This window comes from Pempheris klunzingeri, chromosome 6 (assembly GCF_042242105.1).
Source record: "Pempheris klunzingeri isolate RE-2024b chromosome 6, fPemKlu1.hap1, whole genome shotgun sequence".
Classification (NCBI taxonomy): Eukaryota; Metazoa; Chordata; class Actinopteri; order Acropomatiformes; family Pempheridae; genus Pempheris; species Pempheris klunzingeri.
The window spans coordinates 5,687,337-5,921,997 of NC_092017.1; the positions used below are offsets into that span (position 1 = coordinate 5,687,337).

At 42.5% G+C, this 234,661-nt stretch overlaps 14 protein-coding genes across 22 annotated transcripts; 10 read left to right on the forward strand and 4 right to left on the reverse strand.

Moving 5' to 3' along the window:
• Positions 1 to 16,477: 16,477 nt before the first annotated feature.
• On the reverse strand, positions 16,478 to 32,455 carry hdlbpa (high density lipoprotein binding protein a). 3 transcript variants are annotated; one of them, XM_070831577.1, is made up of 28 exons: positions 32,387 to 32,455; positions 30,022 to 30,093; positions 26,695 to 26,809; positions 26,428 to 26,594; positions 24,956 to 25,171; positions 24,660 to 24,866; positions 24,337 to 24,552; positions 24,005 to 24,211; positions 23,784 to 23,891; positions 23,589 to 23,693; positions 23,282 to 23,360; positions 23,048 to 23,187; positions 22,862 to 22,966; positions 22,649 to 22,762; positions 22,448 to 22,534; positions 22,229 to 22,360; positions 21,927 to 22,145; positions 21,253 to 21,474; positions 20,951 to 21,169; positions 20,717 to 20,855; positions 20,451 to 20,614; positions 20,270 to 20,374; positions 20,039 to 20,173; positions 19,630 to 19,773; positions 19,192 to 19,371; positions 18,266 to 18,382; positions 18,008 to 18,148; positions 16,478 to 17,894 (listed from the first exon to the last, which is right to left on the reverse strand). In XM_070831577.1, exons 3-28 carry the CDS (start codon positions 26,768 to 26,770, stop codon positions 17,805 to 17,807), a joined length of 3,834 nt encoding a protein of 1,277 aa, XP_070687678.1. In that variant the 5' UTR covers positions 26,771 to 26,809; positions 30,022 to 30,093; positions 32,387 to 32,455; the 3' UTR covers positions 16,478 to 17,804. The 3 variants fall into 3 exon arrangements, with proteins under 3 accessions (XP_070687678.1, XP_070687677.1, XP_070687676.1); XM_070831576.1 differs by having other exon boundaries at positions 20,451 to 20,617; XM_070831575.1 differs by having other exon boundaries at positions 20,451 to 20,629.
• A 6,093-nt stretch (positions 32,456 to 38,548) lies between these two features.
• On the forward strand, positions 38,549 to 66,001 carry farp2 (FERM, RhoGEF and pleckstrin domain protein 2). Of its 2 annotated transcripts, none has more exons than XM_070831606.1 (27): positions 38,549 to 38,625; positions 39,295 to 39,526; positions 45,898 to 46,002; positions 47,225 to 47,267; positions 47,354 to 47,432; positions 47,811 to 47,908; positions 48,505 to 48,619; positions 51,600 to 51,747; positions 51,855 to 51,950; positions 52,082 to 52,245; positions 52,391 to 52,459; positions 52,600 to 52,657; positions 52,808 to 53,072; positions 58,281 to 58,465; positions 58,694 to 58,783; positions 59,196 to 59,329; positions 59,429 to 59,510; positions 59,616 to 59,853; positions 60,030 to 60,160; positions 60,248 to 60,316; positions 60,417 to 60,506; positions 61,593 to 61,675; positions 61,874 to 61,992; positions 62,183 to 62,346; positions 64,134 to 64,241; positions 64,352 to 64,503; positions 64,591 to 66,001. In XM_070831606.1, exons 2-27 carry the CDS (start codon positions 39,326 to 39,328, stop codon positions 64,682 to 64,684), a joined length of 3,180 nt encoding a protein of 1,059 aa, XP_070687707.1. In that variant the 5' UTR covers positions 38,549 to 38,625; positions 39,295 to 39,325; the 3' UTR covers positions 64,685 to 66,001. The 2 variants fall into 2 exon arrangements, with proteins under 2 accessions (XP_070687707.1, XP_070687708.1); XM_070831607.1 differs by having other exon boundaries at positions 58,281 to 58,417.
• Positions 66,002 to 69,152: 3,151 nt separating this feature from the next.
• boka (BCL2 family apoptosis regulator BOK a) lies at positions 69,153 to 76,085 on the forward strand. The gene is made up of 4 exons (XM_070832431.1): positions 69,153 to 69,433; positions 70,872 to 71,000; positions 73,226 to 73,389; positions 74,827 to 76,085. Exons 1-4 carry the CDS (start codon positions 69,220 to 69,222, stop codon positions 74,950 to 74,952), a joined length of 633 nt encoding a protein of 210 aa, XP_070688532.1. The 5' UTR covers positions 69,153 to 69,219; the 3' UTR covers positions 74,953 to 76,085.
• A 1,955-nt stretch (positions 76,086 to 78,040) lies between these two features.
• atg4b (autophagy related 4B, cysteine peptidase) lies at positions 78,041 to 84,297 on the forward strand. Of its 2 annotated transcripts, none has more exons than XR_011584363.1 (13): positions 78,041 to 78,117; positions 79,776 to 79,877; positions 79,995 to 80,066; positions 80,169 to 80,267; positions 80,441 to 80,542; positions 80,646 to 80,718; positions 81,225 to 81,304; positions 81,769 to 81,965; positions 82,717 to 82,795; positions 82,916 to 83,061; positions 83,218 to 83,260; positions 83,386 to 83,479; positions 83,589 to 83,626. XR_011584363.1 is itself a non-coding variant. In XM_070832406.1 (13 exons), exons 1-13 carry the CDS (start codon positions 78,108 to 78,110, stop codon positions 83,660 to 83,662), a joined length of 1,185 nt encoding a protein of 394 aa, XP_070688507.1. In that variant the 5' UTR covers positions 78,041 to 78,107; the 3' UTR covers positions 83,663 to 84,297. The 2 variants fall into 2 exon arrangements, 1 of the variants encoding a protein (XP_070688507.1); XM_070832406.1 differs by having other exon boundaries at positions 83,204 to 83,260; positions 83,589 to 84,297.
• Positions 84,193 to 86,802, reverse strand: dtymk (deoxythymidylate kinase (thymidylate kinase)). Its single transcript, XM_070832407.1, has 5 exons — positions 86,557 to 86,802; positions 86,324 to 86,432; positions 84,858 to 84,948; positions 84,581 to 84,778; positions 84,193 to 84,492 (listed from the first exon to the last, which is right to left on the reverse strand). Exons 1-5 carry the CDS (start codon positions 86,684 to 86,686, stop codon positions 84,382 to 84,384), a joined length of 639 nt encoding a protein of 212 aa, XP_070688508.1. The 5' UTR covers positions 86,687 to 86,802; the 3' UTR covers positions 84,193 to 84,381.
• A 374-nt stretch (positions 86,803 to 87,176) lies between these two features.
• agxta (alanine--glyoxylate and serine--pyruvate aminotransferase a) lies at positions 87,177 to 91,626 on the reverse strand. The gene is made up of 11 exons (XM_070831934.1): positions 91,362 to 91,626; positions 90,206 to 90,398; positions 89,610 to 89,674; positions 89,427 to 89,527; positions 89,267 to 89,337; positions 89,057 to 89,141; positions 88,887 to 88,985; positions 88,697 to 88,766; positions 88,096 to 88,191; positions 87,866 to 87,994; positions 87,177 to 87,773 (listed from the first exon to the last, which is right to left on the reverse strand). Exons 1-11 carry the CDS (start codon positions 91,518 to 91,520, stop codon positions 87,666 to 87,668), a joined length of 1,176 nt encoding a protein of 391 aa, XP_070688035.1. The 5' UTR covers positions 91,521 to 91,626; the 3' UTR covers positions 87,177 to 87,665.
• A 2,759-nt stretch (positions 91,627 to 94,385) lies between these two features.
• On the reverse strand, positions 94,386 to 99,204 carry LOC139202448 (allantoinase, mitochondrial). The gene is made up of 11 exons (XM_070831933.1): positions 99,055 to 99,204; positions 98,773 to 98,924; positions 98,046 to 98,160; positions 97,802 to 97,948; positions 97,652 to 97,697; positions 96,896 to 96,989; positions 96,583 to 96,769; positions 96,334 to 96,472; positions 94,843 to 95,015; positions 94,685 to 94,717; positions 94,386 to 94,577 (listed from the first exon to the last, which is right to left on the reverse strand). Exons 1-11 carry the CDS (start codon positions 99,199 to 99,201, stop codon positions 94,428 to 94,430), a joined length of 1,383 nt encoding a protein of 460 aa, XP_070688034.1. The 5' UTR covers positions 99,202 to 99,204; the 3' UTR covers positions 94,386 to 94,427.
• Positions 99,205 to 101,045: 1,841 nt separating this feature from the next.
• On the forward strand, positions 101,046 to 107,292 carry LOC139203016 (tetratricopeptide repeat protein 39C-like). Its single transcript, XM_070832646.1, has 14 exons — positions 101,046 to 101,197; positions 101,873 to 101,921; positions 102,902 to 103,030; positions 103,480 to 103,594; positions 104,479 to 104,839; positions 105,228 to 105,396; positions 105,708 to 105,801; positions 105,900 to 106,007; positions 106,095 to 106,204; positions 106,304 to 106,427; positions 106,540 to 106,637; positions 106,734 to 106,838; positions 106,947 to 106,985; positions 107,096 to 107,292. The coding sequence occupies exons 1-14, from the start codon at positions 101,046 to 101,048 to the stop codon at positions 107,183 to 107,185; spliced, it is 1,743 nt and encodes a 580-aa protein (XP_070688747.1). The 3' UTR covers positions 107,186 to 107,292.
• Positions 107,293 to 113,360: 6,068 nt separating this feature from the next.
• kif1aa (kinesin family member 1Aa) lies at positions 113,361 to 148,557 on the forward strand. Its single transcript, XM_070831619.1, has 47 exons — positions 113,361 to 113,420; positions 115,266 to 115,425; positions 121,804 to 121,877; positions 122,031 to 122,213; positions 122,337 to 122,402; positions 122,694 to 122,872; positions 123,081 to 123,192; positions 123,447 to 123,524; positions 123,680 to 123,745; positions 123,997 to 124,075; positions 124,165 to 124,243; positions 124,527 to 124,688; positions 127,023 to 127,131; positions 128,033 to 128,112; positions 128,463 to 128,538; positions 129,177 to 129,256; positions 129,365 to 129,471; positions 129,578 to 129,658; positions 129,782 to 129,962; positions 130,260 to 130,332; positions 130,675 to 130,765; positions 130,855 to 131,003; positions 131,102 to 131,280; positions 131,533 to 131,670; positions 133,302 to 133,622; positions 135,810 to 135,928; positions 136,030 to 136,115; positions 136,213 to 136,342; positions 136,628 to 136,781; positions 136,898 to 136,988; positions 137,077 to 137,195; positions 137,286 to 137,341; positions 138,874 to 138,982; positions 139,181 to 139,247; positions 139,358 to 139,442; positions 139,553 to 139,658; positions 144,098 to 144,212; positions 144,332 to 144,465; positions 144,576 to 144,637; positions 144,717 to 144,862; positions 145,070 to 145,258; positions 145,776 to 145,847; positions 145,951 to 146,072; positions 146,216 to 146,359; positions 146,462 to 146,654; positions 146,744 to 146,862; positions 146,955 to 148,557. The coding sequence occupies exons 2-47, from the start codon at positions 115,320 to 115,322 to the stop codon at positions 146,995 to 146,997; spliced, it is 5,310 nt and encodes a 1,769-aa protein (XP_070687720.1). The 5' UTR covers positions 113,361 to 113,420; positions 115,266 to 115,319; the 3' UTR covers positions 146,998 to 148,557.
• A 3,063-nt stretch (positions 148,558 to 151,620) lies between these two features.
• scly (selenocysteine lyase) lies at positions 151,621 to 155,656 on the forward strand. Its single transcript, XM_070832476.1, has 12 exons — positions 151,621 to 151,720; positions 151,841 to 151,950; positions 152,160 to 152,260; positions 152,373 to 152,550; positions 152,673 to 152,800; positions 153,039 to 153,194; positions 153,279 to 153,385; positions 153,513 to 153,549; positions 154,509 to 154,592; positions 154,799 to 154,898; positions 155,059 to 155,134; positions 155,211 to 155,656. The coding sequence occupies exons 1-12, from the start codon at positions 151,629 to 151,631 to the stop codon at positions 155,362 to 155,364; spliced, it is 1,323 nt and encodes a 440-aa protein (XP_070688577.1). The 5' UTR covers positions 151,621 to 151,628; the 3' UTR covers positions 155,365 to 155,656.
• A 495-nt stretch (positions 155,657 to 156,151) lies between these two features.
• Positions 156,152 to 171,382, forward strand: espnla (espin like a). Its single transcript, XM_070832680.1, has 11 exons — positions 156,152 to 156,445; positions 157,097 to 157,287; positions 160,625 to 160,811; positions 160,916 to 161,098; positions 161,248 to 161,379; positions 167,426 to 167,590; positions 167,697 to 167,838; positions 167,998 to 168,170; positions 168,255 to 168,419; positions 169,160 to 170,109; positions 170,851 to 171,382. Exons 1-11 carry the CDS (start codon positions 156,152 to 156,154, stop codon positions 171,380 to 171,382), a joined length of 3,114 nt encoding a protein of 1,037 aa, XP_070688781.1.
• An 885-nt stretch (positions 171,383 to 172,267) lies between these two features.
• On the forward strand, positions 172,268 to 176,795 carry klhl30 (kelch-like family member 30). The gene is made up of 8 exons (XM_070832142.1): positions 172,268 to 172,374; positions 172,927 to 173,762; positions 173,852 to 174,047; positions 174,564 to 174,650; positions 174,798 to 174,953; positions 175,215 to 175,403; positions 175,966 to 176,111; positions 176,253 to 176,795. Exons 2-8 carry the CDS (start codon positions 172,989 to 172,991, stop codon positions 176,499 to 176,501), a joined length of 1,797 nt encoding a protein of 598 aa, XP_070688243.1. The 5' UTR covers positions 172,268 to 172,374; positions 172,927 to 172,988; the 3' UTR covers positions 176,502 to 176,795.
• Positions 176,796 to 177,317: 522 nt separating this feature from the next.
• crocc2 (ciliary rootlet coiled-coil, rootletin family member 2) lies at positions 177,318 to 209,592 on the forward strand. The gene is made up of 36 exons (XM_070832802.1): positions 177,318 to 177,374; positions 178,545 to 178,698; positions 178,814 to 178,935; positions 187,335 to 187,502; positions 187,594 to 187,677; positions 188,456 to 188,559; positions 189,543 to 189,687; positions 190,143 to 190,249; positions 190,817 to 191,023; positions 191,935 to 192,031; positions 192,220 to 192,309; positions 192,414 to 192,548; positions 193,008 to 193,207; positions 193,670 to 193,852; positions 194,280 to 194,424; positions 194,506 to 194,652; positions 194,729 to 194,959; positions 197,850 to 198,043; positions 198,576 to 198,703; positions 199,035 to 199,204; positions 199,324 to 199,503; positions 199,778 to 199,912; positions 200,001 to 200,144; positions 202,353 to 202,591; positions 202,708 to 202,867; positions 202,959 to 203,126; positions 204,249 to 204,633; positions 204,770 to 204,840; positions 205,013 to 205,133; positions 205,220 to 205,383; positions 205,480 to 205,920; positions 206,591 to 206,740; positions 206,826 to 207,026; positions 208,028 to 208,159; positions 208,860 to 209,039; positions 209,148 to 209,592. Exons 1-36 carry the CDS (start codon positions 177,318 to 177,320, stop codon positions 209,229 to 209,231), a joined length of 5,823 nt encoding a protein of 1,940 aa, XP_070688903.1. The 3' UTR covers positions 209,232 to 209,592.
• Positions 209,593 to 210,760: 1,168 nt separating this feature from the next.
• Positions 210,761 to 233,479, forward strand: sned1 (sushi, nidogen and EGF-like domains 1). Of its 5 annotated transcripts, none has more exons than XM_070832031.1 (32): positions 210,761 to 211,280; positions 217,599 to 217,886; positions 218,336 to 218,476; positions 218,634 to 218,796; positions 218,893 to 219,018; positions 219,293 to 219,406; positions 219,889 to 220,002; positions 220,532 to 220,645; positions 221,591 to 221,638; positions 221,735 to 221,845; positions 223,273 to 223,365; positions 223,510 to 223,644; positions 223,998 to 224,117; positions 224,435 to 224,551; positions 224,660 to 224,803; positions 225,200 to 225,373; positions 225,499 to 225,612; positions 225,713 to 225,826; positions 225,932 to 226,045; positions 226,147 to 226,263; positions 226,396 to 226,683; positions 226,824 to 227,007; positions 227,276 to 227,388; positions 228,116 to 228,394; positions 228,550 to 228,691; positions 228,787 to 228,869; positions 229,665 to 229,763; positions 230,021 to 230,137; positions 232,261 to 232,348; positions 232,481 to 232,560; positions 232,638 to 232,665; positions 232,822 to 233,479. In XM_070832031.1, the coding sequence occupies exons 1-31, from the start codon at positions 211,062 to 211,064 to the stop codon at positions 232,661 to 232,663; spliced, it is 4,179 nt and encodes a 1,392-aa protein (XP_070688132.1). In that variant the 5' UTR covers positions 210,761 to 211,061; the 3' UTR covers positions 232,664 to 232,665; positions 232,822 to 233,479. The 5 variants fall into 5 exon arrangements, with proteins under 5 accessions (XP_070688132.1, XP_070688133.1, XP_070688129.1 ...); XM_070832032.1 differs by having other exon boundaries at positions 232,481 to 232,554; XM_070832028.1 differs by lacking the exons at positions 232,638 to 232,665; positions 232,822 to 233,479 and having other exon boundaries at positions 232,481 to 232,624.
• The last annotated feature ends 1,182 nt before the right edge of the window (positions 233,480 to 234,661 follow it).

Genomic DNA, 234,661 nt, shown 5'->3' on the forward strand with positions numbered 1-234,661 from the left:
AGTGCCTTCAAGTTATTAGCACCTTCTTATACAAAGTATAACAGCAAACCCAAAGACATTGATTGCAGGGAACAGTTCAAATATGATTTCCTTATAGCTATTAATATGTATGCCTTAAATAGAAGCACACCGCTAAGCAGCTTATGATATTATGAAAAGAATGTTCCCTCAGGGGCATAATATGCCAGCAGTGACAGTAAGGAGAGATTCGTATTTACCCAGATTGGCTGTACTTACGTCAAGCATTCTCAGAGCTTGTGGGAGGGAAGATGGGGCAGTGGCAACAGCTCGGTTTCGATAAGCACTTACCGTGAATAAAAGACAAGCATGAAAGTGAGGTTTAGCCTCTTTAAAGATTCCCGACCAAATGTAGAGGCAGATAGGGCAGGTGCCTTTGGTTCCGGACGTGATTAGCCGTCTGTGCAGCACTGTTCCCACAGAAATGAGACATAGCAGAGACATTGTCCAAGCTTGTCCAGGTGGGGGACCTGTCATCCCAAACCAGAGCTTAGCAGTGCAGTGCTTGGAGCGAAAGATTAGGACCCAGGAATTCAGATTTTCCTTTTTTTCTCTCTCTCCCTCTTTCAATGAATGCTTAATTCAAAACTGTTTTTCCCCCCCCTGTTCCTTCTGCTTCCCTCACATCAGCTTTCATTCTATTTTATTCATCCTCACCTTCATAGTGTATTGATCATTGCTACCTTGTCTCTCATGCTTCATGATGGCTTTATACGCCTCTGTGTCATGCGGACATTTTTAGGTACAAATGTTCTTGACAGACGCCACCATGTGTGCTGGTGAAAATCTGACTCTGTGCTCTCTTTCCGTCGCTTTGTTAAGAGACGCAACGTATCACAAATTAACACTGATCTGTATAACTGTATTAATTCTTTCTCATGACCCAAGCTTAGATCATCTACAGAAGAAAATGATCCTTTGAGGTACATCAAGCACAGACCCTATGAACACTGACACATCTAATTAGGGCCAGCGGGGTTTTACTCTGTGTATTTCATTGTGGTGTTTGATTCGCTTTGGGTTTGTGATCGCAGGACTCGTCAGCACAAATCCGATGAACGGGAAAATGGGGAGAATTAGGGCAGGGAAGTGTGATACATAACAGTTTTTCTCTCTTCAGTTAAGGTGGTCTTCAACAGGGATCCGATCTGCTCCATGTAGCCAGGGGGGGGTAGTCAAGCATGACAGGCAGGGGGTGGGTCAAAGGGGTCAGTGGTTGAATGCATGAATATGAACCAGGCCGCTGCTGATAAATCCCAAACTAAAATCAATCATTATTTTACCGCAGTGGTTAGACTATAACTCTCATGCTATGAAGTTCAAAAATACACTATCAACATGATTTTAAGAATCAAAGGGAAATTATTTATGTGAAAAATGTATTCCTCCACCACAGTCCCTGTGAGGGGCTTTAAGGGGCAATGAGTCAGATTTACTGCCCCAGAGCTCAGAATATATCCGTGATGGACTGGTGGGATTATTGATCGATACCAATGATTTGATGACTGCTTTGCAAAAAGCAAGAGATTTGTGGTTTTCCAAATTCACTTTCCAGCTTATACAGCAGCGATAAAAACACTTCCTGTCTCTCCACCAGCCTATTCTGTTTGCATTTCCAGCTGCTTATTGATACAAATATTACATTATATATACAGTGGGATATATTTATTACCACTACACTTGATGTTTCTGATAGCTGTGCTTGGTGAGCTCATTCATCCCTACTGCGAAAACATGACTTCATAAGGATCAGAATGAATGACAAATACGGAGACTGTGCCACAGATCTCCATAGGCGGAGATGATCGGTGCTGCTGGAACACTTACAGGTCACCGCTGGATGAAGGTCGTGGACGACATTCTGCCTTTTTAAAGTCGCGTCAGACCAATTTGTACATCGGCGAGTGGTAGCGAGGGGTATCCAGAATAACATGCACACAAGGTGTAGAAGTCTGGATCCAAAACATGCTAAAAAATAAATGTCAGCACTGTCAGTCCAACTAATGGGATTTATTTAGTGGTGGAAGAAAAATTCAGAACCTTCACTGGTGTAAAAGTATCAATACCACAGTATAAAAATACTCCACATCAAGTGAAAATCCTGCATTCAAAATTTGACTTAAGCAAATGTGAAATTGTATTACCAACAAAATGTATTGCAAATATCCAGAGTTATGCATATAATGTCGCATATAGGGAGATTATTATTATCAATGCATTCATGTGTGAGGCCCACGTCAACCTGCTACTGGTGTAGAGCCAATTTTAACCACTTTATATACTGCTGGATGGGTTAATTTACTAATCCCCCAGTCACATACATACTTTTCTGTCTATGATTGAGTCTTTAAAATCTAATTTTCTTGAACAAATAATGAAAAAAAAAAAATCTGTCAGTGCAGTAATAGCAGTACAACTTGTATTTCAAATGTTAATTATGAAACTAGGCATATTTAAGCAATAGAATAATGAGAAATAGACCTCGTAAAAACAGTTAAATAGATTTAGATAGAGTTAAGTCTCAAATGTAATACAATCCCAAAGATTCTAAGGTATATAATGACTGCATAATGATTTATTTATCATCAGATGAGTTAACTCATCGGTGACTGAGCCTCTGGGCCATGGATGAAAGCCCTTGCATTTGTAGTATTCATTAGTATTACAAACTGGATGTGGAGTCGACAGTGCCTGGCAGTGGTCGGTCCACCGGAGAGGGCAGAAGGAAGCGGTGTGCCGTTTTCTCTGCTAGCATTGCCCTTAAACGGTTACTGTGGCCGGACAAAAAGATGGTGACTACAGATCATAAAAACTCACAAGCAGGTGCAAATCCATAGAAAAAAATAAAATAAAATTGACATTAAGATGAGGACAAACAGTCAAAACAAAAGCTGTTGTAGTGAGGTCCAAAAACACTCCTGCAATCACACTTATCAACTGAGATCTTTGAGATTGTAACTTTGAGGACTCAACTGCAGACTAAAATGACAGCATAAGGAGATTTAGTGCACTGAACATGGCATCATATTTTCGAAAAAAGCATGTTTTTTGTAAAAATCTGCAGAGTAACTAGTTACTATAGTGGCCAAATAAATCAAATTGTTTCTGAAATGCACTGAATTATAGGTATTAGGTAGCCTAAGATAGAAATACTAAAAGTATAGTACTACCACCTTAAACCCTGTATGTCACCTGACCTGATTTAAGCACAGTGTGTGAGTGTAACAGTCGGCATACACAGAATCCGGCTCTCCACCACTGGCAAACTTTTAAACACCCTTGCAGAGACGTGTATCTTCCACTAGGTCAAATCTTTCATTAAAGTGAGTGAGCATGCTCAGAAAGAGTATGTTTTAAATGACAAATCTGAATCCACTGTAATGATTAAAAATGCTTTAGACTAAATTTCCTTTTTTTTTTGTTGCATTATTCAGATGCTTAAAAATTATCCAAGATGGTTTCATTAATCCAATATTAGTTAGTTCTGGTCATTAGTTTAAAAGGCTAAATGCACAGCCACTGTTATTCACTGTTAAAAACATGTTATTAGATTCAGTTGTAAACCTCCTAGTTGCTCCAAATAACGATACAGTCCAGCTGTGATGTGGTAACCTCTAGATATCACTTTGTGGGCAGAAGTTCCAGAAATGCTGGTTATGAAACTATGATTTTTCATAGAGAGTGTAGCATTACATACTGTGTATAGCCCTTAGCTTCCAGGTAGAATTTCATACTTCAATGAGCAGCACAATGTTTGATGTTTCACTGAAACCAAAGCAGGTGAGGGCTAAAGTGAAGGAGGAGTTGAAAATGGGAGCAAGCGTAAAATCAAACAGCAGCAGCAGCAGCAGTCGGTGTTGAATGGTGTATAAGCACCAGACAGTATTGTGTGATCTCAATGAAGCAAGTCAACAAACAGCTATCAACTCAGTTATGGCTGCGATACAAAACGGAAAGACAGACGAGTCCCTGGAACAAATAGAGACATTCAAGAGGTAAGGAATTACACAGCCTCTTCTCTCTTCACTTCTCATCTGTGTGACAGACAATCAGGCAGCTGATGACTTTACACTGTAGTATCATGTGATGCTGACCTACGTGGCACCCATAGAAAATCCTAACATAATCAGCTCTGGGAAAACTTATGTTGAGCAAAATTGTGACATAATGATTAAAGGTAAAAGTCAGCAAACTGACTCATTAATATGATAAAAGCAATATCTAACTGAAGTTTGCTAACACACACCGCTGGTCATATCAGACCAAGTAAGGCCGGAGCAGCAGCACCTTTGAGTCTGCTGAACGAAGCCGGGTTCATTTTACTGCCAATGAAATCAACCTCTTGTTTGTAAGAGGAAGAAAATAGCGTTACTTGCTATTTTAAAAGTTACATAGTCTCACTTTAAAACCCTCCACCAGTGAGAGTTTATAGTTTTCAGTTCAACTTTCTCATTTTAAAAAGCAGTTCCAGTTGTCTGATAGATATTTTGAGTGAAAGTACGTCTGGTGATGTTGCTTTCATTATATATAGAAATGATTCAATGATATGACATGTGCATGCCACAGTGATAACCACTTCAGCACACTGCTATTTCATCAACGTGGCTGACATGGCCATCGAATGGGTGTGTGTTGCTTCTATTTCCTAAATCGTACTTCCAGGAAGTGGAACAGCATTAGCTTGTAGCTGTTTTATTTTATTTTTTTTTTCCCCCATTTGGATCGAAATAACTCATCACTGCAACAATCTGTTGAAGCACTCTTATGCTGAGGCGTATAGAAATACATACCTCAGGGGTTCCGTCAATGTAATAATGTGCTTGTCCGCTGATAAATCCTGACCTATGACTTAGTGAAACCAAGGTACAATGGCTGTGTGAGCAGTGTCACAGCTCACAGCTTCGTATCTTTGCTGTTCTAGCCAGCTGCTAAGTGCTGGTGACCAGCAGCAATGAGCTCCAACCAGTCAGGCTGATGTGCATATTCGTAACCAATCACATCTGTCACAGTCACAACATTCTCCGGGGGTCAGATCAAGGCACATTGATATTTCATGTGGCCTATTTCTACCGAGCATGTCACAAATTATACAAATTTTCACATCATAAATGTAGTCTGGTGCAGAATTAGAGTGGTCCTACTTCTTAAATTTTTCATCTCAGATATCAAAATAAATTGCACAGTGGTTGCAAGTTGCATTATAAGATGCCGCTCTGTACAGAAAATGCTATAGCAGACAGGCAGTCGCAGTGTGACCCCAGATGTCCTCTTAACTATCCACACAATGACAGTTTTGTGAAGTAGCCCTTCCTGGGTCAAATCTCACTGTTATAGCAAATGACAAAAATATGGTAATATGCGTATTGAGATTAGACTAAGCGCCTCCTGAACAAGCCGGAACAATGATCTCACCCTGACCCTAATGTTTATCGACTCAATTATCCTTCTATCTCCACATTTGGAGCGTACACTTTGACTACTTATTTGTCCTGTGTAAAAGATGAAAGCGAGTGAAAAGTGTGGCGAGGGAAAAATGAGGGATGGGGAGAGAGTCAAAGAGTTTCATTTATAAGAGGAGGGAGGTATTATGAGCACATTTATCCCAAATTGGAAAATAATGAAGAAAGATTAAAGCCCTCCCAGTATTTTAGATGTTCCAAATGGACAACCAGTCCTGTAGTTGACAATGGACCACAGAGAGTTCCAGACACTATTATGTGCCACAAATGAGACAGTGACAATGTGAAAGCCTCTTTGCAAGATAGAGGGAAAGAAACTTGAATAAGGTCTACTTGTGCACATCCCCTTTTATGCATTTTGTTCAGTGGTGACAAGACAAGAGATAAGCGCTCACTGTCTTAAATGAAGTAAAAAAGCGTAAGGAGGCTTTTACATCACCCATTTTTGCTGTGATTACACTCCACCTTTGCAAGTGCGGCGGCTCCATCCAGGCTAGTCATGCTGACCCCTTATTCCTATTCCTCAGCAATATGAGGAGCCGGCACAAACATGCATGTGGCCTGCTCATTCAGTCGTGTTGCTGCCCCTGATTTACCTCCAAAATCTGAAAAATATCCTTTATTAATTCTGTTTTTCATTGCACCTTCTGGAATGAATGGGCTCCTGTGAACTATGTGTGCAGTTTCGGCTACACATGGCAGGTTGAGCATTTTGTACGGCAAAGCTAGATGAGAAGCACAGCCCCAATCACCTCGACCTAAGCTGAGAAAATACAGACAAGCAGGTCACGGAAATTCTGTCACAAGTTATTGGGCACCTAAGAGTGTGGGAAATCCTATGGTGCAATATTATTCTCTGTAAATCTCAAACTGTGAATAACACAAGCCAAGCAATTTAAGCAGGAAGGTCATAGCAAAGTAAAGCAGGAAAATTGCCAGGGAGAAGAAAAAAAAAACGGCTTTCTGAGAGAGTGAAATAGATGAGAGATGAAGGGAGATGAAAAGTTGACGGGCTACCCAGGCAGGTCTACAAAAAGTAATGAATATCCCTTGGTGTGGAGCGATTTTGAGGAACTGTCATTCTGAATGAAGTGAGATAAAAATTATATTTCGCCCAGATAAAAAAACCAACCAATACAAAAGCAGAAAGGACATATGTCTGCCTGATGCTGCCCTTAATCCAAGACAAGGCCTGACAGCCTGCACCATCAAATGTCAGAGCGACTGAAGCATCAAAACAGTATGATTATACAACACATATGGCCAAGACGAAAACATTCACAGGAAATAAACAGAAAAACTGAATTCGTGGGTACAATGTGGAATTGCGTTCTTAATTAACTCTCATCTCCAGCAACTTTTTATTATAAACTCGACACGACCTTGTAAAGTAGAGGAATTAACTGTGAGAAATGGAGATGAATGCGCACCAGTAGTCCAGCATGCAATTTATTTTCGTTCTGTGAATTTAGAGGGAAACAAATGTTGAAAGAAAACATCCACTGTCATATAAAATCATAAAAAAGCAAGTCCGGGTCCAAATTGTCACGCAGGGTTACGTCCAAACTGGACCGCATGGCTGTGAGGTTTAAATTTTAATGCATTGCCGCGGAAACCCGTCAAACACGGGGCTCGTCTATGAATTCTGACAAACTTTTTCTCCCTCCCCTGCCTCCCTTTTATCAATTCAATTTCCTTTGTGGCCGCAGAATGAATTGAGCAGCCATAGATTCTGCCATGTGTTGTAGAAAATAACGTGTCCTTCGCAAAAGAATACAGTCATGCTTCTCATTCCAAAGTCCTAATGCTTTTTCCTTGAATAAATCATCCACATCTATTGACTCCTTTTCATTTCCCAACACAGGCCCACCATTCAACGAGAAAAGAAAAGAGTCTGAATTACTTCAAGCTGGAGAGTTACCTTGCAAAGAGCGGAATTAAGGACCATTTGCCAATATTGTGGATCAACTATGCTGAGAATAAAAGCAGCATTCTTGTGTTACCTGGCTGGGGAATATAGCCACAATGGACTTCAAACAAGGACCAGCGCACAATCCACGGATTGATTTTTACTTGAGGGACCTTGGACTTTTCACAACAAACATTTTCCAGCAAAGACAGGCATAAAGGGAAGTGTCTGAATAGTCGTTGTATTACCCTCTTGCCCTTTGTCAGGAAGAATGTACTGTGGGCTGTTCATTGTACGTCAATGGATGACCTCAATCTCATAATTCATCATTGTGGTGCGGGGAAGTAAAAAGGTCCCTTTGGTAACGGTTGTTTTGCGTTGTTCACAAGCTATTTGGAGTGGTTTCTAGCTCGAGAACTTTTCTCAAATTTTTGTACACTCTGCACCTTTGCATGCCCTTGTCTGTCGCACAATGGTTTACAAACACAGAATAGCTTAAAGCAACTATGAGCAAGGAATAAATAATACCCACACTCTCTGTAGAGCCGGGAGAAAATGAAACGCAGTGTTTTTCCATCTTTTTTCGACTGCGCTGGAGAGGTTGTAAAAGTTTCAGCTTCTGTTTTCAAACACATCTCGAAAGAATGAGTCAAAGCGAATATGAGGGTCTGATGTTTGTGCGTTTCATTGTCAGTACTGTAAGCCGGCTGACTATCCCTGCTGCTCTTAAAGGTGCCCACACTCCCACCTGAGTGACACTCACTTGAGCTCTGCTCCAGTCTCTAGCCCCTCTAACAGCAAGATAAGACTCTTATCACCTCCAAGAGTGAAGATTTGGCCTCAATCCAAGGGAACCAACGGAGCAGGAAAACCACTGTCTAGACACTTAAGGTGAACTAAAAGCAACAATGCTCTGTTTGACAGGAAATACTAAAGGGCTGTCGCTGAGGCACGGCACGCCGAGGAGGCTGTAGTTCAGACAATGTCATTGTGCGAAAGCGCCTCACCAAATCCTCTTTCCTGCAGTCATTTTTCATCACCGTCTACCATGAACCTTCTGCAGGACGGAAGGACGGGGAGGTGGGAGCACACGTTATCCCAGAATGCCTTGAGATGCAATGGTGTTAATTGCTGTGACACACATCGGCGTGCTGAGATGATCTGACTCAGTATTATATCCCGGTAGATTAAAGGTGTTCTGTCAAGTTTCACCGTAGTCAAAGTTAGCTCGCCAAAAGAAAAGCTGCGTGTATCAAGGAGGCCGGGCGAGCGAGGCGAATGCATTGGACAAACAATATTAAATAAATCGTTTACATCGATGTCTGCTGGTTTGCAGTCTTCTTCTGTGGTGCGTTTTGTTTGCCTGTAACCTCCACCAACTGTCCATCAGTGGAAAAGCCTAAAGCCGACAGCAGGAATGGGCATTATGTCATGATCATCTTTCTACTAGTGCAATGCTTATACGTTTTCTGGGTTTTTCAGTCCTCTATGACAGTAAACTGAATAACTTTGGTATATGAGGACGTGATCTTGGGCTTTGGGAAACATTTTTCACCATTTTACATTTTATATACCAAACAATTGATCTAATAATGGAGAAAATAATCAACAGTTTGATGGACATTTTTATGTACTTTGAGTACATAAAATGTACATGACAGCCAATCTAATCTAATCTAATCTTATCTTTTGCATTCTGGCAATCCACCAATCCACCAATCCATTCATTTCCGTACAATATGAAACAAATTAGACACTCATGACACTTTTTTTTTGAGTTCATGTCCTCAAAGTCAGTGTGCATTAAGTTACACAGTTGTTGTGCAGCACAGCAGTGCAGCTAAACTGTAATCCTACACAATAATCCAGTAACACTGACATAAAACAAAGCTGACTTGGTATGCACTGTGGCGAATTACACTTATACTTATATATTATCATCATTTCCACACACTACAGAAATAAATGGAATAAAAAAAATTGGTTAATATGGGAAAACTGTCTAATGCAACATAGATGATGGTGATGCACAGCTGAATCCACAGAACTGAAATGGAAATAAAAACTAAAATGAGAAAGTAAAATACAGTTAATCATATCAGTAATTACACTTTGTTTAATGTTAGGGGGGGAAATAGAACTTATTATGAGCTAGAGGTTGAACAACAAACAGCAGTGCTGTGCCATCTCGTCTGTGCATCAGTTTGTTGTGGTAAGGTTGGTCTTAAAAACAAGGCTGAGCAGTGAGAGATAGCAGCAGCTGTGGGCTGGAGCGTGCAGGGACACGAGCCTATTTGTGCTATCTAACACCTCGGCAGGTAGGAACTCACCTGAAGACCTGAGGGGGTTTTTTCTTTTTCTTTATTGTCTCTCCACGCTTTGTTTTAGTCGTAAATACAACACAACTTGAAAGCAGGCAGGTGATCAGCACGTGTTTGGGTACAGAACATATCATCTGATTTGGAGTTTCTTTTATGAAATGTCTGCTTTATTTGGAGCTCTTCAGATATTCCGTACGGTAAACAATGACAGAGAGAATGAAAGATGCAAAGATAAGATGGGCATTAACAAACTCACATACTTACACAGTGGTATCACTAAATTACTACAATGCATTCAGCGTAATAATAAATAATCATATAATAAATCATAATCCTTTAATCCTAAAACACCTTCTGTGCTCTTAAATTTTCTGTTGATGTTTATCTGTACGTATCTGTCAACCTATAGTGGCCTGTGTTGCACCGGCCCACCAACAGCATCCTGTGCTGCTCATTTCAAACAAGCAGCTGTAAAACGCTTCAGTTCCTGTGAGGTTGGATGACACTTGTTTCTATGAAAACGCTACAAATTGCATTTTGCACTGATTGGAGCAAAAGTAATTTCAGTAATTTCACTCACTTGAAAATATTAAAGCCCCCCTCTACTCAAATAAAGGGTTTCGCATATTGTTGCTTCACTTGATGTAAGTGCAGAGGTGGACGCTAGAAGGCCGTTTTCAAATGTATCGGCTGAAGTGGGAGACTTTATTTGGCACTTACAGTACCTTACGTCATAGTTTAAGACATGTGCTTATCAGCCTGATTTTGTGACATCACAAATAGTTTGGCAGACAATGGTGGTCCAGTATGAAACTTTTACGAGAGCGATATGGAAACCTGAAACCTGAAACCTTATGGATCTGGATTTTTTTGGGCTAAGTAGAAGTAGTGACTACGCTTTTAAGGATATATACGTAGTTTTTTATGGGAAAAAACAGTCTTTTTATGTGTCTTAAAATGTATGTCGAGGAACTTTGAGATGATAGATTGCTGTGAGGTGTTAGTCCGTATATCAGTAGACCTACCTGTCATTTTATATACATGCAACAGATATCTTGTGTGGAGAGTAGTCAGAAATAAAAACAGTTACAACATGGAGAAACAGAATGAGGTAGATAAATTGCAAACATCTATTGGAGAGGCATAGCTGGTTTTGAATTTTGGTGGTGGGCGTTTTTGTTTTGTTTACATCTGAATGGCAGATAATGTCTTTTAAGTGAGCAGAGAATTCCCTGGCCACATGTGACCCCTACTGGTCACTAGAACATTAAAAGCTCTTTGTTTCTCTCCTTTAGCTCTCCATCTCCTCTTTTTAACTGCAGAAGCGCAGACACAGTCAAATAAATACTTGAGGAGTGTGGACTACCCATTCTCTCATTAGCGTCTTAAAATATGGTGCTCATGTCCTGTCAACGCATCCAAGAATGCACTGAAATGTGGTTGCTGATTTTCAACGCGGCCGAGCCGAACCCAATGCAGGACAAATCAGAAGGCAAATTGGATGTTTTTCTTTTTTTTTTTTATAGAAGTCTTTAAGTTCAGCAACATTTCACATAGCCAAGTGTGTCAGGGAGCATCGCATTCACTTGCATGTGAATGTGTTGCGTCTCATCATTTGATTGAGCCCTGCCAGTCTCGATCGTAGGGGATTCCACAGTCTGCCTGTGCCATTTACTGCCATGGCCCTAAAATCCAAATTGACCTAGACAGACACACAGATGAGGTCTTTTTTTAAGCAAATAAAATATGAAAATTTTAGATTCAAGCCAGAGGACACTTATGCAGTTTCTTTTTTTTCTGCATCAAAACTGCAGAAAAGTTTAAGATGAATGCCACAGCCATAATATGGAACATTAGGTGAATTTGAACACACGGGATAGAAGCCATCACCCTCATTACGACTGCATGACGCTATTATACAGCTAATTCGTTTGATGAATCTATAGAAATAAGAAAAGTAAAACACATCGCCTCAGCAGAAACTGCTGTAGATCCATCTATGTATCACAATTGGATAGTCTCTGTTTGGTGATAAATGGGCTTTTAAGATTAAAAGATGCACATATAAAACATTTCCAAACTGAGGTACCTCTGGGGCTGAAAATATATTCATGTATGTATCGTTAAAGCTACAGGGAAAGCAATCATTCACATTCAACGAAGATTTACCAAGAGACAATCAGTCAGAGGAGGAAAGGAAACTAGAGTTGAAATATCTGCACAAAATAATCATCATCATGTTACTCAGCTGTTTTAAAAAGGTGGGGTTCAAAGAAAACATCAAATAACCCAGCTTTTCCTTTCAGCATTTAACAACTGGCCATATTATGGTAAAGGATGAGGGATTTATCTACTTCTGGGCCAGTTTCATTTAATACTTTAATGTGTACAAGATGTATGAGGAGATTTGTACAGTGAGCAAGCTGATGCTGAGCGTGAAGGCAGGTCCGGGCTGAGAGGATATCAACTTCAGGTCTATCAATGCCATCTAGTGGAGGGAGGAATATCTAACTGGCTCGCTCTGCCCTTCTGCTCTCTGTTGATGCTATACAACATACACTGTAATAATAATGATGACAGTGAGTCTCACTGCTATAAATTGCAGGAGACTTAGAGAAATGGGTGGATGCAGTGGCTCTGGAAAGTGTTCAGACCCCTTCTCTTTGGGCACACCAGGGTGTCTTAAAGATTCAAGTCAAAATGCAATGAAATCCAACACACAATAGCCCATAATGGCAAATGTCAAAAAAAATAATATCTATAAGTATTGGCAGAGTGGCTCATGGGTTTTTGGTCCGATCCTAGACCTGGACCCAGAGGTGGGCCACAGCAGCAGCTGTTCATATATTCAAATGTAACCTCATTAAAATGTTAGTAAGTGTTCATTAAAGGGAGTTTTCTGCATTATTAAATTAGATGAGGTTGCACCATACAGACTAGTTCTTACAGAGATTAACTGTTAACTACGTACTTACACCCACTACCTGCTGGCTGTGATATAACACACAGTTATAAATGAACCAGCCAGACTTTCCAATGTCCCATCTGTTGAATTTTGCCATCTGTGGAAGTGAAAACAAACAGAACGCATCTGAGCTTAATTCAGTCCCTTGGTAATAAAAAAGGGCCTGAATACTTTTTATTTGTAACAAATTTGCAAAAATTGTAAAAAAAATCATCTATTTTGATTAAGTTTATATCACAATAAAGTGTGCAGAAGGTGAAGATGTTTTTTTTAATGTTTCATTCAAAACTATTGATTGTAAATAAGAACTAAGGAAATTAAACTCATGGGCAAAAATGGGCATTTTTTTCTTTCATCAATAATGAGTGATTATTAGATAATGCAAGCCTGAAGCAGCAGCAAAAACGTTCACAAGCACAAGAAATAAAAGTAAAAATATCAGCACATTTATAGAGATGTGACAAAGACTCTCAGTTCTTTTATATGAAGGCTTCTAATGCTGCCACTGCCTGTTCACATCTCCCACAGTACTGTACCTGCCATCCCGTCCTAATCCAATCCTATTTACACGTCTTCTGTAAGCCAAGCATGTTCAAGGAGAGACAAGTTTGTTCATTTGAGGCAAAGCCTTGCTGTTGGAAGGTGCTGTACAAATAAACTTGTCTTGTCTTGCCTTGAACCGACACTGAGTATTTCATTCAGGTGAGTATTCTTTTTAATTAAGGAAACCTATGTACATTTACAGATTTTCACCCCCACACATGGTAATCTCACACGGTATGTGTTGAATTTTGAGTTTGTCATTGGGTGGCAAGTGAAAGACAGAAAGGGGAGACGGAGAAAGAAAGTGAGAAACAGATAACGGGCCACTTGGCTCTTTTAAGTCACAAGATGCAGAAGAAGATGGCAGCAGAGGCAGGTAATAAGACGACGAATGCCCAGAGACACAAATCCACCACTCAAATGTTTCTTTCATTTTCAAAATCAAAACTGCATTACCTCACGGGCAACCTCAATGGGTGAAGAGATACCTGAGGCCACCTGGATCCCACACCAAAGAGTTAGCCAAGACAATTTCCCTCAAATCACCTGCTATCTTAATCTGACAGCCAGACTCGATTACAAGGCGTAAAAATTGCTTTTCTCGCCACCAGCAGTCGTTGGGAAATTATCTTAATTGTGTCATGATTATGCCTCGGAGCTGTGGTGAGAGCTTTACATTGCTCCTTTTCAAACACACGGGAGCGATTCATGAGTGTTGAGAGCGCACCTCTGCCGGCATTCAAGAGGAAGAGAGGGGGATAAATTCATCTCCACTCGTCTGTCTGTTCGAGTATCTCACAAACGCGCGCAGACATTCCTAAAATTCCTGATGCTGAAGGAGCCAACCGAGAGAGGAGTTATTTGACACAACACAGGCTGCCTTTCACGGGGTACGAAAGGTGGTCAAATGTTTGGAGGAGCAGTCGCAAAAATGTGCGGCTTCATCTGAGAATGGGTAAATAACGCTTTATTCTTGGTTGGACGCAACATGGACGTTGACGGTGGTCCAGTTGAAGCACAGGGGGCTGGTTCCCTGGCTGGATGTTCTCTGATGTGAGGAATCACATCGCTGTAAATTGAATAAGTCTGGGTTTTGAACTGTGGGTCAGACGTAATGATGTGATGCCATGGTGCCATCTTGATCACTGCTTTCTGATGTTTTATACACCAAGCCATATTGTTCATGTTCACACTAAAAAAGAAACCCTGTAGTGACTCACACACTTTCTTGCATGTTTTCTTAACCTACAAAAAGAAGTACAAAGCTTGTACTCTGATACAGATCAAGACCAGACATTTAAAAGATTTAACACTCACAATACATGACGTCAGATCTATTGTACATGTATTGTGCAGGCTTAGCCTACGAGGCCTGCAGTATTCTAGTTACTTACTAAAGCTCCAAAGAGACCAAACAAGCAGCCAGCAGACCACAGGCCACATACAATAGGTACAGACGGTCAACATATGGCTGACCAGGAACACTGGAGACAACCCTTAGCATCTACAGGCTGCAGCAGTAATGACACAGCAAAGCTCCGGACACATTATGACCCCCAGAGCAACATCAACTACAACACAGCAGCTACCGAAACACACACAGTGGTGGGACAGCAGCATCAGGAAAGAAGCCAGCGACAGACAGACAGACAGACAGGGGGTGTATCTGACTCACTTTATTTGATGTTGATGCCTGCTGTCCCTCCTGTCGTGACGATGATGTTTCCCTGTCACGTCCTGTAGCTGGAGTCGGTCCTGTGGTTGGAGAGGACTCACGTCTTCACTGCACGGCTGCTTCCTAACTGTATCTAGTCTTACAAAGCAAAACAAAAGTAACATTAGCCAGCGTTAACTATTTATTCTATTTGAAGTCTATTTGAAGCATGCTAACCAGGCCTCTGTAGACTTTGGTGAGGGTGCTTCACCCTGTGTGACCAGACTGGCTGACTTTTCACTTTTTCCTTCTGTCGAGTTTGATTATTGTGATGTGTTGTAGATTAAAGTTAAGCTGATGTTAGTCTGCTCACACAGACACAGAGTCCTGCATGCAACTAACCATCCTCTCCTTACCTGCACCTTCATCCTACACACTCACACATACAGTTTTACAAAAGGCCTCGACTTAGAGACAAAGCTAAGCTAACAGCTTTCCTTTGTCTGCTCCTGACCCACACACCGGGGGGTCTGGTGGCCATTTTGTAGGGAGTCACCATGTGGTTCAGCCACCATTTTTTCTCCACCTACATCCTCTCACTCACACACACACACACACACACACACACACACACACACTCTCTCTCTCTCTCCCTATTGTTTGTTAGCTAATCACAGTTAGTTTGTTTATATTATTTAATTATTAATCATAATACCAAATTGATAGTTATGTTATTTTATGAGACTGAATCAATTAAACTGTCCGTCTTTTCCTCGTTTATCGAGGTGGTGCCCCAATCGAGGTGGACTTTACACAAAGTACCATTCATTTAAATGATTATGAATTATCTTTGATAGTTATTAATTATTTCTCATAGCCAAATTGCCCCATACGAGGTACCAAACCCCAACATTTTGGTGCCGCCGTATGAGGCAGAGTATTAATTGTCCACGCGTAATTGGAACCCCTACATTCATTGGTGCCCTCGTACCACTGAGCACAACATTTTTTAAAGTTACATATGACGATACTTCCTCTTATGGTATATTATCAATACAGGAGTGCCAATACCCTGATATTTGATTGATAGAATTTAATTTAAGGGTGTAACCTCCCATAGATGCTGTCTGTCAGTGCAGGCCTCTGCCTTCTGTCGTTTTAAAGTTGAATGACAGCACATTTAGCCAACAGGTTGTGTGTGTGTTAAAAAGGCAGAGATTTAATGTAATTTATCTCTTTTTTTCCCCACTTGTCTCTATCCAAATTACAAGCCGCATGTGACTTAAGAAACTAAATACATTACAATTTCAAGTTGATATTAGGGTTATTTCTATATGTTTAAAGTTGCCCACAGCTCCAGACACCTAGAGATGAAAACCCCAGATTTCACGAGTTGATTATCATAACGACCTCTCCTCTAGCACCACCCTCAGGCCAAAGAGTGACCAAGAGCAATTCAGATCCACTGCTCCCATCAGAACAGTTATCGTGACACAGCAGCATCAGCTTTGTCGTGCTGCCACATTCACCACTTCTGTTCATTTCAGTTGCTGTCAGACCCAAAGAGTAAATGAGTCCTTTTCCTCCTTACAAAAGATGCAGGATGCGCAGAGATTTTCAGTTTTTATTGACTTTTTGGACAATTTCTTTTCCAGTGTCATCCATAACCGTTCACTTCAATGGTATTTGCATAATCTTTCATTCAATGCTAGGAGGATATAAACCAAGGTAGGCTGATGCTAGATGTTGAATTAGCAGCTAGCAAGCTAAATCTGCACTCCTCGGGCAAACTTAAACTAATTACAATGACTGGGGGGGAAATGTTCCAAGAGCTTTCAAAGGAACAATAAACATACCTTCCAGCTGTCCATTAAAAATGCACCTAGACATCATCTCTACCTGGTTTGTATCTTTCTAGTTGTAAGGCTGATAAAAAAGGGCCATTGCTATTAAACAGAACAATCTGCATAGCAACTGGAAGACAAAGGGACTGGACACTGACCCATTACAGAGGATGATTAACACAGGACATCACTAGACAGATAGTTGGCACAAGATGGTCTGCTGTTTTGCTCACAAACAGTCATGTTTTGTAGAGTGATTAACATTTGAATGTCAAGAGTTCATTCAACAGTTAGTGTGAGGTTTGATACGAGCTTCAGGCCTAGTGTTTTAAGAAGTTTAGTTCTGGCGTGATCTCAAAGCATCTGGCAGTTTGAACAGGTGCCATTATGCAGTGGCTGAAACCACCCCCCCCCTTTGTAAAGTATACCAATTCATAAGGCTACAAGGTACGTGCCACTACTTGACCATATTCACAGAAGCACAGCTAAGCAAATGAAAAGATGTGACAGACAACCACTACAGTGTGCTTGAGGGCTAACAACTGACAATTTTCACTCAGCTACATGAGTAAAGCAGGAGGGTGGTGGGTTACAGAAACAGCTGGCCCCTTGTTGGTCAGGCAGCATGTCTGAACATGTCGCCAGCAGTAATTCGATCCCTTTACCCCACCCTGCAAAGGCAACTAAGATTAGGGCAGCTCAAAAAAAACTGATGTCTGGCCACCACTGAATTTGGTATAACAGTTCAAACCACAATGAAATGTCAGATCTAATCAACACTTAAAATGTCAGACTTGTACAGACTGGAGATCGCAACATAACTGCAACATCTGTCACTTTTTTTTTTTCTCAGCGTAAGACAGTATCATTTAATGCAGATACAAAGCTCACAAGTCAATTACAGTATCTGAAAGCACTTTGACAGATGAATCTGCAAGGGCAGACAAGGATAAGTAGACAGAGAAGGATGACAATCTCAGAACTGAAGGACTTGTAGGGTCAGCGATCAGTCCAGGTCAAGGGGGGGGAGGGGGGTGATGAAGGGGAAGATTGTGTTCGGTCAAGTTCAGGCCCATCGGTAGCAGCACAGCTTAGAAGCGCTTGGGTCCCCAGGGAGAGGCCTTGGTTGCCACTGGGGCTCCAAAGCTTGGGAAGTCTTCAGAGCTGCTCATATCAGGGGCCTAAAAAGCGGAGACAAAAAAAAAAAACAACCAAAAAAAACACAGGGATTAGGAAAGGAAGGTGTGACCAATTCTAATTTCAAAGAGTGCCAGGCTAGTGAGAAAACACTCACCTTCTCATTGCCAGTGGTCCAGGGAGCCTCCCTCACCACAAAGCCTTTGGATGTGCAACGCTGTTCATCCATGGCAGCAGCGCTGCCCCCAGGAGGCCTCATGTAAGCCATCTTTGCCTCATTCTCCACAACATCCGCCATCTGACAAGAGTGGCACAACAAAATGTATCAGTGCTGATGAGTAAAATAAATAACACATTACAGGAATCTCTACATAGCATACTGAAAAAGCAGTTGTCATGCATGGAAAAAGCTTACATATTCCTCTTCAAGGTTAAGGAGGTGGTCGATGGCTTCATCCACAAGCTCAGGGCGACCTGTGACTGTTACAAGGTTTGGGTCTGCAGCCCCACTCTGGGGAAACCTGAGATCAACCTAAAAGAAATAGATAAAGTGATCAAACAGAGACCCAGCATGAGAAGAAATCAAAACAAAGATGGCAACTCAAACTTTAGACCAAGTGGAGCTCCAAGGGGCGGCCCAACACAACGTCTAGATCGCCGTTGCTCTTGGGTGTCTCCACCTAGAGCACCATCTGCACCAATCATGCAGAGCAGGGTCATCATGGCCGCAACCCCGCGGTCCACCCTGGACATCTCCAGACATGTAGGACAAAGCCCATTGCTAAGCTTGTCCACGTTCAGCAGTTAAGAGTAAAGATCTGATGGTTTTACTAAAGTCCCAATCGACCTCCTCCAAACCAGCGGGAACAAACACTACTAAGAGCCATTACGCCGTCAGTGTTGAGCATTAACGTGATTAGATAAAATGATCATTTTTGCTTTGATGGGTTACTGCAGAAAAAGGGTTGCTCACAGTAGCAAAGGTGATCTTGTCTCCAGGCAGGCTAGGTGACGGACATGATGGGAATTGTGTCCAACTCTGTCTGGTTGGTCATTTCATAATTTGCAGGTCTATTTGTGAACATGAGTTATTGGTACTGAAAAGTAGCTGTAACATACGATGAACCCATCAGGAATGGAGTTGGGACAAAATAAAGATGAAATGGAAAAGGGATGTTATGAAACTCCAAGTCAGGATTTTGCCAGATAAGAACGTCCTTTCAAGCTATGTGAGGGGTGACAGTGAAACCTTGAAAAAGAAAACAGCACAAGTACAGTGCTATCAATGTCATATTGTTTTATTCCACTGATAAAAACTCCCCGTCCTCTCAGTAGCCTCACCTTAAACTCATCCATGATCTTGCGGATGCCCTTGCCGCGGGCTCCAATGATGCGGGCATGGACCCTGCTGTCCAGGGTGATGTCCTCGGAGATCATCTCTTCAAGCTCATCCACGATAGCCTGGATGGCGTCTCGTGCTGCTATGGCTTTGTGCTCATACCCTGTAATAGTTATCTGATCCTGTGGAGAGACGGCAGCAAACCAAACATGAAAGATGGACACAAGGAAATATTTTTCCATTACAATAACGCCCATGATGATAATTACCAATAACTATAATAGTTAGTATAATTCTCCGTGTTCTCCAGTAATAACATCATGCATGAGCAGGTAATTTAGCCCCACCTGCTGTGGTGAGGGAGTACATAGTGTTCACTTTTTCCCCCCGTCTGTCTATTTTTGTAATTAGGGGACAAAAGTTCTGCAGAAACACTGTACCTGGTTTTCATCATTCTTCTCTGGGAATTGGATGTTCACATCGTGCTCGGTGCGGATGTTTGTTATAATGGCACCCTTGCGGCCGATGATTTTGGGGTGATACTTGGGGTCCACAGTGATGGTCAGTTTGAAGCTCCTGAGTGCCTGTAGAGGGGTTAATGTAAGTGATACTCTGGGTTAGAAGTTTGACACCTGACCCATTTCTACTTCAGCTGGTCCCCAAACAGAGGAAAAGTTAATCATCAAGCTCATTCAGTGTCATCATGACTTTTAATGTCTAATCTAGAAGATAACTTGACTGCTATGAGTGTACGTGAATCAACACAGCAGAGATGCTTTGGAATACCACCAGAGAGCGCTCAGCATTAGTCCCTGTATGATATGCATGTACTGTATATACGATACTAACCCGATCCTCCTGCTCGGCCTGCAGCTCTTTGACGCGTTCCAAGAGTCCCTCTTTGGCGCGGTCAAGGTGATTGGCCAAGCCAGTGATGGCTATTTTATCGGACTGCTGGTCAGGAGCAGGCACTTGAATATTAACCTGGGGGAAGACAGTGAGGTCAATTTGAATAAGCAGCAAAATAAAAAAAAAATCTTGTGCATCCCTGTGCCATCACAAGATATTCAATAAACGCACCTCAAATTCATCCATCATCCTGCGAATTCCGCTTCCTTTCTGTCCAATGATGTATCGATGAAGCTCAAAAGGCACTTCCACCTCAATAGTGACAGGAACCAAGGCCTAAGGAGAAGAAACAGTTAGTGCTCAATTTTCATTTCTCAACATTGTTGCCTTGTTCCCTGTAACGAATACCAACCTTCAGTGCTTCCACGGCAGACTCGCAGCGCTCTTTACGACCAGAGATCACAATGACATCACACTTTTTGGGTGCGTTGGGATCGACAGGCTCCTTTACTTCTCCGTTGGCCTCTCCATTCTCCTGGACAGGCGTCTCTGCAGGAGGAGCTGCTGCTGCTGCTGCTGCTGCTGCTGCTGCTGCCGGGTGAATCAGAAAAGGTTTGATGAGAAAAGCTTTAAGTTCCAGGCTCCTCTGCCAAGTTTTCACACCGATCGTGCGGTTACCTTGTGGGTCCTCGCGCTCTGGGAACTTAATTTGAACATTGTGATCTCTGGTGATCTGCTGGATCCGTGAGCCCTTGGGACCCATGATAGAGCGGTGGAATTTCTGAGGAATCACACACTCAATGGTCACCTGAGCATCCTGGAAAAGAAAACGGCAAACGGTTATATTTCATACAGAATGGGGGACACAAACACACCCTAAAAGACCATCTGAAGAAAACTGTATCTACTAACCAAGTCCTCAACAATCTCCTGCATTCGCTTTTTGGCTGCTTCCACACATTCTTTGGCTCCTTTGAGGGTGACTTTTTCACTCTGAGAACCTGTGCGAGGGAAGCTCACCATGACACCACCGTACTCATCAGCAAGGTCCCTAAGAACTTGGCCACGGCGAGCCACAAAGTAGCGATGGTGCTTTGGATCAACGCTCATATTATCCTCAACAACGTTGTCCTGTAAGCAAAGAGTAAATATATTTAATGTCAGGAATTATCCCCCCTCGTCTTGGTATGTGCATAACAGATTTGGAGCCTTACCAAGCTCTTGATGAGTTCCTCCAGCTCTTTCTGGGCCTCTCGCACTGCTTCTTCAGTGCCAATCACAGTGATGAGCTCCTGGTCTTTGTCCTCTGCGGTGGGGAAGATGATCCTGGCCCCCGTGCTGTCACGAACCTTGCGGATGTTTCCACCACCTTTCCCAATGAGGAACTTGTGATATTCTGGCTTCGCACGCAGCTCTGCGGTGTGGCTCTTCGTTTGCTGAAGAACACATTTACAAAATGATTTCTACAACAAGAAGTTTACCACCACAAGTTGACCTAAACTGTAACGATCAGCACAAAACATGCCATCATCAGCTTCAAAATTGTAACAGATGGGAAATTCCTTCATGCTCAACAAACAACCAAAACCTCAGATTTGATGTTTTAATGGGCTAAATGCGATTTAATCTTGAGTGAGAAGACTGCAGCAGGCAAAAAAACATTTCAGCCTCAATTTCTGACACTAGCTGTGCACAAGCTTGCTGTTTTTAAGTCTGACAGCTGAAAGGACACTGAAAGAAGCTCTCAGCACGTGGTAATGTATCATCACTGGGGCACAGAAGCAGCTCTTTGCCTTTTTAGCCCTCCCTCTATGCCCCCGTCTAATGGCTGCCAGTTAAGCAAGGTCAACACAAGTTCAGCTTTTTATCATTAGACAGTTAAACAAACCTTCTCCTCTGCCAAGGCAAGCAGTTGCTGCTTGGCTTTCTCCACCTCCTCTTGAGGGCCTCGGATGGTGACCTTATCAATCCCTGAGCCCTCGGTGGGGAAGTGGATGTGCACGCCGCCACACTCCTCCATGATTGAGCGCACAAAACGACCCTTTGACCCAATCAAGGAGTTGTGCAGCTTGGAGGGAATGGACACCTCTATCTCTGAGATGTTTGCCTGAACAGTGAGACATTAATTAGTATTATGTACTAGGGTTAGACCCATCTTTCAAAGCTTTGGAGATGGCAATAACCGCTTACCAGCTCCTTCTGAATGGCCAAAATGCGATTTCGTGCAACCTCACAGTTTGCCTTCTTTCCAGTGATGACAATCATCTCAGAGTTGCTGTTTTCAGCCGGCAGGTCAATTTTAGTGTTGGTTTCTTCTCGAATCTATATAAAAAATAAAATAAAAGTCAAAACTTGGACAGCCTGAATACCTCATTTAGCTACAGGCGTTCCATTTTAAATACACAGTACCTTCTTGATGTTCGATCCTCCTTTTCCAATTATGTTTCTGTGGAACTGCTTGAAGATGGGGACTGAGACAGAAAAGCTGTTCTCCACCTGAGAAAGGGAATTAATGAAAGTTAACTACACTAAAGTAGTGACAGATGACAAATTAGACAGTCTCTTAAATTGCCATCTGAAAAGCATAAATGACAGCACATGAGTATTTACCATTTCAGCCACTATCTTCTGCATGAACTTTGCGCATTTTTCCACCTCAGTTCGTGGGCCCCTAAGTTGAACGATGTCACTTTTCTGCGCTGGGTCGGGGAAATTGATGATGACCTGGAACAAATATTATAGAATTATTGAAGTTCATGTAATAGTTTCAGTACAGACAAGCCACTACTATATAGCAGCTCACACCAAAAGTTCCAAACTCACCTCAGGGAATTTGTCGCGCACTTCCTTTATCTTCTCCCCTTTTTGGCCAATGATGGCTCTGTGAAAACGCTGTTCGATGATCAAGTCCTTTGTACGCTCGTTCTCCTGCAAGAGGCGGTACATTTAGCAAACACACATCAGGATCTGATTTGCAGCATCCATCTGTGAACTCGAGTTTGTGCTCACCATGCGTGACGCAAGCTCAAGCAGCTCCTTCTTGGCCTCCTGCACACCCTGGGGATCCCCCTCAATACGGATCAGGTTGCTCTTCTCGTTGTCAGGGGGGATGCGGACAGTCACCTTGTGCAGCTCTTTGATGCGATTGACTATGAATTAAATAAATACATATGGTTTGAAATGGATGCTGAGCCCATTTTTGTTACACTTTTAATTCATTACACCAGCCTTTTCTGTACTTACTGTTAACGCCTCCTTTTCCAATCAGGTGTCTGTGGAATTTGGGATCCACAATGATTTCTGTGTAGTCCATACGGCTTACCTTTTAGGCGACAGACAGAAACTTTAATATCACCGGAGCAACAGTAGCTTTTGAGTGTTGCTAAAGGTTATTTACTCTGCATTTAATGTTGAGTCCATAAAATACCACTTCAGTCTTTTACACATTCTACTTTCCAAGCACACAACCTTGACATTAGGGGAACCCTTGTAAATGGCAACTGGGCTTTGGGTCCTCATCCAAGATATAATTTGGTAACTCAATACTCACCAAATCTGTAACAATGGCTTCAATCTGGCTCTGCACCATCTGCACATCTTTGGTGGGACCCTCCAGGGTGATCTTATCCTCTCCCTCGGTGAACTCAATGTGCACCTATATGCAAAATACATGAGAAGTTACAAAATTACATTTAAAAAGGAGTATTTAGTAGTATTTTGGTTCTGAATCTGTCAGTCAACTGACCTTAGGCATTTGTTGAGTAATCTTGGCCAAGTTCTGCCCCTTCTTGCCAATGATGAAACGATGAAGCCAAGAGGGAGCTGTGACCGAGGAAACAATGTAGCTGTTTGCCTGAGAAAAGAAACGTGGTCTTTGTTACTTCTCACCACTGTTTGTTTTTGTTTTTTTTAAACAAATACCAATGTCAAAAGGCCATTGCTAGTTACTTTTCAAACGTTCCACACCTTGGCATAAACTTCAGTGAGGGCCTGACCCAGACGGTCCGGCTCCCCACGAAGGATGACAGTTTCTGAGCTGCTGTCAGAAGGTGGGATCTCAACTGACACGCCAGTTTTATCCAGAATCTCCTGCAGGGTGTTTCCCTTGGGGCCGATCACATACTTGTGCTGAGACTTCTTAACCTCCACTGCTATGGTGGTGGCATTCTTCTTCTGCAATACAAATGGGGAGTTGATCAGTAACATTTTACTGTGAACAATCTGTTGATACAGATTATACTCGTATGAGGAAGCTTCCAACACCAGCTTTCCTTGTGACCATTTTGGTTTTAGCATACCTTGTCTTCTGAAACCTTCTTGATCATAGCCACAGCAAGGGCCACCTGCTCCTTCTCCCCAGTGATGACAATTTCAGTCTTGTTGACACTTGGAGGGGGGACATTAATGCGAGCACCTGTCTCCTGCATCATCTCTCCTACCAGCTTGTTGTAGGCGCCAGTGATGAAAGGGTGGTACACCTTGTCAATGTTCACCCTCTCTACAGCACGCTTGTCCTAAAACAGCAGGGGATAGAGGAAGGTGTTGAAAAACGTATCCTAAAACTATGACATCTGGGCTGTATTGCAACAAACCGAGTTGGTTGTGTGAATAGCCATGTTACCTGCTCAGCAGAGATCAACAGGATCTCGTGCTTTGCCTTCTCCAGGCCCTCTTTGGTACCAGAGATCTTGATCTGGTTGCTGGGGTCGTCAGGTCGTGGGATCTGGATTTTGGTGGCAGTCTTGAGCTCTAGCTCCTGAAGCTTCTCCCCATTTTTGCCGATGACAAAACGATGGTGCTCCTTGGGGATGGCGACAGTAGCTGAAGCCTGTTTGGGTTAAAATGTACAGTTGGCACCATTGTCTTCAACTTTTAACAGCTCATACAGTCATCATCAACAAAGACGGATCTCTTGACCTGAGTCTGCAGTCGGGACACAATCTCCTTGCGGGCCTTCATCACAGCATCCAGCTTTCCAGAAACCATGATGGAGAGGCCCTGATCTTTTGCCAATGAGAGTTCCAGGTGGGCTCCGGTCTTGTGCATGATGTCCACACAGACCTTCGCTTGGTCTCCTTCCCCAAACTGGTTGATGTCCTTGAACTTGCGCTCCTCGAGAGGCACATGGAAAACCTAGTTCATGTGAAAACACAAAAAGTCAATTGTTCTGTCAGGACTGATTTGATAGAGCTTTCAAATTAAATCACACCAATTGGCACAGCAAGAACGTGTTTTCAAACTGTGGACCACCCCTGAACTAATGAATCATTTTGCACATGCATATAACAGGGACACACTGTTGGGTAAAAGAACATGAGTGAATGGGTTCTAAACTGCACCACAGAAGTGAACTGCATTTCTAGCACACAATAAGACAGTGGTTATCAACTTTTCTATTTTAGTCTGTGCTCCCTCAAAATGAAGCAAAGTCTACTTGTGGCATGTAATCACAAATTATGGCCTTGGTATAAACATTACTTTAAAAAGTTCAAACATGATATTTCAGCATCTTTCGTTTGTTTTTTTCTCTTTTTAATTCTTGTTAAATCTAGCATAATTTTACTTTTTAAAAATGCCTTCAAATAAAATGTTTACATAGAACGTAGTTTGACAGAAATATCTTTTTCATACACCTTGAATCATCTCTGTGGGCTGCTGTCCCTTGGGACCTGTTAGGCCTCCAGATTGGATACCACTAGAGTGTGCTATAGGGACTGTAGCATGGTATTGTACCATTTACTACACATTCCTTTACCCTGATGTTTACTTAAGGGGCATTTTTAAAGCAGCTATTTTGACATGTCATTGTAAAAAGAGGCACAGCTGTGAATAAGACTAATGAATACTGCATTGCCTTTCGGTGCATCTGTTCCAGGGGCCCTGGGGTTGTGCTGACTGGCTCATGGCAGACTGGGTCATTTTACTGTTCCATCATTAATGTTATCAATTGCACCTGTGCTTTTTCCTTTCCCGTTAAGTCAAAAAGTCTCCCTTTTCGAGCTTTTGGCAACTACATTTAGCAATTAAGTCGAACGTAATCACTGACCAAAAGACAACTGATGTTCTCCATTAAGAATTTGAAACGTATTTGATATAAACACCTTGAATTTGGGTTGAACTGAGCTTTAACAGTTAATAGTCATTAAAAATGGATTGTACAAGTTGCCTTCACTGAAAACAGCCATTTCACGTGCTATCAAAGCACTAGTGGTACAACATGGGTGGTTTTAATTATTTATTTTTTGAGGAAGTACAGTCCACCTTCCACCAATTGCAATGAAACAAATTTAAGGAAAAACCCACAAAACTCAATCAAAATACTTTTAAAATTTACATAATAACTAGAAAATGTGTTAGTTCATATGTGTTAGTAACCTTGAAAATGTTACCTGGGTGATAATAGAAGACTTGAGAGGACGGATCTTAGATGTCCAGGCGTTGGCAGTTTCCTGGGTCCCCTCAGGGGAGGCCGCCTTCTCTGGCAGAGGTGGGAAGGCGTCCTTGTAGGTAGGAAGGGCATCCTCCTCCTCCCCAGCACTGGTCCCTGCCACAGCAGCTGAACACAGAGGAGGGGAAAAAAACACAAACAGATGAGCTCACTTATGGCTCTGACCATTTTACAGCTCAAGCACAGCCTTACAAATCCAAATACTCACCACCACTCTGCTCTGGCAAGAGCCCACTGCGGTGCTCATTGAAGCTTTCCTGCGTAAGTACAGCGACTGAGCTCATGGTCAAAATCCCACGTTAACACAGAGTCCGAGTGTGCCACTGAAAGGAAAGTTCATCATTTTTAAATGTTCAGAAACAGAAAGACAAGAGGAGCAGTTTACATTATCAGAGGCTTGGCAGCAGAAAAGGAATAATTAAAAAACCCTCAATACTACTTTCCCAGTCAGCTTCTTATGACTGAAGGTGTACTATATGAATAGGACATTGTCTGGAGCGGTTTTGGTTATTTGGGATATTTCTGTGTTTGTCACACCAGCACCATCAGTCAAATGTGATCGAACTATACCCACACAGTCCTGGCAAAGCAGATTAACAGAGGTTTGGAGAGTTCAGTTCTTGTTAAATACCTATTGCCAAAGTACAGTCATGACCCCCCCCCACACACACACACACACTCTTACCACAGGCATGCTGCATTAATAAACACATTGTACAGGATTATCTCTTACAATTATCACTTATTTTCATTGTGTTAACGCAAATCTAGGCCACAGCAACACCAATATGTTGTAATGGTTGTTTTAGACCATTTATGTGCAAAACACACAGGTTGAACAATGAGCACTGCCAGTGACATTGGGATAACGGAGGGTTCCTTTTTTTAAATAAGAAATTGAGTTTTGCATACACTCGTTTTTCCATGATAGCCAAAACTAGATAACCAAGGCACTTGTTTGAATGGTAGAAAAAAAAAAAAAAAAAGGAATCCTCTTCTGAAGTGTCACATGCACAGGTTTAGAATGGTATACAGGCTTATCATAGGTGGACTTTGGGATTTTTACCATTATCTAATCTACCTTTATCAAAACGTTGCCCCTCTCCTTCTCAAGTATAATCTCACTTAGTCTCGCATAGAATGCATTTACAGTGTTGACAAGGTAATGTGACAGAGTGGCTAGTCAAGAGATTACCCTAAGCACCACAAAGAAAAACACTGGTGTGGACAGGGCTACAGCTACAGCATATTCTGTCTTTCTAGAAGGATCCTGTTTGTCTTTTGTTTGACGATCTTTTATATATCTTTATTTAATCCATTTTAATTCAGGCACTCATTGAGATGTTTTGCATGAGAGACTTAAGAACATGAAACATTCACAAGACCACAATCAGCAAAACAGAACCAAACACAACAAGGAATCCTTGTGTTTAAAAAAAAAAAAAAGAAAAAAGTGACTCAAAAACTTGAGTTAATGCTTTAAAATCTCCATGGGGAATGAAAAGGACTCCCGTTTGCAGTTCATCCCATTTAAAAATGGTGAAACCTGTAACCTTCTGCTACATTAGCATATCAGAGGTATGTTTAAGGTTAAGTAGTTACTGGATCATGTATTGTGCATGAGTAAGTGAACAACATGAGATGGCCATTTCTTCTGGACTGTAATGAAGTCCATCCTGCCGTCGGATACAGAGCACAATGTTGAGAGGGGAATTTTAAAATTAGTTTTACAGAACAGCACTTTGTCCAGTACTGTTCTACGAAGTGTAGCTAAGTGAGACTGCTGAGGTTAAGAGGATTTCCCTCACTGACCCCTCTGTATGTCCATGTTGGATGGGATTAAAGAAAAAACCCACCAACAGAAAACTGGGTTATTAACATTCAGAGATCTAGACAGGGCATCTCTTTCCAAGAAGGACTGGCCCTGTAGTTTCTACAAAGCCAATCCTCATCTGTGACATTCATAGAAAGACCCTACAGCTATTTTGATTTCTGAGATACATAAAACTCAAAGTGTTTGAGTTTCATCAACAATAATTACTATTGCTCTGCAAATAAGGGAATAACCAAATGAGCGCTCTGACCAAAGCTTGATTCCACTTCACAATCAATGATGAAATCCAATATACTATTAGGAGTCACTGCTCTGTTTTCTGGCTGGCAGAGAAACTTACAAGAAAAACAAGAGCAAAGGAATGCGAATTGTTTTAGGGTGGATTTTGCCCCCAAGCCTGCCTGAAATTCATCTGAAAGCATGGAGTCGTGACTCCCAGATGTCACAGAGAGCTTGTTGATGTGAGGGGTTTTTCCATAGACCAGGCGACTGAAGGAAATTCACTTCAAGCTTCAACGTGGTGGTAGTCAGTTCAGCGGGCTAAATCCCCCCCTACACATTTTAGAGCACCCTTTCAGAGGCCTCTTCCTTGTCAGGCTTCATAAACCTAAGGCAGCTCTGCCCAGCACTCATTACTGTTTGCAGACCCTGTTGCCAATAAGTCTGCACACATTCTTCATTTAAAAACTGTATGAACAAGAATCTTTACAAGAGAGGACAACAGATGTATCCAGTTGTGAGAAATGTGTGTTTGTCAGTCACTAGAGTACGTTTTTGTCTAGACTGTTTTAAGTATGGATTTCATTATTGTGACATTGGTGGACAGCTTTGGATCAACACTAATTTCATTTTGGTGGTAGCCGTCCCTGCTTTGTTGACATTTGTCTGGCAAGAGAAGGCATAAAACACATCATAGTCACCCACAAACGGGGAAAGTACAGCCACAAAACTAAACAGACTAGGCTACTTGTTAGCGTTATTTAAATTGCTTAACAGTGTTCATTTAAATTGAGTGACTTCGTTTCAGCTAAAATAAACCGTGAATGGTTTTTTGGGTTTTTTTACCCTTAGTGTGATGACTAACAGTAATTTTTTCCTCCAGAATAGACCAGGTGTATTTAGAGACAGAATTAAAACAATGCGTTTTTTTCTGCCTGCTTTAATTTGATTGAAGGCCTTCACAAAATGGGTGAGAGTTCAAGTACTGAACTACAAGTAGTTCAAGCAACGTTTCAACACGTCTCTGAAACATCTAGCCTACTTTTAGGAAACCATTAACTTAAAAATGTGTCTATATGTAAATGGTTATTTCAATAAATTACAATGTTTGATAGATAGAAAAGACTGTGGGACAAAATAAATTTTTTTCCACAACATGCCCAGGTTTCTCAGCTAGCTGTGGAGATCTGCCACTCCCTAATCAAATTAAACACCAACAAGAGAGGCACAAGGCAAAACAGACTATAAATTTCCATCATTATTGATTTGTTGTTTGGTTTCTAGCGGAAATAAATAATCGAGCATCTCTACAGACTTGTTTAGCTTAACTGCAGAAGAATTGTACTCCATGATCCTAATTACACGCCATTAATATGAGGCAGATTTTCAAGCTGTGGGCGAGGTGGGTAAAACCACATTTGGGGAAAACAAAACAGTATGCTGCCAGTTGTGCTTACAATGCAAATAGCTGTAAGAACTTACCAGCTAAATGGTCAGTTACCAGATAATCCGTCCTGTAAAGATGCAAGTTCCCGTCAGCCTGCCAGCTTTTGCCTACAGACCAAAGAAAATGGAACCATTGTATGAAAATAATGGCATTTTAGTTTCAAAGAAAGATCAAACTGAATTTTCAGGAGCCTCACTTCAAAAACCTTGAACAGATTGAGTACCACAGGGGTATGTGTGCACAAAGAAAAGTGTATTCTCAAACATCTGTAAGATCAATTTGAAATATTGCTATAGTGGATGAACCTTGTATCAAACCTAAAAGAAAAAAGATAAATGGTTAAGAGGGTTCTTAACTGGAAAATGGAGACAGAGAGCATCAAACTTCACCATGAGTGTTTAACAGAATCAGCTGTATGAGAGAATTGACTTTTTTCTAGTTCAGTCAGATCTACAAGCTTATGTTTTACTTGCATTTGCAAATTGGTCCAACAACTTTAGGCTAGATACTAGTGAGCTCTGCCATATTGCCACCTCGGACAATTGAAACCACCCACAAACAAAGAGGTACTCAGATACAGCTGATGCCAAGAAGTGCATTACTGAACCCCTGTAAAGTATAGGGGCCACTGGAGCCCACTCTCCCCGACAAGCATCTGGCTTCTATAATTGGACGCTGCCGTGTCACACAGAAGGACAGACCTGGCAAGTGATGAAGCTGCTGTCAGTGAACCAGGTGAAGAGGCCATTACTCTCTTAAGAGTCAGCAAAGTTGCACAGGGAATTTTTAATTACTGGCTGTATGATTTGACATGGCATAAAATGTTGTTTCACCATTTGAGTTTATTTTACTTGTTTGCCACTGGTGTCACCCATTTCTTCTCACACGATCATTGGCGCGGGTCTACGTTTCCACAACAAAACAAAAAAATATATATAGATGTGTACAAGCTCCATAAAGCTTGTTAGAAATCCATAACTTGTGTCTGGAAGGGGGCCTGTAATCAGTTAGGGCCCATTTTTGTGCATACTTTATGCATTAGGCTTCAAATAAAAAGGCAGCTAACTAGCTCCTTCTTTAATCTTTATTTAATCAGGCAGTCTCATTGAGATTAAGAGCTCCTTTTCAAGAGAGACCTGAGAAATAATACATAGTATAGCAGTGTCAGGACAGAAAGCAAGATATGGCCAGTTGCCTTCAACATCACTAAAGACACTGATGACACTTTCTGCACACAGTCAGTAAACAGAGGGGGTAAAGCCATGGCTTAAAATAAAAACATGGGAATAAATGCAGTGATGCCAAGTTGTTTAGCTTAAAACAACAAGTCATTGGTGCAGTTGTGCGTTTAAACTGGTGACTAACAACAACATTAGTCACGAGCTCCAAAGTCAGAAAAGCCCAACCACACAAATCAGCCGACCGACGTAATTTAATAAAAAATGTACAGTCATGTTATCCAGCCTACGAGACCATTTATGTTAATGAGCTGCTATCAAGTTAACGCAGACGGGCAGGTCTTGCTAGTTGAATTTGCATTAACGCTAGCTGCAGCGTGCCATGCTTGAAGCCAATGTAACATTAAACCCAAATCCCAGATTAAGGGTTTAAGTAGCTGGTTAGTGTGAGTGTTAGCTAACACGATATCAAGTTAACTAGCTGTCAGTTGCCAACGACACATTACAGTTCTTTGCTAGCTGCCGCTATGGTGGCTAACGCTGATCAACCATGAAAATGTACTGACATCGAGGCAAACTATCACTATCCTCACTGTCGAGGGCACGAAGATAATGTCAGATGTTTAACAAATGTATGTGCCTCTAAGCAGAAGTGGGGTCTTCAGTGGCGAAATGAATGTAGCATGTATCACTGAGGCTAGCTACGAACCCGTAGCTAGTTAGCAAACTTGCTAAAAACTTTGCCCTGTGGTGTGTGCGACTGTGACACGTAGCTCCTCGGCTAATGTGTAGCTTGGCTCACTTGAACAGCCTTACACAGAACTTCAGGCTGCACCGTACCCAGCTAATGGCATCAAGCTAAGAGTGGGCTGAAAATTAAAACCGTAAACCAAGTCTGCCATAGACTGGCGTCGTGTCATTTTTATATAAATGAACGCTAGCTACCGCTGACACGCTGGTAAAAAGTACAAGTTGAGCTGTAGCCTTAGCTAGCGAGCTCATGTTAGCTTCCAGTTAGTTCTACTAGCTCGCTAAGTCCACGTAGGCATACAGCTGAGCAGGGGAGAAATGACACGGAGTCAGGCCAGAACATACTGTATCGTCCAGGGTTCACCCACGAACTGTCTTCCCAACAAGTACCGCTCCGCCATGTACATGACAGGCAGGGATCATATGTAATGGCAGCGCGGTCCTATTCTGTAAAAAACTGTGGAATACTTACTTATTTTATGTACTCGTCTGCCCTGAAGGTGCAGAAGCTGAGATGAAATTCCACTGGCGAGAAGGTGGGATTGAAGCCTGACGGATATATACCAGTGCCGCCCACCAATCACATCCTCCAACGTCACGTCAAAGAGTCCGGTTACAAATTACTTATTTTCATTTTTAAGAGTGACGGACTCTTGTGTAACTTCTGAACTCTTATTTCATTGCGTACGTAAAGCAGGAAAGATTAAATGCGATCATTCCCCTTGTAACCGTGGCCCGTAGTACGGTTGTGTTAAAGTCACCCATGGAGGACAGGATTCATACACAAAACAGACCAGTTGAGGAGGCAGACATCTGTTTTGACTCATTATTATTAATCACACAATTCGGTGTGGGTTAGTTTCTTAGAGTTGCTTCAGACTTAAGTGAGATCAAATAAGTCCCCCTCCTCTGCAGTCCATTTTAAGGGTATGGTTAAAGTCCAGGCACACACTGTTCTGATGTGAATGTGAGAGAGCAGCGTGAGCATGCCTGACAGTCCTCCACTTTTCTTTGGAGGACAACACAGGCGTATGTAGAAATGCTTTCTCGAGAACAGGTTCAGAGAGGCTGCATTCACAGGTCTTAGTCATTCCTCAGCTAGTTGTTAATGGACACAATGCACAAGGTCAGAGTCTGCTGTTTACTGAGTGGACTGCTGAATACACGGCAGGCCAAGCACGGTAGGAAATAAAAAGTGCGCCTTGTAAGGGTCAAAGTCAGCTCATCCTGATCAGAAGCTCTCCAGGAAATCTCTGTGTTCGGACAGAGCACTGTTGCAATGGAAACATTCCTTGATGTAAATCCTTGATCGGGATGCAAATGTAAGGTCCCTGATTATCAAAGAAAAATAAGAATAGAGCAGATTACAAATCAGCTTTTTCCTAATATAAAACCTGTAAACCTCACTGCATGGAGCCGATTGTTGCAGAGTGATATATGCAGAAAGCTGAAGCTACACATCACTCCTTGATTCTAAGTTGAGCCGTTTGTATGTCAACATTCTGTTGGCACTTATTATCAAACATTACTAATTCAATGAAGTAGAAATTAAATTCATATCATGAAATGTCTTTTCGTGATGCAAATTTGCACTTGGTAGATTTCATCCAGAACTTTCAGATACGGCCTTCATTAGCGGATGGAGTTTGTTCAGTTTTAAAGCTGATGATGGCCATGGGATGAGGCTGAAAGCTCCAGAGGGACAGGATTTTTTTAAATTGAAGAATCAATTTTAAAGCTCAAATTTCAGTATTTTGCTTTACAGGCTTTATGAGTGTATCACAGGCAGAACCATGGCAGCACGCTGCTCAGCACTGTTGCCTCACAGCAAGAAGGTTCCAGGTTTGAGTCTGCAGGCCGGCAGAAATGCAGTTTGTGGTTTGAACCTTGAATTTAATTTCTGTGTGCAGTTTGCATGTTCTCCCCGTGCTTGCGTGGGTTCTCTCTGGGTACTCCGGCTTCCTCCCACACTTCAGAGACATGCAGGTTAGGTTAACTGGTGACTCTAAATTGCATGTGAATGGTCTCTATGTGTTGGCCATGTGATTGACTGGTGACCAGTCCAGGGTGGCCCTCGCCTCTCCCCCAGTGTCAGCTGGGATTGCCCCCCCCCCCCCCCCGCAACCCTTGAAGATAAGCGGTATAGACGATGGATGGACGATTGTGCTGCACAGTGACTAAGAAACTGTATTTGATGTGCATCAATCACTGATCTGCTTGATAAGTTCACTACCCAATGTTTGTACTTCTGCAGAAATAAATATGTTGACATTCCTTATACAGAAAAGACTATTTAGTTTGGGGTTATGTGTGGTGTGTTGTCACTTTTGGTTATCATTCATTGTGGTGGAGAAGAAGATCATCATCATGTGCTAATGTGTGCTTTGCATCTTCGTGCTCAACTCTGAAGGGTTTCTGTGAGCCCACCACTTCTGTGAAGCTGCCTGTTAAAATGGTGGAAAGTACCTCTGACATTTGAAGCTGCTTCTCGTGTCACCCTCCCTGCTGAGACGGAAGATGTCCAGTCTGACTCATGGAGGACAGCAGGAGATAGCTCAGGGACTGTATGATCTTTAAAAATGTTTTTTCTATATTGACCGAAGGTTACAGGGGGCAGTGCAGTGAAACTGGAGCAACAGCCTAAAAAATACTTGTGGTCACTCTTTGGGGAAACTGTTTTTAAAGTATCAAATAATGCAAACAATATCACCACAGTCTGCAGCCTCAAAACATACCATAGTAACCCTCTGTGGCATAGTTTCAGCAGTCTCCTACAAAAAGTGTTTACTACAACACTCCTGTACTGACATTGTATACATGTTGCTGTTATTGTGTCCACCCTTCCATCCGTCCTCGTGTCCAACAAACATTGACATTATAAGTTAAACACACGTCTACCAGACTAAATTTAATCACAAGTGGGCACCGTGAGGATGTCCAGGGCCCATTTAAAAACAACGTGCACAGATCAAAAGACAGCACTGAACCATAGAATCCAGACTCCATGCTACCTCTCTCCATTTAGGGACCGTCTCTATCTTTCTCCTGCTGCTTTACATCAACAGCAGATTAAAGAGGGAAACATAATCAGCAAAATTAAAGCAGAAAATGGGCAGATAAGCAGCCCAGTGTTGGGCTGACGACCTGGGTCAGCCCACTGCATGCTGGGATAGGCTTCAGTAGTTGGTTGTGAAAATTCAACAGCAGGTAAAGACAATGAATGAGTATACAAGAAGGAGAATCTACAGCATGGATTCATAGTCAATTACAAACCCTTTCTGCAGATTACACTACATATCTTTTAACATGGTTGCACTGTCATGTCATATTTTCAGACTGTTTTTTTTAGTACAGGCCAAACAACCGTTTATTACAAAAAAAAATCCTTTGTCTTCCTATTCAAACCAAATTTAAAACTTTCAGATGCTTTGTGCAACTTTAAAGTTAAGATTTCTTCATCCATCCCTACAATGACCTGACGTATATGCCCATATGTCTTTCACCAGTACCCAAAATATAAACATAAAGAACGGATACATGTAAACGTAGAGACAAAACAGAGACAAATGTACAACTTTACTTCACAGTACATTCACACCACACATATAGACACAGTGCTTTAGGCAGATGTGAAAACATGCTGTAAAGTAAGAATGTTTTCAAAAATATTTGACATTTTTGTATGTTTATCAATTTACCAAATGCAAAGAGTGGTCAGTAGAAAAATCTAAATCAAAATCAATATTTGGTGTCACCACCCTTTGCCTTCAAAACACCATCAGTTCTTCCAGGTACACTTGCAATTTTTGAAGGAACTCTGCAGGAAGGTTGTTCCAAACATGTTGGAGAACTAAAGAGAGACAGATCCTTCTGTCTCCTCATGTGATCCCAGACAGACTGATGATGTTGAGATCAGGGCTCTGTGGGGGCCACACCATCACTTCCAGGACTCCTTGTTCCCCTTTACACTGAAGATAGTTCCTAATGACATTGGCTGTATGTTTGGGGTCGTTGTCAGAATCAGAATTACTTTAATAATCCCCAGGGGGAAATTGCTTTTTGTTACACGCAGCTCCAAAAGAATAAGAATAAACTTCAAACACGAAAGTAATAATAATGATAATAATAATAATAATAATAATAATAATAATAATACCACTATTACTAATAATAACATATAACAACATGTACACTCAGAGTGAGATGTATTATATAATACTAATAATACTACTACCACCAACAATAACATATAACAACATGTACACTCAGAGTGAGGAGCTGTATTATATAATAATAATAATACAAATAATACCACTACTACTAACAATAATATATAACAACATGTACACTCAGAGTGAGCTGTATTGCTGCAGAATACATTTGGGGCCAATCAGACGCCTCCCTGATGGTGTTGCATAAAAGATAAGTATCTGCCTGTGTTTCTCAGCATTGAGGACACCATTAACTCTGACCAAATCCCCAACTCCATTTGCAGAAATGCAGCCCCAAACTTGTAAGCAACCTCCACCAGCTTCACTGTTGCCTGCAGACACTCATTGTTCCGCTCTGCAGCCCTTCAGCGAACAAACGGCCTTCTGCTGCAGCCAAATATTTCAAATTTTGACTCATCAGTCCAGAGCACCTGCTGCCATTTCTCTGCTCCCCAGTTCCTGTGTTTTTGTGCATAGTTAAGTTGTTTGGCCATGTTTCCACACCGGAGGTTTGGCTTTTTGATATAATTCTTCCATGAAGACCACTTCTGGCCAGACTTCTCCGGACAGTAGATGGTGTACCAGAGGGAAACCAGGGAAACAAGCATAATGTGTCTTTCATCTGCTGCACTAAGTTTCCTTGGCCGACCACTGCGTCTACAGTCCTCAAGGTTGCCCCTTTCTTTGTGCTTCTTCAAATGAGCTTTACAGCATATCTTGAAACCTCAGTGTTGCTAATGCAGTATAACTACCTTGTGTCTTGTGGCTGTGCTCAGTCTGGTCATGGTGTATGACCTGTGACATGAAACCTCACCTTGGTAGCAGAGTTTGGCTGTTCTTCACCTAGTTTTAAGCTTCCTGCAGCTGTTTCTGTTTCAGTTAATGACTGTGTTTCAACCTACATATGAAACTGATGATCATTAGCATCTGTTTGGTATAACTGGTGAAGGATACACCTGCCTATGATCCTACAAAATCCCGGACTTTGTGCAAGTGTACCTGGAAGAATTGATGCTGTTTTAAAGGGTGATCACACCAAATATTGATTTGACTTAGATTTTTCTTCTGTTCGCCCACTTTGCATTTTGTAATTTCAGAATTATAAACAAACAATTTAATATTTTTGAAAGCATTCTTACTTGACAGCATTCCTTCACACATGCCTAAGACTTTTACACAGTTCTGTATCATGCCTATATAATCATCAACAGCTCTGCTTCATGTTGGCACATGATATGTTTTAGTAATCTACTGTATTGTATAAACCCATATCCTACCTACCTACCTTTTGTATATAATGGAACCTGTACATACTAATTCCATATCTATTCCAGCATCTTTGCACTCTGTATCATTGCGCTACTGTCTTCTCCATCACATCTATACTTATATGTGTGTGTGTGTGTGTGTGTGTGTGTGTGTGTATGTAAGATAAGATAAGATAAGATAAGGTGCACCTTTATTCATCTTCCAAAGGGGAAATTCACATATGCACAACAACTACATCAGAAATAAAAAATAACAGTTTTCAATTCCAGTGAAAAGAAAAATAAATAAATAAATAAAATAAAATACAAATGTACAAAATATAATGCAAACATACAAAATGTGCACAAAGTAAATAGCATAAATAGTGTAAAACATACATTTAACATATATAGTACATATATGTATGTACTATATATGTACACGTTCAAACGTATATAGTCCATTACTTAATATGTGAGTGCATGTTTTCATATGTGGGATCTAACTACATATTTCAAGTATTATGCAACTCTGTTCTTTATTTCAGAGAAAACAGCAGGGGGAGCTCCATTACTACGCCAGGAGGGACTTTTTCTCCTTTCCTCATCATATTAGTTCAGTCTGACTCCATTCTACCACTCATGTGTTGCTGCAAAACATCGGACCTGAGAGCAAAGTTTCCAGATTGATCAGGTCTGATCAAATCATGGACACGGATCAGTCTCGTGGCGCACACACACACATACACACTATCACGTCCTGTGGTCAAAGGAGCGCGTGAGTGACTGTGTGTTTACAGGAAAACCACATTCATCTATGTCATTTTATCTACGGATCAAACTGTAGCCCAAGCCTGAATATAGGTCATCACTATGTGAGTCAAAGCAGATAAAAACCAATCAGACAAACAGTGTATTTCCTATTGCCTATACATTAAACACACGTAGCCCGGAGACTTTTTAAAACTTTTCACGAGGCATTATTACAGATCCACAACGTTTATTTGTCGAGGCGGACAGGTTTATCGTCCATCCATCACATGAGGGCTATTTAAAGTAAAGGAAGGTAAATCTTCGCTCCTCAGCCTGCGAGTCTCAGCCACATTTGGACCAATGGCAGGACGAGCAGGACTCCTTCAGCCAATGACAGAGCAGAGTGAGTGCGCACTCCGTTGGACGACGACCATGGAGCGGAGTAGTGTCCTTTTCGGTGCAACAAACTTTTAGCGTGTAGTTTCGACACGGCCAGGACGGTAAGTTTGACGCCACTTTCTGGGCACATTAGCATGTTTAGATACTTTTGTATGACGACTTTTTCGGAGAGAAAACTCGGTTTAAGCGTATTAATTCTTCGTGTCGCTTCTCGTCGGTAAACTGGTGTCCATTGAGCCCCCTCTCACAAACAGAAAACAAACCTTTTTTTTTTTCAGTTTTGTGTAATTAGAGACTTTTGTTTCGCTTTAAATCTCTGTGGGAGTGCTGCATATAAGTCTCGTTGACCCACTTAGGCCCTCATGCACCGCACGCGCATACACATACACGCAGCGTCGGTACGCCGTCGTCTCTTTTCGTACTTGCTAGGTCTTCTTCTCCAGCCGGCTTCAGCCTTTGGTAGAAAGCCACAGAGATAGTTTGGGGGAATATTAGCTGCAGGTCTTTTTATTTGCGTCCCCTGTTTGAGTTACACGTTGTAATGAATGAGCCTCACATGTCCACCACCAGCTTCAGGCAGCCAGACTGCTTCTTCTTTTTTTTTTTTTGGAAGGAAACACGCAGAAACTATGTTAAACTGGTCAAAGGTTCCTGACAGGTTCAGCCACCCCAGAGAAAATGTTGTTTTAACCATTAATGTTCCATCCTGTTGTTGTACTTCTCCTCAGCTTTGATGATGATTCCAGTTGTCCTCCCTTGTGTTTTTGCAGGAGTGAGGTGGGGGAGCTGCTCTGAGCAGTCATGGGGGAGATTGAGGGTTCATATCGGGTCCTGCAGACCCCGGGCACAAGGCTGGGAGCCCAGTTCAATGCTGGTATCAGCACTTTGGAGCCGGGCCAGAGCCTCGGTGGCAACATGGTCAGCGGGAGCAAATGCCACGGGCGAGGACTACAGATCCGTGTGCAGGGGCTGGATGACTCGCAGGAATTCTTTGATATAGACGTAAGTTTCTCCTCAACTGTTGCACAGCTTCACTGTGTTGCTTACATCCTGTTTTATTTACCCCATGATAAACCTGCAGTTTGGCACACAGCAGGCGACATCTTAGCCTTATAGTCCTGAGTTTACCCTGGTTGCATGTGGCTCAGGTTTGTGACAGCTGCCACATGGCTTTGGTGCTGAAATCCCTTCCTCCTTAAGGCTTCTTATTTAGGCAATTCAGTGTAACTCACCGGGGCATTTTCTTAATGTCTTGGCTGTGATTTCTGCTCAAGGTCCAAGTAGTAGTAGATTGCTTTCCTGTTCTAAGCCTTGACAAACAAGGAGGTAGATGATATGACCATCCAGGACTCAAGCTTGAGCGTGGAAATGGGGTTATTTGCGGATGCTGGAAAATCACAGTTGGTCTAGACTTATTCTGATGGGTTTTGTTATGTGGTGATCAACAGCAGGATTTGCATTTCCTAGTCTGTTTTTACTCTGGCATTGTCTGACTTTCTCATTTAATTTAAGTTGTGATGAAAGGACAGAAAGGCAGACAGGATAGGGTTTCCAATATGTGTGTTTTATTGGTCTTACTCCCAATACTGAAGCATTTAGTGCCTGGCAAATTATGCTGAAATTTTGAAATCATGAGCTGCAATTTATTACAAGTGAATCTATATCCAGAAATTTTTTTCCTTTTCATTGTTGTTATTTTAAAGATAAGTTGATTCCTGTTAAAGATTGGCAGTTGGTTTGAATACACTTTTAGATCCACATGGTTACAGTGCTCTCCCGTGTTTACTCGCCAAGTTGCTGCTGGAGTCATTCAGAAGGCAAATAGGAAGCAATAAGGAAGCCACTATATCAGAGCAAGTTTCCTGTCTTTTCTGTGGGCGGAGAAATATCACAGTGATCAAAGTGGAGACTCCGCAATGAATAAACAGCCAAGTCAATGATAGATAGATGGAGGAGCTTTCATTTGCAGTGTAATGTAGCTGGGCCTATGGGCAACAGATACATGTAGAATATGTTGGTGTATTCAACTTGTGTAACTACACTGCCCTAAATCCTTGTGTAGCCACAACAATAGCAGTTCTGGCAGATGTAGCGCGGGGCCACTGCTGAGACAGACATTTCATAATCTTACGCACCATATGTTGTCTCACAGTCTTACGCTAATAGAATGTGACAGACACAAGTTTAATTTGGATGGAAGTGGGTCCTGGCGCTGCTCAGTTTGAAAGAAAAAATACACTCAAGAGTTCTTTTTATGGTCCGTTTTCAGAAGAAATTCAGCTGCAAGTATTGATAGACAACAGAGCTCGGCCCGAAGAGTTCAAAGTAAGCTCTGGACATGGTGTTGATAGGCGGTGGCAGACTGAAATACACGGATGCAAAAGGGGAATGACGGCAATCCTGTTGTCAAGCAGACTGCACTTTATGTGACAAGATGGCCTCTGAGAGCCTCTGTTGTTCCCCACTGCCCAACATTGCTTAATATTGCTGTTCATTCATACTGAGGAGTCGTGGGCTGGTGGGAGAATAGAACTTATGTCTGTGTGCCCAGTGACGGCAGAGCTATGCATCCGCTACATGACATGTCTCATTTTCACCTAACAAGAACTATTAATGCGCTATAATCATTATTAGTTTTATGTCTATGTGGCCACAGTTACTTTTAAGAAAACTGGATGAAGCAGCCTAACTTTTCCTACATTGTAATTGTAGTTTTTCCTCATGCTTACTTTATGCAAAAATAGACACAAAATTGCAGTGTTGAATGTTTGAAATGGTTGTGGCCTTCAAGCAACTGCCTCCCCTCACTGTGGTTGCTCAGCTGCTCAAATATCTTATACAATTGTGTACAGTCGTCATCATCTGCCATTACCTGCTACTCTCCCTATAGATTGAGTTATGATGCACTCCAGTTGAAAATGCACTGAAGTTTTGTTCTCTTATACCCAAGTAGGACACACTAACCTATAATGCACCTCAGATCTGACCATATGGTGTGACAGAGTACGTGTGTTTACGGCCATATGATGTCTTTAGTCTGGAGCTACAACAGACAGATCAGATCAGAGCGCGTGTGCTTTGATCTGTGGCCTTCATCTGCTGCAGGTACCCAGCATGGTCATCGTCAGCAGCAGTCATTTGCTTGCATGGCTCTTGTCCACAGGCCCCTCCCACAGCCAGCACAGGAGAAAGCTCAGCCTTGTGGTTTCTGGACAGGGAGGCAGGGCAGGGAAACACAGGCTCCTTTTATCCAGCACAGCCAGCCCATTTGCTGGCCTTAACTTCCAGCTTAAAACTTGCAAAAAGGCTGAGAGTGGGATGTGGAACCTAGCTGTGTGAAAATGCAGTACAGTCAGGGCATAGGTGGGAGGGAATCCGGGCAAGCTTTGCTTTAGTGTTAGCAAACAAGCACATAAATAGCCAGGTTGACAACCAAGTGGGTCGAGGTAGGGGGGAGACGGTGGGGCGGCTTCTGGTGTTAAAAGAGCAGTTCAGAGGGAGCAGTCATGGCCAGTACAAAGATTGAGCCGGCGTGGTGGGGGAGGGGACACACTGAGGAGTGAAGCCCTGCAGAAAGTTTGGAATTTCAACCACTGGCCTGTAGCAGAAATCACATTTTTATTTTTCCAGTTGTGAATGATTGAACTTGTGAATGTCAATGCTGATGTGTCAGTGCTGTTTTGGTCTTGTTAACTGTTTGCACATTGGTGAGGCGTGTGAAAAGAGATACTGGTGTGCCAATGTCGGTGTCTTCTTTGTAAATGTTGTCTGGAGTGTCCTGCAATATTTTGAGAGAAATGTAACAAATTATATCATATCTGCGTAGCTGGGGATAACACAAGATAATAGTTGTCTGTGTAGTGGAGCTGAATCAGGCTTGTGTTTTGTGTGCATGCTCTAAAAAGGAGTACTCTCACTCTTCATTACAACCACTACAGTTGAGCACTCGGCTCTCATCTCTACAAAGCATTCACGCTATCCCACTGTGTACTGAAGTAGCACCAGTCTAATGGCTGTGCCTAGAAGGACTTGTTTAACATCTGAATCGATCTCTTGATCTACACTTTACTGATCTCTCCAGTTGTTTCTATTCTGATATATTTTTTGCCACTGGCAGTAATTGGCTGCCACCTAGTTCAAGTTATTTTTCTTAATGTGTTTAGTAGGGCGGGTATCTGGGTTACACAGGTGACCTGAGCAGAAGGCACACTAAAACATCTGATCCTGATTACCACTGTGTTGTGTTCATCAGCCAACAAATGCTTTGGCCAACTGTTGACATGCGTGTCCTGAAGCCAGGTACTGAAAAGAAATCGCCACTAATTATTTCAAATGACAGTTGCTGTTAAGTGAAGAAAGGCATCAAAGAACCTGTTGATCTTTGAAATGTCTCCTCACAAACTTGAGAAAGTGGCCACTGGTGTGCGGAGCTTTAAAATGTATGTCAGCAGGAAATCTCCTGGTGGCAAGACCTTAACAATGTACATCCCGCTGTGCCTGATACAAGCCCCAACACACCCCTGCTGTCCGTAGGAGGTTCCACTAGAGCTCACTGCCATTCACTGGTTGGGGAGTATCAAGTGCTGTTTGGTGAACCATGCTTAACCTGTCATGCAGGGTACACCCAAGCCCTGTGTTTGAATTAAACTGGATGATATTTGGGTGTGTTGTTGAACGTTTGTTTCTTAATTCTCCGTGCATGAGATGGGCAGTCCTCCCTCGTAGCTGGCTGCTTTTCAAAACTTGCATTTGTATGTATGTATGCTCCCCTCCCTCCCTCCCTCCCTCCCTCCCTTCACATACACAGGAGAAGATTTGTCTCCCAGAGAAACATCTGTTTGTCATAATCCCTGCTGCTTTTCAGAGCTTGATTGGGTGACCCAGTGACCTGCCTTAATGCTAGAGCTCAGAGATGAGACTGTGGTCCACACCACAAGTTGGGTGTGAACAAAGTGCGTGTGATCTAACTGTCACGTCACATATGGGTTTGAACTGAAAATGCCAGCCAAGCTTTCAGGTAGCAGCCCACTGATTTGTGGCACAGTGGAATGGAGTTAGGTAAATGACGGTTGAAGGCAGGGCGTGGGAATGTTGACAAAATAATACCTGAATATTTTTTTAGATGACATCTTTTAGTAATTCCACGGTATTTTTTTGAGAAGACTACTTGTGCATCTGGAAAATATTTACACCCCCCAAAATTGAGAAATGATCATTAGTTAATCATTAATTGTGCTCCACGATGTTGATATTAAGTCTAACTATTATGTCTATCGTTCAATCCCTCTGGTTGAGCTGCCAGTTCACCAGCACAACAAATCATATATTTTAAGTGTATGTGATGTTTACATGTGCTCTGTCATTTTGTAGTTCTAAATTCAGGTTTGGCTCATTTCCTATGTCACATGACATTATATCTCCCCCCTATCCCTTTTTGTTACTGCCTCCAAGCATAGTTAGAGGGTGATATCCCTGCAGTGGTATAATAACTGTGCCCACATTGTAAACACAAACTGATTGCACACACAGATAGCCCAACTTGTTCAGCAGTAGGAGGAAGTTATTTGAAGGTAAATTCTCTGCACAGGTCTGCATTGTGATGAAATTCCACAGAAATGATTGGACATAGAATCGGGTAAATAATTGTCTGCAGCCACTACTGCATACTCTTTGTGTATTCATGCAGGAGGATGTGAGGGTGATTTAGAGTAGTGTACCTTGTCCTTATTGCTAGTTGTCTGGCAGCAATTAAATCTCTGTTAAAATGTCAGTCCTCCCTCTCAGATTGTGGAAGATAAAGCTGGATGTCCTGGAGGAGGGTTTTACTCTCCCTTGAGACTGGAGTGCTGTGAATGGAGTTTTACATTCCTGCACAGGGTTAATGAGTAACACAGAGGAGGGGCCTCTGAAAGCACTCCAGTCAGAGTAGATCACTCATGACTGCTACACTGAGGACAAAACTGTTAACTGATATGTTAATCGGCCATCAGTCTCTAGTTTTCTTGTGAAATTAGTCCCCTTGGTAATATTTTTTCACACCTTGGTAAAAAAAACCTATGAAATATCCACCTCTTCTTAAAATGTCACAGAAGTATTTAGGCTCTGTTCAACTATTTGCTGTTTATGCCGTTTAAACACAGGATAGCCTTCTGGCTTTATCTTAACTTGCAACTGAAAGAGTGACATGTTTTTAAACCTTAAAGAGAAGCTTGGGGGGGGGGGGTTATCCTATGGAAACATTGTCTTGATCCACTGGAAAGATTTGGTTTTTCTCTAATAACTTTGTTCACAAAGCACTTCAGACATTGGTCCTGCCTGCTAAAAGCCCAGTTTACGATTACATTGACTCTTTGTTGAATTGGCATTCACTGAACCCCACTGAACCAGTCAAACTGAGACAGAATACCTCAAAATGTTTCTTGCATTTGGCCGCTGACGCATTTCGAATACTTACCGATGCTGCCTTGACAGTATGTTTGGCCTGCACTCAAAGACAACCCCGGCAAAGTATTTTAACACACTAGTTTGTTCTCTCTGCTTGAGATCGGCCGTAAGCGGACACTGTAAATGCATGGAAAAAGGGCATTTTACAACAGATTCCTAAATTTATGGATGTTTTGTCAGTAGGTTTCACCTGCAATTTATAGATGCAGATGAATGCAGAACATATGATTGTGTCAAAGTAATGAAAAGACTATGGTAAATCTCCTGGTTGTAATGCTTTACTTAAGCCAATGCAAAGCAGTTCTTTTTATAAGGCTTTTAAAAATACTATATTACAACCAGATGTTTCAGGCTATAATTTTCTCAAAAAGTCACAGGCTGGGATTCCAAACCTCAAGTGCAGTGTGTTCTTAGTACGTAGTAATTAGTCCTTCGTTTAGTGAAAACAAACCCCAGAGCGCCGTGAAGGTAAAGTTCGGCCTATAGTTCCTGCCTGAGATTTTGCTGCACTCTGAGCCAGATAATGGTAAATGTACAGTAGAACACATTTTTGCAGTTTACATGCTCATCCAAATCAAGGAAAGTATTTGATTTGACAGATGGAACATACGCTGCCATAAAATGCACAACGAAGTGGATCATTTACAGATGCCAAATATTTTCTGCACCACGCAGACAGACAGCGTTTATCCTGTGCTCATTGTGAACACAAGCGTGGCCTTCCTGACCTCAGCCTGAGCAAAGGTCCCTTTTTGATTGTAATCTCTGTTGATCACCTATGTTGTTGATCAGCTATAGTGTTTTTCAGACACAACAGTGCAATTTGTCTGTCCAAAGAGATCACAAGATGTATCAAGAAGACTTTAAAGATCTTTGTGTTGACACGGTAATGAAAATAATGATTCCTTTTTCTTTGCTTTTTCTTTCAGCCAAAAGCTTTTGGACAGACCCTCCTCTCTGAGGTTTTCCTGAGAGGCAACCTCATAGAGAGTGATTACTTTGGCCTCGAGTTTCAGAACATGCAGATGAACTGGGTAGGTACACGATCAAATGTATCTTCAGTTTCCTGTTTGAAACAGACACATTGTATATCCAGTAACTGACACGCATATTGATAATGCGTGTTGGTCAAGGACTGACCAGCAAAGGCAGCCAGAGTTTCAAAAGTCAAAGGTCACAGCTTGATGACAACATGACGTAAACACTGATGTAGTATTGCTTTTACTGGACTTGAGCAGTATGTAATCTAGAGATATATTTAACTTGTCTGGCACAAGTGCCCATACGCAAATGTCAGAATTTCCAATGTTTTATTCTTTCAGAAACATAAGTGGAATTCCAGACCACCTACAAGTCCTTTTGTAAAGCAAACGAAAGAGAGAAACGAGCTACATATCTTCTTCAAAGAGAATGGAGCCGCTGTTGACTCATATGGGTTTTTAGCTCATATATTAACTCTAACACTAACTCTGCGCTGATACATTTTTAAATATTAGTGGCTCTCTTGGTTTATTCGCCACATGTTATTACCAACTTTTATCAGCTTACACAGTTTAAGTGACCTGGCAGGGTAAAAAAATACAGCATGTTTGGACCTGACGCTAATGTCAGTTTACAGAACGAAATGACACAGCAATGAACTATCCATTGTTCCGGCAGCCATAGCTTTAGAAGGAAAATGATGGTAAACAGCATTATGTTTTTATTTTACATTAATCAACTAATAATTATTGTTGGACTGCAAGTAGTCCTTATGTTCAGCATTCATTAATCTGCCAATTATTTTCTCAGTTAAATGATTAACGGTTTGACCAACAGTCTGAAACCCAAATATTGCATATTCAGCAAACTATCAAGTAAGGCCAGGAAAATCAGCAAATTCAAAGTGTTAACTAATCAGATGCATCAGTGTCTACACTTTTCCTGAATCTATTTGGGTGCCCTAACACATGCATGCGTGTCACTGCAAACTGAGCGAAGGATTCAAGCAAATATCAGCTGATAGCAATTTATCTCGAGCACATTCCTCCCTCAATCAGGCCCAGATGTAATAGAGCCAGCAGGCTCCTACAGTGAGGCAGTGAAGCCAGTTCTTGCCCACAACATTGGCACATCACTCTACTATCATCCATACGCTGACAAAACGTACAATTACTATGTAGTATGTAGTAAGGGAGTCATTTAAGGCAGGGCTGTCAAGTTTTGCACAACATTCTCATGATATTGTGAAGATGATACTATTTTATTTCTCTTCAGGTTTGGCTGGAACCCACAAAACCCATTATGAAACAAGTCAGAAGTAAGTTAGCTCAAATATTAGCTCAGTAATGAATTGGCACCTAATGAAAATGTGTTTGTGTGCTGATGTGTTTTCATGTTTTTCAGGACCAGCAAATACGCTATTTAGACTGTCAGTGAAATTCTTTCCTCCAGACCCCGGTCAGCTGCAGGAGGAGTACACGAGGTCAGTGGCTGTAATTTCCTACTGGATATTACTTTTCTCTCATGCCTGTGTGGAGGGCTTTAAAAACTGCAGAGGTTTTTTTTTCCTATTCAGAAGCTCAAGATTATGGTTTTTAGGGCATGATAGTTTTTGTCCTCCTAAAAAATGTTTTTTTTTTTTTTTGTCAACACATGTATTTAGTTTTGCTTTAACAAAAACTCAAAAACCTCCATTTTAAAACATTTTAAATGGAAGTTTTAATTAAAAAAATATAAGCTTGTGTATTTTCATATTGGGGGAATAATCACTTTGCGGTTGAAGTCATTTTATTATTTACTTATTATCATGAACAGATTGGCACTAAGCCTCTGTGCCTTTTGTGTTTTGTTTTTTTTATAGGTACTTATTTTCGCTGCAGATGAAAAGAGATCTGATGGAGGGCAGGTTGATCTGCACAGAAAATACTGGAGCCCTGCTGGCCTCTCACCTTGTCCAGTGTATGTTTAAGATGGCATTATTTCCATAATATTTGGCTGTCCAGTAATAAAAAATGTATTTATTTGTTTACCTTATAGCCACAGTGTTGTGTGAATATATTCTGCCAGATTACACCAATTCTCTCAATGACTGTAGTATTTACATCTGTTCAAAACACAAACAGGGACTCACATGCTAAAAATGCTGGAGTTATTTTTCTCTGTGTGCTGCTTTTGAATTATAGTGTTTCTACCATTTTATCCACCACATTTATATCATTGAGGATGGGCTGAGTAACAGAAACACCTCTCGGTATAATGCAACAGACTGCAGCCTCCCTGACACGTCTCTGAAACAGTTTCAACAACAATGGAACAAAATGACCTTAATGATGGTTGGATTTATTGCAGGCCTGTTGTATAAGAAAACATTAGTTAGGTGTACCTAACTAATGGCAGCCAAATGTGTACATAAAAACACAACAAAGGTGTTTTCTTGTTGTTTTTGAGAGTGAAGGATACATTAATATCTAGCAACAGGTATAATCAAAAGCAAAGAGTAATTCTCGTTGTCATAAAAGTTAGTAACTGATGTTTTGCTCTTCCTAAAACCCCAGCGGAGATTGGCGACTACGATGATGTAGCAGACCGGGACTTCCTGAGGATGAACAAGCTGTTGCCTTACCAAGAGAAGGTGCAAGAGAGGATCATGGAGATCCACCGCAGACACCTGTAAGTTACTCCCTCTGATCAGTCCCATGTTTTGTTTCATGTTCAATTAAAGCCGCGTGTGTTCTCTTTGTATTTTTGCATTGAATTGTGGCTAAATATTTGAATCAACTTGAACATTGTAAACAGTGTCAATTGGGATGTAAACCACTTTCAATTGAACCAGGAGTTGTCAGTCTTTGCCTAACCCCAGTAACCAAGCCAAAGTCAACACTTTCTCCAGCTGCTCCAAACAGTTATGTTACTAACATCAAGTACACTTTTATTGTTGCACACATTTATTGCTCATCCCTACCACAAAATAGACCAGCTGAGTGCCAGGCTGCCAGCGGACTCTTCTGTTACAGCGGCTGACTCAACTCGCCTGTGCACGGCTCCTATTTCATTCATGGTTTTCTCTATAAGAGATGGGACTTAAGATGTAGCAAAGTACCAAACTCGAAAAAAGAAGTACTGTACTATGTACTATAATTACATTTGGTTTAAGTACAGGTACACAAACAGCAACTTCTTTAAATTAACAGGAGTAAATGTGATTCATTACATCCTACTACTGACCACATGTTAAGCCAGTTTACTGTGACAAGGACAGGGACTTACGCTTTGACCTGTTTCCCTGGCAGGGCCTCAGTGTAGTGGCATAGTGTGATCATTCCTAGAAAAGTATCATTTTGTAACCAGAGTGCGAGCCCTTGTAAGAGGTGACAAATAATATGCAGGCGGACTTCCCTGGGAGGCCAAGTAATGCATATTATTATTATTATTATTATTATTATTGTAACGTACAGATTTCAAGTTGAAAGAGTGGCATTGATTTCTAGTGTGCTCCAAACTTTCATGAGCTAAATGCTGAACGAACCACAATGTGAGTCTTAACTACACATTTCTATTTCACAATTTTTGGAATTTGTAAACAGTGGCACGTTGTTTATGCTCCTTTTTATGTGGCTTGAAACACAAATGTTTGGTGTTAGCTTTGATGAGGTAGCTGAACTGAGACAACTGTGTGTTCTTTGCTAAATAACCATAATGAGAGGGTTAGCCCCATTTCAGAGACCAGAGTCTCACAAAACCACTCACTGCACTTTTCCCACCATCAGCCTCCTTGTTAGCACAGGGTGATCCTATGGCCAATAGTGGCTCTTTTCAACCCAGTGTATTAGGCGCCTCTAAAGACCTTTGCTAATCTCTTCCCTTGGTTGCCAGTGTGGAAGCACCCTGGCCTAATCCCCTGCTCTGGCCGGTCTATTAGCCATAAGGCCAGTGGGGCAGGGGAGGGCCCTAAGGAGATTTCACCGCTTAAAGGATGAACAAAATTAGAATGTGTTGATGATTGGACGGATATGTCTTCCTAACATGCTGTTTGGTTGTAATCACATGGTTTTAGATAATGCCTTTCAAATCCTCGAAGTTGTAAGGGATTTAAGGACACACTATTCTGCATAGGAGGCATGATGCAATCTATATTTAAATTTCTTGTGATAAATCCAGAAAAAGATCTTAGAATTGACATTTGGCTCCATTCATTAATTAATGCTCTAGAAGTCTGATTAAAGGCAGGGTCTGTAATACTGGAGAAACTAGCAAGAGTAGCTAGATTTGAAAGTATCCAACTGAAAATATCCTGCCCCCTCCCTCAAGGCTTTCCCCAAAAGCCCCTCCCCCAGAACTCGTGAACGCGCTGCCTGATCAACATTACTGTTGGAGGACGAGTCAACAACAGTAATGAGAAGACTGACCGTCGCTTACATGGCTCTGTGGTCAGGTCTTGAGCTCGGTCTGGACACAACTGCTGATTGACAGCCTCTCTTAGCTTTTCAGTCTATCAAATAAACAACTGTGTTAAATGTTTGATGTTGAAGAATATAGATGATAATAATAATAATAATCTAACAATCTTGTTACTATTCTATGAATATATAAATATCATAAACGCAAACAAAACATCCATCACAAATGTAATGTTACACTAAGCCCAGAGTTACTGGTCACTCAGCTTAGACTGTGCATTGTACTAACAGGTTAGCTCCATGGATGGTTGTTTGGTTCATTTGGCCCAAAGGAAATGACTGGAGGGGTTTGTGACAGGCCTTTGACAGCCACTGACACCTGATTTATTTTTTTTTTGTTTTTTCCTCAACAAATATACCATAATTGTAATTATTAGCCTTATTCATTTGATGAACACAATTCATTTACTGGTTCTCCCATATGTAAAATGCCAAAAGTTCTGAATTTACTACGATCTATTTATAGATTGTAAGGTGCATAATGGTGGGATTTCAGATGCAACAATATTTTAAACTCTTTTCTATGACACACGGGAAGTCCAGAGACCTAAGAATTGGTGTGATGTGTTCATTTTCTTTCTCCAGTCAGTTTATTTTGTTATTGATAGGATGTTGCAGTTATTCATTTTTTAGGTCAGGTTACATTACGAATTCCCACACATTCTCACAAAGGTTCTTCCTTTTATCTCAGTTTTGCCTATTTTTTTTAACTTAAGAACTTGGGGCCAACCATCAATTTGTTCTGTTCACTCACTGAGAGAGTAAATGAGAGTGAGGTTGTTTAGTTAAATGGGTGTTCTCTGCAAAATGATAATGGATAACTTTATTGTTTTGTATAATTTGGTCTAAAGGAACTATGTAAAGGTTACATGAAAGGGGCTCAAGAATTGAGCCTTGAGGAACACCACCATGTTGGACTATTTGCATACATAGTCAGAAAAAAAGAAAATTGTTTCTGTTTTGAACCAATGTAGGACGGTTTGTCTCAGCTCTCTAGTCTGTATAGAAATGTTATTTGGTCAGCCATGTCAACCAAAGCAATGGGATAGAATAGGACCATGGCAAAAATATCCATCAATCAGGAAATCAGCTCTTCAGTTTAGAGTCAGATTGTGAATGCTACTCATGTTCTTCAAGAAAAGCCTGAGGAGGACATGTTGACACCTACAAGTGCTGATTTGTTTCTGTTTCAGGGGGCAGACTCCAGCTGAATCAGATTTCCAAATCCTGGAGATTGCCCGTAAACTGGAGATGTATGGCGTTCGCTTTCATCCAGCAGCTGACCGGGAAGGCACCAAAATTAATCTAGCCGTTTCTCATATGGGCCTTCAGGTTTTTCAGGTAACTGGTGCTCTCATACCAGCTGTCTTTTGTGATATGATCCTCAGTCTCTAACAATGTTGCTAAAGGTTATTTCTTTCTTTTTAACATTCTTTTTTTTCTCCCAGGGCAACACAAAAATAAATACCTTCAATTGGTCCAAGATTCGCAAACTGAGCTTCAAGAGAAAGCGGTTCCTGATCAAGCTCCACCCCGAGGTTCATGTATGTAATAATGACCAGAGACAAAAACACAAAATGTTGGATGTCTGTAATATTATGTGTATATTCCCCATCTACTTACACAAGACTGGTTTACTGTGTGGATTCATGTCTTTTTCTTTATTTGTGTTCAGGGCCCCCACCAGGACACACTAGAGTTTTTGATGGCCAGTCGAGACCAATGTAAAATTTTTTGGAAGATCTGTGTGGAGTACCACTCATTTTTCCGTTTGTTTGACCAACCCCAACCCAAGTCCAAAGCTATCCTCTTCACTAGAGGCTCTTCCTTCAGATACAGGTATCAAATACGGGCCTACGCAAAACCATAAGTCATCTCTAATACTTGTTTATAGGAACCTTGGGGTTTCTTGGACAATGAAACAAAAACAAATGTCTCAGTTGTTTCATTATTCAGTGCTTTAAATCTAAACCCTTTCTGTCAGTGGGAGGACCCAGAAACAACTTGTGGAGTACGTCAGGGAAAATGGAGCAAAGAGAACGCCATACCAGAGGTGTGTGTTTCCATATATGGTGTATACACTGTTTATGAGAAAGACAAGTTACTTACTAATTCTTCCTAAGTATTAACTGAGAAATGTTTCCACGCTGCATTCATGATAGTAATTCTGCCCTTAAATTGTTTCTTGTTCAGGAGGAACAGTAAAATACGAATGTCTGCTCGCTCCCAAGCCACAGATGTGCCAAAACAGGTCAGTGGTGCTACAAGATGATGCACTTTGCAACAAATTAAACAAAAATTTTGTTCTATGATGGATAAACTAATAAAATTTTCCCATTTTCTCCACTTCCTTTTTGCTCCCTCACTTTCCTTTCCTTGTCTTGTCTTTGCATTCTTTCAGAGCTTGTCATTCAATGACAGTCTCAGGGCCTCAGGCTCCCCTTCCTCTGCTACTGTGTCCTTCCACCCTGCACACATCTCTAGCATTCTCCCGCGAACAGAGCTCCAGCCTCAGCCCCAGCCTTTGCCCACACTGAGCCAGTCTCCAGCGCCTCAGCAGCAGCAACAACAGCAGCTGTTTCAGTCCCCTCTACAAGCTATCAGACCCCCCAGCCCTCCGAAGGAAGAACCTGTCAAGGCTGCTTCCCCATCCCACTACGCTCAAGGTGCCACTAGCAATCAGGCAGCAGGACACTGCAGCCCCTTGTTTGTGTGTGTAGAGAGGGGCACTTCCCAATCACAGCCCTCCAAAAATGGCAATGAGGATAATGAGCATGGTGGGAGAAGGGGGACTGGGTGCTCGTTGGGAGGGGGTGGAGGGAAGAGGAAGGGGGTTTTTACACCTGAGGCTTTTGAGGCAGAGCTTTTGCGTACAAAACAGAATCCCATGTTCTCAATGTCCAACTCGCCACTGCATGTTACAGAGGAGTTCATAGATGATGATCCCACTGAAATTTCCTTTTATGGTGGGGGTGCAGAGGCCTTCTCCTTTGGGCTTGATGATAAAGTAGATCAGTTTGATTATGTCGAGGAAAATGACCTCAGCAAAAACAGGATCTTTAGTGTGGGCATTGAGGACTTGAATGGGAATACCAATGCCTTCCCTGATAGCATTGTCGGTAATTCTGAGACCAGCTCCTTGGTTAATAACCGCTCTGAGTGCAGCTCCCTGGACAACCTGGGGCTCAGCTCTGCAGGCGAGTCTATGTCAGTGGGTTATGGAGGCCCTGATTCCTCCTCGCTTCGCCTGCCAGGTTCTGACATCCAGTCAGAGGCCAGTTCAATGGTCAACTTCCCAGCGTACTCCGTACGATCTGAGAGCAGCTCTGCTGTGCAGTTCAGTGACCTGGTGGAGCAGCTTGAGCAGCTCAGCTATCCACCCACAGCCACTGAGGGCTCTGGGAATGGCAGCTCGGATTCAGACTCCGACTGGGGCTCTGACAGCGTCCTTCCTCCAGAGCAGAACCTGTTTTACAGTAATCCACTGACGGGGAGCAGTGGAATAGAGGGTTTCCTTCTTCAGTGCCATAACCTGCAGGCCCTGGCACTCGCAGACCCTTCTGGATCCCCTCATATTAAAATGTAAATCACATATGCTTATAGCACTTGAGGCCTCCGTCCAGGGCTGTCCAATTTACAGAAAGAAACACTTTTTGTAAATTGTCATTAATAATGAGAATAAGCAGGAACAGCATCGTTAACTCTTTGATAATACAAGTTAACATTGGTCTCAACAACACTTTTGACATTCATAAAGCTGATAGATTTATGCTGTCTTTACGGACGTACTTGGAGTTAATTCCCAGCAGCCTGCACTCCCCTTTGTGTTGATGCACATCTTTATAGTGTCCTTTTTTTAACTGTCACATGCTTTCACGTTGAGCTCTCTCTGCTGAGAAGTGGAGGAAAACATCCACTGTTCCATGCATTGAAATATTAGTGCTGCTGCAGACAAAAGCAGATTGTATCAGTGGTTTGAGCCGGTCAGGCTGTGGTGCTTTTGAAGTGTCTCCTGTCTTCTCGTGATACTTCGCTTATCAACTTTTGGCCTTTATTTTCGTGAGATGCTTGAATGACATAGTTTTGAATGACTTTGTGTTTTTCAGTTGTCTTATCTACAACATTCAGCCTATCCAGAGCAGCATTTTGGGTTAATCCCTCAAGCATTTCAGAAAATGCAAAACATTTTCCTTCTACTTTGGAACCTTAATATCTTTAGATACATGTTTCACTTCCAATAAAACACCAATGTACAGACTAACATAGGAATGTCTTGCCTGCCATTTGCTGAATACACAAAAATTTAACTCTTGTCAGAAAAATACTGCTCTGCATCCACCATCCACTTTGATCACCTGGCTCTAGTTTCAATTTAATGAAACAGATATAGCTAATTAAAAGAAGTTTGAAAGTTATTTTGATTTTTTTAAATGATTTTTCTACCCATATTTTAACTAGAACTTGACCAACAAGTAAACTTAAGTATTTAGGTACTAAGCTATCACATTTTTAACAACTATTATTACCACTAGTATTAATCATCACAATCTGGCTTTTAATTCTCAATTCCTACATGGTATTTCTTTCAGTGGTAATCAAAAATCATTATTCAATCTCCACTGTAATGTCTCCAATCTCAGGGTGAAAATAAATTAAAACAAAAGTTGTCCAGGTTGTGTGATCCTCACAGGCCTCCTGTATCTAAAATATAAGACATGCCATGGAGTTAATTTTCCATTCCCACTTCTGTGCCTCACTGACATCTGCTGGCTGAAGTAGTTGCCAGCACTCTGGACATCAGACTAGTCGCCAAAATGTAGTAGGTTCATGATGTCTGAAGGATAAAAATATATTTAGATGCCAAATAACATTTTTGCTTCATGTTGAGCTAAGTTGAAGAATGTAAGCAGTGTACCAATGAGCCATAAAGTACACTGTTAACACCACTCTTTCCAAAATGAATGTATCATCTTACATATTTGTAAGGCCTTGTGCTTCTGTAGCAAGCATGCATCAGTGAGAAAACCATGTATGATAGTGTAAAATACGTTCGTACTAACTCCTAATTATTAAAACCAAGAATGCAGAGCATCTAGAAGTAGTGCCTTTCAACTTTAGCAACCATAAATGTTTGCAACTTTCTGGATGTAGTAGGCAGTACTTTTATTGAACATCCTAAACCATTTGTGTTGCTTTTTCTGGCATGTGTCCTTAGCATGTTTTGGGGTTTTGGTATTCACTATCTCTAGGGTACCACTAATATGGTATTCTGTTTATTGGAAGGAGGCGGGGGTCTTTTGCACATTAGCTATCAATTTCTCTTTTTATATCAGCTGGATTTTTTATGTTTTTTTTAAGTATTGATATAGGAAAGACGGTTTACTGACATGTGGTCAGTTGCTAATACGTGCACAAAGCTTTTTTAAAATTATTTTTTTTAATCCAAACTGCAGGTGTCAGACTCATGTGTGCGGTGCCTGGTCTTATCAAGTCAGTCTTAATTTACTACAGCTGAGTTGATATCAAACTGATCAGTTGCACTTTATTTCACTACTGTCATTTACTTCTCAAAACAGACTTGATTTGCCGAATCAGACATTTTTAGTTTTGTTTTTTAACGTCCTTCCATTTTCTCTCTCATGAATCTGTCTGAAGGCAGACGTGACTTGGCTCTTGCTATGTTTCAGAGTCTTTTATTTTGCCTTGCACCGCAGTGCCTTAAAGCACTTACTTTCACTCTTTTCACTTGACATGCTTTCATGCGTAGGTGTACCCTCCTGTTTACTTTTCCGTAGCAGTGGGATGTTTCTGGTGAACATCCCCGTTGAAAAGGGGCTGTCTAAATATAGACAATTAGGATACATACAACTGTTGACTACTCCTATTCTCATTGTCATTTTCAAGGATGGAAAGCCATTTTTTATTTTTCCTTAAACCTTAAGTGTTTTTGCAACCTCTTTACAGTCGCAAGTGTGAACAGTTGTTTCTGTGTCACCTTGGAGAGTGCAGAACAGTAATTTGTTTCAGATGCCATCACCTGTCGTCACCTAGTAGGCCATGTAGAGTTGGTTGATCTCACCAAGGGTTTCACTTGTTTGGCTTTTTTTCTTATTTTTGCCTTGATTCTTTGTCTGCAATGTGATTCTTCCCACATCTCATCTAAAGATTAAATTAATGACAGGCTGACAATTATAACCAGCTAAGCTAACTGCACTTAGGCATCAAGTAATCGTCACTTAATCCTGAACATGTATATTGACTTATTATAAACAACCTGTACTTAATGTTTGTATGTTTTACTCAAGAATAAAGTAATCACTTTTGGGTACCATGAATGTCAGACTTAAAATTCTTTTAGAGATGCAGACTGAAATCAAAGACGCAATGGTGGTGCTCTTCTATCTACTGCTTAAACAGAAACCCAAGTGGTGCTAGGCACACTTTCAATGGCCAAAATGAAAGATGCGAACGGTCCAGATGAGTTACCTGGCCTCATCTTCAGATCAAAATCTTGTATCATCATTGCAGATATGTGAGAGAAGAAACAATCCAACAACAAATAGGTGTGCTGTTCGATCACCGTCGTTTTCTAAATTATCTGAAAACTAAATGAAAATCAACAGGACCAGCTTGTGAAAAATCTGGATCACATGCATGTCTCTGACTCCTAAGTACTCCTCACCTTAGCCAGTCCTTTTTATCCTCAGAACGACTGGATCTCATGTCCTTCTAGGGGACGTCATTATCCTATCAGTATGACATGCTCTTCAGTGTAACTTAAGACAACAGAAACTTATCAATGCGCTAGTCAATGCACAGCCGTTTTCCTTCTGTTTTTGAGGCAACAAAGTCGTATGCTGTTGGGGGTTGGGTCAGGCTCGTACACAAGATTCCTCAGCCTAATTCCAGCTGAATGTGTGCTCCCTGTTTGGACAGGCTTGGAGCCAAGTCATTCCACAGTAAAAACCCTCTCGTCCTGCTGTGGAGCCCGCCGTCCGCTCTCTTCCCCTGTCGTGTCATTCCCTGAGGGGCACTTCAGATACACTATAAACAACTATTTGCCCTCCAGACAGGCCACATTCCTGATAAGCCTTTGCGTGAGCAATTATTTCCGGGTCGAGTATTGACTTTTTTTTTTTTGTTTTTTTCCTCTCAGCCTTCCCCCACTCCCTTTTTTTTCTCTCTCTTTCTAATAGAAGTGGAAGAACAGCTGTGGTGACCTGTGACTCACTAAAGAGGATAGCCTAGCGTTTCATCTGCTTGTTTTGTCTCCTCATTTGTTGTGTAGCGAAGCTCAAAGGCAGAACAAAAGCAGAAGAGCCAGTTCTCTGAAATGGAACCGGGCTCGTATAAGTTGGCAATGAATCATTTGTCCTTCTCGTAGAGTGCTCTGAAAACAATGGCGGGGGAAAAATGTGGGAACCATTACTTGCCTGGGCCTACTCTGCCGTCTCCCCTTTCATTTGTGGCCAATGTGTGTGATGAACCATTTCACTTGTTTTTGTTAAAATGTGCAGCACTTGGGCTTTGTTTTTTTTATGAGAGGAAATAAGATAATTGTGGAAAAACAGGTTAGGTGAAGATGAAGCTTACTGTTATATATTTGACTGCATGCAACATGTAAAAATGTGCTTGTGTTAAGTTCCACTTATTGTAGAGAGCATGATTGTTGACTTAGACTCCACCCATTTCAACAGATCAGTTTGACCTGTTTGGCTAGAGTCCTTTAACCTTTGTGATTCTCTCATTGTTCACTTTCCCAAGCTCCTTACACTGAAATCAGATTTTTAGTATGTTGATCCTTTCACTTGAATGAAAGAAAATAAAATGCATATTTTCTACTATTTTTAATTTTCGTTTTCCCTCCTCCACAGACTCAGTCGTAGACAGCCCTCAGCTGTCGCCCTTCATCTCCAAAGGCCCCCTCTGCCTGTCGCCCTCCTTCCAGATGTCGACCCTCAGCTTGCCAGGCCAGGCCACGTCGCCCCTGCAAAGCCCCATCCTGAGCGAGGTGGGCAGCAATGCCAAGCTAGAGGAGGAGGAGGAGGGCAGGAGGAAGGTACACTGCTTACATGCCACCCTTCCACCCTCGCCTCACAACCCCTTTAAAGAGTAGAAATCACAGAACAGACTTCACCTTCCATGTAATTCTTAATGGGATGTGACTTTCAGTCTTTTGGTTGCTGTAATGGAGGGAAGGTTTCCCTTTTTAGAAAGATTAGATTCTCCTCACGGTGGGAATGTTGTCAGTCATGCAATTTTGAAACTTGTCCCTCTTCTCCCTCAGCGATATCCCACCGACAAGGCGTACTTCATTGCCAAAGAGATTCTGACCACAGAGCGGACGTACCTGAAAGACCTCGAGGTCATCACTGTGGTGAGTTTTATTTATCACTTACCAAGGCTATGCATAAATAATGTGTTCTTTGTTTAAAAGAATGAAAGACTGTATGTTTTATATATGTTTTTGTATGTGTATCAAAGGATAAAATGAAAAAAGTGAAAACAGAACCAAGTTACTGTAAAGTCCAGCACACCCACAGAACAGCTGCCCCACTCTAATCCCCTTTAACAGCCTACATGAGTCTCATGTTTTCCCTGTAGCACCAACGATTTAATGCCATTATTCATCTGGGATGTGACAATGTCCCTGTATTCCACAGCCAGAACGTATGAAAGGGCCCGTCTTGCTCGTAGTTAAGTTATAAAATCCTGATGAGCCACAGCTACAAATAGCACTGTTATTTGGGAGAATATATCAATAGCCTGTTGTCCCCCTCTGCTCCCAGTGGTTTCGCAGCGCTGTGATCAAAGAAAATGCCATGCCTGAAGGCCTGATGACCCTCCTCTTCTCCAACATCGACCCTATCTATGAGTTCCATCGGGGCTTCCTCAAGGAGTTAGACCAGAGGCTGGCTCTCTGGTAGGTCCTCCTTCAATGTTTCTGTGTGACAAGACGTGTGGAAGCCCCTGATGAGCTGGTAATAAAGACAAAGTCTGCAAATGTGTCTTGTTTCCTCAGGGAGGGACGCTCCAACGCTCATGTCAAAGGGGACTACCAAAGGATTGGTGACGTGATGCTGAGGAACATGTGTGCTCTTAAGGTGACGACGCTTCGCTGGCCCTCTGATTAACATCACTTCTCCTCTTACCTGGTTGACTGACGAGCAGAATCTCTTGTACTTCATGCTGTTTGTTGTTACCCTCAGGAATTCACCAGCTACCTACAGAAACACGACGAGGTGTTAACAGAGCTGGAGAAGGCCACCAAGAGGCTGAAGAAGCTGGAGACGGTCTACAAAGAGTTTGAACTACAGAAAGTCTGCTACTTGCCCCTGAACACATTCCTGCTCAAGCCCATCCAGCGCCTCATGCACTACAAACTGATCCTAGAGAGACTATGCAAGCATTACTCTCCCACCCACCGAGATCATGACGACTGCAAGGGTGAGTTTTCCATTGCTTATGTCCTCTCACCTTGTAACATTAATATTATGATACCATATTTCCTCAAAATGGGCAGAGTGAGTCTTAGAAGGCTCTTTTCTTGGCTCTGCTTAGATTGTTTTAATTCACCAATGGAAGTATTTTGGATTCACTAATTAATTTCTGTCTCCTCACAGAGGCTCTGAAGGAAGTGGCTGAGATAGCCACTCAGCTCCAGAGCAGTCTCATCCGGCTGGAGAACTTCCAGAAGCTGACAGAGCTGCAGAGAGACCTGATTGGTATAGAGAACCTAACGGCACCAGGCAGGGTGAGTGCGATGACACGGAGCAAAGGGTAGGGGGTGCTGGGAAACAGCCTAACGTAGAGTCACTGACAAGCTTCTTTGTGTGTTTAGGAGTTCATACGAGAGGGATGTCTGTACAAGCTTACCAAGAAAGGACTGCAGCAAAGAATGTTTTTCTTGGTTGGTACAAAACTACTATTATGCTAACTGGAATTTAAACACAAAACATCTGAACAAATCAATGTGCTTAAATCTAACTCTGTTTCTGTTGTGTCTCCAGTTCTCAGACATGCTGCTCTACACAAGCAAAGGTGTTACAGCGACCAATCAGTTCAAAGTGCATGGCCAGCTGCCCCTTCATGGCATGATTGTGAGTATATAGAAGCTCTGGTTCACTTTTGTCTCTCCTTAACCTTCTTCAGCCCCGTAAAGACCCCACAGCAGCTGAAGAAGAAGAAGAATAGTAGCTCCTGATAATTAGATGTGTAGGTTAGACTTTTCAGTGTGATCTGATCAGTGTGGCAGTGTGTCGAGAAGGGAGGGCCTGGGTCTCCTAACTTTACATGTCTCTGCTTTACTCCTGGCTGCAGCTCATAGTGCTGGATGCACCGGTAAGTCCTCTGAGCTCTGCCAGCTTGGATGCCCAAACCCTACCCTTCTTCTCCCATGCTTGTGTAGACAAATTGCCAAAAAAACACACGTAGCAGGTTGCTCAAGATGCAGACTCATGCCAGTCCTTGCAGCTACTTGTATCCTTTTTAGTGATGCAAAACTGGTGGGTGTGTTTTCCTCTCAAGAGCCCCTTTTCCACCAAAATTTCCAGGAACTATTATTATCAGGTGTTTATTTACCTGGGTAAAAGACTTCCTGGGAATCTGTGTGGTTTGCGTTTCCACCACACCTCAAAGTTCCGGAACATTTATTTAAATCAGGCTGATGACGTCTGGGGGACGTATAGTACGGCGGTCAGGCCCACTGTGACTGTTGTGGTCCTTCACCTTCTTACAATCTTGCAGAAGTTTACACAAATTTGTTTCGGTATGTGCCCTACATTTAGCTCTGCCAGCTTGTCGGCTATTCTTCCATACACTCAGTCGTCAATCAGCGTTCTTCAGCACAGCCCCGCCCCTCAAGAATTCCAGGTAATGTGAAAAGTTCCACCTCGCTACTAGGACCTTTTCAGGAGGAAGTTTTGGGTTGAGGGAACATTTTTTTTTTTTTTTCCCCCGGGTAATTTCAGTGGAAACGTGCCACGGTTTTTCAACATCACGGGTAAATGAGAGAAGTTCCTGCGGTGGAAAAGGGGCTAAAGTCGGCCGCTAATAGGAAGCTAAATAAAAATAAAGAATTCCTCGCGGTTTTCCTCCACACAGACACGTATAGTCGCTCCCATAGAGGCTCTTCGGCAGGCCTGTCTGTGACTTGGGACAGACTTTCTGTGTTTGTGTTGTTGTAGGTTGAGGAAAGTGAAAATGAGTGGTCGGTCCCCCACTGCTTCACCATCTACTCTGCTCAGAGGACCATCGTGGTGGCTGCCAGGTGAGAAGGGGAAAGAAATGTTTTTTATTGGACTACTTGTGAAACTGTTGTGCTCCTGGAGACAGAAAATCAGCTCTTATTTAAACTGTAAATGCCTATAGATCATTATTAATGTTCGTTGCTAATACCCAAGTAACTGAATGAAAACATACTGTAAATGCACACAGGTTTTCAGTATGTGTAATTCTGTGGTTTCAGCTCCAAAGTGGAGATGGGGAAGTGGATTGAGGATCTAAACCTGGCTATTGACATGTCAAAGAAATCGCAGGAGAAATCCAGCATCTTCCTTGACGCTGGACTCGGCGATCACTCCAACCGTAAGCTCCTCTGCTGACCTCAGTGTTATGTAAAGATGTACGGTAGCTACAGTGCTTGTACTTTCCTCAGCTGAATGGTTTTGAAAGAGCCTTTTCCTTGGGATACAGCACACATTCAGATGGACAGTTAATCCCTTTTCCTCCGAACAACTTCCTGTCCCTCCTCCCCCTCCTCCTCCTCCTCCCGCAGGATCGTCTGACGAGGTTTCTCTGGAGCAGGAGTCGGAGGACGATATGAACTCCTCCCGTACTTCACTGGACAAGCAGACACACCACCGTGCCAACACCACCATGCATGTGTGCTGGCACCGCAACACCAGCGTGTCTATGTCTGATCACAGCCTGGCTGTGGAGGTACTCCTCCTGTGCCCACGTTACGACACACATACACAGCCACACACACTCCGAACACGTAGGCTTTCTCACATGTACATGACATTCATCACCCGTGTGTCTGTGGATTTGAGGAAAAACGTCTGCCGTTCTTCTGGGGTCCATCTCACCTTCTCTTTCTAACCATTTCACTTTCCTCTAATGAAACTCTTTTCCTCTTTCTCTGGTGACTGTTAATGTGATGTGTTTTTACTGCCTCTACTGTTTGACTGGAGTGTGTTCAGGAGGGCCCTTTGTGCAGCTCATAGGTTATTAATAATGTGCATGCAAGAAAGGTTTTTTTTTTTTCTCTGACTAACATTCTTACTCTGCAGACCTGGAGGACTTCCTGACTGCTCCTTCTTCCCCTTGTCTTTCTCTCAAAGCTAACATGCTAACACTTTCTCTGCACCCTTCCTTCCTTATGTCTCTTCACCCTCTCAGTCTTCGGCTCTCCGGCTGTCTCACCAGAGCTCCCTCCTCGCTATCTCCTCGGTCAGGGCCAAAGACCAAACACCATCACACACGTTTGCTGGTACCGAAACCAGAACCTGTCTCTCACTGATTACCTGCGCATGAATCAGGTACTAGAGCCATGGGCACAGAGGAGGTCTCAGTAGAGACCTGTGTGTTCAATTATGTTAGAATTTAATATTAATCCAACATTATTTTATTGAGATATCCCCCTGGTTTATTCACTGATGTTGTATCTGAGGAGATACAGAATCTAAACAGCTCACAGGTTTTAGATAAAGGTAAATCTACTGTACTTACATCCACTAACGGCAACACTATGATCCATTCCAAACAAAGTCCTCTTAAAAAACAAAAAAAAAAAGAGAGAGACTAGTAGCAATGAGTAGGGAAAAAATGTAGAGTAGAGACAGTCAACTTGTCAAGCAGCATCCTCTCACAATGGGCCTTATTCACGGAAGATGTTTTGACTTGTAACAGGAGGAACTGCACAGGTGTAAACGATGAATCAAGGCTGAATTCCATTTAGCAGATATAGTTTCAGGCCTTCTGGGGCCGAGCCATCGCTAATGATGTTGGTAACATCGTCACTTTTCCCACTATCACAAGTCAAAATATCTGATGTTTAAAGGGCCTATCGGATAAGTCCTCACTGAAAATGTTCCAAATATTTCTACAAAAGTTTTACTATTTAATTGTCTTTCACGCCTACATTCAGCATATTTTGTTCACAAGTCATCACAACAGCAGTTTGAATCTTGGTTGTGATGCACTGCAGAGAAATTATTTGGAAGGAAAACCTGGATTTCACTTTTGCAGCATCGGCCATTGGTTCTGTCACTTATGATACCACTACACTCACCAAAGTAACACAACGGCTCGTGCCTAATGGACCTACTTTTAGTGATGTCTCAATGGGCAGAGCTGAAAAAATGTTGTAACAAGTTTTCCTTTAAATATATTCTCCATGTTCAGATACTTTTCCTCTGAAATGATCTCTCTGCGTCGTTACAGTTGCAACAAAGCTTCCACAGATGAGAAGTGTCCAGTGAGATGAACAGGAAGTCATGATTAATATGATTAGAATAAATGAATGGATTTCCATTTTGAAGTTAGAGCGCACATTACACTAACAGCCCTAATTAATAGACAAACATCTTCCATGTAGTCAGATCAATATGTCCCAGCCACCCGCTCACACCCCGCCACAGATCACTGACTGTTATGTAGAATTTGTGATTGTTTAATGATCACCGTCTGACCTTTTTATGTTCTGCTCTCTCCCCTGTGTGTAGAACCAGCTGTCTGGTTACCTCCTGAGGAAGTTCAAGAACAGTAATGGCTGGCAGAAGCTCTGGGTTGTTTTCACCAACTTCTGCTTGTTCTTCTACAAGACTCACCAGGTCAGCAGACACATCCTGAGATGTATTATTCCTGCAAGAGTCTCAACATTTAAACTGTATATTAGAAGGTGGTTGGACTGTATTCGCGACTTTGTGTTTCCGTGTTGTAGGATGACTTCCCGCTGGCTAGCCTCCCCCTACTCGGCTACACAGTCAGCACCCCCGAAGAGTCCGACAGCATCCACAAGGAGTACGTCTTCAAGCTGCAGTTTAAGTCCCATGTTTACTTTTTCCGGGCAGAAAGCGAGTACACGTTTGAAAGGTATGCTTACTGTCTCTAAATCCCAGAAAATTGTAGAATGTTTTGCAGCCATATACACTAAAACTGTCTGCTGACCTGTCTTCTCAGATGGATGGAGGTGATCAAGAGTGCAGCCAGCACTACGGGCCGGATGAGCCTGCTCATACCCAAAGGGGGTCCCATGGAGATAAACGGAAACTGAGTCAAACATCATGTATCTGGAGGCTGGGCCTCCAGGACATCAGGATCTCACTGTAACGTTCAAGTGAAGTGAACATTTGGACATTAACAACTGGAGACTGAAACATACTGCCAGTTTAAGTGTTTGTTTCTCAGTTTAAGGATTAAATTCTAATGATCTGTGCTTTTTTTCTTGATTAATGGTGTAAATGATAACATTTGTTCCTGTATGCAGGATATCATGAAAGGGAGACGTGTATATTTTGAGCAGTTTTTGCATGTGTAGCGCTCAGTTGGGCTCTTCACATAAAGTGATGGGAAATACTGTTATATGGGACCAACTGCAACACAAAGGGATTAAATTCAGGCTCTTTGAAGGACTTCTCTCTGTAGCACATGATGACTGAAGCTTTGCTGGGGACAGCGCTGCGCTGTGACGGGGACAAAGATGATCTACTGTATGTGGAAGATGAAGGTACAGGATAGTATGTTGAGTCAGAGATGTGAGTGAGGTGGAGGCGAGCAGAAGGTTCATGGGATGTTGTTTTTGAAATGCATGAGAGGTTTTGAGGAATTTACACTGCTGTTGAGACAGTGACGCGCAAGTGGTTTTGGTCACATTTCTGACATTATCAGAGGCTTTATTTGCCTGGTGACGGAAGGACGCAAAGGGTGTTTGAAATGTTCAAAAGGGAGCTGATCTGCTTAAATCTCCTCATTAGTTAGGCAGTGTTATGGCCAGTTTGGTGCTACATTTCTCTCTTAAATGTCAGATGTTATCACATGTATCCTGTTTTCATTTTTACTTAGGGATAACAACTGGAGGAAATACTGTGTAGTGTTAACGCTGTGTAAAAGTTGCAGATTTCCTTTACAAACCAACCGGAAGAACATATTTTGAAGTAATCGTACTTGGTGATGATATCTTGCTGTGTCGGACTGGGAGCTGACTTATAGGAGACACCAATGACACTTTTTGTCGGTTATTTAGTGCGACACATGCAACCATGGTATTATTTGGTGTATGTTTTTTGTATGAAGACTGGAATCTTTACCCTCTGTGTGTGTTTGTGTATGTGTGTGTGTGTGTGTGTGTGTGTGCGCGTGCGCGGAGAAGCCACTGGAGCTGTAATGTAAGGTGATGATGGAGGTCATCTCCAGACCATCTGACATTCTGTGTGTAAGAGACTGACTGTTGCACAGTTAACATACAGTATGTAACTCCTATTTATTGTTAAGCATGTCATCAGGGCCATGCTCCTGAGCGCCCTCATGTAGTCCTCATGTTACTCCTTGAAAACTTAACAAATAAAAACCATTGATCGTTTCAGTCCCACTTCCTTCGTGCAGGGTTATTCGTTGTTTTACAGACTGTGTGACAGATTTATTATAAAGAAAATCCTGCCTGCAGATTTCTACCAAATGTGGAGTTGTAGACTTTTACATTTTAGGCATTCCTTTCCTTTGCATTTCATCAGTATAAAAAGCTTCAGTTGTTAAATCATTATGGCTACATTAAAAGTAGCACTGACCTTTTTCCTTCAGATCCTATCATAATTTTCAGCTACTTGTTTGCATCATCTTTTAAAAGTGAGCTACAGATTTTGGTGACATACCCCATATGACCCTAAAGACAAAACCAAAGTTCCTTGCCTGCTACTTTGTGGCCAGTTTCGTTCTCTTGAGACTTTGATCCTGTGACTAAAATTTCAGTTTTGTCGTGGTTGAGCTGTAAAACGTTTTGACATCCCTATCTAAAACACATCTGCATGATGCTCTGCATCACTGGGAGACGCAGCCACATACAGCTGTGTCTCATTAGCATAGGTGTGGAAAGAGATGCTCTGTGTATGTGTCAATATATGGATTAAAAAGTATTGGCCCTAAAATCAATCCCTGGGGAACGCCGCAAGTTATTTTACTGTTTATTTATTTAAATACTATTTATTTTCCCACTACTGTACATGTTTTAAGTTTAACTACTTCAGATACTGTTGGTAGTTTAATCTACAACAATGCATCATGGTCTATAAGATCACAATATGTTGGAAGCATTAAAGTCAACTTTTCATGAGCCCATAAAAATAGCATGTTTTCAACTTTGTGGTGATACACCTATACAAGAGGGTTTTATATCGTATATTTTGCTTAAGAAGTAGGTAATTTTCTCGAGCCCATAAAGGAACATGCAATCCTTCAGTTTATCAGTAAAAAAATCTAATTCAAAATCTTTGGAGATGTTGTTACTGGAATTTTTTGAAAATATACTAGTAACTAAATTAACAGTTTTAGTTACTAGTATATAGTATACTAAAAGGTGCAATAATTGCCTCTGAAATGCAGTAAAGTTGCACTAAGTAAAGAAGTACAAGTACCATCAATCTGTACTTAAGTAGAGCACATAAGTAACACTTTGTGTTTTACGCTCGGGACTCTGCATTGAGAGTTGAGCAGTCATAAAGACAGCAGGGCATTCCTCGGGCATGTCCAAACAACATTCACAGTGGGTGGGGTGGCTTCCCCAGAGTGGCACTGTTGCTTCTCTGCCAAAGGAATCCATTCAAACAGTTGTCTGTTAGGGAGTGGAGAAGGTGTGTAGCTGCTCACTGTCTACTATCAGAGTCTTTTGCTCTCAAAATAACACGCGGTACCAGATAAATTTGGTCATCCTGGTTGTCAAATCTGCACACAATGTGTGCTTGTTTAACTACTCATGTCACTATGTGTGGATCAGAATAGTGGAATTGCAGGTTACTCACATAAAGCATGTTGCATTGAAATGAAAGAATGCAGTGTGCTGGTGTCATATCCTCATCCTGGCCAACTATTAGTAGTGAACACACAACTAACCTTCCTCACATGAAATACAATATAACGAGTGGGCACAGACCATGTGACTGTGTGCTTTCACCTCATTTCCTCCTGTTGCAAAGAACAAAAACCAGCAGGACTGTCTGGAGAACAGTCATGAGTCATCAAATATACCAGACACCAGAAGTTGAGTTGCAGTTCGTTTTGGCTCTGTTCAAAGGTGACAAATCCTCCAAATCCTCACTAACCTACATGTTATATCTCTCTAACGGACAGACTTAAGAGGGGTATGGATCCTCTCAATTAGTTCTCAGCAAAAACAAGACAAAATTTTGAATCATCCCTTTGATTATTTGTATTTTGTTTCCTAATATCTTAATACCCTTAATTTGTTTTTCTCAGTCAAGAAATGGTCTAATTTGCGTGCAGATTTGCAGAGTTTTGGTCAGTATATTTAGTCAGACCTGTTAAAAAGATAACAGATTGTTTAAAGATTGTGGAATCAGCACAAAAACTATCCAGTGTTTTTTTCTTTTAAGCATTTTTTGATGCAATCGAATGTAGCCCCCGCCCTCCCAGGACATGGCTAAGGGCAGGATAACTATGGCCCTGGATAGTAAATGAGAATATCGAGTCAATTTTATCAATGGAGGTCTTTACCTTTGCAAACTACTCAGCCTATGTGAGCAGTCGTAGTTACCTTTATCCTGGAGGCCAAACTTCATAACAGAAAACCTGCATTACAAACCGTAGGCATGGAGTTTAAAAGATGTAAAGATGGATACTTACCAGGCAGGGGGAGTCTAATGAAAATGTGCTACTGGTTGCATCATGGTAGGATATTGTATTTTGACATATAAGCTACAAGGTCACTTTTTCTTAATGTGTCTCTCACATAAAGGGAAATGCAACATTAGATTGTTAGAATAACCCTTTCAGGCTTCTTTAATGCTGCCGAAGGTAAGAATTGAGAAGATGATAGAATAGTTTGTGTTAAGATTTGGTGATTCTGTTTTGTAGGCACACGTTTAATAAATCCAGTTATGATTAACAGCTGATGTACTACTGAGTCATGTCCTGAGTGTGTGTGGGGGTGTGTGTGTGTGTGAGATGGGGCCGGGGGGGGCGGGGCTTGTGTTGGTCTGCTTATCTCCGCCTTTGGACGACACAATAAGTGCCCTTAGAAGGAAAGCCTGTCAGACTGTGAACTGCTGAGCATTTTTTTTTTGCGCTCTGAGTGGCAGCAGATCTTCAGATCATAAAAGTCAGTGATCAGAGCCACTGTCCTGCCCAGGAAAGGATGCAGGCCTGTCAGGAGAACTGCTCAGTGCTGTAACTCTCTGGTAAGTCTAACTGTCCTCACCTTCATCATGAGCGGCCATGGGAGCACTTACTGTGACTTTCGGGATTTAAACATAACTTCTCTGGTGCAGTGTCAGATCACCCCCCCACCCCCACCCCTCCCTCCCTCTCCAGCTCCGGTGTTATATAACCTGCAGCCTCGGTGGACTTTCAGTTCGTTTGCGTCGGACAGTTTTATCCAGGCTATCAAAAGATGTCCACAAACTAATCCGCGTGTTTGTTATGCAGGATAATCTCCAGAGGAGTCCCCATCTACTAGACAGGGAAACAGGGAGGGAGGGGGCGGGGGCGGGCGTGCGTGCGTGCGCCGGGGAGCAGCGGCCGCTGTGCGAGGCGGTGGAAGCGGGAAGGTGAGCAGCGCAGTCCGCGGCGGATGACCCGGGGATGGAGATGTTGCGCCGCTCCTCTGTGTTCGCGGCCGAAGTGTTTGACCGCTCGCCCACCGACAAGGAGCTGGTGTCCCAGGCCAAAGCCCTGTGCAGGGACTACATTCACTCCAGGCTGAACCGTGCCGGGATAGGCTGGTCCAAGCCTGAGCACGGACTGGCTGCATCAGGTGGGACGCTGGGGGAGGTTTCGTCGGTGCTGCTGTGGCTGGGTGAGTCCGGGGGGAGAGGGGGCAAACTTTGTGCTTCACGGTGACACTGACTTTATATTCTTTGAATACTCCAACATTCAGGGAGCTGGACACTTTAGATTTACTCATCTAAAGTGACACAAAGTGGGGTTTTGACACCAGCTGTGGTTCTATTTGACCACTTTTAGGCCAAGAACAATAGAAAAAGTAAGTATTCAGAAGAATGACAGAAATGTGTCCTTCCTTACATTTTCACCAGGTCCCTTCAGTGATGTCTCACAGCCTGGGTGTTTGCCCACACTGATAACTGATAGACCACAGATGGCTCCTTCACTTTATCTTTGTGGTCACACCTCCACCTCCAGTTCAGTTCTGTAATTCACTGGAAACTCAGATCCAACAAAGTTTCTAAAAATGTTTCTGCCTCCCAAATGTCTAAACAGAGTTGGCAGACCTCTGAGGCCAGAGTCTGACAGAGGGATTAGATCATTTGGATATGAAGTCAGTAACAACAACAAGCATGTGCAGCTCTTACTGTCAACATTAAGGTGGAATCAGATTGACATTTTTGAAGATACACTTATTAGCTGAGAGTTAGAGGAGGAGATGGAATATGATCTCTGGTCTGTACAGTAAATATGTAGCCAGAGCCAGCAGCAGGTTAGCTTAGCTTAGCTTAGCTTAACCTTAGCTTAGCACAAAGGCTGGAAACAGGGAGAAACAGCTAGCCTGGCTCTGTCCAAAGGTAACAAATGGCCCTACTAACACCTCTAAAGCTCACTCATTATTAATATGTTTATATCTTGTCTGTTTAATCACTGCAAAAACACTGTAGTATATTAAAAAGTTATGACTTTCAGGCTATTGCTACGTTTATGCTACGACCAGTTGCCAGGTACCTTTGCTAGCAGTTTCCAAGCTAAGCTAACTGGCTCCAGCCGAATATCAAACCAACACACAAGAGAGAGAGAGAGAGAGAGAGAGAGAGAGAGAGAGAGAGAGAGGTATCAGTGTACTTTGAAATTTAAAGTAAGACTGTAGCTTTTGCTAAACAGCAACCATTGCTGCTACAAATGACAATTGTGGGATTAAACCTCTGCTAAACTTGCTAAAAACTGTTTAACATTTAGGCAAAATGTTAATTGTTAGAGTAGCACAAGTGGAGAAGAGTGAAAAAATCAGCCAATTTTTTCTGTTAAAGAGCAACATTCACCTAATGTTTGCTACCATTAGCTACTCTTAGCTGCCACGAGCTGAGATCGTAGCAGTAAACTACGGTTTGTTTTATTGCTTATTAAATTATCTATTCAATTGTATGTGGAAGAGTGTGTTAGTGCTTCTTTTAGAAGTTACATAATGTCCCTTTAACTATGTTTAAAGTCTAAAAGCAAAGTCTGAGACACTGCAAACACTCGATAGAAACATTTTGATTTCATTTGGTCATTCATGTTTTGGACAGGCGATGAGCTGGAGTACCTTCGACCCAACGTTTACCGCAACGTGGCGCGTCAGCTCAACATCACAGTGGCGTCGGAGAGCGTCGTGTCTGACGCTTTCCTGGCTGTGGCTGCAGACATCTTCTCCACAGGTACGTCTAAAGGTCGTACAGCAGGCCCCACATCCAGGCCTGCACCGTAGGAACTAGTACTTTGTTATCAGGTTTATCACTGAACCGGAGCTTAAAACAAAGATGAGATTACTGAGTTTGTTCAAGTTCTTCAATTTATTGTCCATGGGAAGAGGAACTTCAGAGCTCGAGGCAAATACAATAAAGATACTGAAAGATTGGAGAACTTGTGCTGCTGCTTCTGTTGATGCTTTTTCATTGAATTACCGGAGCAATTGAGTTTTTCCCTTCCAAAAATAGATTCTGGCATAGTTTTTCATGTAAACACCTCTTACACAGGGTGACCACAGGATTGTGCTGCAAGTCAGAAATATTTTGATGCAGTCATTATCCCCTCACAGAAAGGAAGCATAGGGAAAACATTCAGTCCATATTAGGTTAACTTGTTCTTAGAGCGAGTGATTGTTACAGACAGTTTGAACCCCACCCGGGGAGTTCAGTCATAAACTGCAGCTGGCTTATTCCTCAGGGAATGTAATGAAGCAGACCTGCTGCAGAGGTGAATATGAGTCAGTCTGGTTAGTCTGGTTCTCTATACCTTAATACAAGCAAGCCCTTATGGTTATGATAATGAGTGTGTCATTTATTGAGGGACACATTTAGTAAAGCTGACTAGACATGTCACTGTGGGAAGAGGAAGTCATGGCCAGCAGCAGATAATGACCACGAACTTGACATATGTGCATGAGCTCGGTCACAAATGTCGTGCCGCCTTCCACAAGATGAACTACAGCTAAAGCATCTTCTCACGTCCTGCATGTTACATCATGCAGCAGCGTAGGATGTGGCGCTTTTTTTGAAGACTTTTTTTTTTTTGCAATGATGTCATCAGGGTTATTTCAGCTTGGGCTTGGGGACTTTAGTTATTTTAAGGGAAACATGAAGTTAAAACTGACGTTGTGGTGTCTGAAAGACTTGAGCATTTAATAGCAAGGAGAGTTATAACAAAGGACGCAGTCGAGTTGCATTATGGGAAATGTTATGTAGGCTGGATCCTACACAACATTTTTAGAGCTTGACCCAAACTGGGGTTTAAAGCCAAAATATCTCGTGCTCTGCTGTATTGATTTCATCTGTTCTTTTTGTAAGACGTCTTTCACAAAGGCTCCAAAATGATATTGATGTTCTTCAAACAGCCTTTTGGAGGTGAGGTTTACTTTAGTCAGCTTCCATATGGGATCTCCATTAAAGCAGAAACGCATGAGGAGAATCAGAGCCAAAGAAAGCAGTTCATGTTGATCAGATTTGTTTTATCTCTTGGATCTCCACACAGTGACGTTTGTGATGACTTCGAAACTCAATGATATGTCAGCAGTGGGAAAATAGATTTGGTTCAAACTGATTTGCACAATATAGACATTTCATATCTTGTGTGATGCAGCATGACTGAAGGTTTTATTTAACACCCATTATTTACATTTTATTACCTCATTCACGTTACTTAAAACTCCTCATAATGTCATAATTCTTAAACTGTTAAAGCTGTTTTTTCCCAACAGGGTCTTCTATAGTCTTTCTAAATACTTTAGTCTTCATGCTTTGTCTTCTCCCAATGTTTTGATTGCATTTAGGTGGTTCAGCGAGTAGAATTAGACAGGACGTAGCTGCCTCACTTCTCAGATCTTTCATTTCTATTACAAGTCTTTTCAGTTTCAGTTGCTCCTTGTTTTGGATCCTAGGGCTGAATGAGACAACAGTTTAAGAAGATGGATGGAGCTGAGGCACAGTTTTTATCTGTTGGACATGTAAACTGCTGAGATAGTCTGAGGCTTTGACTGTAAATGGTGTGGCGGCAGAAAGCTTTACTCAACATGCGAATTAAGTTGGAAAAATGATCTACTCACTAATCTAGCGAGGCGTACTGCCCGCCTGCCGCCCAGAGCCTTGTGTTTGGGTTTTCTTCCTCTGTGTGGGACAGACAGGTTTGGAGGCATAATGCCCAGCTGCTGCTGAGGTTTTCTAATTTGTTGATCCATCTTTGAAAAGAGCTGCTGACAGCTAGCAACAGCAATGAAAACTACTCCAACAGCAAACTCACTTCCCTTTGCTTAACCATTTTCCAACAACAGTCATATCATCAAGTGATTTTTTTTTTGGAAAACGTTTTTCATGTGCACAATTTGGCAATGTGTTTGTACATCAGTTAGTGGGCCATTCATGACCACAGCTTGTGTGTCTCCTGTCAGGTGTGACGTGGGGGAAGGTGGTTTCCTTGTACGCGGTGGCAGGAGCCTTGGCAGTGGACTGTGTTCGCCATGGTCATCCAGCTATGGTTCATACCATTGTCGACTGCATGGGGGAGTTTGTCCGCAAGAGCCTGATCTCCTGGTTAAAAAGGAGAGGGGGCTGGGTAAGGGAAACATTTTTTTTTCACTCGATCACTTGTTTGTGCGAGTGGTGCTGATGACATAACTCTAGCAGGCCTCTAGTTTCATGATGGTAAATGAAGGCGGCGTGCTTCCTCCTATTTGCACCATGCTGAGTGGGACAAAGTTTGTCCACCTCACTGTAAAACCTGCCACACACAGTACGTTTGTATCCACTCCCAGCATTGGTATTAGAGAGTTAGTATAGCAATATTATGTAGTTCCATACTGCATCATATTTTACTGGTGTAAGAGAAAAATATGAATCTGTTGCTGATTTATTACATCAGAAAATGTATCACCATATGATACCGGATACAATACTGATTAAAGATAGATATGTTGGGACTATTCTATGATAATATACCTATGTGAGAAATTACATAGTATAACTGAAGCTGTTAATACCAATGTGTACCCCATAGGATATTATTTATTTCTGTAATAAATAAATAGATTTATGATCAATAATACATTCAAATGTAGGCTTGTTTTTTATTTTTATTTCTAGTTCTTTTTTTGTTGCACATGGGTTTGGAATTCATGAAATAAGACACTAAGGCAGCACAGCAGATACGTTACCTGATTAGAAGGAAATGATGAAGTTTTTCTCCTCAGATTTCTGGGCTGATGGATCTCAAGGATGAGCTGAACTTTTACACATAAAACATTGTTAAACCTGACTCTATTAGAATGTAACCTGCAGTTTTTTGGTTAATGAAAACTAACAGCTAGACATGATCTGGAGACATTGCGTCAGACAGAACACTAGAACAGTGTCCGATAAAACCCTGCAGAAACAATAAAGTGAAACTTAGGCACAAGAAGGAACAAGGCCTGGCAATGTGCCTCTGTCTCTGTTCTGCTCTGCTGGAAAGAGCATAACAAGTGCACAAATGAACACCCATGTACTCAGAGACACGGCACAAGTGGAGTGTGACAAAATGAAGAGCAGTGCATTGTTGGACTGACCTCGTAAGCACAACTGAGTTGCAGGCTAAACTCAAACTGTCATATTTTTCCACTGGGAGATGATGTCCAAGTGTGGGAGACCTGAATAACATTTCGTGATATGAAGGTTCAGAAGGATCTGAAGAGGGGGATGTGTTTAGTGTCAGGACTGACACTTCACTGTGCTCTCTGTGAAATTCATTTCATTAGCCATGAAAGTTATATAACTCGATTTCTGAAATAAGCAGTTCTGAGATTACAGTGTGGGCTTTGGCTTTGAAATAACATAGTTGTGTGCAAGTTGTACATCTTGTGACTGCGGATTCTCAGAATATTGACAAATCAGGAACAGATGTGGGATTTATAAGGCCTTCTTTCTGTTGCACATTTGCTTCTAATGTGCCATTTATTTTGTTGAGTTCATTTGTTGAGCTCTTGCACTTGCATGACTTGTATGTGTCCTGTTGCAGGTGGATGTAACAAAGTGTGTGGTGAACACTGATCCCAGCTTCCGCTCCCACTGGCTGGTGTCTGCCGTCTGTGCCTTTGGACACTATCTGAAGGCCACCCTGTTATACCTCCTCCGGGAGAAGTGAAACAAAGACTTGGTAGCACACTGGATTTTAAGCGGACCGACTAGCACTGTGCACCACCACCACCACTCCACTAAAGCGCCCGCTGCTTTGGATTATGTTTACACTTATTTGCACTGAGCCTTCATCGATGAACACCAGTCCCTTCGCAGGAAATGGACTTTCCGTGCTTCTTCTGCTTCCTCTTCTAGATTGTCTATTTATTGCTATGGCACGCGTTTGACGTGAGTGTATAAAATCACCCGCTGTTGATGTTTTTAACGGCAGAAGTGCTCCTTTTGCTGTTTTTGCTGCCTGTTTGGCAGGCAGGCTTTGCTGCCCCTGGTGGTTAAAGATAGTAACTTCTGAATGTTGACACATGCAATGAGAATGTTCCTCCAGATCCTGAGTCCATTCAGGAGGACTTTATCTTATAAAAGTCTCCACTTCTAACCTGGGTGGCATACATGGCCCTACAGATTAGTGCACGCTATTATATATAGATATAGATATATGCTACATCCAACATATTTTCCGTCGATTCCAGGGATTGTATGAAAGTTAGTTGGGTGAGGGGATTCAGAAAAGAGTTTTTGCTGAAGGGACGGTCGTCTGAGTGAGAAGGGGAGGGTTTTTATTTCATTTTTTTCACTCCAGATTCATACTGTGAAATTGTGGTACATCAATTATTCATTTTAGAAAATATTTGTAATTTTCCCATTATTTTATATATAAATAGTACTCTAATATTCTGTTTAGATTTTGTAGGAAAAGTATTGCAGTTTGTTTCCTAGTTATAAGAAGAGAAAATTAAATATTAATACACCCAGAAGGATCTGTATTACTTTTCTTTTGTTTTTTTTCCCCTCCCCATCCCGATCATTTTCATACAGTCCCTAAGGAGCCTCATTGTTCACTGTGAGACAGTGTTTTATATGGCTGCATTGTAATTGCACCCATGCAAGTTACAGCAGGCCCATGTTTTCTCTGACTTAGAGCACTTTGATAACATTTCATTTTATGAGTAGAATTTATTCCATGAATAATTGCACTTGTGTGTGGCATGTAACACTAGGAGTCCCCGAACATAAATCCAGTTTGTTTGTGAGCCTTTTGCACCTGTAAATATGAACAATAATAAAGGGTTCTTACAAAAATCTGTCAAGTCTGCAGCTGTAAATAATGATGCATCGTTAATAAACTGATTTTGCTTTGCAGCTTTTTCCTGAAGGTAAGTGGTCAAACTGTCCATGGGAGCCACCTGTAGTCTGAAAAAAAGACTTTCTACAACATCCAGAACAGAAAATTAATAATCTGATTTACATTAATTCTCCATGTTTCCATGTCCAATGCATTTGTGGTCTGACTTGTGTTGTATGATTTGTGAACACCTCACACAGCTTGATTTGATAATTATTTTAAATGCAGACCTACTAATTTAATACCAGTATAAACCAGCTGCATGATTTATCTGGTTCTCAGCCCAAGCAATGCTTCTCATGGTTTATTACTGAAACTTGTAAAGTTGAGCACTAATACAACCGAGCTGTAAAACCCTTCAGCAGCAGCGTTGCTCGGTCAAACCCTCCAGTGACTGTTTGTCTCAGGCAAAGACTTCGCTCAGTCCAAGTCCAACACAGCAGCTGGTCAGTCAGCAGCGCCATGTTGACCCATGTGTGGAATGTGTCTGTTTGGGTTTGTGTTTACCTCTAAGGTCAGCGACATCTTGGTGAGAATGATTGTATCTAGGGACTGCTACAACAAGAGATGGCCGAAACACTGACGGCTGTTTGTTACCACCTAGTGGTTGAATCTGAATCACTGTACAGATTTAACCAGGAGAGCTGGAGATGATATGATGAAATGCCTTCTAAACATTTTTAGTGGATGAATTAAAGACATTAGAGTCACCACATGTAAGAAATTAAACATGTGGGCTCTAGTGTATATTTGTGAATCACTGACCTGACTGACTATTTAATACTTCATCTCAAACCACCCACTGATCTTTGTGTAGTTTAAGCCATTACTTTTTTCTGTTTTATTATCTATTACTATTTTTATTATCTATTACCTATTACTCTATAGCACTATATCCTATATATCCTATATCTTATCTTCCTTGAGATTTTTACATTTTCTCATATCATTGCCATATAATCTCACATATTTGCAAATATATCAAAATGTAGACGCACCCACCTCTTTTGTTTCTCATATAAAAGAGGAATTTTATTTATTTACTTCTGTGGACGGCCAACAATTGGTCCAGAACTCTTCTGCGAGGCTGCTAGCCAAGTCCAGCAGATCCCCTCACATCACACCCATCCTATTCTCTCTACACTGGCTTCCCATCAAGTTCAGGATTCATTTCAAGGTCCCTGTTTTTACATATGGAGCTCTGCATGGCACCAGCATACATCTCTGAGCTGCTTCATCACCAGCAGGTGTCTGAGGTCCTCTGACCAGGGTTTACCGTCAGCCCCTCACACTTGACTAAAAGGAAAGGAGGTTGTGCCTTTGAAGTGGCGGCTCTGACATTGTGGATCACTATATCTGCAGACATTCGATCTGCGGTCTTGGTTGATGCTTTTCAAAAGCAGCAGAAAACACATTTGTTCAAACTGGCCTTTTTCTCGCCTCGTGCTGTCTAGTGTTTCTGAGTTATGATTGGTGTGTTTTAGATCTGTTCCTTCTTAAGGCTGATTGTTGTTTCTTTTACTGTTTTTATAATCTTATTCATGATTTCATCATATATATATATTGTTTTTATATTTCTTTTACCCCTATGAAGCACTTTGTGACTTTGATCTGTAAAAAGAGCTATAAAGCTAGAGCTACTAAACTTTAATGAACTTAATTACCAACCAAAGGCTGTAGGAGGAAAATAATATTTATAGTGACTGCTTTATGGTCAGATAAGGGGGCAGCAGGGACATCAAGCTTGTTTTTATCTGTGCCGTCAACGCACCGTGAAGTGTTTTCAACGGGACGGATACGTCAGCTGTTACTAATTGGTTAGAGCTAAATAAGCCCCGCCCCTCCCTGTCCCAGGCCTTATTGGATGTTTTTAGAAACGTCCCGCCTCCCTGAGAAGTCCACAGCAGGACTCTTTTCCCATTGGTCCAGCGGGGCAGAGTGCAGAGAACAACAAACAAGATAGGGTGAAGACCGTCGGGATGGATGCAGGTAAGCGAGATTTTATGGTAAAATATCATGTTTTTGTCTCTGTTAGCAAGCTAGTCCTGCCACGAATCATTCACAACCCTCATGTTGTGGCTACAAATGTCCTGCTCTGTGATGACAGGACTGCCAGCTCCAGCTGCCAGCCCAACACGGACCCTTACTGCTTTGTAGCCTCGGTGACGTTAGCCTGCTAAAGTGATGACTAAAGCTAACAGCTAACTATCGTTAGCCTGCTGTTGTTGCTCACACACTCTTTCCCCTCGTTGACAGCTCGCTATACATCCGCATAACTTCCTGTACGGTGTCCAGATGTCTTGTGTGTTAATGGCATGTCTTTGGGATGTTTTTCACACCTATTAAATAGCCTTTTGTCCTTGGGTTAACTGAACGCTAACGTAATGTTACGCCCAAGATGAGCATCCCAGTCGATGCACTGTCACCATCACATCAGTTGTTATGCTACCGTTAGCACCGGGAAAGCTATTAGCTATGACTTTTATGGTAAGCAGCGAGACTATAACAGCACTCAGAGAAAGCAGGCGGACTTCTTATTGCTTTATCTTATACGTACATCCCCTCATTCTGTAGCTACGTGCCCTTAAATCACTGCTTTCTGTATCCAAGCTAACTAACTGTGAGCTAACTAGTCAACTTTTCCTGTCTGCTGTTAGTTACATAGTTAACGTTAGCGTGTCATGTGACCGTGTAAACCACCAGAAATCTTTTTTTTTTAAACTTTATATTAAAAGCGTAAATGCATTTTCAGTGATTAATAACAGGCACCAGTCAGCCATAACGCGATGTTTCTCTAGAGGAAGCGTGACGTTATCCTTAAATGGTGTGTATTACTGTGGTGTTCAGTTTTATAGTTGCGTGGCTTTGAGCCCAGTGTTTCTAACTGCAGTGTAAAGTCTGCAGATCCTCACTACAGGCAGCCAGACTAACAGATTTTTTTTATCAGATACTGATTTTGCCACTGCGTCTTTGTGTAGTCATGCATGTATCCTCCTGTTATTAAAGGAGCACGCCACTGATTTTACACTATCAGTTCGTGACAAGTGTTACTCAACCTGTGAAAAGGGATGCAAGATGTCATCTGTCGCTCTGGAGGAACTTTTTCTCAGAAAACTACTAGAGTGATGTCATAGTGATGATTGAGTACAACAAATAACTCTAGTTGCATCATGGGAAGTGTAGGATTCAGAGTTTATAGAGCGGTGTTCTTACTATAGACTAAAATGTCAGGATATCCTGGCCTCTGCTGCAAAAAAATTGACAACATTTTTTTTCCTATTTGTGTCAGGCTTGTTTAGTAAAGTGTGTTAATTTCACTACAAAAGGCATTTGGCTGAAACTTGCTGCTACTAGTTGTTAGTTGGATTATCCCACAGGGAGGTTCCTCCTTCACTTGCTCCGTTGCATATTAAGTGAGACTCAGCTTAAGCCACAGAAACTATATTTAAATTGCTTATACTTTTCAAAGATGCTTATATAGAGAGCATCCTTCTAGGAAGCGACTGGTATTCTTGTCAAGCAGCTAACTGATACTCCATCTTTACACGCTGACAGGTAGCCTCGCTTTTATTGGCTGCAACAGTGGTTAGCGGTCTCTCTCTATAATTTCCCACAGATTTACAGTTGACTCTGGTCCTCCTTTGCAGCTACCTTGACATACGACTCACTTCGCTTTGGAGAGTTTGAAGATTTTCCTGAGACCTCAGAGCCTGTGTGGATCTTAGGGAAAGAATACAATGCACTCACAGGTAGGACCGTAACACATGAAGTGTATGTAAGACAGAGAGAAATGAGTATCATATTGGCAAGCATACACTTTCTTCTGTGGATGTAATGTAATATGGTGATCTCTGGTCTCCATGTAGAGAAAGATGAGATTTTATCAGATGTCACATCACGACTGTGGTTCACATACAGAAAAAACTTTCCACCAATTGGTAAGTGAAGAGATGTGTGTTAGGAGAGTGGGGATTCCAGTAATCTGGGTTTTTACTTCTAATTACAAAAGATCTCATGCATGATTCTTGAATGTGTTACAGGTGGGACAGGACCGACATCAGATACAGGATGGGGATGTATGTTACGGTGCGGCCAGATGATCCTGGGCGAGGCCTTGGTGTATAGACATTTGGGCAGAGGTAAGATAACATCAAAAAATATCTCCCTTGATTGTAAATAGATTATACAGTATTTATCCTCAGATGAAACCAGAATTATCTCTGTGTGGCACTAACAGCTCTTATCCAGTGAGTAGACTATACCAAACAAAGCCTGTTTTAAACGGGCTCGATAACTGGCTTTTTGTTCTCAGACTGGAGATGGGCCAAAAGCCAGAAACAAAGAGAAGAGTACATCAGTATTCTCAATGCCTTCATTGACAAAAAAGACAGCTACTATTCCATCCATCAGATTGGTAAGTAGTGACTGTCGAACCTCTCTAATTATACCAAGAACTCAGTCAGGCTCCTGAAAGAGTTTGCATAAAACTGTTACCTTTTTGTTCGTGAATGCTGCAGCCCAAATGGGAGTTGGAGAGGGGAAGCCCATAGGCCAGTGGTATGGACCAAACACAGTTGCCCAGGTTCTAAAGTAAGTGCTGCAAAGAAGCCACAAGTTTCAGTTGTTTCCAGATTCAATAGTTTTGGGCTTCAACTAATGTAATTATTTTCTATTTTCAATATGTAGTATATCAATACATCAGAAATCCAAACCCCAAAAACTGCCAAATACTGTATACCAGAGGATTATTGGAATTTTTACTCAATAATCTAAAGATTAATGGTGTCCTGTAGTGTGTTCTTGTAAACAAAGTTAAGTAGAACGTACTTAACTTAGATTCAGTGATCCTCACCCAAACATGTTGTGTGTATCCTTGAGGTCTAAGAAATGTGTTGAATGCACCCCCTTTCTCTCAACCCTAAAGATTTTTTTGGGATATTTTCAAATGTGCAATATTCACACTGATGTTTACGAGCTTGCACTTTTCTTTTTTTCGCTGCCCTTTCAGGCACGTTGGTATGTTTCTTAGCGCATCTCGGCTACAAACAGTCAGTCAACACAATAGTGACTGTCTCTATGTGCTGTCTTGCTCTCAGGAAGCTTGCAGTGTTTGATACGTGGAGCAGATTAGTCGTACATGTGGCGATGGACAACACTGTGGTCATCGAGGAGATCAGTGAGTGCAGCTGTGTTGCAACTTTGTGTTTAGTTGTCGAACAGACTAGAGAGGCACCGTACAACTACAGTCCACTTACCAGTAACTTGTACTCCAAGTTAAACTACGTAGTAAGGGCTGTGCTGGGATTGTTTACAGAAGAAGCACTTCAGCTAAATCTTATTGTTATTACTCATATTAAGTTTCTGTCCGAAAACAAATACAAATGTTAGTTGGAGTGAAGAAAACAAGTTCATCTAACTGCAGTATTTTGGTAATTTTCCATGTGCAGATATACAAAGGAGAGATGAATGAGGTCTTAGTGGAGAGTGTCCAATAAATGGATTGCTGACAGAAAGTAGCTGTGTGGTCACTGTCAGCATTTCACTCCAGTCTCCATCTTTTTTCTGTTTTCTTCTTGCTGCACAGACAGGAGTAATTCTTTAAGATTTTGTGTTTTTTTATGTTCATTTCTGTCCCTGCAGAGCGGCTCTGTATGCCCTGGCTGGACATCGCTGGAGCGTACGGCGAACCGGAGGGAGTGGGGGAGCTCAATGGCTGCCTGGAGGGGGCCTGTGCCCTGGCTGAGGAGGAGACGGCTCTCTGGAAACCTCTGGTGCTGCTCATCCCCCTCAGACTGGGCCTGAGCGATATAAACGAGGCCTACATCGAAACCCTTAAGGTGAGGTACTTGTGCGTTTTTCTTCCCGTTGTGTACATCTCAGTCTTAGTTTTCTCAATCCCAGAGGTTCTCTATGAGAGATAATGCCCTTATGTCCTGAAATATGGGGGGTGTCACTGGAAAGTTGATTTACAAAATGAGAAACCTACAATTAATGTTTGATATTTTTATGAATCCACAAACATTCCCCTGTACTGACATGTAGGCCTTGTGTAAAACATGGCCTCCTGCTCCATCTCCTCTCTCCAGTCAGTCCTAATTGCATGAGGGACTAAAGAAACCGTAATTCTTAAGATTCACCTTTTTTTTTTCCCCCCATGAATTCCACTGTGTTATCATCATTTGTTGTCAAAGTTACATTACATCTAGCGTGGTGATGCACAGACTTCAGATTAGTCCATTCTGTCAACTGCATTGTCTCACAATAGTCAGGTTAGTGTAATAAAATAATATGGCATGAGGTTAAATGTGGATTCCCATTTTTAAGGAAGGTGCAAAGGTCCCTGCATGCTTTTTGCACCAGCCTGCGTGCTCTCACACACATAGCCACAAACCTCTGTAAGTACATGCAAGGTTACGTGTCGTACACGTCGACCTTGCAGGTGGTTTTCTAGTAAATGTCATCTATAGGTTGTTTGTAGGAAATTGGATAAATAATCAATAAGATTTCTGAAAACAGGTACGTGAATTACCAGAGAGGCAAAGTCGGCACCAGCTGGGGTGACATAAACCCTCTTGTCTCTTTTCACAGCAATGCTTCATGCTGCCTCAGTCCCTGGGAGTTATTGGGGGAAAACCCAACAGTGCCCATTACTTCATTGGTTATGTCGGTATGTGTGGTCTCTGTGTTTGTGGAATAACCTGTGCACTGCACACTCATGCTCACCAAATTAGTCCTACTTACACCGAGAGGACGGCCCACTTCTAAACGCGCTTGTCTATTTTTTCAGGAGAGGAACTCATCTATTTAGACCCACACACCACCCAGCCTGCTGTGGAGCCATGTGAAGATGGTCAGGTCCCCGATGAGTCGTACCATTGTCAGCACCCACCCTGTCGCATGCACATCTGTGAACTGGACCCATCCATCGCAGCGGTAGGAATGCTGGACAGTTTTACAGCACAGAGCTTTAGTATCTCAAACTAAAGCCCATTGTTAAACGTGCATGTGAGCAAGCTGAAAACTTTTGACAGGAACTCAGATGTTCCATCGCTTATTGTGTTCTGGTGTCTGCCAGGGTTTCTTCTGCAGAACAGAGGACGAGTTTGATGACTGGTGTATGCGCATAAGAAGGGTATGTTTCTGTGAACACTGCTCTTTTGTTGCACCCTCGACTCGTCTATCGCAGTTGAACACAGCAACATTTTCCTGTCAGAGGAATTTGTACATCATCGAATGCCCATGTCCCCCCTCTTCCAGCTGTCCTGCAACAGAGGGGGCCTGCCCATGTTTGAGCTCGTCGACAGTCAGCCCTCTCACCTAGTCAGCGTGGATGCCCTTAACCTTACTCCTGGTAAATTAACTGCATATTCATATTGTGCAAAATATACTCCAAAAATTCAGATTATGAAAATAAATTTAAGTTTTTTTTGTGTCTTTCCGTGTTGACGCTCACTTCACAGATTTCTCGGACTCGGACAGGTTGGAGCGGTTCTTTGACTCAGAGGATGAAGAGTTTGAGATCCTTTCCCTGTGAGGAACAACACACGGACAATGATTTACTGTTCTCGACAGCTGGCGAGAGATTCTGCCTCTTCTCTGTATCAGAAGGGAAGCCTGGTGGGATGAACATTAACTGGAGTCCTCTTGAGCCAGTCCAGCTCCAATGGTGTAGTCAGTGTGTGTCACACAGCGTTCCTCTCAACAGCCACTGAATGCTCTCTGTATCCACCATTGAGACTGCCTGGTGGAGGCCGTAGCAGGAGCTCAGGATAAATTCTGTATGCACATCTTCACATACATGTTTCCATTCGAGTCTTAACACTTTAAATGTTTATTCTGAAGTGATATGGTGCCTTTCCCTGACTCCATAAGTAAAATTGCCATAACAATTTTATGTTGTATAGAAACACGATGGTTCATGATGCCCATGGCTTACGCGGTTTATCACTAATAACTGAAGTCTGTAACAGCCTGTAATGAAACCAAATTAAGTCAAATCTGCAGACAAGTTGTATTAACTGTTCATGCAAAGTATCCTTGCCAAGTCTAAAACATAAACACCAGTTCATTTGAAGATTATTTATTTAATCAACACAGTATATAGACAGGTGAAACAATAGACATGTAAGAGGATAAAAAATAAAAATAAAATCAGCATCTGATATTTAACCATGGTTCTCCTCAATTTCAAGATGGCCTGAAGTTACATTTGAATCATAGCCGATCTAAAGCAGCAGTTTCACTGGTTCTGGTTCACTTCCATAGCTCTCCGAGTGGCAGGCTCTGGGCTGCGTTGACGGCATTAAGGCTGTGGGTGGTGATGTCCTCGTGCACATCCTCTACTTCCTGAGAAGCGTCAATTGTCTAGAACAGACAGTTTAGATGACAAGATGTTTAATAGTGATTTAAATGACATCTAAGACTCAATCTATAATCCAGACTCGCTTCATACCTGCCAATTGACTGAAGGATCCTTCATCAGCTGTTCAAATTTCTGTTGAACTGCTCTTTGGAAAACACTGGTCTCATATCTCTCCTCCCCAAACTGACCTCTGAGAGCAGCCTCGGCTGGACTGAGCTGCAGAAACATAACGAGGTCGGGCTTTGGCAGTCCCACGTCAGGTTTCATGCACCAGTCCAAACAGAAACCCTGAAAGAGGCGAACGTGTCAAACGCATAACAACACTGTCTGGTGCATGCAGAGTTTAAAGAGCTGTGAAGAGACTCACCTGCTTGGCGCTGGTGAAAGCAACTCCAGAGAAGGCGTAGCGGTCCACTACCAGAGTGGTGCCTTCCTCCAGCTTCTTCTTCATCAAAGGCCTGCGGTCAGAAGTATTTTGTTAGTTTATAAGAAAGTGCAGGTTACAATGTACACAGGCTTAATGACATCCTATTGCTAATAAAGGCAACTACAGAGAAGCACAATTACTCAAAGTTCTGTTCGTTTCTAAAGGATAAAGCTGGTAATCTGTATTTCTGTTATTGTCAACAGATCCCATGAAAAGACCCAAATCAACAATGTGTTAGCTGACCTACTCCCCCCCCATCAGCTTCTACTGAACCCTTAAACCTTTAAAAGATGTGTCACAAATATATAGTTTGTTTTTTTAATAGGCTGAATAATTTCCAGCTGGCCACTTTAGTGTTTAGATTGTGTTACTCAAACAAGAGTAAACTGAACATTTCTTTGGGACTTCAGTGAGTATTTAAGGCACCAGGTGGGTGTGTGAATGTCTGCCTCTAAACAAACTACAGTGTGTGTTCATGGTTGTGATGGAACAGGTCACACAGTGCAACAGTGTGACTCACTCGTGTTTTGAATAGTTTTAGGACACCAGTGGAACTATATGGGGCAGAAGAACAAGTTGCACCAGGCTTCAAAAACAGAATATTTCTAGGATCAATTGTTGTCAAGTTGGTTTTGGTCTTTTCATGAAATGTGTTGACAAGAAAAATATCAAATGTCACCTGACTTATCCTTTAGGAGACAATCACGTTTGATATTTACATTTTGAGAGACTTAGTATCTGGATATAAAACTCCAGAGAAAGTGCTCTTGGTCTGTGACAAAGTAAAGGGGGAGCATTGTCATTTTATACTTTTTTCAGTTTTGGGGCAAAAAGTGCAAAATCTGTCCAAAGTTCTAGATCAACTCTAATCTTATGTAGACTGGTTGACTGACAGGTTGTTTAAGCACACCTCACCCTAAATGTCCAGAAACAAATTTTCAGTAACTGACAATCTGACTTAAGTCATTTCTTCTGAGTGGTGCTGGTGAGGTCTGTAGGATATCCAGTCATTTGGGACATTGTTTCTGGATGGACATGTGGCTTGAAATGTACCATCTGAATGTTTTAAGCACCTTAAACAACAGTGTTAAGGTATTATATTAAAAAACCAAGGGAGCAAGTAGAAACTACGGTGAGTAATTAGTACAATAAGCACACTGTGACTGGTCAGTCTGACTGAAGACCTTTGCAGCCATCATTAGTGTTATTAAGACAGCCTGTGCTTTTCCTGCTATGACAGCTCAAAGTGTCTGCCATTAGAAAAAGTGTCAACTGTTGACTTCGACAATATGCTGCATTTAATGACTTTGGATAACCTCCCCTGCTTGTATTTTACAGTGAATTGTCAGCTCCCTCTGTGAAGTGATCCACTGGAGTATTTTTCCACGCTGAAGCAAAAGTCTTACACCAGTTCCCAGCGGTTTGCAGAGAACAGCAGGTGCACTGTGTGGTCCTCCAGGTCACTTTTCTTCTCCAGGTAGGCGCTTATCAGCTGTCCAATTGTAGTGGTCCTGTCTGCCCAGAGAAGCAGCAACACACAGACACAAAGCACCGTTAGGGAAAAGCCTGCTAACGCTACACACCTGTAGCCCAGCTAAGCTAGCTTAGCGGAAAAGTGACGGACATCAGCACCGCTCACCGGGGAACCTCATCATCTCTGCCGGGCGTCCGCTCAGCTGCAGCGCCTGGACCAGCTTCCTGCACTGGGTGGTTTTCCCGGCCTTGTCCACTCCCTCCAGCACAATGAGCGCCCCTCTTTTACACGCCATTACTGTTTGCTAGCGCTGTCCTGTGGCTGACAGTGAACCAAAGACGAGCTCCCTTCTCTGTGTAGCACAACCACAGCTTCAGGCTCCTTCTCACCACTTACCCGCCTTTTACTGAAGCAAATAGTCAACAAGGAAGTTTGATGACGCACTTCCTGTCTGGTTTGTTGTTTTTTGAACAACTTTATTGACATAAACGAAACTAGGATGACAAACACTGTTTTTGATATTATCCTGAAAAATAGAGTCAAATTAATTGTAGTAGATGTTTTTTACTTATTTATTTCCTATATATTGTCTCCTTTTATAAAATTTTATTACATATTTCATTTACTTTATTGCACATAATCCGCACAATGAATCGACAATGCGCTGAATATACAAAAAGCAGTTATTTTTTAATTCAGTTTCACCTTGTTGGCAACAAGTATTTGCGATAAAGTTGCAAACATATGTGAGACACACACAATTTACAGTTACAGCTTGTTATGTCTACGTGTGATTTACCTTTCTTGTTGTCCTGATAGCAGGATAAAACTCATATCATCAGTATCAGCAGTATACCAAATACTAGAACCTGTGGGGTGTGTTTATTCTCCTTAGTTAAATGATAAGGTGTTCAAATTGTATACAATAATCGGTAGTGTCAGAGACCCAGTTGGTTTTGGATATGGACAGAAAACAGAACCATGTTTGAGGTTTACATGTGATGATGAAAGAAGCCCACCATACAGGACTTTCTGTACATGTGGAATGTGTTTATATTAGACTGAAAATCAAATCTAACAAGTAGAGACTAAGATCACCCTCTTTTTGACCAAAGGTAGTTCAGCATTATGAAAACAAGTTCACTGTTCTTAATCAAAAAGCTATTGGACTGCACAGGATAACTACTGAGAATAGCTGTTTATTTATCACACTCAACCCCTTCCTTGTCACACTAGTGTTCAGGATTATCTTTACAGCATCCAAAAGCAGCATGTTAGACTTTGCTCTTATGGCAGTGTTTCAGAGCATCCTTCAGTGCTGCCAGCACCATGTCAACATTGGCCTTGCTGCTGTTACATCCCATCAGGCCCACGCGCAGAACCTGGAAAAGCCAAACACATCTGGAGTCAGCAACTTCTTCATGGGCATACATAAGAAGTAAAGAACTGAGTGTATAGGCAGATAATCACATACCAAACCAACCGATGGTCCAAGCCCTCCAGAAATCTCTAAATTATATGTTTTCATGATGTAGGTTGTGATCTCTTTCCAGTCATATCCATGAGGGGCAACAATAGTGGAAACTGTAGGGAGTCTTGCTTTCTGTAACAACCAGTTAAGTCAGGATCAGTGCATTTACCTAATTCATTAACTCATGTTTCCACATGTTATTATAAAAATCACATGATAATCGTAAAACTCACCTTCTCTTTGACAAAAAGTTTGAGCCCCATGCTCTCCAGGCCAGCGTGGAAATACTCCGCCACTTTTTGATGCCTTTCCCAGGAATTCTCCAGACCCTTAGATTAACAGGAAACATGGCATTAACATAGACAGCAAACACGATAGAACAGCTGACTGTTTACGCAATTATTAAATTCATTAATTTTGCAGCATTTGGCCATAAACCCAAGTATTCAACTTGAAATGTTGACCTAATGATGGCGCTACAGTAAAAGTCAGGAGGTCAAACTAAAGCTAGTAGGACACCTCCACTGGGGACCATGAATGTCTGTAAAAAATTCCAATGGTAATCCGTTTAGTAGATACTGAGATATTTCAGGTTGGATCAGAGCAGTGCACTGACCGACCAACAGACCAATCTTGCCATCCCCAGGGCCATCTGTTAGCATGGCTCAGAACAACATGTTGCCGCAGCAGGATTTAAGGCTTATCACACTGATATTGGTTGCATTCATGTTCCCACAGCAAAAGCTAGTTAATGGGTATTTTATGTTTGATGACTATCTGAACAGAACTGTTAAGGATTTAGAAAGGTGCAAAATCAAAATGTTTCATTCCCACCTCTTCAACAAGGACAGCCAGGCTCTCCCTCAGGGAGTAAAAGGCAGTGACTGGACCTGTGTGGTGATATCTGTAGAGAGGACATGGAGAAAACAGAGCAACGTTAAGAAACTGTGCAGGTACGGTCAAAAACGACACCACAGCTTGAAGTGTAATCAGTCCCTGTTTGCAGGAAAAGAACTTGTCTTACACCCTTGATGCCTTGCCGTCGCATCCCCAGTAGTTTGCCAGCCAATTCAAATCCAAGAAGAACGACACAGGCTTTGTCCTCCGGTTGAATATTTTCTGGCTGTGGACAGATTCAACCTTCAGTACATGCTACATGTATTCATAAGTATTACTGATATTTGCATCTCTCACCAGGCTCTTTCACTGAAGGAGATGGGTGCTGTACCCGGAGGAGCATTCAAAACCTTCTGGGAGCCCGTGTAAAGGATGTCTATCTCTGCAAATACAAACACCCACAAATAAGGTATTTGGTGTCATTAAAAGAGATACTACAGCACAATAAGTGGCTTCATCAGGTGTCCCAGAGAGGCCGGGAACATCCATCAGGTCTTAATACAAAACCTTGCTGGTCCATGTACAGAGGAGCCCCTCCCACTGACGCCACAGAGTCGATGAGGAACAAGCAGTTATACCTGGAGGCACATTTCAGAATAGCTGTCATCTATCCTGTATTTTTTGTTACAGATGTGACAACGACAGAGGAGTGAGCGCTGCAGCTTACTGATGGCAAAGCTGCCCGATGCCCTCTATAGGATGCAGGACCCCCGTAGAGGATTCTCCGTGTGCAAGGAAGAACACCACTGGCCTGTGTTTGGACAAGGCCTGCGACGGGATAACAGTGTGATCATACATGCTGTAGGTTTGACAGAATGTATTTCTGATAACTGTAGAGTCACAGTGATACCTGCTCAATTTCTGCATTAGTGAAGAAGCCACCAGGGGGCGCGACAATAGTATTTACTCTGGCACCTGTTTGATTGACACGTATGATACCTGAGGTTAAGTCACCTTAGAATCATTTTTATTCCATCAATTAATGCTGATTCCAAAGTATAAGAGAAACAGTGTTGTGTATTTTTATCACTGTCAACAAATGTCATGACAGGGTTGCACTGGGTGACATGTTCCCTCATCATGATGAACACTGCAGTGTATTGTGAGTCAGTCCCACACTCACAATGCTGCTGCTGTAAATACAAGCACACCAAATGTGTATCACTCCGCAGCTGACAATAGTCCCCAACAAATGCACTGTACACTTCTGTTTAGGTAACATCTGCTAAAAACTATAGTGCCCAGCTGTTTTAGAAGATTACTGGGCCCCTTTTCAAAAGAAGTTATATATCGTGATCTGCATCTTCAGTAGGAGCAGATGGGTTTTGGGTTGAAAGCCACAAACGAGCAAGTGAGAAAGTATTGAGAGCTGGACTGATACATTTTTGGTTTTAGTCTTTTAATAAGATTTGTTGACAGAAGAATATAGAATACCACCAGCCTTACCGATCCTCTCAGCCATTTCTGCTGCTCGCTCTCCCCATATGCCGTTGACTGCCATCAGTACGCCTTCCCCGGGCTCCACTGAGTTGAAGATGGCACACTCCATAGCAGTGTGACCAGTGCCGCTCACAGCTAACGTCATCTTGTTTTGAGTCTGGAACATGTACTGGATTCCACTTTTGATGTCACTCATTATCTGTAATGTAAAACCAGCAAATGTTGGTGAATAGAAATTTTCATTACAATCCTATTTGCCCCTGTTGCCCTCAGTGATTGGCAGACTGAAAGTGGTCCTAACACAGGTTAGCCCTCAAAGTCCGCCCAGTCATGAGCGAGCTAGAAATCAGATTTGTCGATCGACACCAAATGAATCTGCAACATTTCTGATATTTGAGTCATTTAAGTAATTTTTAAGAAACAATTGTTCCAACTTTCCAACCTGTCAAATGTGATTATTTGCTGGCGTGCACAATCATCAATGATATTAAAACCAATACTATCGGGTTTTGGATTGTTGCTCGGACAAAACAAGACATTTAAAGTGGTGCTCACAAAGATGGCAGTAGAAGTACACCGTTGCTTGTTGAAGAAAAACTTTCAATCAAAATAGCATGACTGCAGTTCAACATTTTCCACTGGTGGAAGATCCTTTACTTGAGCAAAGGTAGCAATACTGTTAAAAGTGCATGCAAATCTTACTTACATGTAAATAAAAGTACTGCCAGTAAAATACACAATGATATTCAGTATGTAGAATCGCCCCTTTCAGAGTGCTGAATTATTATATAATATTACTATCAACTATGCTATTAATGCATTAACATGTAAGCAGTGTTTTACTGTTGAAGCTGAGTGGAGCTAATTCTAACTACTAACTAGATTAAGTTGTGTCAATGAAAATGCATTACATTTTTTCGTTGGTCATGTTTGTATGTAAAATCAGCATGTAACCAGTGTCTAAAGCTGTCAAATAAATGGAGTTGAGTAAAAAGCACCATATTTGGTATACATTAGAAGTACAAAGTAGCATAAAATGGAAATGCTCAAGATTATTATGAGTTTTTGAAGTGTATATCTTACACAGTTGGGAGTATAGTCCGCTCATAAAAGTTAACTTCATGTTTTTTCTGTTATGCTTCTTTTCCTGAATGTGACTTACCTCAAATATCTCTGGATGCATGTGTCCAATGACAGGTTTGGCCCCGGCATCTGAGATTCGTGGAGGAACATTGGAGGGTCCTGGTCCGAACATGTGGCGGTGAGGTACCACCAGCGGTTTCTGCAGACATTTTGGTGGAGGTACAGAGACGGACGGCATGTTCCCAGCAGTGTTACAAACGCAGTGAAAGCATAAAACACGGTGGCAGCAGGTGAAGTGAAGCCTCGGCTAAGCACACCCCTCTGTCTGACCAGTGAGGTCCTCGGTGTCAGGAGTCTGTCACAACATTTTCTGCTTTTATCTCTATCTTCTTCTGTCAACATGCGCTGTTTTCTGTGCACAGTGAGCTCAGGAGCTTGATAGACTTTCTGATTTTTGAAGATAAGGAAGTCACCTAACATGTACTCAGATGTTAATCATTGACTGCAGACTCTCCAGACCATCAGGCTTAACTATTTAACTGCTGTGCTTTGGCCTAATAAACAGGATGACATATGTCGAATGTGTTTTCCACAACAATAAGCGTAAATGCTCTTGATTCAGAGCATATTATGGCAGGTAGGCACATCTATGCCGTGGATTGTTCACAGTGGGAAGAATCCAGAGCGAGGATAGTATGGAGATTAGTCAGAAGACGAGATCAAGAGAGAAAAGAGGGAATTCTTTTGTGGTAAAAGATGCTTGGAAACATCTTTGAGGGAGGAAATGGTGAGACGGGGCTCAAAGAAAATGAACTTAAGGTAACATTCAGATTTAACAAGGAGAATGGAGTTCACTCTCTGAGCCAAGTAAGGTTTACTATGGTATCAAAAAAGTTAAAGAGGTAAAAATGGCCAGTGTTTTGAGGGATGGGAAACTGTTGGTCATAATACTGGAGAGCAAAGAAAAAGGTTGGAGAGCATACAGTGATAAGTGAAAGCCACGTGGAGAAGGGAAGCAAGTGGAATAAGGGAGTGAAATGAAAGGGAGGGACAAAATCAGTTGAGGCCACCATGGATGAAGTAAAGGCAAATCTGAAAGGTGGGAGATTGAAGGATGCACTAACAGTACAGGTCTTCAGAGAATTGCTGAAAAAGACTGGAGGTATATTAATCTAAAGAAGAAATTCTCCCAAAGAAAGTGCGGAAGTATGATCACACTGCTCTGACATGTAAGGGAAGAAGAAGATGTGCTAGATGTGGGGAGTCTAAATGTTGTAATGGCAGAAGCAACCACAGTGTGGCATATGGAGGATGTCAGGTAATGAGAAGCAGGTAGAGATTCAGCAGGTTAGAGTACAAAACAAGACCATGTATGCAGAAGCTGCCAGGATGGTGAATCAGAGGAGAGGGGGAGGTAAAGGAAACATGACGAGCAGCAGGATCAGCTAAAAGAGAGTACAGTGTGGATTGTTTTAAAGAGATCTGTCCCTTTTATTGCAGGAGTCATGAAAACAGAAAGAATACAGATAATAGTAAAGGCAGCAACAAATTCCCTGAACATTAAAGAACCAACATGGGAGGGGGTGAGAAATGATCACAGGGCTCAGGCAATCCAAGAAGCAGCATGGGTTGGTTAGCAGTATTATGAATATTCTGTTTCAAGGCGTGAAGCTTAGTGACAAATGGACCAGAGCTTAAAAATGTACTGATTAACTGCTTAGTGTACCGCAGGTTGGATGTGTACAAAAAACCAAATCAGGGTTTTAACATTTCGAATCATACTGCTGTTAGGTGTGATGGGAGGAGGGGGCAGGGGGAGGGGGGTGCGCTACGTTTATAAAGGAGAATATGCCGTTCAGTTCCACAAGGCTCAGCGGTGTTCATACTTTCTATTAGTAATACCATCAGGACACAATCCAAAAATGTTCAGTGCTATGCAGATGATACCAAATCATTCTTATCACTGAAGCCAGATGAAACCATCAGTTAATTTCACTTCTAGCCTGATTTAACGACAATCCTGGATAAGCAGCAATTTTCTGCTGCTAAAGTCAGACAAAAGTCATTGTGCTTGGCCCAAAACATGTTATGGTTACTCTGCATTATTCTGGCTTCCAGCACCACTGTAAGGAATTTATAAAGGACATATTAACTCTGATATTTAAAAAAATGGACTGCCTTAGTCCACCAATGTAACATTGCAAAAATCAGGCACATCCTGAAAAGAAAAACTTGTCCTGGATATTGCAATTCCGTAGACTCTGCAGCAAGTCCAGGATGCTGTTCGGAGAAGAAATCGTATTTCTCCCATATTAGCTTCTCTTTGTTTTGGCTTCACATAAAATCCAGATTAGATTTCTACTTTCAATGCTTCCTGTGGATCATGGTGGAGATGCATCTGGCTGTGGTTCTCGGGCCTCCGTGGAGCGATGTTGTTAACCACCTGCCGCCATGGGCGTGTGCAGCTCCCACTGTCTATTACTGTTATTAATCATTAGCCATTATTTGCCATATTATTCATAATTAGTCATGTTCCTATCATCATTAATGTAGTTGCTATTGTTAGCTGCCCACCTCTGAGGCAGGTTCTGTCTGAGGTGTCTCCCTGTGAAAGGATAGTTTTTCCATTGCCATTGTCACCTATTACTTGTTCATGTGGGGATTCTTGAATCCTTAATTTTGAATTCTTGAATCGTTCGGTGTCTCTTAATTATAGAGAGGGATCTTGACCTGCTCTACAAGTCTTGAGATAACAAAATATGAATTTGTTTGTTCATTAAATTTGTTCTTTCAGTAGCTTTGTTCAACTGAAAACAGGCTCCTTCTCCAGCTTTCCATTTTAATATGTTGGTCTGTAATTAGAGCTTAAATGGAATTTTTGACAGGATTATACATTATTGTATACATTATTGGATATATTATTATTGTAAGGTTCTAAAAAGTGTCAACAATTGTTAAAACCAGGAGATTTTCACAGTTCTCTTATAAATGAAAATTGTGATGTAAAAATTATTAGAATAATTAGATAATAAAAATACATTGGAAAGCATTAGTGTGAGAGACATGAAGAAAACAACACGGTGCACTCACACAACACAGTAAGTCAGATTCATTGAGGTTTACTACAGCTTGTTGTTGTGATGCTTCACAGTTGGGCTTGATTTTTCCTCTGAGGGACGAGGAGATGCTTCCCCAGAGGCTCAGGGCAGAAGGATCCTTCTCTGTACACCAGCTGCCCCCTGACAATGGTGGCACACACCACTCCTTGTAGTGTGACTCCGAGGTAAGGGGTTAGCTGCACACACACACAAACACACACACACCCTCATCAGCTCAGGCATAAAGAAAAATGTTAAAAATATGCTCCTTGCATCATAGCAGTTTTGGTTCACCTTACTTTACCTTGTTTTTATGATGTACACTTTCTTCTTGTATCTGTGAGGCGTGACAGGAAACGACATTAATCTTAATACAATGCAAATACATAGCCTTTCCAAAAAAAAATCCTAAATATATAAACAGATTATTAATTATTAATGTTATGGATTCCTTATATTTACTTCAAATTCTCTCTCTGGGTCCCATATGACCAAGTCAGCATCGTAGCCAGGGGCAAGGCTGCCCTTGTGGCTGTCCAGACCACACAGCTGGGCTGTTTTCTGGCTTAGCAGTCTCACCACATCAGACAGCTGAAAGCCTCTCGTGCTGGCTGAACTCCAGAACAGAGGCAAACCTGCACATGGTTCAAATGGGTGGAGTGATTAACAGCCCTATAGAGGATTGAGTTGATGCCATCATATATTTATGGTATGTTTTTCATAGTTGGCACAGGAAGCTTCATACTCCTGTGAGCAGTATTTGACACTGTGGATCAGTGTCAGACAGAGTCTTCCTGGTGTCAGACTTTGACCTTCATGTTTCTCCTTCTCTCTCTGAGTCTGAACTGTAAATGATTGTTCTGTCCTCTAAACTGGCACTCGGCTCTTGTTTACCTCCCTGTGAACTTTGCCCACCGTGTCAAAAGGATTATGGGTGGGAGAAGAAGGAGGGAACAACTAATCCGACGTAAAAGAAAATTTGCATATAAATTCCCTGTGATATTGCACGGGACAGGTTTAAGTTGTGAATTTCACTTGCCGTTTGCTCCAGCGTAACAATAGAGAGGATTTGTCATGTAGAGACAAATCTGGGAGCTGCTCCATAGACAGTGAATAATGTGAGAACTACCACAACACTGTGACAGCAGCCATGGAAACCTTACCATGACGCTGGTGCATTTCCCAATTCACAGCTCAAAGCAGTTCACATCTTAAAACACTCATTAGTATGTAAATTCACAAAAATAAACCCTCTACAGAAAGCGCTATAGTATTCAAGTATCATATGACATCATCATTGCACTGATGCATTTCCAATCACAGTAAAATGAATCATCAGCGAATCAGGACTCTGATTATTGCTTGATTGCTTCAACATGGGACACTGATGAATCAATAACTTTGACACAATGTTCCATCCAGCAGGCATTAACTCACATTAATATTAGCTGAAAACAAACTATGGTTGATGAGAGCAGTTAGAGGGCTGTAAAAACAGAACAATGAGCTGAAAGGCGCTAAAACACTTCTGCAAAGTGAGAGATGTTGTACAGTAACCATCAGAAGTCTGCATATATCCCACTTATTGCTTCAGCTGCTCACTCTTGTGAATGTTTTTTACTATTTAGTTGCTTGTATTTACAGTGTCTATGATATAACACGAACGCAGCATCATGGTCACACTTCTAGTGCACTTTCACAGGAGCTGGTCGGCTAGTGCGCTGATAAATTTGGCAACTGGACATCCTGGAAAATGTCTGATTCACATTTTACTAAACATTAAACATTTCACTGAACTTAGGAACAAGTCAAGAAGCATCTATTTAGGGAGACAGTTGGGATATAAAACCCACAGTCCCATATCATTAGAATATAACAATGCACTGTTATGTTGCGGTGAGTTTTGCATCAGAACTCTGTAAGTCGGTATGTTTGTCACTACTCCATAATTACCAAATTGTAGGGAAGAAATTCCTCCCCATGCCTGAGTGAAGTCTCCACTATCCAGTTTCTTCAGATCAGGGGTGCAGGGGGAATGATCAGACACAACCATGTCAATGTGGCCAGCTTTCAGTGCAGACCATAACTGCTCCTGTGGGAGCAGAATCAATCACCTACTATTAATCAAAGAATAATAACTAAGGCACTGTTTTCCCAGTGAAAACCGAGAATAGATACATTTTCATCTACTACTCTGTTTACCCGGTTAACAGATCCTCTGATGGGGGGGCAGCACTTGAACTGTGTGGCCCCTGCAGGTATGCTCTCTGCACACAGGCTGAGGTAGTGGTGGGTAGTCTCCACTGTTAAGGGGGCTCCGGCCTGCCGAGCTTCCTGGATCAGTTTCAACGGCTTCGCAGAGGACAGGTGAACTATATGGCACCGCACCCTGGAGCGGAGAGAGTTAGCGGTCTGTGGATCAGTGCTGCACAGCACAACCAAATCCTTATAGCATTATACACTAGGATATTAGTATGTGTATGTGTATTATTTGTCACCATGCAGATGTTCTTACTGGTACTGGAGGCAGAGCTCTGTGACGGTGCGTATAGCCTCTATCTCCATGACATCTGGCCTGGACTGCAGAAAGGTGGAGTACTGACTGGGGTCTAACACAGGAAGAGGTGAAGAGGTGTAGGCAGGGGTATCGGACATGTCAGTGTTCGTTACTGGTAGCTGTTTCTTTTCAGACAATAATTTACTGCAGCCTCACGATTTCATGGAGATAATACAAAGCCAGAGCTTGGCAGAATATCAATATGATATCAATACTGTATCATAAGGAGCATTGATTTTTAGGCATCATATTAGAAAATATAGCTTAAATGTTGCTAATTGCTGGTCTTAAATGTTAAGTAACATTTTCACTTTTCTGAACTTCAGAGTATTCCAGCTGAATGCACTGAAAAAAATCCCAATGTTGACAACTGTAGTTGATTTCCTTAAAGGGTGAGTTCACCCCAAATCACACACACAAAAAAAACACATTTTCCACTCCCTATTTAGCACTGTGGTGTATTTTTATGCTCACCACCACTACTAACAGCTTATGTGGCATCTATTTTAATGGGACAGATACTGAGCTGAAAAGGAGTGGAAACTAGAACCGAAAAATATGACTTTGTGATTTGGGAGAGATGAAAACTTATGACAGATCAGAGGAAATCTGCCAGCATGGTTACATGATCTAAACCTTTTGACATACAAACCGTATTAAATCTCAGTAGTGAAAATATAATCACAATATTGGTAGCGAGGTAATGACTGTTACCTCCATCCTCCTCTGTTGCAGGCTGAACATCCCTCTCTGCATGAAACTGAAAGAGACAAAGCAGAAGGTGTTTCAGTTCCATCGCTGTGCTTGTATCTGTGGATCTAGTGATCACAGGCCTTATGGACGATGCTGCAGTCGGTGAGTTACCAGCAGGACACTCCCTGTGCCTTGCAGCTGCTTCATGGCTGTGTGGAGGTCCGAGTCAGTCACATGGGGGAACTCCTCCACACCGCTGTGGATGAGGAAACACTTGAAGCCGGCCACTCCAGCCTGGATCATGGGCCGAAGCTCTAGCTATGAGGAGACATCCTTTGTTTGCGTTTGCTTTGGTCATGATTCAGCAGAGTGTGGCTGACAATGTGTGCGTTTTATCCAAGTTGTTCCACAGTACCTGGTTGTCGGGAATCACACCTCCCCAGAAGGCTGTGTCCACAAAACACTTCCCCGTCGCCTCCGACAGCTTCTCACGAAAATTACCAAGTGTGGTAGTTGGAGGGATGCTATTTCTATTTTTTGAAAAAATATAAAAATCACTGATGATTACTTAAAATCCAACGTCTCTAAAATGTTATTTGACTTGGCCCCATTTGTAAAAAGTATCTTGAGGTTTAGATTTTTAGAAATAATTTGTTTATCTAATAATCTATTTCTAAGCACGGAATATTTTAAGAAATAAAACATTGTCGATTATAGTGAAAGTGCAGTTTTATGCGTTTTTGGTGCATTCAGGCTGCATATTATATTTATCTCAACTAGGGCAAATTCTAAAGTGATACTGCTCTTCCAACATAAGTCTGAAAACACATTGCATTTGAAATAGGTAATTGGTCACCAAAATATATCAATGAAAACTAGCCACTACCGTATATTGAAAGTGCAAACATAAAATCACCTAATATCATGATGTTCACCTCAGTCATAAATGTCACTCTCAGATCCACAGTGAGTGCTACTTTGTTAATAGTGCCTGGCCTAATAACTTGTCCTACTGCCCATTTAATCTGTACCTGAGGAGGTATTTTGCAATCTGTTTACTCTGCGACCTTTACCTTTATCACTAGTGACAGAGGGTATTGATTGATTTCAGGCTGGGGGGGAAGCAGCCCCCTCCAACTTACAGCGGCATGTCCACAATCGTTGTCACCCCTCCGGCTGCAGCAGCCCTGGTGGCGGTCCAGAAACCCTCCCAGGAGGTGCGTCCCGGTTCGTTCACATGAACATGGGAGTCTACAATGCCTGGCATCACCACACTGTCGCCCACATCCAGTACCTGCACCACAGTTGGTTATATGCAGCAAAAACACCTCTGTTGACGTGCAACTAGATGATTGGAGTGTTAAATCAATGCATTTGACACTCATTTGTTGTAGTGAAACTGAGACCAGTGAGAGTCAGCTTACCTCACAGGCAACATCCCCAGAAAAGTCCCTGTCTGGAAGTATTTGATGGATTTTCCCATCCTTTATGACGATGACAGCAGGATGGACTTCGTCACCAACAAGCACCCTCTTACTCCTCACAGCACTAACCGTTGATCCGAGCTCCATGTCTGTCTTTATAGAGAGTTAATAAGTACAGTAAACTCTGCTGCTGCACATCAGATACAACTGTGGCAGTTCAGTGGCCTCGTGCTGAGGCACCACCCCCTCCTGACTTGTTCAAAGGATATGTGGCATGTGTTGACTTATTGCCTGTTTGTGTGACATGCTGAATCTCAGATCCAACCATGCATAGCAGGTTCAGGTAATACTTCATATGTAAGGACTTAATAATAATGATAACACTTTTTATTATATTATTATTATTATTATAGGCGCCTTTCAAGGCACTCAAGGCTGCCTTACAGTAAAAGACTTGAACATTAATTAGATGCAGACTAGAATGAATTCACATATGAGCATGTATGCCCGCATCTTTGAGGGGACATTTTAACTTTGTCCAACTTTTTCATTTTTCCACTGTGTATCCACTACAAACTCTGTTTAAAAGGACTACCACACATGCTAAAAAATGTTGAAGAGTAGGCTCACATTTTTTCAAGTGTGTCTTAAAACAATACTTACCTATAACAGTACTAACGTGCAAAAGGAGGTGACTTCGAATCTAGAATCTAAAACATATTCTGGTTTGTTTAACACGTTTTTGATTTACTATGTAATTCCATATGTGTTCCTTCATAGTTTTGATGTCTTCAGTGTAGAAAGTATTAGAAACAAAGAGTAGTAGAGTCTACACTACTGACTGGTACTGTATATATAATACTATGGCACTCTATTAGCCTCTTATAATTACAATCCTGTCTATACTGACTGAAGAGATCCAGACTAAAGTCACAGGCCTCATTCAGGGCCAAAGAACATTCTACAGTTTATCTGAAGCTTCGGAAATATGAGGATTCAGTAGTTCGAGTGAATCAAATCAAGCTTGGTTTATAGGATTATTTCCACTTTGTGTTTCAGGGACAGTGTTTCTAAGCTGAGCCGAAGAGGAGGGACTGAAACATAAAAGGGGAAAATTTGTCCCAAAACTATCAGCATCATAAAATGGAGAAAGCACAAGGTACATTCATTTTTGCCCAACATTCTTGGCAAATACACAAACATCTCAAAAGTTACTGCAGAATGCTTTACTCTCTAGAGATCAGATCACACCACAGCTCTAACATACCAGCCCTCAGGCACAGGAGCAATGATAACCTATTTGAAAATGATCAAATCTGTGGCAGCAGCTCTGTCTGGACTCCCCTCACCTGTCTCAGATCGGTGCGGCTGCGGGCTGCTCGGCCTGCGCGTCCATTGGCTGGCTGTTGAGGAGGGAGGGCTGGGCGATGGGGGGGGAGCCTGTGGGTGCGGAGGGAGTCTGAGGGATGGGGGCTGACAGGATGCTGCCTCGCCTCAGCGGGCCCCGTCCCTCCATCCTCCCGGCGATGCGCTGTGCGTTATGACGCCAGGCCGTTTGACGAGCGCGTTACGTGGGACTGGAGCAGCACAGCAGCCTGGGTCCTGGTTATGTAATGCTGCTGCACGGCAGAGAGCAACAAGGGGGGGGGATGACTGACTGATGGCTGATTTAGTGGCAAATACCGGTGTGTTGGCTCGTCACTGAACCTCTGCTGTCTGCTAGAACTATGACAACTGGGAGTCGCCGGGGTGCGGTGTGATTGAGCCCGTCTGGGCATCAGTGGCCTATCCCTGAGCCTGCGGAGGCTGCACCGCTTTTTCTTTTCCCCTTCTATCCGACCAGAAGCGCATTTCTGTTTAAACTCGCCGCCCCCCCTCTACACCAGCGGAAATAAACCAATGCGGGGTTTGTTTCAGAGAATTATCAGCCTCACATTTTGTCCTCCATCGCACCGGCGTCATCCAGCAGCCGCGGAGCTGTGGCATAAACAATGGCGGGTCCCGAGCAGTCCCAGCAGCAGCAGCAGCAGCAGGTAGAGGAGAAGGCAGAGCACATAGATGATGCTGAGATGGCCCTGCAAGGCATCAACATGCTGCTCAACAACGGATTCAAAGAGAGCGACGAGCTTTTCAGGAGATACAGGTAAGGTCGGATGCTCGAGCAAATAAATAGCAGGAAGGATCATCTGTCACAGGTGAAAGTCAGAACAACATGTACTTTTACAATGCAAACAGCGACAGCGTAGCTCCACATATGTACTTTTGGCTGCATGTTAAAACCAGACTGTCAGTGACTGACTGCCCCCCCCATCTGATCTGTCTAACCACTGACAGAGAGATGACATTAACATGACAGAGACAAGCCAAAGCCTCGTTAACATCTCTGCACCCATGTTTGTGTATTATCTCAGCCTGTTTAGGCCTTTCAAGTAATGACCTCCCTGCAGACCAGACTGATAGATCTTGCCTTCTTCTGTGAATAGTATGAACACATCCTTCCACATCTAACAAACAGATAGTAGTTGGAGGCCTGGCGTCAGACATGACAGCAGAACCTGGGGACCGTGGCAGCACCTGCTCCTGAGCGTGCTCTGTTTGTGGCTGCTGGGGAAAGTTACCATCCGCGGCTCCTCTTAGTTATGCACATGATTCACTCTCCCTGGCTCTGTGGATGGTGAGACAGGAGTGTGCTACAGCTGTAAGAAGACAATAATTGAGGTTTTGTTGTAACTACAGCTCACAGGGAAATATTCAGCTCATGCAGTGCCTGTTTTGTGCCGTGGTCTCGACATCTTCCTCCCTCCTGTTCTCTCCGCAGGACCCAGAGCCCACTGATGAGCTTTGGGGCCAGTTTCGTCAGTTTCCTGGTGAGTTTCATCCCAGCGGGAGACACAATGATCAAATGAAATGCCAGAGGAAATACCAGCTAGTGCTAAGAAGTAGCAAAACGGTGGTTATTATACTCGCAGAGTTACATTCAAGCCCTTGCTGTCACAGTTCATGAGGAAAGCGCCCAACATCACGACCTGAAATAACCCAATCTGTCAAATTGGTTGCACCATTGTCACCACCTCTCGCTCTCTTTTCCGCCCATTAACATAATGGATGCATCCTCCTCTCAAGAGCACATTACTGTAACGCTGCGTCCATCACTGATGGGGGTGGGAGATTCTTCACAGTGTGGTGGTCACACACACACACACACACACACACACACACACTCACTGCCCCTCATGACAACACTCACACACATCATGAGGCCAGAGATGATGTCATTCTCTGCACCCAGATGCAAAATGGCCCAGAGGCCAGTGGGGGTGGTGACATCTGACCATCATGGTGGGCGTTCGTACATGCACACAGGGTTGGTTAATGCCAATGCAGAGTGAATGGAGAGAATCCCTCAGTTATACAAGAAAATATCAAAATGCGAACCGCATAAGTCATCTCTAAATGTCACTCAAATATCACCAAATGTTTCGTTTCATTACTCTACCTGATGTATGTGTGATTCTTTCCTCACCGTTTCAAGGTGATCTTCACCTTGGTGAAACCAATGGTTTTAGCATCATCGGGGCAAAGATTTTCCGATTGTGTTGATCTGTCGCATCTTTCACACCCCAAACTTGCTGAATTCCTCCATTCACTGTTACGCAGAAAGAGCCCTTTGTCCTTTTTAAGACTATTACATAACACACCTTCCCACTTATTACAAGATGTTTCTGTTTGTACGCCGGCTCAAGCGTTACGTCTGCTCTGTAAAACAAGACAATGTAATATAGGAATAATAATTGTAACACGTTGCTGCTTTTATAAGCTCTAACGGTTTTGCTGCGTTGCATTGCAGAACGCCATGATGACATTTGAGGAGGAGAAGATGCAGATGGCGTGTGACGACCTGAGGACCACTGAGAAACTGTGTGAGAGCGACAGCGCCGGAGTCATAGAGACAATCAGAAACAAGATTAAAAAAAGTGTGAGTACAAAACTAAGGACAATTAAAAAAATATATTGTATGGAAAAAAACGACACATATGAATATGCTGTTATTGCTACTGTCGAAATTGTGAACTGAAATAAAGTGATATTGATCACAGCTTTTCACATGTTTTTCTAATCCATTCTATCGTTGCTGATGCCTCCTAATATCACCGCCAGAGCAGGCTACTGTTGAGATAACTGTGTTTACACCCTCGGCATCAGGCCTAATGATGCAGGCAGCAGTGAGATCATGCCAAGCCCACTCACAGATTGGATTAGTACTTCTGTGAAATGTAATCAACAAAGTAAGCGAGGCTGCCTAGCACCTCCGGGTCATTGAGAAAACTTCTTGTGCCCTTGGCTGCCAGCCCCTTGGAGAAATGCAGGCTGTGTGAGCGCATACCGCAAACTGAATGTAAGTGTGTTGGCGCGTGGGTGTTACAGATGGACTCCCAGAGGTCAGGCGTCGTGGTCGTGGACCGCCTGCAGAGACAGATCATCATCGCTGACTGTCAGGTGTACCTGGCTGTGCTCTCCTTCGTCAAGCAGGAACTGTCAGGTAATCCAGCCAAAGAGTATGAAGTGTCTGTCTCTCACGGCAACCAGTATCCGGGACATTATGTCGTCATGGTGGTGTGTGATTGCATGTAACCACATTGTTGTGAATATTATAACTAAAGAAGAAGATGTGATAGAAATGCCATATTTAAGGATAAACAGAGTAAAGCAGATTATATGATTTTATGAAGGAGCACCTCTATAAATCTGAATGAAGATTAGCTGGATTCATATTATTGCACAAGTCATGTGAAGTCAGGTGTGTCAACATAGCAAACCATTAGTTGATCAGTCAAGTAATTCATACATTAGTCAGTCAAACTAATACAAGCTATTGATAATGGCTTATCTTATTTGTCTCTGTTTAATATCACTGTAAACTGAATATCTGCAGGTCTGGTGTGTTGGTTGTGTATAACTAGCAATTTGAAGGAAAAACGTTTTAAAACTCTCGGTTTAAGAACTAATCGATTATTATTAAAGACTAAGAATCTACAGCCATGCTAGCTTCGTTGTAGGTATTTGGACAAAAAATAAAATACTGGACAAAATCAGATTAGAGGTGATGAAAAGTTAAGGGATCGCCATAGTTGTAACAATTGATCCTGAGGGGAACATGAATATCAAACTTCATTGTTGAGATACTTCAGTCTGAGGTGGACAGACTGACAGACAGATGCACAATACCAATCCTTAGAGTTCCACTGCTAATGTGGCTAAAACATAACCAGAAGATTAACTGATAATGAATCTATTCATTTGTTGCAGTCCCACATCAATTAGAATAGTTATCTTATCAGAGAAAAAGTTGGTCTCACTCTTCCTCTTGAGCATCTCCTTCAAAAACCTCATTAAAAGTACATTGTTTCTTGTCTCCCCTAACAGCTTATATCAAAGGAGGCTGGATTCTCCGTAAGGCGTGGAAGATGTACAATAAGTGCCACAGCGACATCAGCCAGCTGCAGGAGACCTGTCAGCGGAGGTCTTCTGGCCACCAGGAGTCCCTCTCGACGGACAACGCCAACCACAACGCGCCGGTGGAGAACGCCGTGACGGCCGAGGCCCTGGACCGGCTCAAGGGCTCCGTCAGCTTCGGCTACGGCCTTTTCCACCTGTGCATCTCTATGGTGCCGCCACACCTGCTCAAGATTATCAACCTGCTGGGTTTCCCCGGTGACCGTCTCCAGGGTCTGTCCTCCCTCATGTATGCCAGTGAGAGCAAGGACATGAAGGCGCCACTAGCTACGTGAGTAGGATCAGGCTGCTTCGCTTTTAACAGAGAGACTGGTACCATTACTTGTATAAGCTGTTAGTAAGACGAAGAAGTTGCTGTAAGAAGTATTTTTTGTAGTGTGAAGGGCGTCACTGATCACCCAACTCTGCAGCCACAGCAGGCACCTGTTTCTAGTAAAAAAGCTCAGATAAACCCACTGTACACTTCTATCTAAGCCCTTACAATGCTCAGAAATGATGGAAATTTGAACATCTGACATAACCGTGACCCAATCTGTCACATTTGGAGCTGCATATCTACCTTTCATAAATATTTAATTTGATACAGATTCCAATAGAGCCTCAGATTCAGGACTTCACACCGTATCACACTGAGGTGTATCTCCTGTTGTGTCGCTCAGGTTGGCCCTCTTGTGGTACCACACAGTCGTGCTGCCTTTCTTTGCTCTGGATGGATCTGACACACACGAGGGGCTGCTGGAAGCCAAAGCTATTCTGCAGAGGAAGTCGGTGGTTTACCCCAACTCATCCCTCTTCATGTTCTTTAAAGGGCGGGTTCACAGGCTAGAGGTACGTACGGCAGGCTCAGGGCTGGTGATGATGCACAAGCTGGACTTTAACAAGTCTACTGGAAGTGGTTTATTTGTAATGCTGGATAAAGACATTGGATGGCACGTACAACAGGAGAATCGTCCATCGGCTGGTACAGCAGTGTCTGTTCAAGCACATGAAATGAATATGCATGTCAGATTGTTCATGAACTCACCAGCATCTGATCCACCATCTAGTTATTTAACTCTCCCATTCAGCACATGCATGTAGTGTACGTCTAACATGACTCTCGTTACCTGTCGGTGTGTGTGCTCTCTCTCTGTCCTCAGTGCCATATCAACAGTGCTTTGGCCTGTTTCCATGATGCATTAGAGCTTGCATCAGACCAAAGAGAGATCCAGCATGTGTGTCTCTATGAGATTGGTACGTGTTTTCTCATCAGGTTAGTCGTGACATACTGGCACTTGGCCCACAGCACAGGGAGGGACTCATTCCGCTCTGTCTGCTCGTCTTTCTATCAGGTTGGTGTAGCATGATAGAGATGAATTTCGAGGATGCATACAGGTCGTTTGAAAGACTGAAGAACGAGTCACGTTGGTCGCAGTGCTACTACGCCTACTTGACCGGAGGTAAGGCTGCCACGCTCTAACATATGCTTACACTGCCGGGATGTGTCCACTCTGTGTTGTGCAAAGTCTTTGTTTTTCTTTTCCCAGTGTGTCAGGGTGCTTCAGGTGACCTGGATGGAGCGAGCGGAGTTTTCAAAGATGTTCAGAAGCTGTTCAAGAGAAAAAACAACCAGATAGAGCAGTTTGCCGTCAAAAGGGTGCGTTTCGCTGCAGATGACGCCCTTTCTCTCTCTTTCGAAAGTCATCACAAGTGTGTCCCTAAATGTTTCCTTCTCTTGTCTGATTCCTGTCTGCAGGCTGAGCGACTGAGAAAGACCTCCCCCACCAGAGAGCTATGCATCCTCGGCGTAATTGAAGTGCTGTATCTGTGGAAAGCGCTTCAGAACTGCTCCTCGTCTAAACTGCAGATAATGAATCAGGGTGATTGTAACCTTCAAGATCCACAAGAATCACACAACCAAGTTAGCTCCACCCGGATTTTTAAGAATTCCACTTCACCCTGTGTGATTATTTCCTCTTTATGTGTGTTCAGTGTTACAGAGTTTAGATGAGGCTTCGTGCAGAGGCCTGAAACACCTCCTTCTTGGTGCCGTTCACAAATGTCATGGAAATATGAGAGATGCTATTCAGGTATCAGTCTGCCTTGAGTACTGAATGACTCTGCAGTTAATCTACACTTTTAATGTTGCTCAGCTCGCTCTCCTGTCCATTTTATCTGCGACCCAGGCGTTCCAGCTGGCTGCCAGAGATGAGTACGGACGACAGATCAACTCCTATGTTCAGCCCTATGCCGTCTATGAGCTGGGATGTATACTCCTTGCAAAACCAGAGGTCAGCCTACTGCACACGTTCAGCAATCTCTTTTTATTCATCTTATTCCAACTTTGTTTGGATTGTGGGCCACTGATGTGACCATTTTGTTTTATATTTCAATTCCAGACAGTGGGAAAGGGGAGATCACTACTACTTCAAGCCAAGGTAAAATATTTACCGAGCAAACAATTAGAATTATATTTAATGTCTCTGGTAATGTACAAAGTGTATTACAAGTTACAAGTAACTGATTATATTTTCTATCTAATGTTTAGGAGGATTTTACAGGCTACGACTTTGAGAACAGGCTTCATGTCCGCATCCATTCAGCCCTGGCTTCTTTGAAGGAAGTAGTGCCTCAGTGACTCCACGAATGGCTCAAGCTATGCTCATGGCTTTTTTACACCAAGATTCGAGCCATTCAAAATAACCGTACGACATCCCAGTGAACAGACTCCTGTGTTTTTCATTCTTCTTATCCAGTTACATTGATATGATGAGCCATTTCTGTGCATTTTGAGATAAACGTGGGCGCGGCTGCTTGTAAAACCACTAGATCTCAGATTGGCATCTCTAGTTTTATCTATTACAGAACGCCCGTATAAATAACATATCTTTAAGGGTCGTTGGAAGCTGTATTTTTTCAAATTGACAGAGCTCTGCTAACTGTTACCTATTGCTTCCTGTCCTAGCGCTCAGCTAGGCTAAACACACCCCTGGTCTATTTCTGAATAGGATGCACAGAGATGAAACTGATATCAATCTTTGACCCCGGGCAGAACAACAAACATTTTCCCAAATCTCTAACTGTTCCTTTAAGTGTTTTCCGCACCTAAATGTGTTAACTAGTACTAGTAACATTTTCCTCATTAACTTGTGTATTTGGAGGAATGCAGTGGTGCCTCCCCAACCCTTCAGTCAGCAATCCAGCACATAAAAATAACTTTGTACTGAGATCATATTTCCCTCTATAGGAACTTTACAGTGGCTAATATAAGATACAGGTAACAGTGTTTTTCACGTTCTTGAAATAAATGTGGATGACATTTGGCCATCTCACTCCAATAATAATATAGAATCACTAATGCCAATTCTTTGTCTTATCACACATCATGAAAAAGATGAGGGAAACATGTAATATTTGATTTTATATATTCCCATAAAGGACTCCATGGGTTGTTTATTCATAAGTAGTGCTTTTCCAAAGTAAACTTAAAATATCGGATTGCCAAATAGCAAGTGATTGTTGAGTCATATCACAAAAGGGACACTTGTTCTATTCACAATGGAAAATGAAATGACAAACCTATATTCTAATTAGTTACCAATAAATAACGCCAACGATTGTCACCGGTCACCTACAGTCACGAGTTAGTTATTCACATTGAAGTAGTTAGACATCATACATTTATAGTAATTGAGGAATCACCACACTTCACAGTGCCCTAATGATTTTTTTTTTTTTTTATGTGGAAACACTGGGCATTGATCCTGTGCACTATGCATGGTATGGCAGGGTAACCGTGGCTTTAAGACTGTATTGAAGTCAAGTGTACCTGTGTGTCCATCCCAGCAAATACATTAAAGTATTATAATGCATACAGTACATTTGGTACTGTAATTTAACCATTGAAAGGTGCTGCTAAATGTCAGCCTAATAAACATATATTACTAGTGACTTATTTTAATAGTGTTTTAGTGATACAAGCTTTTCAAATAGTCAATAATAGTGACAAGTTTATTTATTACACATCAAACGTTGTCATTCACAGTATGCTATTTTAGTTTGAATCTTGAACATACAAATCCTGTGATGACCAGGAAGATGGACTGTAGTGTTAGCGGATTCAAACATGAGATCTTGAATTGGAGAGAATAATATTTCTGTGGTGAGAGCGAGTTTAACAAGCTTTCTCAACACAGTACACATGAATTATTCTGTGCAGGGAATTGCCTTTTATTAGTTTTTGTCATGCGAGCAATATAAGAAAAAGGAAGGGCATCATACAGTCATTTGCAAAGGCTTTCGACAGTGACTATCTGTGTTTTTCATCCCATGTTCAAGGTTGTGGACATGTAGATTTGTTTTAAGCTGGTTAGACAAAGCCAGTCATCCCCTGTGGCTGTGGTGGATGTAAACTGTGGTAAATGTTGAGGTGACCACTGCGCAAGTGGTCAGTGCGGTGAAAGTAACGTAACGGTGAAATGTCAGTAAACTACCTGCTGTACCAAATACTTCTGTCACTGAAAGATTTTTTTTCCCTTCTGTTATGGGGTTTTTGTTGAAGTTGAGGTTACATGTCAGGGTGACGGTGTGCTAATGTGTCACTGAAGTCTACAATAAACTGTTCTCCATTAATCTACCCAAATGTGAGGTGTTTTTCTTCACTGGTGTGTTTTCTTTTGAAATTGCACAGTGGATTGAGCATTGAGCCTGCAGGCAGTCGAGATAGAGCTCTAATATAACTTTTTAATGAAAGTATGTGTGCAAATTGTGTGTTGTCAAATGTAACTCCAATAGAAATATGTTAACAAAAATGCATTATTATCTTATCTTAATTATGATGTGAGGTTGTTTTACCTTGTTTATCTGTCTGCATCCATATATTTCTATCCCAGCAGGGGGAGCTTATCTCACAGGATGTGTCCAGGATGTGATTGACTGTTTTTCCCCACACCTTGATTAACATGACAGCTGGACAGGCACCACAATAAATTATATGAGCTACAATGAGACGACCCACTCGTGGAAAGTAACTACAGGTAAGTACTTGAGTACAATTCTGATGTAGCTGTACTTTACTTTATATTTACATTTTCCCACTACATTTACAAGTGGTTGATATTGGTCATTTTACTCCACAGATTATCAATACAAATTATAGTCAATAAATAGTTAAGTATTGTGATATTGATTGTTATTGTTAAGATGTTTATAGATTGAGCTACTCAGTGTTATGTAAAACTAGCTCCACCTATACCAGCTGCAATGTTGATGTTTAATACATCAATAGTTACAATCTGATTTTATATACTATTTATTATTATTTTGAAATTAGCCCTTCTGCATAATGAGTATTTTTACTTTTGGTATTTACGGTACATTTTGATATTAATACCAATTCACTTTTACTTAAGTAAAAAGTTGAACGCAACTGTTGTACTTGTAAGAGAGTATTTCTGCAGGTATGAGTATTTCTGAGTATTTCTTCCACCACTGAGAATACTTATTAGTTTATATGCAAATGATCCACTGCAGGTCCAGAACTCAGGAAATCATAACGAGTCAAGTTTATGTGAGGAAACATGGTTAAGTTATGTCACTCTTTATTGACTGCACATTCAGATGTCTTATTTGTAATTCTTTAACGCAACGTGTGATCATATTCCAGTTTCATGAATTTTATTTTTCTAATCTTTTACTGGGAGGAGTAATAATGACCATTTAGTAGATAATCTGTATATTTAGCTTGGCAGTTCTAAATATAAAGAATTTCCTCCACAGTCTCTGACAGACACACACCAAGAGCACCTCTTTAAGAAAACATGTCTGTCACACTAGGCTCAAGGCAACAGCTCACTCAACCAATAAATAATTCAGGCTCCTGTGCCACTGAATTTAGACATGGCAGAACAGATCTGGAAGGCTGGGCAGAAACAATACCACGCCCCCCCCCCTCCCTGCATCTTCCTGTGGTGGACGCTGGCACTCCTATATGATCAAAACACATTTCCTGTTACGCTTACTTAGAAAACTGAGCCTTTAGCTTGGCCTACGCTTTAAAACGAGAAGAACGAGGGTATATTACGGGGTATCTCATCCAGTTTGTGGTGATTCATGCAAGTGACATCATCTGATTCACACTTACTTCTTATGTTTTCTGTGAGCTGTTGGCTGAGCACGGCTACGCTGCAAGGATTAGATCTTGAAATTTTAATCTTAATGCTGATGAATTAAATAACGCAATTGCATCAGATAGACGTGCAGGAGACAGAGGGGGCCCAAGAGAGACAATACAAATCAAGCAAATGTGAGCGAGAGAGAGAGAGAGAGAGGGAGGGAGAGAGGGAGAGGGAGAGGGAGGGAGAACAGTAGGAATGGTAGGACTGTGCAAAGAGCAAGGTCACAAAACACAATTGCATTGTGTTTCACTCAGGCTGAAACCTGAGCAGCCAAAGTGTCCTACCAGCAGATAGAGAGTTCCTGTCCACTACCCTTTATTGCTGCTGAGCCTCATGTACAACGGACCCTGTGGTTTATCTTCAACATGGCATAGCCTCTTGAGATTTGGAAGAAAAGAATTTAATAGAATAAGAAATTAATATTTCGATTTTTATCATTTAAGTAATTGGTGCGAAAAAACATATCAAAACGATTTTTTTCTAGAAATGTTAATAATTTGTTTTCCATAACATGTCTCTTTTCCCCAAAAGCTATATTATAAGGCACGATCTGTTGAGGACAAAACAATACATTTTCTTTTCAATCATTTCCATGTGCTGAATTCTGGAAACAAATATAAAACACGTTTTAAAATCTGCTCTATTGCCTGCCTCCTTTCATCGTACTCTACGTGTCTGACTCTCCCTCAGCAATGTTTTACTAAATCTTTTCTGCCTCCTCAAGTGATGGTTGAAAATGAGAAGAAGCAACCACACACGTGTCCCCCACAATGGACGTTAGAATGTTAAAATGTGTGTTTTGACTCTCCTAATTAAAAAACAGCACCCTCACAGAATAACACATTTGATCACTTAAATCACTTGCTGATTTTTTTAAATGCCCACCATTGTGAGATGTGCTTCACATCACTAGAGAGCCCAGAACGTGCTCGGACCTAAGAATGGTGGCATAAATGGTGCTTGACTGCAAAGTCTCAGATTCATGTTCCCCTCAGAGGACAAAGACGAATTGTCCATTCACGTTTTGGATGAGAATTTATTTCCACTAATTAGGAACTGAGTATACCGTAACATGCAGTGAAGGCACTTTGAATACATGCCAGAATCATTTCCAACCAAAAAGCTGGCATACAGAATCCAGACTGCATACGGTAAAATGCTTTACTGTGCAGAATTGTTTGTCTTCAGATGGATGACAGTGAAAAGAAAACATACTGATCTGATAGTAATAACCTTTATAGCCACCAAACCATTAGTGTCATGGAGTGTGCAGGTCAGATCCCTTGCACAAGGACACATTGACATTATGAAGCCTGGTGCTCTCATCACTCCAATCAGCTCAATGACCGTCAAAGAGCTTTGCTACCAGAACATCTCTGCATTTCATCTTGACCTGTTTACAGTCAGTTTTATTTTTAGGTCTACAAAAACACAGGCTGAACTGTTGCTGTTTTTCTCTGACTTGACAGGAGTCCCATGCTACAGGTGATAAAAAAAAAACAATCCCTTAGCTAATCTTCAACACGAGGGCCAGTTTAACCTGCATGTAACACAGCAGTTGGTTAACAGAAGACATTTTGGCACTTATTAGTAAGAAAAGCTCTGATGTGAGTAAATCAAAATCAAAGATGGCTGAATTGAATTTAGCTGCTTCAGCTTCAGGGTCCTGTGCATGCTGGGACACGTGAACACAACATATACCCCCTGTTGTGGACTTTTTCCGCCATGACAAGTCAAAATGTCCGCTGGAGGAAAAAGGAAGCCTGCGTGTATAGTATGATTTTCCATTTAACTTCTGCTGCAGTGGGCAGAAATTATCGGCACAAAGCTGAATATAAAACCTCCAAACTGCAATGCAGACCTCACTTCAGGGAGAGGCGTACAGGAACAGCACATTTGCAAAAGAAACATGATAATATTTCTGCAACTGCGTAATCCTGTTTCTGTGCTCCAGTCCAGATAATACAGTATATTGTGTGCTCCACTGAGCAGACAGTTCCCATGGTGCAGAGGCCTGCTTTGTGCCGGTTTGTCTCCTCTCAGCTTGATGCCCCTGGCTTGACCCACTAAACCCTTTTCACAACAAATGCGTTTTTATGCTTCTGTTGTCCGCTGCATTCAAAGCAGTCCTGTAAGTAAACTTAGCTGCTTCACATAACATACAGTCATAGTGCTGTCTGCTGTTTCTAACTTCAAATCAAAGTGGGAGCCATCAGCAGCTTGTATATAAGGTGTTAGGAGGGATACAGGTCTGGCTCCCTGTCTTTCTCCCTGCCTCCCGCTCCCTCCCCCCCTCTCTCCCTTCCCACTACTGCATTGATGCTGCTACCTCCCTCGGTGGTGATGTCACCGGCTCAGTGGAGCACGAGCATCCTTACCAAAGGCAGGGAGACAACAGAGCCATTTTGACCGCTTCGGAGCGCAAAGAACACCGGGCCACCTTCCTTCCTTCCTTCCTTCCCGGTTCCCCACTGGCAAGGCAGGGCAGGGCAGAGGGAGGGGGAGGGTCGGTAGGGTAGGGTAACCTCACTCAGCCCTTCCCGTTTTCATGGAGAGGAGAGGCTGCTAGCTGGGACGGTGCCGGACCTGGAGGAGAGCAGAGGAGGTGGAAGCGGCTTCGGAGCCGGATAGCAAAGCCAGACGAGCCCGACAAACGCGGTCTCTACACGGGGGCAAGACGGTAAAGACACCGCCGAGGTACGTTTGCCGTTTTTACCCCTCCATTGTCCCACCGGCCGTGCAGTTTTAATGAGACAGTCTTTATTTACTTAGTGTTGAACCTCCTGGGAAGAGATGGGGCACAGGGTGCGGCCATTGAACAGGCTGTCAATGTCGGAAAGATACTAAAGAGGCAGAAAGACATTAAAGCTGAAGCTCAGCATGGACACCAGAGGTACCAGAGGTGTCAGGGTGTCGTGCTGCTGCTACTCTGTGATGAAAATGTCTCTTCATTAAGGTTATGTGAGTAACCTTAGCGAAGCCCTGAACAAACGCCCTGTCATTGGGCGAGACGTCAACGACGTTTGGCCACAGCTGTTCATTGGAAAGACGTTTTTATCAGAAGCCGTAAAAATGACGCACCAAGTATATTTTCACAAAGTAATTACAGCCATGAATTGTCAATTTTAGCCTAACAAAATAAAGGCCCTCGGAGCCACTGTTGGCCCGTGGTTTGTGGCTGTCCTGCTAAAAAAAAAAAAAAAAAAAGCTACAAATTGAAATGATTTTTGTACGAGTGAAGAGGTGGATTGATTTGTATCAAACTGTCGCCATGCTCTGACACACACCAGCATGGTTTATTACATTAGCCTTTGTCACCGGGAAAATGGTGGCCGCCCAGCCGAGCTGCATCATCAGCTGATTGGTCTGAGCATCAGTGTGAGAAGATTATGGACATGGATGTTGATGGGGAAACAAGCAGATTTAATTTTTCAGAACTTAAAGTGTTCTAGTTTACACACTACATCCTGTGAACATAAGATATGCTCGTACGTGTGACTTTCATCCTCATCGATTTGTTTTAGTGATCAAAACAATGCTGATTTTGATGTTGAATCTCTTATATGATCCTGTCCTGCTTTAATTCATTTATCCTGATTCATCCTCACTTCACAGCGTGGCTGCACCATGAAAAAAAAAACCCCCAAAAAAACGAATTACTGTGCAACTCCCTTTGTAACAACATTTCTCGCATACATCTCAACAAATGAATCTGTTTAGGTGCCAGCTGTAGAGGATGTGCCAGGAAGCAGGGTGACACAGCAATTTTACAACCCTCAATTATGATGACAGACATCTGAGTCACAAACTATAGGGAAATACTCTGAATATTGATGTAAAAACCAACATGATTCCAAATATTGGGCATAGATTAAGTTAAAGGAATGACGTGATCAATCATGATATTTTCTAATATTTGCAGTTTGACCTGAGCTGTGCTGTGAAAGCTAATCATATCCTATTGCTCGCTGTTAAAGCTTATTGATAAAAACATAAAATTTGATCGTCACTGATGATGAGTCATGGTTGCTCTCGATACACCCGTGATGCCACCACATACTAAACTCACACAGCAATTTAATGCTTATGTTTAGTCTTTTAGGAGACAGTATGATGAGTTACGGGGTGTTCATGAAACCGAGCTGCTGAATGGAGCCAGACCCTGGATTTGTGGCTGGTTTCAGTGCCATTGTCATCCAGGGAAACAGCCTGACATTTAGCTGCTGCTGCACTTCTTTTGTTACTGCTAGCTTTATTATCCATCTCCCATGGCTGTAGCTGACCATGCATGGTCTTTTCATGTAACAGTCACACAGCCCTGCCCTCCTCTATTGTGCTGATCACGTCAACCCTAAGGTGTAATATTCATCCCCTTCCAGTTTTTAACACATGTGTAAAAATTATACCTCATAACACAACGTAACATAAGACATGCTCAAGAAACTGTGGCATGAATCATACCATGTCATACCATGAGCTGAGACGTTCTGATCAAACTGAGAATTCTATTCAATAGGATTTACTATCTACTCCCTTCTGCAGACCCCACACCCGGGCACTAAAGAAGGCACCCCAAGGTGCTAGGAAGACTGCACCATGGCAGGGGCCTCTGTGAAGGTGGCGGTGCGAGTCCGCCCCTTCAATTCAAGGGAAATTGGAAAAGAAAGCAAATGCATCATTCAGATGTCTGGAAACACCACCAGTAAGTACTCGTACAAGAGCTTAACGTTTACCTGCAGCATATGTGTTTATGGTTTCATCGCCTAATTGAGAATTAAATGTAGATTACAGAAGGAAAAAAAAACATGGATGGCAGAAGGAACCCAGCCAGATGTAATCTGATCCGGGAGATTCTTCTTCAACCAGAGGCCATGGTTTCAGGCTTTTCTGAACTATTGCTAGCCTTGACCTCTGAACCCCCCTCCCTACCACCACATGTGCGAAGAGGATTACTGAAAAGATAAATTCCTCCTGCATAGTGCCAGACTATCAGGGGTTACTGTACAAATCTGCTGTGAACAAGTGAGGCGTATTCCATGACATGTGATATGAGCCGGACATTTATTTAGAATCAGCTTTAATTTCATTGAGATACTGTAGGAAATGATTTTAGTCTGTCAACACAACATCATGCTGTGGGTGACATAATCTCCTGCATATATGACCTGGTATGTATTTAGGCCAAGGCCTGGTGTTTGTTAATGTGGCCAGATTAAGCCAGATTTTAAAATGGCGTCTTATTCAACATTTCATAATTGATCTTTCTCTTCAAATCTGCCACCAGTGCAAATACACAATAAGCACAACCACATTAGATATGATGGGAAGAACAGAATGATTCTGTCCATATAAACATTAGGAAGAGTCACTTGTTGTGTATTTGTGTCTCTAGACTCAAGTTTCCCAAACATATTGTGTTTGTGTTTGTGGCCATATGTTGTAAGTTTTCTTGGTGTGTAGTTCAGAGCATCCCACATTCCTCGGGTTGTACAGTGCACGCAGCGAGGACTGTGAAAGAGACTGGAAAGATACTCGATATGTAGTCTGCTTAGCAAGGTAAAGCCATTTGTCAATAATGAATGAGGCTTCCTGAAATATTTACCGTTTGGCCTAATTTAGCCATCTCCCTCCTCCTTCCTCATGTCATGGGTGACTAGACAACAAGCTGGGTGGCTTTTTTGGGCCCTCATATGTTTACCATGTGATTTGTTGCATTTACAATGTTAAAAGTATCCTTGGTATGAACCGTCCCTCCCGGATTTCACTGCATGATTGTTGACACCCACAGTAGCAGGGGTGTCATTGCCTTGGCACAGAGCTCCTTCCTATGTCTCTACAGCTGTGGACAATGAGTATTTGCTGTCAGCAGTGTCTCCTTTAGCAGTGTAAACCCAGATCACAGGCACTGTAGTCCACAGGCAACATATTTACAGTGAGGACACCACTGAAATGTCCTCGGTGAGATCCTGATTGATTTAATCTGTGAATTTGGTTTCTAGTCACGCAAAGCTTATTTGTTTTCAATTAAGGAAATTATCCAAGTACATGTGAGAACCCAACATAGTAGTTTTGCAGTACAAACTGTACTGTGCCTCATTCAACAGTATACATCATCAGTCAGGCTGTCAAAGCACAGTAGGCATTGAATGACCAGTACTATAGATTTCTCTTCCATAGAACGATGCAGAGGAAACATGAACTACAACAACAGTGGCTGCTACTTGGCTGCTTCTGGTGTTTGTTTTTCAGACATATATGTTTTCTGATTTATTTTTGACAGTCAAATCAGAAATAGTTATGACATCTAATACATGTCACAAACCACTGTGCAAAAGGTCTCACACCCAGTTAAATCTGTGAGTTTTTGGGCTTGATTCCCCACAGTATGAATCACAAGCTGATAAAGTGGTAGGTTTCAGGAAAACGTTAAGTAAAGTAAAGGATGGATATCACAGTGGACTAAAGGAAAACCTCTGCACTGATCACTTAACAGACAAAATTAGGTCTGTATGAACAGATTTTATTCATGGCTAAATCATGATTGAGTTTAATGAATCTTCCATAAAATCCAGAGATTTAATGAACGTTTACCATTACCTAGAACATGTCTTGTTGGTCGGACCCACATCGAGCACAAAGCTGCTTTCAGTGAGACTGCAGGTCTTTCAGCAGAGCAGATTGTTCTCTTCCAAACTGAGTCAATGGCTCTGGATGTGGACTGGAGGATGTGAGCAGACTGGCATGAAATAGCCCATTGGTTGCAGTGTCTAGAGGGGGTACAGAGGCAGGGTATAAATGCCCCCTTGTCCTTTTGTAGTCTGGGCTGAGGAAAAGAAGGAGAAGAAGGAGTTGTGGGGTTTTTTGTGTGTGTCTCACTCTGCTTTGTGCTCTCTGACACCCATGCGTGGGTCAATAGCCCAGTTCCCACAAAGCTGGAGAATGGCAGTAATCTTGTTGTTTAAGAGATCTTCCCTCCCACGCTGACCTTAATTAAGATGCAGGGGACAGACCTGAAGGAAAAATAGGCCTCTCTTTAGAAGGCTACCGGGAGCATATACTTGGTTGATAGACTTAAATTTATAATGCAGTAAAAGAAAAAACATTACACATTATAAATTTCACTGTTACTTAACCATCACAGCTAACATCTAAAATGGTGAAAAAGTTTATATTCCCACCACAATGGCAAATATAAGTTGCGCTATATTCTGCTTGTGTAAATGTAGACATAACCCTGTAAACAAATTCATATAAATGTTATTATTTTAGGGAAAATTTGTAGTTTTGAGTGAATTCACGCTGCAATCATTTTTAGCACAATTAAAGACCTCATTAGCGGAATGTTTACATCTCTGTAATCCTGATTTTGGCTCAACATAGACTACTAAAGTGCAAGTTTTGTGAGTGTCTTAAAGACTTTCTAGGCTTTATAACGTGGGATAGAAGCAGCAGACAACATACCACATACAGCCAGTGCTGCTGCTGAATATAGCATCCATGTGGCTCTCCTCCAGTCACTGTCAGAGGGTTCACATCCCCTCTGCCCAACCTGCTGACGCAGCCACATTTCCTCTTCTATTGACTGGGGCAGGTCACCCGTGACAGTCTGACCAGCATCACTCAGTCACAATTATGAAGGCCCAGCAGCTATGACAAAGACAAACATGGAATGTGCCGCGATAGGATGCTAATGTATGACAACTAAAATTAATCTAGAGCAGATAATCACCACCATAATTAAGATAAATGATGTGGCCATCACTGGCAGTGAGAGTGATGCGGAGAGGTATAGTTCTGTAAAAAGTGAGCACACTAAACATTACACCTGTGAAAAATGATATATACATCAAAATACGTTTATCTATTTTCAATTTTTGGGAATTAAAATCACTGATCACTGATACAATGTCTGATATATCAAATCAGACTGAATAAAGTTGGAACTATGCCTTTGTAATACATAGTTATTCTGAAGAGCTCATAATTAAAAAGCATTTCCGTCATAAATGGAGAGAACAGGTAGTAAAGGGGAGCACGATGACGGAGACGTGCTCTGTGCGCCTAAAATGCTGCTTTAACTGGCCTCAGGTGGAGTCTACTCTGACACACATGCTGTGTCCGCTGACAGCATCACCCAAGCTACTGAGTTCAGTTTAAAGAGGCAGCCCTGCCCCATGTCTCACTGTAACGCTCATGTATGCCGACAGTCAGTGCCACTCAAAAGTAATTACCTTATCTGAGAGCAAGACGCTTTACTTTCCGGTGCTGGAGTTTAGGAGGGGCTTGTATGAATCATATCACAATTAGAAATGAGTAAGCAATGAGAAGAAGTGGTGCTGCAGGTGATGTGCCTCTGGGTAATAGTCAGATCTTGATATATTTTTGTATTTTAGAGATTTGGTAAAGTAATCCTTTTAGATTTGGTTTATTTGATGGCTTTCTTCTGTTATAAAATCCAGATTTTATAGGTCAGCGTTATTCACCAGGAGAAACAACAACGTTTGTCTCCTGCTTTCATCACATGGCAGCTTGAGACCTTGTATGACCTTTATTCCTTGTCGGGCTGTATTACACATACAGTTAGTTTAGTGTTTGTGCACATATAGAGGCTTTTCACAGAGTGCTCTTAAATGCCCATTTTTCTTTAGCTGTGGAAGGGTTGTGTGTTGATACTGCATATCAGAAATGTAGTATAAAAACAAAAGTAATAGGTTGTTGCTCTCTAGAATATCTTGTAAACAAGGTACAGTGACAGTAACCAGTAACCAGTAACCCTAACCACTGATGCATTTTTTAGTGTTTCACCTGGATTACCACTTCCCAGAAATTTTATTTGGAAAGTTGTTAGTTTGGAAAGGTGCAAAGGGTGAACTCAACACCACGACTGTTATCCATAACAGTATATAATATCCATATAATATCCTTTGTAACCATAATGACCATTATAGTTGACCGCATAGCTGTCTGTCCAGTTCTACGTAGATATTTAGCTGTAACTGGCATGTCTGATGTCATGACACATTACTGTAGAGAACCACTTGTGGCAGGGGGCAGTGCACAGTAGAGGAAATGGTCCATATGGGAAACATTTGTAGACGAGTAATTGATTCTGCAGCTGTGGTTAGCAGCAGGTCTTGTGTATTTTATGACGATTAAAAGTGCAGAATACACTACTTAGATCAATATGAATAACATAAAGAGCACTGCTTGCACACAGCAGCTATGTCCACAAGTGGCCATCTTCCAGAGTACCCAGGAAATGACGCCTCATCTTTTTGTCATGGTGAGGGATGGGCCTGAAATTGGAGACCCAAGTCTGCCACAGTGGCCTATATTTCATTGCTGGAAACACAGTAGCAGTGTAGAGAGGAAATAACAGTGTGTACACTTACTTGAGAGTGTACTTAGCCCTGGGCCTTTTCCTCTGTTAATGACAGCATCTGCATTAGCAGGGAAAATGGTGTCTGGAGCTCTGGGAGTAAGAAAGAAGCATTTTCATAGTTGGCTTCAGCAAAACCACACCAGCTATGTTGTTTTTGGGTGGGCACGCTACCAGGTGCTGTAGTATTCACACATACACACACACAAAAACATTGATTCCAATACTGACAATGATAGAAAAAAATAATTTGATAGTCGTTTGACAGATGTTTTTCCTCCAACTACACAAAGCAAATTGTAAAATGTCTGAACAGACTTCCCAGGGGCTTTATTTGTCTCTTAAAGACAAATATTATTGAGAATATCATTCTTTGGAGTGGTTCAGTCATCTGCTCACATATACATTGAACGATGAATCATTACTATATCATGTCTTTTCTTCAAGGCATTGCTTTAAAAGGAGCAGTCATGATCCTGTGTTGAGAGAAGATGCATACAATATACTATACATATACAGCTTTATTAGCTGCAAACCAAAAAAAGATGTGTGTGTCACCATCATAAAGTAAATGAGTACCTCAGTTTAGTTCGTTAAGGGTCACTGAGCAGTTATAATATCAGGTTTGGCGAGATATCAGTAGGACATGATTTGATCAGGCAGACAAGATTTGCTTGAGTAATCAATGAACATCCAGGGGATTTAAATCTACCAGACCAGAGTATTATTGTTTAGACTGGGATTCTCTGTGATTTAAAAAAAAAAAAACCCTCTCACCATCAGAAATCAATAGAAGGCCACATTGTGTTGATCTGATTTTAATTTAAAGTCATTAATATGTAATGTGTAACAGGAAGTTGAGTAACAAAGGCTAACAAAGGACAACTGAGCCCGATGAAACGCAGCTCAGAGCTGAGGCCTGTTTCACTCTGAGACATTTGAAAGATGAGCTGAGCCTGACAAGCTGAGTCTGAGCTGCTCTAAAATGGCCACTGGTAGATAGAGAAACCTGGTAGGTACCAACGTGGCCTTTTAATCTGGCACCACCATCAGGCCAAACTTTGAAAGTAGGAAGTAAGAACTGCAAAATAGTTTGAATCAATCAATGTTTTGTTGGTGTATCATGAGTGCAGCCTCACAGAGCTACCAGCTGGGCTCTACTGCAGATTTTTAACCCTGTTTTTGATGTCCATGGTATTTCATGGTGTTTCTCAGATGCTCACATGCGCTCACAAGTTTGGATGTTTGGATGTCAAGTTTGATTCATAGAGTTTGAAACCAACCTGAGCTCTTCACTCACACAGATGGGTAGAACAAAAAGACAGTTCAGTGCCCAGTAGAGAGTCCCTCTGTTATTTTTCAGCAAACCTGCAAATTACACTTTTAAAACATTTAAAGGCAGTAACTGTTTTCCACTGTTTGTACTATGGTAGTTTGAAATTTTCACACAAGGATGAATAAGCAGCTGAGATAACATGATGCCACTTGGCTTCTTGTCTGAATACATCTGTAGTGTAATGTTTGGCTTTAACGTAGAGGTCCTAACATTAGAGATGACTATAAGTACAGAAAGAGGAGGCTAACATGAAGGCTGTCCCAGCTCTATTAGCAAAACAGGAGACCGGCACAGGACAGAGATACAGTTTCACACAGGTGGCTCTCACCCTCCCTCTGACCCTTGTTCCTTGTCCTGTCTTTCAGCCATCACCAACCCCAAGCAGACCAAAGACACCAAGAGCTTCAACTTTGATTACTCCTACTGGTCCCACACCTCGGTAACTCTTTCTACACCCCCACAGCGCAAGTTAGAGACACCCTAACCAAAAGATACACACATCGCCATTACTGTGGGACGCTTTATGTTGCACTTGTCATTTTCATGAGAAAGTTTTAGATTTAAGTGGCTGATTACAGATATCTGTCCACAGCCCGAGGACGTTAATTTTGCCTCTCAGATGCTGGTGTACAAAGACATCGGGGAGGAAATGTTGCTGCACGCATTCGAGGGCTACAACGTCTGCATCTTTGCCTATGGTCAGACAGGCGCTGGCAAGTCCTACACCATGATGGGGAAACAGGATGTCAAGGATCAACAAGGAATCATTCCCCTGGTACAGACTTATCATGATTACTTGACCAGTGCTGAAAATAACTCAAAGGAAAGATGATTTTCAATTTCTCAGATGTAACAATTCTGACAATAGTAAAACAATTTGTTATTTCTCTCCCTCCAGATGTGTGAAGATCTTTTTACAAAGATCAATGACAATACAGACAACAGCATGTCTTATTCTGTGGAGGTAAGCATTGCTGCCCTCTGTCCTCAGCTGCCCTGCTTATAGTTTTATTTAGTTCATCACATTTATTTATCAGGGCCCTTGTACAAAAAACATTAATCTCACACAAAGAAGAGAAGCGAATGTTTCCAGATTTAGCTACAAGCACATTTCCATCTGCAGTCCCTGGGCAGGTAGACATAAAAACAAATCCTACTAATGCAGTTGATACAAATACAGGTACTCTGTATGTGCAGCATAGCTGAGCCTCACACCTGTTTTGAATGTTCAAGCTCATATTATGAATCTGAACAGGTTAGCTACATGGAAATCTACTGTGAACGTGTGCGGGACTTACTGAACCCCAAAAACAAAGGGAACCTACGTGTTCGAGAACATCCTCTGATGGGACCTTATGTGGAGGACCTGTCTAAGCTGGCTGTCACCTCTTACAATGACATCCAGGACCTGATGGACTCTGGCAACAAGGCCAGGTGATGGAACTGTTTGTTTATTCAGGCACCCCACCTACTTTGAAATCTGTCTCTTCATATTGTTTGTCGGACCTACAGTAGAAATAGTAGTAAAGACCAGTAATTTGCTCCGTCATCGTAAGAAACACATCCTCCTTGTTGGACAAATGTTGAGCATGCTAACAGCCTGCTGCACAAACTGATACAAATGTGTTAACTGTCTCTACAGGACTGTGGCTGCTACCAACATGAATGAGACCAGCAGTCGCTCGCACGCTGTTTTTAACATTATATTCACTCAGAAACGGCATGATGCTGAGACTGATAACACCTCTGAGAAGGTAGCGTTTTATCACATCCTGAGTGAACTCCTTTAACATTGAGCTATTGCTTCTGCTTATCTATGCACTGATTGATGACAGTGATTTGAATCTACATTGTGTACCGGAAATCAATGATTGCTTGAAGGTCATACAGTAAAGATAAGGTAACATTGTCAAGATGTTTTTATTAACCAAACCTTTCCCTGGAATAAAGATTATTGGCTTTAGCTTTTTTATGTGTTGCAATTTATTTATTAGACGTTCTGTTGCAGGTCAGCAAAATAAGTTTGGTGGATTTGGCTGGCAGTGAGAGGGCGGATTCTACCGGAGCCAAAGGCACTAGGCTTAAGGTGAAATGCATTTTGGATATTCAGGCACAGATTTGAAAACACATTCCCTCACGTACATGGGAAACAATCACTGTGACTAAATCTATATTAAAGTAGTTAATCAGCAGACTTACTTGCAATGTAAATATCATTCTCCTTTTCTCACTCTTTTACAGGAAGGAGCAAATATCAACAAATCTCTAACTACACTGGGAAAAGTCATCTCTGCCCTGGCAGAAGTGGTATGTATTATATCTGCATATATTACACTGCACGATGAAGGAGATGTTATCTATCTATGTTAATTGTACTTCTACTACTTCTCTTCTATTTCTCTCGTCTGCTTCTTCTACTTCCTTTTAGGACTCTGGGTCGAATAAGGTAATTTATTCATATTACATATTTCTAAGTGTTGATTTATTTGTTGTTTGTCTTAACCTGAATGCCATTAAATGCAGTGATTTTAATTTTGTGTTTTGTGTGTGAAACTCAGAATAAAAAGAAGAAAAAAGTGGAAAGCTTCATCCCCTACAGAGATTCAGTTCTGACCTGGCTACTGAGAGAAAATTTGGGTAAGAACACAATATTTGTTTTATTATTTCTTACTGACCCATTAGTTCTGATCAAACTGAAGCCAAAGTGTTGTTCTTCATTGTGTCAGGGGGGAATTCTCGTACCGCAATGGTAGCTGCCCTGAGTCCAGCTGACATCAACTACGATGAGACCCTCAGCACACTCAGGTAGAGAGCGGGTAACACATCCACTGCTGCGTCTTTTCCTCCCACACAGCTGCTGAATGTGGCTTTGGAGGACACTGATGCCAATGGCACAGAGGTGTTGTGTAATATACATTTTCCTCAGTGGCTTGCATCAGTTCTTCCTACTTCATACACCCTTCATGAGTTGCTTCGTGTCTGTGTCTGTGTGTGTGTGTGTGTGTGTGTGTGTGTGTGTGCATGTGCCTCTTTGTCTCCTCCCTCACCTCTGTCAGCATGCCCATTGATCCTTGCCTTACACCCACAGGTACGCTGACCGCGCCAAACAGATTCGCTGTAACGCTGTGATCAACGAGGATCCCAACAACCGATTGGTGCGCGAGCTGAAGGAGGAGGTGTCTCGTCTGAAAGATCTCCTCTACGCCCAGGGCCTGGGTGACATCATTGAGAGTAAGGGATCATTTATTGGGTTTATGACCATTAGTGCTATCTCTAGATTTAATTTCAAATGTTTGTAATGGTTTCAGATCCTTCTGTTAGTGTGCACACTCTTCTTATTGTTACACTGTCAGTCTCACCTCACAAGCACTGCACTTTAATTCTCTCTGTGCTCACAAACATTGTGTGAGTTGATGTGTGTTTAGATAGGACACAAAGCAAATTAAGAACAAGCACTAAAAAACCAATGGGAGGATGTGAATGGAGATGAGCAGATACTGATTCTCTTGGGACTACAGTGGGGCCAGAATTGGCGAAGTACAGTTTATGCCCATGATGTGGGTTAGGGTTTCAAGCATCTAGAGCTAGCATGTCAAGCCAGTCACTGTAAGCACATAATAGGAAGTCTATTTACCAAGTGGACGTGTGGTGATAAAAATTGTGGGCATTCACCAGCAACAGAGGATCTAATGAAAAGACACTATTGACTTGCATCAGAGGAAATGTAGAATTTAGTGTCAACAGCAAGAAGCCACATTGATGTTAATTTATGTTGACTCAGGTGTTCAGGAAATAACCAGTGAATGTTAAAATCCATGGATATCTTTATCTAAAGGTGTTTCGCTGTTTCTCCTTTTCTCTTTCTCTCTTTTTCTCTCTCTTTATCTTCTCTTCTCCCAGCATATCGAGCGTCTGGTGCCGATATAGATGGTTTGAAATGTGTGTTTTCTGACTCTTGCTTTTGCTCTTGTGGCAGCTTAGCAATGCCGGTGCTTACTGTGACAGTAAATAGCGCCTTTTTTGTTCTCTGCAGCACCACAATGTCATAATGTTTTAGCCACGTTGCACTGAAAAACTAGTAGCCAATGTTAAAGCAGTATAAATAGCACGTAGTCCAGGTCTGAGGGTGATTTTCAAGCTTTGTCTTTTTCTACTATTTGTGCCATGTCATGGTGCTGAAGAAATCTCTGAATGGCTTTGTAGCTGTGGCATTAATGAGACAGAGGTTAAATATTCATAAAACAACTAAACAGTGCAATGCAACATGGAAGATTATGGGCTATAATAAAACATGTATTATGCCAATCTTTAATTTCCCTGATGTAGAAACTGTAGCTTCCCATTCCCCTGGCAGGGTCTGTCTGGCTCTATCGCCTCCTGTTGGCAGCCAGAACAGACAACATAAGATGATGATGCGGCCATCAGTTACAGAGAGTATGATCACTTCCATAATGTGGATCTCTGAGGTAGTCATCTCATTTCATGCCATAAATTTTTATTGTCTCTCTATAATACATGACTTCATAAACTGCCCCACGAAGGCAATATTATGTGATCCATCTTGGCAGGCAACAGCCTGTCCAGATGGATGGGTGTGATACACTTTCCTAATTTATTGCTCTGTGTTGCCATAGCAGCAGCTGCAAGGTTGATATTCTTTATTTTGTCGAATCTGTCGTAGGCTTTTTGAGATGCCACAACAAAGCAAAGATAAAACACTGAACAGAAAATAGAGAACATGCTGTAAAATCTGGTCCGTTGGTAGACTGTTTAGATAAATAGAAACTATACTCAATTTTCCCCAAAATATCCAATGAGGACTTTCAAGTCTGCCTAAACAAACAAACCTCTGTCTGATTCTCTGCCAGAGAAATGGATTTCTGCTCTCATTCATTTGTTTGACATTGCTAATTTTAGAGAAGCACTCTGAGCATTAAATGCATCTTGCTGTTTTTGGATAATAATCTTAATTGAGAGCTCTGGCTTCCCAATGTTCTCTGTAGGAAATATGACCCTATTACAAATGAGTCATTATGTCTCTGCACAAAGGGTGGCCTTATTTTCCATACATGATGACTCATTTTGTTTCTGCTGTTAAAGATGGGACGAGCAATAGAATATCCCCGTCTCAGACTAGGTTTTCAGTATATAGCAATTTTACATTTTCTTGTTTTTGAATATTCCTGCATTTTGACACTGTGCTTGAAGTTTTTGTACAATAGCTGCATTTTCTTTGGTCATGTTGCATCTTTAAGTTGGTCTTCTCTGCGCGTGGCTTTCTGCTGGTGCTGCCCTCGCTTGATTGCTAGAAGTTCAAATTTCTCTTTGCTAGTTTTTGTGCGTTGTCTCAGGCCACATATCTTCTCTCTTTTTCTTTTCTATTCTCCCTTCTCTTCTCTTCCTTATCTGTTTGCATTTCTTTGTTCCCTATTATCGATTCCTTCCTACCCCACTTCCTGTACACACCCTGTCCCCCTTCCACGCCGGCAGACCTATCCGATTACAAGAACAATAACAATAAAGGCCAAGCTGTGAATCAAAGGGATGATCTCTCCACAGTGACCAATGCCATGACGGGGATGAGTCCCTCTCCGTCTCTCTCAGCCTTGTCCAGCCGTGCCGGATCCATTGCCAGTCTACATGACCGCATCATGTTCAGCCCAGGCAGTGAAGAAGCCATCGAGAGGCTGAAGGTGAACGCTGCATAACACAGTGCAGTTCTTTAAACCCACACTCTGTATTGATACAGTGCAGCGTAATTGTACTGCATGCATATTGGCTATTCCCAATGCTCATCACCTGAAAATTGTGAAATCATATGCAGATAAATCTTCTGTTTCTTCATCAAGCATTTTTACTCATAACAAATGTCACGAGAAGAGCTAAAACAACAATGTATTAGTCTGTTTTTCAATACCATGTGACAGACCCAGACTGGTCCATTTGTTCCCACTGAAGTCATCAATCTCTCAGTATCTTTGGGGCATTTTGTGCGTGTGCTAGAGAATCAATAGTAGAAAGAGGGGAACTGAGGGGAGTGACAAGGAGAGTAATATGCAACAAAGACACACTCCGGGGGCGTCGTGGTTCATGATCATTGATTTAAACCCCCTATAGTTTTGTTTTTAAACAAGATTAGATAATTTTCTGGAACAGTGGATCAGTGCAGTTTTATCCAATTTTACTCAAACAGGAGTAAATTGTACAGTTGTGCATTTGACTATTTTCAGTCATGGATTTGGTGCTCTAGTGGTTATATATGACAGCAGGACCATGCACAGTGTGTGGGGTTGATCAAAATAAACTAACAGTGCCCACATTCATTGTAATTAAGGAGCATGTCGACCAGTGCAACAGTGTGGCTCGTTGACGTGTTTTTAACAGCTTCTGTGGAGACAACAGTGGAGCTATACGGGTCAGAGGAATAAGAAATAGGCAGTGGATGCAAAGACAAAAATTGTCAGTGGGATCAATTCATTGTTGCTTTTGGTCTTTTTAGGGGATTGGTCGACAAAAAGGAAAAAAATAGAACACCATCATCAGACATGTCCTAACAATGCCTGTTCACTTTAATTACCACTGTTTTTAAAATAGGAAACAGAGAAAATCATTGCTGAGCTCAATGAGACTTGGGAAGAAAAACTTCGCCGAACAGAAGCCATTAGAATGGAAAGGTGAGACATAAAAAAATCCCCTTTTCATTTTATTTTTCTTAAGTTTACTTATACCTACCTACTGATACTTATCCCCTTCGTATTTTTATTGTTTAAAAACAGACACATATAATTAATTAATTAATATACAAGAAAAATATATTTTATAGTATACTTAATAATCCTGTTTTTCTATACTATAAAATCTTTTAATTCAGTCCAAAAGCAATGAGGTTGTATGTGCAGTATGGAATACTTTACATTTGCGCAGTTAAAAAAAAGGAAAAGGAAAAGAACAATCTCATATAAACTATACTGATCTTGGCGAATACAAAATAATGAAGTTTAATGAGACTGATATCCATCCACAGAGAGGCCTTGCTTGCAGAAATGGGTGTAGCAATGCGGGAAGATGGTGGGACAGTTGGTGTGTTCTCTCCTAAGAAGGTAAGGAAGGAAATATGAAACATCTCCAAAAGTCCTCTGTGATCTTATTCTTACAATTTAAATTATTCACTACAATGCTTGTTTATTTACCCCAAAGCCTTCCGATAACCCTAGAAAGCCCCAGCCTGTGTTTATCGACACAGTCGGGTTGTTTTCCCCCAACGAGGTTTGTAGCTGTGAAGTGTTTAAAGCTCTCTTCTTCTCTGAGTGTCACTTCAACAGGAGCCTCGGCAAGGCAGAGCAGCCGAGGGTTTTTCTTTTTCATTAAGTGTTTTCTAAAATCTACTCCATTACTCACTTCAAACACTCCCCAAAGGCAGAAATTTGTGTAAACATGGAGGAAAATTTAATGGTAGCACCCCCATTTCAGTGATTTATGGCTGTTTGTAGCCCTATAGCATCTGACTGCACTACATTAAACACACATGCTGTGCAGCAATGGGGAGTGAATTTGACTGCATGGCTTTAGCTATTTGCAGATCATTTGATGTTTGTAACTGGGAGAGATTGCTTTTCAGCTCTCTGATGTGCAGTGTATCCATATGTTATCTTGTAAATAACATATGGATAATGAGTGATTTGTGTATATTACTCACCAAATCTCTACAGTCAGTAAATTGCTCCTTGCTTTGTGGCAGACACCCCATTTGGTGAACCTCAACGAGGATCCTCTGATGTCTGAGTGCCTGCTGTACTACATTAAAGACGGGATCACCAGGTTAGATAGATGGAGGGGTGGTCTTCCTTTCCTTGACATATGAAATCATATGCCTTATTTTTTCACTTGTTTGCTCTGACATCATATTGTCGTTTTCTTATTTTTTAGGGTAGGACGTGAGGACGCCAGCAGTCGTCAGGATATAGTCCTCAGCGGCCACTTCATCAAGGATGAGCACTGCACTTTTACCAGTTCTACTGGTCCACTGGGAGAAAGTGGGTGATCTATATTTGACTCCTCAGGCTTGTAGTTGTGTACACGAGAGTTTAATACTGTCAGACAGTAGTGAAGCTTCATATTTCCCTCTCTGTTCCTAAACAGCAGTTGTGCTAGAGCCCTGTGAAGGAGCTGAGACTTATGTCAATGGAAAGAGAGTGACAGAACCCACAGTCCTCAAATCAGGTCACTGAGACATTTTTTTTGTGAATTTCACCTTTCCTTATTCATAGTGCCTTGGGGCAGCATGGATGTGGTACAGTCTATATGCTTTGATTTACCTCAACATGTTTTTTTTTTCCTGTTTAGGAAATCGCATCATCCTGGGGAAGAGCCATGTGTTCAGGTTCAACCACCCTGTGCAGGCCAGGGCTGAGAGGGAGAAGACCCCCTGTGCCGAAACCCCTGCTGAGCCTGTGGACTGGGCCTTCGCCCAGAGGGAGCTGCTGGAGAAACAGGGCATCGACATGAAACAGGAAATGGAACAGAGGTACTTTGGGGAAATAATGAGCCATTCAACTTTTTCAAGAAAGGTTGCGTAGGTAGCAGATAGGGTCTCACTACAATATTTTAGACAGGAACAACAGATAAGGAGGTCAGGAGGGAAAGAAGTGCATTCCTACTAGTAATTGAACAGCTGCCACATTATATGAGCATGCAGCACTGCAAATGGTTTGCAGCTGCAGAAACTTGGCAATGCCAGTGCAAAAACCAAAGCAGTGTTTCCTTTGAGGTGATGCATCACCTGTCTCAGGCCTGATTTGTTTACTTGTGTTTATGTTTTCAGGCTGCAGGAGTTGGAGGATCAGTATCGCAAAGAAAGAGAAGAGGCCAACAACCTTCTGGAGCAGCAAAGATTGGTACTGCAATGAGCAGCTTTGTGTGATTCATTATGTTTATCATTAAAGCCACAGGAAGCTAGATCTAACTAAAATTATATTTAATTTGTATTCAATCTTTTTGCATGCTGATAGTTTACATGTTCTGTAATTGAAGTTACAAAAAATATCAAAATAGAAGAAGCAAAAAAAAAAGCATCTCTTCACCTCTCATACTGGACCTTCATCCTTTTGTAGCTTTCTATTTCAACAACTATTTTAATCGACCAGACAGTTTTCTCCCTGACATGTGTCCCTAAATGGTTTGTTAATGTGCTGAGACCAAATGTATTTGTCACTGGTATGCATTAATCAATTGTCCAGGATTATGAGAGCAAGCTGGAGGCTCTTCAGAAGCAAGTGGACCGTTACTACCCAGAGGCCCCTGAAGAAGAGGAAGAGCCAGAAGAGGAAGGTAGTAAATTAGTGGACACAGATATATATATCTATGTTGGTGGTAAGCAAATCCTCTCCAACTGATGTTTTAACTTTTGTTGCCCACAGTGCAATGGACAGAGAGGGAAAGAGAGCTGGCTGTGTGGAGCTTTCGTAAGTGGCGTTGCTACCAGTTCACCTCTCTCCGTGACCTGTTATGGGGAAATGCCATCTTCCTGAAGGAGGCCAATGCCATCAGTGTGGAACTCAAGAAGAAGGTCCAACATGTTGCTGTCATTTAACCTCCATTATATCCACAGATTGAAGTTATGTTATGGCTGTGTGACCACACCAATGTTTTTTTGTGCCCCTGTAGGTCCAGTTCCAGTTTGTGCTGCTCACAGACACTCTCTACTCCCCGCTGCCTCCTGACCTGTTGCCCCCAGAGGCAACCAAGGACAGAGAGATACGACATTTCCCACGCACCATTGTGGCCGTGGAGGTGCAGGATCAGAAAAATGGAGCCACCCACTACTGGACGTTAGAGAAATTAAGGTACATGAACACAACAATGTTTTTAAAACGTCTGAGGCCAATATATTGCTGATAAATGAATAATTACACCCACAAATAAAAATGTCCACAAGCCTTTGATAAACAGTAGAAACAAATGATGTTTATAGTGTCTTTGTGAGGGATACATTTGATACAATGGACAGTATTCACTGAAACAACACTTGTCATTAGCTCCATGCAGTGCTTGTTTTTGGCACAATTACTTCATGTCGCAATCGTTCCTGCTTGCAGGCAGAGACTCGATCTCATGAGGGAGATGTATGATCGTGCTGCTGATGTGCCCAATAACACCACTGAAGACAGTGAAAATGTGATGACCGGAGGGGACCCCTTTTATGACCGCTTCCCATGGTTCCGTCTGGTTGGCAGGTAAATGCTGAACACCATTGGCCCTGTACAGACTATGGACAGAACAGGAAGGCATTCACACTGAACTCATGCAAAGGTCCAGAGCAGAAACAAACAGAAGCCCTCTGTTACTCATACTCAGGATAATGGGAGGCTGTTGTCCACATATTAAGTGCCACATATTGTGCATCAGCATGAAGTAGTTTGCAGCCCACTTCATTATGTTCTCTCTGTCATTACATATTGAAGTCTGTTGTTCCCAGTCTATGTTCTGAGTGCACCACTATCATATTTATTCTCATTTGCACTAACAGCTTTTAAATATATTAATAAGGGCATATTCATGATTTTTAAATAAACCTGTGCTATATCTTCGCATACTAACCAAGTTTTAAGTCAGTGTCCTGCCAATTTTCAATGTTGAGTGAATGTGCTCTATTAATAAGTCAAGCCCTTTCTTTTTGTGGTAGCCATTGTGATTTATTTTTTCCCAGAGCATGGCTTGCGGCATTAACACAAAGGATGGATTGACAACCACTGGAAATGATCGATACATGCTTGTTGATTCCAGGCCCGTTTTTTTTTAATGGGAATAATCATCCACGGAACATTTGAGATCGACTTATTCAGTCCTCCTACTCAAAGCCTGCTGTTTCTTTCTCTCCCACTTTGGCACACAGCCTCCCAGTCTCTCCGCCAAGCTCTCTCTCTCCCTCTCTCTCTCCTTTTCTCTCTTGCAGATGGGTCCTACACACAGTCACATGGCCCTGTTACATAATATTTAGCATATCAAGCATTTAATGTCATTAAGCTCCTGCAAGACAAGCAAACCTGGTCAAGGAGTAATCTGAAAAATGTTCCCTCGAAATATGTTGTATGTCAGCTCATTTAGATTTTTTGAGTAATCCATGAAACCAAAAGCACCAGATCTAATGAAATGTAGTCCCCCGGACAAATTATGGATCAGCAATCAATTGGAGATTGATGTAGCCGGTTTATTTATATCAAGTGTGTATTTTCTTTACTTAGAACTAAAAAGACACCTTTTGTATTATGAACACTCTTTTAATATTTCCAGTAGTGACAAAATGTTATTATGTCATTAATCCGTTTTTAACTGTCTGGCAGCCTAGTTGGATGGTTCATAAGTAAATATTTATGATACTGAGAAGACAAATACAAGATTTAAAAAAAATGATAAAATAAAATCCCTAATAATGTTATAGAGATGACATACCTATACATGTTTTTATATATTTGTATTTGTCCAAAAGATTCTAGACATCCAATTGTCAAATGGCAAATCAAGTGACTGGCCTCTTTGGAAGCCAGCCTTTTTTCTACAGTGTCAATCATCATTCTCATGGTCTGGCCCACTGAAGTACTATACATGCACTCTTAGCAAAGGCGGTTAACTACGTCTAACAACCTTTGCAGCCTGTCTTGCACTCAGCCATCTGTCCTCTGTGACTCCACTGCACATGTATACTCTCCACTAATAGAGACAGCAAAAAGTGACTTTGGCTCTAAGGGAGGCAGGTATTCTCCTGTGGTCCAGACCATATGGTGCTCTACAGCCCCTCCTGTTTGAACAAGTGTGTGCTTTCTATCTAACTGTTCTAACCTAGTTCCCATGTCTCTGGCTGCACCAGAAACCCCATTTTCAAGACATGCATGAGCGAGCGCATGAGTGACCCTACCCCGTCCCCGACCCTCTCCAACTCTGAAATTACTGAGCTGGCTGACCCGCAGCGGGAGGGTCGAGGGGAGGAGGAGGAGTTTGAGGAGTTGGAGGACCTGGACGATGATATCTTTTTGGACGACCCGTGCTTGGAGCTTGGGGGAGAGGAGGAGGAGGATGATGATGATGATGATGATGATGATGATGATGATGAGGGAGAGCTCTGCCAAGGCTCCAGCGAAGGCCAGGATCCCTTTTACGACCGCTCACCATTATTCAGTGTAGTGGGAAGGTTGGTGAGGTTTCGGGAGCATGCTGGTGGAGGAAACTAGCTCTTTCACGCTGAGACGAAGGGTCTGTTCCCCTCGGTAGAAGTCAGCACGGATGAACTTGCATTTTTGAAAATGCAATACACAATACAGACACAGCACTAGAGTGTGTTCTCACAAAGTCATCACTCCGTTGTGGACTAGGTACATGAGATATGCTCATGAAATGGAAGGTTCTACAACATGTGAGTGTCTTTTGTTTTCTTATGTGGCAGCCACACATCTTCTGCCCAATTTAGCCTGCCTTTTGGTTTACAGACAGGCATTTTGCAATGAACCATCTAGTTGGGTCAAGTAAGTTATAGCTGTAATATCAACATGGAGTTGGATAGTCTCAGTGGGGATCTGAACACAAACTTGACCTATACTTTTTACCTTCCTTCCATTTTCTTAAACACTTCCTGCTTGTGTAGTACACCAAGTCAAACCGGCCACTTTAATTCTATTCCCCGTCTCAGTTGTCACTGTCACTGTGCCTCAAGTTTGAGACACAAATGTTCTCAAATGTCAAACCACTATACAGATTTGTTTCTTGAACATGATACTGGTGGACACCGGAGTAGACATTTCTGGGCGCCAAGGTTTATCTTTTGCTTTCTATCTTTAATCTCATCAAATCTGACTGTTGCTTGACTTTCTTTGTTGTTTTGCTGACTGTTTTTTCACACCAAGTTACACTAGATGCTTCTCCCGCATATTACAATCCTACTCATAAAACAAGTCCTTTCGTCAGCCCAGGGTGGGTCAGCTCATACCACTTGTTGTCATGGAAATCCAAGCAAAGTTGATGCTCAACGGCTGCTTGAGGTGTGTGTCTCACCGATGTGTGGCTAAACGAAAAACTAGCAGCTTTGAAAGAAGACCATTCACTAGTCAAAGCACTGACATGTCTCATGGAGCATATTCAGGTCTGATTTGCATAACACAGGATCCCACAGCGAAATGTTGTCACCATGCTGTGTAACCTGAATGAGTAGGAAAGAGTCTCAAAATTGGTCTCAAAAGTGGTGTTCAAGGAAGACTCAAAATCTCAAGATGAAAGAGCTGGTTTCTACTGCAGCTGTCTCTTTTAGGCATGCCAGAGCACAAGTCTTTTCATTTTGACCTTTTTTGTCAATTTTTACTTGAATACGTCTGATGATGAACTCGTGCCCCTCCTTTGCACAAATTAGCACTTTGACCCAGGGGGTGCACTTTGATTTCTGATGTCATTCGTTGGTTTTTGGTGTAGCATAAAATATATCAAGCTGTTGGCAGTTTTTATTCAAGCTGAACCATGTTCTGTATGATGATTTCTGTTCCATTTGCTTTTGATTCCTTTAAGTCGAAAAGTTGAAAGCTTTTTTGTTCACCCTTTTTTGTCCTGAGCATGCCTTTGCACCTCACCAATCTTGTCATAAGCCTCTCCTTTTTTACACTCTCCACCCTTAAATGTCTACCCCTATTGGTTCGTGGAAAACGTGGTCCTTGACTGCAAGATCAAATATCGTAGCTAAAAATTAGAGGCTGAGAAACCAAGAAAGAGAGGGATTTTTAGTGCAGTTCTTCCCACATTTATGGTCTCAATGGTTAGTCTTTGTCACTACCCTTGAAGTATTTTCTCACCTATTGCAAATACAAAATGCCTCAAGTGCTCATTTTGGCTCTGTAAAGTTCATATGTAGCGTAGGGTTTTAGTATTGAGGCATGTTCACAAGGCACATGTTAGCGCAGCAGCATTTAATTGTTAAGCAATGCAAAAAACTTTATTTCAGGAATGGAAATCATTGGTCATGAGGAAAACATCTGCTGTCCAGCTTCATTATAAGCTGGTTTCCAGTATTTTGAAGTCTTTTAAAGAGTTGACCCTTACACACATGCTCCTTAGCCTCACCAAGCTTTCATCAGTACAATACAAAAGTTAGGGAATACTGCATGTTCCCCATAATTGTCCTGATTATGTCATAATTTTGTAGGAAAAGCCCCCACAAAGCAATAGTAAAGGGCAGCCATGGCCATCGCAAGAGCAGTCCCAGCTTCTGTTTGGTTGCTTTGCAGCTGTGTGTTCTGTTGTCCAGTCCAGTGAAATTTTATCAAGTGTGAGCCATCTCCTTAGCCTGTTTGTTGTTAATCTTTTATCCTGTCTCTCTCTCTCTCTGCTCCCTATTCAGGGCTTTTGTTTATCTGAGTAACCTGCTGTATCCGGTTCCTCTTGTCCACCGCGTGGCCATCGTCAGCGAGAAGGGAGAAGTGAAGGGCTTCCTCCGAGTGGCGGTGCAGGCCATATCAGGTAAGGCTCGGATCCTCAGCCTCTCAATCGTTTAGACAAAGGACAGGCTGTGTGTGACTTCTTGAGGGAGTGAAGTGAAGGTGCTTTGTGTTTCCCTCCAGCTGATGAGGAAGCTCCCGACTACGGCTCAGGAGTGAGGCAGTCAGGCACTGCCAAAATTTCATTTGAGGATCAGCAGTACGAAAAGGTAGAGAAGAAATCACTATATGTAGTAGATAAAGGGTTCACCTGTACACAGTAACCTGCTAACCAGTCTGTTTTACACCTTGGTTTTGCAGTTCCAGTCCGAGTCCTGCTCCGTAGGACTGTCCCGTACAGGGATTTCCCAGGAGGAGCTTCGTATTGTGGAGGGGGAGGGGCAGAATGCAGAAATGGGACCCTCAGCTGATGAGGTCAACAACAATACATGTGCGGGTAATTGTATTTTATGAATGAATGGATGAATGTGTAGTGTGTTTGGGTATGTGTGCTGTGTAGTGCCCAACTCAGCCCAACAAATCTGGCACACCTGGTTCCCAGATTGATGCCAGACAGATGCTTTCTGCCTAAAAGACACAGGACGCTGGTCTGAAACAAGGAGCAGGTCATACCTGGCCCTAATAAGTCCAAATCAGTGGCCCAAGTCCCAGCGACTTGGCCTGCTACCTGAAATGTACATTTTAATTGATTTTTATTTTACATTCCTCACAGCTGGTGCAGATGAGCTGGAGAATCCACTGAAGGCCAATCTGGACGGACCGCTTGACACAACTCTGGAGCACCTGAGGATTGGTAATGTTTTTACCTTCAGGGTGACTGTCCTGCAAGCCTCTAGCATCTCCGCAGAATATGCTGACATCTTCTGCCAGTTCAAGTAAGCAGTTCATCATAATTTTGCCATTCTGATCCCATTTTTATCAACATAAGTCTCGTTCTTGTTTACAGTTTTACATGTGAATAGTTATATTTTGCAATTTGGATTGATTTCAGTTTCATCCACCGCCATGATGAGGCCTTCTCCACTGAACCCCTAAAAAACACAGGCCGTGGCCCCCCTCTTGGCTTCTACCATGTGCAGAATGTAAGAAGTATCAGCTGTGTCTGTGTACAATGATGAGTTATGTCTGGTTTTCATAGATCAAGTTAACATCCTTGTGTTGTTTTTCTAGATTGCTGTTGAAGTTACTAAATCCTTTGTTGACTACATCAAGACTCAGCCAATTGTGTTTGAGGTGTTTGGACACTACCAGAAACAGCCTTTCCTTCCACTCTGCAAAGATGTCATCAGGTACCTGGCAATGAAGTCTCCTGGTGGAGCTGACTTACACAGACAAAATTATGATGTGTGTTGATTATTTATCATTATCTCCACAACCAGTCCGCTTCGTCCCTGCAGAAGACAGTTCCCACGAGTGATGCCCCTGTCCAAACCAGGTAAACACACTGCTTGCAGAGTTTTCTGTGGTTGACTTCCACCATTTATTTATGTTGCATTGTCTTTGTACTGGTCTGCCTGCAAGTCATGTCATCTTAGCTTCATGTTGTTGGGTATGAGCAGTTGACTCTGACACCTCACCGGAGCGGGAGAAGTCGCTGGAGCTGATCCGATACCTGGTCCCAGATGTGTTCAATGGGGCGCTGGTGGACTCGTTGTCAGACCACGCTCTGTCTGCCGCTGGCTTGGCTGCTTCCTTCCTACTGGAAGGAATCGATCGAGCTCAGCTGACAGCTCCACCAATCTCTATCTGTTCAGTTATTAAAGCTCAGAAGCCGGGTTGGTTATTGATGTCAAATCCAAGAGAATCCTGTGGCCGAATGACTTTTTATATCAAGTGTTTATCTGGGTGTGACTTAAAAAATTGGCTGTTGCAATACAATGCAATTAATTAATTGACTATTATTTCAAAGGGTCACACAAAATGTCACTTTTGTGTAGAGATTCAAGCTGCTCTGACAACAAGCATAATTTTGCTGACGTATTAAAGTCCAGCTACTGGGCTGATGTTCTGTAACTGACCCTGTGAGGAGACCTTCCTGTGGACAGGGAGACAAAGTGTCACAAAAAAGAACAGAGTTTCTCTGCTATAGTTTGTATTACAGTTACTGCACTAGTAGAGGCTGCATGTTTCAAAAATGAAACTATTTGATATAAAAAGGAAGTTTTCTCATGTCAGGATTCAATTGGATTGGCTCTCTGGTGTACTGTGTGTTTGCTGTCGACCTGCGTGGTGGATTCTCCTGTCAGTTCCCTCTACTAGCTCTTCTTAAATCTGATGGAATGGGAATGTCAACTATACTGTATATCTAAATCAAAATACTATACAAACCACTGTATATGTATAATACACTTTATACTATATTTCTGCTTTAGCTTGGGTCAAACTCCAGGGCTGCATGGAAATGTTTTTTTCATGCATACTCTTAACTCTGAACTCCTTTTTGGCAACTACATTAAATTTGACAAATGCAGTTAACTCCTAGTCTAGAGGAGATTCAATCATTTATACAAAATAATGAAGAGCAACAACATTGATACTGTTAAAGGAGAATGTTGTTCAGGGAGTGCATATTCTTAACCTCATGCACAGGATGGCTCAATCTGTATTTGTTACCACAAGTGTGGCTTTCCTCCAAAGTGAGAGCCCACAGAGCAAGAGCTAGTAAAGGTTTATGAATACATATGTGAAATCTCAAATAGCATAAGCAAACAAAGATTTTTCTAAGGAAATTCAGTGGTATTCTCCTTTAAGAGAGGTCCACGTAGTTGCTTATAAATCTGCTGAAGGAAAGGAGCTCCCTCTACAGGACTGAGTGCCTCCTCTTTTTCCCCCGCATCACTGATTTCCTCTCTTCTTCCCTTTCTATTTCCTTTGTAGGGTTAGCGCTGCTCCTTGCTGTTAGTCACTAGTCTGCTCCGTGTCTCCCATCAACCTATCTTAAAGTGTCTATTTCCTTGTTCCACACAGTACCTGCCACTAAGCTGACAGCTATGACCCGCCCGCAGGCAGGACCCTGCCACTGCAAATATGATCTCATGGTGTTCTTTGAGATCTGTGAGCTGGAGGCCAATGGAGAGTGAGTGTCCTGTGTCACCCCTCGGCAAACTGCCAAACATGCTGGATTTTCACTCTGCTGTCGTTTGGGATGATTTGGCAGAGCTTTCCATGAAATAATACTCTAAACCAATAAGTACAACAATGATGAAAAATCACATAAAGGTCTCCCGCACTGTTAATCAGAACCAAATCATTGTTTTCATCTGTGTCTTCGCAGCTACATCCCTGCAGTGGTGGACCACAGAGGAGGAATGCCTTGCCATGGCACGTTCCTACTGCACCAGGTATATCAGCCACACTGTGAGCGTATAACGTTTGAATATTTTAAATCTACTGACCATAACCACACCTCTTTCTCCTTCTTTCCTGTCTGTCTTTGTCTTCACAATCACAGGGCCTCCAGAGGAGAATTGCTGTTACTATTGTACATGAATCAGGAGGTGACATGGAATGGAAGGAAATCCGTGAACTTGTTGTGGGTAAGTTTTGTTTTTCGGGCTTTCTCACCCTGAGCACCAAACCCTGCACCAACAGTGATATTGCCTTGTGTGTAAGCTGTTCTAACCGAGGCACTTTCTTCCCCTCCAAGGACGTCTCCGCAACACCCCTGAAGCTGATGAGACCATCATTGATCCCAATATTCTGTCTCTCAACATCTTGTCTGCTGGCTATGTCAGGCCTATGCAAGATGACCGGTACGTACTGGTGTAGGGATTTGATTGAAAGCTGTAATGAAGTATAACACTGGGCCAGTCCATCTGTTGGAGGTTAACTTAGATTTTGAATCTATAGGTTATGGCATGGAATTTCATATTTGATATGTATAGCGACCACAGAAATGTATATATATTCCAAGTTTGTGGCAGCTTCAATGAATTTGGAAAACTCTGCACCTGCAGTGGCAGCTCCTGGACTGGAACACAGCACATGGGCAAATGCATGGCGGAGTGAACCAGCTGTACATGTCAGAAAAAAAGCATGGCTGATGACGCACAACTTGTTATGACGAACCTCAGAAAGTTCTTTTGGATTTCTTATCTTTGTCATTGTGTCTGCATGAGTATAGTTTTCCCTTTCTAATAGGCTGCACATAAAAAATCCAGAGTGACCATGAGCAAAGTGAATCAGATTTCTTGAAGAGAAGCTTTTAAAACCCCAAACCTGCAAAATCAGTAGTTCTGAATTCACTTGACCATGCTGGCTGTGCGACCCTCCTTGGTGTTAATCTGTGCTGTTTGTTGTTTGACTGTCGTCATTGCACCTACATGTTGTATCTCACCTTGTTTATCACCTCTCCTCTAATCCCTCTCATCCCTCAACCACAATTACACAATTACATGTACTAACTCCAACACTGATCCGTTTATAGACTTCAAGAGACACTAATTTTTTACCAAGCAACTCATTTCACTGTATCTCACTGAGGAATGAAGAGGCCGTCATTATTTAATATGGTAGCACTCCCATATGAAAGTAGAATGCATGTCTTTCTAACTGATCCAGCAGCATGTACCACTGCAAGTAGTGTAAAGTCACCAACAAACCTTAAACAATCTGTATTTGGGCTCAATACGTTGTCATACATTGGACACAAAACATTTCATCATCACATTATTGAATCCTTTGATTAACTAAGAATCACAGATTGTAGATAACAATGAAAAAAGTTTCTGTTAATCTTGCACTGACTTGTCAAATGTCTTATTTTTGGGAGAAGGTATAGCCTGAATGAAATTCACAATTACAGGAAACAGCAACCCAACAGACCAATGTTATTGCTGAGTGAAATTCTCTCAGGACGTTTTTACCATTTTCACTATAGAAAGAAATTAGGTGACTCTTCGAGGCCGAAACACCTTATAGGGAAAACAAATGTACTGTAGTCTCCACAAACAGCAGCCAGCCAGTAGAGGGCAGTAGGTTTCTTTTAAGACTTGCCGTGATGGGAACTTGAGTTTTGGCGACTACTGATTTGTTATGTAGGTAAAATGTTATTAAAGAAATATAATTACTGGCTTAAAATAGCACTATTACCTCGTCATATGTCCTTTAACGTCCAAAATCCCTTGCCATTAATGTCAACACTTTATGAAGGCGCAATAACTCTTAAGCAGTAGTATGTATAATGTAGTATGTCTTCACAGTGTATTTTCAATGTATTATTTGGACAAATATCAATGTAGATTATACATGTTATATTATTCAAGTTAAACCTATGAAAACTGTATTTTTGCCATTTAACTCATAATTCTTTTGACCCTATGTTTTTGGCTCATTGCTTAATCCCTCTGCTTTCCAAACCACTCTCCAAAAAGCTTAACAATACCAGCAAACCATCAACCAGACCCGAGTTTCCTGAGTTTAAGTCGAAAGCAACTAAGCACTCCATGCAGCACTGCCCAGTGGCCCCACTCGACCGGCCTTTTTTTGACCATGATGCTGCACCCCTGAGGTTTTCAGCCCTCAGTGTTTATCCCGTGATGGTCTCCGTGGCCAAGAATTGGGTTTAAGGGCTCAGCACCGGTCAGGCTGTGGTCCAGTGCGGTCTCTGCTCAGTCTTGCAGAAACTAACATCAAGGTATATGTGGATGCTAACATTTTTCTCCCTCCAGTCCACTAACGGAATGTTGTTTTTTGCTTTTGCAGACAGTTTCTTGATTCGGACATGCCTAGGTATATTATTTTGCCTCTCTTCTCTTGCTCTTACGTTGCACAAACATATCTTTCATCTCTCTAATGTCCTCTACGCCCTGCCATTCCCACACGGCCGCAAGTTATTTCGTTACCCTCTCCTACTCTGCCATTACTGTCAGCAATTCATCCGTGCCTCTTTGTTTTCTCCCCCTCATGAGAAGTGAGGGATGTGGTTCTGCATGTCCCCGGTTCTCTTGCTGTGCTGGGTGTGTGTCTGAGCTGTTATCAGGCTGCTGTTTATGATGGACAGGGTCTGCATGGCTCGCTTTGCTTCACATGGACTGTCGCTGACCGTGTCTGCTGGAGGTGTCGTGGGGCCAGTATAACACTCTCTGTTTCCACTTCAGCAGTTGCTACAAGAAGCCATCCTATAAGGCTGATTTTAGAAAGTGTGCAGTCAACATCTGGTCACTCTTGCATTTGTCTTTTGGATAGAAATGGGGAATTTTAAAATGTTGCCAGTATTTCTTTTTATGCTCTTCTTCTCCTGATTGTGCACAGATTGTGCTAATTTATTTGCAGATTTAAAAGGCAGCAGAGTCCCATCCGACATTCTTATACTCCATATGATTTGCCATAGTTGAAGTGAAGGATTTCTGTGTGAGCCAGAGGTATGAGTACGACTTGCCAGCAGAGGGTAGCAGTGATCCATTATTGCAACACAGTTCATTTGCAACAACAATGGCAGAGACATGCATCCTGTCCTAGCAAGAATATACTACTGCTTTCCTCTCTCTACTTTTATTACTACATATATATTGCTGACCTTTGCAGTGAAGCAATATTTTGAATCCATTGATGTTATTTTTGTTAGTTACCTTTAATCCCAAGAGACCCAAGAGTACTTCCCATCACAGCTACAGAATATTAACAGGAACACTATTACACAAGTGCTGCAATATGGATCACATCATTTACAGTACTCGCTCTGGCACGCTATTCAAATGCAGCTATTAAAATGTAATCCAGTGAACCATTACCTCACCAGTAGCACTTTGCCCAAAATTGCTGCAATGTTGTGAATATTTTTAAATCTTGCTCGTACCTCAGTGAAACTCTGCCAAGCACCGGGAACAATCGGCTCCTCACATGTCACGCCAGCAGCATGACTTCAATCCTGGCTCACGCATTTTTAGGAGGTAGTAAAACACAGAGACGCACATGTTGGTGTAGCGCAAAGAGGAAATTGCTCCCTTGTAGTGTAAGCGAACAGTTTTCTACTACTGGGAAAGAAGTGTGATGTGTGAGTGTGTGCGTTAACACACTTGCTAATTACTTCAAAAACAGGCCGCGTCTGCACTGAATCACCTTCTATTCACACAGAGCTGCAGTGAGTTCTCTTGACTACAGAGTCAACTCAGTCCACTGCTGTTTGCTTTCTTCTGGGCGACACATTGTTCACTCTCTCACAAGGTCACCTCAGTCCAAGGCCAGTGGGCCCAACAGCTGAACCTCATGAAGAGTCCATTCAGACTGTTTTTATGGCTTACAGAAACATTAGTCTCCTTTTACAACTCTTGCTTGGATTATCTTTTTTAAACTTAAGGCGGATACCGGGATGCTGGCCAGAAAAATAACTGGTTTCAGTGTGTGATTATTTTCCCGCTAGGGAAATGGGAAAAATCGTGTACATTGTACGTATGGAGCAGATCATAGGCGGAACAGAAAGCATTATTGTTTTGCTTTAGGACTGGCCATGTGATGTTGTTTGACCTTTTCAATGGTTGAGCAGGATGAGAGATTGCTTTAAGTTGATCAGCAGCTCCCACAGGATTCCTCAACCATCTCTTATGGGTGAGCTCTACGATCCACAGCAGCATTTGCATAGATAACGGTGTGAAAGTAAGACAAACACCATCCCAGCCACACAAGCGCACAACCACATACATACTTCCTGACTCTCACTTCCTATTCTTTTGCTGATTTCTTCTTTCTCACAGCATTTCCCTGGGACTTGACCATAGGTATTTCACTGCCCTGTCCCTCATTTCACCTGACTGTCTCTCATACCCCCTGCCTTTTTCTGTTCTAATGGTCATCTCAGCTCTCTTTGCTTTTCTGTCGTGTTTTGTACAAAGCATAGCATCAACTCAGTCAGCCCGTTGCATGCATTAAGATTTCATTAGTGCTTTTGCAGTACTGAGAGTTTTAGGAATACCTACTACAATAATGAAATATTGTACAATAATGCATTGATTATGAATGCTTTTCATAAATCATATTTCCTCAGTGTATCAAATCAATTTTTAGTCCGCATCTTTCTGTAAGTAAAGTATTTTTGATTACTGAGGTATCATTTTTATGTTAACATCTCTGTTGCTAGTCTTATAGGCTTTAGCATGGGTTTAGCTTTGACTGTTAACTTATTGTTCAGGAGGAAGGACTTCAATTTTGACTGCTGATTTATTTTCTTGGTTTCTTCTCGCTCGGATTACCTCAGGACTTTCTACCGCTTCGAGGCCGCTTGGGATAGCTCCATGCACAACTCCCTGTTACTAAACCGAGTCACTCCCTATGGGGAGAAGATCTACATGACCCTCTCTGCCTACTTGGAGGTACAGTACAGTACCTGCATTCAGGAGAGGCAGAAATAGCTCTCTCATCACACCAGAAGTGATGTGTGAATTACTCTAAAGGATCACTGTTGAAATCCCTCCTCTTTTATCAATTGCAGATGGAGAACTGCACCCAGCCCGCAGTCATAACCAAAGATATCTGCATGGTGTTTTACTCTAGAGACACAAAGCTCTCAGCCTCCCGCTCTATCCGCAACCTTTTTGGGACTGGAAGCTTGAGAGCGGCAGATGGGTGAATATAAAAATCCAAACTATGAAAAACATCATGTAGCTCCTGTGTTCCCTGAGCTGATGTATTTTGCTTTGCTTTTAGCTTTGTATTTTTTTTTGTTTTCTTCATAGAAACCGTGTAACAGGAGTGTATGAGGTCAGCCTATGTAACCTGGCAGATGCAGGAAGCCCAGGTGAGAGTCAAGACAAAGCTATCATTTTGCATTAAGCTCGCCTCTACCACATTTCTAATCCTGCATCTGCCCACCCCAGGTATGCAGAGGAGACGCAGGCGGGTGCTGGACACCTCAGTGGCCTACGTCCGTGGGGAGGAGAACCTGGCTGGGTGGAGGCCCCGTAGTGACAGCCTCATTCTGGACCACCAGTGGGAGCTGGAGAAACTTAGCCTCCTTCAAGATGTGAGAAGATTTGTTACTTTTCTTTTATAGCATAGGCTACTTTTATTAACACCTGAAGACAGATGCTACCAGCCCTCGTTTACCACAATGAAATTTCTCAAAGAGCTTTTTTACCCCTAATATTTTCAGCATCAGTGTCATGCAGACAAGTTTAAGGGACATTGTCTGTTGTCAATAATTGTGATGTTTTTCCCTCTTTTCACACAGGTGGAGAAGACCAAACATTACCTCCTGCTGAGAGAGAAACTGGAGTCTACTATGCTCATGGGCCAGGACTCTCTGCTGTCCTGCGTCACTGAGGAGCTGAGCGAGTCTCCTCAGCCCCCCGAGGTCGACCAGGAGCTCAGCTCCAGCTCTGAAATCACCACTGAGAGGCAGCGGGAGCTCGCTACCAAGGTCAGCCTTCATCACATACTGTAGTCAATAATGAATTTCAGCTTTGACTTAAGGAACAACTTGCAAGTTGAAGACCGTGAATCAACAGTGACGACAGTGAATAAGTGTGTAGGAGAATGACGTAGAAAATAGATTTTTGAAAAACAATTCATCTATATACACTACAGAAACATCTGGAGTTGTTTTTGTGAGGGAGTCATAAGTCCATCTCAAAAAAGACAAATTGGATCTGAAGTCACATATGGGAGAGCGACCAAGCTAGATCCAGTTTCACAATAATAAAAATAAGTTTTTTATTTTTTACTTAAAATGCAGTGTTATTGTTTTATTTTGTTATCAGAGAACAGTTTGTCCTATCTATCAACTGTGGCATGTCAAGTGGGTGGTTTTGTGTGGCAATTGTGTGAAATTGAAATATAGTGCTTAGTTGCTTTTATGACACGACATATCTGACATAACCAATCTTATATCTAACCTTAGACAACATTTTAAGTTCTCTGTCCTTTTTGACACACAGTGTTTGCGGCTGCTCACTCACTCCTTCAACCGAGAATACAGCCACGTGTGTGTCAGCGCCAGTGAGAGCAAGGTAATGCTCAAACACCTACACATAAAAACAATCTGACTGATGTCTGTTGATTGGTTCCTCACAGTTGAGTGAGAATGCACCTGTGTGCTTTTGTGTGCTACAGATCTCCGAGATGTCTGTCACAACGCTAAGAGACTCCACTTCAATCTCTGCTCTCAACACAATCATACCCTCCTCAACGTGCCCTTCGCTGGTTGAGGGTTGCTATGGCAACGCTGAACTCAGGTCAGGACGTACTTACACGGTTATTCTTTTGTATTTTTGTCTTTTGTATTAACTGTCTTCCTTGGTAGCTTGTGTGCGGCAGTGTGGATTAGCCAACCTGCTTTGTTACTATGGCTCAAAGACCTCTTGTTTCTGTGCTGTAGACCCCCCACGCCTCGCTCTCGTGCCGTCAGCCCCAGTCCTGACACGCAGCAGGACGCAGAGGCCAAGAAGTCCATCAGTGGAGCCTCTGAGACCAAACCTCGAACCCGCAAATTTGTCCCTGACATCCAAGAGATTAGAGTCAGGTAAGTGTGCCACAGTAGCTCCAAAAAAACACTCACTTTGTGCTGCGGAAACATCTGTCTTGGATATTCACACGTGGTGATATTTCATCTCTATTTCTGTAGCCCCATTGTGTCAAAGAAGGGTTACTTGCATTTCTTGGAGCCGCACACCAACGGGTGGGTGAAGCGCTATGTTGTTGTGCGGCGGCCGTACGTCTACATCTACAACACAGAGAGAGACACTGTGGAGCGGGCCATCCTCAACCTGTCCTCTGCCCAGGTGGAGTACAGTGAGGACCAGCAGGCAATGCTGAAGGTTGGTGACTATTCAAATTCTCCACAATTTGCTCTTTTTGGTGAAAACATCAGGTTTGGTGTAATAAGTTTTTCTGGCTCTGTCAACAGACCCCGAACACATTTGCCGTGTGTACAGAACATCGAGGAATATTGCTTCAGGCCACTAATGACAAAGAGATGCACGACTGGCTGTATGCGTTTAATCCTCTCCTTGCTGGAACTATCAGGTAGCAAATACTTTAACAGGCTAAAGTAAACACAAACTTTTAAATGGAAATTGTATCTTCGATATGAAGACGCTTTCTTCTCTGTCTCCAAGGTCAAAGCTGTCGAGGAGACGAGCCGGACAGATGAGGATGTGAAACTCTGAACAAATCTCATGAGAGAAGGATGAACGCAAAGACTAAGATGTACATAGATCCTTGTGCTTATCCCTCCCCCTGTGCTGAGCCCCAACTACCACCACCCCCCCCCCAGCCCCTGCTCACCACCACAGTCACCAACAACCATCTTTCCCCTGTACGTTCTGAGTTTATCACTAGTGTCCTCAGCACCTAAAGCGCCCATTATGTGTCAGGCCTTTGCTGCGTTGTGAGTCTCGTAGTCTGAAGAACCTCTTCAAAAAGCTGTCACTGTACTGTACTGGAGTTTATTCATAGCTGGACGAATGAAGAAAACGGAGGAAGTAGCAACAGTCTCTAATCTCAGATTACATGCGTATAGTAATGTACTGTAGTTGTTGTCAGTGACACATCGAGCCTTATACATTTACTCATTAAAAAATGCAGTGACATTTATTTTTACCTTGAAGCTGCCATGTCAGCGAGGATCACATCACTACATTTGCATCAGTAAATAGACAAACATGCAGATTCTTCTCTACTCTACTCTACTCTACAGCTATATATACAGTGTCTAAACTGGTTTGCATACAGCGTACAGCTAGAAAATACACGCTAAAAGAAAAAAATGACAGTTTAGCGCAACTCTTTAGAATAAATCTCTTTTCTTTGTGTTCCAGGAGTCCTGACATTTAGTAATCTGCTTCCTAGTCCTAAAACCTGTTAGAAACGTTAGCGCGCACACAGCCTGGCGAGGGAACGGCATATCATCGTAGACTTCATGTTCTTGTGGCATTTTGATCAATCCATGTTGTTTTAGCTACTTGTAGGAGCACCGAAGGTATCTACATTCACACAACAAGTTATCAAATATCATCACCATTAATCCTCTGAATTTAAACTCATTCTCTACCTGAATTTTATTTCTTTTCAAATGTGATATATTTAGATATTTAACAGCTGTATTATTTATTTCTGCATGTATTTATTTACAAAGACATTTATATTTCTAAAGTAGTAGTACCGTGCAATTTCTGCACACTGCACTTTTTAATATGAGTTCCTTAAATGTTTGAATAACGCAACCTTGTCCCATTATAGTAAATGCTATTTAAACAATTTAATAAGGTTATGATTGGCCACTTTCTTTGTGCTGAATATTACTTGAATAATACTATCCCCTTTAAGATTAGGATAGTCACACCTGACCATTGACCCAACTAATACACACTGAAAATGTTACTATATCATTAGGTAGAGATCATTAAGGTGGTCGGTCAACCCTGAGCTGCACAAAGCTACCTTGTTAAATGATCAGAAGTATAAACTGTTCCTCACAGTACAGAATGAGATGCTGGTTTTCTGAATGCTATGTATATTGATTAAATGTAGTGCCTCTCTTTTCAATCATACTGTACAGTATGCCTCTGCACCAGTTGCTTTGAAACTACATCCATCATGCTGCTATTATACTGTTCTGGAAGTGTCTGCAGATCATATCACATCACTTTCCTGCTTTTCATCATCAACATCATCATCACCTACATATTCAGACAAAAAAAAGGTCTAATTTATGTCAATGTGACCCATCTAATCTGTCATATAATACAGAATTTCCATAACACAGAGTATACTTCATGTTTAAACCTTAAAAAACACTTTAAATATTTCTGAATTGGCTATATTTATACAGTTGTACTTTGAATGAAAACAGAAATACACAGTCAGAAGTACAAAGTCAAACCTTTTCTGCTGTGCATTCTCTATTGAATTTCATTAAAATGAACTATGAATCTGAAACTGAACCTGTTCAAAGTCTAGTGACTCCTGAGATGTTGTGAGAAGTTGGACTGGTGAGCGTGCCTCAGGTCGGCCAGCCTAGAGAGCATGCTCAGTGACATTTCACTGCTACATGAGGACAACATCTCAGAGCGTCGAGCTGTCACATAAAAGTGCAAATAACATTTTTTCTTCATCTAACGGCACAGGGGATTAAATTGTAAGAGCCGCTGAGTTAATCCACACAGTACCTTACTCTACTGTAAGCATATTGCCTGAGACTGGAAGTTATTCTCTGTGTTGTGGACATATTTTGAAGTGATCCAGTCAAAACATTTCACCAACATGTGTGTACAACAGTCAGTAGCTGTGCTTAATCAAACAGTCGAATGTCTGTCCTATCTTTAGTTTGTTGTGTAACAAGTTGGATGATCGATGTTATGATCAAAGTCTATCACAGACTTTCTTGGCAGAGACTTCAGTCGTAGTTTATCCAGCTTTGGCATCGTCATCGAGGGAATACCCTGCTGTACTGTACATTACACATTACACTGTCTCAAACACTCATTTCTGTCTCATTTCCTTTAAAACCCAAACTGAAAATGTGAGCCTGGGATCGCTCCAGTGCGATCTCTATGTCGAGATTATTCCTCCTGTTTTCTCTGGGCCTTTTAAAGTGCGTCACAACAACTTTTGTTGGTGCAGTCACACAAAAAGAAATCACTGAATGTACATTGATATTTTGAAAATACTTATTCTGCTGGCGTGGTTGTGTTACTTGTCCTCTGGTTTCACAGTCTGGTTCCTTATTGATTGTAGTTAGGTTACTATCTGGGAACCAAACGGAGATATACCTGTTATAACCTGTCCACTGACATGTGGGGGGAGGTTGGTTCATTTTGGCCCTGTTAGGCATTGAGTCTTGCACAGAGTAATGCTGTAGGTTACCTTACTGTCACACTTTCACTCTATACCTTCATGCTCTGACAGCCTTTACAAAATCAACTTTTTCTAATTGAAGGAATATCATTTTCATTTTTGTGCTTCCACATGTAATATTTTTTTTTATTTGATTTTGATTTTTTTTTTTTTTTGCACTATCAAATTGCACCGGTACATTTCTTTTATTTTCCTCCTTCAGATTATTTTTTTTTTTGCATTGTATATAAACATGGTTGCTGTGAACAGTGTATTATAAAGTTGCACCCATTTACAAAATCTTAAATGGGCAGTAGTTCAGTCAGTGTCTCTGAGTGTTGGAGTTTAGCGTCAAATGTTTGTGTACACTAAACACATTGTCATATATTAAATAAACATGGAACTTATGCAACACAGTGATGGACTCCACTTCTTCACAGGATCTGCCTTACTGTTCCTGCTGGCCAAGCATTTATTTAGCAGTACAACCTACAGATAAACACGTGCATTTGGATCTGACCTAATATCTCATACATGTATCAGCTGGCACACAGCTAGAAGATTGTCAGATAGAAACTGACAGGAAAGTCCGGTTGTTACCATGGCAGCAGAATCCGGAGTTGCCATGTACGCATGCGAGCGTTTTGCGAATACATTTTTATAATACATTTATAATACATTTCTGTTTATCGTAAATCTTTTAAATCCTCACCCACTCCACTCTTATTCACTTGGTCTGTCAGACTCTTCGGCATGACAGATATATTTTCTCACGTGGTCTTTCAAACCAGGAATTTCTGTCAATAAACCGTTTATTTTGTGTATTACGTGTAGAAAAGGAACCTGAATGGTCTTTGCTTTTAATTACATTTATCTAAACCTCGTATGAGTATAAGTCATACAATAAACCACACTTCTGCGTAAAGACGTTAAACGCATGCTATAAACACTGATTCGAGCGTCCCCTGCCATCTTTGATTGCAGGTGGCAGGTTTCCCTTTAACAAATCTGGCAACCCAGCGGCCTCATCCACTGTCACACTCTGCCCGGCTCACTGATAACAGTTGTAAATCTATTCAGGACAGCTTCGCATCACTTCACAAGGTCAGACACACAGCCAAGAAGTCCAGCCTGCATTGTCATACGAAGGAGAACATAGCCGAGTCACCCCGAAAGCTTGGAAACAGCCACATGTAGTCTTGATAGCGAAAATGACTTATCAGCATTAGCTTAAGTTAGCTTAATTAGCTAAGGTTGGCTACAGTGAGTTAGCGCTAGCTGGCTAAATGTCGACCCGCTTTGGCAGCCAGGGATGAAACAGAGCACCTTAATGTCCCAGTTAGCTTGAGGAATAGTTCCGCGTTTTGAATTAACCGTAAGCTTTGTCCGCACAGTAACATTAGCGGGAAGCTAAACCCTTTAGCTGAGTGTCAGTGAGACGTGTCACTCCTGCAGCTGACAGCGTGGAAGTAACGTCGACTAGTTGAGTGGACTCCGGACAGATGTGACCATGTTAAGGTTAAATGTTGGTTTGAAGTGCGTAATAAAGCTGTGCAGCCTCTGGGATGCTCAGCGGGCATTTCATCACACACCGTGGTGGCAGCTGTGATCGGCAGTGAAGTGTAGTAGCAGCAGCAGCGTTAGTAATAACTGGCTATACACCATTAAGGTTCATTTACACCTGCTGTTTGGTCTGCAGCCATTCATTACTCAGGGAATAATACTTCAAAACACATTATAATCACAGCTTACTCTGAGCTGTTGGAGCAAATGCAACCCTCTCTGATTAGAAAGTTGAGAGAAATAAGTAGAGGTTTTGCTGCAAATGGTTATGTAACGCTAGTGTCTGATTATAAATCCACTGAATTTAGTTTTCACTGACAATTCTGCCTGATTGTAATAAATTACTGTACATAGACATCCATCTAAATGTTTAATTTCTCCCCAGAAGTATCATGGCCAAACAGTCTGATGACATCACCTGGGTAAAGGGTCACACCTTCATGGACCATACCTTCCACCATTATTCAGAAATGAATTTAGACAGGTGGGGAGGTTGACTTGTAACGCTCTTGATGTTTTATTAATGTGTTGCTGCATGGAAGCTTAACTCAGCACACGAAATGAGATCAAAAAGTATCTCTCCGTTGCACTTCCTGTGATGTAGGATCTACATGGACTACAATGCCACGACACCGCTGGAACCAGAAGTGATCCAGGCCATTTCTGAAGCCCTCCAGGATTCCTGGGGAAACCCCAGTAGCAATTATATAGCAGGTGAAGTAGACTTTATCCAGCGTCAAAATGGCATTGAGTTGATGCTGTTACTGGAATCAGAAATGCAAAGATAGTTGTGTGTGTGTAAATGAATTTCCTCAACTATCCGTGATCTAATGTTGCTTCTTCCTAATTTTCCTTCTCTGTCTCCAAACATTAATTCTGTATCTCAGTGTGCAAACATTGAAAAATAACATTTTTGTTTCTAGGTGCTAAAGCCAAGGCAATCATTAATCAGTCCAGAGAGAATGTGGCAAGAATGGTAGGAGGTAAAGCAGAGGACATAATATTCACATCAGGCGGAACAGAGGTAATCATCACTTTTGGGGCACTAATTTGCTCAGGTTTAATGAAGCCTCATCAGCAGAACAGTAGTGTCATGCATGCAGCCGTGGTTCACACCATAGAAATCTTCTTTTCAGGCCAATAACCTGGTGCTCCACACTGCTGTAGAGCACTTCAGGAGAAAGTGCGCGGCTGCGCAGCAAGGAGAAGGGCTCCAGAATGGAAGCGAGGGCCTTCCTCACATCATCACCTCTAATGTGGAACATGACTCGGTCAAACTAGTAGCTGAGCACCTACAGAAAGACGGCAAGGCAGGTAGGGGACCATCTTTTAAAGTTGTATTCTGATAAATACAGCGAGAGTAAGATACTTTTTTTACATTCTTTACATTTGCACCTTTTTCTTCACTTGTTTTGGTAACTGTGTTTTTGTCACAGATGTGACATTTGTACCGGTGTCTAAGGTGACAGCCCGTGTGGAGGTGGAGGACATTGTTGCTGCAGTGCGTCCCAACACTTGTCTCATCTCTGTCATGCTGGCCAACAATGAGACAGGGGTCATTATGGTAAGAAGGAGATAGAGGCGTGTAAACCTGATGCCCTCAGTGTAAGTGCATCTCTTTACAGTACTGGTAATAGAGAAATTCTATTTTGATTGTGATAAAAGATGTAGAACAGAACAATCAGTCAGTTTCCAAAGGGGGAATTGGTGCCAGTGGAGCAGACAGTTACATTAGCTGATGTTTCTTAAATGTAATTCTAATGTAAAAGCCAAAAGCTCATTGAGCAGCTTTCTCTCAACAGCCAGTCCAAGAGATCTGCCAGAGAGTAAGATCTCTCAACAAGCAGCGCGAGCGGCTCAGGATCCTGATCCACACTGATGCCGCTCAGGCCCTGGGCAAAATCCGAGTAGATGCCTATGAGCTGGGAGTGGATTACCTTACCATCGTGGGACACAAGGTCAGGCATCAGGCATGTTTAGAATATCTGGATGTGGAGTCAGAAAGAAAACAAGGAAGCTGACAGGGTTTGTTACATTTGTAGTTCTATGCCCCTCGGATTGGTGCTCTGTACGTGAACAGCCCTGGGACAAGAACACCACTGTATCCGATGCTGTTTGGAGGAGGACAGGAGAGAAACTTCAGACCAGGGTAACATACAGCACTGCAAGTGCTACAATGATCTTAACTTGAGGAATAATCAGTTAAGTACCAAATATGCATGACGCAACGCACATCTCAATAGAAGGGTCTATTTTCTCTCTTTCTGGATACACAGCACAGAAAACACACCAATGATTGCTGGTTTGGGTAAGGTATGTTTCCTGCTCCATATACAGAATGTGTGACCGGAAGTCCTACAAGTTAAATGACTTCTTGTTTCTACATAGAATGGTACCACTTGCTAATAAGGCACCCTGTGTAAGAAGTCGATAGTTTGAAGTTAATGGCTTTATTAATGATTAACGTTATAGATCGATAGATATAGATAATTATATACCATTAATAAGAACAAAGTCAGGGTTGCCAGGTTGTGAAAAACTTTACTTTCTAAGCTTCTAAAACCTATCCTGTCTAAAGGGTGCCTTATTATAAAGTGGTGCTAGAATTTTATTTCACCCATGTCATTGTGAAAACATATTTTTTGAAAAGTATTTTCCAGTTATATACTTTTTACATGGCCCTCTTCCTGTTTTATAACTTTGATGCCGTCATGTCAGTCAGCTCTGATATGAGTTGTCTCTTTACTTTATTGTAGAACTACAGGGGCCGGACTGAAAAAAAAAACTACACCTTATGTTGTTCTACAAACCAGTACAGTCGCCCTGCAGTAAAATGTTATGGCTGTGCTAACAGTGAGGCTGTGGCTCGTCATACTGCTGAACTGAGACAGAAATGTTTGGTGTTTCACTGAATAGAAACAATATTTGATCACTGTGTAATTTCAGTTGTATGAAAGTCTCAGAAGTTATATTGTGTGAAAAATTGGTAAATTAAGTCATAGCCGAAATTCATTAAATAGTTTATGATACAGTCTTTATGTGTAAGCAGTGTAATTGTGGGCGTCATAGTTTTGTTACATCCCCCCCCGTGTGTTTAATTGAAACCACATTTTTTGTCACTTAATTTCTTTTTGTCTGACATTGTTATATCAACATTATAATCTCATTTACTTATTTTATGACATAGCAATCATAAGCCTAACTAAAAGAGTTAAAAGACTGTGTTATATCATGCTTCATTTTTTGCTTCTGATCTGTTTTGTGTCTATTAGGCTGCAGAGTTGGTGAGCTCTAATCTGTCAGATTATATAACTCACATGCAAAGTACCAAACTCTACTTGGAAGAACGACTGAAGGTAGGTTTGATTCCATTTAGAGAGAGAGAAAAAAATGTCACACTGGTGATGTTATCAGTTGGTAGTGTGATGGAGGTTATTTTGAATGTTGCAGCATGACTCTAGTTCAAAGGGATGTTGAGTCTGAGTCTTGAAATGCTGTCTGACATTAGCATTATTCTGTTGCTTACATTTTTCCATGAAAAAAAGTATGCTTTCCTTTCCAGGCCGTCTTTAAAGACAAGATCCACTTCAACAGCCATTACCCCGGCTCTGATATCCTCCCCAACACATGTAACGTGTCCATCCTGGGCCCAACATTACAAGGTGATGTCATGACTCTCCATCTCTGTCCTATGTCTGTTTTGACCTGCCTGTCCTCTAACCCTACACCAATGTTTGCCAGAGGCAGTTCATGACCTGCACGGGGCTATTTGTAAACCACAAAGGCTTTGAATGATTAATCTCTCTCTCTCTCCTGCTTTAGGCTGGAGGGTATTGTCAAACTGTAGGAGGCTGCTGGCCAGCATTGGTGCCGCCTGCCACTCAGACAGTGGAAACAGGTAAGAAAGAGTCCCCCTTCCACCTGTTATGCTTTTGTCCAGACGCCATATTGACTGCCCTGTGTCCGTCCGTCAGTCCTTCCCCTATCCTCCTGAGCTGTGGCGTCTCCTCGGAGGTGGCAGCTAATGCCCTGAGGTTGAGCGTGGGCAGGGGCACGACCAAAGCAGACGTGGATGCAGTCGTGGAGGACCTGAGGGAAACAGTGCAACTGCTGGAAGAAATGGACTGATGGCACAAATGGTCACTCTTGGCACGCAAGGATGTACAGAATTATCATCTTTGTTCATTGTTACATTAACTTATCATGTAAAATTGATGAAATATTTCATATAAATAATAAAAGGGAAGAACATGATGTGAGCTGAGGGGTGATGTTATGGAGAGATGACTGTACTCAGCTTCCGTCACGTCATGTGAGTAGCTAATCTGCTAATTGGAGACAGGGCGTTGTGTGTGAGTTATGTGAAAATTAAATGTATATATTCACTTTTAATATTTTTTCACTAATCTTATTGACAATAAAATATTCTATGTAGATTAGAATCTTTCCAATTAATCAGCTGTTTAGTCATCTCCACTGAGATGAATTTTTAAAATAGTTGTAAAAAATAACACTCGTAATCCACCGTGCCTTGGCTCTGACTTCTCCCATTACTTAAGTTTCCGTGCTGCCTCAGCTCCCCCATCTCCAGTGAAGCGTTAGTGCGTGTGCCAGCATATGGTCACTGCCACACAAAGGAGAGCAGGAGGCCGCGAGTGGTGCGCCTCCACCCGTCTTTCATTACCTTTCTATCTCGCTGGCTCTGACCCCCTCCTCTCTCCCCAGCAGCCATGCTGGCCAGCTGGCTGCCACTCGGGTGTCACTTTCCTGGCTCGGGAGGAGGCAATGAGTGCATGAGTTTTTTGTTATTGTATGAGAGTTGAGCATGAGTGAGAACGAGATGGTAACCTGCTGGGATCCAAAGAGCTCCAGGGAGCCTGTTCTGTGTGCCATAACCTACTCATAGCAGCCAGGGATGGTGCTTCATCGGGCCATCCAGGCGGCTCGAGCAGGGGATGTTGCGACCCTGAGGGAGCTCGCGTCTTCTGGCCACCTCTCGCCAGCCATCACTGACGCTCAAGGTGCCTCCTCAGTGCACCATGCAGCGAGGTGTGGGCGCCTAGAGTGCCTGCAGTTCCTGGTGAGCGAGCTGGGGCTGGCAGCTGATGCCCGGGCCTTGAACAGGGCCACCCCAGCACATGATGCAGCAGCTACTGGCCACATCCGGGAGCTGCAGTGGCTAGTGGACCATGGAGGCTGTAACATTGAGGTAAGTTTATCCACTGAGAACAATCCTACCTACCCGGAGAGCTCAAATGCCTTGGAGAGATGCCACATGTTCAGCTTTCCCGGTAATTTCTGCGGTATCAGTTGTGAGTCTAAAATCAGGCGGTGGCTTTAGGTGGTCATCTATCGGATCTCAGAGTGAGGTTACATCACTGCAGTTGTAAAAGGTACTGTACACTACCTTTTCAGCTGATTACATCATATGGTGTTGACTTACAGACTATCCATTAGTATTATGCAGCAAGTATAATTATGACCAGATGCTTGAGGGGAGCTCCCACTGAACTTAGTTATTAGTATAGAGTCAAGTCTACCTGCATCTCTGTGGGTCCTTTAATTTATACTTTATTATCCATTATGATTGGATTTTTAGAACCCAAGCCTAAAATTAACGAACACATGAAGTGTTTCATTGTATTGTTTGTATTAGAGACCAGCAAATGTTTTAATTGATGGTCCTCATAAGGATCTCTACTGTAGCTTTGGAAAAGAAGGGCAACAGTTTAACATCTTGCACTGCATTCTTTGTACATGCACATTAAGTAATAAAGTCCTTCTGACGCGTCAAAGTGTTTAATTACAACATGAAATCAATGTTTCTCCGTCTAAATCCAATCTGTGTGGATGATTCCAGGACAGGGATGCTGCCGGTGCCACTGCGCTGCACCTGGCAGCCCGGTTCGGTTGTGTGGAGGTTATTAAGTGGCTGCTGTCTGCTGGAGGAGTGGCAGAGGTGGAGACAAACTGTGGCGCTGTACCTGCTCACTACGCTGCAGCCAATGGGGACCTCACCTGTTTAAAACTGCTTGTTCAGCAGGCACCTGGGTGAGTTCACAGCCTATGCTTTCACCCCAGATTTTTAGCAATAATCCAGACTGAAATGTTGCACCAACCATCAGTAACATTTGTACAGTCATTCATGGTCACTAGAGGACGAATCCTCCTGACTTCAGTGATCCCCTGGATTTCCTACAGCTAAACCCCCAAGTTGACATTTGTGGGTGAGAGTGAGAGTTTTTTATATAGTATTTCTATTTTATATATTTATTGTGGCTCAAAGCAGGACCTGAGAGCGAAATTTTGTACCATCTCATGTGTAAATGTGTGCTGGTATGACAATAAAGTTCCTTGAATCCTTAAATTCTACCAACTTCATGATCCTCTGACTTTTCATCAAGTGCCACCAGCAGGTCAAAGTTTTCAACCATGAGGTTTAACTTTTCAGTTCTTCTTTGAAATACCTCGATCTAACCGTTGGATGGATTGCTGCACTATTTCCTACACACATCCGTTGTCCCCTCAGGATGAACTGTAATGACTTTGGTAATCTGAGCCATTCCATCTAGAGCCATCTGGTCAAAATTGCCATGGAAACACACTATACCAACACAGTAAACATGATACACATTATAACTGCTCAGCATCACCGTGCAAGCATTATCATTGTAAGCATGTCAGAATGCTGGTGTGGGCATTTAGCTCACGTGCAGCCTCACAGCACGGCTAGCAAGGCAGTAGACTCTAAGTCTTGTTCTTTGAAAGACTGTGGAAGAAACTAGATTTTAGGGTGAATTTGATTCTGTGAATGGTTTCGACTGGATGTCAGAAATGTCCTGTTTATTATGCTGACATTGGCTTGTGCTTGTGGTGTTTCTACCTCATTTAAAGGGGACCAGATGGTGTGAGGCACTGAAAAACTGTGAAAGGGATGCTGAAGAAGCAGAACTGTGGGGAGGGTTTTGTGTGTTATGTAGTTATTATTACACGCTGCCACCAAACATGACACTTGATCCATTACTTTGGGCTAAATATTTCCGCCATTTATCGATATTCTTTCAGCTAACTTCTCTGCGTATGATCAGGTTTTCAGTGGTGTTGATGCATCACAATTGAGTCAGATTGCTGTGGTAGGAGGGAGCTCCTGTATTGTGCAGTCAGCTTACTTATTATTGAAAATCACACCAATTTGTAATCATCATAGGCTGTTTATTTTCCTCCTGATCACAAATATGTAGGTATGTCCCTTTTTAATCAAATCATATTTTCAGTTTATTGACATAAGTCGAGCGGCTAGACAGTCTTTCCGTGCAGTCGTCCTGTGGTGACAGCAGAGAGGCACACGCTCGTTGGGAACCGTCCTAAGCGTGCACACCTGTTTTCACAATCACCGGTAAAGCAGATGTTCTTCATCACATCACGGGCACAACAACAGCTAAAGACATACGTGTACATCACTACAGTAAGCGTGACCCGTCACAGATTCATAAACTTGTAGAACGCAAATAAAATGATTCAATTTAACCTGATTCATTATTGAACAGATTAAAATGAAACATTGGACTAAACAGAAAGTAAGTGATTCCGTGTAAAATCACATTTGCAGGCGATGATTGGATATTATCAAGGGATCTGTGTCGTTTTTTAGAGGTTGCAAGAGGTTCAAGTGAACACGTGAAATGTTAACCCCCCCCCACCCCCCCGCCCCTCATGAAGCCCATATCTCCTCCATCTCCTTAACCTGACACAGTGTCACATGGTAGGGACCAGATGAAGATATGCTGCTCTTCCTGCTTCATCTCCTCATTACCAGAGAGTATGAGTGTAATTTGCATGAGAGATGGCAGGGTCAGACCATCACATGTGACCATCAGTAACCTGTGAATAATGCATGCCTAGACACTGTAGGTCACATGTCAACCCTGTGAATGTTGAAGTATAGTACGTACGTCAGTGTCAGTGCAGTCCTGTGCTGTGCAACAGGCCTGATCCTCGGTTTTTATCCTATTTAATGTCCCGTCTTTTTTGACATCATTACTACAGTTAAGCCCAAAATTATTCATACCTCTGTCCATTTTAAGGAGTTTTTTTATTTTTCTAATTTATACAGTAGCTCTACACCCCAAAAACAACATGGACAGAAAATGTTGGAAAGCCTTCAGCCATACACTGTTTATTTTGGAATTACAAACATTTCTAACAACGCAAAAACAAAAAAATCACTGTGTTCAAAATGATTCATACCCTGTTTCAGTAATCAATTGCAAAGCCTCTATTTGTAACAACAGCCTCCAAACGATTCCTGTAATTGCTCACAAGTTTATTACAAAAGTCCTTAGGAAGTTTTAACCACTCTTCCTTGGCAAAAGCTTCAAGATCCCTGAGGTCGGAAGGCTTCCTTGTTGCCTTTTCTTGAGTACCACCCATAACGAGCTACTCAACTTATATAGGGAAGGAAACTGGTCTTGAACATTTACAATTTACAACATTTACAATGCTATTTAACACATTTCTGCCTCAGAAAATATAGTTTGTTGTAACATTTCATAGTTAGTTGTCATGGTTACAAGAGGGTATGAATACATTTGGATGTAGTGATTTTTTTGTTATCACACTCTAAAAGGTGTTTGTCTGTCTAGTAATTCAAAATGAAATGGTGTGTGGCTGTAGACCTTCTTATATTATACACCTGTCCAATTTGTCGGGTGGAGAGCTACTGTATAAATTAGAAAAATCAAAAACTCCTTAGAATGACAGAGGTATGAATAATTTCGGGCCTAACTGTATATTCATCTATGTGGTGGAGTATCAGAGGACTGACACATTACTGTTACTACTACTAATAACATTTATACTTGTGTAGCTGAATATGGTTTTACAATGCTGAAGTACTTGCTAATATTTAGGAGTCAGTTACTTAGAATACCAATGCCAATATTATTTTCATTATTGCATGTGTTTAGTATTGATTGAGTATCACCTATTACTGTACCTGTTAAGCTTGTTGTTGGAGCAGAGGTCTAAAAAATTGCTTCCGTATTGGGGATTACTTCCAGCTTTACTTCTCAACAACACACTGCTTTCAGGCCTCTCTGATCACTGAAGGGTGTGTGTGTGTACATTTCAGCTCAAAGTTATAAGACATTGTGCATCTTGAAATATTTTGGAAACCACTTTATCTACATCTCGGTTATCCTAACCTAAGACATATATGTGTTGCACATGTTTTTAACATTCTAATTTATCTATCTATCTAATTTATCAGATTGGTGCATTGTACCAGGCAGTACTTTTATATTGGTTCCAATTCTGACAACATGTTTTGAATCATTTATGGCTGATAACCTCGTGCGTCCCTGCTGTTCATGTGTATGTTGGAGGACAGGTGTGTGAACCACCAGACAGGCATCGGTGCTACCCCACTCTACCTGGCCTGCCAGGAAGGGCACCTGCATGTTGTAGAGTACCTTGTGAATGACTGCCGGGCTGACGTCCAGCGGAGGGCCCACGATGGCATGACGTGTCTGCATGCTGCTGCTCACATGGGCCACCAAGCTGTGGTGGTGTTTCTGGTCAGTGGAGGAGAAGCACGACAGCTGTTTCCTACATGTGTACATGAATTTTCCCAATCACCACTTTGATTGACCACTGATCAATGACCATTTACCCCAAACAGGTGACGTGTACTGATGTCAGCCTGCCCTGCCAGGACAGGTATGGAGCGACTGCTTTGCACTTTGCTGCCAGCAGAGGGCACTATTGCATCTTGGAGACGCTGCTTCACATGGGTTCAGAGGTCATCAAGGATTACTGGGGAGGGACCCCACTTCATGATGCTGCAGAGAATGGAGAGCTGGAGGTCAGATTCATCTTTTTTCTCTAATTTTCCTTGTTGTTTTTGTCTTATCTCGTCTAAATAAACTGCACTAACACTGTATAGTCACAATGCAATGTTTTATGCATATTGCTGATCCTTGCTCTTCTATGTTTTCCTCTTCCATCCCTCAGTGCTGTAGAATCCTGTTGGCCAATCAAGCAAACCCTTCAGATCACGATATCGACGGGTTCACAGCAGCAGACTTGGCAGAGTACAACGGACACCATGAATGTGCCAGATATCTCTGTGCCATGGAGAAAGATGTAAGCTCTCTCTCTCTCTCACCTACAGTGAATTTTGTGTTGCAGCTTTTTCCCACTCTGTGTCAGCACTGCCCAGCTGTTTACCGTGGCATGAAAATCAAAGCTAGTTTGGGGAGCACGGCCAACAGCAAACATCTGGAACATCATCTCGGAAACCTCAGTGAATCATTTGCTTAATTTGTGACATGTATTTCACGCAGGTCAAGCCTGTCCTCCTTCAGCGCTGCTCTCCTCCACTCAGCCTGATTGCTTTGCTCTCTGTTTAAGAGGTCTAAGAAAGTGGAGGATGATGGCTTTTGTGTTTAATAAGGCATTACATGCGATGATCCCGTGAGTGCTGATGGAGGAGATTCTTGGTTCTCAGTTTGCCACTGAGGGCTCTCTGAGATTAGCCCTTTTGTTGTGTGCGGAAAGCACGACACTCCTTTATGTGATTGATGAATATTTCAGTGTTAACACCTTGTTTGTGCCGCTGTTGCCTGATTACGTCAGGGGTCAGCGCGGTAAAAGCTGGTCCGCATTTAACTCAGTTTAATGGGTTTGCTGTGAGCAGCCTCTTTATATCTGGATGTATTTGTTTTTCTTTTAAATAGCTACATAATAATTAGGTTTAGAGGATTACAGTTGATACTAATGCAGAAATCTGAGCTTGTGGAGTTGATTTTAAATAGGAAACGGAGAATACTGTCAAGTGAAAGAGCCTACGGGGACCACTCTGTCAGCAGGCTTGTTGATCCTTAAAGCCTTACAGCTGTCCACCTGCAGCCTGGCATTGTTTCTCCTTGTCACATTTCACTCACCGCCTATAGCACAGACTAAGATAAGACAAGATGGGCTACAATGAGATGAGATGATAAGATATACATTATTGTCCCTGAGGGGAAATTTGGCTTTGGTAAAAGTGCTACGCACAGCTGCAATTAACTTAATACAATACAAGACATAGCCAGCAATCACTTGAGTGGTACACCAATACTAGGTTACATACAGCAAAAATTAAAAAAGGTACGTAAAGTATTGCACATACGTAGTGGTATAGAAGATATAAATACATAGACAATATAAGAATGAGGAATGAAGTCATAAAGGCCATAAAACCATTACAGGGCAGACTACACAGCGATGTACACAGAGTAACGAAAGCTGTCGGCCAATAGAAGCCATGAATAAGTCAGCAGAGAAGAGCAGCACTCATACATGAAGAGGATGATGATAGGGAGGCAGCGAGGCGTTGCTGCCGAGCTTCTCTTCAGAAATAATCCTCCCATCTACAATGGAGAGCTAATTAGCGCAGGGGCCGCTGCGACGTCGAACGCAGCCGGAGCCGCCGCCAGCTAAGGGCCTATCAGTTACCCCTCTCCAGAGGCTCAGGTGGAGGGCCCAGGGGCTGAGCCCGTTATGAGATCCACAAGCTTAAGTTTCAGCGTTTTCACCATTCTGATGCCTGGAACCGGCAACTCTATCCCTCTGTGGACTTGGAGAGCAGGATGTCATTGGCTTCAAACGCACGTTTGATTGTGTGTCATGTTTTTTTCCAGGGACTTGGAAGTGCAATGATTGTCACCTCTGGATATTGTGTAAAGTTGGTAGCAGACAGAACGCTGTGCCATGTTTCTTGGCAACGTATGAGTTGGACACACAAACTGAGGCTTGATGCGCACAAAAGGGGTCATCTGATAGAGAGCCTGAAATAGAAGTTAATTGATTTAAATCTTATAATCTTTATCTTGTAACCAAATCTAATCTAGTGTTTGGAGAGCACAATCCTTGAACCCCACTGTATCTATAGATGACTTGTACAAGAAGACACCCTGTAATTACATTTCCTCTGTTGTTTTAGGTTTGTAAAGTGCTGCGTAGATCACAGGTTACATCGGTTCTAAAGTGTCACTCAGATAATCTCATTTCCGAGCAGCGACCTAAATGGGCTGGGACACTGACCAGGGAGAGCTGCGTATTCGGCCTCTCCGCATGTTTGGAACGCTCACAACGAGGTCAGACTCGTTCAGAGCCGTCAACCGCTCTTCCTCAGCTCGCATCTCAGGAACAGCTGCAGTCAAATAAACAGTGTGTGGCGTGAGGTTTACTTCACTCACATTTGTGGCTTTTGCTGTCCATTCACAGCGATCAGGCCAAAGATACTGTTGTTTGAGAATGGTATTTTTAGAATACTTGGACAGAGGAAGCGCACTGTCATCTAATTCATCACTGTGTTTTTTAGGGCACTGTCAAAACTTCCGCATTCTTTTTTTTTTTTTTTTGCAATGAGAAACAAAACACATGCTTTAATAGCTTTTTGCACCCATCTTTTTTGGAAAGAAATGCACATCATCGCTAGAGAGCATCTAATGAACTTCTTCATTTTGTCAGAGGTTAAAGAATCTGAAGTTATGCTTCCCAGGAAGCCCTCCATCACGTCTGTTGATCTGTCTGAATCCTGGCTGCATCACAGTTATATATTTAGCACATTTTACAATACTATAGCATTTATGTCAGATCCCCATACACCCTGTAGTCCCTCTTTTACTTGAAAACTAATAAATGTCAAGTTTTCAAAATCTATTATTTGGCTAGTTTGCTAGTTGCTGCCTTCTATGAGATTAAACCAGATTTCTGGACATTTTAGAGAGAAATTATGCATAGACAGTAATCAACAGGTTAATCTGTAGTAGTGGTAATCATCAGTTTCAGCCCTTAAAAAAAGCCTTTTAGTTGTTTTTCCAGCAAGGATGCTGAGGCAGAGGTAATATTGATCAGGAAATTAGCAAATTCGTGGATGATTTCAGTCTTGACATTTTGAAAATAGTGGCCGCAATTTGTCACAGTGCTTTTTGTTGTTTGTTGTTGTCAGCTTTTCCACATTAACAGTCAAGCCCGTCTGTTTAAGCTTATGGTGTCACATCGTGTTTCCACTGTCACATTTTACTCAGCTAGATTTGACCCCCCCCCCCCCCCCCCCCCCACCCTCACTATAAAAACAGACTCCTGTATTCAATTGTTCCTGTGGAAAAAGCACCTGAACACACATGGATAAAATGTCTCTTTTCCAGCTGCTTTGACAAGTCTTCCGCTGATACCTCCCTTCGTGCAACAACATGGCCATTGGTTTGTCCATGCATTAGTGACATTACCGGCCATCCTATCCTTTCCCTTAATTATTAACAGCATTCTCCGATCAGAGTTTATTGTTTATTGCCTGGCGGCCCTTGGCCACTGGCAGAGATGCTGATGATGGTGTCAAACGAGTGGTTGGTGATCTTAAGATAGTGTCACATCCACAACACCGCCCCGGAAACCTGGCTGCACGAGTCGCTGCCTCCGAAGTGTCACCGCACAGTGAAGTCGCAGCGGTGTGCATTGCGAGAATCGCTCAAGGTCAAGGTTAGTACGTTTTAGGTTTGTCTGCTGACCACTCTCACTATTATTTGTTCTTTCTTTGCTGCTTTTGCTTGTTTTTACTCCTTTTAGTGCTTTGTTACATTATTTTTCTTTGAGCATTTGTGCATGGGTTTGTGACTGGACAGGCTGAGTAATTAGTTTTGTAAAATGAAAGGAAAGTTTTGTAAGTTCTGTGCAAGAGTCCATAGCTGACAGATGTTTTGGCTGGATTTTACCTATTTTCTGATCACTTGTGGCCTCTTACGGTTAGGCATGACTAATACTCCAGGCTCATGACCTTACTACGTGTTGTCATTGTTGATTTTTGCTAACTGAACATGATTTTTCTTCCCTATGCGGACCTTGCACTGTTTCTAGAAATAGTTCTACAGAAGTAGTAGTTACAATGTTCCAGTATGAAGTTGATAAATGTTGTCTTGTTTAGCTACAGTGGCTGCAGAAAAGCTGCAAATGTTGGCAAAGGCATTGCGTCCGTCAGTTGTTAGCCTCTCAAGCATTCACCTCCATGCGGGAAACCTGAGAGTATTTTAACATGTGAGTGAACATGTATTTACACTATAGTGTTCTGTGTATAATGTGCACCCGCTGTATACATTCCACAATGCAATTTATCACCAAGAACATGAACGTTTCACATGGAAGCAGGTTGTTTTAATGATTGATTTCAGGGCGCAGAATTACAAGACATGTTTTTTAAATACACATGCTGTTCTGAAATACTTTAACTCTCTCACGGCTCGACCCACAGGGACCGCAGATTACTGGTGCTGCATGTCCGACAATGAGACACCACTGAGTAGCTGTTTCTTAACTCTTGGCTCCTAATCTGTAGTGATCAGGCTCTTTATGTTCTTTGATAGAGGGAGAGTGGATACAGACCAAAACTGGGCTAGGCTATCTCTATCTGCGTGGCAATTGTGATGGGGTGCTGATGAAAACCAAATGCTCTCTGGCCACCGGGCCTAATTAAACACACGCACACAAGGACCGGTTCATCTTAGCTTTTAGGACGTTGAACTGTTACGAGAAAGGTCACAAAGGAATCAGGCTCCCCCTCTCCTTTTCCCAGCCCCCCCCCCCTTGTTTATCTATTTATGGATTGCACAACTTCTGGGAAGTTTATTCCTCCGCCTGAGCAGTGTCACAGCATATTTCGTGCTGTTAGACATCAAAGTGCCGCGTGAGAGGAAATGGTAAGGACCACCTCATGGACACAAAGCACAACAGCATGCAGCAGCATATTAGGGCTGCCTTTGATGTTTTGGTTACTAATAATGTCCTTGGAGAGCTGAATTTGATATGCATTCTGCATGGAGTGCATTAGGACAACACAGGTTCATTAAAGGGGATCTAAATGTTTCCATACATCCTACATCCTCCCTAGAGTGGTGTGAAATGCTGCCAATTATTCAAGGTTGCTTACCATCCCATGTGCTGTTTTGTTTCTTTTGTCTTCCACAGTGTGCATGTCTTCAGGATTTCAAATGTTTTGATACGTTAATTTAAATCTGGATATTTTAATTACATTTATTTTGTCTTATTCTACGCATGGAGTCCCTTTTTAGATTTAAAGAATTGTTTCATTAACATAATAAAACATAAAACAAAGCCTGACTCCATACTGACATCCATACTTAACCTAATATACTTGACTTAAACTTATTTGTAGGCAAAAGGTCTGTCCCATATGAAAGCTCCCTTTACACACACCATGTCATCCTGACCCATAGAAAACAAATCCTACAATACAATACAATACCTCCTACCTTTAGGCAGAACCAAAAACATATTACTTGCCTTCACATTTACCTGCTGTACCTAAATGTTGTGTCTTTGACAACAAATGAAAGATAAATGACTTTCCTCAGCTCTGTCACTGGACTGGTTTTAGCCTAGATTCAAACACAGTAGAACTAAAAGTCCAAGTCCAGACCACAGTATTAGCTTATTGTAAGGTTGGACACTGTTCACTGTTCTGAGAGTAATGAGTCAAAATGTAAAACAAAAAATCTATTAACAGCCTGTGGTGCAGACTGCTACCAAAATCTTTATTTATGAAAGAAATGATGGCCTCTCTATGCTCCCAATTACTGTTTTTCTCCAGCAATTTGATGCCAGTTCCTAACGATCGCATAAAAAAAACATGGTTTGCAAAACATTAACATTGTTAACACAAGTTAACACACTGAGGTCAGATTTCCTCTGTTTACAATCATCTTAATCCTGTTCCCGCTGAAAAGAAATCTGTTTCTGTTGTGTGGGCTCATTCACTGTGTGAGAACATGCAGAGGCGCAAACCGTTTGACTCCAGAATCAGTGTGAAGTCAAACGTAAAGAGACAAACCACATGTGTTACCTGGTAAAAAAAAGAAGAAGAAAAGAAAGCAGGAAAAAGGATAGTTGGTAAAATCTATTCATGTCCAGGTCACACCCGGACATCACAAACTATTTTATCTAAGGTTACTGACCAGGGAGAATGTTAACAGTAGATGGAAATGACAGAGTTTTTGTATACGGCACTTTTATTTTTGTAACCCTAACAGTATTTGCTTGCTTGAGACCAGTATGTAGTTGTAAAGTTGTACATTTCACAATATCTGGTATTCAAGAACGTAAATAGTGTTAAATGTGATTCTGATATTTGCAGACATCCTGTACGGATAAGCCCATCGAGGTGACCGCTCCAGTGGAGGAGGAAGTGAAGGTAAAGCCGACTGTGTTGTTACAGCGCAGCAGGGAGGACTACTACGGCAGCCTGAGTGACACATGCAGGGACAGTTACAGCAGTAACACACTCATGGACAGTTTAAAGGTAACACAGAGTTTTGTTTTTAACCAGGATTTCCTCTCTTCTCTATTTCCTCTCACAAACCGAAGCAACTGGGTCATGTCTCTCTTTTTTTTTTTGTCCAAATTAGCAACCTGAGAGTGAGGAGTCTCCACAGGCGAGATACCCACAGCCCCCCGCTGCACCTCCTCTACCCTCTGCTTCGTCCACATCCGACCAGCCAGAGAAAGCTGCCGTCAACAGACTAGAGCAGGTTCAAATCGCAACATCTGGTGAGCAAAATGTTTCTCTTTATGTAATTGAATCACTCTTTTACCAAAATACAGCAACTGTTACTGGAAGTCAGTCCTCTCAGTGGAGAACAAGACGTGTATGTGTTCGTTAAAGTACAACAGAGTGAGTAAGACAAAGGCTTATGATTTGTAATCCAGTTATTAAAGGTTTCAATCAACCCAAAGCCGCTGGGAGTGAGATAACCGCCTCTGCTGATAAGACCATGTTGCCTGATACAAACCTCCTGGCCGAAAGAAAACTTCTAGGCGACATGAACTCCATTAAATCACTGAAACAATCTGGGCTATCAGGAGTCTTCACTGGACAAGCAGTAAGTGCAATAAGCCACCTTGTTTTCTATACCCTTCCTTTGTAAGTGCTTCCTCTCTTAAGTAAAAATGGCGTGTACGTGCAGAACAAGATGGTGGTCCTGCCCACTGAGGAGGCTAACCTGTCGGACATCGACTACCTGGTGCCCACTCACGATGAGAGGGGCCGTCCCATCGCTGAGTGGAAGAGGCAAGTCATGGTGAGACAGCTGCAGGCCAGGCTGCTGGATGAGGAGAATCAGAGGAGGAAGGTAATGTCTCTCTGAAGATTAAACAGGGACTTAAACATCTAAATCTTACAAATCTGTTACTAGATTGGTGAATTCCAGCAAATTATTCTCTAAATCTAGCATGACTACAGCGAACATGTTTGATTAATCAAGAGAACTGTGAGGCGTGTGACGTTAGAGATGAGTAACGCACATCTGAAAGGTAATGCAGACCTTTTTAAATGAAGGTGCTGACTTGGAGGCAGACCTCAGACCTCAGTCTAGACTCTTCAGCACATCTTGCCTTCTTTAGCAGTTCACGTATAGAAAAGAAAGCATATTCAGGAGCTGTTTTATGTGGATAGACAGAAAAGCCAGTTGCCAACCATTTTGTTAACTGATCAGCCCTAGAGAGGTTAACTGTGTGTTGTAAAGCCTACTTTAATTCAAATGCTCTTCTAAACTAATGCTTATTGAGCCTAACCAGACCACAGAGAGCCAAGTGAAAACTGTGGTCTGATTTTATGCTGCTATTCTAAATCTACACTCTAAAAATCTGAAAAACTCTTGGAAACTCCATCATCGTTTACTTTTAATTGCATATAACAAATCACCGAACACATAACACATTGCTATTCAAGTCATATTTTTGAGGTTTGGATCACAGTTTTACTGTATCATTACTCTTTTCCTCTCACGCCTAAGCCATTTGAAACGTAAGAAAAAATGAAATACGACATCCTGCGTGTTTATCTGCCTGCTGTTTGCCTCTTCTCTTACAGGAAAATGGGAACAGATATGCCAAAGTCAGCTGGAGGTATTCCCAAGCCCACAATGCCATCCTGGGGCCCTCTGGTGAGCTGCTGGCTGAGGATGACCTCATCTATCTGGAGCAGCAGATTGCCAACGTCTCCATGCAGAGGAACTGTGAAGGCTACGAGCTGGAGCTCGCTCGTCTAGCCGAGGAGCTCAGGCACATCCTGCCAGCCCCCATAGTGAACATCACCGTCAACACACAATTCCGAAACTTCTCAAGTCAAGTTCCTCTGCCTGTTTGGTGCGGCCGCATCTCGGGCATCGTTCAGAGCATGTCTCTGCTCATGACCAACCTGACAGACCAGCCCTACTGCAAGATGCCCAACACCGACCTGATCACCGTCTTCTCACAGACGCCAACCAGACAGAACTCCACCAGCGGACGCAGGGAGAGGATAGAGGATGAAATCCATCAGTTTGGAGTGTCTGTGAGGACTCTGAAGTCTAATTTTGAGACACAGAACTCACCTTTGGCAGATGAGCCAGAGGAGGCCGCCGTGTTCACTTCTTCCACACAGATTGATTCAGACAATCAGCCTAAAATGCCGAGTCCAGCCCCAGAAACGGACCAAAACAGCGACTCTGGCATCGACTATGATGAAAATGTCGCAGATGTTCTAGAGACCACCAGCCTTAGGAAAGAGCGTATAGTCGTGCTGTTCTTAGGCCACTGGAAGAAATCTGCCTACACTGTGACGCTGAAGAGCAAGGATGGAGCAGAGAGGAAGATGAGCATCGGAATCCTGGATGTGGGCGACAGGTCTGGGTCAGGCCGCAGGAGCAGCGTGGAGAGCGCTCAGTCCACGATGATGAACAGCTCTCTGGGACATTTCTTCAAGCAGAGGAGTGCTGTCAACAAGATGCTGGGCAACTGGAGGAACATCATCTCCAGTGTCCCATCCAGACAGATACGCAGGTATGACTGAACGATAACAGAATGTCACGTTATCTCACGTCGTGACGTTGATTAAAGCTCTGAGGTGTTACACTGGACCTTTTTTGTAGTATGAACTTTAATGAAAACCCATCATTTTTAAGATGATGTTAATCGAAAGGCAAACGTGTTAAACCAATCAGAATTCACTCCAATGAAAAAGTGAAAGGAGTCACTCATAGTGACCCACAGAGAACTTTGCTGTAGCTCCTTGGAACTCTTCTCCTCAGGTTCTGTTTGTGTTCTTCTGTCTCACACCTCTCATCAACTCCTTTTTCAGCTGCAGGCAGGAGTTGTTATTAATGTACAACCACCGATGAACCATCTGTAATCTACATGCCCAGCTCAGTTAGTTGACCCAAAAACAAAGCTAAAAGGAATCAATCAACTGTGCAAGTTAGGCTTTTAGCTGGTTGAGTTACTTTTGCTCCCAAGTGGTCAAAAATTCAACTAGTGCAGCTTTAAAATCCTGATGTGTTCATTTTGATTTAAAAAATGCTTAATTGTCCAGGGTACAAGTTAAAAGTTAAAACATCCACTGAACAGCATAAAAGTATAATTTGGAGTGCTGTCTGTAGGACTGAAATGATAAGTTGATCAGCCCACTAGTAGAGGGACAGAACATTAAGTAAAAATGCTAAATATTTGGTGGTGAAGGTTATAGTATGTAGTTACAGCCAGGCATTAGTACGTCCTGACTAACCATGCTGTTGTTTTCCACAGACTCCACAGGCAGCAAGCCCTGTACTCCCCAGAGCAGTTCCTACCCCGTCTGGGGGGCGTGCCGGTGGAGTACGACAACTTGACCCTGGATCTCTTCATGCTGGGCTATTTTCACATCCTGGAGCTGGAGCTACCCGTGGACGAGCGTAAAATGAGGCACCTGCTGTGTTTTGAGGTGTTCGACCACGTGGGGAGCTTCCCCTGGGAGCTGGTCAGGGACTTCCACAAGGCCGTCATACAGGACATTGAGGCAGGGAACCGCGAGTGGAAAGACGGCTTTGAGGACATTAAAGTGAAGTTCTTTGGAAACACAGTGAGTCAGTCTGAGAGCACTGCAGATGTGGTGAAACATATCCTCCCAGAGGTTAGACAGGTCCCTAAAGTCATTGTGCAGACACCCACACCTGACGAGGGATTGCTCCACAGTGGAACTGACATTTCCAGTTTTAGCAATGAAGAAATTTGTAAATACATCGACCGCAGTTTTGCTTTTTGGAAAGAAAAAGAGGCTGAGATTTTTGATTTTGAGTAGGTGCTTGTGTCATCTTTTTGATATTTTTGTATTGTCTGCAGTTAGATGACATTAGGGCTGGGTATCAAAGCTAAATACTGATTGAACTGTGATTTGAATCAAATGTGAATCAACTATAAAGTACCGAATGCTAGCACAGAATGTCTTAGCCTTGTGCACTTATTTGATTGGACTTTGCCTGATTTGAATTGCAATTTTGTTAATTTTATACTGTATTTCATTGTGTTTAAAACATTAAGCTTACATTGCATTGCAGAGGTTTGGACTTTGTTGTTGAATCTTCAAAAGGATTTGTAAAAAGACATGTTTATACATAGTAAATACGAGATATTTCGTAGATATTTTGCTACTGCTTTTCAAACTCAGGTATCAAATTGGCAACAAATTTCAAACCATACCCAGCCCTGTTACTTTGTTTTGAGATTAACTGTTATTTTGTGAATTTGGCGAGAAAGCAGGGAATGGTAAAGTTCCCAACCCAGAAAGTGATATCCGGCAGGAAGAGGGCCAGTTCTGGCATTATTACAAAATAAATCTTTACACAGATACCTGTATTTTTATCATTATTACCTTATTATAAAGACCAGTTTCACCAGCACACTGCATCTTCTTTTCATTTCTTATCAGACAAAAGTGTCTTAACCCCCATTTAGATATACAGCACTTTGCTTATTATCAATTTATTGTTGTAACATACAAAAACATTGGGGTTATGCTATTTATCTCCTTTGCTAGTGTCAAGGCCTCTTGAGAAAATGCTAAATATGTGCCTGTAACAGCAGCTGTGGGTCCCATGCATGTTGTTTGGAATCTGACTTCAACTCGGCGTCACTGTCAGTCCTAAAAATAACTCAACAGGCAGCCTTGTCCCAGTGACTTGGCAAAAGCCTTTCGCCATGCTGCCCACTCCATGTTGATCTAACCAGCCGTTCAGCTACTAACAGCTTTTTTACTGGAAGGATGAGCCATTGTTTCCACTCTCTGCTGCTGTGGTGAGTTTGTTGTTGGTTACTTATTTCATCGTACAATATTCGTTGACAGGAAATGTAATTTATTGTTGGCTTCAGAGAAGATTAGAGTCATACGATTACAGTATGTCGAAATCACGAGCCAAAAGTACTTGTAGTTCTTGTAACAACACTTACGAAGACGAGGCACCTTTTTACAAGAAGCTTAATTTTTTTTGCTCAAATCAGACACGTCTAACTCATTTTTAAACTTTAGGACTCAAAATTGGATTTAAATTTCTCTTCAGCTCCTTTTTTGTCCTTTTTGTTCGCACTGTAGTACAAAAACACGTTTTATCTTAACATTAACCACACGTTTCATCATATATAGTGCCATTTTTTGTAAGTAGGCCCATGGACTAGTCTGTAGTTACCACAGTAACCTGTTAAGGCAGCTGCAAAATTGAAATGGTTTTGCAATAAGAGTTTGTACCTAATGGTCAAGTTATCGTGTATTTTTTGTGAAAAATGATCATTGTTTCAACAGGACATACAGATTTCTTCTGCATATTCATGTATTGTGTTCTAAACTTGCAGGTGAGCTCTAAAGTTTCAGTCCCTGCTGAAAGACAATTTCACCTGCGTTTTTGAAGTTGACCATGGTGCGCAATGTGGATGACCTGGACTTCTGCCTGTCCTCCCATCCTCAGAGCATCCTGGAGGGCTTGCGCTCCCTCTGCTCTCACCCCAAACTGGTGGATGTGACACTGAGCGCAGGCGGTCGGGACTTCCCCTGTCACCGCGGCGTGTTGGCCCTCTGCAGCACGTACTTCCGCAGCATGTTCTCAGGGGACTTTGTGGAGAGCATAGCTGCGCGCGTGGAGCTTCAGGATGTTGATCCCGACATACTCAGCAGCTTGCTGGACTTTGCCTACACAGGCAAACTGACCATCAACCAGAGCAACGTGGAGGGGCTGATCTGCACCTCCAGCCGGCTGCAGTTCCAGACAGTGAGAGCCGTGTGCAGCCGATACCTTCAGCACCAGATTGATGCGACCAACTGTCTGGGCATCCTGGAGTTTGGCGCTATCCATGGCTGCCCTGAGGTCATGGCCAAAGCGTGGGCCTTCCTCTTGGAGAACTTTGAGGGTGTACAACAAGGTGAGGAGTTTCTCCTATTGGAAAAGGACAGGCTGGTTTCCTGCCTCTCCGACGAAGGACTACAAATCCGGTCAGAGTGCACACGTGTGGAGGCCATCCTGAAATGGGTCAGGCACCTCAAGGAGTCTCGGCTGTGCAACCTCCCTGAACTCCTCACCTTAGCCCGTCCCTCTCTGCTCAGCCTGGATTACCTGTGTGACACCCTACTGAAGGACAGCCTGGTGCAGGCCTCTCCCAGCTGCAGAGAGGCCCTGGAAAAAATTCATAGAGAGGTTAGTGAGCTCACACTTCATCCTTCTCTTCCATCTTATCTTGGCTTGATCTGAGTAGATTTCCACAATCATGACTTTTACTTTTCTAGAAAATGGATCTGGCGCCAGAATATATGGACAGACTTGACTCTCAGAGCCCACAACCAAACCTGCAAGAGGTGCTGTTCGTAATGGGAGGCCGTTCGCTGGATGACTCGGACGATGACGACTCTGATGAAGAGGACCGAGACCCAAGGCTGCAACGACTGCTGCTCAGGAACTGTGCCTTCTACAACACCAAGACAAGTACAAACATTTAGTAATGTTCAGAATCCATTTTACAACAGAACTTTGTTAGGAATTATCCGTCCGATTCCTCGAAAAACAGTCTGGCAGATGTTGGCGTAGGTCATTAAATGTAGTGCTGACAGGAAAACGACTCGTCTTCATCTTCATCTTCTCAGTTCCTCAAATGAGCCTTTTATTGTGCAGAGCTGGAAGAACGTATCCATGTCCGTGTTTTTTCACATGGGATGTGAAGGGAAAGATTGTGCATCTCATATTTCTGATTTCTGCTTTTATGCTGACAGATTACAAGTGTAGCCACACTGCTGAGGGCTGTGCCAGAAAAGTAACCTTTTTTAATGGTTTCTCTCTTTATTGACCAAACGTTGATTCACTCGAATGATCTTGGAGGACATTTGCCTAATTTCTGTGGTATTCAGTTGTCGTTTTCACACAGTATTCGCAAAAACACTCGTCTAGTTTCTGTCAGCCTCTGAATGATGCTCAAACATGAACTCCTTTTCTTTTTCTCTGCAGAACAGTGGCATGAGCTCCCTAATTTCCCCAACCCTAACAAGTGGGGTTTCTCCATGGTCTCCTTGAACAATGATGTGTATGTCACAGGTGAGCCAACCCTTTAAAACACAGAAACATCGGGGTCAAAAAGAAAACAAGTCATGATAAACAGTCATGAGCCGAACTTGCTAGTTTCTCTTGTGAAAATGCAAAATATGTTACACTTTTGACAAAGTAGTCTTGTCTCTCTGAAAGGGGGCTCGCGGGGTTCAAATACCAACACCTGGTCAACCACGGAGACCTGGAAATACATCACAAGAGAGGGGAGGTGGGTTACTGTGGCACCCATGCTCCGTCCTCGGACTAACCACACGTCCGCAACGCTCAACGGGGAGATTTACGTCATTGGAGGTGAGAAAATAAATACAGTCCTACGTGTGGCACCTTAAACATGCAGTGCAGTGGAAAACTGATAAACTCAAGTAAGTCATCTCCCCTAGTGGCTCACCTCTGCGGTGATAGTTTGTAAGAATTTCCTTGCGTTTCTTTGTCGTTGAATAGTTTAAATGTGGTTTTAAGGACAAGGCAGAATTTTAGAAGTGTGTTTGTGGCAGCATCTTAAATTGTCAGATTTTTTCTTGCATTCATTCCACATACACTTCCCTCCTTTAGGAACAACAGCAGATCGCGCTGAAGTTGAGCATTACGACCCTTACAACGACACCTGGGCCTTGACGTGCCCCGCCTTAAAATACGTGACTAACTTCACCGCCACGGCGTGTCACGGGAAGCTCTATGTGATTGGCTCGTGTGCCGTGAAGTACAACGCTTTGACCATGCAGTGTTACAACCCTGTAATAGGTACGGATGAGCAAAACACACCTCATGTCTCCAAGGGTTCAGATTTTCTTTCACTCAGAGCTTTATTAGAAATGCATTCACAAGATTCCATTCATTTCTACAGTCCTCTTGGTGGCTTAGTTTGTAGCTCTGTGTCCAAGACTTTGAGTCTTGGCTTGTCCGTTTTTTTCAAATTTGGCTTTCACTTGTGCTTCTTGTTGTGTGATATGTGTCAGTTTTCCATTTGCCAACAGCTTTTTTACTTGCTAGTGCTAGTATTTAAACCAAATGTGAACTTCATACTTTACTATTTGTTGTAACATAGTTTGTGCATTGATGGATGTGTGATTTTTCTTTTCTTTTAGCCTCTCTAATGCAGTTAAAGGATTTATTTATTAATGGTACCTACTTGCCATCTCACCTGTTGTCATTATATCAGGTTATCATGCTAAAGATCAGAAAATCAGTTTACAACTAGTTTACAGAAGCTTAACACGATTTTTAACTCAGCATGGATATGTGTCTTTTCTTTGTTCTTCTAAATCGTGCATGTCTTTACATGTCTTGTTTTGTTTTTTCACAGATAGCTGGATCAGCATATGTTCGCCCTTCATCCCCAAGTATCTGTCTTCTCCCCGTTCTGTCTGTGTGGAAGGAATTATATATCTGGTTGCTGACAACACTAAGAAAGTCTACTCATATGATCCAGAGGCGAACATGTGGCAGAAGGTGGGCTTCGATATCACTGCTGACTACAGTCATAATACAGTAACACAACACCTCGTATTAATGCTAATTTAGGCTAATAGCAAAAATGTCCAGTTATTTTGCCTTTATGTAAAGGTTGTGTGGACATGTCCCTCTCTTCAGGTCCAGCTTCTCCACATGCTCCATGAGAACGGCGGCCTGGTAACGCTGAATGGCAAACTGTTTGTCACTGGAGGCCATTGGAAAGGTATGGAGGGGGACTACGGGGTGGAAGTGGAGGTTTACAACCGCACCTCCAACACCTGGGAGCTGGAGAGCTTCCTGCCAAGGCTTTGGTTCTACAGCGGAGTCTGCACCATCTTCCTAGACCCATCCCAGTGGCCTGAGCTTTTCCCCATCGATTCAACATAATGGCCGGACAGGGGTCACACAGAGACACAATCCTATCATATCTGGATTACATTTCAAACGACATGCTTGTCCCAGATGTCATTGTGCCTTAGAATAGTGTGTTACATGATCCTCAAGTATTCTTGGTTGCTTTTAGGACCTTGTTTGGCTGCTCAGCAGGTGTTTATTTACACTTTGTATCATGCATTTGAGATCTGATTTACTTTTTGTGTTATTTAATTGTGCTTGTGAATCATTAAAACGTCTGTTGGCCATGTTTTGAAGATGCTGATTGTTATTATCAATGCTTGTATGTCATGGGTCAGAAAATTAATAAACTGTGTCCCTGGTCAGCCAGTGTTAAGTCCTCTTTGGGAGGTCGCTGTGCACTTTGCCTTCAGTGCCTTGATGATCATTAACACATTGGAATCCGGTGGCTCCCTCGTGGCGTCTGTGCTGCCATGGAAACACCCAAGCCAGCATTCTATCTCTATGGCAACAGCCCGGAAGTGTGTGGTCACCTTGGCAACGTCGACTGGGATTAGAGTGGTGCTACTTTCTTTGGCTCAGAAGTTCAGTCAGTGATTTTTTCCCAACTTCCTGGCCTTTCCTTTGATGCAGGTACCAGTCCAGTGCGGCCTTTCTTCATTTTTTATCACATTATCTTAATGACACGCTGAGTTTGTGCTTTGTTTGACTTCCTTGAAGTTCTCTAGTAAGTTATAGCAAGCTAGCTAACGTAAAAGCAAGGTTTCTGTCTCTGTCAAGTGAAACCATTTAAGGGTTGACGTTGCCAACGTTAACTAACTGTGTTGTTAAAACTGGCGCAGTTTTGCAATGAGTTCTCCACGGGAGCAAAGTGCGCACTCACCTGGACTGGAGGCTGTGATTCAGGTTGGTGTCACCTAGCTTCTTTCATGTTTTAACAGGCGCAGAGGACGTTTGACATGTCGCAGTAGGGAAAGCTAAAGTGTGGCTAAATGATGAAATTAAAGCTTGATAAAGTTCATTTAGCTTCCTCAGCTTGAGGGTCCTGGCGCACTGAATAGAGCAGAGCAACTGTGATGTGATGTAGTACTGCTAAATAGGCCCATTGAAAGGCAGTGGGAGAAGAAGTGCTCCGCAGTAAAATAGTGGAGAAAAGTAGTGCAAAACTACTGATTAACCCTTTCATGCATGAATTATGATAACCTCAGTCAGGATTTTCAGTGTTTTTATTCATCTTTAGGCATGAAAAACAAGATTTGAATAGATGATTTGAATGGTTTTTTCAACCCAAATTTTATAAATATATTTTTACATGTCCAGTAGTTGAAATACAGCTAGTGATACATGACGTACAATGTGATTAATCATATGAGATGTGTATGAGATGATGCAGTAGTACATCCTGATGTGCAACTATGCCATCAAAACTCATGCATATACAAGAAAACAGCTTTTGAATAGCTGTACACTGTAGTGACCTCTATGCATGAGAGGGTTAAGCAGAATGGCCCATCTCAGGGCAGTACATGTTATATAATTGTATTGCAATTATTGGTGGAATACAATAAGCATCACTGGAGCTAATTTGAACTATTTCATATACTGCAGGGTAGATTGACTCTATAATAATACATTTGATTATGTTTAACTATGATCTGAATCTGTAAAGTAAAAGTATCAGTTGAACATTTCAAATAAATCTAGAGGATTCAAAAAAACTACATGTAGCTTGTCAAATTAGTGTTACTCCACTACATGTAATTCTCAGTTATAGTTACTTTAAACGTTTTCTGAAAAAAACATCTGAAATATTAATTGTTATAAACAAAAAGTACCTCAAACTATAAAAAGAGTTCGAATGATCTTTAGCCTGACCAGCTGCAGTAATTTAATGTTACATCCAGTAATATGACATTTATGATATTAAACCTCTGAAACAGTCCATTCAGCTTGATGAGTACTATTACTGCTAAGAAAGCACATTTTGTTGCTAAGTACTTTCTCCACTACTGTTGGGTGAGTTGGGCCTTCTCTGCTCAGTCATGTGATGTGTTGGAGTGACTGGTGTGATTGTAGAAGTTGGAGGAGTCCCTGCTTCACTCTGATGGCAGCTCAGGAGAGAGGACTCTGACTCTTCAAGGTGATGGACAGGAGTCGGGTGTCACGGCTACGCCTGTCACCGCCCGCATCCGCCAGATCATCACCAGCAACCTGGCGGAGCAGCCAGCTGGTAGGGAAGAGAGCTTTAATTCAAATGCACAGACAAAAACAGTGAACACGCAGTACAAACAACATTAGTTATCATTATACCTCATGTGTATGCATGATCTGCTTCCTAATCCCAGGTGAGAGCTCTGAGGTCAGCGAACTGGAGGAGAGCAGGGCCCTGAGGGAGCAGCTGTCTCCGAGCCAGATGGACCGTGACCAGCCGCCGGTCAAACAGGCCAGTCTCACAGACAGGGTAGGAGTGACATAGTGCAGCAACCGTTTCTCAGGTCAAGGTCAAGCTATGGAGCAGTTTTTAGATTTTTTGCATTTGCTGTGCCCATGCTATTCTGGTAGAATGTTTGTTTTGTAACTGAAAGGGAAAAAAAAGGTGTGACAGACCAAATGAGATGCACAGGTATCATCTACATAAATAAATCCTAACACATTGTCAGCTGAGTGTGTTCTTAATTTGAACAATAGCAACAGATGCACAGCTCATTAAAAAGTGTCTCCAAACGGTGTTTACCGCTTCCCATCTTGTTTACAATTGCTTATAATGTCAAAAGTTAATTCAGGTCTTACAGGAGCTGGAATATGTAATGCTGTAGATGGTTAATTTGTGTAATTTTGTTTGTAGAGGAGATCAAGAAGGTCGGCCACACTAGGGCTTTGACAGCAAAAAGCTACATGCGTTTGAAATGGAATATGGTTACAGTAAACATCAGTGTGCCACCACTCTTTCCAGCAGGGAGAGCCTTTCGGAGCTGAGCAAACAAACAGTGTGGGAAGGCTGAAACAGCTTTGCATGTACTGTAGTCAAACTGAGTTGGAAAAAGGGCGGAATATACATGTACAGACTCACGATTGAATTAATGTAACTTGACACAAGCACATATTTAATGTTATACTTTTTTTTTTTGTTGCAGTTTAGTTTTCACAGTAAGTTGTGTAAGCGTCCATTGTGTGTGTGTCGTGTGAGTGAGTGGCGATGCATGTGCGCGTGTGTATGTGTTTGTAAGTGTAAATATGAGAGGGGAGGGTGGTTCATGAAGGCTTTCCTTGTGGTCTGTTCGGGTAGGCTCAGACCCCCTGTGCTCATGAAGACCGGCGTCTCCCTTCACAGCCCCCCATGGCTGCCCCTGCATGTAGCTTCTGCTGTTTTGGGGGAAAATTGTGAAGGTCACTGGCCTCCTCCCTTGAGACTGTCGAAGAAAAAGCTCATTTTTCGTGGCGCACAAAGCAGCCATTTGTGATAACACTGCCCTCATTCTGCTGCTTAAATCTAATGAAGTCCCACTGCTTGCTTTACTCTTGGACCTTATTTTAAAACCAAGGCTATAAATATAACTTAATTAGCTTGGCAGATATATATAGCATATTTATTTTGTTGGTATTTTTAGATGTGTGAAAAGGCAGTCAACATAAGCAAGTGTTGCTAATATTTGATGCTCACACCACTGAGTAGCGATTTGACTTGTGGAGGGGTTCGGGGTTTGCAGATCGCAGGAATTAGAAGCTTTAACACAGCTGAATGTTTTATCCAGAAGTGTCTCACAGGTCAGGAGGTTCATTACAAGACACTTGTTGTGACTTGTCTCTTCCTGTGAAAGGTGCTGTCTTCTCCTTGCTCTTTTTTCCCTGCAGAACCGGATGATTGTTTGGCAGCTTCGCTGTGATGTGATGCTAATGCAGTGTGCTAATCAGTGCCCTGGAGCCAAGCATACTGCCTGGGCTGTGGCATCCATGTGAAGCTAACATTTGGGCCAACAGTCTTATCTGCATGTAGCTTTCTACTGCCAAAGGGATCATATCAGTGACTATATCATATACAGTATGGTTTGATTCATTTGTCAGTATATTTTGAGGCCTACAACAGTATGTGTCACATCTGGAGAAAGCAGCCATAGCAGCACTGTCAAGGTTGGGGTTGGGCAATGATTCAATATATAATAATTGTTACTTGGCTTCAGTGATATCATACAGTGATGAAATTAAATTCCAAACAAATTGCAAGTTAATCTAACAAAGGGGCTGATTGAGCTCTTGTAGTTTTTGTTGTATATGTGAAGAGATTTGTCTGATGGACTTCAAAGCAGTGAAACAGTCTGTTCCAATGAACATAAATAAGAAAAAATGGAACATAAAAAAATTGTTTTACTTCCATTATGTTTCTCAGCTTTGAAATCATAACTTACTCGTATAATGTTTTGCTGACAGCTGCTTTTCAGAATTGTTGCTCGTCCATGACATCTTGTTAGAAACCCTTTAATCAGCATTCGTCCCATGCTTGAGCTTACCGTCCCGGATATTTCACTCTGAGCGATGCAATTGAAATTTGTTTTGATAATCTGCTGATAATTATGTACTCCTTCAAGGGTACGTGTACAAGGCCATCTGCAGCGTACTGTCCCTCGACCATTCTTTGGTTGCGGGTACTGCTGAAAAGCACAACATGGTGGGAGGCAGGTATCACCCTGGCTTTACAGGGTGGAGCTGGAGTATGCCGTCCTGTCATTTTCAACTGGGTCAAACAACCAGCCTTCGTAACAACTTACCAATTTGCTCAATACCTTTTGCGAACAGGTTGATGCAATGTGACCAGGTCATTTTCCTATCCCAGTTTGTGAGGCACAGGATGTCAAAGCCACTAAGCCAGTAACAGGAAGGTGTAATTTTCCAGCACATTTGGTGACAGCGAGACTTCAGGAAGTCACTTCTTCACTTCTTCCTCACAAATGTGATATAACATGTACATTAGTGAGCAGTAAAGGTGCTGTTGGTGGATTCTCTTTAGCTTTCAACAGAGCCAGCCTAGCTTCTTCTCCAGTCTATGTGCTGTGCAAAGCTAACTGCCTGCTTATTATAGCTCTATATTTACCGACATCACATGAGGGCGGTATCAATTTTCTCATCTAACTCTTGATAAGAGAGCAGATACGTGTATTTTCCTAAATGTCTGCTATTCCTTCAAAGCATTTGTTTCTTTGTTTGAAACGAGGTTGCCTCCTTTGACATATATTCTGGGAGGATGATACTAAATGTGATGCCTAACTACCAAAAGTTTCTGTCTGAAATCCATGTGATGCTCAGAGTCAGAATATCAGCTGCAGCAGGCCTCCCATGAATGTGTGACAACCAAGAAACACATCCCTAATCCCCATTTTTCCCAGCTTTCCTGAAGTCTCTTTGACCTGACAGAGGTCCATTAACGCAATACTGGTGAAGTCACACCTGGACTCTGAAAGCCTTCCTCTGTGTTTCTGTTAAGTCACTCAGCGTGATCTCTGGTGACCCCAGAAAATTGCACCTGAACCAGGATAAACCTTGACCCAGTTTGTGAGTTGGATGGCCTCAGGAGGTTGGAGAACATGTTGGGAGAATTTTGAACCCTCTGTGTTGCTTTTGGAGCCCCGCCAGTGTGCATTTTCTCAGACATAGACATCCATACCCTGCTGCCTGAACACTTAGCGAGTGGCTGCACAATACTGCAGTGTGGCAGTCAGTTGGATAAAGATAAACTCTTGCTGAATGATTTCTGACACCAACTGCCATTTGCCAGTGCCCTTTTGATGTCTTGAATCCCCTGGGTCTCTGCGTAAGAAGCCTGTCAAACATAGTTGGAGCAGATAAAGTCTGTTTTTATGGATTGTGTTACTGTCCCCTTTTACCCTACCACCCCCCCTGTTCCTAGTTTGTTTTTCCTGCTGGCACAAACCCATTCATTTAGGCTGCAGCTTGAATGGAACACCGCCAAAAAGTCTGACTCTCTCAACTATCATGAAATTGTAAAAATTAATTGCCTTCCCCAGAGAAAATATGCCTAAAAAGCCCATCCCAGTGCTGAATTTTTGATGAAAGAATTCCATTAAACCTTTTCAACATTTGACATAAGGCTACTCATGTTACTTGACTTTAAAGGCAAACATTAAGCACACTTTTCAGTTCTTTTTCACATGTCAAAAGTGTCTAATCAAATGTGAAGTCTTGAACTGACTGAGTGGGTGTATGTGTGTGTAGGTTTTGCTCAGCATTGTCCTAGCTGGGGGCATTGTGTTAAGTGCTTCAAGCCCAACCACATGCTTGTGTGAGTACATAGCATGTATTATTAGTTTGGCTGTTTACACAGATCACTTGTATCCCCGTATGCCATCAGAGCAGCTGTCCCCGTAACCAAGAAGTTCACTCCATGGTAACATACTCACAGCAGCTCCCCCTCCTCACTTCCATCCTCCCTGTTTATTATCCCACATTGTGTAATTACTGTCAGTGATGATACATAAACAGCTTTCACAATCAGCTGGGGCTCTTTCACGGAGTCAGCACTCAGGGGGTAATGTGAGGGGAAAAGGGGAACGGGTATGTTGTTGAAGTAGGATAGTACGTTTTTTGGGCAGCTTGGGGGCGATGGACATCCGCTCCAGCTGTGTTTAGGAATCTGACAGATAGTGCACTCCATTAATTCCCTTTATTAAGCCTCTGGGCCCAGGCCAAGCCAGGGAAAACGATTGCAGCTGTAACCCTTCACATGCTGGCTGCACTGTGCAGTCACAACCAGATTTCACCCTGTGTAAGTCACAGATAGAAACAAAGAGGACTGAGGATGCAGATTAGTTGCTGGATATGCCTGGAAATGTATCACTTTATAGAAAAATAGGAATGGATCCACAATGCCAGTGTTACACAGTAAGAGAGGAGAGAGAAGAGAAATCACAAATGCACAGCAAATGTCATAAAACCCATTTAAAACATTAGATAAACTGATCTGAGTTATCAGATTTCCAAATTGTTGTGACAGTGGGTCAGTGAGAGAATATTGTAATCATAACTTGGTAACTGAAATGGATTGGATTTTGATCTACCACATGAGCAAGGCAGCAAGTTTTGGCCCAAACACCAAAGCCCTCACAAGGGCCTTGAAAATGATTCTCTTGTTGCTTGTTGGCAGATGAATCAAAGCAAGAGTATCCATTGATGTTGTTTGAAATATTTATCAAAAGAGACAATACAAGGAGTGGCACAAATCATAAATATCAAGCAATATAAAAAGCTAATTCGAAGCACATTTTAAGAGGCTGAAAAGTCTTTTACTTTGGAAAAATAAGCAGGGCTCAAGTAACAGATACTAGGGAATGAAAAAAAGAAAAGAAACCATAGCAACCATATGGAGGCATAAAACATACCGTGACAAAAAGGCTGTTTTTGTATAAATTGCGTCTTCAACATTATTGCAAAATGGCAGTAGATGACCTCAAAGAGTCGGGCTACATCGGGATTGGGCTCAGTCGGCTTTAGGGGGCCACGGAGGCTGCCCAAGAGTGGTTGTGCTCTGAGGCAGATCGTAAATAGCTAGGGTGTTCAGTGAGCACACTTCTGGGCCCCCAGTAAGCCCTGTAAGCCCCTGAGTTAGGGCAGATGGAGGACTGGGATTACTCGCTTCTCTCTCTTGCCTTTTTACAGTCACCAATGGATGGGTGTGTTGTGAAGAACAACGAGTTCAAGCGCACTTGGAGATGAGGATGATAAGATGAAACGACGCGAGCAGAGCGAGGGAGTAGATGGTTGTGTAGGAGAGTTTAGTCAAGGTGGGGGTCTCCACAACAGAATGTTTTGGCGCCCTCTTGGGAGCTCCCTGCACGGAGCATGGCTAATGCAGAGCAGCCCCCGGCCTCCCGCTTTACAGCTGACTGGGGAGAAACAATAAAAAAAAGCGCCCCCTCCGTAGTGTGTGGAGCAGGGGCGAGGCACTGGCAAGAAGCCCACACACAGCAGCTATGTATGAAAAGTCCAAACAACCCTCCTCATCCGGGCAGGGCGGGGACCTGTAGGGGTTGCCAGGGACACCTGGTCAATGAGTGCATAGCAAGGTGGGGAGGGTGTAGTCTACAGCAGAGACAGTTGATGGGACGGAACTACACATCCACATGAGCAAAGTGGGACACTGTATACAGTAGAAACAAATCTGTAATTTGTATGACCATCCAGGGAGGTTGGTGTGTTCCTGCAATGTGTGTTTTCTGATTTTAGACTCCACAGAGTTCAAAATGAAAAACGTTATACCTCTGTTCCAGACCAGAGGTTGTGATATGACATTGCCTTTACTGACAGTTTGCAGTTTGTACCTCCAGAGGCCCAGATTTCATTATCTTCATCATTTTTGGTAATTTGATTAATTGCAAATTTGTTTGGCACTATACATCAATAAAGGTGTCCTTTGGCGTTTGCTTTCAAACAGATAAAGCTATGTTTACCCTCGGTACTACTCACCAAAAAGGACTGTGTGTATCCTTGAGGCCTCACAAACAAGCTGAAACTATTTCCTTCCTCGTGAAACATTAACAAAGCCAATTTTTAAAATATCTTCAATTCAGGATGGTTTATATCCGCGTTAGCGCATTGCTACGCTTGTTTGTGCGTTACTGCCAGCAACTGCTGGTCACTGGAGTGGCATGAAACTGGTGTGTATATGGAACTGTGGGTCTGACTGACGCGTGTGCACGCATGCCCTCGTGCAAGGGCATGATGTAAACAAAACAGTGACCCACTCATAAAAATGTTTCTCCATAGCGCTGTCAGTGGTCAGATATTCAGGGTACCTGAAGGGTACCAGTTTATATCGTGCTCACTTGGTGTATTTTTTACACAGAGGTAGAAGATGTGGGTGGTCAAGTGGGATCTAATTTTTGCACCAGCACCCCCAAATGGGTTAACATTGGCCATGGTGCTGACTACTCTCCCTGTGGGGAAGTGCCTTATTAGTGGCAAATATATGGAAATAACTGAGCCTTTTGTATTTATGAGTGTCCTCTTATGATGGAGCCTTTCATTTATTTTGAGTGTTTTTTTATGTTGATACAAGGATACAAGGATATTATATATATATATATATCATTATACAACAAAGGGTTACACAGCAAAAAGGGTTATGAGAGTAGTACAGTATGGTCTCAGCTGTACTGTGGTCCCAGTGGCTGTTGTAATAGCTTTGGACCCCTCTATAAGGCTCCAAATGTTGTGCTCATGTGCTGTAATGTAACCTTGTGTGCTCTGGCCATGTATTTAAGGTGTATATATAAAGTACATGCTTGTTAGTAAGTCAGTGTTATTGCTACAGCTGTGCCAAAATACTTGAAAAGATGCATAATCACTAATGCTCCACACACAGCTGTTTCCAGGAGTCCCTTTAAACACAGCTGCTGCAGTTTTGTGTGTTTCAAACACTCCGCCCATGTTGTTCCTCCCTTCTCAGTCCCTAAAGCTGTCACCTCAACAACGGGCAGTAAAAGAGGTTTTTGTGCTCTTTGGGTCCTCTGAGAAAAACACCAAAAGCACAGAGCCAAGTGCATGATGGCCGTTAGCGTAGTTTGTAGTATAAAACTCTGAAAAGGGCATTTGAAAATGTGTTAATAATGGTGGCAAAGTGGCTGGGTTCAGTGTTGAACAGTGAGACTATTGTCTTGGCTCTCTTGGAGCCTGCTGGACAGATTAAGCACCCAGAGAAGAGATGAGGTACAGAAGAGAGGTGGGAGGGAGTGGGTCGCAGGGTTGATTTGAAGGGCTTGGATGGTGGTTTGGAGTGTGTTGCAGGGAGGGGGCTCCCTCGCTCTCACTCTCTTCCTCTCTTTTTAAATGAGAAGTCGGCAAGGGCAGCTGGAGGCACGCAGTGTGTTGTAGTGCTCTAGGGCCATGTGGTTTGTATTAGTGAGGACAGGGTGTCTGGCACCAGGATAGAGAGTGGGTGGTGCAGAGGGAGTTTAGGTTGTGTGAGGTTGAGAGGTTACAGGACATTTGGATTTCAGATATGGGAGAGGATATGAGATTCCACAATGAGAAAGACCAGTGCATGTGTATATCTTTGTTTTTAGATGCTTTTGACAGATACAGCCAACATGCATAAACACCAATGCACTGCACTTGGACATTCCATAGACTGACATTACTACTGTAACCCCTCACTTCATCTTTAAGTCTCGCCACTGTTTGAACCCTCACATTCTAGTCCGTCAAATTTCGACCATTACAGGGTTTCAATCTTAAGGGAAACATACAATGCACGTGTTTAATCTCTTCAGTATTGATATCACTGAATAATGTGATGATAGTAATCACCAGTCAAGAGTGCAGCATTGTAAGATGTTCTTTTTGGCATGAACAAGCATTCATAGAGTACCGCAAAAATGCTTTGAGCAAAGCTCCCATGCATTGGCTTTATTTTTTCACAAACACAACCCACAGTGAACTGTTGAAAACTGCTAAATGACTCATTTGAATGCAAACATATCCTTTAGCCCAACCACTAATCATTGTTATATTCAGATAATTAGGATGAGTTGCCCGTTTTTTAAGTACACCCATATAACATAATGCATTCCAACATATTTGGTGTACAATAAATCTGTACGAATGATGCCATAGTTCAGCATGATGCAGCCCAGTGCAACAACACCACAACAGCCACAAAAATGACCCTGCCACACCTCCATTACACACTGCTTTGTAAGGGGTTATTGCAGAGCTATTGCAATGGGTCGCATTAGACTATACAAATACAGTACCTAATAAACTCATACGTTAACGCGAAGTGCGTATGTGTAGTGTAATATGTAATATCCTGTCACATTGTCAAATATGCCGCAGCTCATTTGTTTACACTCCATCCAGCTTGATCAGATGCTGATGCTGCAGTCAGCGGTGGACTCTGACCAGGACAGTATATCACCAGGATTCCAGCAATGTCAGAACAAGGAGAGAGCTTATTGGCAAAAACTGCAGGTCTTCCAGGAGGCCCAGCAGAGACAAGCTCAGCTTGTTCAGAAGCTTCAGAACAAGGTGACTAGGAATTGACCTTACTATTCAGAAATCGTTACATGCAAAAAATAAAGTTCTTTTGGCTCAACTGTGCGCCTTTGTTTTATACAAGGTTCTTCAGTACAAGAAGAGGTGTGGGGAGCTGGAGGAGAAGGTGCTGGAGAAAACCTCAGAGTGTGAGAAGATGAGACTGTTGGTACGTCTAGACTGTAGCATCTCCCTCAAGAATCGGCATTGCTTAGATATAAATCTACAAGTCTAAAGGGCACAGTAGGGTCCTCTAGAGGCCAGTCGGCTCCTTACACCCAACCGTAGTGGAACGTTTTCAACTAACCCATCAACCGGCAGAACCCCCATTGAGCTGTTTTCCTTTTTCACTGCATTAGATTTTTCAAATAAAAGTTTAGTCCAAAAGACAAATTCTTCCTCCTGACAAGGTAATACCACACAGGGCTAATAATTAACAATATTTTACTGAAATATTTAAAACAATGTCAAAGTGTTAAAATCAGGTTTGTCCTATGGAAGCAAATATTTTTTTGTTCAGCTAGTCGTAATACATTAAGACATGAGAACTATGAAACATCATATTTCCATATAAGAATTCAGTCTTTTATGCTCATTTGTTTGAATTCAGTTGCTTATGCAAGCAATGAAAGGCGTTTTGACAACCAGTAGAGGAATCATGTAGAACTGAAAAGTAAAACATGGTCTTTTAATGTTGTGAAAAAGATTTGTGTTTTTATTACATGTATTTAATTCATTCAAATATTATTCTTGGCTGCGTGGCCTCCGCAGAGACTTTGGATTAGTGGATTTACACTGTAATTATGTTGCTTTATAAATATTGGGGAATTTCTAGCTTACTGCCGCTACTATATACTGAAGTGTTATCAGGATGCCAGTAGTGGTGGTGGTGGTGGTGGTGGTGGTGGTGGCGTGTGTGTCTCTATGTGTTGTGTGTGTGTTTTCAGGTGCAGGCCCACCTGGACTCAGCCCAGCGTCAACAGCAGACAGAGCAGGATCTCAACATGGCGGTGCAGAATAAGTCTGCTCAGCTGGAGGAGGAGCGGAAGAGGTGAGTGCTGGGCACCGTGCAGTGCAGGTAGCCAGGCTACCCAGCCAGTGGAGAAACCTGTACAGCTTCCGTACTCGTAAGTAATACATATCAGAGAGTTGTAGAAAAAGTGCACAAAATTTGAAACCCAGAATTCAGAAAACATACAGAAGCAGGGAGTTGCTATTTGGATGCAGACTTGAAGCAGTAAATTCACAAGCCTGTTAGAAACTTGCATCCGTTTTTCATTCTCTGTTTCTTGTTGAGAAGCAGAAATCAAGCCGAAATATTTCTGTGAAATGCGTGGACCAGAGATATTCCCAGCAGTTCCTTGAGCTTTCCTGCCGTTTTCCCCTGCCCCTACTGAGAAGGCAGAACCTGCCCTTGGCAGATAATCTCAGCGTACAATTTGTCAGAGAAAATTAGTGAGACTGTATTAGCTTTCTTCTCCAAAGCATTTTAACGATGCTTCACATTAAGTGTGGGCCAACTTCTGCAACCGGGGCCAAGTTTTAATGCCCTATGATTTATACAGTTATGGAACTTTATTTGAAGTGCCCATGGCATTGAATACTTAATACTGAATCCCTCTTTCCTTACATCTCGGTTCCCTATAAACACGATATTATCCCGTACATGCAGACATGGGTTTGGCTTCCTCTCAGGCAGATAACCAAACATAGCAGTGTGGCATGCTTTACCGTAAGAGGGTGTGTGTTTAGTGTGAGAATGATGTAAACATTTTTGTAAATGACTATACAAGCAGATCTGGTTGAAATTAAATCTAAGTTGACACACACGTTATAAAACTGTCACACTTGTTCACCCTGTAAGTGTGGTTGGCATGGGTGGATCTAAAGGCCACAGATGTGAGTGATATGCTGGCTCTATGGATGACAGAGTTTGGGTGCTGTGGAACGGTTACAGGAAGGTGTCATGACGGTCGTTTGACACGGGACGGGTGCCCAACAGTCTCTCTGTGTCATTATGTCTGTTGTCCCCAGGTGTGCCAGCCTCACCCAAGTCAACTCCATGCTGCGGGAACAACTGGAGCAGGCCGGCACTATCAACCACGGGCTAACAGAGAGCTTGTGGAAGGCTCGCGAGGACGTTGAGTTGTGTGATACCCGTCTGCGCAGAGAGCAAGAGGTGAGGAAAACCACAGAAATGAAGTGCTTGAGTCAGAAAAGCAACAGGGAAAGCTCAAGTTTATTCCTCTCTGCACAGAGATTGTGCAATTAAACTCCTGTTGAGTTCACATGGGGTAGGAATTCCATTCATAGCCAGTTTTGTCAATTCACTCTCATTCCCTGTTCATTTCATTGCTATGATTTTTGAGTTGTTGTTTCCTGTGAAAACATTCCAACTGCTGAGGGGGAGGAAAACTTTGTGCAAACAATCTGGCGTTCGTGCTGTAAATGGGCTGCATCTGTTGATTCAGGGAAATCCAATTATTTGTATGTGTGCCAGTGTGAGTCCAGGAGTTCCAGTACTGCATCTGTTTGGGATCACAATAAAATGAGAAGTGCCATCATTTGCTGTAAGCAGCCCATACCACCCATCCTCCAATCTCCAGTCCCGTTGTTGTGTGCTTCCCTCTGCAGACATGCGCCTCCCGGCTGTGTCGTGAACAGGCTCGTGTCAGAGCACTGTGGCGCCAGGCCGCTTCCCTGCGGAGCACTTTCACCCAGCTAAGGACTTTCACTGACAGGTGAGCGTGGCACACTGCCAGAATCCCTCCAGCAACTCAGAATTCTTTAACAACCCCCACCTCTCTTGTGTCTCACACTCACGACTGCAACCTCAATCCATCTCTCTCAGCCAAGGATCAAAGTAGATCAGGTCAGTAAGGTCGCCAGTCCCCCTGCTCATTGTTTCCTCACTGGGGAGGCCGATGGCTTAAGGTGTCTAGCCTCACTGTTGAAATCATTCATCAGGGCAAAGTTTGAGCCCTATAAGACATGGCTTCTATCATGTTAAACCACTGGGTGCACTACTGAAGAGTAATTTGCTTTAATAATGATTGCTCAGCTCATAGACAGCTGTGATCATGTCACTGTACTGTAACTTAAACTGAAGACACTTCAAAGTAACCCTGATCCCACAATTTAACCACTACTGACATCCAACCTTTGCAAATACAAACAGTTTTTTGATTATACTAATGGCTCTTAACTGTAGGAACAAATACAGAGTGTCATGTGTCCTTACCCCGTCGGATCCTTTATATGTTATGATGTATTCTGTAAATCTTGATGCTCATGATTCTGTTGAACAGGACTCTGTCTGATATGCGCGGGGAATGTGTTGCTGCTAGTCGGCAGCTGCATGTTGCCTGCATGAGCTTAGAGGCCAAAGTAACGCAGGAGAGCACCTCTAGTGGTGTGGAGATGTCTGCACTGGAGAGGCAGCTGAAGGACAAGCTGAAAGAAGCCATGCAGCTTCAGAGTCGATGGGATGCAGAGAAAGTTGTGCTTAACTCCAGGTAAACTCATCTCCAAGTCCATATGGACCTGTCCATCAGAAAGAGTGTGCTTCCTGTCTTTTGAACATGGCGGCCTAAATGACATGAGATATAGCTTTAAGATGCACTTCATTGAAGGATGGCTGGATTCCCGTTTAGGGGATAACTACATTGAAACAACTTAGAAAATACTCAACTTATGTCTCAAAAGGTAATATGTTTTTCCTCATGGATTTGGATCTCTATAACTATCAACAAAAGCGAGTAATTAAGAGCATTTTAAATCTTGAGTTGTGTCTTGCTGTTCCCACTTCAGCTCCAACAAACCCTAAACCTAAACGTAGGACTGACACAAACCCAAAATCCATATTTTTCTGCAGTCTCTGACTTGGTCTAGCTGATTAGCACTGTCAGGAAGAAAAAAAAGCATTGTGAACTGGTAGTGAGGTCGTCTATAGTGCTGTCGTCTGATCACATGTAAAATACACATTCTTCCTATGATTGAAAGGTAAACCAGATTTAATCCCCTAGATGGAACCTTAGAACGATACATAGGCTTTGATCATTATTATCCTGCGCATCAAAGTATTTCTACTGAGTACTGCTCCTGATATAGACGAGTCAAGTCTTTTGTGCCATTCAGTCTCCTGTGCACTTCAGTCAAAGGACTGCAGGAATGTCAGCGCCTCTGTATTCTGGATCTTCGCTGGCTTTTGATCTCATCAAAAGTCACTGTAAATCTCGTGATTCCATGCAGAGAATATGATAGTGTTGATGGTCTAGTAGAGGAGGAGCACATGACAGTTTTGTATCTTCAAGGTCTCAGGGAACTGTGTGTGTGTGTGTGTGTGTGTGTGTGTGTGTGTGTGTGTGTGTGTGTGTGTGTGTGTGTGTGTGTGTATTTGTGAGTACACGCTTATTGATCTATGTAGAGTCCTGGAGCTGACTGACACGGTGAAGTACCTCCACAGCCAGAACAGTGAGAAGGATGCCAGCCTCAACACCATGCAGATCAGTCTGGACAGGATGGTGGGACCTTGGGAAGAACGATTGGGAGGTGGTAGATAGACGGGTGGTTAAAGGAGCTAAATTGTCTCTAGTCTGGACCTTTGGCTTGATAAACTCCACGACTTCCTTGTCTAGAGGGCTGCAATCTGGGGAATGTCAAGCTTGCTCTTTGTGTGCTGCTTATCTGACCTTAATGGTTTCCTGCTCAGGAGACGAGGAGAACAGAGGATAAAGCAGAGATGGAGGTCCTCCACTCAGAGATCCAAGCCCTCCAAAAGATTTTACGCCACATTCACCAGGTCAGAATAAAACAGCCCACTGATATTTATGCATTAGGTTAGCACATAAGAGGATTCATGTTTTTCTTTTTTCCATTCTCCTTCATAATACCTTCCCTATCCAGTTGGTTGGGGGCGAGGGCGATGGCAGTGGCTCTGAAGCTGTGTCCTCCTCGCCTCTTCATGGCCGGTCTCCTCTGAGACACACTACACAGATGGCTGTGCAGAGCGCTCTCTCCAAGCACCAAAAACAAATACAGGTCCAGCTAAAATGGCTGCTCTTTGCTACTCTTTACTCATTATAGATGTTTTAGAATAGTGGCTCTCAGCCTGAGGGTAGGAACTGCTCAAAGGGTCCCAAAAGAAAATCTGAGTAGTCACAAAGTTATTAAAGGAGTAAGAAAAATATACGTATTTCAAAGTTATGCTTTTTAGATTATGCTTGTCTTGAAAAATACTGTATTATTTCACCTCTCCTACAGATGAAAGATGAAAAGGAAAAATTATCCTACAGTTAACTCTATAGTTAACTTGCTCATGTACACATTAAGGTCATAATCCATAATGAGGGGACACACATAACTACAGTTTATTCTAAAGAGGTCATAAGCTAAAAACGTTGGGAACCACTGTTATAGATAGATCATATGTTTAACACGTAATTACATTTCACCTAAGTATCTTTACCTACACACATTGCTCCCACATATAAACCTCAGGACCTACGTGGGCGTCTGGATGCAGCCCTGGAGCAAGTGGACACGCTGCGCGATCACCTGCAGAACAGGGACACTGAGAGGATTGCACTGGAGCAGAGGATCCAGGAACTAAGGAGGGCAAGCCATGAGGCTAAAAAAGCTCTGGAGGAAAGCCTCAGAGACAACAACAGATATCGCTGCTCACTGGAGCTCATCTCCAGGTGCTCACTGATCATGCAGTTATTTTCCTTGCTCTCGGCTGTGTTGAGGCTTTAAGATTGTAGATATAAAAGTAGTTGCCTGGCTGCATGTTCTGCTTCATATTTTCTACACTTTGTTTTGTTATTTGTGAAATTGCCATTAGGCCTAAAAGTTGTTTTTGGAAAAATACAAATGTTATAATGATGATGATGATGACAAATATTATAGTTGAGTTTTATGTTTAATTAAGCGGATCATTTTAACAATCATTATCAGAACATATTTCAATGTATCAAAATCTCTCCAAAATCAACATTTATACAACATTATACAAGAAGTGTTTAATGTTACAAAGCATTCGGTTAATATTGTTTTTTAGAAAAATCAAGTGCTCTAATAATGATGATGTTGATGATCATCTTGCAACAGCAGACCTGATCACACACTCTCTCTCTCTTGCTCTCTACCTCTGTGTATCAAAGTGAGAAGAGCAGCCTGGAGAAGCTGCAGTCGGGGCTGCAGCAGGAGGTGGACTCCCAGCGTGCCGAGCTGGAGGTACTGCGCGTCTCATCGCTGGAGCTCCACAGACAGCGAGACCTCCTGAGGCAGCAGAGGGAGGATCTGGAGATGCAGCTGGCACGCCAGCGCACAGAGGCCCAAAGAGGGTACAGCATGAGCATGGGAGAATGACCGTTACACAACACACCCCGTCATCAGTGATTGTTTTCAAGCTCAGTTTGTTTAGAGTTCAGATCAGTAACACATGACATTCTCCGGCCGGCACTGCACCCAGATGACATTTGGATGAAAATGTAAATGATTTACATTGCATTACTGCACTCATGCAAGAGGAAAATTTGAGGGTTTCTTTGCTTAAAAAAATTTGATTAGCTGAGAATTGGAGCAGGACATGCGATACAGCAAAAAATTGAACCCCCTCAGCGTTCTGGCCTTTGGCACCAACTTTTCTCCAACTTTCGAAGTGCACATGGGTTATAGTTAAGGGATTTTGTTTATATAAATAATGTGCGTGTGTGTGAGACAAAGAAACAGTGTGAGAGAGTCATGTATGTGTTACATTTTGTGTTTCAGCGAGAGGAGCCTGGAGGAGCTTGAAGGGAAGCATTCAGATATGCGTAGGGAGCTTGTGACAGTGAAGGAGGCTCTGAGTCAAATGACCCTGCAGAAGGAGGTGTTGGAGGATGATAAGTCCAGCCTCGCTCTGGCTCTCAGCAAGGTAGACTACTTTCTTCTGCAGCAGGTAGCCTGATCTTTAATACTAGATTCTCCCTGAGGGTTTAAATTCTTCACTCCACAGATGGAGTCCCAGAGTGCTGCACATGAGTTAGCCCTCAGCAAACTGCAGACTCAGGAAGCGACGTTGAAAGATTCTCTGGCTAAAATGGCTGCCCTGAGTGAAGGCTTAGCTAAAGACAAGGTGGAACTCAATCGTATTCTGCTGCAGGTCAGTAGCCATGCAGTCACCCTTGAGGGAAGGCAGAGTTCAACCGATCAGAAGTGAAATATTTTTTCCCTTCCAGACAGAAGGTGAGAAGGCTGAACTTGGCGAACGTAGAAGGGAAGCTGAAGTAGAGTGGGCAGCAGCCAGGGAAGAGACAGCACGGGTGCGACAGGAGGTGATGAATCTGCTTTCTGAAAAACAAGCCCTGGAGAGCTCCCACAGCCACTTGCAGGAGCTCTGCCAGAAACTAGAAGCAGAACTGAGCCTGCTGCTGGGAGAGAACGCTCAGGCCCTGGAGCAGCACTCCCAGGTCAGAGACCCCTGACCATTCACACATTTCAGCCTCCAGCTCCCACCACCTGGGAGAACTGTGCTGATGTTATTAATAGCTTTCAGCAGGTTCATTCAGCTTGTTGTCACATTAAAATGTATTGGAGGTGGTGGACACATCTGCCATGTTTTTTCTTTCTAATGGGATATGGAGAGCAGTTTGAGCACCACATGTTTTATGAGTAATTTGGGACAGAACCAGCAAGGATCTTCACGAACAAATGGGAACTGGAAAAGATAAATAGATAGACATATAATATCCATTGGGGGTTAGTGAAAGACCCAATAAATTTACACCTAAAGTATTCCCATTCTTCCCTCAGCAGATCTTGAGCAGATTTCCCTGTTCTGTCCCCTAAAGAATGAAAAGAATCTTCTCCTTTTTTGTTATCTGTTCTCAATGTGAAACTGGGATATCTGTGTTGATCTCAGCTAGAATATAACAAACCTAAACAATTTGACAAATTCCATCCAAACATTTTTAGATAGCTTATCTGTAAAAATAAATCCGCTGTGTATAAAACAAGCACTGGAGTGGCCTCCATCACACTAAGCTCATGTTTCATCCCCTTATTGGGCGCTACTCACATCCATAACATTGGTGTAATTCATCCACCTTAATATTTACCTAAGGAGACGCTGAAAGACATCATGTGTTAATATTTAGTTAGTGTGAGTTCATTTTGGTTTGGTTCAAAATCAAATTACAGTGATTGTTGCTTTTTAAACAATCTGTTGCAGTGAAATATTAGAAGTTGCAGGGGCCCATTATAGACTCAACCAATGTGTGATGGTGTGTCAGTAACCAGCCCTAAAGGCACCGTATATCAGGGAAATACCATTTTAAGATCTTAGTTTAAAATTAACATTTGTCTTTGTTTCAAAATAGAGCTTTATCATTGTTTGATTCAAACCAGGAGAAAACCCTTAAAGGAATAGTTTGACATTTTGGAAACAAACCAGTTATGTTTATTACTGTGTGTTGGATGAGAGGATCAATATCCCTCTAGAGTCAGTGCGTTGAATATAATATAATAATATGTTCAGCTTAGCTTAGAACAATAGTTTTCAATAGTTTTTTTTGTCCCAAAGCACCTAACCTATGAAGATGAAATTTCCAAGACATCATTTTTTTCTCTAAATATTGATGTATGCAGCCTCATAAATATAGAATATACTGTATTAAAATATATAAAGATGGTATATTGCATCTGAAATAGACAAGGCAAAAGAGAGATGGACCACACAAAGAGTACTCTCGGAGTACCACAAAACTCTTGAAGCCACTCCAAGTGCAGTGACTGCTGTATGAGTCTTGGAACACTTGGCGCTCCCACTGCTTAGTGTGAAAATTTATTCTCAGTATTGAGGTCCTCACTGACCACCATCGGTCCATACGGCATGCACGGGAGGTACAGCTGGTTCAGCTGGCCTTCGAGAGACTACTCACACCCAAATGCTTGAATGAATGGAAGAAAGACTTAAAAGACCTGCAGCTCTTTTATTGCGCTAGTTATTTTGTTCTTATTAGTTAGCCTGCAGAAAATATGAAATATAAAATCCTATTTAGGCACTTTTTTTTTAATGAAACATTTTACAACATTTAAAATGTGTTTTTCAAATTTGTGGTTTAGGAAATATTTGAATAGGGCATTTAAGGGACAAAATTCCATGGCACACCAGGCTAGCTCCCACAGCACACAATTCGAGGACCACTGGCATGGAGGATTGGTAGATCGAGGTAAACAGCTACATTTATGCCATCTAAAGTTTTTTAAAAAACTACCTACCTGCGGCTCTAAAGCATGCTTATTAACAAAGCATACCTTATGTGTTTCGTCTGTACACAAACAGTAATATAAAGATGACAGGTTGTGGTTTTATGAGGGATTACGTGCTGGAACTTGGTTCTTGGTTAGGCCAGTGGAGTCTTGTTGTCACGGGGAGCTTGCCAGGCAAGCAACAGAGGCTTCATGATGTCACTGGTCAGGCCAAGAGGTAGTTCCTGCACCTAAACCCTTGTAAAACCACAACTTGGTGTAAAGTAAACAAAGGTAAAACTAAGATTATATATATATAATTTATGAGTTTTGAGAGTCTTAATGCTAAGCTAATTGCCTGCCAGCTCTATCTTAATATTTAGTTTACAAACATGACCGTGGTAACAATCGTCTCATCTAACTCTTGGCAAAAAAGTGACGTGTACAAATCTATCAAGTTTGCATTTCAGTGCAATTGTTATTGTAAATACTCTGCTAAATTCAGAGAATTTGTAAAAGATGAATTCCAGGACAACGATTCTGTGTTCTGAGTTAAATAAAATTCAGCAAGTTTTGCGTCAGCTCAACATGTTCCCAGTTCATTATTTTTCTTGCTAGATATAGGTCCTGTGGTGTGTCACAGTGATTTAAGTGGTAACTGGAAAAAAATCATAACCCCACCAATCATTTTTGTTTTGCTTCGGGCAGTGCATTTGTTATGGCCCTGCAGTTCCTACACACTGTCATGAATCACTTAAAGTTTGTTTAATTTATGTTTCATAACAGCAAAAGAGGGGTACGTAGAGTTCAATATTAGTACAGCAAATGTGGCTACATAAAATACAGAGAGATGGTGACTCATTCTCAATCCAACAGATACATATTACCAACTATAATGTAACTGTTAATGTAGGAGTTCTCTCTGCTGCTCGTACTCCCACTCGTGAAAAATGTTCCACAGTTATGACAGTACAGCTATGGAGTGGGTATGCTATCGTTTGAATGCATATATTTGATTTTCTGCACAGTCTTTTTTTTGTCTGCTTGAAGGAAAAAGTATAAATTAATTGCTTGATGGAATTTTTCTTATTTGTGTGTGTCGGTCTCCAGGTCAACAGGCAGATGCAGACTGTGTCAGAGGAGCTGTGTGCGTGCAGGAAGGAGCTTGAGACACAGACCACAGCCCTAAAGAGAGCTACCCATGACAGGGAGGAGCTGGCCAAGGACAAGGCTGCTCTGGATGTCAAGCTAAACTCCGCTGACCGAAAGGCCTGTGGTCTCACGCAGGAGCTGGTTGCACTTAGGTTTGAGTGTGTTTGTGTATGTGTGTGTGTGTGTATTTGTTTGTGTGGTCTGACCTCTAAAATGTTTTGGATGAATTTTAGATTTAAAACCAGTTTTCCCAGTTTGTTTTTTTGCAGTCGCATCCAGACACAAGTTACATTGAAATTGTTTCTGCATTCATTGGTTAAGGTCAGGGTCAGGGTTGGGGTTAGGTATGTATCGTTTATGGTTATGGTTATGGTTAAGAGTGTAAGGAATGACTGTAAGTCAGTACAGTATCCTCAGAAGCATCATAAACAACCCAGTGTGTGTGTTTCTGAGTGTTTGTTTAAGTCAGACCAAGTGCCAATGTGTATTTAAGGTCATTTTGACTTTTTGAGCAAATTTTACTTTCTAAAGCACAGTCAGTCACATGTAACAAGACTCTTTAAGTAACATGGTTTTATTTGGAAACTTTGCTCATGATGGATCATTGGATTTTATGACCTTCTACACCTAGTGGTTCAAAGGTCTTTTTTTCAGAGCTCAAACCACTTTACCACTGTGTTCCAGAGCAGAGAAGGAGTCCCTGGAGACGGCCCTGTTTGAGAGCCAGGAGCTTGCCCCGTCTCTAGAGGCCGAGTGCACCAGGTTGGAGGGGGAGAGGCGCAGCTTGCTCCTGGCTAACGAGGCCTTGACGCGTGAGTAGCTCCCTCCCTCAGAGACACCACTGTCCTCCGTGCCAAGCCCCCTGGCCATGAAGCCTTTCCAACAGCACACTAGAGATCCATATTTCAGCTGTGAGCTCTGCAACAGCTGGGCTGCAGGATCACTGGGGCTGCTTTCTCAGCTGACCAGGGTCCCACCACTCCGCACAAACACACATGGATCAGATAAATGCCGTTAAGCTTGCATGTTCCACATTAAGACATGGATGAGTATTCCCTGTAAATAAAACGCTGAATAAAATCCCGAGTGTCTCCATCTAATAATTAGATGGGATTTTGATAGAGTTTGGATATATCTGTCCAGGTGATTGTGCTCGGATGCGTGTGGATGCTGAAAGCCAGTTTGCACAAGCTGCGCAAGAGCGGACTATGTTGGAGGAGAAGCTGGCCCAGGTAGAGAGAGATGCCCTGCTGACCCTGAACAACAAAGAGCAAATTCACAGTGAGCAGCTTGAAGCTGAACACCGGCAAAAGGTGCAGACTTGTTTAATTAGGTTGGCTGATTCTGATTCTTCAGCCATTTATTAGATAAAGATAAGATAAGATAAGATAAATGTGTGTGCGTGTGTGTGTGTGTGATTGGTGATTAACAGGAACAGCAGCGTGCAGAGCTAACGGTTCAGCGGGAGCGGGCTGAGGAGCAGCTGCGTGGACAGTGTGAGGAGCTGCGTGTGCACAGCCAGAAGGAGCTGCAGCAGGTGCAAGAGGAGCTGGCCAGGCTGCAGCAGGACTTCAACCAAAGTCTCCTGCAGGCTGAGAGTGAAAAGCAGCAGGTGTGTAAGGAAGTCTTCATAGGTTTGTTATGGTTTTTTAGATTGTCGGTGTGTTAGAGATGCCCAAGGGTCAGAGTATTATCTCAAAACCATAATATACCAGGTTCTCGCTTCACAGTTGCCAGTGTGTGTCCACCTAAAGCCACGTGTCTTGCCAGTATCCTCATGCAGTGTTTATCTAAGTGCAATAGCTTTTGCATTCCAAGTTTCCATGGCCAAAGGTTTTTGGAGCTTTATAATAAATGACCCTGACCACGCAGTCTGTTGTGACCAGGCTTTGTCCCAAAAAGAGGCAGAAAAGGCTGCCCTCACAGAGAGGATAGCCGCCTTGCAGCAGGACCTGGCCACAGCAGGCATGGAGCTTGAGCACATGCAGAGGGAAGCACTTAGCAAACAGGAGCAGGATAAGGTAATGAATAGCAGTGTCACATTGACTGTGGTGACTTTTCTTGTTCTCTATATAACTGCTAACCATTTTATGCACCTCAATGATACAGAACACGATGGCTGTCCTTCAGTCTGAGCTGCACGACTTGCGGACTCAGTTTGAAGAGTCTTTGAACTCCCATGAGAGTGCTAAGAAGAGTCTAACTGAGCAGGTCAGAGAGTTAAACCAACAGAGAGAACATGCACAATGGGAGGTGAGATCCTTTGAAAACGTCTCCAGCCGTGTTCTGCCTTTCATGCTTGTGTCTCAGTGTCTATATATATCTATTGCCATGATGACTTGCACAGGACTCATGTCAATGCTGAGAGGTCGATGTGGATATGGAAATATAAGGCAAATCAGAGAATATATAGAGCAGATGTCACCAGAGGTGGTTTGTACAGTAGGATCACAGAAATGGATAGGAAACCACAGGCTTGTTTTGCTTGGCATAGGATGAGGGGGGGCTTGCACCAATTAGTACCAGTGTGAGCAAGAGCCATCTACCAAAGGCTGCTGTTGACATTGGCCGATGTCATAGAGCTTTACTAGCATCAGGGTGCCATCAGGTGCAGAGTGCGAAAGGCCAAATCCTACAAGGAGAGGTGGTGTCCACTTTTAAGACTTGCTCAGCACTCACACTCTATGTCTTTTTCCTGTCAAGTCCACTGGAGGAAAACTTAGTTCCACTGACCCTAATATAAACACAAAAGTGCAATTAGAGACTATAATTTTGGCCCAGTGACATACCTCTTTGAGCCAAATGAGAGCCGTAAATCTCATCTCTCTGGGGTTGCCTGAGGTCAGGATTCCAGGCCCAGGGTCGTTGGGCGTTTTAGTGAAATAACAAGCTCACAGTCACCTCATTAAGATATAACTGCAGAGTTGTAAGGGCCTCACCATGCCTTGATTTAGAAGCCTGGTTTCCCTGGAAATGGGGATTGTTTATCTGTGTGGGACTTTTTGTTTTCAATAAAAAAGCAAAAATGGGGATCATCCTGTCTTCCCTCTGTCTCCTTAGCCTTGTCAGAGTATAGTGAATGAGGTTGCGTGGAGCCAGAGCAGAGGAGTTCTGAGGCTTGGACAGCCCTCCTTAACATATATCAAGTCAAGCTTCAGCGACACTGTCATATTTGGCCGCCGCCCCCGCTCATTCCCTTGTTTGATTATTTTCACTTATCCCACCTCAGGATTCTCATGTCAGACAGTAACAAAGCAGGAGTGAGAGTTTGTGACAGAGCGCTAGAGAGCATGAAAGAGAAAGACAGCAAGGGAGGAGAGGTAGAATGTGTGTGTGTGTGTGTGTGTGTGTGTGTTTGGGGGGGGGGGGTCCGTGGTACCATAATATGAAATCAAAGTTTGAGTTAACCCCTTGTGTAAATAAGCCAGTGGGGGAGTGTTTATTTTCTCCCTTGCAGCAGCGAGAAGCTGGCTCCACTGGGACTCTAGGTCCCCCTCTCCCATCCACATAACACAACACTGCTGCCCTCATATTCTCTGCCCTTCTCCTTCTCCATGCTCCCCCTGCTCAAATCAAATCCGATAAAATAAAGTATAATTGGCCAGATCAGCACAGGCTTGTTTTTTTCTCACATTAGAGTTTATGAGAGAGAACCATCTTGTGTGGCCTCTGAACATAACACTCCTCCTCCTCATCCTGCTCCTCATCCTCCCTCTCCCCCTCCTCCCACACCACCTCTGGGGGGGTCTGCTGTTTATCATGTTGCTCTCTGTGGATTCTTTACACTGCGAGCTGCAGTAAGGAGATGGGGAAAGACAGCACCTGGCTACAGGCCCGACTGGCTCTTATCCATGCCCAGATAAGCTCTGTCCTCCCTATTTCTCTCACTAAACACACCATGTTGCCATAAAACAGAATGTAGGTCATACAGTATCTTGAGATTGTGCGCATAGCACTTAAAATAGGAGATGCTGAGGTTTAGCTTTCAAACAATGAATGTGTTATGTGATCCAAAATTAGCCTTACAGTATGTTGAATGATTTTTCCTGTTCGATTTCGATGATTACATACATGTGGTTGTGATGTACTGTTACTGCAGGTAACAGCTTAATAGACGTTTCTGATTAATTTTGACAATATAAAAACCTTAGTGTGCTTTGGATTATTGAATTTATATAGAAAACCAACAGGTTTTAAAAGCAGTTAAGGGCTTATATTGTTAAAGGCAAGTTCTCATTAGCTCTTCAGTAAAATGTTTTTATATACACTTGAAATTTTTATCACCAGATAAATTATGGATTGGGCTGACAACCAATCAAGAAACCAATAACAATAAAAAAAACTTTTATATTGGAGTCTATTAACCTCAAGAATAAGAGATTTATTGTTTATCCATAAGACCTCCTAATTTCCCTTTATTGACATGCCGTGCCTTTCATTCTCCATAATCCGGACATAAAGTTAGAGGGCCTTCGTCGGCAGCTGCAGGAGGCAGAGGATGGACTTATTACAGGGCAAAGGGAGCTGATTGAGGCTCACAGAGAGCTCCAGGAGTGTGCACAGGATCGGGACAATCAACGAAAAGAAGCTCTGGACCTAAGAAGGCTCTTGGGTGATGAGACCAGAGAGAAAGAGGCCATCCAAGCCTCCAACCAGGAGCTAAGAGCTTTCATCAAGAGAGCAGAGAGTGACAACAGCAGGTACAGCTGTCACATGAGCTGCTGATTTCCTGTCAATTCAGTACTTGTGATCATCCAGCAGCAATGGCTATTTTTAACATTTTCTACCTCATTAACTTTAAACACATCTTGCGTAGCTTGAGACGAGCTGTGGAGGAGAGGGAGCAGAAAGTGGCCGTCTTAGAGGAATGCAGGAACTCGGTGCACCTAGAGGCATCCACTCTACGGAGCAGTATGAGAGAGCTGGAGAAGTCTCGCCTGCAGGCACGCAGAGAACTGCAGGAGCTGCGCAGACAGGTGAGAGATTATTGAGGTAACTGCTTTCCATCTGATTTAGTTTGAATAAATGATTACCTTCAAATAGTATGTGCTATGTTCACATGAGCAGGTAAAGGTCCTTGAAGGCGAGAACAGCCGGCAGAAACAGGAACTGCGAGAGCTGCAGGCCCGGGTATGTCAGGAAGAGCAGAAGGAGGAGGAGGCGCGTCGCGAGGCTTTCACTCTCAAGCAGAGAGTGCTGGAGTGCGAGGCCGGCAGAGAAGCAGCACTGAATGAGGTAGAAGGCCTCCAGGAATTAGTCTGTTAACAGCACGCTAGAGCAAGCATTCCACTTTTGCATACATATTTTAGGAATACCTATCATGCTCGTGTAGAAACAGAGAACATGAACCATAACACAATATATATTCTACTGTAACAGTGATGGGTTGAGTTTGACTTGGAAATCTTTTGTGAATATAACTGAACAACAGTTTCTTAAAAAAAAAACTATTTCATTGCAAACTAAGACATTAAAAAACAAATGTTAGTATGTGTTTTGATTAGAATTGTGAATAGAAATTAGACTTATTTTATAAAAGTTATTTCTTTAACCTCTTCTGTCCCATAACCCCATTCTTAGGGTCCCCAAATTCTCATGACCGCAGCAGTCAGTGTTGTCAAGTGAATGTATGGCATTTTTGTATTCTGTCTTCAAGAGCATGGAGGCAACTCCAAACAGATTCCTCATTATTATGATATATTTGAAGTCTGGTTAATGTATCTTTTTTCAAATTAAATACAAAAATGTCTAAACACCAGTCTTTGAAATATCCTCTGACCTTTTCTATATAACAGACATCTCCCTGCCCTGATTTATTTCAGCCAAGATTCTTGTACCTCTTAACCTTTTATGATACTGCGCAGAAAATATTTTCTGAAACCCTATCAGTGATCTATACAAGCTTGTCATCTCAAAGCACTTTAACCCTTTAAAGAAGCCATGTCCCCATTATTAAGAGTGTTACTAGAAATTCTCAAGGAATTCACACTGCAGTGTTGTTAATTACTGTTGTCACTGCTGTCGTGAGAACTTCAGCCTGTTCTATATATGTATATATGTGTATATATATATATATAATCTATATCTATATCTGTATCTGTAATCTGTATCTATATATAATTCTGCAAACGTGACAGTCCACCACAAAAAACTTAAGCAGGAGAATTTAATTGGCAGATTATCATGTAAGCCAAGGGTAGCATACTTGGGTATCCATTGTCTGTCTGAACTCACAAAAAACTGCAAACAGAAGTAAACCTGTTTAATACTCAGTACATACTATGCAATAAATAACAAATACATTCATGACTACTAGAGAGAATTAGGTTTGTTACTCTGTTCTGTGTGTTTGCACAGGTTTCAGGTCTGCAGCGCCGTGTGGTGGAATTCGAGTCAGTGGAGCATCAGAGCAGAGGGCTCCTGCAGGAAAGAGAGGCTTATCATCAGCAGTGTGACCAGAGGCACAGGGAAACCACCGCCCAGCTGGAGGAAGCACTAGAGGATGCCAGGATGCAGGTGAAGGCACTATCTGTGCAGGTTGGTCTTGCTGAAAGCAAAATCCAGGACCTGGAAGAGCAGTTGGGTCTAGCCAATGCCAAACGCAGGGACCTGGAGCTGAAGTTGGCCGGGTTGCATTCAGCTCTGCGCTGCACTGTTGGCACCAGCCATACAAGGCTTTCTGGCACACCTAAGTCCCGCAGAAGGTCTCCCTCTCCGTGGAGAAACCACCTGCAAGTCAAAGGTATGGTCATGCACTTTCATAGTAAGGTATAATGATGCCAGTTTTTCTGTTAGCAGATGCGTTAATGACTGTGCTATCTGGTTAGGGGGTGACAGTGTGACAGACGGATCTGTGTTGTCCTTGTCACGTGGTGAAGATGAAGAGCTGGACGTGCACACAGCCCTACGGGAATTCCAGCAGGAGCTCAGGGTCACACAAAGAGACAGGGTATATTTAAACTCAATAAAGGCTCAAAGACACAAACCTCGAGCTCCGACCTACAGTCTTGCATTTTAGACCACCAGATCAGTTCAACAATCTTAAATTGAATCACTTCATTCATTTTTAGAGTTTAGTTTTTGGTACTTTTTGAACTCAGAAACATGACCTTTTTCTTCAGGATGAAGCCAAGGGTCAGATAGTTAGTCTGAGTCAGCAGGTGACAGAGCTCCAAGGCAGCCAGGATAAGTCAGCCACTCAGCTGCTACAACTGCAGACGTCCTTGAAGCAGTCAGAGCAGGGTAAGGACACCAGTGGATCCTACAAACACAGTAAATATTGATTATTATTCTGTTTGGAGAAACAGCATTTTCACATATTCTTGCAGGAAAAAGAGAGATGGCAGAACGATTGCATGAGGCACATTCGTCCCTTTCTCTGCAAGAGGAAGTGGTGCGTCGTAAAGAGAGGGAGAAGAGAAACCTTGAGGAGCAGGTATCTCAGCTCAGGTCTAGCCTGGAAGCTGCTGAGGCTGAGTCCAGGACAATGCAAGTATGTCACAGGAAATGAGATATCAGCTAAAACAGCATACAGTACATCATGATCTGATAGGACATCTGATAAAGTCCTGTGCCAATTTCTCCACAGGACAAGTTGGAGCTCTTGCAGGGTTTAGAATCTCGTGGAAATGTGGAACAGCGGAAGCTGAAGGAGTCTCTGGAAGCAGCAGAGAACAGGGTGAGCCGCCTGGAGCTCTCCCAGCGCACCCTTGAAGGTGAGCTACAGAGGGCCCAGCTCAGGTCAGCAGAGCTGGATGCAGAGGCAGGGGCACTGCAGGAAAGAATGACGGAGCTGAGGAGGAAACTTGGTGAAAGTGAGGACCGGTGTGTGGCACTGAGGGTCAGTGAGGAGAGGTTGGCCACGTCACTGGCTCGAGCTGAGCAGCATGAGAGCCAGCTGAGAGAACAGATCCACAAATTGTCAAACACCCTCAGTGACAACAGAACCAGCAGTGGAGCCCTGCAGGAGCAGATCACACAGCTGCAGAGGGCTCTGACTGCCAGTGAGCAGGACCGAAGGCTGCTGCAGGTACAGTGTAGAAACTATACAGGATAAGTTGGCGAATGTGATAAGTGGTGAGCACATGAACATGCTACAGGCAGAAATTAGTTTCAAGAAAGATATTTCATCCATACTGTAACATAAAACAAATTATGCTCACTTTGTATTTTTAATTTGTAAACTTTTCTCCTCTCTCAACATATGTTGTTTGATTAAAACTTCAAATTAAGATGAATAGCAATGCTTCCATTGCTGTGCTTTAAGTCACAGAGCAGCTATGTAACCTTCTCAGCTCCAGACTGAGCATTTTTCATTTACATTGCTGCTGTGGTTTTCCTGAAGGACCTCAAAGACTGTGCAATAAAATGCTCAGGCAAGCTCATTAATTCTCCAAGAGCTTCTCAGGAGAGTTTTCCGGTCTTAGTTTGGGACTGCACTTTAAAGATACTGAGCAAACAAAAACATGACATGCTTGGTATAAATCTCTTGATTTGCTCAAAAGCTGTCAGATCATTGCAATAAAAAGTGAGAGGAAAACCCCAGCTCTTGCCTGCACCTTTCAACAGCATGTCTAGAACTGTAAAGGAGTCAAAATATAAAGAAGGTGAGAAATGTAGGGTCAGACTAAGGGCAAAATTGTGTTTTGATGAAACTGTGTGGCTCATTATATAGTTTATATTTACATGTGTGTCCATAGGACCGTCTGGATAAAGCACGAGATGCCCTTTCAGAGAGTAAGACACTGAGTCACAAACTAACAGAGCAGACCCAGAACCTTCAAAGAGCCCAAGAGGACTTAGAGCTTAAACATTCAGAGCTGGAGAAACATACCAGGACACTGAGAGAGGTGAGGCACGCTGAGATTTAAGTGCAAATAAAGGTGCAAAGGTTGAGGCTTCATTTTGATGCCTGGATGATTGACTATGTTCCAGAGCCTGAAGCAACAACAGGAAGCTGAACTGCAGGCCCACGGGAGCTCCCAGCAGCTGCAGCGAGAGAAGGAGGAACTCCAGGACAAGGTCACCAACCTTCAGAGTTCTTTGCAAAAGCTACAGAGTGAGAGAGCAGAGATGGAGAGGGTGCTAACACGCCTTGGGAAAGACAGGTCTGCACTCAGAAAGACACTAGAGAAGGTGAGCTGACCTGCACTGTACTTTAACAATAGACAATTTGGAAAATTAGTTTATGTCTCTATTGTTAATATATAGCCACTGACAGCAACTGGTTAGCTTAGCATAACTGGAAACAGGGGGAATCAGCCAGCATTATCCCAAAATATTGAACTATTCCTTTATCCCTAATCTTTAGGATTTAATTAACCTACTCTTACTTATTCTAAAATACAATAAAAAATCAAATCAAAATTGCTGCAGTGGTTTCATGTGGTACTTCCTTAAAAAAGGGGGGCTTTGATGTTTGCAGAGACAATATGTATGAAGGAAGAGGAAGAAGATGTTTTATGAAGAATAATGATGTAGCACTGATCTTGCCGCTCTGCTACTGTCCACGAGAAGCAGCTTCTTAAAGTTACAGCTAAAACGGTAAAGGCAGGCCCCCTTTAGTTGGACCCCAGAACATTAAACAGCCTTTGGTCAGGAGACCTGAAAAGTCTTGGTGCTGAATATGAGGTAAAAGATCTGAAATATAAAACGGAGCCAAACCACAAATGGCTTTAAAATGTAATTAAAATCGTCTTAAAGTCAATTCTAAATCTGCTGGAAGCTCGTGTACCTGTAGAAGCCAGGACTGAAGTAATATGCGTTTATTGTTGGTCAGAAGCCTTGCTGCCACATTCTGGACCAAGTGAAGACGTGCAGCTGCTGAAGCATTAAGGCACATAAGTAGGCAGTTACATTAATCCACGCAGGATGAGATTATTTATTCTATTTATAATTTTTTGGTTGTTTTGCTGTTGTTTGTCATTTGCATGATATTGGTTGTTCTATTTTCCACATATTCACCTTAGTCACACATCGTACAAAGTGATCTTGAAATGATGGAAACATGTAGGTGGACTGTGAGAACCAAGAGGCTCTGTGCTTGGCTTCTGCTACACGCATTACAGGAAGGCACATGAGTGCAGAACAATCATGGTAAAGTCGTTCACATTATGTCACCCTCGTGTTGTTGTCAGGTGGAGATGGAGAGGCTGAGGAGGGAGGAGGAGGCAGCGTCAGCGGCCAGAGAGAGGGAGCAGTTGGGGCACAGAGTCTGCAGCCTGGAGCAGGAGCTGGCTGGAAAGCAGGATGAGGTGCAGACTGTGCAGGTGAGAGGCTGCCGGATGATAGCCAGGGGTCACACTGTGAGGAGGGGGCCAATTCATAAGTTATAACCTTATCAATGTTCAAACATTCAGAGTTACTACACCATCACAGCACTTCACACAGCCAGTGATTGAGAGCTGACATCATGTTGTTATCTAGTATTTATATATATATTTACATGTATGTAGTATGTCTTTCTATTTCTCAAATGAATATGGCATGAATAAAAACATTACTGCAACTCATTTAATTGTTTTATGTATGAATCTGGATCTCTCTCTGACTTCATTGGCGTCAGCTTCAATGAATGCAGTAGGTCTTTGCACTCTTCCTGCACTCTTTGAAAGAATTTTTATTGAAGATTCATTGGAACAGCAGTGTCATATTAGCCATAACTCCCAAAGGGAACGTGCTGTTGCTACAGTCTAATTTCATTTTAGTAAACTTGTGTTTGTTTACATCAATCCCAAAACGCTGCCCTCCACCAACATGTGTTTTGTAGTTGGCCAACTTGCCCAGTTACAGTGGGAATCCCTGTGAGCCAGTGGGCATGACCTTAGTGACCCCAGAGCCAGAGCCCTTCTTCTGTTCAACCACTGATTACAGCAACAGACAACGGCTGTAAAAAGAAAAAAAAACCCTGACCTTTAATTTTTCCTAAGCTCTAGTTTGAATTTATAAACTCGTGTGAACCGTCCTCAGGCTCAAATCTCCCAGTTGGAGCACTCACATGCACAGCGCCTCCTGGAGGTGACAGCCCGCCATCACCGGGAGCTGGATATGGAGACGGATCGTCTGAGAGACAGTCAGCTCCAAGCAGAGCGGACCCTGGAGGCCAGGGAGAAGGCACATCGCCAGAGGGTCAAATGCCTGGAAGAGCAGGTATTTTCATTCTAAGTGGAAATAATTCTTGTGCATAAGTCTTTCTTTTGTGCTACTGTGTCTTTGAGTTGCCTACCTTCTGTTTTCCCGTGTCATTGTTTCTCATAGGTGCTGACTCTGACAGAGCAGCTAGATCAGGAGACAAGAAGACGGCAGGCTTATTTCAGTCAGATGCTACAACCTGGTGTGTAGGCAGAGACCCTGCAGTGAAGTATGTAGCACCTCTGGCTTCCTCATTCACTCTTCCTCTGGCAGCTTCCCAACAACATTATGTTACGAGCTGCGTCCACATTTTGAAGCACATGCACACACAAACACACTCCTAAGGCGTTTGCTCCCACCCATGCACATGTGCACACCGGATTACATTAATCTGCAGGAAAACTCAACAACAACAAACAATGAGTGTTTTGTTTATAAGTGGACTGGATGTGCCAAATTGTTTTAAGGATTTCCTCTGGCTCGCTACAGTTGGCGTTTCTAAGTCTGTTTATGCTGTGTCTTTTTTTTTTTTTAGGAAACAGTTTGATGAAAGGTTTCCTAAGATGGTGCTTTATTCTACACTGTGATTGTTCTACACTCATTTGTCATATTGATCATGGACTAATTTTATATGTCACAATCACTGTTTGTGTATCCTAATGAAAACATATATCCAAATATTTACAATAACTTCCCTGAAACTGTGATTTATTAGTGTTTCAAGCCATCATAGAGATTCTGTAGTGTAACATTTCTTTTATTATCTGTTGTATTTTGCCTCAATCTGTTGCAATGTGTGCACAAGTTGTAATTGTTTTGAATAAACTGGGTGTATCAGAGCACAATCACATAGTTTTGTTTTACGTAAGATGTTGAGATTTGATGATGATGTTTGTTCAAATGGCCACACAACTTTGTTATGGAAAAAGTGTTCTGTGAACTTTGTGAAGGACAGCGCTGCCCTTTCATGGCATGTGAGTTCTGGCGTTTGGCTCGCACCATTAAAAGCCTTTGTGGATTTAGTGTTGTGGGTGAGAGAATGACCTTCGCTCTCTGTTGCCAGTGCCGTCTTCAGTGTTTTCTTTCAAAGATTGCTGCAGACTCCAATTTCTGTGGGGATCATCATTCCTTGAAAGTTTCACTGGCAATCCCTCTGTAATCCTTCACAACCCTAAAATCTTTATTTAATATGTGGTTTTCCCTTTGCTGATTAGAAACCACAAATATGTTCTCAATGTGTTTGTGTGTTTTCATCCAAACATGCATCCACTGTGTGTAAGTATCTTGAAAGCCAGTAACTTTTTTATACTCTTTCTCAAGTTTTAATTGCATAGTAACTGTATGGTGTTGCATTTTCACATTGCACATGCATGTTGTCTCACTGTGTAACCTTGCATGCCTTGGTAACTGTACATACTAGGAGTTCCACTGAAAGGGGAAAATCTTGTCAGAGTTTCTTTAAAGCAGCCCTTTGATTATCATAGATCCGCCCAGTGGTTATCCAGTTACCGGCCTCTTTTCCGCTATTGGCTGGAAGGAGCTAATTATGCAAGGTAGTGAATCCCTGTGGGGGAGGTGGGGCCAAAACTGAAAGAACTCCTTTGGCAGGCAGAATAGAGCTTTTATTGAGGATATTTCTAAGCTGACCATCAGGGACCAAATCGCTGGATTGTTAAAAAAAAAAAAAAAAAAAAAACATCTCAGCTGAATCACGCTGCTCCCCCTCTTTCATTCCTTCCCTCGTTTCATTTCAGTGAGACGGAGTGTGGCTCATGCAGTACCCAGCAGCAAGCAGAATGCAAGGAATCTACAGTATTCCCCTGTCTCACACAAGAAGCCCAGTTCACTCCTGAAGGACAAGTGAGGAGAGAAAGAGGGAGAGCCAGAGAGTAGTCAGGGGAGGATTCAGACTGCTGTGGTTGAGAGGAGGAACGTACGGTCTTGTCCTGTTCTGCTCTGCTCTTGTTGCCTCAGGTGTGTGTGCTCCTCCCTCTCCTACGCGGTGCCTGCTGTCAGCTCCATCCCTGGGTGGCTGAGGCCATGGTGTTGGTGCTGCAAGCCCTGCTGCCCTGCTTCTGCACCCTGCTCTCCCTGGACCTGCTGCCTGGGGTGGAACCCGCTGTGCCCCTGGAGGACTTCTACCCCTTTGGCCAAGACAAGGGGGACTCACAGACCATCGCTCAGGACGACGGAGGCTCCAGGCTCGTGGAGATCTCTGTTGCTTTCCCGTTCTTTGGAGACAGGCACACAGGACTCTATGTGAGTAGAGAGCAGTGTGTTTCTACTAATGTGTGTGTGTTTATGTCTTTATATGTCAGCATGTGTATGTGTGTGCATGCGCTTGGCAGTTGGCAATTGAAACTGACATGGTGTGGATTGTATAAGAGCCTCAGGGAGATGAGATTTGGCACGCAGCCAAATACTACATTGCAGTGCCCTTTGAGAGTTTGTATATGTTTGTGTGCGCTCACAAGCTCTGGTGTGTACCCTTATTTGTAGGATATCGCGTTTTCTCCTCGCGGGTGGAATCATAATCCTCCATGACTTTCTCTTCACTTTACATCTGCCCCCCCCCCCCCAGCACTCTTAGGGCTCTCAAGTGCACCAGGGAAGAGTGAGTAAGAAACTAGTAGAAGAGCAGTAGTAATCCCTGTTCTAGTAAGTTTACAATGAGCTGTTAAAGGAAACGGCCGTTTGTCTTCTTACTGTTTCTGCGGAGCATCTGTGAGCAGTTCTTTTTCAGAGAGAGCGGGAGGGAAAATATGCACGCTGGAGAGAGAGAAACAGTGCTCATGGGAGGAAGCAGAATGGTTTGACAAGGATTTTCGCGCACCACAGTGAAACACACTTTGATCTGCCTTTGTCATGTATTGGGTTCAGTTCCAGCGCATGGAAAGGCAGAACTCCTTTAAATCAACACCACCTGTTGTGGTTATGCATCCGCGTTCGCTCTGCGAATCCCCTCCTCCTCGTTCTGAGCCCCGCCTGCCTCCTCCCATCATGGGCAGGAGAGGCTGAGGAACCATGGCAACAATGGGCAAGGTCAGAGGTCGTCTTTCTAATCTGAGCATCTTTGCCAACGAGGGTGAGGTCAGTCTCCCAATGAAGACATTCATTTTCATTTGAACTCTTTAACATCTACACACAGCACACAGACAGCGACACTCTATTTTTAAGTGCAGTGTTTGAGAGTCTTTCTGAAGACTTAGAAACTCACTAGTCTGGAGTGTGTGTGTGTGTGTGTGTGTGTGTGTGTGTATCACACGTGCTGTCACATTGTGTTTCGCAAGTTTTGCAATGAATTCCAGTGCATCACTTCTGTGTTCCCCTGTAATAATACTGATACACAACAGTCTTATTAGACAAGATTAGACAGGTTACTGCTTGGCTTGACGATCTGAGATTGAATTATCATCTAACAGAGATAAAAAATCTCTCAGCACTCCACATTCTGCATTGTGCTGCATTAGTTGTGATGTGATATTCTGTAGCCCACTCTGCATCTCATTGGGCTGTAATTCTGTAGTCACGCAAGGCATAACACATTGTGACAGGCACTTGAAATTACAGTCACGCTCATTTTGAATGCCTCACCTGAATCCATTAAACATCTGCTGTAAAGCACACGGGCCACATGGTGATCTCTGCCACCAGTGAGCTGCTTTGAGCGGTTAGGCTAATATTTCAGTGAGCACGAAGGAGCTAAATTTGTATGAATAGTTTCTCCCAGGAGTTTGCCTCATGCCTCTGGGCTACTGCCGCATGGAAGCTGTAGAACCAAACCAATTTTAAATGGTTTGTGGGTGCTGTCTTACTTTATTATCATAACTGATTGGGTTTAGCAGCACACATACCTTGAAACCCCTCAGAGCAGATCCCGTTATACCCTCAACTATCAGCCTCTTGCTGTAGGGTTGTGTTTTTAGCACTTGTGATCAACAGATACAAGTGACTGCCACAGCCATGTGACATTTGGTTACAGAGGTCTCTAATGTCACATCAACAGACCCTTCGAATCCCTTTCCAAACATGGGTCCCCCCTGACTTTGTCCCTCTCCAGTCCCACTTCTGCCTCCTGGTAACCAGGCTGTCCCTCTGTTATGGTTTGTGTCTGGGAGTTCTCACACGTTGCTGGGATCTCTCCTCCTCCTCCTCCTCCTCCTCCTCCTCCTCCTCCTCCTCCTCCTCCTCCTCCTCCACCTCATTCTCCAGGTCCCCCCTACCCTCCTCCCACGCCTCAGATAATATGGCAGGGGTCTTCCCCCTGGAACTGTCCAGCTGCTTTATCTAAGAAATGACCAATCATTTTAACAGAACACAGATGTATCTGCAAAGCGTCTTAGTGGCTTCCAAACAATGCAGTTCACGGATTAACTACTCTTACGGATGGCCATTGTAAAGAACATGAAGGAGGATATCCAAGGTCAGAGAGGAAAGAACACAAGTCTAAAAGCAGATGTGAGAATAGATGGTTATGATCAAAGGCGTTTATTGTAGATACATGGACTCGTGGACTGTGGAAAGACTCAAGCTTTTCTAGGACTTGTTGTGTTTACATTAGGAAACATGGAGTCTGTAGTATTCAAATGTTGAAATACAATGTGGGATTATTCTGTAATTAGAAATAAACAATATTTAAACACAATTCAATTGCATTTTGAAAGGATCCTGCCAAAAACGTGCTACAGTGTAACTGCACTCTTTACAGATTGCACATCTGCTAGTGCTCATCTCCTCTTCTGAAGAGCTTCAACACTTGGACTTTGTGCTATTTCATTCACTCACTTTCACTCACCACTATGTATGGCCCAAAGATGTGTGCATCCAGGTTCATTCTTTGTACTCAGCAGGAGTGCTCTTTACATTGCATGGGTGGGATGAGAGACGTGACTGAGTGATGTCAGAAGCAGTTCAACCACCGTATTTTTACACATGCTTAAACGTCTAAAATGATGCACTTTAAAAGAACAGTTTGGCATTAGGGAAATAGGCTTATTCACTTTTAAGCGAATTCTTAAATTCAATTCTTGCGTAGAGTCAAAAGAGGAGATTAATACCACTCTAATGTCCGTCCATTAAATGTGAAGCTACAGCCAGGGGGTGGTTAGCTTAGCTGAGCATAAACACTGGAAGCTTGTATGTGTAAAAACAACAAGTTGTGGTTTTACAGGGGTGTTATTCACCAGACTACTTCTTGGCCGGGCGTGATGACTTCCTGGAATCTCAGCTGGTTGCCTGTTAATCTCACAGTGACGACAAGACTCCAGGAAGTCACCGCACCCAGCCAAGAAATAGTCTGGTACATCTTCTCATCTACCTCTCGGCAAGTAAGCAAATAAGCACTTTTCCCAAAATATCAAACAACTCAAACTTTATTTAAATCTATTTCAGTATACACTATTATTGACTAAAAGTTCAAGTTTGCAATTAAAGTTTAAATTGATCGCAAATTCAGTAGGAATTTTCTAAAAATGTAACTTTTATGACATTAAATTGCTTAATGGAAGTATTTTCAAACTCTTCTATACTTCTAAACTCCTGAAATTAGGAATTCCTACATTATACAGACCATTATAACAATGCACTCACATCTACGTACACCAAACCTCCACATCACTTGCACTATGGAAGCTGTATTAAAATCCTTCCACGCTGTTCCAGTCAGGATTTATTGCCTCAATCTAAACTCTTTGGAGATAAAGGTGAGCTGGGGCTCAGGACACAGGCCAAGTGCACAGACTGTCAGACTGTAGTCACTTCCTTCAGTCTCTCAAGTAATTTGACAAGCTTGTAACTGTGAAACCTCCGTTTTTGACAAGGAAAACTAATGTTTTCCTGAGTTGATCCATGGGCACCTTTTTCATTCAGGGGTTTGCTTTGGCTTGACTTGAGCCAGATGAAAGTTTATTTTAGTCCATAAATTGCTTGGCTCTAAAGAAAACCACCCAAGCAAAATCCTGGATACATCCGGCAAAGAATTCCCAAAAAATAACAAGGGAGTTGTAGAGTGGAGTGGCACCACTGAGAGTGAGAGAAAGAAATATGGGGAGAGAGATGCTTCTTACAAGGTTGACTGATCGCACCTCTCTCCCCTGTGAGTCTGACCTTGGTCATGTTACAGCATAACACAAGGCAGCTCTGAACCCATTCACTCTCTCACATAAGTGTGATGCATAACCACCCTTCGCTGGATCTCTGCTCTGGTTATAGCCTTGTTGGAATCCATGAGAAGAAGAAAAGTATGTGATATGAAGCAAAGAAAAAGGTCTAGAGTTCAGTTTAAATTCCTCTAAGGTCATGGCTATGTCAAAGTGGTCCCCTAAAAAATCTTAACAAGTAAGAAATACACTTGTTTAAACAGTTCCAGATGCTACAAGAGATTGGATTAGGCGATTAAACATATTCCAGTATTGGACTATAAACTCTGTTTAGTGTTCAGCATGATTTCCTACACTAATTTTGCTGTAAGATGGGTGACTTCCAGACCGCTGCCACCACAGGTCTCTCATTAGTGGGTATGTGGGTGTGGGAGGTTTGTAATTCATGTCCATCCCTCCATTCATCCAGCCCTGTGCCCTCTCTCTTGTTTTTCTCCCGGTATCAGATGGCGCTCTGGCTGACCCCTGGGCCCTGCCCCTGCAGTCGGTCCTCCTTTTCCCCACATCAGCCGCGTTCTCACCACATCACGCTGATGCAGAGGGGAAGACTGTGGTCGGGCAATTAACTGAGCCTCCGTGCCGTGCCAAACAAAACTTCCTCTGCTGTTTTTACAGCAAAGTCCTTCAAATTATGGTTTTCATACATGCAGGGAGCAGAGCTGAGCCATCTGACGTTGCTTTGTCACTGTCACATGCCGCTCGGTTTGAATGGAGAGAGGCAAAGTTCATGCCAGCGATCAAGAGAAACATGATAGGTGCCACGGTGGGAAGAATCTCCACTTGTTGATAATGTGCAGAAATTATGTATGTGTATTATGTATGAATGAATGAAGGCCTTTCATGGGGATTCAACCCTTCATCCTGTAGAACTTTCCTCTCTACTCAGGTTTAGTTTGTTTCCGAGGATGTTCAAAATTTTCAGACTCACAGTACTTCTTTTATCTACAACTATTGCAGGGAACCCTCTGGTAAGGACACGGTAAGGACAGTCATATTTACTGTCCAATCCTTATTTTTCCTCTCCTGCCATTTTGTCTTCAGTTTTACAAATTGCAGCTTAAAGCTGCACTAAGCAATGTTTTTTATATTATAATGGATCAAATGATTTTGTGTAATGTGAAAGTGGATGCTTGAAGTGATAAACCCACAAATAATTATCGCCCAACTTTGTAGTTTTTTTATCTTTACGCTCATTGTTTTGGTTTTACAATCTGTAACATCACTGTTTTGGTTCAGCCTCACCACTTTTACCAACCTTGTTTTTCTTTTTAGCAAAAAACGCTCCGATAAACCACCTGTGCACTACCTGCCCAGCACCAAACAACAGAAACAGTTAATGACTGACTGGTGGACATAATGGATCATTATGCAGCTAAAGAGTCAGACATTTTTCCTTTGGAGTTGTCAGAGATTAAAACAGAGCCGAAAGTAGAGTGAATATTGGACTTAACGTTGTCCAGGTGGCCAGAAAGACGCCTGTTAATGAATACTAATGTTGCTCTATACTCTGCTGGATGTGTATATAGGCATCTATTAGCTAATATGTCAGCTATGTAACTTTATATGGTGGTAGAATGTCAATGCTGTGTTTTCAGCTTTTTCTGCTGCCCCAAGAGTCCAATCAATTATTGCTGCTTTAAGTGTGACCACAGAATGACTAAAATGTAAAATGTAAGAAACGATGAGTGCAACGATCAGTTATTTTCTGTGAGAAATGAATTGATTCGTCTATAAATGTCAGAAACGGTGAAAAAACCTGTTGCAGTTTTCTTCACATTACTAATTTGTCTGACCAGCAGTCCAAAATGATATTCAGTGTACAAACAAACAAATCCTCTCCTTTGAGAGTGAAAGTGATTGTTGGTTTATTTTCTGTTGATCGACTAACCACTTATTCAGCTAATTGCTTCAACAATACACCAATCATTGACCTTTTAAAGCTGATCCTTTAGGTGGATGATATTTCACCCCGCTTCTGTACATAGCTGCAGTGCTGAGCGTGCGTTTCTCACAGAGGAGATGTGTGGACGAGGGGAGGATGGGTTCATTTATTTGGTTACTTTGCTGTTGGCAGACATCTGTGGATTTAAAGGTTGTGAACATCCGCCCTGGTGTGATGACTTTGCAGGTGCATGAGCAGCACAAACTTGGTTTTCTCAGCTGCTGTCATTTCACGGAATAAAGGTAGCGTCTGTTTGCTACATGCCAAGTGCAAACATCCGTTATGGGAGCGCTGCTGCCCCATGCTGCTGTTTGCCCTGTAAGGTCAGAATACGTCTGTTTGTCCACCTTTGCCTTGCCATCTCTGCACTTGCACTCGAACCCCGCCTCAAGTTGCAGTGGCTTAATGTGACATGTTGCACAAAATATATCACTATATGACTAATCTCTAATACAACCCCGACTATCTCCTCCTCAGGTTAACAACAATGGCCTTGTATCTTTCCTGAGGGAGGTGTCTCAGTTCACACCTGTGGCTTTTCCAATCGCCGGTGACAGAAGGGTTGTGGCACCGTTCTGGGCTGATGTGGACAACCGTCGAGCAGGGAAAGTCTTCTACAGAGAGAGCCGGGAGCCCTCCATCCTGAGGAGGGCTTCAAGTGATGTCAGAACGTACTTCTCAGAGTTCCCCAACTTCAACGCAACATGGCTCCTCATTTGTACTTGGCACAAAGTTACTTTCTTTGGAGGCAACTCCCACACACCGGTATAAACTCACTTTACTTCACAGCTCTCCCACTACCATTTAGCTACTGCTTAACCATCTCTGATTATTTATGTATCTTTAGGGCCTAGATCAGTGAGTATCAGTATCAGCATCAGGGGTACTCGTACTCATCTAACAGGGATGAACTTCTGGGAACCTCTGGCCTTGATAATCTCAAGTCCCACGAAATAGCCTTGGTCTTATTGGGTAAGATTGGGATATAATGTGTGGTTAGAAAGCGCAGCTATTGGATTTCATTTTAATGATGATTGTGAATTTCTTGCGATCTGCCTCAACAACTGGCCCAGAGAAGTCTATTACGTCTCTAGCCTGACTGAGATTTAGGAATCTGTAGCATTGGAGTGAGGAGTCTGTCAGATGCATGCATTATTACCAGATTTCATGGAAATCAGGAAATGGTTTAACCGAGCCTGTTCTTCTCAATGCAGGTAAATACTTTCCAAGTGGTGCTTATTACAGATGGAGAGATTTCCTTCACTATATTCCAGTACAATAACATCACTTGGACCACAGGCATGCATGCCAGCAGTGGAGGAAACCTGGCTGGGCTGGGAGGGATCGCAGCGCAGGTAAGATGCCATGGTTATTCGCCGATCGTGACAGTCACAGTTTGGAACGGTCAGCACAATCTGCTTCCTGTGAAGATGCATACTACATTTTCCAGGTGTCTAAACTCTAATTCAGCAATCCTTTGTGATGTCTTCCTCCGTGTTACTCTCTTCCCAGGCAGGATTCAATGCTGGTGATGGAAAGCGCTATTTCAACATCCCCGGCTCTCGCACGGCTGATGTGGTAAACGTCGAGGGGACCACCAATGTGGGCTACCCGGGCAGATGGGTGTTCCGTATAGACGATGCAAACGTGGAAGTGGGTGGCTGCAACAACTCCGGTAAGACCTGCGGCTGAGATATTAGTTCTTCCATTCCTGGGTGTCTTAATACTTCTGCTTTTAGGTTTCCTTAGGTTTACTGATTTCTCTCTGCAGCATCTGTGTGCCCACACCTGCGACCATGTCTGAATGGAGGCCAGTGCATCGACGACTGTATTACAGGCAACCCCTCCTTCACTTGCTCCTGCTTGGCTGGCTTCACCGGCCGAAGATGCCAGATTGGTGAGTTATGGTTGACACCGCTTCCTGCTCTGGTGTGCTCGACACACACTGCGCACTGTGAGTGAATACCTGTCCACCTGAGATCAGCCAGGAAAAATAATGCGAACTTGTAAAAAAAATACTAGTGACTTGCTAAAAGGACACACAGATATTTCGTTAATACCTGTATCAGCATTCTCCTCACACATTACCTTACTATCTGACCTTGGCCAGATGTTTTCTTCTAATTAAAAAAGTAACACTACCTCCTTTGTGTTTTTCACTGTATCCGTAGATGTCAATGAGTGTGCCTCATATCCGTGCCAGAACGGAGGGACTTGTGAAGACCAGATTAATAGTTTCATCTGTCAGTGTCCTCCCGGATACACTGGGATTCAGTGTGAAACAGGTACAGAAGCTGGTTTCACTTACATTTTTTTTATTTCCTCTCTCTAGAATACTTTCTAGAGAACTGCTCAAAAATGTAAACTTAGAGTAACAGCTTGTACAAGAGTTGATCATGTTTTGGGGTAAATATAAAGACATTTTTCATGTCATCAGAAAATCCACGCTTCTTCTCTTCAGCCTCTTCATACACAAAATAGGCTGAAGACCAGGAAAAATTCTGATTAATCAAAGTGCTTTTGTGCCTCATTAAGCAGTTTCCACACACAAAAAAAAAGAATTTTAGAATATCGTGGTCCAGCCTCTCTGGAGCTTCTGTGCTTATTCCCACAGTCCAGCATGTGGAGATGTATCAAACCTCTTCTAATACCTTTCACAGCCAGCAGCACATACTTGCAGAGTGAGGGGAGCAGTGTGGCGGATATATTAATCAGCTGAGTAAATATTCCATGAGCGTGTCTCTCTGTCCTTGTGTGTGTGTTACAGACATTGACGAGTGCAACGACAGACCCTGTCTCAACAACGCGTCTTGTGTACAAGGAGCTGGCAGTTTCACCTGTGTGTGTGAACCGGGATACACTGGTGTCCTGTGTGAGACAGGTGAGCAAGGGGTTTTCACACTCTGGGGGAAAGTAGGCATCTCCCTCTAGAGGAAATATTTTCTGCTGCTTTCTACATCAAACTCAGTCATTTTGGCAGATGTTTCTCAGTCTACCTAGACAAATGTGTCCAAGTCGAGGTTCTGGTTAAATTCATTTGCAAACAGCTCTTTTTTTTTCTCGGTTTCACACAATGTAGCAATGAACCACAGTGAGGAAGTTCACTGAAGTCAGGTCGGTTTACTAATCTCGCTCCTCTTGTGATTGATTGTTGATGAAACTTGAACCCAGCAGGGAATTAAATTAGCGGGCCCTGCACAGTTCATGAATCCTTGTATCTACATGAGAAGGGATTACTCTTAATACTAGACACCTGGTCAATGAAACTCAATGTTTTCAGAAAGGAAGTTCAGTGCTCTTAATCCTGCTCAATGTCTTAGACAACAACCCTTTTGCTTCTCCATGTGAAGACTGAAAACGTGAAACTGAATGAAGAGAATAAGCTTCTTTTTTTTTTGTGCGTCCTCCAGACATAAATGAATGCGAGTCGCAGCCCTGTCTGAATGGAGGAGAGTGCTTTGATCAGGTGGCCAACTTCACCTGTATTTGTCCCGCTGCCTTCACTGGAGCGCTCTGTGAGACAGGTGACTTGAATTCAACTTGAATTCTGCCAGAAAAGCATATTTGGGAAAATGGGTCTTGATAGAAAACGTAGACATAGCATGTAAGTTATGTTTGGCTTGCAATAATTAGTGATTTTCCAACTGGGACAGGCACAAAGGGAAACCTATCATACCTCTCTGTTTATGGCTATGAACTCTAAGTGAGCTCGCTCTGTCGCTTCTCCAGTCAGTGTTCTCCCAAGAATGTCAGCTATATTGCCAATGCAAACATTTTCATCATACTTTGTTGGCTGTTACCACACAATTGTGCTTCTTATTATTTAACAGGGTCACAAATCTTGACAAGTGTCAGGAAAAAAATGGGGTCTCTGGTCTTTGTCATGTAGTTAAAACTCTATAGCATCACAAAATCTGACTGGTCACAGATTTCTGTAGCATGAAATCACAGCTCTAATAATTACTGACCGTATCTAAATACTGGCAGTAGAGCTAAATATTCTAATCAGGTCACACAGCTAGTTTAACTGTGATTGAGGACTGTGCCATATGCAAATTCCCTCCATCTGTTTGTCCATCAGCCTGGCTACATATCAGTCTAATAGAGTTACTATCTGTGCAAGTCTGGTTTGAAGGGTCACTTCACCCAAATTACAAAATGAATCTGATATATTGGCCAACATTCAGATTTTATTCATACATGAACATAAATGTGTAACATTTTCAATAAGAATGTCTTAAATCTTTGGCATTTCTGCTTTGCAATTACTTGTTACCGCCTGACCAACACACTGTATGGGTGGATGAAAATATACATGTGATAAGCTGCTGCTGCTGAATTAATAATCATTCAGGCTGTTATTTTTGCACATTCTCACTTAGCTCTAGTTAGTTTTGTCACTCAGATAGTTTGGGGTGTATTTGGGGTGAACCAAGCCTTTAAAGCATGTTCCTGTGTTCCTTTCTCAGAGCTAATGGTGCTTCAGGTCAATTCAACTGAGGCAGAAAACCAAACAGGTAAATGCAAGTACAGCGACAGCCAGAGCTTTGCCAAATATTTTCACCCACAGTTGGATTCTTTCACCTCAGCCTATCATGCTTCCCCAAATGCAGCCACGTGTGACGAAGACGAAGACTGCAAGACGCACCAGATTTGCGAACACACCAGCTCGGGAATCTCCAACTGTACATGTGCTCCGGGCTTCTATGGTGACAAGTGTGAAGGTATCGCACACTGACGCTCGCTGCAGGCAGCTGGGCAGGTAGAGAGCAGACTGGGGTATTTAGAGAGGAGCTGTGCTATCCCACAGGAATTTGGAGCTCTGCCCTGGAAGAGGCTGCTGTGATGATGGATTATTGTAATTATCAAAACTGACACGGCCTCGCCCAGTTTACTACGGGAACCAGTCGCTTGATGTTGTGAATAATTGTTTTATAGCACATTTTATTAGTTTACCAACAAGAGGAAGTGCTTTGTCTAGACTTAAAAAGGCCTCTTTATGAGTCAAAGCTGGTCTTTGGTATTCAGGTCATTTCTTCAGACAGAGCTGTTGAAATATGCATGCTTCCACACTGCTACTTGCTTCTCTGGAAGTTGGCCATTGCACCACACTATAGTTTCAAGCACAGCTGCTGCCTGCATAACCATAGGGCAAGTTCAACACAAACTATGTAAAATGCCATCAGCCTCAAACTTCCTTTCACAAATGCATATGAAGTTATTTTTATAGCATGTTTAATGCCTGCATCATATTATATTTGCGTTAGAAAATAAGCATTGAGCCGTTTAAAGCTAATTCAGGCTCCCCTGAGAGAAGTGGTGTCACCCTCTGATAGCAGTTGTTGCAAGGTTGTTTTTTTTTTTTCTCTTTTTTCCCCACCAAAGCTTTTTAATAGTATTTGAGCTATTGCAAATGCATGCTACTTCTCACCCTTGAGCTGAAATAACTATCAGTGCTTATATAGGCTCTCTTAAATCTCTCAAATACTTTCCTGCCTGGCTCACTTGGAAGGCACAGTGGAAAAAGGAGCAGGATCCTCCGAGGAAGAGAAAGAAGTGGGACTCAGAAGTGCCTAATCAGGCTCCCAGATCAAAGGGCCCGGCCCGCACAGGTGGCCAATGAAAGTGTGTCTTGCAAATTAACAATCCATTAATTGCCCTCGGGGCCATACATTTCGCTCGCAAAATATGCTCCATATCATCGGAAAAATAATACCCTCCACCGTGCTCCCGGGACTTCAAAGAGGAACCATTTAGCTGTGATACGGCCGCGTCCTTTGATCCACTGCTGCAATTAGGAAGGAGAGGAAAATAAAAACATTCTTACAATTTGTACAGAGCGGATGTGCAGCATGCTGGCTGGTAATCCTCTGCTCCTGTGAACTTTGTTGGAAAAGATTAGGGAAAGAGAAATGACAGCGAATCAATACATAGTTTACAGTGTGGCAGATGAAAGGCCCCGAGCATATGGTGCACATGTTGACCATTTATACCTTCTGCCTCTGTTTGCACTTAGACCAATACTGAAAACTTAACACAGTTTAAGTAGTTGCTTTCAAGTAGCTCGAGCAAACTTTCCAGCTTTTAGCCTCTCTCTCTCTCTCTCTCTCTCTTACACATACATGCACTCTCTCTGTTCCTGTGTGTGTAGAGGAATGTCTTTGCCAGAATGGGGGTGTCTGTGTGGACATCAATGGGACTTGTGAATGCCCTTCAGGCTACACAGGACTCTACTGTCAGTTTGGTAGGTATGATACGTATAATCCTATCAGGTGTCTCACTAGGGCTGTGATGAATGTGAAATAATGGGGTACTGTGAGATCACAAATGTCTCAAACCTTTATTCCTAAATTTGTGAACCGGCCTTTCACAATCCCTTTCTTCTCAGAAGTAACCCAGACACCGTGCAGTAACAACAGGCCGTGCCCCGATGGAGGTCCCTGTTTGGAGTATGGAGGGGCCTACCTATGTACATGTCAGACCAGTGGAACAGAGCTTGATCACAAGGACTTCTACCCCTATGGTAAGAGCCTCAGGCACCATCCCAACATCAGGGCACTTTGCAGCTATGTGTCACTGCATGAGCAGCCAGTTTCTATAGCGACAAACACATTTTCAAACACACTGGCCTCGACAAGTGTAACTTTCTATTTCAAAAGCAATGGTCACATTTGCAATTTACATTTACGACATTTCTGTGATTTATGCTGCTGTTGAATGTTCATGGGAGAGTTTGTATTTGATTCAATCATAAAGTGACAAATAATCTGTGTTTTTTAAAGGTTGGACCAAGCCCACATGCTTGAATGAAATTAAAAAGGTTTACCGTTTCCCAGTGCAATGGAACACAGTCAAGTCTCGGTGTGTGTTTTTCAGTACAGCCCCGATCGGTCTGCGACTCCTCTCCGTGTCTGAATGGGGGCTACTGCTACGAGCGGGATGGAGGCTACACCTGCGAATGCAAATACGGATACTGGGGGAAGCACTGTGAAAAAGGTAGCATAGCTGATAAAACACTGGAGGAATGCTTTCACATGAGCTTTATCAAAACATCCCTCAGACTTGTGTGTTATTACTGGGGCTCAAATACAGCTTTAATACACTAGGAAACGTGCCATTACTTGTAATGCTGCTTGAAAAATTATAATGCTGAAAGGCTTAGGATAATTTGTATTTATGACTGAGTTATGAGCTATTTTCCTGAATTATGACTTGCAATGTAGCTGCCATGCACTGGAACAGATTTATTTTGTGTGATTAAAAGCTAGAGTAGTCCCTGCTTCAAGGATTCCCTTCTCCATGTCTCTTTCCAGTTAGACTCAATACCTGCGCTTCTGGTCCCTGTCGCAATGGGGGCTCCTGTAAGGAAGAGGCAGGGAGCTACAGATGTGTGTGTCCTTACAGATTCACTGGAAAACACTGTGAAGTGGGTGAGTATTTTCATACTCGCTGCGAACGCGCTCGAAAGCGTGTGCAGAAATGACCAAAAGCAATTGTCATTATCAATAATAATCCCCAGTGTGTATGTTTTCTTGCAGGAAAGCCAGACCCCTGTGCCTCCAGCCCCTGTCTGAATGGGGGCACATGTTTTCACTACATAGGAAAGTACAAATGTGAATGCACTGAGGCCTTCAGCGGCAGGCACTGTGAAATAAGCAGGAGCTCAGCAACAACCTCCGCAAGTAAGCAGAATGTGCTTCACCACACAATAATGTCCAAATCTCACTGCGATGCTGAAGTCTGTACAATGCTGACTGAAATAGATTGGCACAGGCAGGGGGTATCCTGAGCTGTTAAGTGTAGAGATAATCTTAGCGGTGTTGCTGCGCTAGAGGCCCCACGTTAACAGATATAGCACAGCTTCATAAGCTATATAAAGTAAGACCTGATTAGACCTGTTGTTTCATGTGTACACATTCTAACTGTACGCTGGAGGTAATTTTGGATGAGGGCGAGCACAGAGAGCCTCGATGGAAAACACCTCTACCGTTGCCTTTAGTCCGTCCTGGTTGAGCTCCTGTTTGTGAGCTTGTGTTACCATGCAGCCATGCTGACATTATCAGTGTGTTTGTATTCAGAGCTGGGCTGTGGGCTGCCTCCACAAGTGAAGCATGCTGAGGTCCAGTTCTCCTCAACAACACCAGGCTCCATGGCTGTGTATATATGCCATTCAGGCTTCATGTCTGTGCCCAGAGCCACCCAGAGCATCTGTGGCATTCAGGGAGACTGGAGCCAGCCACCCATTTGTGAGGGTCCGTAACATTGCACCAACACATGTACACACACATCGAAAGATCCAGTCATTACCACAGTTTCAGCTCTAAACTGTTTTATCGCTGTTGATTTATGCTGATTTCTTAATTTCCCATAATTACAGAGATCAACGAATGTCTATCACAGCCTTGTCTTAATGGTGGCACATGTCGGAACCTAGTGGGATCCTACCAGTGCGAGTGTCATAGTGGCTTCAGTGGAAAGCGCTGTCAGACAGGTAAAGCCCAATGACAGTTATTTACTATTAAAAGCCGAAATTCAGTGAACATCCACGCATATGTACTTCCTGTGTATATGTGTGTTTCATCTACCTCAAGATATAAATGAATGCCTGTCGAAACCCTGCAAGCATGGGGGGACATGTGAGGACCAGCTTGGCTCCTACTTGTGTCACTGTCCACATGGCTTCAAAGGCCAGAACTGTGAAACAGGTACAGTGTTCGTTCAACCTGTTACATTACATTCTAGCTTATGCGTTTTAACACACAGATTATACAGGACAGCTATCAAATTGTACCGTAAATATCTGTGTGCAGAGCAGGACGTGTGTGAACCCAACCCCTGTCTAAATGGAGGTGCGTGTCGGGGTTACAGACGGAATTATTTGTGCATATGCAAAGACGGTTTCTTTGGGGACCAGTGCCAGATGTGTAAGTGACTTTGCGTCTTCTGCCTCACAAGTCTGTTTCTTTCCTATCATCTTGTGACATGAACCTTAGTGTACTCTCTGCTTGTCTTTGCCACCCCCAAGTGGAGAACCCGTGTGTACTGCAACCTTGTGGAAATCGTGGCCTCTGCAGGAGTGACAGGAGAGGGAACTACAACTGTGTTTGTAAAGTAGGACACACAGGCAAAGACTGTGAGAAAGGTCAGTTGGAGTCACACAAAACTAATCAGCTTCCAGCTCAGTCAGCTTATCACCTCATCCTCTGTATCGCAAAGACAACTCTGTAATTATTTAATGTATGGATTAGACATGTAAGGTTGCCACTGTTCCCAGACCTGTTGCCTCCGTCTGGTCTCCATGTGCTGCGTGTGGAGGAGAACGAGTTGGAGCTGCGCTGGGATGAGCCGGAGCCCTCACACAGCCTGATCAGCGGGTTCCTTGTCACTTATGGTCCTCTGGGGCGAAGCAATCGCAAATCGGACTTGCTGGACAGGCAGAAGTCAACCCACGTCATGCGAGGCCTGGTGCCCGGCCTGCTGTACAACATCTCCACCTTCTCCACCAAACGCAACACCAACAGCAACGACGTCAGCCAGCCTGCCACCGCACTGATACGCACCAGTAGGCACCCTCGTTAATGCTGTAGTAGTAAGAGAAGACTCCTGGAAAGTTTGAATAGATGGTCTGCATGAATGGTCATTTGTAACTCTGTGTGTGTGTGTGCATGCGTGTGTGTGTGTGTGTGTGTGTGCGCACTATAGGACCTCGGCGTGTGGAGCAGCTACAGGTGGTCAATGTGACCTCTTCTCAGGTGTGGCTGAGCTGGCTGGTTCAGGCTGCTCGTCATGCAGCAGTCAGCAGGGTGCACGTCTCTCTGCTACCTTCAGATGGGAGTGAGGCTCGCACTGCTGTACTCAACGTGAGCACCACTGAGCACACCTTCAGGTCAGGTTCTGCACCTTGATTCAAAAGAACACTGATGACCCAGAATTTCAATGTATTGCACAGACCTGCAGCATCCTTTGTGTCCACTAAACGGTGCTGTTGAAGCGCTGTCCTTTGAATAACTTTAGGTAATGTATCTTTTGACCACCAGAGGGCACTATTTTGTACCATTTTGGTGCTCCTAACAGCGATCTGAGGGTGATGGGGTCAGGTGTCATGCTTTGTTTGCTGTCATGTAACATTTTGTCACCCTCTGTGTGCATCACAGTTCATTACTCCCTGGTCAGATGTACACAGTGGATGTGTTGACTCAAAGTGGAATCAGACCAGACGAGTTTCCCTCCACCAGCCACTCAGCTGGACCACTGCAATTCTGGACAAGTAGGTTAAACACCACCATTCAGCAGCCAAGTATATATTGTGTCAAAATGATTATAACAGATGCTGTTAGGATTTAAATTTGATCATTTCTAATTTAAAATTTTCTCTCTGCATTCTGCATATATCAGGTGTACGGTTCATTTATATGTGATCATCACAGTTTTGTAGCCACGTGTCAACTAAAACTTTCACTTAACCTTCACATGTATGTTTTTAACCTCATCCCCTGTAACATTTTGAACTAGGCCGAATGTGACTGGGCAGGGGACTCAGACACACACTTCCCCCATCTCAACACACTAGTCATAAGCACATTTAAACAGGTTGTAAGAGTTCATTCACACATTTATAAACAACTGTAAACATACCGCAAAGCATTTAATAAATGTTCTGTATCCCACTATATCCTATAAATAATGACTATAAAGCAATGTTAAGCAAACTAAAATTGTAAACATTATGTTATTTAAGAAACTGACCACCCTGAGCAGTGTGTCACCCTTAACCTGATCAGAAACAGGTATTTAATCATTATTGTTTGTTGGGAATAAATAGGAATGTAAGGGACAGTTCTGATGTGTAGCTGGTAGGAACATGTCAATGTCACTCAATCATGTGACAAAAGCATCAAGTGAATCAATCAATGCAAATAAAGTTAAAAGACAGTGACTTTAGTTACCAGTTAAACAAAGCAAAAAGAAGATATCTACATGTGTTTTTGCCTCAGGGCCCCTCCCCCCACAGAACCTCTCCCTGTCACATGTGACCACTAACTCCGCGCTGATCACCTGGAGCCGCCACCCGAGAAACGTCCCAGATGGCTTTGTGGTCAACGTGACCAGAGGGTTGAACACCCGGAGTCGCTTCCTGCCCAATGGGAAATTAGGATCATACACCCTGCGTGAACTGACGCCAGGGCAGCACTACTATGTGGCTCTCACATCTGTCAGAACCGCAGGGCAGGAACAGATCCACAGCGTTCCTCAACACTTAACCTTCACTACCTGTGAGTGAACGTTTCACTACGGTGATCATGATCTGCAGCGTCTGATCTAGAAATGTTGTCTTTTGTGTGAACACTGCTGATGCTATCTAGCTAAAGTAAACTAGTTATGCAAAATAGACTTTTTGCACAATCTGTATACATTCTCTTTGACCCAGTGCCAATGGAGGCAAGAGCAGGGAGAAGAGAGAGGCCAAATGTGACTGGACAGGGGACTCAGGTCGGACGCACACTTCCCCCATCCCAGCCTCAGGTACTGGGAGGCACAACAGAAACGGAGAACTCACAGGAGCTGCCCAGGTACACTCAGAAAGTTGGTCTTGAAAACATATACAATGGAAATGCTTGAATTCACCGTTGATGCTGAACAAATAGCAACGTTTTCTCTGTTGCAGATACACAGAACTCATTGACAGAAGGGGAAAGATAACTGCCAAGTTCACTCACTTGCCTCGAAAAGCCATTCGGCATCGCACTAGTAAGTACAAATAGGGAGGAAACGTATATACATATACATATATGTTTCATACTTTCATGTTAAAATTTGACATCACTGCCATTTTTTAAGCTCCTAAAGCCTAAAGAATAATTCCAGACAGTTTTACATTTTTCTGTGAAACTAACATGCTACACTAACATATTGAAACTGTTCTGATTTGCTCAGGATGTCCATACATTAAGAGCGTAATCTTATTTGCTTATCTTGATGCAGATGGAATAAGTTAGGCCATGGTCCTTTAACCATATGCTCCTAACCATGGCGTGTCTGGATGAAATATAGCTGGTCCTCCAATGTAAACTGGACCCTCTGCTATCACACAAACAGACCCACATTATCTGACACATGCTGTTCGCTTCATTTAGCAGCTTTTGATAAAGACAAGTCAGAAAACAATAGCTTTCAGAAATAAACTTTTTTCATTTCCATACGATCATCTTTTGTAATGTATTTTAACTTCATGCATGCCATTGCAGAGATTCAGAGCCGATAGCCTAAACAGAAAAGCTGTTTTACAGATGTTATCTTGTGCTCTAGAGAATACGCTTCCTTTCTGGGATTGTTCTGCCCCTTTGAATGATGTTACGCCCATGATGTCATACTATGGTTTTTGACCATTTTGCCAAATCAGTACTGACGTGTTTCATCGTTCCAGGCTGAGGGATGTACACAAAACCTTTAATGTGTCTTGTTTAGTGGGCTGTCTACTCTGCTGCCTGTCGTTTATTTCGTCTTTTTACGCCGATTCATGACAGGAAACGTTTTGCCTTGCAGAACCTGACCCGCCAATTAGATTAGAGAAGATGGAGGAAACAACAAACAAAATCAGCCTTGCACTGGAGATTCAGGAGGAAGGTTTAAGAACGAAGCCTGGTGGGTGTCTTGGTGTTTGCTCCAATAATTTATCATTAGTTTTATCTGTGTTTACCAAGTGTCAATGCCAATCTTGAAAGATGTAACATTCAGGAAAGCATACTGGTAAAAAAAAAAAAAAAAGGGGGGGGGTTGTCTAAGAGGTAGAGGCTATCAACACATGGTATCAGCTGTAGTTAATGTGGCGTACTGGGCCTGAAACCTGAGAGTCGTACTCTTCTGTACTGTGGGTGTTGATGGCAGCTGTTGTCTTTTAGAGTTGCCTCAGGACTGCCGCAGTCTGCCCTGCCAGAACGGGGGTACATGTGTCAACGGAGGGGACTCCTTCATCTGCGACTGTGCAGCGGGGTTCAAGGGCAGACAGTGTGAACTGTGTAAGTTTATGTGCTTCCTCTCCCCACACATATATATACACACACAGACACATATTTGTCTTTGACACTTGCTCAAGTTCCATCCATCCTTTAGCTATATCTGTTTATCCTTTTGCATCATGCTAACATTTTCTATTTAGCACTAAACACAAAGTACATCAGAGTCTGATGGGAATGCCATTAGTTTAGCAGGATTTGGTTACACACTAAAGAATGGGACATTTGATCTGATGGTGGAGCTAGATTAAAAAAAAAAAATCAGGGCATCAATTAAGTGATTGATAATTGATCCTGAGGGGAACATGAATGTCTGTATTCTCTGTATTTATCTGATAATGGGGAAAGACGTCTGCTGACCAGCTGTCTAGATGTCATGGGTGTCATTCAGGATTCACAGGCTTGTCTGTGTGTTCCCTAGGGTTGTAATTCTGCTTCCTCTCAGGGTGACCGTAGCATCTGATGGTGTGACGTTACAGTACAATCTATGTTAGATTTGCATTTCATCATGTAAACTGACATGGAGCGTGGAGGTATGTATAGACCTCTGGCTTCTCAAAAGCAGGAAACACGCTCCACTGACAGTTGACCCCTCTGACATGTATGAATGGCTCGGTTAACTCGAAGGCTTTGGGGCATGAATGTACACTATGAATACAGTGTACAGCGAAGGCACAAAGCAGCATATTATTTGTACCGCACCACTTTCCTTCATTTTTTCCTGGAGCTGGAGTTTCATTAATTACTCAGTGTTTCTTTCGAATGTTCTGTTGGCTGTGTGAGACAGCAGTATGTCACCTGTGGACAATGTCCTTCTTTGTTCAGATTTTCCTCTTCTGTCTATCCAGTGTCTCACAGATACATCTTCAGCCCAATTTTCAAGGGCTCATTTCATTTTGGCTCAAATAGCTCAAAAGAACATGTGACAGGTTTCTTCATGTAGGAAGCGGGTTTCTGTCTTCATAAGAGAAGCCTTATTCCACTAAATTAAATCAAATCCTTCAACAGTCCAATGACTGGAATCTCCCCATGTGCTCTCTTATTCCTTTTTAAGATGTGCTGCACAGTTATGACTCAAGCCGCCAGCTTGTATTAAATGTATCTATGACAGACTGTAAATGGGGAAGCTGCCAGCAGCCGGGGGGAAAAGTCTTTTGGCCATCACTACTACTTTGTGTGGATCACAGCCAGTAGGAAAGCTTTATCCACACTGTGTCCAATACCTGTCTGATAACTAAAACACGTGTTCACACATTTATCAGAGTTGTTCATATCTGTATATGCTACAATATTACTGCATGGACTCAATCCGAATTTAGGAGCATGAAGAAAATGGAATTTCTTACTCAACAGGAATGTCTATTAATATATATATATATATATATATGACTATTCAGATCATTGGTGATGAAAAGCAACAAGCTGTACCAATCATATTGTCCATCCAGAAGCTTCTGTAAAAACTACCTTCCAGAGAGATTTTACCTTCAGTTATTGCACTCGTCAGTCTTTACGTCCATCACAGAATTCAGTTATTTCAACATTGCAGACTTTATTTTCGCACGGAAACGGAATATAGTAGGTTTATGTGTATCTACAGCTGCTACAGCTGATCAGTCTGGAATAATGAGTATTTTGAAATATCAGCGTACTTTGCATTGGATGCACGGTGTGAGATATGATTGTCTATATGTTGTTTATGAAAACTTAGTGAGTCAAAAACTGTTCAAAATAAGAAAAGTCATAGCAGATGTCTGCAAAGAATAAAAACATGTAGCTTCATCATGTTTTTCACACTAAGTGAATGCAGGGAATACACTCAGTGACATCTAGTGAAACACATGAAAACAAGCGGGAAATGCAGTAAAAGAGTATCGCTGATAATTGGACGTTGATGAAGCTGTGACTGAGGAGACACTGGACATAGCCTCACCCCTCTTGAGTCCCTTTCTTCCCCTAAACATCCAGCGTCAGACTGTTTAAACATTCCTTTCCTAAAACCATCCATCAGCCAGAGAGCAGGGCCCAGCTCCATCCCGCATGACTCCTAAACCATCCGGCAGACTTTTCCTCGCTCACAATGCTTAAAACATTCATACCTCATGTTGTGTGACGGCTGTTTGCAGCGTGCCAGCGAGTGCCCCACCCCTGCACCCGTCTCTACTCTGAAACGAAGAGCGTGCCCGTCTGGGAGGGCGGAGTGTGCCACTACCTGTAAGTCATATCAGGCCTTGCACTTGTCATGACATATGTGATGTCTAAACATGTGAAGTGCAAAGCTGAAGACACATAGAGATTATTTAAGACTAATGGACCAAATCCATAAGTCTGCTATGCTCTTTGCAGGTACAAAAGGACATATAAAGTACAGCAGGATGTTTGTTACCGAGAGATTTGTGAACCGATGCTTCCCACCAGAGGTCAGAGTAAGTTGGAAAAGCTGCATGAACAGTGTTGAAGTTGTTTTTACCAAATAAACCAATGCAATTCTTCTTCTTAACAGGCAGAAGAACAAACAGACAACAATAAAGGTTTGTTTTCTTTAACACAATCAACATAATGATATTTTTTGTAAGTGATTTTTTTCCCCTCTAATGATGTATAAGCGCTGCTGCTGCTGCTGTAGAGAATCACATGATTTTCAACAATTATCCCAAAAATGAGCCTTTTCTCCGTTTTTTTTCTAGAGCACTTGGATACTGATGAAAGGACTGTCATCACTGTCATGTGAAAAACCTTACTTCAATTTTGGTGTTTATAATCTACTTGAAGTAACTGTTTATGGTCATGTTTGTGCTGAGAAACCCTGTCAGAACCCACTGTAACATTTTAGAGAGCAGATCATCGTTCATAAGGTTGTATTGGTTCATTCCTGAGAGCTGTGTTTGTGGCTCCGCGCTTCTCGAAAGGACTTCAACCAGTCAGATGAAAAATGGCCCCAATCATTTATCATTTGTGACGCTCGATGGCTGATTTTTCATACAAACGCGTTCAAATATTAATGGTAAGCAGTTCTCTGCGCTGCAACAGAGACCTCATATACCTCATTTCCATGTCCGTGCTGACACATTAAGGAGAGTTTTTTTTGTTGTTTGTGATTCAGCTGCAGGTTTGTCCCTCAGGGAAATAACTGTAGAGTGTTCAGAGTCCCAATCTTTTCCTTACACCGGCCCCCGTGATCTCCTTATAAAGACGATGGGAAATGTATGTCTTCTCCACACCACATAAATTCATCTCTTCCCCTGACAACGGTGCACAGTGTCCTCTGTGCATAAACATCTTTCTCTGTGTCTTGGCAGGCATCACTGCTCGCTATTCTGTAAATAGTGTTTATAGGCCATTTTGTAGGTGAATATTTTAATAATAAAAATGTTAAAATGTAATTTTGTGTGTGTGTCTGGTGTGTCTTTGGGTTGATATTTGCATCCTGGATTATATCTTCATCCAAGACCCTACATGTATGCACAGGAACCAGCTAAGTGTTTCTGCTCTGTCACCATCATACAGACACGGTCAGCCACTAGATGTATTTAATCATTTTACTGTCAACCATTCAAAGAGCCAGTCAGTTCAAAAGTTGTAAAAATCACCTGATTGGAAGTGTTTATTAGTTAATGAGTTCATTGAAGGGTGGACAATCATTTTGAACAATAAAGGGGGAATATTGTACGTCATACTTAAAGTGTAAACTAGTAGTTACTGCTATCTGTGCCTACTTTGTGTCGTATTGTTGCACAAGTGCACAGTAGAACACAGTGTTCAGCACAGACAGAAAATAAAGGCTCCAACTTAAATCCAAAAGAGGCAAATAGGGACACGTCTCACTGCAGAAAACAAACAGTGGGCAGGTCTGTGTTCTCGATCAGCAGTGATCCACCCAAGTAACCGTGGATTTCTCCAAAATCCCCTCAGAAAAGAAAAAAACAAACGCATTACATCACAAACATTTTTCAGCAGGCCAGGATTGTCTTGTGATTATTTTATTTTCATTCATTCCTCATTAACAGCAAGGGTCGAAAGTTATGAAAAAAACATGTGAGCATGGCAACTTTACACCCAGGACTTAAAAGAGCAGGGCAGTGAAGGGTCCACTGCACTGAAGGCCAGTGATTGAAGACCCCTGACCTGACCCATGAAAGCAGCGCAAACAGAAAGCACACAGCATGCTCTTCAGCTCATCTTCTTTTTTCACTTCACAGCTGATGTCTTATTACTAGTGCTGGTGGCCCCGGTGTAAATATGCCCCTCATTATTTAGCAGCATTACAGTTTGGCATGTTGAGGATAATCATCCCACTTGTTCTACAGACTTGTGGTTTATGTGCTGCCTTCACTGACACTCGGAATGCCCCAAGTTATACGTGCCTTTCCTGCTACCCTTTGGAGTGCTTGCAATCGGGTAACATAATGGAAAGTGTGTTGGACATATTTCCATAGCTCATTAATACTGGAATCACATTTACTTTATTGGGTGCAAAGACTTTATTTGTACTCCGATGTGAATTCGTCAGTGACTAAATAAGCTCTA

What these genes read in the sequence shown, in the direction of transcription:
- hdlbpa (XM_070831575.1), bottom strand. Translation starts at nt 26,770, where the DNA reads ATGAGCTCAGTCGCTGTACTTACGCAGGAAAGCTTCAATGAGCACCGC. An exon ending in TTGAGCTTGCGTCACGCATG is followed by an intron (nt 22,967 to 23,047) that starts GTGAGCACAAAC and finishes CGCCTCTTGCAG; the next exon opens with GAGAACGAGCGTACAAAGGA. An exon ending in AGGAACTCATCAAGAGCTTG is followed by an intron (nt 21,170 to 21,252) that starts GTAAGGCTCCAA and finishes CTTTGCTTACAG; the next exon opens with GACAACGTTGTTGAGGATAA.
- farp2 (XM_070831606.1), top strand. Translation starts at nt 39,326, where the DNA reads ATGGGGGAGATTGAGGGTTCATATCGGGTCCTGCAGACCCCGGGCACA. An exon ending in CCCATCCCACTACGCTCAAG is followed by an intron (nt 53,073 to 58,280) that starts GTGCCACTAGCA and finishes CCTCCTCCACAG; the next exon opens with ACTCAGTCGTAGACAGCCCT. An exon ending in ACCTAACGGCACCAGGCAGG is followed by an intron (nt 60,161 to 60,247) that starts GTGAGTGCGATG and finishes TTGTGTGTTTAG; the next exon opens with GAGTTCATACGAGAGGGATG.
- boka (XM_070832431.1), top strand. Translation starts at nt 69,220, where the DNA reads ATGGAGATGTTGCGCCGCTCCTCTGTGTTCGCGGCCGAAGTGTTTGAC. An exon ending in TGCAGACATCTTCTCCACAG is followed by an intron (nt 71,001 to 73,225) that starts GTACGTCTAAAG and finishes GTCTCCTGTCAG; the next exon opens with GTGTGACGTGGGGGAAGGTG. An exon ending in TAAAAAGGAGAGGGGGCTGG is followed by an intron (nt 73,390 to 74,826) that starts GTAAGGGAAACA and finishes GTCCTGTTGCAG; the next exon opens with GTGGATGTAACAAAGTGTGT.
- atg4b (XM_070832406.1), top strand. An exon ending in GTATAGACATTTGGGCAGAG is followed by an intron (nt 80,268 to 80,440) that starts GTAAGATAACAT and finishes TTTTGTTCTCAG; the next exon opens with ACTGGAGATGGGCCAAAAGC. An exon ending in ACAGTTGCCCAGGTTCTAAA is followed by an intron (nt 80,719 to 81,224) that starts GTAAGTGCTGCA and finishes TCTTGCTCTCAG; the next exon opens with GAAGCTTGCAGTGTTTGATA.
- dtymk (XM_070832407.1), bottom strand. Translation starts at nt 86,686, where the DNA reads ATGGCGTGTAAAAGAGGGGCGCTCATTGTGCTGGAGGGAGTGGACAAG. An exon ending in GCAAACCGCTGGGAACTGGT is followed by an intron (nt 84,949 to 86,323) that starts GTAAGACTTTTG and finishes TTCTGACCGCAG; the next exon opens with GCCTTTGATGAAGAAGAAGC. An exon ending in CTTTCACCAGCGCCAAGCAG is followed by an intron (nt 84,779 to 84,857) that starts GTGAGTCTCTTC and finishes CGCCTCTTTCAG; the next exon opens with GGTTTCTGTTTGGACTGGTG.
- agxta (XM_070831934.1), bottom strand. Translation starts at nt 91,520, where the DNA reads ATGCCGTCCGTCTCTGTACCTCCACCAAAATGTCTGCAGAAACCGCTG. An exon ending in TGCATCCAGAGATATTTGAG is followed by an intron (nt 90,399 to 91,361) that starts GTAAGTCACATT and finishes TTTACATTACAG; the next exon opens with ATAATGAGTGACATCAAAAG. An exon ending in ATCGGGCAGCTTTGCCATCA is followed by an intron (nt 89,338 to 89,426) that starts GTAAGCTGCAGC and finishes ATGTGCCTCCAG; the next exon opens with GTATAACTGCTTGTTCCTCA.
- LOC139202448 (XM_070831933.1), bottom strand. Translation starts at nt 99,201, where the DNA reads ATGGAGCTCGGATCAACGGTTAGTGCTGTGAGGAGTAAGAGGGTGCTT. An exon ending in GCACAGGGAGTGTCCTGCTG is followed by an intron (nt 97,698 to 97,801) that starts GTAACTCACCGA and finishes TGTCTCTTTCAG; the next exon opens with TTTCATGCAGAGAGGGATGT. An exon ending in ACCCAGAGAGAGAATTTGAA is followed by an intron (nt 94,718 to 94,842) that starts GTAAATATAAGG and finishes CACGCCTCACAG; the next exon opens with ATACAAGAAGAAAGTGTACA.
- LOC139203016 (XM_070832646.1), top strand. Translation starts at nt 101,046, where the DNA reads ATGGCGGGTCCCGAGCAGTCCCAGCAGCAGCAGCAGCAGCAGGTAGAG. An exon ending in CGTCAAGCAGGAACTGTCAG is followed by an intron (nt 103,595 to 104,478) that starts GTAATCCAGCCA and finishes CTCCCCTAACAG; the next exon opens with CTTATATCAAAGGAGGCTGG. An exon ending in TACTCCTTGCAAAACCAGAG is followed by an intron (nt 106,839 to 106,946) that starts GTCAGCCTACTG and finishes TTTCAATTCCAG; the next exon opens with ACAGTGGGAAAGGGGAGATC.
- kif1aa (XM_070831619.1), top strand. Translation starts at nt 115,320, where the DNA reads ATGGCAGGGGCCTCTGTGAAGGTGGCGGTGCGAGTCCGCCCCTTCAAT. An exon ending in GAGCTGGAGGCCAATGGAGA is followed by an intron (nt 138,983 to 139,180) that starts GTGAGTGTCCTG and finishes GTGTCTTCGCAG; the next exon opens with CTACATCCCTGCAGTGGTGG. An exon ending in AGCGGGAGCTCGCTACCAAG is followed by an intron (nt 145,259 to 145,775) that starts GTCAGCCTTCAT and finishes TTTGACACACAG; the next exon opens with TGTTTGCGGCTGCTCACTCA.
- scly (XM_070832476.1), top strand. Translation starts at nt 151,629, where the DNA reads ATGGCCAAACAGTCTGATGACATCACCTGGGTAAAGGGTCACACCTTC. An exon ending in CAGTAGCAATTATATAGCAG is followed by an intron (nt 151,951 to 152,159) that starts GTGAAGTAGACT and finishes TTTTGTTTCTAG; the next exon opens with GTGCTAAAGCCAAGGCAATC. An exon ending in ACAGAAAGACGGCAAGGCAG is followed by an intron (nt 152,551 to 152,672) that starts GTAGGGGACCAT and finishes TTTTTGTCACAG; the next exon opens with ATGTGACATTTGTACCGGTG.
- espnla (XM_070832680.1), top strand. Translation starts at nt 156,152, where the DNA reads ATGGTGCTTCATCGGGCCATCCAGGCGGCTCGAGCAGGGGATGTTGCG. An exon ending in CTTGTTCAGCAGGCACCTGG is followed by an intron (nt 157,288 to 160,624) that starts GTGAGTTCACAG and finishes GTTGGAGGACAG; the next exon opens with GTGTGTGAACCACCAGACAG. An exon ending in AGGAGAATCAGAGGAGGAAG is followed by an intron (nt 168,420 to 169,159) that starts GTAATGTCTCTC and finishes CTTCTCTTACAG; the next exon opens with GAAAATGGGAACAGATATGC.
- klhl30 (XM_070832142.1), top strand. Translation starts at nt 172,989, where the DNA reads ATGGTGCGCAATGTGGATGACCTGGACTTCTGCCTGTCCTCCCATCCT. An exon ending in CAATGATGTGTATGTCACAG is followed by an intron (nt 174,651 to 174,797) that starts GTGAGCCAACCC and finishes TCTCTCTGAAAG; the next exon opens with GGGGCTCGCGGGGTTCAAAT. An exon ending in GGAGATTTACGTCATTGGAG is followed by an intron (nt 174,954 to 175,214) that starts GTGAGAAAATAA and finishes TCCCTCCTTTAG; the next exon opens with GAACAACAGCAGATCGCGCT.
- crocc2 (XM_070832802.1), top strand. Translation starts at nt 177,318, where the DNA reads ATGAGTTCTCCACGGGAGCAAAGTGCGCACTCACCTGGACTGGAGGCT. An exon ending in GTCTGCGCAGAGAGCAAGAG is followed by an intron (nt 189,688 to 190,142) that starts GTGAGGAAAACC and finishes TTCCCTCTGCAG; the next exon opens with ACATGCGCCTCCCGGCTGTG. An exon ending in TCAATCGTATTCTGCTGCAG is followed by an intron (nt 194,653 to 194,728) that starts GTCAGTAGCCAT and finishes TTTCCCTTCCAG; the next exon opens with ACAGAAGGTGAGAAGGCTGA.
- sned1 (XM_070832028.1), top strand. Translation starts at nt 211,062, where the DNA reads ATGGTGTTGGTGCTGCAAGCCCTGCTGCCCTGCTTCTGCACCCTGCTC. An exon ending in AACTCACAGGAGCTGCCCAG is followed by an intron (nt 228,692 to 228,786) that starts GTACACTCAGAA and finishes TCTCTGTTGCAG; the next exon opens with ATACACAGAACTCATTGACA. An exon ending in AGGTTTAAGAACGAAGCCTG is followed by an intron (nt 229,764 to 230,020) that starts GTGGGTGTCTTG and finishes GTTGTCTTTTAG; the next exon opens with AGTTGCCTCAGGACTGCCGC.